The 288358-nt window shown below is 43.6% G+C and overlaps 5 protein-coding genes and 1 long non-coding RNA gene across 10 annotated transcripts in view; 3 read left to right on the top strand and 3 right to left on the bottom strand.

Moving 5' to 3' along the window:
• The window catches only part of FOXO3 (forkhead box O3), a 95076-nt gene extending 19523 nt beyond the window's left edge, over window positions 1-75553 (bottom strand). The window contains exon 1 of the mRNA XM_065632940.1: window positions 74724-75553. Coding sequence (XP_065489012.1) covers window positions 74724-75302 — 579 coding nt within the window. The 5' untranslated portion in view covers window positions 75303-75553. The remainder of the gene's footprint in view (window positions 1-74723) is intronic.
• A 1252-nt stretch (window positions 75554-76805) lies between these two features.
• On the top strand, window positions 76806-81409 carry LOC135987783 (uncharacterized). The gene is made up of 3 exons (XR_010606050.1): window positions 76806-76955; window positions 77073-77225; window positions 81333-81409. It is a non-coding gene; the product is annotated as an uncharacterized LOC135987783 (long non-coding RNA).
• Window positions 81410-102305: 20896 nt separating this feature from the next.
• AFG1L (AFG1 like ATPase) lies at window positions 102306-185582 on the bottom strand. 5 transcript variants are annotated; one of them, XM_065632002.1, is made up of 15 exons: window positions 185120-185582; window positions 183501-183583; window positions 183335-183413; window positions 172447-172670; window positions 163198-163249; window positions 162466-162567; window positions 160946-161076; window positions 155388-155487; window positions 152464-152522; window positions 136988-137070; window positions 133461-133531; window positions 133104-133204; window positions 109823-109963; window positions 108071-108184; window positions 102306-107348 (listed from the first exon to the last, which is right to left on the bottom strand). In XM_065632002.1, the coding sequence occupies exons 3-15, from the start codon at window positions 183363-183365 to the stop codon at window positions 107214-107216; spliced, it is 1344 nt and encodes a 447-aa protein (XP_065488074.1). In that variant the 5' UTR covers window positions 183366-183413; window positions 183501-183583; window positions 185120-185582; the 3' UTR covers window positions 102306-107213. The 5 variants fall into 5 exon arrangements, with proteins under 5 accessions (XP_065488074.1, XP_065488073.1, XP_065488076.1 ...); XM_065632001.1 differs by lacking the exons at window positions 183335-183413; window positions 183501-183583; window positions 185120-185582 and adding an exon at window positions 178939-179055; XM_065632004.1 differs by lacking the exons at window positions 162466-162567; window positions 183335-183413; window positions 183501-183583; window positions 185120-185582 and adding an exon at window positions 178939-179055.
• A 189-nt stretch (window positions 185583-185771) lies between these two features.
• Window positions 185772-206722, top strand: SNX3 (sorting nexin 3). The gene is made up of 4 exons (XM_065631429.1): window positions 185772-186078; window positions 199676-199771; window positions 200044-200168; window positions 203670-206722. The coding sequence occupies exons 1-4, from the start codon at window positions 185917-185919 to the stop codon at window positions 203773-203775; spliced, it is 489 nt and encodes a 162-aa protein (XP_065487501.1). The 5' UTR covers window positions 185772-185916; the 3' UTR covers window positions 203776-206722.
• Window positions 206723-208448: 1726 nt separating this feature from the next.
• Window positions 208449-224482, bottom strand: NR2E1 (nuclear receptor subfamily 2 group E member 1). The gene is made up of 9 exons (XM_065632266.1): window positions 224458-224482; window positions 219437-219582; window positions 218578-218665; window positions 218052-218287; window positions 216651-216797; window positions 212109-212205; window positions 211574-211723; window positions 211200-211305; window positions 208449-208611 (listed from the first exon to the last, which is right to left on the bottom strand). Exons 1-9 carry the CDS (start codon window positions 224480-224482, stop codon window positions 208449-208451), a joined length of 1158 nt encoding a protein of 385 aa, XP_065488338.1.
• Window positions 224483-273133: 48651 nt separating this feature from the next.
• OSTM1 (osteoclastogenesis associated transmembrane protein 1) lies at window positions 273134-283867 on the top strand. The gene is made up of 6 exons (XM_065631656.1): window positions 273134-273469; window positions 276562-276676; window positions 278194-278291; window positions 279666-279830; window positions 280638-280803; window positions 281111-283867. Exons 1-6 carry the CDS (start codon window positions 273134-273136, stop codon window positions 281164-281166), a joined length of 936 nt encoding a protein of 311 aa, XP_065487728.1. The 3' UTR covers window positions 281167-283867.
• The last annotated feature ends 4491 nt before the right edge of the window (window positions 283868-288358 follow it).

Genomic DNA, 288358 nt, shown 5'->3' with positions numbered 1-288358 from the left:
GGATCTCTCCTCGCAAAGAGCCAGCAACAGGATGAAGACAACCAGATCTAGAGCACCACACCAAGCCAGGCTACAAGAGCCACAGAAACCATGCTGTTCCCCACCTAAAAATGCTGGCTATAAGAATACACAGCACCATGACTCTTGCTAATGAAAAAAATCTTAAAAAAACACAGAAAAGAAACACCCAAGATGGCATACGTAGCATGCCACGTAGCTTCAGATAGAAAAACACTGAGCCAAAGTGCCAGCAGCCAGCAGTTTTCAACCTATGGTATTCTCATGAAATGGCTTATTTCTGCTGGTGGTAGCCATAGTATGAAACTATCTGGCCTAAACCCATGAAAAATCCTAAAAGGTAAAATTGTGAGACTGAGGCACCTTTCAGGAAGAGGACTCCTGCATGCGTGTGCACACATGTAATTTTCTTCTTCTTATATCTTTTTGCTCACTGTTGGTATTGCACAAATAATGAAAGAATGTAATAATACTTCTGCGTCGAAAATTGGTGGTTATAAAAAATCCAAGCAGCTTGTTTTCCTTTACATTACGCAATATGCCATTTACGCTCTGGCTTCTGCTTTTCTTTACTTTTCTTCTGTAGGAAGATTGTTTTCTTAAGCATAATTATGGGCCAATTTATTTTTGTGTACCCCATCTCCACCCTCTGTTCAAACACTGCCTTAAAACCCACTTCTTTCATGTAACCTCCTCCGCTAACCTCTTCAGCAAGAGTATCTGAGTTTCTTGGTTTCCCCTTGTGTTGGATGCTCTGCCAAACCAAATTAGGGCTGGATCCTATTATCCTTTCACATGCAAGATTTGCTATAGAAGTCACTGGGATTGATTGACAACTCGCATCGGTAAGGGTTGTTGTGCTGTGCTACCAGGCTGCAATCTAGATGGAAATAACTGTATTTTCTACCTGGTTTCTGAGCTGTCAAAGAATGTTCCCATCTGCTTAAAATATAGGAAAATATCACGGGACAATCTTTGCTCACAACCACGTGCATTAGTAATAGATGACCATACAACAAGCCACAAAGGAGGTGAGGAAGCAAAGAAAATACAGTCTATCATCTGAACCCACTGCTGATCAAATTAATGGGGATTTGTCTTTGACTTATGCGGGAAGACAGATTAGGCCATGGTGAGGTAAACATAACACATTTTTCCATGCCAAAATGCAATGAGAAACTTTCAAAGGTCTGGAAAGGAACTTCCATCAATCTGTCCTGGAGACCATATGTAGGTGGGACAGATGCTAGCCAGGCTGCAGACACCTTGGAAAGAGCTCAGATACCACCGATGGGTACAACATACAGACTGTGCAAGAGCAGAGTAGAAAAGTAATATGATGAGCTTCTCCCTTTATTAGTGTTACTATTTATATTGGACTTGAAGACCGAAGTTCCTGCAGAAAAGATCAAGAGCATCCCGTACAGCATTGAGCCCAGCCCAGCCAGGTCCCACTCCCCCCATGAAGTGGTCCTGCAGGGAAGAATGACCAGCCCCTGGAGATGAGGAAGACCCAGGGCAGAGGAACACGAGGCAGGTCAGATTTGATGTGAGCAGGGGGTGGTACAGTTCCACAGGCAAGCAGCATTGCTGCCCTACCGCGGCTTAGGCTGATGCGGCTGGGTACCTGCTGGCAGCCAGGGCAGCAACACGTGGGGTGACAGCACATTCCTCAAACTTCGGGCCATGCTCTCAACTTTTATAAATGTCGATCCACTGCACCGCTTTTCATTCAGTTAGAACTCCTCAAGGGAACTAGCCACATTTTGCTAGCAAAAAGAGGAAAATGACTACCATGTCCTAATTACATGTGTCTCTCCTGATATTTTGGTAAGACTGCAAACAGCTAAGTTCCCAGAGAGGACATTCAAACATTTCCAAAGTGCCATATACCCGATTTGATACGAACAACCGAATGAGTCTCCCAGAAAGGCTGGGCTGCACATGATTTCAACACTTCGTTCTGGTCAGGCAACAGAAGCAAATGCTCGAGCCTTTAAATGGAGAAAATTCCCCTTCCCTGTGCCTGTTTCGGCCTCTTCCAAGCCGTGTTTACCTTGTGGAGCCCGTCCATTAACTCAGACACCAGCTGCAAGTGCTTCCACTGCAGTACAGAGTCGTCTTTGTCTGGAAGTAACATGTGGTATCAATTTATCATCCTCAACAACGCAACAAGGAATCCACTCACTTTAAAAATAAAAAGAGAGTTGTGTAACTTAACTCTTAAAAGCCCCTGCTTTAAAAAAAAAAAAAAAGAAAAAGAAAAAAAAGCCTAAAGATTATCAAGATGAGGTGCAGCTGGTGGCTGCCGAGTCCAAGTTACACACTGGTCTGTTTTTATTTCAGTGTTTTGTAGTGAGTGGCTAATTTGTTATTTCAGATACAGGCTCCTATGACTGTAAAGTTATCCCTATAAATCAAGAGTAGTTGTTTATTTTAACAATTGGGATATCAGGACATGATGGGAGAAAAACAGTATCTGCAGACCCGTAAATGCTGCTAATGCTCACTTGGGAGAATTATAGTTTATTTTATACTGTATTCACATATTTAATGTTCTAACTTCACCATATGAAGTTGTCTGGTAGCCACGCAGTAGGGAAAGGCACCACATCTCATACCACTGAAAAGAAGCCATGAAAATAACTCGAGCTTGTGAGCCACCAGGTGACCAGAGACAGCCCTGCTTCTCCACAGCTCTGCTTGCTCACCTGAAGTTCAGTTTACGTCCCATGTCACCTTGCTCAAAAAGTTGTTGCACAAATCTTCCTTGAGATGAGCACCCTTACAGAGGGCCTCTGACAAAAATCAAACAAAAGATGAAACAAACTACTTTCTCTGCATTCAGTTGTCCCTGACACAGGAGGTTCTGGATAATCCGACACATTTTGCCCACCTGTCCAGTTACCAGTGTCTGTGCCTTCTCATGCAGTAACTCAAAATTTGCTTCAACTACCAGTTTTAGTTTTTGCTTTCAAGTCTCCAGTGAAATTCAATTGCAAGTAAACAAGAAAACAGATACAGTGACCCCAAAATTACAAATAATTGAAGTTGCCAATTGTGTGCATGTACACAGGAATTTCTGGTGATAGGGGTTTGTGAGTCCAGGCAAGGAGATCTTTAGGATGTACCAATCTGTTGGTATTATACAGTCATCTTCTGCCTAGCTCTGTAAGGCTGCAGTACCGCTCTTACCAAGGAACTTAAAAATCCCCAACCCAAATAGTTCTCAGAATTTCTTCCTCTTTCCCACAAGTTTTTGCAAACCAGAAATATAATTTAATGAAGAAGTGAGGATGCTCTGGAGACGTAGAAAAAGCAAGAACTAAAACATAAGGAAAGTCCTCCCACAATATCTATTCAGCCATGTTGTACTGATATACATCTTTTGCCACATAAAACTATGTATTATGTATTCCGGATTGTTACATTTTCCCTAAATTATGGAAGTTGCAGGGTGAAAAAAAACATTAAGCAAATTAGATGCAGAAAGACAACTCCTTCCTGACAAGCAAACACTTTCAATGCTCGATGTTTGGTATCATCTGGTATCACGGGGGGCTGAACTAGATGACCTTTGAAGGCGTCTTCCAACCCAAACTATTCTATGATTCTATGATCTGCAAGTTCCTAAGGCAGCTCCTGCAAATCCCACCAGCTGTTCAGCAGAAGCAGGCAGCAAGAAACCACCAGGGTCCCGCTGGGGACATCCAGCAGCCCTTTGCACCCGGTTGGCAAAGGCCACCCTCCTGACAGCCCTGGACAGGACATATGGGATGACACGTGCTGAGTCCTGCCACCCAAGCATGCCCTCCTGCAGGAAAAGGGTTAAAAACAAACCAACCAACCAACCCACCCACAGACTTAGGGAAAAAAAGTGAGCTCAGCATCTGAAGGGTGGCTCTGTGCATTCCCCTCCTCATCCTCTCTTCAAAGGAGTAATTCTGACCTTGGTGGTAGGGAAAGGCTAGAAGAGGCCCCTGCTGTAATTAGCTCCGCCCGCCCACTGTCCCCCATCTCTAGGAAGAGCAGAGAGCCTTGAGGGATATTAACGCTTCTTGGGAGAACATTAAGTCCGGCGAAGATTTATCCTCCGAAATGTGCTGGCTCAGATAGGAGAGCATACGCTGATCTGCCTCCATCCCGCACGCAAGGCGCCGCGTCGTGCCAAATTATGACAGGAGAAGGTGATTAGCGCAGCGAAAACAAACCCTCCCTAACGACGGGCGCCTCGTTCCCCCCCGCCCCAGCTGCTCCTTGCTGCAAGGGCAGGCAGCAAGTGACGTGCCCGCCAAGGAGGTTGATGCCCTCCCTTTTGCGAAGAGAAGCTCGTCAACACGTGAAGCTAAGGGAGCCAAGTCACAACTTAATCAAAAGTTTTCCAAAAAAAAAAAAACCCAACCAAACAAAACCACTAAAAAATAATCCTTGCTAAAACAACTGCTGCCTCACTCTTTGCAAACAGTGATATTGCAAATCACTAAGCTGACGTAAATAAAAGTTAGCTGAAAATACACACTGCCTGGAAATTGTCTCAGAGCATCACGCTTCCAGTTAGCAGAAAAATCTCCAGTTATTTTACAGTCAGACATCCTCTGACCACAGGAGGACTCTAATAAATAACATTTGTTTTGCTGTGAGTAGAGCATGCTGGTTACCATTTTTTTTTTCCATGGGGTGTTAGGAGATGGGAAGCAGAGAGTGAGGAAAATGTTGGTATTTTAACCAATGCAGCTGTGGAGCAAGAACAAGCTCGAGCTCTCCAGCAACTCATCCTGGCCTCAGGAGCCACATACCTCAGTGCCCTGTCCTATAGGAAGCCCCTAAATAATACAGCATTAGCCTCTGCATGCTAAGCCAATGCTTTTCAGTGTGAAAAAAAGGATTTGGGCATCTGGAGGCTGGCATCGTCATCGGGCAGTTGTTAAAGGCACTTCATCAGGAGTCACCTTTTTCACTCTCTTCCATGTGCTTCATATTGTGGCTGCCCAAAATTCAAGAACACAATTTTCATCAAAGGATTTAACTTAATTCATGAGAATCCCAAAGCAGCTCAGTGCGGGCCTGACTGGGACACGAACGCAGTTGGTGAGAGCAGGGAAGATGTTGCCATTTACTGAACTTAAGCCCAAGGAGCTGCATACAAAAAAGCTGCAATGGACACACATGGCTAGATTTTGTAGAGCTGGATCAAAACAGCTCTAATTTTTGTTCAGAAGTAGTGTCAACGGCAGCTTTTTTTTTTTTTTTTTTAAAGGAAACCCCAGCATTTAAAGCGTTTCCTCTGTAGGAACTTTGGAAACGACACCAGGCTGTATTTGTGCGGCCCCTTCAGCAGAGCATCGCTGCATTTCTCCTCCTCTTTGCCACAGGGCCCCAAGAGAAGTGCAAGCACACACAACTAATCAACCCAAATATTATACATACAGTAACTCTCATAAAAATAGCTACCACTGTCAGCACAGTCCCAATCCACCAGCTGCTGAAGCTACTGGAAGAGTCCTCACAAACCTCAGTGGTCACCCAGTTAGACCTCAGTGAAAACAATGCAATTTTAGTGCAAGGCAGACTTTCACCCTGAAGGCTTTGGGTTTGTTTTGCTAGTAAGAAGAACAAGAAGAAAAAAAAACAACCCTCTGTTTTTAATTTCCTAGATGCAAAGATCCCAGCACAACCCTCATGCAGCATTGTGGAGACCAGAGTGCTCAATTCTATTTTTGCTCATCCTCAGCATATGGCCATTACTATACACCGACTATTTAGAAATATGTATGGGCGTTCTTTCATGCCTTTATAAATAAATGTGAGTGATGCTACTGCTTATACTAATTCACTAAAAATAGTAGCTTCCCATAAAAGATCACAAAAGGCTCCCATTGCTGAATCACCTATTATAAATCTTTATTTTTCAAAATTTTTTTGTGGTCACGTGTTGATTTTTTTAACACTTCCTAAGCCTGTGAAACGCAACTAAACCAACAATAACTTCCACTGCACAGTGGCAGGGAAGGAGTAAAATCCACGTGCATGAAGAAAGCCTTTCAGGGCTCCTGCCTTACCAAAGCGGAGGGCTGCCTTGCATGTGGCTCTGTAAAGTGCTAGCTCTGAAATGATAGATTGTTAAATATTATACCCAGGCCGGATTAATTGGAAGTGTTGAGCTGTGCACATTAAATTGCAAATCTGGTGACAATTACGGCTGACGTGTGACTGATGAGAGGAACAGATCTGATATGCTGTCGCCTGACTGAGTTTGATCAGGCCTAAGCAAAGCCTTCACAAGCCGGCACAGGCACCTGAGACCTTCTTGCGAGAAAGCCTTCAAGCAACCTCCAAAACAGCCCCCGGCATTTCTGCTGCGTAGACTCATCTGAAACAGGACCCCTTTCCCGTGCTATTTTAAGCACGTAGTTAGTCTATTATTGAACCAGAAGATTTTTTTTTTTTTTTTAAAAAAGTGCATTTTAAAACATGATGCGCTTCCATCGGCAACTGACATGGCAAAGGAAATGGTTCTGTACCACAGGCTTGGGCACCAGCGAAAGCCAAGGACACACCTAAGCGTGACTCTCAGTGTGTCTGACCCACTGGTTTTTATGGGCAAAAAACCCCTTGGGAGCCTCATGGAAAGGGTAGCTGATGTGGGAACACTCAGCCGCGACTTCAGGTATCCACGGAGTTACTGCGGTGCTAGTGCAGATGGGGTATGAATTAGGAGACCAGGGTGAGCGAACGTAACAACTTGAAAGACTGGTATCTCCTCCTTCATGACTCGGGACTGGGTAGCTATGGCACTACCAATAAATACCTGCGTGCTCTTCAAAATGTAATGGTAGCTGTAAAATACTAATGTCTTTTGTAAGTAGAAAGTGATCAGTTTTCCTTTTGATGTATTCTGATGCACATTCTGCTTTCATCCCGAGATTAACACACGGGTGCTCCCTAGCCTCTTGGTTTCTTTTGGTTTTCTGCATTTTCCCTCTGTGTTGGGGCATCTATTTTGAACACTACATTTAGGAACATATTTGAAAAATTATACAGACTCGCCTCCTGTATACACAAACCAAACTCATGCCGTGCCAGATGACATGGGTGGACAAAAACATCCACCTCCTGACTGCTTTTACACGAAGAGTAGCTAGGTGGGTTTACTTCAGGAACCTTTCCCCAGCCCATTCTTTAAGCTGACGTCCACAGACGCATTACATCGGGACACCCAGCCCCAAAACCAGCCCTGCCCACAAACTCACCGCCAAGGCACGTAGCTTTAGTTTCCATGCTGTGATGCCCTGTCTGCAATCTCAAGTTGACAACTTTTTTTGTTTGTTTTTTTCCTCCTATGGAGAAAGCTTTATAGAGCCTTAAAACTGATCTCTCCTTACCCAGCCTGGGCAGCTCCAAGCCAGACCTTGACACCCAAGCTAGCGATGCCGTCCTTCCCTTGGCAGTCGATGAGGACAAACGGGTGCCTCCAGCAAAGGAGCCCACCAGCCCATCTTCCCGTTTTCCTCTGCCAGTGCCTGACCCTCTCTGCTAGTGGAAGTGGGTCTCACCCTTTGCACAGGGAGGCTTTGGGACTGTGGCCTTTTTGGGACAGTTGCTCCCAGCACTTCCCAGGGCATGGCAGCTTCAGAGAGCTCACTCCCACTGGGACTCACAAAATTCCCCCTTTGGCCCTCCGGATTAATCTCACCTAGCCCCATTTAGAACTGTTGTTTTCATTGAACCTCACCTCACTAGGATGACTGGCATGCTACTGGTTTTACTGGATTTTTTAAAAATTTATTTTCTGTTCATTGCAGGGGTAAAATAGACCTGAGGAGCTGACAAAAGGAAAGATGACACCTATTACGCTGCCAATGAATCAGCCCTTTGCTACAGTAAGCAGGACATTCCTGTTTCACATGCAACCGGCAGCAGCACCATTCCAGAAACCTCAAAACCCAGGTAAATACACAGGTATAAAAGTAATCATTTTTTTTTTAAGGTATTTACCTAATCTGAAAAACTAAGATCACTGTCATTGATATAATCACAATGACAAGTGCTAAATGTTGAGCCTAAAGTTAGGTTGCATCAAAACGCTTCAGCACATCTCGGTGCTTTGTTAGTGCCCCACCCTGACACCAGAGCCCGAATAGCAGAACGATGAGTGGAGGAACCCTTTCATGTTCCCAGTTTGAACCTGTACGCATGAGTAATCCCTCCTGAAGGCAGCACTTAGGACATGGTGGGGCCCTGGTATCACTCAGTACATAGACTAGGGCATTTTTCAGAGACAGCTATGGAACCACAAGGGTGATGGGTTTCAGGAACTTGACTGTGCCAACAGCCAAGGTCATCACCAGGTACTAGGACAAGCAATATCAACTCTGTAAGACTGCAGTCTAGTTGAGTTCATGTTGTGGGAAGGACTACACAAGTAGAAGACATTTGCATCTGAAAGTTTACAGCCTCAACAGCCTTAATTCAATAAAGATGCTACAGAACATAAAATCAAGAGGGTTGTTTTGGTTTCATTTGCTAGTACTAACCAGTCTTGGCTTACCTGCCCTTCAGGACAAGCATAGAGGCAACCTGTCAGTACCCTGGGATGGTGTCACTTCACAGACATCATCTCCTCCCCTGGAAAATTGTAAGTATTGACTCGCTAAATCAAAAAATCTATGCATCTTGGGGTTGCAGTAGCTGTATGTATTCTGGGATGGCCCCACAAATCCCTGCAGACTGGTGCTCTTTTAAAGCACCGGACAGGCAGATGAATTTCTGCTTCTCAGAGAAACAGGTCCCAGATCCCAGGTGGGCTGGGTAGACACGTCACATCCTGCTTTTAGGGGGAAAACGGTGAGTTATGTTAGTGGAGCTGCTGGAAATAAGTCCTTTTTCAACACCTACATGGTTCAAGACACAGGACAAATTTTAAAGGGCAATGCTAAGAATGATGGTGCCTCTGTAGATCACCATTTTTTAATGACACTGTTCACAGTATTCATAGCTCAAGAATGCCAGGCCTCCTGAGCATGCCAGGTATCATTTTCATAACAAAGGTACACAAGAAACAAGCACCTTTGAGGTGCAGCTGAACAGAAGAGGACACAAAGAAAGGAACATTGACAAATGCTCGTGGGGATATTCATCCTTCTTCTGGGGAAGGGAGGGGACCCACTACTGAACACCCTGAGCAACACGTATAAGTATACATTATGGCAGGTCTGCTAACACTTTTATAATATGAGCTGATATACAAAATATAAAACAGGCTAACACAAACGAGCTTTATGGGGTTTTTTTCTTTTTCTTTTTTTTTTTTTTAAATTTTTCCTATGATCAAAGCTCAGAGGAGATGAGATATCTAGAAAAACAGAAATGAACCAGGCTACTTTTTTGGTTAAAGACTAGCAAAGTGGGGTATGGAAAAAATTAAGGAGATGGAATAATCCACACTTGTCCCTAGTCAGACTTTTTTCACAGCTGGTGGAAACACATTTTGTTCATAGGATCTGACCACGTGCCCTGTTGCAAAGTGAGATTCTCACCTACAAAGGCTTTTGCATGTATCCAAATGGATACCCTGTGAGCTGCTTTGTGGACTTGAACAGGAATGTCCTCAATGTGCAGGGTTAGATATGCACCAGCCTTCGCTAGACTTTGTTTTGTTGACAAGGATAAATAAGGAGAGATGCACAGACATTTCCAATTTTGTTCACAGGCAAGTTTCAAAGCTTGCAAAAGTTAATGAAAACCTTCTAGTAGTTTTCTATCAGGCACTTTTTGAGGTGAAAATGCACCATATTAATTATTTTTGGCAGAAATGTGTTCTTGATACCATCCAATCACAGCTATAACCCCAGCGGCCCTTGTGAAGCAAGAGTGACAGCTGAGTCACTAATGTTAAAACAGGGATGAGAACAGGAAAATGAAAAAGAAACTAGGCTACTTCCCCTGAGGAGCTAAATACAGTATTTAATGGCATCCTTTTATAAGGTTAACAAATCAAATGCTTCAGCTATGAATTGTTGCTATCATCATAAGTACCACAAGATGACCCTGGACAACCTATCTCCGACTAGGTTTTTTCCTCTTGTGACACATAAATAAGGAGGAAGAGGCTGGAGGCAGCCCAGCCTTTCACCATACTCTGGGCCTTTGGGGAGATGGGTAGCAACAGCCACATGAGATTTCGGCAGGACAAACAGCAATAGTGTCAACAGAGGGGGAAGACGGTGGGAGGGAGCAGATGGGGTACTTGTCTTTCCCTGCATCTGCAGCAGCTGCCATCTTCATCAGCTGTTGCTCCCGTGGCTCTCTGCCTGCACTGAGCAGGCAGCACTTGGGTTCCTCTTGTTTATCTCAGGCTGAAGAGTTGCCCCCCCACCCTTAAATGAGTGTGTCAAAAGCAACTAAACCCGGGACGGTGGGAAGTCTTAAAGCTACATGCATCGAGGAACATCCTTTTTCCAGCGCTGCAGAAGCGTTAGGCACTTTGGACTCCATGTCACTCACGGACTCCATGAACTTAATGAACTTTTCCAACCAACTTTAAAGGTCTTTTCCAACCCAAATGATTCTATGATAAGTTGCATTTTAATAAGTTGCATTTTAGTGAAGTAGCTTAATATAGGCACTTGCCAGACAATGTCTGTCCAGCAAAACAGTAAGGACTGAAGCTGATTTTCCAGGAAACCAACTGCAGTTACCTAACAGGCCTTCTGTATTAGGAGACCCTAAAACTACTCGTAAGGCTTTATGGCAAAAGAGGGTGACATTGTTGCCCATTTTCGCCTCCCTCCTGCTGTTCCAGCGTCACGTTTGTGAGCAACGGCCCTGGCTCAGGGCTGCACTGGACGAGCTGCCCTGCAGCTCCAGGCGCCAACAAACGGTTCCCACTGCAAGAGCCAACAACATATTCACAAGTGCAAGGGGAGTACGGGGCGGTTCTAAATGCCATCCCCGATCTGATAGCAGTGCCAAACATGGGAGCGCACAAGATACCGGCACATAGGGAACTAGGTGACCTGGGCAGGTAACTCCTGGAAAGATCATGTGCACTTGAACTATCCTTCCTCCTTGGGGCCAATGCTAGGGAGTGCATGTTGGACACCGGTGGCACTGAATTTATATGTTCTTTTTAGGGAGCCACTTGCTCTGAGTTCCAGAGTTTGGTATAACTCAGCCCTGCTTGCCAAACAAGAAAATTTTTATTTAATAAATCCCACGCATGCCTTCAGCAGCCTCTCCATTCAGATGACTTAAAGCACCCTAACCATGCCTTATTACAAGCCCTGGCCTTGTTGTTATTATTAAGCATTGTCTGAGCATGATGCTGAATAGCAAATAATGGCCACTCATGAAAGAAGTCTGGCTGACCTCTGCAGGACTCTTCACAGGAAAAAAAGTTTGCAGGATTAGGACCGAAGCCTAAAGACAGGGTCATCTCTTCCCTCTGCCCATCCCCTCTCCCTTGGCTCTAGCATCCAGTACATGCTGTCCTCTTCGCTACTACAACACAGTCCTTAAGGCTTTAGACCTGAATGAAGAAAAGCAGAATGAGACAGCCCTGTGATTCAGGGGTATTTAAAAGAGGAAAAAAAGGGCAACTGTTAGGCAGAATCTGCCAGGAGGAGAAGGAATTGGTCTGTGTGCCAAGAGGCAAGAGGCCATAGTCTTTGAATTTCAAAGGCTTTCAGGAAAGACAACCTCAAGATACTTTCACAAGCTACTTTGAACAAGTCACAGTTTGGTACTCTGCCGGTTTTTTCCTCCTCTCCTTTTTTCCACCTAGACAACTTTGGTTTTTTTCACTTGGTGAAAGGCAAAATTAATAACTTTACTCCGCCGTTTACGGGCACTTACACATCAATTAGTGCCGCAGTGCTGCTACATATTGGGACAGTGTACATGCTTGGAAAAGAGTCTCTAGGAATTACACCACTGTAAAACACCTCGGTGCTCCAGCCCAACCCCATCACTCTGGCACACTGGCCAGCAAACACAGAGTGCCTTCTTCTGCCCTGTCCCTTCTCCATCCCCCGCTCCCTCCCCAGACTTAGGACATTGCTGGAACTGGGTACAACCCTTTCGAAACCACGCATGTTGAAAATAAAAACTGAAATCCTGTACAAAATCAGGATCACATGCTAGGATCCAGCACCCTTACGCTGCCCGAAAGCACAAAGTCAGAGCTTGCCAGTTTAGATAACAACTGTAGCAAAATTAAGACAAAAACTGTTAATCCCTTTTAAATGCAAGACCGGGCAGGGAGCGGTTGCCAAGACGTGCTGGCGCTAACCATGGCTTTATGAACATTTGACTTGTTTTGCTCCCAGGTTTCCACCTCGACTCCCGGGTGGGTGGAAGTCATTTGGGGACACAGGAGGGCACGGGAGAGCCCCGCACCTGCCGCTCCCCTCCCGCCAGGGAAGGGGCCAGCTGGCAGAGCCGGAGGAGGGCACAACGTTGGGTGACTCCAGGCAAACAACCCAGCCAAAGCAGGGGGAACAAGGCCAAGCCTGTGTGCTCCGTCCCAGGCGCAGACCGAGAGAGGTCAGCCTGATGCTAGGCACGGTGGAGAGGTCTCCGCAAAGCCGGGGCTCTGCCTTGCAGAGGAGTAGCGCTGTCGGGAAGGTCGTAACAGCGCCAGAGCCTCAGTCTTGTGAGTATTAATAGTTGTCACATGCTCGTCAGGAGGGGCGTCTACCCTTTCATGAGCACACACTGTCAATAAAAAGTCTTATCAACAGCGGATCCAGGACAGCCCAACAGCATGTTTTGCTAGGAGAGCATAGGAAAAAAAATAATCCACAACTCTAGTCTTGTTGATGACTGGTCCCTGTGACTCGCTGAACACCACCTGCCAGGTACTGAACCCCCAGTTCATGGTGACTCTTACTGGAGAGAAAAGCAACCTACTACATCACCTACCTACCTGCTGCTGACAACAGGATTGGATTCACTATTGAGGAACTTCTGGAGCGCCATGCTACAAATGACAACGAACCCTGCTGTTTTGTATTGTTTGGTGGGGTTTTCTGTTTGTTTTGGTTTGGTTTTTTTTTTCTTTTTTTGGAAGTACCCAGAGAAAAGCTGGGGGAAGAGTCCTACCATCAGCCACATTTGCAGGGGTACTACTGAGAGAAGGAAATAAATCAGCTGGGAAACGTAGTGGTGTTACGCCCTTGTCCTGATACACAGGTTTTTGGGCATGGCCACGCATGCTGCAGTGAGCTCTCCCCTCGAGAGCCCAGCACTCTCTCCCAAGCACTGCAATAGTGGCACTTCACCGCCCAGATCACATCAGGTCTCCAGACTGGCAGTGGTTTTGGAAAACGGCCTTCTTCAGGAACAGGAAAATTTTGAAGAATCCAACAGGACAGGATCCACGTTCCTCCATGGCTATCCCAACAAGTAAGGCTAAAATGAAAAGCCTGGGACAGACATCAGCAGCTCTCGGGGTCCTGGCAAGCACTGGAAAGGAGCACTTTCCAGCACCAAGAAAAGGCTGGGAGTATCACCTTCCCCTGGGTACATAGCAACAGTTGCTAGTATTGGCAGGCGGTGAGATGCAGCGCAAGACACGAGGGTGACTTCATTTGATTATCACCTCCCTTCCCTTGGATTCAATTGGATTCCAATAAGAAATTATTTTTAGAATCACTACAGAAAAAAAGTAATTTGTTACAGATTTGGGTAGAGGAGACTGGGGACTGTATTACTAGCAGACAAAGCCTTAACAAGGCTCAAGTTTTGGCAATCAAAACCACAGCAGAAATAACACGTACATATTAGCAGTGAAGGTCATTAACCTTTTGAAAAACACACTTAAAGGCGGGGTGGATGCTCCATTGCTTTAACTTCTTGCATTTAAGGCCACACATTCTTCCAAGAAGTGGGATGCAGCTGAAACTGAATTTGTGATTTGCTGTGGAAAGAACTGATGGGAGCTCTGAAGCCTTTATTCAGCAAGTGTGCCCTTAAAACCTTACAGCTTGCCTGCTGCCCGTACTTGGGCAGTTCAATTCTGCTTTGTTAATACATGCATTTGTGGTTATGAAAAAGTTAAGAATTACTAGAGGATATCACAACATATGACGTAAATACTCCAGGGAAAGCAGTCCAGGGGAAAAAAAAAAAAAAAAATGAACGCCCTCCAAAATATTAAGCCACGGGTTCATTGCCTTTGCCCCCGACAAGAGAAATGAATAACATCATGTCTTGTTACTCCGTGCCACGGAAAGCTTGAAAGTAATTGATCTTGCCTCCGATTTCAAGTTCACCGCGGTGTTTGTTTAGGAGAAGAGGTTCACATGACAGGCTGGAGCTTCTGAAGGAGACCTTTTGCTGAAGCAGTAGCAGCTCTCTGGAAATAAATAACATCAGGGATTCCCAGGCAGCCGCGGATTTGTCAGCAGCGGTCTGCTGCTTGGCAGTGCACGGCACTTCTTCATTATGTTTATGCAACTACAGGTATTAGTATTTACAGCAAACGGCTTCTTTTTACATCCCTTACTTTGAATATTTGATATCCTTTATGAATTTTAATGGGTCGTTGCACCGTCTTCTGTTTTTTTAGCTTGTCATTTAATATGCTTGTACAGTGACAGACTAATGAACTACTGAGTGATGTGAGGAACCGTGTGGTATGTCACAACAACTTGTTTTATAAAATAACAGGGCAAAGCTTTCTCTACTTTTATAGCAAGGACAGATTCTCTGCTCTGCTTGCTCCAAATGACAGAAAAAAAATGTTTTGAGCAAGAAAGAAGCGGGGCGGGGGGGGAAAGAGGCAAGACAGAAACGAAACTGCACTGTCAAGTTTCCATCCTGTTACAGCCCTCGTAATCAAACCCAGGAACACTACCCAGCCAGGGGCCCTGGACTATCACATTGTCCCCAGTGCAAAACTTCTGACTGACGTAAGCAATTGACTTGTCTGCTAATTTGATTTCTAGAACTCACTGTGTCGGGACGTGACCGATAAGAGCTGACTAGCCATTCCCAGAGATAGGGATTTTGCAGGGCCTTGCACCCTGTACAGGGCGGCCACCTCCACCCATTTCTTTCTGCACGTGCCACTGTCACCTGCAACTCCGAGGCTGACACACAGAACTCTCTATCAGCGGGACCATATGCGCCTGCAGAGATAGCAAAAGCCAGAGACTGCCACCATCTAGCCAAATAAACAACTTCTCATATGAGAAATGACATGTGGCAGGAGAGACCCAGGTAAGGACACGATTTAAGCCTCCCAAATTCAGAGGCTGGTGCTTCAAAGGGGAGGCGGCCCAATAGCCACAGATTCCTCCACAACACAGTTCCTATTACTGAGAAGTCGAGAAGGTGAACCATAGCCAAAACAGATGAGATGGACTTCTTCAAAACTGATGCACCTAAAGTCAGGATTTTCATGTGTGTGAAAGGCCTTGAAAAATACTTCAGTGAAACAGAAGGAGAAAATGGACAGCAAAAGGCAGGCCAGCAAGTAACAAGTAATTTGAAAACATTTGGTGGGCAAGAAATTACAAACCATCCGGCCCTTGCAGATTTATGAGAGGCTGTCTGTCAGCAAAGCCAAGCAACTCCTTCTTCTTGGGTGGGATAGGTGAGGAAGCGCAAGGAGGAACACCGAGACTCTTGCTTACTGGAAAAATAGAATTTTAAAACTCTCAGAGAAGGCAGGACAGACTGAGAAAGAGACTGCTCAAAAAGCTGAGGCTTCCTGGGGCTACATGCCGTGAGCCGAAGGCTGTGCCCATACCCATGGCCATACCTGCCTCCTGCAAAGGATGCGGTGCTGCTGCTGAAGGGCTGGGAGGTGCCTGGCCTTACCTGCCCAAGCTCCATCACACCCTCCTCCCCAGCTGGCCAGCAAGGATCTACTGCTTCCCCTGGGGTGTGCAGGAGTCACTGCACAACAGGCCGACGAGCAGTGACAGACGTGCTCCCTGGCACGGCTGCATCCCGTCTCCTGCTCCAAAAGCACTCACCGGGGTTGGGGACCGCACCTCTGCATAGCAGCACTCAGGGATCACGGGGGCCCATTGGCTGCTGGTGCCAGCAGCCCCATGAAACAGCTTTCTCTAATCAGAATACAGTTTACTACTAACAGAAGGGGAGGCAGCACAACATTTTCTAAAACCGCTACAAAAGAGGACGCATGTCTCTCCTAGCTTGGTCCTGTGCCACCACATGTTTCAGGAGCTGCTGAGAAGTTGAGATTCCTTCAAACTTGCAGGCAGGTGTCTGCTCTCCGTGAGCAGCTCCCAAACAAGTGTCTCCTTTCTGCCTGGAGAGGTTTTTTTAACTGTTTATAGTTCCTTTGATCTGTTCCTTCTCAACATTGGCAAAGCAAACTGGAGCTGAGGAGGTAGGATCTTCCCAGTTAATAGCTTTGGCATTGTATCTTAATTCCCCCTGAGGCATCTTCCCAGAGTCATTTTACCAGCAGCCACCGTCTTGTCTGCCTGGTTGTTTTTAAAACTACTTTGCTATCAAACCAGCCCCACACAGCCCTACAGTAAACATCCCAATACTGGGGCATACACCCTTTCCATCCCTGGCAGGAGATGCACACCATGCTGGGGAGGGAGGGTGAGGAAGAGTGGGATGAGCCCCACTGCCCACCTTTAGGCATCCTGGATGTCCAAACTGGGAGTTGAGGCTCCTGGTGCATCCTGAGCCTGAGGCTCGCTTCAGAGCACCCGAGATCAAAACTGCCCCATCACTCATGCGTGGCACAGAGACACCTGAAGTCAGACTCTGATAATTTTCTCCTCTCTCCCCAAAGTTATTTTTTCTTTTAGCTTCTCCCTTTTCGTTGCTAAGATTGCAAGTTCTGTGCAAGCTGTTCTCATCTTTGCATGCCCAGAGAAATAAACCAAATTATAATAATAGCATATGAAAAAGGGAAATTTGTCTTGAAACCATGGTGTTTCTATTAAAAAGACCAGAGGCACAACACTCATGCCTCGAACAAGGGGGGAGGCAGGCAAGCAGGGAAGTATGGGAAGACAAATTGTTACTAGTGACACACAAGATAATTCATGTGAAACGACAGAAATGGAATACAAACTTTCTTCTTGCCCGTCTCAAGTAAACGATTTGTAACAAGCAATAAAGGTTTCTCTACCAATAAAACACACAAAGCACTTAATACCTGTAATTTTAGCCTTAGAGAGTAAACTATTTAATCCTTCATTTTTAAATTTCTTTTACCTCTGAAAAGATCACTAGCTCCTCACTCTGGTGCTTCCACAGCAATTTAACAGAAATCAAATGACAAGACAACAAACTGATAAACCTCAATCCAAAGGAGAAATCTCTCTGCCCTTTTTCAGAATAGAAACTTTCCTACTCAGCTCTGAGAAAATCCAGCATAAATAAATACAGTGCTTTTCCTACCCTATTCATTTAGAGAAACACCACCACCACCATGTGATGCAGCCTCAAGGCCACAGCTTTCTAGAAAGAAAAGGCCAAGTGAAACAGTTGTTCCTAAAGAGTTTGCCTGACTGCAGAAACAGGGTCATCCCGTCAATGAGCAGCCAGATGAGCGCCTTAAAATCACACATCACAGATGCTTCTCAGTCCTTCATGAAGCTACCACAAGAAAGCCCAACAACTTCGGCCGGCAAGGCAGAACAGGGAGGTGGCAAGGAAATACAGGGATGTTGCACAATTTTTACACTGGTGGTACTTCTTGCCGACAGCTCCTCGAAAAGGCAAGACCACCTGGCCACCAACAACAGCCAGGCGAAGGGTCAGGCCAACAAAGTGCCCATATCTCTGTTCTGCAGAGAGGGAGGTGTGACTGCGTGGCAGGGCAGGCAGGAAGCAATGTACCAACTGGAAAACTACCATGAATGAAAACCCAAGCATTACCACAAAAACACGAAAACCTGGGAGGGGAAAAAAAAATAAGAATTTGTTTCTGTGAAAATACTGTAGTTGGTTACCTTCATGTGGATGACTCTTCATACTTGCCTAGACTGAGTCACTCTGTGAACTGCCTCGCGGTCCATCCATCTGTCTGCCAACTCCTGGCTAAACTTGAACATCCTGTGACTGAAATGATGCGTCAAAGGATAAAGCCCTGCAAGGCAACAAGGTTTTCTTTGTCCAGCACCTCCAGATGCACCAGCATTCTCCTTACTCTAGCTTTTATCTATCCTTTGGGTCTACTTTTGGTACATTTCTGACTTTCAGTGCCTTAAAAAAAAAAAGGTAGACTCAGTCTTTGCCTCTCACCCTGCTTCTATGGACTTCCTCAATCCACTCCTCCCACGTACCAGCAACATCCCCCCGCAGACCACTCAGCCTTAGCATCGCACCACTGCTGTTTGCAGAACACGTAGGGTCAAAAACTTTTGCATGCCATGACTCGCTCTCTTGGTGTTTTGAGCACTTTTGGTGCAGGCTTTACCCAGGCACAGCTGACAAAACCTGCCCTCTTCACTTGCAAAGCATCACTAGAAGAGCAGCACCATGTCTGCTGCTCCTCCAGTGATCTCCACACCCTCTGGTACCACCCCCAGGTTGGAGATGCTGCACCATCACCTGCTTCCTGCACTGGTTAGTACTCACCTTCACCAGGGCCAAGTTGCCTGGAAGGAGGCTTGCAATATTTCACACAAGACATACTACAGGGGAACAAAAAGTACAGTTTCTGATGTGGATCTGTTTTCAACTTTTCATTGCTTTGGACAGAAAATTTTGCTGCCACCTATGTAAACAATTTTCAAATACCGGAGGACACAATTGCTGCAGATGAATGCGGGCACAGAAACCACTCTGTCACCATCTTTTACAGAAAGCAATCCTGCATTGCTAGATTCTGCATTTCTACCATCTGCCTTTCAACCTACTTGCAGTTGTAGTGGAAGGAGAAAAAAAAAAAAAAAAAAAATTACTTACATTCCCAGCTTTCTTCCGTAAATCAGCAACACCCTCCTATCTCTTAGGTGACAATATAAACTTAAATCATTTTTCCTGCCCTCACTAAAACCATTGTAAAACCAGTAGTCAGGAACAAAACAAACGTCCCAGCTAATGTAATGTGTATTACTCAGTGACGATAAACACTATACACCCACCTAGACTTTTCACTTGATGTGGTTGGAAACTGCTATGTAAGGTGGAAAAAGTAAGGTAGGCTGCTTTTATTTTTGGCATTTGTTTAAGAGTTTAGGCATACTGCAGCACTGCGTTTACTCTGGCTCCTCGTGCTGCTTGCAGCCAACTGTGTAAACGTATTTTGTGGGTATTTTGGAGGAGGGAGGAAAGAGGTATAACCTCCCTGTGTCTCCACCACGCTGCCAGCCTGCAAGAAGAGAGCGTACTGGGAGGGAACCTCCTCTTCCTCGCCCGCCAGAGCAGAGCTCAGCAAGGTAAAGCTCTGTCTAGCCAACAAAGCTCTTTACCACCAATATCCTCATTAAACACAGCCTTATCAGAGACCAGTTTCTGCAGTCTGAAGTAGTCAGGAATTAACTCTGACAATATTTAAAATTGCAATCCAGGATTAGAGCCCAGACCCAAGGGGATGCGAGCAGGCCTGCGAGCCACAACACAGGCACCCGAGACTGCTCACGCCGTGGCTCTGTACCCACCAACATGTGGGTACCCCAGACCCACAAAAGGCTCACTCCTCAGGGATGCCGTGTGATGGGGAGGAATGCCGAAACTCTCCTCTCTCATGGGACACAGGGAGAAGGCCATGCTGATGCTTGCAGAAGGGTTTGGGCTGGGGAAAGACCCTGGGTCCGGTGTCATCAACTGTGTGCGGAGGGCAAGGAAAGCCCACATGGAGGGGGGCAGACGGCACCCCATAAGGACAGCCTGCGACTGTCAGCTCAACAGCACTTCCCAAAGGGGTGCCACGGGCCAGCCAGGTGTACAGCCGGGATATAAACTCATTCAGTGCACTCCTTTGGCACCCTCTGGCTGTAATCCCCACCCACGGGATCAGGCTATGTCTCCTGCCTTATCCACAAGATGAAGCCGTCTATCCCCGACACAGCCTCCGGGGCAGGGCTGGCAGGACCAACACCACCCGCCTTCCCTCCAGGGCGAGCAGCCTCCGCCAGCACAGCACGGCTGTCTGTCCAGCCTGGGGAACGTGCCAGGTTCACCCCACCGCCCATGAGTCAAGGTGTTAATGGAGACCTCGCTCCTCCTGCGACATATTGAAAGCTGGCAATGCTATTGATGGAGGCTCCATGAAACATGTTCTTAGTATGGCACTAATAAGGCAGCGGTAAGGCTATTGCGCCCTGTCATTAGCAATCCTGGTGAAGAGCCTTCCTGCTGCCCTTTCCTACAGAAAGAAATCTCTGAGAAAAAAAAAAAAAAAATCATCAGCATTGCTGTACTGTTTTTGTCAGACCTACCAAGCTTGGCACAGATCCCTCAGGTGTAGGTGCTGGGCTTTTGCCAGAAAAAGTCAGCCTAGGTAAGCAGTGAAAATAAACAGCATGTTACGGGAAACACTGCAGTCTGCATTTTCTTTCCCCCCTAAGATAATCTGTTCTCCCAACCCAATATGCTGCTCCTCAAATTTAGTACAACAGAGGATGCTTGCAGCGACTGGCATTGCAAAATAATAATTCACATGTCATGACATTAATCATAATATTTATGACTGTAATAAGGGAGATTCCGAGCCTGCAATACACTGTAATATTGCATTGCCCTCTGAACTGAAAAATGGAAGCGCCTTTCCTGGGACTTACAGTATTGCTGCTAGCCCCTTTCCACTGAAGATATACAGAATTGGTGAAAAAAATATATGTATATAAGTAGGTAGAATGACAAGAAAATCAGAGGTTATGCCCACTAGCCTTTTATATTTTTTCACTGGCATTGTTAGAGAGCCCAACAAAGAACTGGAAGAAAGGTTAGAAAAGTTGTAGGAATAAATGAGAAGGCAGTCACTTTTGGTCTTACCTTCATTTGTACTATATCAAGCCTCTTAGCTGAATTATAGCCTTGGCTCAAAAACCAGAACATGTATTATTTGTTTTATGTTAATCTACATGTCAAAATCATCCATGCTAATGATTGCCTAAGATTTCACTGCAAGTTCCCCTGTATTTCTTACTGCCCAGAATATCTGTGCACCTCCCAGTAAAGGTGAACTAAATAGATTTCATTATGTGCCTGAACTACGATGATTTCTTAGCCCTTCTCCTTACCCTGAGCTTACTTTACAACAATAATTAAATGGTTAAACTTATTACTGAGTCCAATTACAAACATGGGCAAAATACGCCAAAAGCGATGGAAGTAAGTGCAAAAAGTTGCCTTTCTGCTTGACTAAAAGCCTGAAAAGAAAACAGTGCCCACAGCATACATGGTTCAAGAAGTGAGTGCAAACCAGCTTACATGCAGATGAATTTTGTCGGTCTCACGCAGGAGCAAAGCGAGCAGAACCTACCGTTCCCGCCCCACCACCCAGGTGCCGCACTGATCCTGACCATTAACCTCTGTGTCAGCGCTGGAAAATCCAAACTTACACCTCAGAAAATAAGCAGCTATTAAAAAAAAAAAAAAAAAAAAAATCTCCTATGGCTCCTACGGCTCTATCAGGACCTCTGTCTCACACTGGCAGGAGATCCTCAGGTGAAGTGAGAGCAGAACATGCCTCACGATGCAGAGGACTCTTGTAAATGCCTGGGTGTTAAATCCAGCCGCAGACAGCAAACCAGAAACACAATTATACTGCATGCGCAATTTAAAATTATTAAAATTTTTAACTTACTCTGATTTAAGCATAACAGCACCCAGTGAAAATTAAGTTTTTATAGTGCGTATGCTGTATCAAGGACTAGCTACTATAGAAAGACAAGAAAAGATCCCAGAAAGTGCAGACTGCACTATGTGAGATGTTTTCAGTTTCCTTCAAAGTAGTTCCCTGTTTAAAAATAGGCTTTGGTGTAAGCTTTTGAAACCTACTAACTATGCAAAACCTGCTATTACCTGTGTGATGTTATTTCTTCAGCATTTGCAAACTCCTTGTGCATCTAACAGTCTGTGCTCTCCACCTCCCCTGATAAATATAATAACCAGAGTTAACCCTGTTAATCAAAACGAAAAGTGAGAAAATGCTCTTTTGTGTTGCAGGAGACAACCTGAGAAAAGGCGTGAGGCTCAGAAAGAGGTCCGCATCACACACAGAGCACAGGTACGACCAAGCTTTGAAAGTCCCCATATGCAAACTCCTGCCTGCGAGCCTCTCTCCTCCAGCTCTGGTGAACGCTGCCCGTGCTGGAGCCAGCCTGGCCCAGCAGCTCTGCGGAAACACAGTCCACCATCACCCCATTTAACAAAAGAAGGAACCAGCCAGGGCAGCAGAAAATCCTGGCCATCTGCCTCGCTCCCTGCGGTGGAAAATACGTGACTTAAAAAAACATGTAACAAAGGTGTTACTAGCCCTAGTATTTAAGGCTTCACTTCATTTAGCCTACACACTAAGAGCTTTAAAAAGACAAGGCCTTCAACCCCAAAGAGCACACACTCCTTATTTAAAGACTTATTCATCCTTTTCCAAATAAAATGAAGAAGCTTTCAGTGAGCCAAACCCTGTGGTGAGATTTTCAGTCACCAGAGGCAGTAGTAGGTGCCTTGATTCCCACTCAAGTCAGCAGAAATCCTGTGCCCAACCCATCTGCGCCTCCAAAATCCCCTCGGTAATAGCTTAATGCAACAAAAGGGAGAAACAAACGGGTTTTGTCTATAGGCTGCTTCTCAAACAAAGAATACAAATTGCACGTGACAGGCTGCTGCGCGAGTTTGACTGTATGTGTCTACGTGCAAGTGGAAGAGTGAATGGAGAAGTATGCCAGCTTCAGAAGGGCATATTGCTGCCAGTCATTCTTAATTAAAAAAATAATAATAATAAAAGGCATCCCAGGGATCCTGCAGGCCCCGTTACACAAGACCCTTTGATTTGAGCAACCTGCAATTTGGAAGTAGCATGTGCCACTGTCTGCCCAGGGCCACGGATCCCATGGGCTCAAACATCAGGGCTGGCCTTGACGGCCGCAGCACACTGACGAGACTCCCGTCCGACTGTCCTGAGAGCTAACGCCAGGCGTTCCCAAACCTTCCTCTTTTTCTTAAAGGCGTTCATCTTCGTGTCCCAATCCATCTGTGTGCAGCAGCATCCCATCTCTGCTGCTACACCTGTGAAACACGTAGCTGTGTGCTTTGAGGGACACGTCCTTCAGAGGCAACGCTGACTCAAGCAGGTCTCTTCTCCTGCTGCCCAGGCCTGTCCCTCCACTGGCCTCCAGGACTTTTTGGAGCTGCTTAGGTGTTGCATGCCACCAGCCAAATATAAAAATACCCTTGCATTTCCCCTGGTGTGTCATTTTCCACTCTTAGTAGCTCCCCACTCTTGAGAGCTGCCTGCATATACACAGCTCCACCACCACGATGTGAGTGCAGGCTCACGTTGGGTGGCACTGGTCCAAATAGGGCTTCCACAGTCCTCTTTTTTTTTTTTTTTTCTTCTTCCTGACAGATTTTGGCCAGATCAGCTCTCTGAACTGGCCTGCTAAACAGCAGAAGAATTGACACTGGTGGAGAAAGCAGAGGAAACACTAAACCACGGGGGACATGAGGAGAAGAGGGAGGGTGGAGGACAACCAAAGCCCTTCTTAGGGGCAGCTTACATTGCCATGGAAGATGTGGCTGTCAGAAATAGTGCTCCTCTCTATGCCCTGAGATGAAGTTAGCCTCAGTGAGCACAGGAACATCCCCTGAGAAGTTGTAGCCATTGTTTTAGATGGAATCAGTCTGACCAAGCACTCCAAAATTCAATATTTTTGTTTTGTTTTGAAAGTTTTGATTCATCTTTCCAAAGTGGAGAAAGAGCAAAATACAAAATTCAGATCCAAATTTTCCCATGTAGAATGCCTGGACTAAGGGAGGGTGCCAGGTCAGGCACATATTAATTTAAAATCTCACCTCGACCTTGCTAGCTTCCAAAAGGCTCTTCTCCTAACTTCACAGCACTGCAATGGAATCACCATTTCCCCCACCTCCTGCCCTTTATCTTCGCAGTTCTCCCTGGATGATAAATACTAAAATTTGTAAACACACTTGGATTTTGATGTGGTTTTCTTGTTCACAAAAATTTTCAAAGTGACAGTAGTATTTGGCAGTACCAGATAAATCACAGGCAGAGAGTCACATTCTCACACTGAACATCTAGGTAGAAACGCCCAGCGAAGTTTTGGTGTTCTAATGTGAAATCAATAAAAGAGCCAGCACCTTGCTCGGTTCTTAGCATTTAAAAGAGGTTGAGGCTTTCAGAGGGACCAAAGACAATTAGAGGCTCCAGACTCATTGAATTTCAATTGCGCTTGTGCACTTCCTTGAGTTTCTTCTAAAATCAAACCCATCACTTATACCTGTGATCATACTTAAGTTTTGAAGGGCATTTCTCCCTTTGTGTATGCAAGCCTTTACTGAGGAAAATCTTTTGTGTGGAAGATTAACTTCAAATGTGCTTAAGTATTTCTTGAAGAAAACACAACTTAAGCACATTTAGATTTAAGCCTGCTTTTCTGAAGAAATATGAACTTAATTGTATGTTTACCTGTTTTGTCTAAACAGGGACCCTTCACACATCCAGTATTACTTTTTGCATTTTTTTTTAAACAAGATGTTCACACCACACTACAGAGTTTATAAACTCAGTTATTTTTAGATCCCAGACTGGGATGTGTAAGTACAGAATATACTTACTTATTTTGAATATATTAATTTTCATCTGAAGAAAACCATTTACACATACCCAGTTTCACTACAAATTTAAGCAGCATATGATTAGCACTAATTGTTGGATATGCCATATTACTGTGTAACATGCTGATCTTCTAAAACCTTGAGTTGTAATCTTTAATAATCTGTCCCTAAACAACAGTCTAAACTCCGTTTCTCCACAGAGTATGCCTTACCATATTTGACTTGTTAGTAACGTTCCCAAAAGCTTCACTCAAAGGGCAGTAAAATGTAAAGATCTACATTAAGATAGACATATTTGGATTGATCCTGTTAGAAATCAGGAATGCCAACTTTCATATTCTAAATAATGCTTAGATGCATTAGGCACAGGCGCTAAAGTACTTCCCAATGAGAAGTGGGGAAGTCCTTATGCAAGATTTACAATTAAAACAACAACAACAAAAAAAGTACAAGCACAGCAGACATTGAATGACCACCCTCATATATTAATACATCTATGTCTAACTTTTAGCCTGAGAAACTTGCACCTTGAATGCTTCCAAGCACAGAGCATGGCCAAGAGCACTGTTGGAACAGCCCAGGGCAGGGGTAAGGCAGGGACACTGGCTGAGGTCAGCTCACCTGCTAACACGAAAATTTCAGCTACACCAGAGGGGAGGTTCTATGCAGAAAGCGAAGTGACTGTGTCCTTTTGCACATCTACGACGCAATGCACTATTAAGCAAAATTAACTGATTATGTAGCAAACACGGAAAAATGAAGCACTGACTCCTCTGACAGTGCTTATCTGCTTTTTCGTGAGGCACAGAACAATCTGTTACCAGGGCAAGGGCTGTAGACAGTGTTTACAGTAATGGATCCCAGCTCATCTATTTTTTTATAGTTGAGTACATACCTCAGATGCCAGAGGTATCGTACATTAACTGCTGAGCCTGCAGGGGCACAGTATCTGGCCATGTCACTGGAGTATTAACAAACCTGTACAAAGGACCTCCAACAGTTTAATACGTTTAATGACGTCTATTCTAGTCCTCCCAATTGGTTCCAGAGGCCTCCACCTTGCCTTATAAAGGCTTGGTCCAACCCATTCGCACCTGTATGGCTCATCCTCCTGCATCACCTTGAACTTTCCTTGCCTCCAGTATGTCGTGCTGGCCATGCTTAACTTCTTGGGCTTTTAAAAGCTGAGAAGTGGATGAAGAACATTGCTAGGAAAACCTACAGGCAACTGCAGAATCAGCTAAACTGTGCACAAAATAGGTCACTTCTGCATTATCGAATGTACTTAGTGCAATTACAATCACAGAAAGTCATTCTGAACTGAAAAAAATATGGTAAGAAACAAAGAAGAAGGGAAAGCCAGCTGCGGCAAATGTGAAGTCCTAGTTCTCTGCAAGAAAATGCCTTCCACTGGTCACCCTCGCTGGAAAAAGAACAGGCTTTAAAACGGACATGGCTTTTATCACATAATTAAAGGCTGCCAGAGGACACATTTAGGCTTTCTAGTACCGTGATGAACGTTGGAAGCAAGTGTATGGAATAAAGCATTCAAAATCCGCAACAGCAGCCCCCAGAAAGGAAGCAGATGGCAGCTGCTACCCATGCGAGAACCTGGGTGGGAAGCCCATCCTTTCCAAGAACCTCACTGTCTTTCCACAGAGCCTCCTCATCACTTGAAACTTCTCAGAAGAGCATGTTGGAAAGGGGAAGAATGTGCTTTGCAGGGCTTTTAGCCTGCAAGAGTAAGAAACGGTTTTCAATTCCCAGTTCCTGAGGGGAGGAGAAGGTCACTGGAATCTGCTCCCCAGTGACAATCAACACCAACTCTTCTGCCTAGATATTCTGCGTAAAATTCACACCCAACTAACTCTAATGAACGACTCTCACTAAAGTGAGGCTCTTCCCCCAAGGAGCCAGAAAGTCTTGTATTAAACATATCCTGACATGTGAATGTCTTGCATTAATGAAGCAGGTTGGCACAGAACGCAAAGATGCCAAGTGCATTAGGGAGCATCCCTTCTTGTGCAAAGCAGTCCACAGGCTGCCCTTCTTCCCCTTCCAGACAAAATCGCTCACAATCCATTACAGGCTTGAGTGTTTCCCTATGTGAAAACACAAATGCAGTTTAATACCTTTAAAAGTAGTAAGGGCTCACCTTGGAAGCTGGGATTCAAACTGTTTTGAATGAGACAACCAAGCCAAAGTGTGCCATGAGGAGCACAACTCTTACTGTGTAGCATGCAGACTGACAGAACATATCAAGAGGTATGGGGTATTTCACATCAATCAATTTTTTTCATGTCAATTATCAAATTATTTCATGTCAATCAAAATCACCCTCTACTCCATTCTTAAGACACCCTCCAAACAGGCCAGAAGCACTACTGAAAACAATAAGACTCCTTCATTTTCTTTGCAGTGTGGTTTCTTGTGCAAGGTGAACATTTTTATCACCTAAACAAATGGGTTTCGTAAATGAAAAAATATGTGAAAAGTATTCCAATTTCTTGTTTGTTTTTAGCACTTGAGCAATACAGGTCTTAAGATTACATGCAGGGTAGCATTGATGCAGAAATGGACTGTGACACCACACAAAACCATAATGAGACTAATTCTTCCATCTCCTCCTAATCTCTCTGAGAATGCAGAATATTTACTTTTATCATGAGCATCATTCGACTTCCCAGCCCTGACCGCTGGTTACAGTAGTACAGTATGTGCTGTTCAGAGTTGCTGAGTCAAAGAAAAAACAGTTCAAGTCATTAGAAAACAAACAAACAAAAATAGACTTTTCTTTCCCTCCCCTCCTCTTCAAATAAAGCAACATCACAGACTGTGAATCACACCATGGCCATTGTATGTCTGTATCAAAAGCCTTGTACTTGCTATTTCTTTTGCTGCGAGTGTGAAGAAATGTTTCACCGAGAGTGTCATTATAAAATATCTGCTGAGTCAATCACTTATCTTTGCATTCAGGGGATCTCAAGATGTAGATTGCTGTTTATGGACTGCAGATTATTGGAGGAGGGAATATTAACTCAGGAGAGGTCATGTCACATGTTTGATCCTAATATTTGTTGGCTTAGAGGCAGTACGGCTGTGTGACTTCTTCAGTTCTAAAATGTACATGCCGACACTGAAACCAATTTTATTATTACAAGAAAATCAAGAAATATAATACACTGTATTATATACACACATTTTCTCTCTTTGTGCCTCAGTTTGGACCACATATATTGCTAATACATGAACTGGACCCCTAAAAATTTCTCTTGAACTGAAACTGAAAATTAATGATGTGTGAGCATTCCAAGCAGTAGGTGAACAACAGTCACCACTTAAGTAACACCAGAAAAACTGGAATCAGTTCACAGTAAGTTTTCAAAATCAGCATTTAACGTAGCCATAAAGCCTCTAAGCAACACGAGGATGCCTTCTTCCAGGTAGAGATATGCTACGGCTACACTGAAAGGCATGGGCAGAATGGAAAATGTACTCACTTCAGCCAACCACTGCCAGTGTATTTCTCTCTAAAGAAAGCAAACGACTGAATAATCAACTGTAAATGACTTCTGGGTCACAGGAGGAGGCAGAGAGGTTGAAACCTTGAACCACTGCTGCTGATGTATAGTATCTTTATCTCCCTGCTCCCTATGGCGTATAGTTGCTGGTTATCTCAAAGGATGAATGACCTGCCTGCAATGAATTATGCCTGCTTATCTTCCAGACAGGGTATACGCTAAGTCATTAAGTCATCTAAGAGCATAACCCCAAGGGAATTACTAAATGAATGCGAAATCCTGTCCTGCTCTTAGCCGTTGTGTCAGACTTTGGCGTGCTGCTGGGGGCAGGTGCTGGGGGGAGCAACGAGGGGGCTTGGACATCTCTCACCTGTTGGCTACCTGCTTTTTGATATTGACTTTTTATGCTTCTGATGTTGCAAAGTTAGGTGGTGATAGAGTAATAGCAATAGCTGTTTCCTTCAGAGGAAGGGAAAATGCAGCCCCCTCCCCTCTGACCACCAAGATTCCCAAACCACAAATGCACCAGCTGAGACAAGCAGCCAATGTGAGACCAGCAGAGAGCTCACGGCTATCGTATTTGTGTTGGGATATAATGGGCTTTGTCCAGATGAAAGGGTGCACTTCTTCTGAAGAGCAGCGCATTTTTATTTAATTAAAAGAAATTGATTTAGTGACAGGATTTACAATAGGGTATCTGACAAGCCCACTGACCTTCACACATACGTACAAGTGACTGAGGCTTGATGCATGCAGAGAAGTGGGTTCTCACTTGAAACAATAAAACTGTTAAACATCGAGATCAATGACTCCTACAGAAAACAAGGAATCCCCCCTAAGCAAAATGTATCAAAAGAGGCTTAAGGTCAAGACAGATCTGCCCAGCAAGCCTGTCCAGATAACACCTAATGAAGTCTGGGGGATAAATAGTATCTTTAAATGGAGAGGAAACAGCATGTCTGGCAAAGGGTCACCCATGCTTTATCACAGCCTGGCAAAGCTCTAGCTCACCATTTGCCTGGGATGCTCTATTTACTGCCCCTACTCCCATTGCTCCTTGTGCTGAGGAAGTTGTGCTGTAGTTAAATATCTCCTTTATCAGTACCCACAAAAGAAAGAAGCTGAGGAGCATCCTTAATGAGAAGGATGAGAAGGACTAGCACCTCCAGACAGCTCTGAACTCTTTGGCACCCAGCCTCTAAAGCTGTTTTCAAGGGGCTGTTGCTCAGCTCTGGTTTCAGTTTCCCATTACCTGCAGCCAGGGTGACAAGCAACCTCGGAGGTGTTTCCTTGGAAGTGGTGGCAAGCAGCCTCTACGCTCCACCCTGGCTGAACAGCAACTGAACCTGAGCTTTACTGGAAAGGAAAACAAGCAGGATCATCTGGGAAAGAACAAACCCATCTGAATGGAAATCTGTGCCTTTACAAAAGGGCAACGAGAATCTCTAACCTTCCACCTGGCGATACCTACACCATACACAAAGAAACAATGCTCAGCATTGTTTCAGCATTCCCTCCTAAATTTGAAATGATAGAATAATAATAATAAAAAAAAGGAGCTCAGTTTTCTTCTTGACTTATAGGCTTTAATAAATGAACACCCCTCCCAGCCTGGTCACTCTGATAGGTTTCCCTGAATGTTACCAGATAAAAAATAAAACCTAATCCTTGCTTGAATGTTCCTGGGACCAGGCCAGGATATTTATATCTTTCCAGGACAAAACTCAAACTAGGCCTTGCGCTGTCACTTGTGCCAAGAAAAGACTCGCTAGGACACGGAAAGAGGAAATTGCTCCCGTTTCCATGTGGACATCAGAAAACTTTCTCTGGAAACAGAAGATGACACACAGACAGTGAGAGAGCAACTAGATTTCCTTTAGAAAGCTTCACACGCCACACTTCTCAAAATTTTTTTGAGGACGGTTCAGGCTTGTTGTTCTGTGTGTGTTTCATTTAAATTTTTTTTTTAACAGGACCTTCGACATGAATAAAAGCCCTTAAGTAATCCATGTTTCTTTTTCAAACAGTGCTTCGCACCCAGAGATGTGTTGGGCATCTCTGGAAGTGTGATTTTAATCTTAGCTTCCTATGCATAGTGGTTTATATAAAGACTTAATTTTCGTTCTCTTATATAACACCTATTTTTTCACACTGTGACTCCAGCCACTACCATAAATGAGGAGTTAAACTGCATGATGGTGAAAAAATTTCACTAATAGACTAGCTTCTAAGCTCACGAGCAGTCTGCTAAAGGAAAAATAAAAGCAACAGATTTTCAGTTTTAGTAGACAAGGACAGCGAGGGCTCTCTTGTTAGCTTCTATTTATGGTCCCACAGCAGATGACCTGAATCTCCTCCATACTCATCCCCCTCTACAGAGCCTATAGCTTAGATTATTCACTTCTTAATGAAAACACCACCTGCCAGATGGACAAGAGAATAATTACATTACAGTTACATTAATAAAATACATACGAGTCCCGTTTGCTGTACATGGAGCAGCACTTTACATCTGGATCTGTGTACAGTAGAAAGACTCTCAGAAATGGGATTTTCCTTGCTGCATTTTATGGCAATGAAGATCAAGATCTGTTGCCTGATGCAAATCCACTTGATGTGGGAAAGGCAGCTCTTGGAATAATAAACTGCCTTTCCTTATCGTCTGAGCTCACTGTGTTTTGTAGGCCAAGGTTCAACAACTGCATCTGCAAGGCGCTGCCATCCCCACCTGAAATCCCAAGCAGACGGAAATAGGCACCACCAGGAGCTACACAGAAGGACGGAGCTCTGATGGGAGTCAAATAGAGGCAGAGACCTTACCTGAACTTGATAAAAAAGCTTTGGATTTAATTTTAGGGGTGAGCAAAAGTTCAAGCCAATTATGCCCCTGTATCCCTAATATTATCCACAGCATCAACCAACAGCATGTCCTACCCTGGCAGTGTGTCTCAGGAGGCATTTCCACCTCTCTGCTAAAAACCTCATTATTCATGTTTCTGGGAACCAGGGTAGAGAATTAGAAAACAAAATGCCTGAATGGGCGACGTAGCACATAATAGTTTCATCATTAAAAAGATGGCCACAGAATGAGTCACTTACTGTACGGCCACGGCTGCATCTCCGCTACATTGAGGAGTGCGGAAAATTGATTTTTCTCCCCAGGAACATCCTGAACTGTTACGGCTTTTATCCAGGAGGGCAAGAAGACCAGCAGGCACTTTCTGCTGGTTGAATCCACTTCTCTCTTCCCCCAAGACAGGCTACATTTTTAACAAAAAAGCTATGCTTTTAAAGTTTAGCCTCCAGAAACCCTGCTAAAATAGACATTTCAGTGATACCACTTCTTTCTGTCTGTCCCACTACTCCAAAAAGCAGCATTTTTCTGGGGCTAGTGAGACTTTTCCCACCTATTCCTACTTTCTTGGCTCTTGTTCCCTAGGTGAAGCAGAACTATAAAAGATCCTTTGGGAACTTATCAATCCATGTTTGCAGACACTTGAGGAAACTGCTGTTTGCTTTGCCTGGAAAATTAAATTCTGCCATTCAGTTAAATGGTACGAGAACTGCATGACATTCTTATCTCCTGGATGGCAGTTGTTCTCACAGGGCAAAAGAACAGGAGCACAGTCTTCAGTTTACACCTGCTTAAGTCCCTCTGCTGCTGGGAAAAACAGTAAAGCTTCACCTTAAAAGAAGTATTGTGATTTAGGGAAGTAAAGATGGAAGAAGCCCAGAGCTAACACTAAGCAGCGCTGCAAAAGCCTTGCACACAAGCCATCCTGTCTTTCTGGCTGACAACTAAATGCAGATTTCCTTAAGGGAAGAAAACATCTCCATCAGTTTGCCTGAGACCTGAACATCAGTCCTAGCCAGACAGCAGTCCTAGTTTCACGAGGAGCCAGACTCCAGCCCTGGATGGTGTCCATCAGGATCCCATTAAGCCAGTGAATGTGCAGCTCGCTCAGAATCTGCAAGAGCCACGTGTATCCAACAGCCTGTTTGGATGTTGTGTTTGTTTCTGGCTTCATAATGGTTCTCATGTCCCTTAAATAACGGCCTGTTTTCTGGAAATTCAGTAATTTCTTAAACATGTTCGCAAGTTTATCCCTCTTATTTGGCAAACAATATTGAAGCTATCAAACGTCTGCAGCTTTTGTTTTTACTTTTTAAGACAAAAAACTGTTTCTCTGAAGGAAGATGTTGGTTAGACTGCATACTTCAGTGCTCAGGAATCTTTTTCCTTTATCATACCAATGCCTGCAGAGGTCTTGCTGCGTGTGTCTCCTGGTTTATCTCCTGGGTTCCACTGAGTCAGTCTAAGCAGATGCGAGGTGTCACAGAACTGGACTAACGCCTGTGTCACAAAACCAAAAATTACCTCAGAATAGAAAATATACAAAGAAGAAAAAAAACTTTGCACACGGTACGGTTCAGGTAACCTGTGCTACAGATCATCCGCAATCCCAAGCAATTCCCAATGTTCTTGGCAAAAGCAGGGTACAGACCTAAATTCCCGAACCCAGCAACGTTCGTTGCACTAGCTTGGTGATTCACCAAGTACAGGATGTGCCCAATTATTCTGTGTATTTTTCCAATCCTATTTCATAAACTTCAGTTGCACAAGTACAGCAATACATTCTTTCTTGCTTGTCCATTACAATTAATTTTAAGAAAGGCCATCCGACTCAAACAATAAAATCACCAACTGGCTATATGCATGTTTTTATTGGTTTTGTTGTTGTAACCATGGAATCAAAAACCTCGGCTGTTAAGTGCATATATTCTGTGATACAATCGCTTTATTTTTTGTCTCAACCTGCTGAGAAAAGTTTTGCTTTTAACTTAGGATGCTGGGTTTGTTCCAAATCCAAAAATGAAAAACAGCAGTTCTGAGGGACACAGATATCTAAGCCAACAACATTTGGCTGCCTAACATAAAAATTAGCAGAATTGTTATTACTAAAAACAAACCATTAGATCTTTCCAAGATAAATAAAAACTTAGAATTTTGACTTTCAGTCCACACAAAAGCCTCCTAATTTAGTTTGTTTGAACACTGCACCATGGATAAAATAGATAGAACTTTAATTTCTGTAACTTTAAAGCTAATTTCACTATCTTAAGCAAGCTGGCTTGGAACTGAAGCTTCACTTTTTTTTCCTTCTGAGTTATTACAAGCAAACATAAATCTTGCTATTGCCCTTGTAATATCATCGACACAGCACGGCTGACAGCAAACCATACCTTGACAAGCACATCTCATACTCAGGGCTACATGTTTTGAGATTTTATGAATGAAGTGTGGGTTTTGTTGGAAAAGCAGCAAAGACGACAACATGAATGATGAATGTGGTGCAGGGTCCCCATCTCCCACCACGACACATATGCAATGTTTACCCCAGCAGCTAGGAAATATATGGACACTTTTATATAACGAACCAGTTTTCGCCTGGAGAGCTCACACCACCCTACCTGAAGCAGCTGGGGCATTTCAAGGTGCAGTGGCCTCCCACCAGCCACGCAGCACCCATCGGTGCCAGAGGTGCAAAGGAAATCTGGATGTCCTAAGTCTCCAGCTAGCATCACCCTGGCTGTGTCCACACAAGTGGGTGGTCTGGAGCACTTCTGAAGCAAACCCCCCTGGCCATCCCTCCTATTGCATCCTGGCTTTGTTCATGGGGTGGCTCTGCTAGGCCCAAACTAGACTTCTTTCAGAGAAGGGAAGTTCAGCTATGGGGATGCACCTCCTGTTTTTCAACAGAGACCGAAGGATCTGAAACAAGTGGTTGTTTGGACAGAATAGAGTGGAATAGAATAGACTACTTCAGTTGGAAGGGACCTACAATGATCATCTAGTTCAACTGCCTGGTCACTTCAGGGCTGACCAAAAGTTAAAGCATGTTGTTAAGGGGATTGTCCAAATGCCTCAAACACTGACAGGCTTGGGGCATCAACCACTCCTCTAGGAAGCCTGTTCCAGTGTTCAACCACCCTCTTGGTAATGAAATGCTTCCTAATGTCCAGTCTAAACCTCCCCAGGCACAGCTTTGAGCCATTCCAATGCGTCCTGTCACTGCATCCCAGGCAGAAGGGATCAGCGCCTCCTTCCCCACTTCCCTCCTCAGGAAGATTCAACACACACATCCAGTGGGGAGATTTTTTCCAAAGGACCATACCAAATCTAACTTGGAATAAAATGCTCGGTTTGAATATAGTGCAGATACAGGAGCCTCTGCACCTGCTGCTTTGATCTACTCATCCTCTCCCACTGTGCCAAACAGCACGACAAAGCCCCATCCCTCTAGCATGGAGAGCTGCCAGGCCAGCAAGCGCCTCTTGCTATTTGTGCAGGACAGACGCCTACCGTATTTCTCCTGGACATCCATGTCTTGCAATAACAAATCATTTTATGCAATAAATGTGATGAAGAAGGTACAACTGACCTCCTACAAATCCCAGATGACAAATTCACAAGGCAGACTGGACTTCTGGGTTAATGGCGTTGACAATGCAGGAAGGATTTTATCCCCTGGTCTAGCTCATACATGCTCCTCTTTGTCAGGACTTGCACATCTGTTGAACCCCATCACAGCAAGTACGCTGGGAACGGTTCCCTCCTACAAACCTGCGGCATCTACGTCGATCCACAGGGCCGAGCAGCACCTGAAAGGGATCTGCCATTATTTGATGTGACCCATTAATTAGACCAGCCGCTCTCTCCACTGCAGCACAGAAGGCAGAGACCGAGCTGCTTTGAGACACTAGGATCTGACAAAACAACGCCGTCTAAGAACGGTTGGCCAGTTTGAAGCAAGCCCAACTCCTCCTCCTCTCAGCAGAGGTTTACCTCCAGCAGCTGCCCAGCACTTCAAGGAAATCCCTGTCACCTCACCACTTGGTGTGTGGACCCAGCAGTCACTGGTCAGGCTTTGCAACCTCACTGGAGAGAGACACGAAGAGTAAGACGAGCCAAATTAAAACCCTAAGCCCATTAATCACACCCTCACGACTTCAGATAATGCGACGTGCAACGTGCACCATATGCTTATGTAGGCCTTGCCTTTGGGCATAATCTAGATTATGGAATAAACTAGGAGCAGGGCTGCAGTGAGGAAAAGAAATGAAAGAAGTGAGGAGGGACAGGCCAGGGTCACATGAATTCACTCCCTCGATGAAAGGCAGCTATGCAAAGAGTTCATACCTGAACTCAAATGGCTCGATTAACATTCCTGAAACAAAACTCATCAATACTCCATGTAAAATGAAGCCAAAACTGATAGCATGTACCCACTCTTTGACACGCTCAATGCTTGAAGTGGAGTTCAAATGGATCATTGCACCTTCACAAGGTTGTCTGTGAAGAACTGCCAAAGGAGCAAAATTATGTGAAATACCACTTCAACATTCCGACGGTGGAAGCAATGCGCAATCATAGAAATGGCAGTGGAAGAATGCAGCTGAAGCAGTTCCTCTGACCTGCTGCAAGGCACTGAGAAAGCTCTTCAACCTCGCTGGTGAGCTGCAGGGAGCTCAGCAGCACTGTCATTTCATGTCTGTATTTGCAAACAACGTTGAGGGGTATTTTAAGATCCCCATTAATATAAATTCTTTAAATTAAAAAAAAAAAAAAAATCAAACTCAAATTACATTATTTCCATGCTATGTTAAAGATGAATTCTGTTCAGTGTAACTGCAGAATACTTCACGTGGAAAAAAATAATTCTGAGGGTGAAATGAGCCATGTGGAGATTTACAAAGATTTAAAATCAAATGCATCAGAAAATGAGTAATCTTATTAGACCAATTGTTTAAAGTCAATGTCTTTCTAAAAAATGTGCTGTATTTCCAACAGATTCCAAGCTGATATAAGAAGGTTTAGATAAACTGATACAGTCCACGGCTACATGGTTCCTTCTGATCCTAATATCTGTCTCTGCTATAGTAACAGCTACCCTAGAAAATACTTAGCCTGTTTCCAGCTCCCTTACACCAACAAAGAGCTTTCTTAGGGAGTTTCATTAATGTGACTTGCTGAAGGGGTTTGTTACCTCCCATGGCAGTGGCCATAGAAGACAGAGCCTCCAATGAAACACCAGTGGGCCTTCTTAGTGTCAGGGCTGCCCATCATGCCAAGTCTGGGACAGAAGGGCGTCAGAGGAAGGATCTATTTCTACCTTGGTTTCAATTGCTGCTGTGACTTTCAATCCTATTACTCAGTGGAAGAAACATCAAAAGATAGATATGCACTTGAAGAAATTGCAAAATTTCTTCCACTTACATGTGAAGACAAATTTGCCACAGACAAAGATCGCTCTGGAGCCCCTGACAACAGACACGAAAGGAGGATGAGGCGGAGGAGAAGAGCCAATCCCGAACAGGCATGTTTTCTACATACACGCTTCCCCTCAGCTCCCTCAACCAATTCACTGACATCTATGCCCAAGTCTCTGCAGAACAGGGTTTACACCGGGGAGAGGACAAGTCCCAGAGGGAAGCTGTCCCTGCGATCCTTTAACACTTAACAGCAGCCTCGGCCTCCACGTACAAAGCACTTGAGTTTTTATTCTATCTCTCAGAATCTTTTTATTGCCTGCAGACAGCAAAAGATTGTTTATCGGCGATAGAACTGTGTTAATTCCTGCAACTCCAGCTGGCAAGAACAGCAGGACATTTCAAACAATGTGGTTTGCATGGAAGTCATTTACCTTACAGGGGGCTTTAATGCACACAATAGAAAATGTCTTTTTATCTTCAAATACCTGCTATCAGCTCAAAATCCCATTACCTTAATCAAATAGAAAAAGAGGGAAAAAGGCAAAAAAAAAAAAAAGAGAGAGGTTGGGGGAGGCAGGGATGGGACAGGAACTACACAGAATCTCTTGTCCATTTATAGTCCCATTCAGCCCACCTGAAAGGACTTGTTTATATACAGGTAGAAAGTCCAGGCTGATGCTAGTATTGGGAAAGAGTCTTTTTCTGACCTCAAAAGACCAGATTTATATACCCATGGTAGCTAAGGAGTACCTAAGTGCCAAAATGGGAAAGATGGGGAATGGAGCAAGTTTCCTCGAGAGCACGATTCAACCCCACAGAGATGTGAGCTGTGATGTGGAGGACCTTCTTCTCCCTTGCCTAGAAAGAGGACCTCGGGCACGCACAGCCCTTGTCAGCCCCCACATCAGGGGATGCAGAAGCAGCTGGAGGAACTGAGGCGGGGAGGCAGCTCCAGGTTACCCCACTTTCCCCAAAGGAAGCCCAGAATGCAGAGGACACAGTAAGGAAAACTGTAGAGGTGACTGTTTTGACCTAGCTCTTTCAGTTAGAGTGATCTCAGATAATGAGTGACAATAGTAGGTAATAAACAAATTCATAAATATCCAACCCTAAGCCTCCTGAGCTCCTTTGATCCTAGCAAGCCACACCGTCAAACACCTGCAATGCTGCAAACCTTGCCAGGAGACTGAGGGCAGACACGAAAAAACACACCACCAAGCATACCATGCCGTACCCTAGCAAAAACTAATGTGCACTGGCTGCTCTGCTGAAAAGCGAGCCACGGAGCCGGGGAAAGCAGAGCTCACCCTCCAGAGCCAGGGATCTGCCTGGGGACAGACACCAGCCGGCATTCCTGTCCCATGCAGACCCCGGCTGCCACCGCACAGCATGGACAGGCGTCCCACCTGCCCAACCAAGCCATGTTCTCTTGTGTTCAGGGCAGAGAGGACTCAATGGCTAAATATCCTTTTTGGACAGGAGACTATAGGCAAAAATCATTATTTTTATTAGCAATTCCTGTGCTGCAGACTAATGTTCTCTAAATGCACCAATGTGCGCTACTAAAAGCATACGATGCTTCTACCCTTCCCCAACCAGTCTTGTTAATAAAACACAAAGGCAACGTTCCTCATGTAACTCCCCCTCAAGCCAACAGTAGCCAAGCACTAAAAATAAAGGTAAAAGCTGCTCCATGGAGGTCCTAGAGACAACAGCAGTGCTGCATGCCTCAAAGGAATCATTTGTCCCTAACATCTCAAGCATTCAGACAGAGATGGACAGAGAGACACTTGGCTTAATGCTGCTTCCCCTCTCCCCTCCCCTCCTTCTTGGAAAGGGTATTGTGGCTGAACACTTTGCTGCAAATACCCATAACCATCCCTGGCTTTAAATGCCTCTTTCCTCCAGGAATCATTTCAATGTAGGCCACTCTATTTATGCTGCTCTTCTCTAATCAGGGGATGAAAGAATATCGCTTGCAAGACATGCTTGCTTGGTTCACAACCCATCTCCAATGCCAACAATAGGACTGCTTACGGCTAATCCATTTACTCGGCTTACCTGTTATGCTACCATCCCCTTAATAAGTGCTACACAGCAGCTTCACCGAACTTGGAAACTGCCAAGTGACCCATAGTAACCTCCCCTGTGCCACGTACTTGGAAAGCTGTGGATTTGGATTAAGACAGAAGCAAACCAAAATTGTCATGGAGCTTCCAGTGGCCTGCTGGCGAGAGAAGACGTCTACGCCTTGCCCTGCACGGAGACAGTGCTGTAACCGCCAGTGGATGCAAGCGCCTCCCTCTCCATGGCTAACCTTCAAGGAACAGAAGCCAGACATCACACAGACAGCAGATCCCTCTTCAACATACGAAAAAAAAAAGAAAAAAAAAATCACATTATACTACACTCTGTCTCCTCTGACATTTTTCCTTACACCCAACATGCTGCTGACCTTGCTGGTAAAAGGGTTTGCAACCTCCTTGCAAGCGGCTTTTCTCCACCTGATCTCACCATTTCCCTTCTTCTCTTCAAGAGCTTCAGCGCTACGTCCCCATGCAAACTGCAGTGCAAGGTAACGGGCAAAGAAAAAGCAGCAGAAAACGGAGGCTGAAGCTTCAGCCATTTTAGAAGAGCTGCAGCTCCTGTGTCTACAGAAGGCTAAATTCTTCCTCACATGCACAGCAGAGTGGGCAAATGGATCAAGAAAATAGAAAAAGTAACGGAAGACTCACATTATTTTCACTTAAAACACTTGGCATATCTGGGTAGGTAAAGAAATCTGTCTTTTCCTACAGAGAGGTGTAGAGAGGGAAGGCGGTATTTTGGAACTCTGACATAAGAATTATATTCAATTGCAATGCCAAGCAAACCAAAATCCACTAAGGAGATTCAATTTAAAAGGAAAAAAAAAATCTAATAGTGACTAAAAAATTTACCGGTAAAAGAAAATTTCTAATAGAAATGAACTTTCATGGAGACTCCAGTTACAAAGATAGATACTACCAATGGAGCTGTGGAGCAAGAGAAGAGAGACTCAAATACTATGAAGCATCTTTGCAAACACTTTTCAGGAGGTATTGAACCAGGTGAGAGAGAGGAAAAGGCAGAGAGCTCCCCAACCCCACGGAGTACAGCTGCCTGCCAAGCTCAAAGAAAGTCTCTGCAGAGGCAGGTGCACAAGGAGGGTTCTGCTTCCACAGACTGCAGGTCAACATGTGAAAAGGTCTCTTCCTACCACCAGCTTTGGCCACTCAAAAGCCAGGTGTCCATACAAAACCAAGGGTCACAACTGCCTCAGCAGACAATAAGATGGGCATGAGAAATCACCCTGTCTCTCCTTCTACTGACTACACAGGGGCCACTGACTATGGATTTAGACTTGGTGCCCACCCCGTGATTGCTAAAGATAGGGGAGATAGGAAAACAGACGTGACCTCGACATGTCTGTGTGACAACAGGATGCTCCAAGCCTCACAGTTAAATCTGAAGAGCAAAGGGCATCCTAATGAACATCTAATGCGGAGTTTTGAAATTTCTCTGTTCATTTAATATATTTATCCCTAATGTCTCTGTTCAGTAACATACTCATCCCTATACGTCCTTCACAAATATTATCAAAGCACTAAATTTATTCATATTAATTGTTACAATACAAGATAAAGAAGTGACTAATAATACTGAGTCTTGCAGTTTACAGTGAACGGGTTGGTTTGTCCAACAGTAAATACAATCTCTGATTTAATTTCTACTTGTGATAGAGGACCATCATGATAAATTCCCAGCGGCCCCTCTATCCCAGTAACCACGAGTGGTCCACAGCAGGTGCCTGGGGAAGAGGCTGAGAGGGAGGAAGGGCAGGGGGTGATGGTCCCTCCTGCTGTCAGCAGCTCAGAGACACTGGAGAGCAGAGATTTTTCGTGTTGTAAGAAGCCCATCCACCAAGCCCGCTCCATTGACCTCCGCCTACTGAATTCCACTAACTCTAAAAAATAATATTTGTTCCTTTACGTTCCACGTAAACAAAAATCTTTGAAGTAAAAAAGTCACAATTAGAAAAAATAAATAATTTGTAGATAAGAGTTATTTTTCCGATCAAGACTACAGAAATGCTCTGGAGCAGGCACTAACCCGTGGAGTAGCAGCATGGCACGATACTGAGCAAAAGGAAAGCACATTTGTACCTTTAGCTTCACAACCAAACCGAATTCGAAGATCCTGAATCCCTGGATGTGAGAAGCAATTTACTCATTGTCTGGTATACACAACACCTGACACTACAGAGGGCAGCTTGACTGGCCCTTACTATACATAATTATTATTTGTTAGACCTACAATTTATGCTTAACTATCAATCTCTAGATAACTATTCTTAGCCAGGGAAGGGCTGAGGGAGAGAATTTAGACAGAATTTTCTAAAACAACACCTGGCACACCTATCTAGTGTACAACCCTCCCAACTCTTGGAGCAGCTAAAAATAGACAGTTCCTTAGTCACTCAATGCATAGTCACCTCCACACCTAACAAACACGAATTGTACTTTGTAGTGCCTACAGATGGATATGGAACAAGTACGTGATGGAACAATGAATAGAGCTTTAGAGAATTCCATTATTTCAAAAAGCTTAGAGTGTCCATAATAGGAAAACAAAACCCAAAAACCCAAAAAAAACCACTACCACCACCACAAAACAAACACCACCACCACCAAAAAAACCACAACAGCCAAACATAATGAGCAATACTTACACAAATGATATTAACATGAGTAAAGGACTACCAGAACAAAGCCCTAAAAGACACACCTTTCAGGGAGGGCAGGAGGAGTCCAATTGATTCAGATTATCTAAGAGAAGACTAAGAGGTGACCTGGTCATATGTACCTTCACGAAGCAGACATCAGCTGAAGTTAGCACATGAAAATGGAACACACCAAAAAAAAAAAGAAACAAACAAACAAAAAAGGTAATTAACTGCTGGAAAACATTCCAAGAGCTTTAGCATCTCAAGTCTTTAAATCACAACTGGATGTCTTTAAAGTATCTTCAAGCTCAGCCAGAATTATATGCTTGATGCAGGAATTATTAGATGAAATTCAATGTCCTGTGTGTCAAACAGACACCAGACAATGAGCATAATGGGTCCCCCCAGCTTTAAAATCTGTTAATTCTACTCTGTATGTGCTAGGAACTCAATTACATTTTGTAGTTACCAAAACCTACATAAATATTGTCATGTTGCTGCAAAAGACAAGCTAAAGAAAAAACAGTTCGTATGTCACAAAGCATCACAAAATGAGGCTTCTTAGTGTACCTTAAGACAGAAGTGCACTAAAAAATTTTTTTTTTAAAAAAAAAAAAAAGGATGCTTTATAAAATTCATCTAGACCTGAGGCAATTTCTCCTCACATTACACCAGTGTTAACATACAATTTTTTTAATAACATCTCTTGGTTAACAATTAGTATCGATAATTATAGCAAAATGTATTCGCCTATTTTCTGCACGACTGGAAAATAAAAAACCAAAGAATAAAGGGGAGAGAACTCTCTTTTCAAATCCAACATCTGGACCTTACCTAGTCAATAAGAAGTGCTCTCTTTATAAATGCTTTATTCCAGAATGGAGAAAAAAATTCTTAGAGAATAAAATACTTTGAGTTGAAATAGTGGTTTCCATTATTAGCACTAGCAGATGTTAGCGGTTAATGTCTTTCTGATAAGGATGCATCCTACCTTGTGCCTGGCCTGGATGAGGGACTCGTAGTGCCAGAAGCTGTATGAACGCAGAGTACCAAGAGATTCTCGCTCTCTCAAATAGCTTGTTTAGACCAAGCCACCTCATCTTCGCGTCTTGAGGAAATGCAGGTGGGTGAAACGTGCTTTTCAGAAACCGCAGTGACACTTTGCATCACTCCAACATCTCTCCCATTTTCTGCCATCACCTCCCATCCCTTCTTGCTAAGGTTGAGTGGTACGGTGCTTACTTAAACTTGTGAGCCGATTAATCAAGAATGCTGCTACATAAAATGAAGTGGAGAGAGCTCCATCATATTTCTACATTAATGTCACTCCACTTAATCCAATCTCTTTATTACACTCAATCATTAGGCATTGTTTTCAAATTTCCAGCTAATTATTAATAGAAAGAATTTTCTGGTGATCTTTTTTCCCTAACAAAACAGGGAAAGAAAAAAAAAAAAAGGATTAGTCTGGGGGTTTTTTTGAGAACAGGCTTTTTCTTAGTAATAAAAAGGATCATATGACAACAGTTTTGCAGCGTATCGTGCAAGCTCTGCTGGAGTCAATCCAATTTCTATACAAGTGCTGCCATTTGGACAACAAAGCCGCCTTATTGAAACAGGCAGGCTTCATCTTAATTCTGGCACTACTGAATGGAGAGTACACACTAACTGCGGAATAATGAGCCAAGAAAAGAGTTACAAATCTCTCGTGATAACTGCACGCCAAGGAAGTGAAGATGCATTATGATAGCATTGTTTGCTCCACTCCTTCCCAAGACCACTTTCAAAGATGGCTTTTTGCACCCAAAACTGAAAGCTCTTTCCAGATTTTGCACACATATGTTCAACCCCATGATGCATCCAGTGAGACCTTCCAGTACAGCTCTGCTCCTTGGACAAAAGTGAGAAAAAAAGAGGCTCCCACCTTCTCACTCCCTTCCCTCTCCTCCTGTCCTCACCCGTCACCCCTGTTATTTAGAGCCTCCCACGCTATTTTCATGTTTAAGGCACATACAGCCAGACTACTGTATTGTTCTGGGGAAAAAAAAATGCCCTTTATTTGATTTACATTACTTATTTCTCAGTGAAATTTAACTTCTGAACTCTTGAGATTTCCTGAGGCTTAGCTTAAAAACTTGAAAACTTGAAACTCAGTTCCTGCAAGGAACAGGGGTGACTGGTGTCACACTGGTCCTCAACTCATCTGGGGACACAAGTTGAAACTCCTTACATGACGTGTTTTGATAAACCATTACATACAGCTATAGAAATATACGATACATACACACTAAAGTGTACAGGAGATATGTTGTTCAATAGTGTTCACTAAATCCCTCATAGAACAGGTTAAAAGAAAAAAAAAAAAAATTCTATCTCCTACCTAGTTTTTCCGACATGTATTTTTAAATGGGAGCAGAAGCAACTACCATAACTCCACAAAGGGGAAAAAAAAAAAATTAAAGGTAGCAGAAAATCACCTGCGCATCTCTTATTCGTGCCAGCGATTCTCACGTGGCTGCATGTGACGTTACCGAGAGGAACAAACACTTCCAGGCAGAAAGGGTTGGGGACTCTCACTTGCAGCAAAGCTTTTTCACTTTGCTTTTGTTTGCACAGGAGAAAGACTCAAAACTGTCTATGTGGGAGCAAATCAAATATTTTCTCGCAATTCAGGGCAATTTTACCGGCGTTTGCAGTTTTTCTAGAAAACACAGCAATGTGTATTTATTCCGACCAAGGATGATTACAGCTCTTCAGGCTGCTTGCTTATAGGTAGGTTAAATGCAAGGACACATATACACCCATATAAACATGCATGCACATAGGAAGATAGGACAAAACCTTGTGAAACCTGAGAAACAGGCCAGCTCAGTCCATGAGCTTCAATGTAATGAGCTTCTTAAAACCTTTCAGGTATTTACTCTGGCAAATACAACCTGATAATACACGTACTTGTAATATAAATCAAATACAGGTGCATGCATGTTTTTTTTTAATTAAAGCAATTACAATCTTTTAAATATTTTAATATAAAGCTTTGCTTGGTAACACTGGTAAGAAGTTCAAGAAAATGCCAGCTTCAAAGACTCCTGGAGAGAAACACCAACTCATCACAAAATGCTAGGCATTTACAGGAGATTTTCCAAGGACAGCAGTAACAGCTTTTTCCTCATATCCCAGTAAAAAGCCAAGAGGAGTTGAGAGACCAACTCTTCTAGCACACTTGAAAGTCTCCTCCTGACTGTTCAAGTGGTAACATCAGAAAGCAAGAATTACCTTAAAGGCATTTAAATTAAAGCCACTTCTGTCATACCTGGTGTCAGAAACCTGCTAATTCTAATGCCGATTTATATGAAATGTCCCTTGGAAGCGGGAGAGATAGGGTCAAAAGCAGGATTGTACCCTTTGCATGCCCACATATATAAGACACAAAGGAGAAAGATCTTATGCTTTCTTTTCCTTATTAATAAATAGTTTCGAATTCTCGTTCAGCAAAAAGGAATTTATTTTTTCCTTTGGTGGATTGCAACATCTTGGCAGCAAACACAGAACTCAAGTTTAATCTTTCTAGACCAAGTCCTTAAGCTTAGATGATGTGAGTGAAAATATGCAAAGGGAGTTCTTCTCTCTGTGAATAATTGCATGGTAGGGAGATGAAGCAAGTCACAGACATAATGAGCAGATTTGCTCGGCTCAGCCATTTTGCTGTGCAGCAAGGGAAGCACAGCTTTTGTTTTCTTTGATGAAATAGGATTACTGCTCAAATTCCTTCTGAGACTAGGAACCTGGGTCCACAGCCTACAACAACCGCTGCTCACTTGCCTCTAATCTGAATTACTGAAAGGTGGGGAAATTAACAGCCCTGGAAGCCAGGAAATTTTGAGAACATCAGAAAGAGGTAAAAAAGTAAGAAGTCCAGCCACTCAAAGTACTCGGAGAAGCCCGCGGAGCTGGAAGGGATGAGTTGGAAGACACGGTCCAGGCCAGGGGATGTCCTCCAGTACTGCTGGAGCAATGGGCACAGTGAGACAACAGCAGACTCAGACTGTGCCCAACAGGTCCTCCCACCAAAAATAAATTACAAAGTATAGCATCAAAGGTACCCTAAGGCAATATCACCAATCTGCTAAAAAAAGCAAAGGCTGACTGTATTCAAAAAGCTGCTAGACCAGCTGCGTGACAACCTCAGCTCTCCATTGAATGCTTTGTTTGAAGACCACAGCTAAGGCTGGCTGATATAAACCAGTCAAGAGTTCCTGAAAGCCTTGCAGGACCCCACCTTTGACTCCCAGAAAGTACATCAGTACTTAGGTGATTTGGATCCAAAGGCTCCGACTGCTCTGGGAAACATCTCCAAGTAGCTCTCATCTCAACTGTGTCAACCTTGTTTGAGGAAAAAATGCAATTATCCAAAGGGTCCTTCACAAGTTCTAACTGAGAAAAGTTGCTGATGAGAGAAGATAACAAGTCCTTCAATTTTAGAAATTTTTTTTAAAATGTGCTTTTGGTAAGAAAAATCTACTGACTTGCTCCCTAAAACTTTTGACGAAAGCTCTGAGAGAGGCAACTGAGTGGTGAACACAAGTACCTACCTCATCGCTGTTCAACACATTTAAATCTATAGGTAATCCCTCTGGTAAAATACCAGATCTTGGACTCCGTTCTACTCCACTGCTTGTAATTTCTAAGAACAGTCAGAAAATAAAGAACATTTTGCAAATTTATAAAAAGTACCTAGAGAAGAGAGTTCAGGGTACAAGGATACCACTGCCACTTCAAGCAAGGGAAAATGGAAGGTGACTGATGTGGAGTCAGCCCTCTTGTCTTTCATTCAGGTGCCAGTGATTGAGAAATGCAATGCAATTAAAAAAATTCAACAAAGACAGTTTGTATACTTTGTCTGATTAGCAGGTGCCTTAAGATTAGTCTTAAATGAGCAGATTAGCGATGCAAAAGGAAAGAAATACAGTTTTGGCATAGTTTGGGGTTTTTTTTCTGATCTTTTTTGTTGAAGTATCATGGAAAGCACTGATAAATTTCCAGCATAGCAAAATACTGGAAATCTCCTTCATCTGATTCAGAAATTCCAGAAAGGGGGACAAAAAAACCCCACAAAAAACCCCAAAAAACAACGACACCACCACAAACACAACTGTAAATAAGGAGACATTTAGAAGTGCCCAGTCTATTCAAGGAAACTTTTAAAGTTCAAGAACCAGCTCTTGTAAATCTTCTGCATTTTACTTTGTTTCCAGTGTTATAAATTCAGCCCAATCAAGGGGAAATGAACATATATTTAGAAAGAAGTGCTGAGGAAATAAGATGAGCCCCTTTATGTTTCCCAAGTGAGGAGAGGTCACTCTCTAAAACAATGTAAAATATGGTCTTAATTTCAGTCGGCTTGTCATAACACACTGAAGGTCTGAGCTACTTTCCAGCAACACGTGGAGCCAGACTGAAAACAATAATAATACAATTCCAACTCCCAAAGGACGCTCTTCTCCAGCACAGAGGCTCTCGACACAGCGAGGCAGGCGGCAGAGCCTTTCGACACCAAAGGAACCAGCTTTTCCGCTGCCGTAACACGAGTGTCCTCCACACACAGACATGTCCTGCTTGACTGCAGAACCACCCGAAGTCACAGTGATGTCCTCTCCTCGTGTCCCTTCCTGTCTCCTGGGAAAGTGCCCAACTTCTTGGGACAGAACTTGTTTAAGCACAGTCTAAAAACTCTCACCACACACAGCCGTGCCGACTGAGATGGAGCCACGGTCATGCTAAAGCACGAGTTTGTAAAATGATGACTAAACATGGTAACTGAAAAAAAATATTTCTCAATATGTTCTTTTATTGTTTAGGAAAGTTGTTTGCACTGTTCCTTAAGAGTCTGTGGAAAAACACAGAATTGTAGTCCAAAATTAATGTCACATTATGACATTAACTCAATTTTCATTCCCTCCTTTCTGAGTCAGAAGACACTGAAGAACATTCTGCATTAAACCAAAAATATACGGAATATTAGGTATATGTAACACTTCTCTGGCATGATCCTGCATCTGTATTTGGATAAAATCAAAATGACTAGTGTGCAATTACAAATTAATTTTTCCTGCTTAGAATCCAAGTAACTCATGAGGCAGCAAACTATGACCACCACACACACAGGGCTAATGAAACAACCCCACACAAAAATAATCACTGAAGACAACGAAAAGGGAGAGGTTACTGGAGGGCAAATAAACCTAAGCAGTGAGAAGTACCTAAAATAAGCAAGGGATTTACAAAACTGTTCTCAAGTCCGTTCTGTTAAATCTGAATTCTGAAATTATTTCTGCTCAGGAGGAACCATTTCACCTAGCATGTTATGCACTGATATAATTATTAGTACATCTTCATTCTGGTATGCAGAAGTAGCTTCTGATCAAAAGGGTGATCCTCATTATCATCATAATGGAAACCTACTAATATTTGCTATAGGAAAATGATGCACAAAGTCTGTGTCCTACTGTATGTTTGTTCTGAATACACCTAACTGCTTACAACAGAATGAAACTTTAAAGATATTGCAAAAGAAACATTTCAGGTTTTGAGTTACCTGCCTGGATACCTCAATGAATGGAGCCTTTTGGTCACTTGGCTCTGGCTGACCCCAGCACCCCCTGCCTGGGGGAGGACAGATGTAAAGCAACCCTGCAAGCCCGTGTCAGCACCCTCCATCTTCAAATGGTCTGGTAGGATCACCCCATACCTGGCAACGCCTGCAAGATCACGTCAGCAGTTGTCTCTCACCTGGTAGGATTTAAATTTTGCTGGCCCAACATGCAAGGAAGTCAGAAAACCTCCCAAAACGCACAGCCTCCAAGCAAAACCGCTTGCACAATGTGGAAAAGGCTGGGAGGAGTGAGGAACCCCTTCAGTTTTGCTCATCTTGCAGAATAGTGAATGATCTTAATTGCTTCATGTGTTAGAGATAACAACAAAGGATCCAAGTTAACTCTCTGTGGAAGAGCAGCACTAACTTGAAACAAATTCTCAGGCTGAAAAGAATAAACACAATTCCCTCAATAAAGTACTGACTGGAGGCGGCAAAGGTGGGAAGACTGGACAACTTTGTCCCAGCACTGTAAATAAATGTTTTTTCGTAAAGAAAAAGGTTTGCTTTCCCCAGGTGGCTAGGGAAAAAAGAGGCAGATGGCTCCTAAAAGACAAGTTGTCTTTCATCCTCTTAATACACTAGATTAAAAACAATTTGATTTCTTTTTGCCAGAGGTCTTGAGAGCATCCATGTCTTGGCTAGCTTTAAAATACTTGAAAAACAATTCAGTCCCATCTCTTGCTATTTATTCCTTTAAATGACAATGTTAGGTATAAGAGGCTAGTTCCTGCAGCCAAAAATGTATTTAAACACAGACATGCTATCTGATTGAAGTATCACACGCATTTACAATCTTCCCTTTACAGACATGTTCCCTTGCTCAGACGTCTGCCCATGGAAAGAAGAGGGGAATCCTGAAGAAGATGAAAAGTCCTCCTCACCGGCTCTCCCAAAAGGCTGCAGAAGTCCTGGGGGACACAGCATTCGTGTCCTGAGCATCCATCCCACCTCCATCGTACCAGCACTGATGTGTTTTACACACTGGGGCCAGGTCGTCCAGGCAACTCATGTTAGAGGGGGGCTTTGCCCATTAGAAGGAAAGAGATAGCGGCCACTAATTATAATTTTGCCATCATAAACCTTCTGGCACTGATTTGGCCAATTTTCACATTAATTCGTGCTGTTTTAAACAGGGAAGGACTCAAGTTCACCGAGATGAGCAGTAAGGGCAGGGTAAATTATTTCCTTGGCTTCGGCTGATAATGTGTAGAGCCAACATCTGAAGAAGCAGCCTGGCCTTGCCAGAAACTGCACGGAGAGTGTGCCAGCCTAGGACACCTCTGTCCTCATGCCCCAAAGGCTGGTCATCATCTTCCCTTCAAAATTCATCACCCCCTGCAGCAGCAGCCAGACCCTCAGCCTTAGTGAGCGTCCCCCCAACCCCTCTGAAGTGGTGCCTACACACCGTGTTGCTGGAAGCAACAGCAGGGTGCTGAGATCCCAAATACCCAGCTGACAGGGCTCGCCAGGAGGCTGCCAGCAAGGGAAAGAAGCACCTATGGAAAGGGGAATCGGGGGGGTGGCTACTTCATACACCACAACAGAGCAGTATGTGTAGCAGTGAGCATATGCTGGCCCCTCATGAGCCTCTATTTGTGTTTGCAATAGCGTGCTGGGGAGTACAGACTCTTCTCCTTTGGTTGCCTGTAGCAGAAGTGGGGAGACCCCAGCAGAGGAGGTGGAAAGCTGTGAGCATCCAAGCTAAAGCTGCCCTGCACACCCTGCCAGTGTCCTCCCCCACGGCCCCCAGCAGCAGGAATACCCCCCAGGTACAACAGCTGCTCCGAAGCAGGAGAAAAGTCTCATATCTGATGCAGCATCACCTCAGCAGAGGAGCCTGCAAGAGGCATGCAGTAAAATCAGGGTGGTAACCATAAATTTGGCTGAGCAGAACCCTTTCAAAGCCATAAGGCAAGGCAAGGCAGCTCCCCCAAGGGCCCTGGAACTGCATTTGGGCTGATAACCACACACACAAATGGGCGCAGAGCTAGAAAAGCCAGGGGTGAAGGGGAATCACATTTGAAGATTAAAAACAACAACAACAAAACCTGTCTTCCCTCCCCACAAAATCATTAGAGGGTTTTCAGTCCCTTCAGTCACGGCCTTTTTACACAGGCTTTGTTCAAGTAAACAAATTGCTTTTAATGAACTTTGTTAGCCCTCCAAAGCCATTTGTTGAACACAGGTTAACTACAGAACACAGAGGTGACAGTTTTACCAAGAACCTTTTTCCTCTAGAAAGCTCCTTCACTTGCTGCTAAAAACCAATTTGCACTTCGGACCAAGACCGCCCTTAAAAAGACACACTTCCCTCTCTTTTAGGAGAAAAAGAACACAAGCTCCAAACTAAGCCTCTTTCAAAACCAAGTTTCCAAAATACTAAATACTAAAACTTGCTAGTTAACACCCGAAAGGGTTTATATTCATCAGTAAGATAACCGAGGCTGCCTCTTCTAACCAAACTGAACCAAATTCAGACCGCATGGCACTGGCCCAGCCCCTTTGCCTCCCAACAGACAGACAGAGTCTTCGGATGCGTCGCCAACCCTTCCTGAAACCCACGGACGGCATGGGGGCTCACACCCTCCCAAAAGCACATCCTGAGCTTCCTGCTTTTCTACTATCAATAAATAAAACCCAAAACTTCAGCACACTCGAACAGTGTTTGGTAACCGTATTGAACTCACGTGTAGCCTCACACCTGTAGTCTCAAAATGGTTTTTTACTGGTTTTAACCCCACCTCATCCCCATTACACTCATTTAAAAGAAGACAAAACATAAAACTTTGCACCTCTGGGGCTCAGCCTTGCTGAGCTCCAGCAACTTCAGGCACACAGCAATACTTAAGACAAGCTGGGAAGGCGCCAGATTAAACAAAGCCGGGCGCAGGACGACACGGTGGCCAAGCCCAGGTTGCTGTACTGACTTACATTCACACCCCGGCAGCAGAGCAGGGCTTAAATCCATCGGCCAGCGTGGGGTGGGAGAAGCTGCCAGCAAAAACCTGCAGGTGAGGAGCCCATGCGGCCCAACCCCGAATTTCTTCAGAGATACAAATAAAAGATTGCACTCACCGAACTAATAAACATTACACCTGCAGCATAGCTTGGCTTCACGTGACAGATCCTATGTCTTCAGCCTTTCGGAAGACCTCGGACACCAGGGGAAATGCTTGGGTTAGGTTTGCTTTTGTCAGAAACCACGCACAGGATGCAGTGATGGGACTGGTGATGGGGAAGGGCCTTTCATTTCCCCAGCACCTGATCAAAATCCCACCTGGGCCAGCTTCTGCTTGAAAAGCCTCCATCAAATGAGTTGGCGGTTTTAATCCAGTTTCAAGTGCATTGCACTTAGGTCCCAAGGTGGTAAAAGCTTTAGCAATCAAGTGGACAGGCACATACCCTCCGCATAAAGCTCAGTACGACCAGTACTAATCAGCGGCAGCCATGCAGGAGAGAAGCCAAGGACGGAGAGGAGGCTGGAAATTCAGTTACCCACTCCATTCCTAGAAATGATTCAGCTAGATTGGACTTACAGCAAATGGGCAGAAGCACAACAAGTAGCTTGTCTTCGCTCCCTACGTTTTATGAATAAGTATTTCAGCTCCTGAACCCTTGATCTTTCTTCCCATAAAATGCTATTGCAAAAGCCAACTCATATTTTCCACAGACATGGAAAAGTATTTGCTACCCATTCAATTCCTTAAACAAACACACGCACTTACCAGCTTTCTCCCTCAACCCCTTTGCATATTTTCTTTAAAAATGCCTAAGTTCCTTTTTTTGGGGTCTTTCATTTCAACATTACAGTATTCTTTTTGCTTACACCCTCACTAACTTTTGGAGGGCAGCAGATGACCTCAGGACGATGCAGTAAACCAATAAAATGAATATTAGGATTTCTGCCTTCTGTTTACCGCCTTACTAGAGCATGGCGTTTTCCTGTGAGATTGTCACTCTTGCAGAGCAGTTGACAAGCAAATGAAAAATTAGTAAATGCCTTGCCTGCATTGTAATAAAACATTTTTTTAAAATGTCTTAAACCCCTCAAAGCACTGAAACTAGGAAGGGCGCAGGGGGTGTTTTGGAAATTGTACACGTGCAGTAACTGTCTTACTTCCAGAAACATGCTTCCAGCTATTACGTATAAATATTGGCTTGAAAATGAAGCCCCAGACGAGGCAGCAGCAGTAGTTGAAGCTGTGGGCTGACCCCGTGTACATGCCGTGCTGTCACAGAGCGTGCAGGTCCCTCCTGTCCCGGTACGTCACCAGCATTGCTTCACTGCCACTGAAACAATGCAGCTGTCTCCATTTTTTTTTTTTTTTTTTTTTTTTTAAGTGACAGCAAATTTCAATGCAATAAATCTCTGAGCCTGTACCCAGCTCTATTGCCCACGCAGGCCTGCTTCACTGCAGTACCCTGCTTTTTAAGACCCTTCCTTTTCCCCCTGCCACAGTCTCATTTGGGGAAAAATAACCCTCTTGCCACCTGAAATACGTCATGATTAAGCTTAAATATTGGCAGCCACGTTATTCCCTGTTGTTACCGCTTTCACTGACCATTTTCGGTGCTCTCCCAAGGAGCCATACCCCATTAAATGGCCTCTCCAATGGCCCCTACAATCCACCACAAACCCCAAACGTTGTAAAAGGCCCCATCGGCCACTGACAAATCACAGCAGCAAAACACACAAAACTTTTCTGGGCACTAACACAGAAGCAGCAATAGGTGCGATAAGCACCATCTCGCCAGGTTGCCGCCCTTGCTCGCCGTTCAGCCGGCAGACAGCCATGGCCAGGTCGCCCATGTGGCTTTCGAAGAGCATCTCAGTGCTGTGATAACGATGTAAGGAAGTTCCTTTTTCCAGCTTTATCCACTATTTACCTGCAGCAAACCTGCCAAGTGCTGCTCTTTACAACGGCAGGGCTACCCGTGGCCGCTGCTTGTCATTTTAGTAAGACACCGGAGTCTATCAAAACATCTTACTGTATGGTTCAACCTTAATTTTACAAAAAACACTGCAGTTTCCTTTAAAAAAAAAAAACAAAAAAACAACCTAAGATAAAAATCCCTTCTTCTGTATTTTGACAGCACAGGAAAAACCCAGTTTAGATGAGCTTTCAAGAGGGTTTCCCAAATGATAGACACACAGAAACCACTGCCAATCTCTGCAGAGCACCCCCTTTTCTTTTTGACAATTAAATACATTAGCGTAAGGTTCAGCATCAGCTGCAGCTGTGAACACTCTAGCTGAAACCTGCAAGCTACATACTTGTTCAACCAGATCCATGTTATTATCTTTTCCCTTTCCCTACCTTGTGGCAAGAGTAACAATTTAATTAGATGGGAAAGAAGAAAAAAAAAAAAAGCCCATATTATTTATAACTATAGCACAAGACATTATTTTTAGCTGAAGAACTCTTAAGAAAGAAACAGTGCCCAGACTGATTTTCATATAGAACTTCCTGAATTTGTGAGTCAGAGCCAAATTTCAGGGACTAGTTTAATTTAGGTTTTGATCCTTCTGACCTCAGCGCATTAGCAAGAGCTCTGGTTTTAGTGCCCGCTGCTTTGCCGCTTTCGAGCTCTATAGATCTAAAACTCAACGGGTCCATCAGCTGCAAAACTAGCAACGCTTCTGCAAAGGCAGCCTTCAGAGGAATGAAGCTGTCAGCCTCCTGCGGTTCTTGGGCAAATTTGGGAGGCGGGGGAGCATTTGCCCGGGCACACCACCACGCTGACAGGAGCGGGACGTATCCCGTTACGGGAACTGCGCGTTCGCAAACAAGCGCCAGAGTCACAGGCTGTTCTGTGCTGTGCAGAGGAGATAACACCGACAGGCTTCAAGCTGAAAATCCACCCTCCCCAGCAACTTTTCTTTTTTTTTTTTTTTTTTTCAACTTAAACTATATTTGACTTCGCTGTCAAGTATTTCATCGCAGCTGCTATTCTCAGGTTCTCTTAAAATACACACAGTAGGTACTGTACTACTGCACATATAAACATCTACCTTCCTACCGCAGCTATTTATGATTAAAATAACTTTTCTCCATTTCTGATTTCATTTCCTCTCTCCAGGCCCTGTTCTATGTTGCACAGGGGGTGCTTTCAAGACTGCGCCCAGGACCAACCTCTAGCTTGAAATACAAAAATAAAATGTTAGCCTAGTTAGAAGTTTAATTTAAGAATTAAATGTATTAAATAATTAAAAGAATTAAAGTTAAGAATTTAACATCCAGTTTAAGAGTTAAATTAATTGAAGAATTAAATTAATTAAATAGTAGAAAGAATTAAAGTTAAGAATTTAACAACCAGTTTCCCTTGTCAGTGACCTGTGAACAGGACTTGACCTCTGATGCCTCATGGTTAGAGAAGAGAAAGGATTAAAAGTCAGCAATGGGCTAGGGGGGTGGTGGAGGGGAGTTGTCTGTCATCTGCTGTTCCCTCAGATACCACCAGTGTCGGTTCCAGTTTCTGCTGGGTTTATTACAAATCTTATTGGGGCTTGCACAGGACAAGCTGCAGTTGCACAACAGCTGCACTCAGCAGTGGTGAATCTTACTCTGCCTAAAAACAAACTCCTTGAGTGAAGAACACATGTGCTTTTTGGCTGCGCTGGAAGAGGATAAAATGATAGTGTGCAATTTAACACGCTCTTCCACTCTTCTGGGACACTTCGACAGTTCAGGGTTCTTCACTGATATGATGCACAAGGAGCCAGTGGCTCCTCTGCATCTGGAAGATGGCTCCTTCGCATTGAAATCCACAGCATCGCCTCCTGAGTTCACCCGTCTGGCTTGGCAAAGGGTCTTGCTCACACAAACACATCTTGTTTTCATCCACCCTTGCACCAGGCAAGCGTGGAGGTAAAAGTATTAGCACCACAGTTACAGAGCTGAGGGCAGGAACAGACACCTCCGCCTCCTCGGCCACGCCAAGTTTTCAGCTGAGCTCCAAGCAGCAGCTCCCTACTGCATTCAGCCAGCAAGTGGTCAGGATGCTCAGAAAGATGCTCCCAGCACCTGGTCCTTATCCAAAACCTCCCTTAGAGTTACCCGTTCCACTCAAGAGGATCTTGTTCTCTGTATCATAATCTCATAATCTAATACGTTCAAGCTCAAAGCTTCTTTTCCTCCCAAACCTTTTGTGTGATTTGGAACCTCAGCATGACATTTGTTCTGACACACCTGGAGGGGTAAGGAAAACCCCTTCTCACTCTCAGAAACATTTCTCTGGGCACAGCTGAGCAGCCTCATGCCTTGCCCGTGACCGTCCTGCCTACTCAGCCAGCTATTAACAAATAATTAACCCACACTGAGGCAAAGGCTCCTTTCTGCCTGACGGGATGGAGCCTCAAGTTCTCAGTGTGAAGCTCCTTTGTACTGAGCCCAGTATGTCCTAGAAATCTTTCCGTGGGCAGCTGCACTCTCTATGAACAGTGATATAAAGAACAGAGATTAATAGGGCTCATCTCCCACTGTTAAAGGAAAACAAATACAACTGTTACAAACCATTTTGAAGTGATAAGGGATTTGGGGTAAGTAATGCTGAACCCAGGCTCCGTGACCCCGTGGCACCTGTTCAAACACAGCAAGAGGCACTAGATATGAATTATTCAGTTCCTGAAGCTGAGCCACAACCCACCCCAGCATTTCGGCAGCACTGTGCTCTGCTCTGCCTCCTGCACAGAGTCACTTCCACTTATTTACCAGGGCTTAACATTGGCTGCACAACTGATGTTGCATTGGGAGATAAGCAGCAGCTCCATTTGGTTTTGGGGGAACACAGAGTATGGAAAGTGGCTGGCAGTGGTTCGTGTAATTTCGGTCTGTCTCAGATGCTAACAAAAGTTGCCTGTTTCTAAGATTCTTGCCATTGTCACTAATTCACAACAGCAGAAAAATGTTATCTACTTGGCCTCAAGCACCATTTAACTGAGGGCCTTGTCCCACTGGGGTGCGCATAGTGCAAATTCACAATCTCAAGTGGCACGTTCCCCTCCAACAACCACAGGACAGCTACCTTAATCCTGGGGTTGACCCCCAACCAAGCAGTTGGATACTTCCATAAACACACACACTATGAACCTGTTGCTTCCTTACACAATTTCGTAATTTTCCTAAACAGCTGTTGTTTCACAAGAGCCTAGTCTTCCTAAGTTCCCCTTCACTTATAAATAAGGAATTTGTATGAGGACTTTACAGAAACTTGCACTTCTAGGATGGAGAATTGAAATTTGTGATCAGATGCTCTAGATACCCCTATACATCAGTAAATCAGGGGGCAGGGGTTAAAAGAAAAACACCATGTCGCTACTAGTCTGTGCTGCCTGTTCTCCCTGCTCCAAAGCTGGAGATGTGAGGCTGGTGTTCCTCCTGGCCCAGCACTCTCAGGTCCCCGAGGCAGAGGAGGGCACTCTTCTGACACCTGCCCATTAAGAACAACTGCTGGATTTGTAGGCAGAGGAAATCTCCTTCCTTAGCTCTGCCCTGCCCTCAAGATCAGACTGACAGCAAAGGCTGTTGGAAGATTTTTTTGTCCTGACTTCTGGCATGGGATCCTCTGGACATCTCATTTAACAGTCATTCTGCACCTGCAGTGCCCTCAGTTTTCCCTGGTATTTGTACACGGTACATCAGGGTTGTGGCTTCTGTCTTTTAACTACAGGGCTTTGGTTTGTCATAAGGCGACAGCAAAGTGTTTTGTCCAACATGGTGTACAGCCCAGATCTCTGGGACTCTTTGGAAAAAGACACTCATTGGCATGGGTGACTGGGCCAGACCCACGAACTTCAGGTCCACTAAACCTTTCTTTGTAGGAGAAAAAGGTGCACGCATATGGCAAAAATAAACTTATGAACATGTCAGAACCCAGCGCTGCAGGTTTTTAATTTTTTTCTACCTACTTTTCACACCTTTTTACTGAAAGAAGAACTGGTTTACAGCTTGGACACCTGCATCAAACAAAACTCTGCTTGACAGCCTTATCTCAACCCATGGCATGTTAACTCAAGGTTGTTACCCCTCCTGCCTTCTTTCCTTACACACTGGGAAACGTGGAAAACAAACTAAAACCACAAAGGACACATGGAAAAGCCTCAATGCAGTACAGATAGGACAGATTTTTCTGATTCGCTTTCAATTTCTTCACTTTTCTGTTTATCTCAGACACTAAGTGATATGTACAGGTTCTTGAATCTACATAGGTTGCCAATTTCTAACTGGTGTAGGCTTCAATACACGATGTGCAGCATGGAAAACAAAAGTTATTTAAACTTCTCCACCCTCCGCGAATGCATAGGAAAGCCTCGGCTGGCAGCCAGCGTGCTGCAGTACTGACACAGTTTCTAAAAGCTACAAACCAGCCCCCAGCATGAATTGCTGCAGAGACACTTACCTGCACTTTAAACATGTTCATTTGATTTTTTTCTGAATGTGCAGAAAGCACACAATGTAAGAAAAAAAACCAGTTTTAACATGACACAGAGCTGCACAGTAATGCTCCATTCACGTTACACAGCTAAAGCTTCAGCTGACAGCACCGGCTACATGACAGAAATACTCCATCAAGCCAGTGCTACGGCTCTGCAAAACTGTAAATGATTACAGAATAATGCCCTGCAATCAAAGAACAAAATGTGTGCTGCAGACTAATCACTTTCCAAGATGGGAAAGGAAAGATAGGCTTGAGAGATAAATCTGGCTGGGGTGTTTATGCAAGCGTATCATGCCCCTTAGTACTGAATGTCCCAGAACTTACAGAGGAAGTAAACAATGTGCTGGGGGGGTGTATGGGGGGTGTGTGAGGGGTGTGCGTGTGCCCATGCTCACAACCTGAACTAGGACAGCTTGTGAAATATGCCTAACTTTCAGTTATGAAACACTAGTGTTAGAGGTCCCCCAATCGCCGACTATATTGCTACCGTCCAGGAAAGTCTAAAACAAGGGCCCGTTTAGATAAAGCCGACACTTCTCTTCGGCATTTCAAACTTTGCTACAAAATTCCCCGAGGATGCCCACAGACTCCTGAGCCCTCTCCTCTGTGTCCCTCAGCACCAGACACTGCATTAGAAGGGAGGAACTGCAAGCTCTTCTGGTTGGGATTCACTTCTGGAGGCGCGCTCCGGCAACCTACATTTTCGGTGTTCCTCTAGCATATAATCACGCTGCTTTTGGCTGCTTAAGCAATGCCAGCTTTCATGCAATCCTCATTTTTTTGTGTAAACATATTTACATTTGTAACTCCTAACTGGCTGAACACTACACAGGCATTTTGAGGAAAACCCTACCAGCACTTGAATTAAATGCAACGCTTTGACAGTCAATTATCAATACACTAAACAACAAACCGGCTGAATTTGGCGGGGGGGGGGGGATGCATTTCCACAGAGGTCTCCCAGTGACTTCAGCAACTGTGTGAGCAAGGGCTAACCCGAGCAGGGATTCGGCTGAGCAGGTCTGGGAAAGCACCAGGCTGCAACTGGTACAAAACCCAAAAGCCCAAGAGGGAAACGGCCCTAAGCCTGACCCCAACCTCGCAGAGCGAAAACGCGTGGCTCAAAACTTGTGCTGGTGATGTGGGGTCGCGGCACCTTCATCACCTGCGAAGAGGCACATTCACAACCTGTGAGGCCATAAATTAAAGGCGTCTGAGCGCACTGCACCACGGCTGCTCCGTGACACCCGGCTGCCGTGGCTGCAGGAGAGGCCGACGACCCGGATTTAGACCTGGGGCTGCACATGAAAACCGACAGGTTTCCTGGGAATTCCCTCTGCAAAAACTCATCGGGGGCCTGTGTCGCAGCAGCCCAAGTTACAAAGGTGCCAAGTTCCCTTGACGTGATTCAACACATAACAAAAAAGTTACAAAATCTCTATGCGAAGAGTTTCTGTTGTCACCTCTGGCTTTGGAGGAGGCACAACACAGCAGTTCCTCACCTGAGGATGACAATTCTACAACAAATGTGTATTTCCACACAGGAGCTGATAAAAAAATTCCCGAAAACTAAAGTGAAATACAGTGTCAGGCTATGCCCTGCAACAGTGCTGTGTACAGGGAAAATACTCCACAGAAACCAACTATTTAAGGCCCCTCTTCCCTGCAAATATTTGGCTCTGTATTAAAACCGATTAACAATAATCTACTAATAACAAGACTGTGATGTAGCTGCAAGATTCCCCTAAAGCAAAATCCTGCCAGTGCTAGTAATTGATTCGGCAACGTGCATCAGCTCAATGGCACAGGCGTCTCCAATTCTTGCAAACATTACATCCACTCTAATTCCCCCCCAAGGTCACCACAACCATCAGAAAAATCCCTGCACACCATGACCCAGAGAGCTGTGACTAAACAGCTGTTATCAATAGCCTGGGAAACTGAAGCGCAGTCTCTGAAAGGCATCAGCCACCACCAGTGAACCCCTCAGCCGACCGAGCTGCTGAAATAGCTTGGGGAGCACTGGCGGACAACAACCCACAGATGTATCTTGTGGGAGAGGAATCAGGGCATGCCAGGTTCGCCTTTGCACTATTTGTTGCAAGGCCTGTTTGCACGCACTTTATTGCAATAGAAAGAGGAGAGGCCACCCTGTTACCTGATTAAAGTTTCGAACTTTACCACGACGGAACACGGGACTCACGAACTGCGCGCTCCATGCATAAGCTCTTTAAAAGGTCAACATAAGGTTATTCACACCATTAAATGACTTGATCTTAGCACCAAGTCTATTGGAAGCTGCCTCCCGGCCAGGACAGAAGCTAAGTCGCACCAAGTAAAAGCAGCAAAGGTGTCTGTCCTCCCATACTCCAAGGCATCACATTGCTGTTTTAAGTAACGATTCAGTAGGAGTTTCTCAGTCTAATTCTGATAACAAAAAAAACCTGTGATCGGCTTCTCACCCATATGTGGAGGCATTTACCAGAATCATTAAAGACTAGGCATGAAGTTAGCAGCAGAGGCAAAAGATATAAGGAAACTGGGGAGCTATGTAAGGAAAAGGCTCTTTACATTTTCTAGTCTAAACACACGAAGTCAGAGGACACCTACTAGAGGATGGAGAACATGGTGTTACTATGGACTGTATACTTTCATGTCTTAGGTACTACCAGTGAGGAACTTGTCTCTTCTCACCAATAGGATAGGAAAAAGGAACAGCTGCTCACCATGGAAATGAGAGCAACTACTACACATACCATTAAATATTTTAGGGACAGCTCAGTAGCCCTATGAACTGTATGATCTCAGACATTGTTTGCTGTCTAGTGCAGGCCACATCAAAACAGAGATTGAAGTCTCTCTAAGGCTGGATCCTCCAACTCTTACACGCATGAGCAATCCCTCTCTACACAGTATCAGCAGAGGGAACAGGACTACTCGAATGACTAAGGATTTGCACACCAACAGCACCAGGACGCCTTACCTAAGGGTGGATTGGTTAAAAAAAATAAACAATGTTGTAAATTATAGGTGGTACTCTAAGCCCCACCTACACCTCGTATTGTCTAACACTTCCTCTTGTAAAACCCTGTTCCCTGTTGCTAATAGCTTTGCAAACCTGAACTGAAACTGGGACTAGAAACAGGATGAGTGGCCTGGGGCAGACAAGACATGGAACATAGGGAATCCTGGGGCAAGGGAAAAATGTGGAATAGGGAGATGGAAAAAAAAAATAAACAAAAAAACCCAGGCAAGCCGGACAAGGAGAGGAGATCTGGAAACAAGAAGAGGCGGCCACATGGGCAGAGGGGTGGGAGATCACAGGGAAAGGAAGGAGGGATGCATGGAGCAGGACTGAGAATCCCAGGGAAGGCGGCTGGGACAGGAGACCGGGGAGGCCAAGGAGTTTGGGGAGGTGAGAAGAGGATGCAGGGCTGGGGTGGTACCCACCCGGGAAGCCCATGGATGCTGGAGAGGTGAATGACACCCACAAGCACGCCAGGGAGCGTGGTAATTCTTTACTCAGAGCTGAGTGCAACAAACATGGCACAGGGCCCACAGAGAGATCACGGGGGATGAGCCGAAATCCTGAATACCCCTTGAAGCATCCCGCCCGACAAGGAGGCTGGGAGCGGATGGAGTGTGTGACCTCGTTACTAATGAGGGTGTCATAGCCAGCATGAGAAGTCATTTCAAGTGTTAGACGCAACTTTAGTTCTGACATTTTGTACTTCCTGAGCACTTGACTTTTATATTGAAACAAATTTTCAGTGTAGATTTTCGTATAAATGAAGTATGCTCTTATTTAGTACTTCTGCTCAGCACTTCACTGAATAGTGAGAACTATCCACACAGATACTTCAGCGATCTGCAGTTAATGGTCAAGCCACATAAAATCCAACTTTCCTACTCCCTGTCTGCTCCTGGAAAATGGGAAGGGCCCATCACTGGCATTGTCTGAACCCACCCGCTGTATCATGGTGCTTCTAGGGAGAAAGCTGCTGGCCCATGCACACCTGTATCCACCTGGAAGAATTGGTGGTTTGATACCCGATACTGTTTCCTGCAGAAAACAGAAAATAAGGAAACTATCCTCTCTCAGCCCATGCAGAGATACTCGAAAAAAACCTCAAACAAACAAACAAAAAAACCCCAACCAAAACAGAGAACACACCACCAATAACCATCCAAGGAAAATGTCAAATCAGAAACCAGGCACTCAAGACTGGATAAATTTCGTAAGATGTCATGATTCAACTACAATTGAAGGAAATCCATCCTTAATTTCTCAAACAACTGCTATCATACTGTTCAAGAAAATTATTTTTCCTTCAGGCTGAGGGGACATCAAATCCACACTATTTCTCAATTTACTAGTTTTTTCTTCTTTTTTTTTTTTCCCCTTCCATTAGAGAACATAGTCATTCCGCATGCTTAGTATAAGCCTGAATAAAAAATTACACGTGAGAAGCTTTTGCCAGGGTTAAGTCCTGACACAGCTGTTGGAAAAACCCAAAATGAACATTTTATCCTGGCCAAATCAGTGTTCTTTTCACTATTTATACTCTTGGATCCAGCAGCTGCAAGTGACGCTACAGGTCATGTTGTCCTAAATGGATGAAGAATCTGAGCACCCTCTCAAGTTTTGCAGACTTGTTTGTACTTCTGTTCTCCCTCTCAATACTTCACAGTGCTGCTGCATGGATGCCAAGTTGCTCTGAGTTTAAGTAGGATACCAAACTCTGGTCTGAACAGGTTTTTTCAGCAACGATTTTCCATCTTTAAAACAACAACAACAACAACACCCCACTACCACACTATTTTCCCTGCTTCCATTTTTCAGCACCATAGGATCAACACTGGCTGCTCAGTTGATAATACCCCTCTTTATTTGAAGTTATTTTTCTCCTTTCACCACCCACATTCATCTGGGATTTATTCAGTATTATTCTGCCTGACACCAGTCCAAAACAGTAAACAATTTCTGTAACAGCACAATAAGCAGAGCGGACCCTAAGAGAGGTGCTTCGCAGTCTAAGAATCCCCTTATGTCACACCCAGTTACATACCAAAAACAATGTCAAGAATTTGTAAGGATGTTAGATACGGCTGTGCCTTTAACAGAACAACTACTCTGGTATCAGGACCAGCATTTTACAAGCAAGGAAATGCTTCTGCTGTACTTTGGCCTTCTGTCATCAGAGAGAGGTGGAGATTTATGCCCTTTCTCCTTCTAAATTAGACTCCTTCGGTGCCCTATTTTATATTCTTCCTGACAGGTCCCTATTTTGTATTAAAAAAACCCCACTGTCGCTGCCTTGCATAGCAAAGAACCTTTCCAGTCGAAAGAGAGAATTCCTGCCACTGAGTCAAGCGGCGAGAGGTAACTGCGGTTAAAACTGCGAGGATACAATACTTTGCCCAGCAACATGTTCATTTCCAGAAGGATTTCATAAAATTATAATTCACTGTCCAGAAAAAGACTAAAACATTAAACATATTATACTGAGAAAGTTAAAATAGGTCATTCAATCAGTGTTATTCCCCCTTCATTTCGAACATAATACAAAGCAGTTAAGCAGTTTCTCTTGCAATTACCATCATCTTTGTCTCCTCAGTGTCTGAAATACACTGGAGATATGGAGCTGCTCTCACTGCACAGCAGCCCAGGCCCTGCTCCCCACTATCACCGACTTCTCAATAAATATACAGAGGTGAAATCCTATCTTCAACTATTTCAACTATGATAATTGTGTGTTTGTTTGTTTGTTTCTCCCCCCAGTTCCCTGGTCTGTCACCTCAAATGAGAGAATTCTTCCCACTGACTAAAGAGGAGTATGGATGCGCTCAGGAAGAATCCCAACATCTCCAACTGCTAATGCATGACCCACTCCACCCTCTGACCAGGAGGACCTGCTACCTGGCAGAGCCCTGAAGAAGGTGAGATGGAAACAGCCTCCCTGGGGAACAGCAGGGTTTGAGAGATCTTTCCTGGATGTGAGAAATCTGACATATGCTTCAAATGCATTTTAATTTAGAAAAAAAAAAAAAAAGTAGTTGGGAAGATTTTATTTATGTTTCTAATTAGGTAAACAGTATGCTTCTTCCACCTGCTCCAAGCTATCCCACTGGGGCCAGCAGACATCAGATGTCTATGAACATACATCAGGTTGATTTACTTCCCACTGCTAGTTCACAGAATCTTTCCTCCTCCCAGCCCCGCATGCCACTACCTCATGGCCTACACACCTTCCCTCTTTTTTTGTATGTAAAATGGCCTCACTACTGATTTTCAAACACCTTCATAGACACACGGCTCCCTTTTCCAGAGCTTTCTGAAAAACAGCGTGCAAACCTTGTAGTACATTTTAATCACAAGTATTTCTGCTGTGCATGAACCAGGCTGTAAGAGCAATGGGGCAAGAAATAAATCTCAACATGCATGGGAAGTGAGAATTACACTGTCAACATAATGATGAAAATAATATTAGGTTTGGAGCTTTTGGCTGCTACAAAAACTAGGCTGGAAACCTCCAGCCCAATGCATGCAGAGCTCTGACATGATTTCCATATGAAAATTGAAGACTTTAGATGTGACCCATTTATCTGGGCCACATATACGGCTCAGGCTACATAAATGCAGAAGCCGCTTGCACAAGATTCACAAAATGCTTCGGAGATTTTACAGCTCCTCTGTGGCAGTATCATTCTTGGCGCCAAAGCTGTTCTCCTACAAAGGCATCGCAGGACCAGCAGCCTCCCATTGTAGGTCTTGATGAATAGTTAAAGAAGCACCATTCACTCGGAAACCTGACGTATCAGACAAATGGTTTTGAGTTCCCCCATACAGTGAAACTTTTAAACACAACAGATCGTGTTGCACAAAAACAGGGACAGCGGCTCTGTGTGTCTCAGCTTACAAGCATCTCAGGACACGACTTGAACTGGCATCACCTTCTCCTACGAATTCCTGGAAAAAAACATTCTTTGAAAATTAGTTAAGGTCCATAGCAGTTTTGCAGAACAAACAGTGGGCTATAGGCTTTCAGAAAACCACATTGCTGCTCTCAACACAAAACCAACCAGCAGAAAAGGTGATAATGTGGGAGCCTGTGAGAGTCTCACACAAAGACATTCTTTGTGGAGCACTGTTCTCACTTACTAGATGCCAAATTCTATGTACTAAGCATATCTAGAACTTTATATATGAAACTGACAAATCCTCCATGAAGCACTAGCAAATATATTTACACAAGATAGGGGTTCACTGCCTAACTTCATAAATACCTACGAAGTCAGAAACTTCTGATCTAGATTAAGTCTCACATTTTAAGGCATGTTTACACTGCAAACTTCATGTGAGAAAGTAGGGCTAACTTTGGACATAATGTGTCTTTAGAGAGCTGAAATAGCTGCTTGAAGAGCTAGCGTGGAGAGGAAAAAAAACAAATACAGCAGGTTTTAAGAGCACTGACACATAATTGGCATATATATCAAGATAATTTAGTCCACATTCTAGATAAAATAAATATGGTCTGGAAGTCTTGTCCTAAAATTATTTCTTTAGAATAATGTATTTATTATTCTTCATTCTATTTTGGAAAAAATGCAAAAACCAACACAGTAAGCATGAGAAAACACTAAGTTATAAGAGCAAATCATCTATACCAGGGGTGTCAAACTCATTTTCACTAGGGGCCACATCAGCCCTGCGTTTGCCTTCAAACGGCCAAATGTAATTTTAGGACTGTATGTAAATGTAACTAAAATTGCATTCAGCTCTTTGAAGGCAACCGCGAGGCTGATGTGGCCCCTGGTGAAAATGAATTTGACATCCCGATCTACACTTGGCTGTCTAGACTAGGAGAGTAATTTGTATTAGAATATTCTTAGGTAATTAATATGTTTTCAAACAAAGCTTTGTTTATTTAAGTACAACACTGTTACTAACACTGTCTGGTCATGCTCGGTCCTCATCAGGAGTGCAGGCTCAGCTGCAACCAGGATTTTAAGCACTGCTGGCTTGAGTCTTGCTTACATTAATGCAAACGCACGCTGCTGCGGCACAGTAGGAGAGTCCCACTCTGCTGCTTTAACGTGGCCTTTAGCGGGGACAAGAGTCAGACTCTGCTTTCTTTACTTCATTTACCTGTGAAAGTTGCGCTGTCATAAACCAGGCTGCATACGCACAAACCAGGTTTTTTATTCCCACTACGAATCACTTTGCGCTGAGCAGCCGCAGCAGCTGGGAGGCAGAATGAAGCCCAAGCAGACACGTATCCATGTGTTTGGGTGCTCCTCTATCTGCCGTGCCCCAGCAGACCAGTCTCCATCCTCATTAGCCTCCTGACTTATCTGCTGCCTCCCACTCCTCTGGGGTCAGGATAAGCAGATGTTATCTCCCCGTTCAAGTGCTGGCATCAAGCCCAGACCTGCCCTTTTCTGCTCTCATGACTCAGGAGCCAGCAAACATACCAAAAACTTTTTTGCTAGGACTGCAACCCACCCACTGGTCACAATGCTGGGTGTCCCCATGGCCTCCACTGCTCTCCAGGGAGAGCCGAAGGTCTGGGAAAGCCAGGGATGGAGGGGTGGGTTGGCCTGAAGGCACTGCCGGGCAGAGGGCTGGGTTATGAGCAGCCTCCAGGCAGACCCAAAGCACAACACAAAGCACAACACAAAGCGTGAAGGCAGCCTCAGAGGCAGGTATCAAAGGAGAACAGCACCTCCAGCAGCGCTTCTGCCCTCATTCCGGAGCTCTCGATGGGATTTTGGCACGGAGACGTCAGCACAGACCCACCCTTCACCTCATCACAGGCAGTGGTTGAAGGGACGCAGAAGTGGCGTGATCCAGTGACTCAGCCCATGGAAACGCACCTGACAGCCCGCAGCACTCGGGGTGCAGCAGCCAGAAATCGCACAGGCAGAGCCCCACACCCACTGCCAGCAGCTCCCTGCCCCCCAAAACTGGCAGGCAGCACTCTTGGGGAGACCTGAAGGGCACAAGCTGCAAAGGCTCTGATGACAAGTTGTTGGTGCCGCACGTCATCGTTCCTCGCTTCAAGTGGACCTTCCTCCAGCCCTCTGGTAATGATCCGCAGGCTGCCCCTGCCCTCCTGTCCCAACCCACATCTCCTTCGCACGTCTCTTTGCACATAGTGAGCAGCAACTTCACCAGCGGCAGAGAAATAATAAAGGAAAGCAAAAGAATATGCTGCCAAATAAACATGTTCAAGTGAGAACCCAGCATTTCATAAGTCAGCTCTTAAGTGCATAGCATGTTGCGATCGAGCAAGAAATCCATTCAATTCGTTAGCACAAGTCTGCTATAAGAGCTAATTTTCACAAGGCATTTCTTTACCAATACAAATCTCCAGAAAGGCATTTCTCTGTCAGTGAAATCTTACAAAGGTGTTTTTATATCAGTAGAAGTATTTAAATAGCCTTTATTTTTAATAGGTACCAGCATACAAAGAAAAATTCCCCAATAAGCAACACAGAGTTACAAACAAGACACCAATGCTGTTATCTCCTGACCTGCCTCAAATTCCCTGCAAAGCAGCACAACAAGCATGTCGGTTCTTGAGCCAACATGCAAGGGGGGTGGCCCAGAGAAAGGCCTCTGGCTTTGCAGGACACGACCGGCTCCTCCTGGACCTCGCAGTTAGGCACAGCATCGGGAGAAAGCAGTCTGGCAAAAAGCAATGGCAACACAGCAATGCTCTTCTCCAGCCCCACTGCAAGGCAGGTCCCTTGCTATTTCTTCACAGGGATGAGGCAGAGCACTAATGCAACCTCCTGCTTGTTCCCAAGCCCTTACAGTGCCCCAAAATTGCCTTTCACCAGTCCTGTAGCTCAATTGCCTCCACGCTGCATTCCCAGCTAAAAATGCAGGGATACTCTGCAATGTGCCCTCACAGTTACAAGCCAGCCCTCGGTTTCCCACAGGGGCACCTCATGTACCATGCAACCCCCCCAGCTGGTGTTACAAAGGGAAGGGCGGAGAAGGTGAAGTAGGACACAAAGTCCCTGGAGTCTCCCAAGAGAGGAATGAGGAATTGAGGGATGGAGAAATGAGGAATGGAATTTTTTTTTTTTTTAATATTGGTATTTGGAAATTGAACGAGTGCTCTCTGCTTGTTACTCCCCTCATCTCTCAGGTTTTAGACTAATGACCTGTAACAACCTCTGCACAACACATTGCCAGGAGATAACAGCGATACCACAGCTGATGAATACAGTAAAACATAACCTGCTGTTGTTGAAGACCATGCTCTGCTCCGGCAGTGGTGTGCTCAACAGCTGTGGGAACCTCAAGGCCCACCATCCTTGGCCATCTAGAGCTGAAGACGCCCTCCCAGCATGCCCCAGCAACTCCTATGCACCCCCTCCAGCCTTGCACACCTGAGCTCTTCCAACCCCTCCGCCCTAAAGAGGACCTGGGGACACATCACCACAGGCCTCTGGATCTCCCTGCAGCTCCTGGCAAGCTGAGAAGCACAGCTGTCTCAATCAGAGGGGCAAGAGCTATACCCACTGCTAGCAAAAAACACTTGGAGACAGGCTGGTTTGCTTGGAAAAGCCAAGTCGATGCTGAATAAATGTCGAATACACATGGGTAAGGAGCTGTTGCCTGTCAGCGATGCAATGGTATCCCACACACACAACTGAAACATCAGGAAAGTGGTACAGCCATGCAGAGAAGCACGGGATGCCCCATCCTGACTTCATCTGAAGCAAGTTAGAACAAAACACCTCACTCCGAAGGAAAATCCCCTTCTGTAGACAAGCCACTTTTTAATAATAAGTGCTAAATGGACTATTCAAGCAGGTAATTAATGTTAATTAACATATGTCAGGCCATAAATTGGCTAAATGCACCTCATTTTCCAAGCTTAGTGTGTGGCAATGCTCAGGAAATTGTAACAGAAAAGAACAGTCTAAGTTTGCAGAAGCACAAAAAAAGAGCGAATAGAAGGTTAAGCTTAATCTTCACTTAACTCATGGTGTGCTGAGCCAGCACTACTGAAAACTGAATGACTGTGCACATCACTTGAGCACTTTATTTTGCTCCTGAACCACCGCGCTACGCACGTATTGTCAGCCCCAAGAAAAGCCACATCAAAAAAACCCTGCAGCTCCCCGAGCACCGTGTTATCAGGCAGGCCTTCATCGGGATGCTCGCTACGTGCTGCAGGACCGGGATGTGCCTCCCGCCTCGGGACCTGGCGAGGCTGTGGCCCCTTCCCAGCGCTGACTTGGGAATCGTGGGGTTTTGTGGCAAGGGGAAGGAAAGAGCTGCAGGAGGATGCTCAGAGCTCACGCTCCTCCAGAGAGAGTCTGCCTCAAAACGCAGAGGGCCTCATGCCTTTAAAAGAAACTAACACTGCCATTTTGTAACCCTGCCCTTGGGCATGTTTTCTGTGCCAGAGGTAGTAGTAAGGCTTTTTAAAGAGTGGGAGAGAAACAAGAACATGCAAAGATTTTAGTCTAAGTAACAACTTGCATTAGGAAACACACTCAGTTTCTCCCTTGGCAAGCCGCCACTACGCTAAGACCCACTGTAATTGCATTGCAAATAAGAAACAATCCTCACAAAAGATTTTCCATACTTCCACGCAAAGTTGTTGGCTGCCAAAATCTCGCAGGGGCACCTTTAGGACGCTGCCACCTAGAGAAATGCTTTTGACTATTTATCCGCAGTTTTCCCCTATCTCCAAGAAAATCCCTTCGGCCTCTCTTGGAACCCAGAACACTCACCGTAATTTTCTGTGGTGGTTTCACCCCATGCAAGCTGGCTGAAAGCAACCCGGCCGCCGCAGGGGGCCGTGGAGGGGCTGCCCCCACCCCAGCGCTGCCTGCCCTTCTGCAAAGGAGGCCACCGACTCCGGGTTCCTACTTTGTCCACGTCAGTACAAAGAGCTTTCACAAAACCACCCGGCTAACCCTAATCACTCGCCTTTCTAAATGCACCAGCACGTGCCCAGCCGCCCCTAATCTCCCAGGATTACAGCAAAGTGGTGGAGCACCACCAAAATGACCCGAATACAAAACGGCCTCGCATGTAAGACACCGCTTGCTTTATCGAGACAAAACCGAGCAAAGGCAGGACGTCCAGGGCGGGAGCGCCGCGACGCCTCTCTTCCCCAGCCTGACACTCTCAGACAGTGTTTGTTTGAGCCAATAAAATACAGCCGATATAAAAGCCACTGTGGTGATTTAATTTTTATTAGCATTAACCACGTACTTTCAAACGCACAGGTAAGTGCAGGAGCCAACCTCTGACTCTCAAGTTTTGTATTTTAAATATGCCCAAATATTGACACTAATAACCTATTACATCCAACACCTATGTTGCATGACTGTTTTAGGTAACCTGACTTGAAAGAATTGAGGAACATTGATCCCACTATTTGTCATGCAGGTCTACCTGACGGCGGTACTGTCCAGCATCATTCACTGGAGATTTCCCAATTGCATCAAAAGTTAAGTTTATCAGAGCCTGTGACTCTTTGCAGCTGATGACATTCACCAAGGCGATGTGTTTGCATCTGTATTTAACAAGTCCTTCAGCGGAGGTGCTCCTCACTGTCACACTGTGGATCCAACAATGTCAATGATTCTGGAAGAACTGCTCAGACTCTCTCTCCTCTAATAGCTGTCACCTGCTTGCACGAGCTGGGGAAAAGCGAGACCTTTGATGTATGTTACAGATATAAAATAATAATGTGTGCTAATATCTACACATGGTTTCTACTGGAAAGTTTAAAAAGTAATTTGTTACTTCAATACTAAAGTATACTCCTCTTGGATGCAAGAGGCACATTATCTAGCGGTTTCAACTCTGGGGCTGGAACCACGCATTTCTTTATGTTGCTCAGCACAAAATTCACTTACAAATGTTACTGAGTATTTTGTTAAAGCACAACATGGTAAGGCTTTGATCAGGTAAGATGCTTAAGCAGTAAGTTTAAGCATGCAAGTAATCCCAGTGAAGTCCCAAAGACCCATTCACGTGCTTAAACCCGTGCTTGCTTTGGTAAATCAAAACTTAAAATAATCAGACTACAGCTTGTAACTCAAACCCTTCTGTACGGAGCAACAAGGCAGCTCAAAATTGGGGGGGGGGAAGTAAGAATATGATAGAAGGCTGGAAAAAATATTCATGCTAGCGGCTAACTTGGAAACTAAGTCTCTGTGGGGGGAGGGGGCGTGGAAAAAGGAAAAAAAAACCTGAAGAAAAAATTGGAACTGATGCAAACTCCAGTTTTACACTGCCACTCCTGATAAAGACACTGTGTGCCACTCTGAGGAAGGAGAACTAAGAACAACAGAGTGGTGTTGCTTCCTTCCCACATCCTTTGCAAAAAGATGATAAAAAAAGGTCCAACACATCTTGTGTATCGGCATCTGGCTAACAGATTTAGACATCTGTCCACATCACTGGCAAACTTCTCAAGTCTTTTCAAGTCTCAATAATTACAGCAAAGACTTGTGCATTTGCTACGCTGAAGGGACTGCAGCCCTTTGGTACATATTGGTCAATAAAATAAGGTAAGGAATGATGAAATGTCCACGTACGAAGTTTACAAAAATACTCCCTCCAAAGTAAATATGCCCGCAGCTAGTAGTCCTCTTTCATCAGGAAGATGAATGCAATAGGTGTAAAACAAACAGGCCTCTGATATTTTAAAAAAAAAAAAAAAAAAAAAAATCAAAGCAGATCAGCTGCATTTAAATTTGGGAATTGCTGGTATCTGTGTATAAAGGACCAGATTCATAGTCTTGCCGTACTGCTCAACAAAGAAGAAAATAGTCCCCCTAGTGTACTCTTCACGTCGAAAAGACTGTTTCACAAGATAGTGCTGCAAGAAATTACAAAATAACATTATAGGAAGAGATACGGAAGTACTTAAGCTATAATGAAACTGGGCACCTCTACTATAGACACCGACACAAAGATATTTCTGTTTTATCTTTCAAAGTTATTAAGTGAAGTGAGTTAGTGCATCCTAAACGTTTTTAGGGAAAAAAGCTTGTTTTTTAAGTCAGCACACTAGTTTGCAACTGCAGGACATCCACAGAGTAACGGATACCCGAATTTGGAAAGACGGGATGATCTGACGATCGAGGAGCTCTGTGGAAGTACCTGCAACAGCTGCCTGGCACAGTGCATGCCACAAGGGTGAAACCAGCTCAGCCTCAGATCTTTTTCTCCCCTCCCCCAAGTGATGATAAATATAAATACCGACCCTCCATAAGTATCCTAGACAGTAAGCGGATATTGAAGCACACACCTAAACCCTTCCCGGTGATTTGGAAGTGTACGGCAGCGTCCGCAGCGCGCCAGCTCTGCAGCGATGCTCCATACACTACTGCCCTAGTTAAGCTGCCGGGCAGCGTTAGGTTAGTGAACATCCTACCCGAGCCAGGGGGAGGGGGAAGCAAAGAAGATTGTTGGGGTGTAGGGGGGGTGTATTGGGAAAACCTTATCTGAATTAGCGGAAACGTAATATATGCCTTCTTAACCACATCTGAAATATTCACTTCTGCTTTAAGGCCCTAGGCAAAAAAAAAAAAAAAAAAAAAAAAGTTATAGTTGTAAGGTTAATTTATAGCTCTTAAAATAATTGTTTTGAGGAGTATAATCCCAGCTATGTTTATGGATTATGGTATTCAGCACATCTCGCTGGAAACAGTATTAGTATTTCATATATAATACATAAGAGAATAAAAATAAGTTGTCTTCTTCTCTTTGTTTAAAATGACAATTTCCCCACTCAGTGCCACAGCAGAATTTTGTTAAATGTTCTTGCTGCCTTCAAAGATGAATTTAACTGTGTAAAATTATTCTAAATTAAGACAAAAGCCTTCTGATACAGAAGTATCTTCTGTTCATTTAAAATCTCAGTGTAACTAGCAGTCTGAAAAAGTCTGATGTGAAAAGTTGACATTAGTTCCTGAAGAGTTGTATTCATCACCTGTGAGGGAAACAAAGATTATAACAACATATAATGTGTTTTAGCATCGGGAGACTAAGATGGAGTCTCCATTTAAGAGTGTTGCCTCTGCACAAACTAATTTATGTTCCAGCCAAGAAACTGAAACATTCCTCTTCTGAATGTATATGCATACATTAAAAGAAACTCTAGTCTTGCTCAAGAATTAAATTTTGCAGTTTTGGATGCCTGACAAATTATTAGCTCTTGACCTCTCCTTTGCCCCTTTCAGTACGCCCCTACCACCACGCACAACTGCACCCACCATTAACACCATCAAACCCCTCACCCTAACTTCCAGAGACAGCTCACACTCATTAAAGAGGCAGAATTTTCTGCTACCAGTGTGCTCGCATCTCCTGAGAAAGGTCATCCCAAAGGCTTGTGAGAAACTTCTGAACTAAATTATATCAGAGAAATCTCAAGGGATCCAAGTTTTTAACATTTTAATTAGCTCCAAGTACCAGTTAATGCTGCTGAGCAAAGGAATCAATATCAAATTAACAGTATAAATTGTCAGAAAAATTGTGACTGTATTAAGCATACTAATCTATGTAAGCACTTTGCGTTATGGCCCAGATTCTGCTTCTGCTGAAGCGAATGGGAGTTTAGCCACCAAATTCAGCCAAAACAATATAACCCCCATTGTTCACTAAATCTTCCTTTGAATTGAGTATCGAGAATTTACTGAAAAGTCAAAGTATCAGATAAAAAGGCTGGATTTGTCATAGCGGCTGACATCTAAAGCCACTGCTTCTGCATGAAACCAAACAACTTACGAAGGCACAGGCTGTCATCGGAAGATGTAACCCTTTAACACACTCCCTGTCACACTTGCAAAGTCAGATCACAATTCAACACCTAATATTGAGGCAAAAGCTGTAAAAAGGATCAGTTCTTTAAAAGCTTTGTCTTGAATTAGCTATGCCACTGATAAACTTTGTATTTATATTTTCCCCAGCCTGAGATAAGTCTGTCAGTGAAATGCTTGTACAGTGCTCCGTTTGGAAGGTAAAAATCATAGAGCTGCACTTCAATTCCTACCAGCAAGTCCTGCTCAGGCTCAAAAATACGAGACAGGGCTGCTAATACAAAACCTGCCAGAAATGTTTCATCATACAGTACACAAATTGGTCAGAAATACCCTAAGTTGTCCCCTGATCCAAAGGTAGAGCAATTCAAAGAGGAAATTTAATTTCTGTGGAACACAACAAAACTTCCCAGCAAATTCGCCTTCAGCCATCCATTCAAAAACTCAGTCTCGGATGCTGCCAGTATCGGCCCTTAGCAGCAACTGAACCATACCGGGATTTCCCTCTGCAAACAGTTATCGACATCAAGCAGCACCTGCATTTCTCTACAGCTGCAAGTACGTGACATTTTGGTGTCCGACACACACTAATAGATGGACATGGAAAACGAGGAGAAAAAAGCAGTTCTGGAAATTACTTCAAATGCGCTTTACGTGCAGCACCAGCTCCTGGTAGGCCTTATTAGATTCTCAGAGCAAAACCCTGCCTGCCTGCAACGTGCTTTTGCATGCACTAAGTAAACAAACCACAAAACCAGATATTTTTTTTTTTTTGGTCTCACTTATTAAAACCGTAGTAATCTTAGCTGCTAAGTGTCACAATGCTGGACAGAAAATGCTCAGATATACAAGGTTTATCAGTAGACGGTGCACTCATACACTGGCACCGCAAGAAACCCAAACCAAGCGTTCCCGTGGCTGAGCAGCCAATAACTCCACGCTTTGATTAACTTTATGAAGAAATGTCAAGACCCGAATTTCCCTCTATTGCCTTTGAGGAACGTGTGGGAAACCACTGGGGTTTTTCTGACACAAATGACACAGCCCTTCTGTATTTGAGCTTTGAGACTCAGCCCAACCTTGCATAAAAGCAACTCTGCTTATTTCCAGCACGAGTTACACCGAAGGTACCTGTAACTTCAAAAACGAAGCAAAGCCTCACCGTTAAATTTTTTTTTTTCTTTTCTCTTTCCCTATTCATGTGCTTGTGCACCAGAGACGCCAGTTCTGCTCCAGCGTCTCTCATGCTCCTAGAGTTAGGAGTCCTCACCGCTTGCACACCGCAACAGGAAAGAGACAGAACTTCTCTGTCCCCCTCCCTTGAAAAAAAAAAAGAAAAAATCTACATAAAAGCAAAGGCGACAGCGCGACTACAAGCACGGCCAGCAGCAGCACCCGGCCGGCTGCCGTTGGGGAAAGCCGCCGACGTCCCCCTCCGCGGCCGCCTCCCCCGCGGGCCACCCGTCCGTCGAGCCGGGCGCGGTGGGTCCGCCGCGGCCCCAGGAGCCCGCCTCACCTTCCAGCCGGCCGAGCTGTTGCTGTCGCCCTTGTCCTTGAAGTAGGGCACGCAGCGGACCATCCAGTCGTAGATCTGGGAGAGGGTGAGGCGCTTCTCCGGGGAGCTCTCGATGGCGCGGGTGATGAGGTCGGCATAGGAGAGGTTGCCCCACGCGTTGCGCCGCGACGAGCACTTCCTCGGCGCCGCCGCCGGGCCGCCGCTCAGCCCCCCAGCGCCCGCCGCCGCTGCTCCCCCCGGCGAGAGGCTCGGTCCCTCCGGGCCGCCCCCGGGCAGCGGGGCCAGCAGCCGCGCCGCCTCCTCCGGGACGGCGGTGGCTGTCGCCGCCGCTTCTCCCGCGGGGGTCGCGCTGCCGACGGCCATGGCCGAGCCGCCCCCCTCCTCCTCGTCGTCCTCCTCCTCGGGGATCATGGAGGCGGCGTCGGCGGGCGGCTCGCCGGCGGGCTTGGCGGGGCTGGCCTGCAGCTCGGGCCTCTGCAGCGGCCAGGTGCAGGAGCGGGGGCGGCTCTGCGGCTCGAACTCGGGGTCCAGCTCCACGTCCAAGGGCGAAAGCGGGGCGGGGGGCGACGCCTCTGCCATCTTGGCCTCTCCCGCGGGCGGCTGCGGCGGCGGCAGCGGGGCGCTGCGACGGGGCGGGCGGGCGGCCGCCGACCCCGCTCCTCCTCCGCCGCCTCCTCGGTACCGACGGGAGCCTAGCAGGCGGGGGGCCGGCGGGCGGGCATGCCGCGCTCCGCTAAGGGCTGGCAGGCTCTCCGCTGCTGCACCCCGAACCCCGCTCCCCGCGGGCGATGCGCACGCCGGAGCGGGGAGGAGGGGGGGGAGGGAAAAAAAAAAAAATCAGATTAGGAGCCGGAGCGGCAGCACAGGGCGGGCAGCGTCGGAGGCGCCCGCGGCGCTGCCCTCCGCGCCGGCGGAGCAGCGGCCGCTCTCGCGGTGCGTGTGTTTGTTTATGTTTCACTCCATGCGAATGCAGAAGTAGCTCCAGCGAGAACCGCGCTGTATCCAGCTGGGAGCGGACCTTCCCCACCCCCCCGCCCCCGGCGCCTCCGAGCTTCCGCAGATTATCTTCCCTTTTGGGGGGTGGTCTTTTGCTCTGTCCCTCGGCAGGAGGGCAGGGAGAGGGGTCCTTCAGATTACGCCGAAGACTTTTTGCTGCTTCAAAACGCCCTAAAGAGAGCTGAAGTCTTAGCATACATCCAACTGCATACTAGCATAAACCTGTCACTTTGCGGTGTCCCCCAAGCCACACGCAAGCAGCCCCCCAAAATCTCACAGCCGACGGAGCAGGCGGGCGGGAGAAGGCCACCCCGGGGCTGGTCGGTTTAAAAAAATAATAATAATAATAAATCCTTCTTCTCGCAGGGAAAAAGCAAACACAGCAGGAACAAATCAAATCGCCAGTCTTCCAACAGGTCCCGAAGCTTTAAGCCCTCCCTAGGGCTGCCCAAGAGAATAGGTTTTGTTCCAGCATCAACACCACATTCATAACCTCCTTGCTCCTGCTGCTGCCATCTTGACAGTTTTTCCCCCCTTCACTCAAGTCATTTAAAAAGCGCAGGCAGAAGAGGCAGGGAGAGCCACATCGGGAGGGAGGCGTAGGGAGGAGAGAATCAACAGCAACCTCCACACCGGCAGAAATCAAGATCCGAATTCACGGGAGGAAGAAGCAACGCTGCTGCATGGTTCCTGCTGCTCCTGCGCCTTCGGCTCCGAGGAGCCTTCCCTTTAAAGGCGAAGGAAGGGAAAGCGGCAAACCGCCCGCTCCCTCTGCGAGCAGCCGGCGAGAGGCAAGCGATCCGCCCGCGCCGAGCCCGCCTGCCGCCGCAACCCGCCCGAGCAGCCTGTCACCCTGCTCGCCGCCGACTTCCACATCCCTCCTCCTAACAACCACCGGCAGCAACACAAAGTTATAGACACACGCAGGGAGCCTCAACCTAACCGCACGGCACGGCGCGGCCCGCCCACGGGCGGGGGACGGGCGGTGCCGCGCAGGGGCCGCCCCGACGGGGCGGGGACACTGAGCCGCGCCGGGCCGGGGGGAGGCGGCGGGGCTGGGCAGGCTGGAGATGCCGCTGGGAGCAGGTGGGGGAAGCGGCTGGCCGCTCGCCTTCTCTTAGCTCCGCAGCAGCACCTCCTCCCCGCCGGGGCCGTGCGTCCCCCGCCGGCCTGGGGCCTGAGGGCGCCGCCCGGGCCGCGGGAAGGCGGCGGCGGGAGGAGCTCAAATCTCCCAAAGTATGCGGTAACTCTTTCCAAGGGTTACATTAGCCCTGGCTCTCTGCACTTAGTAGAATTTAAACGGCAAAAATAGACGCAGCCGTCTCACTTTTCCCTACCTCTTCTCTTTGCCAGGCCCTCCTGACCAGGAAGGAGCACAGCTCCGGAACTTGCCGCCTGCGTCTCACCGTCAAACCAGCTCCGGCAGTCACGGCGGAGGAATGGAGCGCTGCTTCTTTTCTGACTTGCTTCCGCTGGTCATAAATTATTGGTGCAGGAGTTATTCTGGTAAACTTTAAATTTGGAGTCCAATGTAGTCATTTTTTTTGAAAACTTATATTCCGTCTGCTGGTGATACGGGAGCATGTTGCGACATGTCCACACGTGAATGTAATCCCACTGTCCTTCCCCCTCGTAGGCCGTGCCCTGGCACAAAGCCCTCCAAAGTAGCTCATTTGAAGACATAATTACAGGTTGGATAAAGGGGTGACCCACAAAGCCAAAGAATATAGAGCTATTAATATAAAGACATTACATAGCAATGTATATGTATCAGTTCTCACCTAGCTTTATATCAACCTAAACTATGGACTAGATTTAGCACAAAAATAGTGTTGTCTCCGATACCAGATACAGACAACTGCGTGTATTGAGAAGTGGGCGTGCTTCTGGAGGATTGCTATGTAGAATTAGCAGACAAATTGAATTATTCCTGATTTATTTAGCATTGTAGGCAAGCAATGAGATTTGAAAACCATTTGGTTTGATTAGAAAACAGCAAGGCCCTGATCCTGCATGCGTTACACGTCCTGCTAAGTAAGGGCTAAGGCCCTCAGGGTCTAGTTAGGTTTCAGATTCAAGTGGCACTCAAGTTAGGAATAGTTCGGCATGATTTTATTACAAGGGACAGCATTCCAGCATGCATACAATTAATCCTCAGTTATCTAAATATAGTAGGAGACACTGAATTAATCAGAACGAATGCAGGTTCGAGTAACGGAAATAATTTTCACTGCAGCTTCATTTTGGGTCATGATGCTGTCATGCTAAGCCCTGCCATGGCTTTTGTTGTAACGTGACCGCTTACAGGAATGCAAGGCAGCTCAAAAAGACACCAGCTACTCTGCAATTGTGATACTGGTGTTCACGTGTATGATTTAGCAGTTGGTAGAGCAGGAGAACCACAGTAGTATTGAAGAGAGCCAGGAACCAAGATCAGACAAGGCCATGCACGAGGAGAAGATGCTTAGTCCAACACCACACCTTCGGGGAGCCTCTGCTTGTGGCTTTCAGCAGTTAGCCAGCAAAGGCTGGCTGCAAAGCTGTGACTGACACAGGCCCTTCCCAAAACATGCTGCTGCTTGGGGCTGATTTTGACCAGTGCAGAAACCTCCCCATGGAGCGCTTCCTTAGGTCCCAAGGTTTGAGGGAAGCATAGCACTTTGACCTTAGACTGAATTACAAGCTGCAAATCTAGTCCTAAATGATATTATCATCTTCATTTATTTATTTAATTGGCATTGCATTACTCTACAGGCATTGCCATTACATCTCATTGTACTGGATGTACGTGGTAAGAAATGCTCCACTCCCTGGCAGAATTGCAGTCTAAGTAAGGCAGGCCAGGGCGGGAGAAAGGAAATAAGTAAGTAGTAACCCTATTAAAGAGATGATGGACTGAGGCACTGAGCAATTACATGACTGTGCTGAGGTCATACAGGAAGCCCATGTCAGAACTGAGAAATAAAACTAGATCTCGTGAGTGCCAGCCCTGGGCCTTTACTGCATGATTATCTGCCCTCTTCAGAATTCACTGGTATATCAGCCGTACAGCCTCTATCACATAAGTCACGGTACCAGTTCTTCACAGCTCCACACGGCATGCATGATATTGCGGTTTAGAGGTAGAATTAAAACCACAATATAATTGTTTTGACACATTTTACTTACCAAATGTGCGTGCACAAAACAGAGCCCTTCTTATGGCCATTCTGTGGCTGGGCCTACTGAAATACATACAAAAACTGATCAAAATTGAATCTAAAGCTTGCACGATTTCCAGTCTCTTCCTTTAAGTACTTTAATACCCCTAGGGTGGGATTTTCAAAAAGGCTCCGTTTATGGGAGTTTTATCACTGACTTCAACAGGAATAAAGTTAGGCCAGCCCTGAGGCCATTTGAAAGCCTCGCTCACTTATTGTGCCTACTTAGACTGTGAGCGTCTCAGGGCAGCGCTGTGTCTTCCTCTGCATCTCCTTTTATCTACTATCCCTGCTCAAGTTTATATTGAGAACACGTGTACCTACCACGATACCTGATGATATGGATCTGGCAGGGTCACAGTTGCTTTGCAGCTCCGAGTTGCCTCTGCGGGTGATCTCAGCCATACACGGACCACACAAGACCCATGAGATGTGGGGCCTGTGGCATACTGCTTTGGGGAAAGTAACGTTCAGATGACAGCACTCTGCATGGGAATCCTCCTAAGTGATTTTTGCATGGAGTTTAACTCTTTCGAGCTGCTATGTTCAACTACAGCAGGCTATCACCAGCTCAGTTTTCATTCTCATCCTTCCCTTTTGTCAATTTAGAGCATCAGCTTCCCATAAGATAAGAGTGCACCAGTTCACGGTGGTAACCGAGATATGGTCGCTCCTTCATTCTGCTATAACCCACATTCTCCTGAGCTGGTAGCTAGAGAAGTGTAAGTCACGTTTCTGGCTTTGCCTCCCCTACACAAATATCTTACTGCAGAAGCAAGGTTGGAGCTAGAGTTGTATGGCGGGTAGGGGACGTAGAACTTCTCCTTGTCATCACATTATAGAAATCTGCTGTGTGCTGCCGCCCAATAAAACAATGTTATATTGCCGTTACATTAAACAATGGCTGCATTGTCTACAGGGACTTCACACAAACAAGTATATGACGGGTAGTTGTAAGCCACCTGCAGCCCCATCCCCAAGAGGTTTGTGTCCACTGCAATAACCCTCCCAGCCACCCCGTGAGAGAGCGGCTCCCTGAGTGTATTTTTGTTCTTCTCACAGTTCCCTACTATGTTCTTCAAACACAGACTGGGCAAAGGGCAGTAGGTTGTGTGGCTGATTCAGAGCAACCTGTGTTCTGATTAGAAAGTCAAGTCATCTATAAGCCAGCCAACTTCATACTTTGAGACTTTAACCTGTCGTGCCAATTTGGCTAGAACGGGCTAATGGATTCCACAGTTATTGCAGGAAGACGGGCTGACTGGCAGGTAGACACAGAGCAAGGGTTCAAATTGTGCCATGGAGACATGAAGGGTTTGCCAAAGATGGGTACAGAGTTCTGACTATAAAATTTTCCTCAAAGTGATGAACAGCAATTTAAAGATCAATTGAAGTTGGACTTCAGCCTGTGAACTGGCTGACTGACTGCTGTAATGGAGGGAAAGCAAAGGAAGAGAAGTGCAGTAGCAGAAGGTAATGATGATATTACTACTGTGGAGAGAAAAGCTCTTTCCTCAAGTCATCTTGACAATTTGGGGCCTGAACCCTAAGGCTGGAAGCATTCAGCTCTGTATACACCTAAACGTGAGCACCCACTGCTGAGGAGTCCTTGACCCATTTCTGCACTACATACAGTGCCTACAGTCACTGACATTAAAAAACAGGATCACCTTTCTGGCAGAAACAATGTTTACAATGAAACCTCCAAAAAAACTGGTTAAGTAAGGAGCTGTGAAGCTGAGCAAGTGGGAGAATTCAACCCTGTAGCTTCAAATTGTTATTAAAGCAGCCTCACATCTGCTGAAACTGCTTTGCCAAGGCTCACCGAAAAGCTGCACCTTGTAGGCCAAGAAAGACTCTCAGTTTCTCATGGATAGAAGTAAAAGGTTTCTAACAGCATTTCGTACATTTAATAACAGCCACGAATAGCAGAGCATAGCAGTGTTGCCAGCTCTGTCCGTTTTATTTATGAGTCCTGCAATACTGGTGTTTTCCTGAAATCCCTGTTCTTAAAGTTCCATTAAAGGAGCATCTCAGCATCCATTTTAAACCAATAGCCAAATTCCTGATGCGCCATGGATGTGACCCAAGCACACTCATGGCAGGAAGAAAGCAGGGAGGAAAAAAGAAAAAAAGAAGCACGCATATTTTAAAACCTTTTTAAACGTGATTTTTAAGCTGACATTATGCTACTCAAAAGCTTGCATCATAATTTCTAAATACTTAGGAATACATGCAATTATTGCATTTATATCATTAGGGTGAAATGAGTCAAACTGCTAAGATCCAGCAAGAAACGCCACCTTTTAATTCAGGTTAGATGATACGAAAGGATTTAATCTTCACGACAGCAGTTTCTGTTAATGATTCAAGGAGACATTTAGTCATCTCCCCTCGCCTTCTGCTCCACCAGGACACAGACCCCTCCGATCCCTGTGAGGACAGACGGACGGACGGACGGACGGACACCTCTCCCGCTTGGCTCGGACAGGTCCGTTCTGCCCCGCCACCGACTCCTTGTGCAACCCGGGCATGTCACTTAACGCGTCCCGGTTACCCCATACGGCCTTAATTAGACCCACTTATCGCTTAATTATTCCATTATTATAATTTAACACCTTCCTTTGCCCACACACCGGTGGGCAGTGGCCCCGCGGCGGGGTTACCTCAGCGCGGGGGCGGCGTTAACCGGCGGTCGGGCTGCATGCCGCGAGCCCAACGGCCGCCAGACGCTCCCCGCCGGCGGGACGCGGCGCCTGCCGCTCGGAGGGCCGCCGGGCGAGCCGGGGACACCGACACCCTCCGCCCCGCCGACAACCAGCCCCGGCTCCCAGCCCCGGCTCCCAGCCCCGCCGAGCCGCAGCTCGGAGGCGGCCCCCGCCCCGCCCCGCCCCGCCCCCTCGCCGCCGCCCCGCCCCCTCGCGGCGGCCCCGCCCCCTCGCCGCCCCGCCGCCCCGCCCGCACCAAGCTAGGCTGCGCCGTGCAAACAGATGATGTCATGCTCTAGAGCCGCGCGTGACCGCCGGGGCCCGCCCTCGCCGCCCATTGGCCGTCGCCCTTCGCCCGTCAGGGCAGCGACGCTTCCCATTGGTCTGCTCCGCCACCCCGCCACCGCCCCTTGGAAAATAATAAACAATCGAGTAAAATGCGGCGCGGGGAGGGGGCGCGAGGCGGGGGGAGGGGCGGTGGCGGGTGTCCCGCGTCGGGGCGGGGTGGCCGCCGGCACTCGCCGCGGTGGCCTTGGCCGGGGCCGCTCCCGGGAGGGCTCGCTGAGCGCCGGGCCGCGGCTGCTGCTGGCCTGGCCCGGGGGTAGCGCGGGTCGCCAGGCTCCGGCTAGCGGGGAGGCGGCCGCTGGTGCGCGGTGCGGACCGGGGGCTGTGGTGTGGCCCCTGCGAGCCTTGCCCGGGTACCGTCGCGTAGAAGCTGCCCCTTCGTTCAGCGGGCCAGTGCGGGGAGGCTGCGGGCAGTGCCTGCAGCGGCGCGGGGAGAAAAGCCTTTGCTGGAGGTAGCATGATACGCTAAAAACTGCCTGCAGCCAGAAGCTGCGGCTGCACCGGGGGTCAGGCGAAGCCATCTCTCCGTTTTCCCATTCCCCTTGTCTCAAAGCGGAGTTGCAGCTCAGCTCTGGAGGGGACCCGCAGGCCTGTATGATGTGTGAGGCAAAGGGGAGCGGGTGCGGGTCTGGCAGCGGGGTCCCTTGTGCTGAGTACCTAGAGGTAGGGTGCTGATGGGGAGACCTGAAAGCTACACCTCTGGAACTGTGGCAGCGTTGGTTGTCTTCATAGGACAAATAATATCTCCAAGGTGGCTGTCCTGTCTGCATAGTGCTGTGCAGAGAGGTGTAGCCTCCATCCTTGCCTTGTTGTAGTGGCGCTTACACACCACAGCCCTAAAATAACCACCTGTCACAGTCCTGCTTCCCTCTACCTGCAAATCTAAGGCACACATCTAGAGCAGAGGCTTTACTCAGGGATCAGGAGAAGAGAACGCAGGTTGCAGGAAAGGATTTCCCTTTGCTGTGAATCTCAGCCTGGCCTCTCCTTTTGAGATCGGGTTGCCTGCATACAGCTTATTTTAGTTCCTTCAAATAGTTATTTTCTTCTGTATGTGGTTCCTGGAGGAAGAAGTCCAAGCATCTCCCTCCCTCTGTCATTCTGTATCTCTAGTGATCAGAACACTTAGGAGCTGGAGATGTGGCTTATGGTTCTTTTCCTGGAGGTTTGTGTTTTGTCGTCTGACAAACGTTCGATGTAAAGTACACAGAGCAGACTTGGAAAAGAGGGCTGAAATCCAAGGCTGTCCCTCTCCCTTCCCCACGGCAATGTTATTATTGCCAGGTCACAGCCTCTCTTTCATTGCTCCTGTGAATCCTGAATCACCACCCTCTCCCCCAGGCAGCAGTATGGGTTCAACAGGCTGGTTGAAAATGGAGTGCGTGTTAGGCCAGCCTACATCCCGGAAGATACTCTTCAGGCCAGACTAGCTCCCGGGTAAAATAGTCTTCAGGAAGGTCAGAGGGAGGCATCTGAATCCCATCAGGCAGAAGTGGGGAGATGTTGACCCTGGGTCTCCTGGTGTGGGGGGCACTGCAAGGCACACTGGGGAAGGAAGCATCCCCCACTAGGGAGTTGAGAAAGGGTTCAAAGGAGCTGGTGAAGTGTTAAGTAAAAGCAGTCAGCAGCTCAGCACATGGTGGGGAAGTCGATGATAAGCACTTGCAGCTGCTTCTCTCTCCCACCCTGGAGGAACTGGGCGGCTGCTGACTCAGGAGCTGCATCAGGCTGGAGGAATGGGAAGGGGGTCACATTTTCTGAGTGCCTGAGACATGCTGTAGCCAGCAATGGGATAGCGACAGACACCTCCTACCTTCTGTCCTGTCTTGGAAGAGCGATCAGAGCAGCGTGCTGTGAGGAGCAGGAGCCCGCTGGCATGTGTTGGGTGTGCTCTGAGCAGGCTGCGCAGCCGGGGCCGCGGGTCTCGTCTTGCACGGGGACGTGTCTGAGCTCCGAATTCCAGCGCTGGGCTCAGTGAGAAGAGAGTCACGGAGCTGCCCAACGTGGGGTGGTTCTGGGTATGCAAAAAGCAGAATGTCCTGTATCTTGGGATGCTGACAGACTACAAATAGGACTCCAGAGCCTCCAGGATTAGACATCAGTGGAGCAGGGGCTTTTGGGAGGGCAGTTCTGAACTTTAGTGCCCCAATTCTGCCCCGGTCCTGCTTCTGGTATTAAAGGCCTGACATTCTTTGTGGCTCATGTGAATGTCACTTAAACATGCTCGGGGCATGCAATTATAGCTAACTGCCCTGCAGACTCCTTCTGGAATCTGAAAAGTTGAATTCTTCCGTTCGTACGCCCACTTGCCTGCCCTGCAAAACAATTTCCTTCGGTCTTGCAAACTGTTTTGTTAAAGGTGTGCATCTTAAGTTTTTCACTGCCGTTTCACCTGTGGAAAGCAAATGACGTTGAGATTGAGACCTGATTTTTTTTTTAGTGATTTTTGGGGGGTACCATTTAAGTAAGCACACGTAATTGAATACACGCTGAGAACTGATCCGCCAAAGAGCCTGCTGTGTCTAAATACAGTAGCTACTGCTCATAATAGGCATATTAAACCTAAACTGTATCTAGGTAGGAGTTTTATAAGCCTTGGTTTATCAAAATGGATTTTTTCCTTGGAAATAAACAGGGAAAACTAGGGAGGAACTGTAGCTGAGGTCTGACAGATGTTCAAGAACACGAAGCTTATGCTATTCAGTTTGCTCACAGAGGCTTTGTGACCTGTGCCTTCGCGGTAATGATGAGACAAGCTTTTTTGCATAAAAGGAAGAAATTAACTGCCTTGGCTAATTGTACCCTTGCTAGCTAGCAACCCAAGGACACCATTTGACTGTGAAAATTGTTGGTGCGCCCAAATCTCTCAGTTGGGGAGAATATCTGACGTGAGAGTGTTTCCATATCTGTGGGTTAGAAGGGCTATTTAAAAATCTTCCTAATTGGAAAATTAAACACCTTTGCTTTAAAACAGTGGTGCACTGCTTTGAAAAATTAAGACCATATGGAATCATTTATTACTTTTCAATATGTATTCAGTCTCTGGTGCAATTTTATGTACCCGCTAATGCATACAGTCTTTTGGAGCAGGAAGAAAGCGCCAGAAAGCATGATTTAATGCTATAGGGTCACCAAATCTGTTTCAGATTACTGGATGTTTCAATCTGCTGAAAAGAAGGGGATGTCCCTGAACCACTGAAACAATGACAGGGGGGCGGGGAGGAAGCACATAAATCTGAAACTCTTTGGAAATGTAGTGCACATACCAACAAGAACTTTTAGAGGATTCAGTGGGGATTTGGTCATGTAAGAGATACAGTTATGAAACAAATTATACTAAGTAACAGGAAAGTTAAAACAAAGTCAGTATTAATAGTACAATACTTGGTTGCAATTTAAGCCATTTAATGAATCATGTTTTCAAACAGCGCAGGCCCACATAAGCATGTGACTGCAAGAGAAATTAAGAGCAAGTAATCCAGGAGTGCACAAAAGTGCTTTTGTTTATAGTTCTGCGGTCACTGGAAGTGCCTATTCTTGCGCTTATTCACAAACACCTCTGTCTGTTTCTTCCAGAAATCCTGATCAAACATTTTTTGTTCTGACTTGGTTAGAAGAAGACTTCATGCTTTAGTTCTTTTCCTACAACTTCTGTAAGGTGCAATCTCCCAGTGTCCTTCCTCTGTCAAGGAGCTGCGGTGGGTCCGACGCTTTTTGTTGTTGTTGTTTGTTTGGTGAGGTTTTTTCATTTTTGTTTTTTTTTTTGTTTTTTTCTGCATGACAAGCCATGGAGCAATCTTTGCTCCCAGGACCTGGGAATTTCCCTTTCCCTGGTTCAGCAGAGACCAAGAAGAGGCCAAGGCTGCCGAGTTAACCATGCATGATCCGTGCCACCTGGCAATGAGCTCTGCAGGCGTGGGAGGCAATCTCTGTGCCTTTATCTGAAACCTGAGAGCAGTATAACAGTCTGGCTAGTTATAATTTAACAGAAAACCCTTTTTTTTTTTGTCTTGCTGTGATGTTGTGCTTTCTTTTAAATGTCATCTGTAGAGTCTCCCAGTGAGTGGGGAGCTTCAGTTTTGCTTTGTATTTCTTACAGATACTGACAAATTTTTTTTCATACGAACATGGTCCATTAGGTTACTGAAAAAGAGCCAGAATCTTTCTTAGAGGCATAAGCAAGCAAAAAAGAGTTTGCAGTAGCTTTTATACTTCAATCAAACTGCTTTGTCAGTATATATTAATCATTTATAACCAGTAGATTAATTGACTGGTTCTTTTATTCAGGTTGAAATCTTACATTGTTAGAAGAGTTATTAAGCAAGAAAATTAATCTTCAGCTTTTCTGTAACACTGAAGCTTGTTCATTACTGTTGTGCCTTCCATCATTCTTTAAATATTTAATAATTGATAGCAGTAATTTCAAATAAATTCAGATCTTTTGTTTAAAATATATAGAGTACACATGCTTCTTCTGGATCGACACCTTAATGTGACCTCTCATGCCTGCTCAAATTATAACATCAAAATAAAATTATTCAGGCAAAATGAAGCCAGTTGGGTGAGTACATAATTAAGATTAAGGCAAATAACATGAGAAGTAATTGCTGTCATCTGTGAATGACTCTTATCCAGATCCTATATTTTAGTTGTTAGAAAATCTTAAATAAAATCCTCTTTAAGGTCCTTTAAAACTTTCCTGAGAGTAATTGTCAATTTAGGTATGTATTCTGACTTTAACTTGTAATATGGCTGGTAAGACTATTACTTACCCATAGATGGCAATAGCATTACACTGCTGAAGTAGCCCCCGGCCTATGGAACGGGGCTGTGATGGTGGTGAATATGAACTTGGGTAATGGAAAGCAAAAATATCCCTTTTTTTTTCTTTTTTCTTTTTTTTTTTTTTTGTCTGTTGCAGCAGTGATGAGGCCTGTTCTACTTGCAGGAATGTTGAGACTAATCATGTGAGAAAAGATCCTGGAGTGATGAGGCAGCATATTTCCCATGTCTGAGGTCAGGATTTGCTCTGTGAAGCTGACCTTTAAAACAGCCTGAAAATGAGGAACGCAGCACCAGCGAGCAGAGCAGGAAGCATGAAATGATGTAAGATATGTTTCTTCTGCATATGAAATACTTTTTTTTTTTAAGCTCCAGATTTGTGAGTCAGCGTTCTCTGCCACTGACAGAATATAAGAAAGGGGAAATTTCTGTGGATAAGGAGGAATTCCTATTATTGTAAGTTGAAATCTAATAAAATATTAGCTATCGAGTATTTTTGTTCCCTTCTTTTGAGGTGGGGGAGTGGTTATTTTTTTCTCCAAATAGGTTTTCACTCAACCTCCTGATCCGAGAACCCTGGAAAGTGATAGAAAAAGTGGTATTTCTGCTCAGCCTGGATGCCTTATCTACCTATAACAGGTGTGAAGTGCCCCTCGCTTTGTTGGTGTTAGATATCTGGGTGACTGCTGGTTTGGCTCTGACAAGTGACAGCGGGATGGTCCTGCCATGAGAAAGCTTTGGGTGCCAGTGCAGGGCAGATGCTTGATGCAGGAGGGGCAGCTCAGGGACCCCACAGGACTAAATTATCTGCCCACCTGAGGTGTCCTGGTTTTGTTAAAAACAAGACCAGTTCTCTTTTGGTGAATTTTCCTTTCAGCTAAGTTCTTCTAAGTACCTTCTAAGTAACTGCACTTTTCTGAATTTAGCTACATGTTTTTTGAGACGCTGCTCGCTCCAGACTGATAAGATGACCAATGGAATGCTGAAGAAGCTCATGTTTAGATTTATTGCTATAACAACCAAGAGGACTGATAAGATTTCACACATCCCATAAGTGAGAGGGGCATATTTGCAAGGAGGGGCGGACAGAACAGGTGATTAAAACTGACCGAGTATTCCATCCCAGCCACGTCATACACCCTATAAAAGAAAGAGATTATGAGAGTCTCGCTCTCTTTGACCATGGCCGGCATCTGAAGAGGGCCCTGCCTGTCGCCCCTGCAAATCCCAGGCCTACTTCCAGGCCCTGAATCCCCAAATCCCGTTCCAGTTTGCTGTGAAGTCCCGCCCAGAACTTGTGGGTGCCTGCCCTGCAGCTGCTGGAGTCACGCCAACTCCACATCGGGCAAAGCCGCTCTACCCCGGGACATTCAAGATTGGTTTTGTATATCTTGTATTATTTTCTCTATTTATTAGTAGCATTAGTAAAGCCTTTAAAACTTTTCCAACTTGCAAGACTCTTTCTAACTGCAAAGAGTCTCATCCTTATCCTTCTCCAGGTATGGGGGGATTAGCAGAGGGCATCTGCCACGGTTTATTGTCACCTTGCAATTAAACCTTGACATGAGGTTACCAGCCTGGGTTTGGTCCCAGCTGCACAGTGATGCAAGAGCTGACACAAGCCCTCTCTGAGCGTACACAAAAGTGCCTTTACTGCCTTTTCTTCCTTATTTCTTGCCTTTTCTTCCTGTGTCCTTTCTCTTGCTGAGAGCACGAGGCTGCGCTGAGGGGCCTGATGCGCCTGCTGAAGGCTCCGCTGGCATGGAAATCTTGCCTCTCCGGTGTCAGTGCGAGCCCTTAGACCACCCCGGGGCAGGACAAGGGTGCCCCAGCATGTCACCACCTCTCTGATCCCAAGTCCTGCTGACCTGTCAAGAAAGAGGGTTCAGAATGATGAAGCAAGGGAGTCGCTTCATCTTTCTCCCTCCTTGGAGGCTGGTTCTGTGTTCGGACACCATTTATTTCAGTGAAGGGGACGGTGGTGGAGAGCACTTCCAGAGAGTGGAACTCAGCTCCACGGGTCCACGGCAAGACTGCAAAAAGTTGGCCCAGGCTGCTGGCACCTTCCCAAACAATTCCCAGGCATGGATGTAAAAAGCCTGGCTGCGGCCACCCCACTTTGATGGGTAAGAGAGTTTAACAGCCTAGATACAGCTGCTTTGTGCCCGGTGGCTGGTTTATCCTGAGAGATGCGGTCTGGGTGTGCCTGGGGCGATCTGTGCTCAGAGTGGTACCTTGTGCAGGAGCAGCTTTGCTTTCCAACACTGAATAACATCACAGTGAACAGGCAGGGAGACAGCCTTGTCATGCTTTCTCTTTACCTGCTGAGACGGCAGCACCAGTGAAGGTCACCGGTGGCTGTTTTTGGGTGCTCCAAATGCCAACCAGAGGGAAGCCAGCTTGCATCTGCCGAAGACTCTGCATAGATTTCTTTTTTTCAGACTCCTAAGGGACAAGCAACTGGATATAAGCACGTACGGTATTCGTGAGACCTGCACTGGGATGGCTTGCATGTTTTAAATTGATGTTGAAAAATGGGTGGTGGAACATTAGAGCCACACAAAATGATTCAGAGCCTGAAGAAAATGCTTTGCAATGGGAGATGCGAAGCACTCGCTCTCTCTAGCTTATCAAAAAAGACTGAGCAGGGAATTGATTATGATGGTGAAGGAACTTCCTTGGGAGAAAAATATCAGGTACTGAAAGGCTCTTTAATCTAGTAAATTATGGGAATGTGTAGCAGCAAGCTGAAACCAGATAAATTCATATGAAAAACTGGGCACAAATTTATGGGAATGAAGGTGATTAATCACTGTAACAAGCTGTCAGGGCAGTTGGCGCGTTTTCCAGATGTGTCTGAGCCAAGGCGGGCATGTTTCTGATGGATGTGCTCTAACCACAGTTAGAAGCGTGAGTGACACTGTAGTCAAGTCTCACGGAAGGTAAGCAGGTGAGGTTTGAAGGGCTGTGATATACAAGAGGTCTGACTAACAGTTCCCAAAGGAGCCGCAAAGATCTAATGGTTCCCATCTGTCCTTAACCTCCGAGAGAGTGAGAAAAACAGCACTGAGCAGAAGGTGGAAGGGAAAAATCAACATGACAGCCCCGTCGCTGGCACACTAATGTGCTCTCTGTTTCTCCAAGGACGGTGTCTTTCACCTGCTCGGGGCCTTACCAGTTTATTCTCAACACCCATCACAATACCAATATTCCTCAAGTCCACAAGTGCTCTGTACGGATTTGTGTCAATCTCTTTCATCTGAGGAGAGCTTGAGTAAAAATCTGTGACGCTCAGCAGCTCACATGATAGCTCAGATAAGCAGTTTCCTTTTTGATTGCTGTCATTTCATCTTGAGTTTTGGACTGGCCTGTTCTCCATACCTCTGAGTTTCCCTAGTACCCATTTTCTTGTATTATTTTCCTTTGCCACTGAGCTCAGTACACTGTGATGCGTTGAGAATCTCTGGTGCAGTAGATCTCAGAGGCTTCTTACTCATTCTGAGACCATTTGTTCCTCCTAATTTGGCAAAATGAACCCTCTCTTTCTTGCACAGATTTCACTCAGGATGGGTACATCCATGACGTAGTGTGTACCTAGGAGGTTGTCAGGAACTTTTTGATAAAGTGCCTTTCATCATGCTGTAGCTATTGACAGGAAGGTGCTAAGGTATCTTTGCAAAATACCTGCAATCTGTATCTAGGAAAGTGCTCTAATCTCATTTTAAACACAAGACTTCTCTCCTGGAAAACCGGTTGGGAGTGGAAATCAAGAATTTCTTATTCCCTGTTGCTTTTTCCTGGGTCCCAGTGCTTTCCCACTTCCTCCCCCTCTGCTTGGGATGGTACCAGAATTTTATTCTCTCAAACCGTAAGTCAAGTCTACTGGCTTCTCCTTGATCCAGAGGGTGATTTTGTACAAAGTCAGAGCTGAAAAAAAGGCCAACAAAGGGGTGGAGTTGTTCACCAGTTGTCATCAATAGCCACAAGCCATTAACCTAGTGCATGGACTGTCTGGAACATAACAAGTTAGAGGTAGAGCAGGGGTTTGAACTGAGATCTCCAAACAGTAAGTGAGAGCCCTGAGCTTATTTTTAACAAACAAAAAACCAACAACAAAACCCACAAAAACAAACCAACCAATGAAACAAACAAACAAACAGTTTAAAAATAGGAAATGGTTTAGGCAGTAGAAGCATTTTGCATGAGCAAAATGCTCCAGCGCAGGAAGGTACAGAGGGTGTAAGAAGAATAAGACTGGCTGGAGAGGTGGGAATAGCTAAGTTGGGCACCAGGTGAAGTCTTGCCATGTCTGGTCTTATTTGCAAAGTCTGCAGCTGAAAACAGACCCAAGGAGGAACTGATCCAGACTATTCCCAGCCTTTGAGGAACATTCGGTTTTGGATCCAAAGGACCCAGGTTTTATGTTGAACTGAACCCAACCATGAGTTTAAAACTTTTTCAAAACTCTGGAGAGATGTTGCTTTTGACCTCACTCTACAGCTTGGATCCGTTTGCTTAGTCACTAGTCAGATGAAGGTTATTCTCAGTGTCAGGAAAATATCTACCTTTGTTCTCCCTCAGATTAGCTTTTTGTCACCCTCCAGTTTATCTGGTTTTATAAGCACATCCTGCTGCTAAATGTAGGTAAAATAAGTGGCTAATCCTTTTACTCTCTTTCAGCTTGTTGATCACAGGATTCAGTCATATGCATAGTAACGTGTAATTGAAGGATGGTGGCTTTGCCCAGCTGGCTTAGATCTCACCTCTGAGCCCATACTCAAAAAGACCTACCCATTCTGAGCAGTGTGGGAAGCTCTCCAGGGCCCAGAATGTGAGAAGTATTCGATTTGTGTAGAAACGTTCCTGCGATGTTGTGGAATCCAGCCAAGAGCCATGATGAAAGCGAACAGTGTTTTCTAGGACATCCAGTTTCATTTCATTTTGTCGTGCCCATAGAACTTTTCGGCAAAGATCTGTACTCTTCTGTGTGTTGATTTTGTCCTGTGTCCTTTTGTGATTTGGTTACCCTGGCAATCCAGCTAATTTTCGAGAAAAGTCAGGTCCATCGAAGTTCCTCGACCTGTTACATCAATGGCCTGCTTACTCCTTCGGTTCCATTGACTGCAGGTTCTTTCATGGGCTTGGACCCTTATGAGAAGAGATCTGCAGAGAGGGTTATGCCCTGACACGCTGGATTGGATTTTTTTTGCCTTGTTTCTTCTTCACTCTAGCTGGACTAACCATCTTTCTTGTTTCTTGAAAAAAGGGGGCAGCTTTTCTGTAATACATATTACCAGGCTTCTGTTCCAGGAGGTTCTTTATAGGATTGAAATTTTCCTGTAAAAGTCTCTTCTTACTTGCCTCCCTTTGCCATGTTTGTACAGTAGTTTGACTTGAAAAAGTCTCGAAATCATTTATACCTCTAGGCAAGCCATAGAGGGACTAATGTTCAGCAAGTTCATCTGTATTTTCCACTTGAATTTAGTAGTTTTTGAGCTTGAGGATTAAGACATGCAGCCTAAAACATACTTAAATATGCCACAGCACTGAGTATTCAAATGCCTGGCTCATTGAATGCCATGTGGGGTGCTTGCACTCCATATGGGGAGAGACGGGTGCCTCAAAAGAACAGAAACTGACTGCACAAGGAGCTGCTTGCACCACCCAGCAGAGGATATGAGCCTGGAAGGGGAAGTCATACGGGGAAGCCCATGAAGCCAAGAGCTGCTCACATTTTAAAAATAAAATTTTGTTTAAAAATAAAAATGAAAAAAACTCTAAATATGAAATGTTAACCGGAGGTTGACTCATCTTCTTTGGTATCTTCCTTGCTTCTTTGTCCATGTTTTGGAGAGGATGCGGTCTGCACGTTCTCCTCGGGATACTGGCAATGGGGAGGAAGCAAGTTGAACCACGTGGGAGGAGGAGGAGTGGAGAGGCTGTGGCAGTGAAGGGGTGGCAGAACAGGACCGGGGAGTTTCCTGAAGCTCTTACGGCAGCAAGCCCAAGCATGGGCCATCTTTTTTTATAGAAGAATAATCATGGGGTTTTCTTTGAGGAGGCCACTGTAAGCCAAATCCTCTGAGTGCTCTGGATCTCAGACCATCAGGGTTTCAGCCCTGTTCAAAAGCCAGGCTCCTCCCAGCTGGAAGGGCACTGGCTTGTGCTATTGGGGAAGAGATGAGGCTATATCAGCTCCAAATCTGTTTCAAGTGTCATGATTTTTTGAGAGCAGTGACAGAATCCCAGCAGATGAAGGACGAGACACTAAGGAGATTTCTTCACCAAGATACAGAGAACATCTTGTCATCACAGCTGCCTTTGAAGTCGGGCAATTCACAGCTGCACCTGAAGTTGAGCAATTCTCCTTTTCTTGTAAGGCCACTTGTATGTGCAATGAGTACCCCAGAATTAAATAAAGTCCCAGGCGCAGATGGCACTACTCACCAGCTTCACTTGCCGAAAAGTCCCCACATGCAGGGGCAGCAATGACTCCTCCAAAGAGCTTCTGCACCCCAGGGTGGAGAAGGCCTCCCAGCACCAAGCCAACGTGGTGCCAACACATACTAAGAAGGGTGGGCTGGAGACAGGGATCCAGGTGGGGATATGCCTGCCTGAGGAGTCGCAGGTAGCCATGCAGAAGTATTGGGCTTTCCAAACGCTTTCGGGGGCCTGCCAGTTGCTTTACTCAGGAGCACATGTGCCTCATGTCCCGCGCTGAGGGGTCCTGCATGGTGGTGCGGCTGGGAGAATTTTGCTGGAGCCATCACAAGGCAGAATCTGGCTGTGGGGTGAAGGCTGGGATAGGATCAAGTGATGTGAAATACTGTATTTATCACTGAACAGTTTGGGTTGGAAGGGACCTTCAAAGGTCACCTAGTCCAACCCCCTGCAATGAGCAGGGACATCTTCAACTAGATCAGGTTGCTCAGAGCCCCATCCAGCCTGGCCTTGAATGTCTCCAGGGATGGGGCATCTACCACCTATCTGGGCAACCTGTGCCAGTGTTTTATTGCTCTCATTGTAAAAAATTTCATCCTCATGTCTAGCCTGAATCTCCCCTCCTTTAGTTTAAAACCTTCACCCTTTGTCCTGTTGCAACAGGCCGTGCTAAATATTCTGTCCCCATCTTTCTTATAGGCCGCTTCTAAGTACTGAAAGGCTGCAATTTACCTGAATATAAGGCAGCCCCGCTTCCAAGGAAGCCCTCGCTTACCAAAACCAAGTAATAATTGACTGGCTGTGTATCAAACCCATAAATCTTCTGTGTCCTGGTGAGTGTCAAGCCATCCCAGTCCTGCACGGGGCTCCGCTGCCCACCTGCCCCACACTGCCCTATTCAACAGCCTCCCCATAGCCCCATACGATCCCTCTGCCCATCTTTTTTTGCCACTGCCCAGCCTGACACGGAATACAGGGTGTCCCCAAAGTGCCCGGTGCCACCACACGCGTGGCTCCTGCCCCCAGCCAGCCGTCCAGCGTGCCCCGCAGCCACTGCCGAAGGGAACGCGAACGTCCTATGTCATGCCAGGAGCCCGGGCATCTATTTCACTTCGTTCTCAGCCAGACAGAAAGGTGAAAGCGGGCGCGTTTCACGCATTTCTTTTCAGAAATTACCTTTGTAGGAGCAGGTGGCACCCTGTGCGGTGACCCCCGTCAGGGGCCCCGTGTGCCGCGGTGCGGTCCTGCCATCTTGTGGCCTTCGCCTCCCCTGCAGGTCCCCTCCGCGGTTTGCGTTTTGTTTTTCCGTGAGTTTTCCCAAAGCAGTTTTTAAACCCTATTTTGAAGATCAGAACGGGGCAAAGCCTGAGGCACCGTCCCGGGCCGCACAGTCCATTTCATGGTCAGGGAAATCACTCACTACAAGGCAAATGGCCATGTGCTCAGAGTTGCGGTACTCGCAAGCTTTTGGGGGCTTATGGACTGCCCAGGTGTCTCCTTCTGTTAGCCTAAGGACAGGTATCCCGACACATCATCGCCGATCTAGAATTTTATAGCCCCAGCTTGCTAATTTTTACCCTTGGAGAGGCCAGCCTATGCATGCTCTGGAGAGGGCATGTGAAGGCGGCCAGGGGACACATTTCAATTGGAAGTGCTACCGAAGAGCACAAATAACGAGCGTGATTTACGTGAAATTGCCTGCTCGGTATTATTGAAACACCCTGCTGAAGAGAGAGCGTTGCTGGTGCTTGCACGTTGCTGTGGGAAAAGCGTGAGGAAAATAAATCCCGTCCCCTGTGGCAAGAGGAGAGATCCCAACACACGGTGGAGCTAGATGATGGCGTATGGTGCTCCCGAGACAAAGGTATTGCTACAAAACATGCTAATTTACTGCTTTACTGCTTATCCTGTTTTAGCCCAGGTTCTCATTTTGCCTAGATTATGGAAAAGCGGTGCCTCAAATCACTTAGAATATAGCACTGAACTTTGCCGCCACTGATGGTAAATGCACCAAAGTTAGGGGAGAGGGAGCAGCAAATCCTGACTGCGTGTCTAGCCTCTCTACCAGGAGCATCACAGCTCAAATGAAATGGTAAAAATCTCCCCAAGAGTCGTACCACAACAGGGCTTTTTGCATGCCCCCCTTGCATGACCGTGGGAGAGCTGCGGAGTGAAGGCAATGGAGTTTGTATCTTGTTTTAAGCCAAAAAATGTGAAATGTGAAGCTCACTTCTCCCTAAAAGCCTCTGCTTAGGCTGTTATACAAAAGATGTTAATTCAATCATCTTCCTGTTTAAAAGATGTGCTAAAGTCCAGGTCCTCCTTTGTAGGGACCTACCTTTCACTCTAGCCAGGTACCCAGGTATATTGGAGGATTTCAACCCAAGGGTGGAGGCTTTTGCAGCTCATTTCTCACTTGGGACATAGGCAGGATCTTGTGGCATTAACAGCTCAATGGCTTCAGCTCCAAATGAGCTGACAAAGGTGTTCTCAGCCCAGAAAGTTTTTCTCTTTTCTTTCCAGCTGTTGCAGTTGACCAGAGAAGCAGGTGGTATACCAGTTGGCTGTGCTCTCCTTGCAAACCTTGTTCCTCTTCCACACCAAGTTAGCCTTTGATTCATCATCCCCTTCTCATTTTGGAAAACTTTAAGTTAAATAAACTGTGGACCAAACAGAGGAGAACCGCAGGGCTGCCTGGATGCTAAACTGTAGTGATGGATGGTAAAACAGGAGGCGGCTGCCTATCGAGCCTTTGAGTTTCACAGAAGGAAGAGCTGAGGTGGAGGAGTGAGGCCAGGGGAAGAGGAACGGAAGGTGCCCAAGGAGCACCGTACAGCTGACCAAGGGCAAGCAAAGGGGCGGCAGGCGGGTCCCCATTCGGTGAGGAGACACTAGTGCTCAGGCTGAACAGGAAAAGGCAATCTGGCAAGGACAAGGGCACGGCTTCATAATGGTACAAGAGACCCCTGGCAAGACTGTAAAATGAAAACAATCAATTAACAAGCTGCTGTGACTTCAGGAAAGCATTTATAGACATCCTGATGTAATGAGCCCATCAGATGCACAGAAGTTATTTAACCTTCAGCCTTGTGCCTTATAAAGCACCTCTGGGGCACTGGGTAAAGCTGTTAATTATTAGGGTCAGCAGACGAAGGTGTATTCAAGTATGGGTTGTTGTGATACACTCAGATAATTTCTCCATTATGTCAATAACTAATTTCCTAAATTGTTCAAGAATTGACAGATAGATTGATGTCCATTAACCAAGCCTTAACTCATGGCTATGGGGGCACTCACAGGCCACAAGGATTGCAAAACCCATTCACAGGTCCTTGAGTACATATAGATATATAATTATACACACACATATATACATACACACTACTCTAACAGCTTAGTTAACAGTGTTAGCCACCAGTAAAACATGTAACCAATGCATATAAAAAGCCTAAGTAGACAATGACAGACATTGTCTTGAGCAGATGTCTTGATGCTTGAGCACTGTCTTCAGGTGCTCTGAGAGCAGAGGATAAAGTCGGTCTGACTTCTAAAGAACTCTGTATTGAGAAATTGTAAATGAACAGAATCAGACCAAAATACTAAATATAATTACTACCAAAAGAACATGCTTGTGGCTTTTTGTTTGTTTTTTCTGAAAAAAAAATCCATACAGCAAACATTTCATGAATTTCATAAGCCATGAGTTGCCTGCTTTAGTAGGTGGGTTGGACCAGATGATCTCCAGAGGTCCCTTCCAACCCCAACCATTCTGTGATTCTGTGACTTGTTACATCATTTACCCTTACACTGCAAGACAAATATTATTGCTCTTATTAATACAGGCCATATAATTTTTTTGTACTTAAATGCAACCATTGTTTTCCAAGTGCAGTCCATGAAGAACAGGTATATTTGGGAACTGCAATACAGGTAGGTAGGAAATCCCATTAATTCACAAAGGGGTTTTATTGTTTTATCTCAAAGTCAAGCACAACTGGAAATGCGACTGTCCTAAGCGGAGCTGTTGTAAAGGGACACAGTGATGAAGGGTTTGCTGCCCAAGCTGGCACACTGGCTGCATGCAACTTGTGGAGGAGAAGGGAAATGGCTGTGTCAGAGCATTAGATGTGTCTGAGCTTACCTTCCCGCATCTTCTCCAGCTGAACTGCCTGGGTCAAATCAAAGGAGGCCACGGGAAGACTGGAGAGAGGAGGAAATGAAACAATGACAGCAATAAAACCTAATCATAGAATCATTTTGGTTGGAAAAGGCCTTTAAAATCAAGTCTAACTATTAACCTAGCACTGCCAAGTCCACCTCTAAACCATGTCCCTCAAAGCCTCGTCTACATGTTTTTTAAACACCTCCAGGGATGGCGACTCTACCACTTCCTGGGCAGCCTGTTCCGATGCCTGACAACTCTTTCAATTAAGAAGTTTTTCCTAATATCCAATCTAAACCTCCCCTGGTGCAACTTGAGGCCATTTCCTCTTGTCCTATCTCTTGTTACTTGGGAGAAGAGACCAACTCCCTCCACGCTACAACCTCCTTTCAGGTGGTTGCAGACAGCGATCAGGTCTCCCCTCAGCCCCTTTTCTCCAGGCTGAACAGCCCCAGGTCCCTCAGCTGCTCCTCATCAGACTTGTGCTCCAGGCCCCTCACCAGTTTCGTTGCCCTTCTCTGAACTCTCTCCAGCACCTCAATGTCTTTCCTGTACTGAGGGGCCCAGAACTGAACACGGGATTTGGGGTGCAGCCTCACCAGTGCCAAGTACAGGGGGATGATCGCTTCCTTAGCCTTGCTGGCCATCCTGTTTCTGACACAAGCCATAATAATACTGATGGTCCTTCAAGGGGTCAGTGAGGAGCGAGGTGCTGGAATAACCGCTGCCAGCCTGCTGCTAGAAGGGTGAGGAGCTGTTTTTCCAAGGCTAGTGACGAACAGAGAAAGATATTAAACCCTTCCCCGTTGTAGATGAAAGGCCTGGTGGGTGGGGGGTGTGGAGAGAAGAGCAGCCTCTTAAGGAGAGACATTCCTGGAGTTGTGGCTGCGCCTGGGTGCACGACCAGAGCTGGGGACCGATGGGCTGCTGGGGATTCCAGGGGCTTGTCCAAGCTGCTGGGGAGGTGATGAGGTGGAAGCCCTGAGCACCGGGACTTAGCCCTGTCTCCTGGTTTGCAGCGGGATTTCGGCTGTACCGCCAGCCGTTCTGCCCCAAAGGGAGAGCTTCATCTGTCCATCACAGGCTGTTCGGAGGGGAAGGGGCTGGCAGGCAATGTGTTCAAAGAGGGAAGTCCTGTTTTGTATCAACACAGGGAGCAGGGGACAACATGGGGGTGCCAGCCACACCAGTCAGAGGTAGGTGAACATGGCAGCAGCCCTCATCTGTTTCCCCAGGGTAGATGGCAAAGCTGGGTGGGGAGGGTCACCACTCCACACCCGGAAAGATGTCTGGCTTATTCTCTTTTCCCCCCCACAGGCATCCTTTATTAGACTGACCACTACCACCTTTACCCACAAACCTCATCTCAGCTGCATCCTTAGACCGCCACAGCCGCAGCATCGCTGCTGCAGCATCAGTGCGGTACCTGTGAGCAAGCGCCTGCCGGAGATGCTACGGGGGGAGCGAGCCCAGGTGCACCACATGCTGGAGCCATCTTCCCACCCAAACTGGCCAGGTGGCTGTGACTGAAATTTAGTTTGCCTGGTGCGTTTGGTGGACGTTTTAATCAGCATTTCCTACAATCTACTTGGCAAAGAGGCTCAACTGGCAGCTGCCTGACTGAATGGGCTTTGCACCCAGTCTAACCTTCTCCATTCGCAATTTCCAGCGCTGGAAAACCTCTCTGTCTCGCTCTCAGAAGTTTCTATAGCAATCACGGCTGTCCTAGCGGAGCACTGAAAATGGCAGCCCATTCAGATTGTAATTTTGCTGGACAGTAATTGCTCCTCTCTCTACTGGCCTCTGAAATGTTACTTTTTGGGAGACATCAAACACAACTGGAGGAGACTGGTCCTTTGCCTGTGTTTTCAACAAACTTTGTCCCCCCCACCCCAACTAACTTCTTCAGCTGTTTGCAGCACGTTTGAACCTCAGCTAACAGGGAGGTGGTGTTGGGCAGTCTGTACCTCAGCTACAGGAAAAACCTGACATGAGTGATGCTCTTAACAAGCCTGCAGGAAAAAAACCTCACCGGCTAACGTGTCATGTTGTGACCTGAACATTATCCACCACTGTAGGCAGAAAAAGTTACACGAGTGTGTTTGGCTTTCCTAATTGTAAAAGAACGGATGATACAAAGAAAGCTTTTCCTTCATGTCATTGAGCTTACTTTTCCTGGTTCAGTTAACTTCAGCTTAAACAATTACTTGATCTTTTGTTCCGTGCTTCATCTTTCAGCAGCTGTGATCGCTCTTAATTACTGTGACACTGAAGAACTGCATGCTAAAAATATATTAAGTAACAGAACGAAAGGTTTTGCTTCTTGCAAGAAGGGGATGTGGTAGCATTATAGCTCAGCTCGTGAGGGAATCGATCGACCATTTCTCAAGCTCTTCTAATAATCTTTCCCTATACTTTTATAGCTATTGTTGCCTGCTGGAAAAATTAGCTTAAAGCTGAGTAAGGGGAATTGTGGATAAGTGTTTGCAATTTGGCTTTGGACTGACACAGTGTGATTGCACTCAAAGAATGTGAAGTCTTTGCACTGGCAGCAGTACTTGAATCTGGGAATATAGGATTCGCATTGGAAAAGAGTGGATTTTTATAATGATTTAAATGAACAATTTCAGCTAGAGAGTGGATTAACAGAGCCAACTAAACCCTTCACCCTGACAAAGAACTGGCGGGAGGACTATAGAAACTCATCCAAAATTTTACTAACATGAATGCGGAGTAATAGGTCAGTGAGAAGCATTGCTGTATTTTAATGGCGCTCTTGGAATTCAATTCAATTTAAAACAAAAGTTGTTTTACAAACATGTGGAGAATGCAGAAGGCTGGAGAGAGAGCAAGTGGCTTGCATTCTCCATCTGCTCCATCCTCCCTCCACTCTTGTGTAAGGGACCGCCACTGCAAGTCCTCCTTCTCGGCAGATAGAAAGCCAAACACAGACACTGCTGTAACCTACAAGGGTCAGGAACATCTCCCATTCTGCAGGGGCACGGATGCACCCCCAGACCACACACCCCTTATCTCGCCATGTGTACCAGAGCAGCAGGAAACTCCAGGCCAGGGCGTCTCAGGGAAGCTGAGTCTCCACACATCTATGCTCCTACCTCAGAAATGAGGTTGCGGAACATAAGAAAGATGAAGCATCTGAGGATGAGCAGCGCTTTTCTCTGACAAGAGATGGACACATTGGGGATTGCTCATCTCTGAGAAGAAACAGATCAGGGGGATACGAGAGAAACATTTATGGGACAAACAGAACTGCAAAGACAGATTGGTTGCAACTGTTCCTGAAGTACCTTGGAAGAGTCAGCAAAGCACAGAGAGGGACTTCTTTTGAGCAAAATTTCTAATTAGATGCTGATGGCTGACCACTGCAGGATGTTTGAGGCCAGAAAACCCCAGCTCCTAAATCAGTCTAGAGAAGGATCCAATGTTTGCATGATTAACAAGGCATGCAATTTTTGGCCAGGATGCAGCCTCTTGCTTCACAAACCTGTGCATATCCCTAAAGGGATATTAGGAAGTGTTCTGGATGCTCTTCTCGAACATCAGATACTGCACCGCTACAAGGTAGATACTGGAGCAAGTTAGTCACAGCTTGATCTTCAATATGATGATCCACCTCTTTGGACGAAATGAGGAGATCGAATGTTTCCAGCAGAACATATAGAAGGAGACCCAAAATTTAACCCCTCCTAACAAATTTTACACCACTGGTTCCTCAAGCGCAAACTGTAAAACACTGCTGGCCATCTGTCAGCAAGAACTGTCTATCTGCCACTAGTGTCCATGGAGAAGTGTCACGCTGCAGCCTTGCCCTCCCATTCACACCAACAGGTGCCACCCAAGGCCTCCTGCCCGGGGGACTGCAGTGACCCACAGACCCTGCCGGCCCATCCAAGAATCATTTTGGTTGGAAGAGACCCTCAAGATCATCGAGTCCAACAGTTAACCCAACACTGGCACTAAACCATGCCCCTAAGAACCTCATCTACACGTCTCTTGAATACCTTCAGGGATGGTGACTCAACCATTCCCCTGGACAGCCTGTTCCAACGCCTGACGACCCTTTCCGTGAAGAAATTCTTCCTGATATCCAATCTAAACCTCCCCTGGCACAACTTGAGGCCATTTCCTCTCGTCCTATCAGTTGCAACTTGGGAGAAGAGACCAACACCCTCCACGCTACGACCTCCTTTCAGGTGGTTGCAGACAGCGAGCAGGTCTCCCCTCAGCCTCCTTTTCTCCAGGCTGAACAGCCCCAGTGCCGGCACTTCTCTGCCTGCCCAAATATCAAGTAACTGCTTCCCAGGGGGAGTTTTCCGAGCTGCGTAAAGCCTGTAACCACAGAACTAATTGGCTGACGGTGAAAGCAGATCCCAAACAGTAAGAATCCCAAATTAACAGGAAAAAAAAAAAAAAAGAGCACTTGAATCATGGTTTGCACCTAGCTGGAGGGCCCCACCCTCAAGGTGCCAGAGAAAAGAGTCAGAAAGGCGGAAAACCGTTCCAAAACCAAAAATTAGGGTTGCCGGCAGCAGTAACTGAGGAGGACAAGTCTAAACTGTCTCTGGAGGAGGAACCTTCTGACAAGCCCTGGAAACACCTACCAAAAGCTGAGCCACGCGCAGGGCAATGGCCTGTGGTGCTGCAGCGCAGCCAGGCAGCCAAGGGCCCAGACGCTGCCAGTGCTGCAAGTCCGGGGTTGCCCCCTGGAGACAGAGATTAAAAAACAAGCAAACAAAAAAACCCCCCCCCAAAACTCACTAAGTAATTAACAGAAGGCTTATCTATTCAGAACAGCATTCCTGCAAATAGCACAAATAATAAGTGTAATGTTTATAAAATCTGTATTTATTATTTTTTCTTTATTACAACTAAATGCTTCTCAAATAACAGAAGGACTTAACAGTGTTCAGTTTGTTATATATATCAGACTCAAATGTACGTATTTATAAAAAAAAATTCTCAGTATATCATACAAGGAAAATCCCAACAGAATTTACAAAGCCGCTGCAGTTCCCAAGTACAGGAGCTAAGGTTGTAATGACTCTTGTATGAAATTTGTCATTGCAGGTAGAAGAAAAAATACATGAATTGGTTAGGATTTTAATCAGAAATCTCAGAATTTATTTTCTTTAAAACAGACGCATTAAAAAAAAAAAAAATCACTACAAAGAGGCACAGGGTGTTTAGTTGATAGCATTAATTCTGTAACCCAAACAAGGAAACTAATCCACTTTGAGTAGCTACATTTTTTTTGCAATATTTACATACTTTACTGAAGTATTTTTGTTCCAGAGCCTCAGCAAGCATCTTAGAATATTAATGAGTGAAGCCTGGCAGCACTTCAGTGTTGGCAAATGAGAAAGTAACATAATTCCCATTTTAGCAACAGGGAAACTGAGGCACCAGGATTATTCAGATCCAGGTAGCTGCAGAAAGAAAACTCCTGGAACTTGATCCTCTTCGACCTGCCTGGACGCCTTCCTGTGTAACCTCACCTAGGTGTTCCTGCTCTGGCGGGGGGATTGGACTAGATGATCTTTTGGGGTCCCTTCCAATCCCCAACATTGTGCGATTCTGTGATTCTGTGACAGGTCTTGATGGAGCGAGTAGCCTTTCTCCTTGTTAGATGGCTGGTGACCGTGCTGAGCACTGTTTGAAACTTGGTCAGTCTTTTTCATGTTTAAATTGCTGCAAAATAGGTGACATCTATCCAGCTATATTGTCATTATGATCACCTTTACTCAAAAAACCCACGTCATTAATGGTTTTCCTTTTTAGAACAAAAAGCAAGAACAGCAAGAAGTGCATCTTCAATCGCTCCAAAGACCTTCGGAAGGCTGTCTCATTATACACAAATTACTGCAATTGTTCCCTTGATCTCTGCAAGGGTAAATTCAGAAAACCTGTAGCTTTGAAAGACAGAATTGCGTTATTTATTAAAAAAAAAAAATAAGAGCTACTGCACAAGAATGCAAAATGAAAATACAGCTTTAAAGGTAAAATGCCTATATGGATAGAGTAACTATGTTCACAGAAGCTGTAATTTGAATTTTCAGGCATTGGGAACATTCCTTCGTCAATCAAGTATTCAAAATAAGTTAGTTGAGAGATTCCTAGCCAGGATGTGGCCTTTATAAACTAACATGAAACATTTTACATGGTCCATAATCACAAGGATTTTATATCCTGTGACAGCAAAATATCATACCAGACCAGTGAGGTTACTTGAAAAGACCTTTAAAAATAACTTGGCAATACTGTTTGCTGAATGACTAAAAGGGAAATCAAAACATGTTGTAAATCTGAAATGACATTAATCTGCCAAGTTAAGAAAAACCTAAGAAGCCAATACTTGAATTTGGGATAGAAGCACCCAGCACAAACCCAGCAATTTTAAGGCCATTGAGGAGTGCGCGTAATTTATTCACACTGTTTACATTTGGGCAAATACAACTTGTCAATGTAGGAATAAGCAGCTATTGAATGCTGCTGTTTTACAGCAGCAAGGAGCGGGCCAGGGGACGGGACTGCTGGGAGTGCAGGTGAACCATCATCCCAGGGCAGGACATGCCCAGTGGTGTCCATCGTGCCCCAGTGACACATTCTGGCCAGCACCAGTAGCCTGGAAGCTGTCCAGCCTCAGAAGAAGCCCCTCCAAATTCAGTGTTGGAAGGAGACTTTATGTGTGCTACACCACCATTAGTGGCATTGTAACACACGCATACAGGGTCTCACTTTCTTCAGGGAAGTAGACGGACATAAACCTGCTGCTTCTGCGGTTACTGTGGGGATGTCTGCCCTGGCATCTGGGCTGGCTGATGAATTGGTCTCATCAATCTCTCCTTGTGGTCCTGACCTAAAATGTGGCAATCCACACTCTGCAGTGCAACCACAAATACTGCACAATGATTTAAGGAGCTTTTCTTGTTTTCAGCCCCAAACCACTTCTGGAATATTCCCCATTTCTTCTCCTTAATTACTGCTGCCACCTACCAATGACCGCCAACAGACAGCTTCCTGGCTGGCCACGGAAAGGCTGCACTATGGTTTTATTCAGCAACATGCCTTGGAAGCAGTGCTGGCTCTGGAAGCTTTCGGGAACTTCCCTCCTGTGGTTTGAGAGAGCTCAAGGCACTGGGGCTGTTCAGCCTGGAGAAAAGGAGGCTGAGGGGAGACCTTATCACTGTCTGCAACTACCTGAAAGGAGGTTGTAGCTTGGAGGGTGTTGGTCTCTTCTCCCAAGTAGCAAGTGATAGGATGAGAGGAAATGGCCTCAAGTTGCGCCAGGGGAGGTTCAGATTGGAAATTAGGAAACATTTCTTCAGGGAAAGGGTTGCGAAGCACTGGAACAGGCTGCCCAGGGAAGCGGTGGAGTCACCATCCCTGAACATGTTTAAAAGCCTTATAGATGAGGCTCTTAGAGACATGGTTTAGTGCTAGATTTAGGTTATGGTTGGACTCCATGATCTTAAGGGTCTCTTCCAACCAACACAATTCTATGATCAACAATACATCAGTCCCACTGCATTTATGAACTTCCAAAAACCTGGGGTACCTGAGTCTGGGATGAGTGCTCAGATTGCAGGAAAGCCTCAAATACCAATGGGCAAGGCTGTACCAATTTGAACACAAACAGATCTGCCCAAGGGGCTCCAAGGATCCCTTGGTTAAAGGAGGATGGTCACCACCCACACAGACCATGGAGAAACGCTTGACTTCCCTGACCCGAGACAGTCTTTGCGGGGATGCAGAACCTGCCAGGACCTCCTCTCTCACACATCCCAAACATCTCACCTGTGTTCTGCAAGGTTATGCACTTCCCCTGTACCACATGGCAGAAGAGGACATACAGGCTAAACATATAAACAGGTTTCAAAAGAATTGCAAATAAATATCCAGATGCAAGGTGCTTTAGGGTATCTACCACCACCTCCCATCTGCCCACAATACATTCTGGGTCAGACAAGGCAGAAGGCACTTGAAGGCTACTAGAAAAAAAGGCTGAAGCTTCAGGAGAGTTATCAGCACAGGCCCAGGCTGACGAGTATAGGCTGCCGTGTATAAATATAGAACCACACACACTTAAATTATATACATTAGTTTTATATATATTCATATAAATGTATAAATTAAGTATACATATGTGTGCGCGTATACAGACACACATGCATGAATCTCAATAGTTCCCCTGCTGAGAAATCTAATACAAATATCTTAAAATATACATCAATTATTCGGATATTCTTAAGTATAAGCAATGTATTCTGATTGGGGTCTTCATAAATATGCATTAAAATTTTCCATGGTAGTCACCCTTGTGGGAATAACAACATAGTTGCATACGTTGCCAACTATAAATATAGGTTTTAAAAATTCTTTGAAGAACAGGTATAGCCAGTATAAGTAATGCCCAGGATAAAGAGAAGTGATCAGAACAGAAAACCAGTCTTGAGCACGTGGTTCCAAAACATCCGTGTTGCCACAACACATGGAAGTGCACAGGACCCCTCCAGTCCTCTCTGCCCCTCAGAAGTCCCTTTTAAAAGCTTTCTGTAATTAGGATGGGGGCTACAATTGAAACAATTTAATCAGGCTTAACAAGGGCAGAGAAAAATATTTTGATAACCGATACAGTACAAGAGAACGGTTATGTTGCAAAATCCAAGAAAAACCCTCAATTTCTTTTCCTCCCTAAGAATTAGGGCAATCTTTTCAGTACATCTGCATAACAGAAACCCTGAACAGGGAAAAGTAATTATGCTCTTAAAATGACTTTTTGTAAATCACACTATAAGCCAATACACGCAATACCATATTTTGTTTCAGCTAGATTAAAACCCAGAATGACAAAACTGCATTTTTAACTAAAAGAAAGTTTCCAGCTACAAACACGAGATGGGCGACATGTTTTGAGGTATCAGTTAATATCCCGTCTTCTCCATAAAACACATTCCTACGGCAACATGATGAATTGCCTCAGCAGTACCACGTACTGCGCTCTCCAAATGAGGGCAGGTGTCCCAGCAGCAACAGAAGGTTTGGTATAGATGAAACCTGAGAAAATTCAGGTTAGAGATACATCACTGGTATAGAGGCACCATATCCAGGCTTGCAAGAACTGCAGAATTTAGGAAGAGTATTAACTTGCACTTATATGTTACAGTATACCCTGTCTTATCATAGTTTCTTTTCCCATCCATGATTACTTAGATCTTAATCCTGTGTGGTTTCATGTACCCTCAAGCTGTTCCTCCGGGTTCTCTTGTGGTTTTAGTTTTCAATGAACCAGACTGAGCAACAGCCTGATTACAAGAAACTCTTGGACTCTGAAAGTCAGCACATGGCTACACACAGAAAATAGGAAAAAAAAACCCCAGAATACACTGCAGAAGAATTTCAGGATTCTAGCAAGGACCTATACAATACCAGGAGTTTCACAAAGAAAGCACTCGATTTCTCTTTTGTGCAAACTGACATGACAGAAGCACTGCAGGAACCACGAAGTGCCCTCTTCACATGACATCATAAATCTACTGTGAACCCTGCATGGCCCATTAACTTTGTCTCTAGACCAATTCTCCAGAAAAATTCTAATCCCATTAGATTTCCTGAATGTCAAAGTTATATTTTACAGAAAAGAAAATGAAGGCAAAATTTCGCATGTCCACACACTGGTGGTACAGAAAAATAACGGAGTCCTCATGTTTTAAACACAAAAAACAACTGATGAAAGAGAACGTGGTCCAGATAATAAAGTGCAATTATTATTTCAGTTGTGCTAAAAAGCTTTCCAATTCTGTAATTTTAGCTCTTGGTGACTTTATTAAACTTTTAATTATAATGATTTTTTGCTTCTGTCCCCATCTTTCCAGTACTGTTCAGTTTGCATTTCTGTGAGCCGTGAGACAGTGCGCTGAAAGGCAAAGATTTCTTCTTCTCCTGTAAACATGGAGAGTCCTTTGGCGGAATCCTGCATTAACACACAAAAATAGGACCACAGAACTGTGAGAGATGTAGCCATACTGAAGTGCATCCTATCTAATTCCTCAGGCTGAGCGCTTCACAGGCTTTGACAATGCAAGACAGCAGCGTGGCACTAAAAAATAAAGTTAACATCCAAAAATTAAAGAAAAACACCTATTTCAGCCAGATAATCTTCTGAAGGAACATACAAAACAACTACTTGGGTTTAAAGCAACATGATGACACATTAACTATCTACTTTCAATTTTCTGATGACTATTTGTATACTGATTTAGACAAAAATTCATTAGCAGTAACTAGATTATAAGGAAAAGGAAAAACAGAACAAGCAACATGCAAAATAGTACGGCGCGTGAGAATTTGTGAGGTTGTGCTATACGGTTTAAGAAGAGGTAGAACAGACCATCTTTTATTTCTGTATTTTAAATGTAGGAGGTAAACTTAAATCAGTATTTTCATACATGATTGAACAGATATAATGATTAAAAAATGACCCTAAAACTTACGCAAAATGGTTTTATATATTGTGACATTTTGACTACGAATAAATCATGTAACCTGCAATTATGAGAGCAATAGATACACTGCAGAAAAAGCAGCAAATCACTAGCTAAATGTTTACTTGAGTCCTCTTCCTAAAATGCTGCTGTAATTATGAGACCAAACCCAATTTTGTTACAAAAGGGAGACGATGTTAATGTCGTGTACCTGGCTCAAGTCCAAATCATCCATCAACACTCTGTTGTCCTCTTGTTCTCCACTGTCATGTTCTACCAGGAACAAGCTTTGGAGAGGAGTCACTGCAGAACAAATAATACGCACCTGAGAGAAGGAAAACAGGCAACAATATCATCACTTGGGCTTTACGGAAAGGGGATAAAATACACGTTTTATGAAAAGCAAACTTCAAATTAGGACTGCTCCCCCTCCCCTCCAGGTATTTTCCCTTTCTGTTATTAGCACTGCTGTTACAGACTTAACTGACTCTGTCATTTGGAGTATTAACCTTACAGGATCTTCTTCTCAGTAACAAATCATGTAATTTTATTCAGAGAACAGCACAACCGTGCTATTAAATACTCGTACAGGCAATGAGTTCACAAGTTTACTTTTTAAAACAACAACTATAAAGTATTAGGAGTCAGTGTTTTCTTTCCCCTCATAGTTAGATTCCTCTCAGTAGGTAAGTGCACTGCACACATATTTCCATCTAAAGAATGTTTACATTCCAAATTTACCAGAAGGCTGAGTGGAACCACACTTGCTTTCACCTACACCACTCAAGTGCACATTATTTGCTAATAACAATAATGATGCTGTTTTCACGTCTGCTAGGAGGAGATACAACATGCAGTGATACAGAGTATCTCTTGGGGGGCTGCAATGAAGACAGGCTGAAGTATCATTACAGAACAAACAAATATGCTCTCTCGGGTAGATTTTCCAAACAACTACTTGTGACGGGAGTTTAACACTTGTGGTTTTCCTATGGAGGAAGCAACAGAAAGCAGCTGATCGCTTGCAGTTCTTAATGACAGCACATAGAGCAGAACACAACATTCCCCCCACCCCGCTATTTCTAACACGCTGTTATTAGTTTATAAATATTAGCATGTCCTCTGAGAAACTATCCATTTCCAAATCATAAAGCACAAAGAATCTGGCTGACTTGAAGGAAACTACTTCCACACTTAGTTAGTTCAATACCTTGCTGAATCAGGGCCTTTCTGATCACCTTGTCAGGACCTCCTTGAAAGAAATCTCAATCGATTTCCTGATTGCATAAATATTTAAGTGTGTGCGTATATAATCACACATAAGATAGGGTTTCGTATCTTTTATTACTTTTAAAAAAATAATCTTAAACATTAACTTCTCTTTGTTTTAGTTGTGCTGATTTTGCTTCCATGATTGAAACCTCTGTAAATCCACATGAAGTGCTGCATTTATCATTACGATTCCATTAGCAATTCTGCAACCTAATATAAAGTCTACAGTGACTGTTTCCTTCAAAATTAATAATGTAACTATGCTTTTAACTCCTCAGTACCCTGTTCAGGAAGGCACCAATACCCGACCAACTGCCCACACAAATTAAAAAATTTGTTCCAGCACAGTTGGCAGCACAATCTTGCATTATTAAAATGGTGGTTTTCCTGGGTTAGGAAAGAAATACCATTCCTATTCATGACAGGCAAATAAGCTCAGGCTTATATTTGTGGTCATGCTTAATACTCTCAGAAATAAAAAAAAAAAAACACCAGCGGTGGGGTTATTGCCTTTACTGGAATGGAGCCTTTCTTGTGAAACCGGAATGATGTTTCTTTGCAGTGCTTGTTCATCCCGCTTATGTTTTCCAAATCATTACTACAGAAAAACTTACTTCAAATCAATTACAACAGTCAGGTTTTAGGGCTCCCAGTATTATTGTTGCACATATAGGAAAGGCTTCGTTCTCACCTTATGCTCATAAAATGTATCAATGAGAGTAATGAAACGACGAGCTTGGGTCCTTTTTGCCATTGTAAGAAGTGGGATGTCGCGAACAAAGACCGTGTCAAAATGCTTTGATATCTCCAAATAGTCACTGGCCCCAAGAGGCTGAAACGAAAGAAGCCGTAAGAAATGAAAACCCATGACAGAATGATACATAAACACTGTAACTTGAAATACTAGAATTATAGAATAGAGGGTGTAAAGTCCTGATCATATTCTTATTTTTGTTCCTTCACATCTTTCTTCTTGAATGCTTGTTTGTCCTTATTGACATGGGTATATATGGGTGCTCATTCATACTGTCAACTTTACCTGAACAATGTCTGATAGTTAAAAATGTGGCTCTTCTGCATCCTGACAATGTTAAGATCTCTCTGACAACCTCAAACAAAATAATCACTATGAACTATAATCCATAGAGGAAAAGAAAAAACATAGTTAAGCTACTCAGTCAACCTTAATCATAATTTTTTTGAACAGCTATTTGAACAGCTGCTTTTCAACAGCAAGATTTTAAAATGCAAATGCAGGGGCCACTTAGTAAATTGTAAGCAGAGCTGTATTTGGTTCACCTAAGACTAACCCAGACTGAATAAAAATTTAATATTCTAAGTACTGAAAGCAGCAGGAAACAGACAAAAATACAATTTTGTAGCAGTTCCTTTGTTCATGGTTTCACCTGTAATGATGAAATAAAAACCCTTAATAAGAGCTTGTTAGTGTCTATTTGTATATCTAAACCACCAATAGAAGATATGCAAAAAAAGCAGTACCTCATTAAAGTACCCATTCAAATACATTCATTTAAAATGACTTTTTCCATTACATAGAAGGTAACTTTTTTCAGCAAGATCTACCCTATGAGTACTGCAGGCAGCATTTTATCTTGAGCTATTAGGTCATTGTATTTAGGAGAAAAACTTCATATGCCTGAAACGCATTCCAATTATTTTAATTGTGCAAGTACTTCAGTATCTTGGATGCAACTACTTCATAGAGCAAGATAGCAGCATTTTGCAAGATAACGTTACCACTCCTTCCTCAGCTAATGAAATGTGCTGTACCCACAGGATAATATGGTTATGAAGCACTGCAATACCACTCGTATCCTAAAAACAGGAAATAAATATTTTCTCTAACTGAAATAGCTAGACAAATTTGCTGTAGGCCAAGAATAACTGCTTAACTGGAACACTTCTGCAAGAAGTTATTTTGAGCAATTATTAATAGTTGTCCATGACCAGGACTTTGGGGATTATTCAGATGCAAGAATGAAAAACCCGTAGAAGTCGTCTATACGCAAGCACAGGAGAGTGCAGCCCTGATGGCATTCCAGAAATTCTCCTGAAAATTAATGGGAATAAGCCAGAGCTGCTCACCAGCTGCCCCTGGCAGGGATTAAAGCCTCTGCCTCTAAGCCAGTTCTCTCATTTGCAGTCTCAGGAGTTACCCTGCTTTCCCATTCACAACCATGCAACTTCCCCACGGCATCCACGGAAAAGAATTATTACAGAAAACTTGGAGTGTTTTTAGCAGTGTTTAAGAGCGTTACATACTATATCATCTCCTCAAAGTTATATATATACGCTGTTTATTTTCTCCCTCCATTCCAGTCCCCCAGCCACTATTATGGACTTCTTAACAAGAAACCAAGAAACTAACTGTCACGAGGGCCACCAGCAACAGCTTCATCCATCACCTCTGAAAAAATCTCACCTGGACAAAGAACAGCTGAACTTGAAATGTTTTGATGAAATAAAGCATGAAAAGATTAAAGAATGAGAAAGGAACTGGTGGATGGCAACATCGCAGAGCTGACCCAGTGCACACCTCACCATCAGACACAAGTAACAGCCACCTGGACAAGTGTCACATCCAATGCAAAATAAAACAATGGGAGCACTAAAAGCAACACATACGGGGATGCTGCTGGAGATTTTAAGGTTGGTGGTAAGCAAATGGTTCAAGTAACAGTAATTTTTATTCCATACTTAGGACTGAAGTACTGTTAAGTACAGAGAAGATCAAGTATGTCTGTGTGCTGAGTACCTGAAAGGGACAACACCACCGATCTAATTGCATATGAAAAAAAAAATAGTTTCTCATGGCTCTCTTTAGGAAGGAAATTACAGACATCACTGCTATTCAGGTTCATTCTTTTATCAGATGAAGAGCCAAAGCACTCTTCTGCCAAAGCCCAAAACCCTGAGGAATGTCTTGCCCCAAAGTGGTATACTTTTTCACCCAAACCATATGAGTACACCCTTCTCATTTCAAATACAAAGTATCAAATATTAAAAGCTGTTTCCTAAGATAAATCAATAAATAATTATTAAAGGCTTTAAGCTTTTGCAAAATCTGCAAACTGAAGTGCCCAATCACTGTGCCATCCATCGAAGAACTTGGTGGGCACCTTGGTGGATATCCAGAAATGAAAATGAAGAACCTGGGCAGTTGGGTAGAGGAAACAGGTGGGGCACAAAACCAAGGCTAATGCATTTCAAATGGGAAGAAAGGAAGATGAAATACTCCTTTTGCTTTTTATACAGACATAAAGCCAACATTCATGGAGGATTACAATATGCATCTTTATCACAGCCAAACGAGAATTCAATCTACTTCAGCAGTGCAAAAAGCAGGCAATTCAGAAACTCCTCTAATCAAAGACATAAAAGGCAGAGAATTTAGAGCTGTTTAACAAGAATTTCTGAAACACCTACGCCAGTGCTAAGTGATAATATTCCATAAATGTTGGCAGAAATGTGCCTCTGGAGACTCCAGAAATCTTATGATCAGAAAGATCTGAGCCTAGCAGCCATGAGTATTTTAATGGAGTGAGTATGTACCTCCCTGCATAAGACTCAAGTCTGGTGAAACGCCAGTGAAACTCCAGGTCAGCCGGTCTGTTATTTGTGGCTCAGCTGGCATCAGCTGTAGTTCTTTACACAGCAAAGTTCTCAAACCCTCTCTTTTTTAGAGCTCAGAAGGACATAACCCTGGAGATGAAGACAAAGCTTTTAATCTTGTTCTCAACATGACTTACTGTCGTATCGGACAAGTCCTATAATTTCCTTCTGCCTTACTCTACTTACTGTAAAAAGAAGGAACAACCAGCAAATTTGCACGTGCTCTGGGGACAGTTTAAAGCCCTTTTTGTATTCCTCTAACCTTGCTATTGGCCCAGTTTCCATGCTGCCTGCAAGTGCTTCGAAGCTTTCCTAATGCACCAGCTACACTCAAAATGCTCCCAATGCAGGAGCCCATGATGCAGGGGCACCCTGACAGCTTCTCAAGCCACATTCTCACGTGCCTGTTGCCCTTGCAAAACTGGCAGGAGCATCCACGTACCAGCCTGTGCCATGGACAAAAGAGAGACAGGGAAAACGGACTCAAGCCCAGGTTACACCACTGCTAGAGGTTCTGGCTCTACAGTCCATATACAGCAGATTTCTGCTGTTCCAGCAGACAAAACCTCTTCACTCAACTTCACAGCATAGCCTCCAGGCCCTTTTTCCTCACCGTGCGGCAAGAACTGGTTGGGTCCTGACTGCCAACAACACAGGCTGGGGACAAGATGACAAGACTAACAGCAAATGGTCTTAGACACCGGTGTCCTCTGTGTAACCCTCCAGGGCTGAAATTTATTTTATGAACCTCAACCAGTCGCAGAAAGTATTCTGTTTTAGTCAGTAGCATACATGAAGGTATTACCTCCTCTGAAGGTGCTAGTGAAGCTACAAATCCTCCTAATATTGACACACATATATGTAATCCTCTTATTAAAAGTTTAGCCCAATTAATCTGGTACTCTGAACAACATTCTAAAAATCACAACTTGATTTGGTGTGTGTTTCATGTACTGTCTGATCTTTTTTTTATTTCATTAATTATCAGTCAAAACTCAACTTCAGAACCATAACGCACTTATCTAACAATTGTCACTTAGCATTTGTTCCGAGCTCTTTCACAGGCTGCAATTTTTTTTAATTTTTTTTTTACAAAAGCATTAGCAGATAAGAATCTTTCTTATGGCATTATTGTTTCTGCATGTGTATATAAGGTAAAAGCGATGTAGGTTTTTGTCATTGACTCTGATGCCAGGAGTCAGTATTTTATAGGCATCATACTGCAAAACGCATTAGCACTAGCACGGGCTGCCTTGCTGACAGCATTTACTCCACTTCAGCCTGCTTGACTGAGTTCTCACCTTCATTTGTTTTTGTTTCGCTGTCTACTTAATGCATTTTCAGCTATCATCATCTCAGTTCAAGTAGGATGTTTATTATTTGGAGCTCTCTGTGGACTGTTTTAAGAGTTAGTAGTCTCCTGTTTCTATTATATATGCCATTTAATTAAAGTATAAAGCATCCTTCTTTGTTGACTCATCAATGACAAAATAGCTCATCTTTTAGAGGTTGTCTGAAGAATACAGAATGCTTTACCTATGTTAGAAAGAGATATTTCATCTCAAGAAAAAAAAAAAAAATCTGTTGATGTTGGAAGATATTCCAGGTCCAGTTCCAACAACATCCTGAAGAGCTGTGATTGACAATAACTACAATTTAGTGCAGACAACCCAACACTCCAAAACTTCCTAACACTGAAATGCAGTTTAAGATTAGATATTATTTACAACTTAGATATTAAGCAATAACAAAAAATTACAGAGCCCTTACTGTAGTTTCCAAAGGAGCCACACCCTACCACTGAGGTAATATTTCAAGATCATAATTCAAGAAAGGAACAGAAAAAACTAGGCATGATCTGTGAGGTAGTTGCATGCTGAAGTTTGGTTTTTTTTTTAAAAAAAAGACTAAGATAGTTAGGTCATGGCTAACAGTTAAAAAAATTTACTGATGGCGGTACTGTCCTGGTTTTGTTAAAAACAAGTTTCTCTTTTGGTGAATTTTTCCCTGTCAGCTAAAGTCTTCTTACTAACTGCAGCTTTCCTGAAAGTTAGCTACATGTTTTGGTAGACATAGCAATGGAATGCAAGGTCATTGACAATGATGCATCCCGCGAGATGTGCGGGCAGGAGGTGAACTGAAAAACTGACCAACTAAAGTATTCCATCCCATTCACGTCATACTTCATGTAAGAGTGGGAGATCACGAGGATCTCGTCCCTTTTTTTCCTTATGGCCGACATTGGGAGAGGACCTTGCGAGTCGTCCCTGCGAACTGAGGCCTAGGGACAGACTGAATCCAGTTCCGGCTGGCTGGAGAGTCCAGTCCAGGACTTCGGGTGCCGGCCCTACACCTGCCGGAGCAGTTGCCGCGACTTTCAAGATTGGTTTTGTATATTTTGTATTATTTTCTCTATTTCTATTAGTAGCATTAGTAAAACATTTTAAATTTTTCCAACTCTCTTCTCTCTGTCCTCCTTTTCCTCCCAATCGCCTGCCCTTAGTGGGAAGGGGGGAGAGGGAGGGGCTAACGGGGGAAGAGGGGGGAGAGAGGGTTAACAATACATCTGCCACGGTTTTATTGTCACCCTGCAATCAAACCACGACAGATAATTGGTGCCCAACGCGGGGCGCAGAAAGGATTAAAATTTGGCACTAAAAAGCGGTAAATTTGGAGATTTTTGGCTTTCCCAGTGTTCTGACGTACTGTCCAATTTTCTTGGCACGGTGCCAACTCATAGAGTTGTGAGACTCGGGGGTCTGTGTGCTTCCGACATTAGATAGTGTCATTAAGGCAGAGTGAATTACATTGTTTTAAAGATGCTGTGGCCTAAGTTGTATCAGTTATTTTGTACATTGTGTTCCATGGTTCCCTACCTGTGTTGGGCATTCTTCATGAATCGATGTGTGTAATATATAACAAGAAACTGGACGATGGTTATGATGATACTGTGTGGTTTGGCACTGGTTTACTTCATTATACTGCAACCGATAATGAATTTCTACTCGTTTCGGCTTTACCTTGAAAAACCTCCAGGAGAGATAAAAGAGCAATACAGCTATGTGTTTGCTAATTGGTCAAGCGAATCTTTAGAAAAGTTGACTAACAATACTTTCGCTTTCTCGCTAGGACAGTTTACAAATGTTTTTGAGAGCTTTGAATATCCTTGAAGCTTTGATAGAACTACGATGGTGCTGTTCGGCTTGCCGAATGTGTGTCAGTTTGTGCTAGTGTTAAGAGAAATGAGGTTAAATAGGAGGTCTGTGTCTCTTTTGAGTCCTGAGACTTGCGTTGCGTCTGCTGAGGCAAAAAGCACTCCGAGCCGCTCGAAGCGAAAGGCAGCTAAGGCTGCAGCTTCAGCCCCTGCCCCCCTGATCGCAAACACTGCGGCGGCTTCAGAGGCTCAAGCTCCAGCTGCCAAGGTCGCTGTTGCCTCCTCCACTGTAAATACTGTTACTCCTCCAGCCTCAAAGGCTAACAAGGCAGCCCCTCCTTCCTCACACACTGGGCACTGTTGCTGTTGTAATCATAACAACTACTGTGATTATGCCAATGCCAGTGACAGTCATTCAGACTCTGGAAATAATTCAAAGGATGGTGAGCCCATATCTGCATCAGTTGCCGGTTGTAAGAAAGTCACAAGACGGACTACTCGTGCTGCAGGTGATGGCAGAGGGCTAGCAGGTGATGGCAAAGGGCCAGTAGATGATGGCACAGGGCCAACATCAACCCAAGGGGCATCATCAGCGCAGGGAGGAGAAGAAGTGACCACTACTCGGTCCTTTTCTCCAGGTGAACTGAGAGATCTGCGAAAAGACTTCAGTCGTCATGAAGGCGAGAATATTGTAACCTGGTTGCTCCGATGCTGGGATAATGGGGCTGAAACAATAGAATTGGAAGGTGGTGAAGCCAAGCAGCTAGGATCTCTGTCAAAGGATTCTACCCTTGATAGGGCCATTTCAAGAGAGCACAACCCCACTACCCTCTGGACCCGACTCCTGACAGCTATGAAAGTAAGATTTCCCTACAAGGAAGATTGCATATGCACATTAGGGAAATGGAATACTGTGGAGAGAGGTATCCAGTTCCTGAGAGAATTAGCTGTGCGAGAGATCATCTATTTTGGGCCAAACAGCCAAGAGGGGACAGACCCAGATAGAATTGATTGTACGCGACCTATGTGGCACAGATTTGTACAAAGTGCACCACCTGCATATGCTAAATCGTTGGCAGGAATGATCTGGACAGCTAGTGGTAGACAAAGGGTTTCTGACGTGATTGAGCAGCTCCGAGACTACGAGGACAGCCTTGCTGGTTCTCTATGGGCTTGTGTCTCTGCTGTGGAGAGACTGTGTGAAAAATCTGATGACCGGTTTGAAAAGTTGTTGCAAGAAATCAAAGCACTCAGAGAACACACGTACCATTCATGACCTGCGCGAACCTATGTTTCAGCTATTAGGAGAAGGCGCTTCCAATCCCAAGAGAGAGGACGGAGGCAGTCCACAAAAAGAGGTTCACTGTGGTTCCTCTCGCATGAGCAGGGAGAAAACATGAATAGGTGGCATGGAAGACCTACCTCAGAACTTCAAGAACGAGTACGTGAGTTAAAAGGAAAAGCTCCTAGGAAAACGGCTGCTCCAGTTTACAAAAGGGGCAGAAGAGATTCTGATGCTCTTGAAGGAACCTCTAATTCATACCCAGAGACTGTGCAAAACAGAAATTAGAGGTGCCCTGCCTCCAGCCAGGCAGAGGAAAGGGATAACAGAGCTTATTGGACTGTACAGATACGATGGCCTGGTACAACACACCCCCAGGAGTACAAAGCTTTGGTGGACACTGGTACTCAGTGCACGATAATTCTTTCCAAGTATAAAGGAACACAACCCGTCAATATTGTTGGAGTGACTGGGGGATTCCAGGAACTGACTGTTGTAGAGGCTGAAATGAGCCTAACTGGAAAAAACTGGCAAAAGCATCCCATTGTGACTGGTCCAGGTGCTCCGTGCATCCTTGGCATAGACTACCTCAGGAGAGGGTATTTTAAGGACCCAAAAGGGTATAGGTGGGCATTTGGTATAGCAGCTGTGGACACTGAGAATACTGAACAGCTGTCTGATTTGCCTGGTCTCTCAGACGACCCTTCTGTTGTAGGACTGCTGATGGTTGATGATCAGCAGGTGCCAATTGCTACCACAACGGTGCATTGCCGACAATATTGCACCAATCGAGACTCTTTGATTCCTATCCAGAAGTTGATTCGTCAACTGGAAAGCCAGGGTGCGATCAGTAAGACTTGCTCACCTTTTAACAGCCCGATTTGGCCAGTGCGTAAGTCTAGTGACGAGTGGAGACTAACTGTAGACTATCGTGGCCTGAATGAAGTTACACCACTGTTGAGTGCTGCTGTGCCTGATATGCTAGAACTGCAATTTGAACTGGAGTCATAGGCAGCCAAGTGGTATGCCACCATTGACATTGCTAATGCATTTTTCTCTATTCCTTTAGCAGCAGAACGCAGGCCGCAGTTTGCTTTCACCTGGAGGGGCATCCAGTACATGTGGAATTGCTTGCCCCAGGGGTGGAAACACAGTCCTACCATCTGCCATGGACTGATTCAAACCATGCTGGAAGAAGGTAAAGCTCCAGAACACTTGCGGTATATTGATGACATCATCGTATGGGGCGACACAGCGAAAGAAGTCTTCGAGAAAGGTGAGAGAATAATTCAGATTCTTTTGGATGCTGGTTTTGCCATAAAATGAAGCAAGGTCAAGGGACCTGCACGAGAGATTCAGTTTTTAGGAATAAAATGGCAAGATGGTCGTCGTCAGATCCCAATGGATGTGATCAGCAAAATTGCAGCTATGTCTCCACCTACTAATAAAAAGGAGAGGAGACACAGACTTTCTTGGGCGTTGTAGGTTTTTGGAGAATGCATATTCCCGACTACAGCCAGATTGTGAGCCCTCTCTATCGAGTGACTCGTAAAAAGAACCAATTTGAGTGAGGCCCTGAACAACGACAAGCCTTTGAACAAATTAAGCGTGAGATAACTCATGCAGTGGCCCTTGGACCAGTTCAGATTGGACTAGATGTTAAAAATGTGCTCTACACCACAGCTGGAGATGATGGACCTACCTGGAGCCTCTGGCAGAAAGCACCAGGAGAAACCCGAGGTTGACCCTTAGGTTTTTGGAGTCGAGGATACAAAGGATCTGAGGCCAACTATACTCCAACTGAAAAGGAGATATTTGCAGCTTATGAAGGAGTCTGAGCTGCTTCAGAAGTGATTGGTACTGAAGCACAGCTCCTTCTGGGACCTCGACTGCCGGTGCTGAGCTGGATGTTCAAAGGGAAGGTTCCCTCTACGCATCATGCAACTGAAGTTACGTGGAGTAAATGGATTGCATTGATCACACAACGAGCTCGAATTGGGAGTCCCAATCGCCCAGGTATCTTAGAAGTGATTACAGACTGGCCAGAAAGTAAAGACTTTGGGATGTCTCCAGACGAGGAGGAAGTAACACGTGCTGAAGAAGCACCACCGTATAATACCCTTTCAGAGACTGAAAAGCAGTATGCACTATTCACAGATGGATCCTGCCATCTTGTAGGAAAACATCGAAGGTGGAAAGCTGCTGTGTGGAGTCCCACACGACGAGTTACAGAAGCCACTGAAGGACAAGGTGAATCTAGTCAATTTGCAGAAGTAAAGGCCATCCAGCTGGCCTTGGACATTGCTGAACGAGAAAAGTGGCCAATGCTTTATCTCTATACTGACTCATGGATGGTAGAAAATGCCTTGTGGGGGTGGCTACAGCAATGGAAGAAAAGCAATTGGCAACGTAGAGGTAAACCTATTTGGGCTGCCACACTGTGGCAGGACATTGCTGCTTGGCTAGAGAGACTGCCTGTGAAAGTTTGTCATGTAGACGCTCATGTGCCTAAAAGTCGAGCCACCGAGAAACACCAAAACAACCAGCAAGTGGATCAAGCTGCTAAGATTAAAGTAGATGAAGTGGACTTGGACTGGAAACATAAAGGTGAACTTTTCCTAGCTCAATGGGCTCATGATGCTTCAGGGCATCAAGGCAGAGATGCAACATATAAATGGGCTCGTGATCGAGGGGTGGACTTAACTATGGACACTATTTCACAGGTTATTCATGAATGTGAAACTTGTGCCGAAATCAAACAAGCTAAAAGGTTAAAGCCTGTATGGTATGGGGGGCGATGGTTAAAGTATAAGTATGGAGAGGCTTGGCAGATTGATTATATTACACTTCCACAAACACATCAAAGTAAGTACTATGTACTTACAATAGTAGAAGCAACCACTGGATGGTTGGAAACATATGCTGTACCCCATGCCACAGCCCAAAATACGATCTTGGGCCTTGAAAAGCAAGTCCTTTGGCGACATGGCATGCCAGAAAGAATTGAATCAGACAATGGTACTAATTCCAAAAACAGTCTTATAGACAATTGGGCCAAAGAACATGGTATTGAGTGGCTATATCACATTCCATAGCATGCACCAGCTTCAGGGAAAATCGAAAGGTACAATGGTTTGTTAAAAACTACACTAAAGGCACTGGGTGGTGGAACCTTTAAAAACTGGGATTCACATTTAGCAAAAGCCACTTGGTTGGTCAACACTGGGGGATCAACCAATTGAGCTGGGCCTGCCCAATCAGAACTACGTACTGTAGAAGGAGATAAAGTCCCTGTAGTACACATGAAAAATATGTTAGGAAAGGCAGTCTGGGTTACTCCTGCCTCAGGCAAAGGCAAGCCCATTCGTGGGATTGTTTTTGCCGAAGGACCTGGCAGCACCTGGTGGGTGATGCTTAAGGATGGAGAAGTTTGGTGTGTACCTCAAGGGGATTTGATTTTAGGTGAAAATATTCAATACTGAACTACATTATGTTAATTGCCATACTAACAGTGTTTAATAAGTGTCTTTCAGATCAAGACAGTGGTGATGAAACCAGAGCTAGCCTCTACGAGTGGTGCCTGACAACTTCTTCGAAGTTGATGTCTTTAACCCACAAAGAGTGGTCATGAGATGCACTAGATGTATCATTTTTTTTTCCTGCCCTGGGAGACTGTTGTGAACTTTTTGAAGGATGGACCACGGACTAAGAGAATGATGAATTACACCTGTGTATATATGTACATATGTGTGTATATATATATAGTAATAGTAATTAATTAGATTTTCTTGATAAGGTCTAAGTATGCCGTGAATGGCATGTCATAAGGGGTGGAATGTCCTGGTTTTGTTAAAAACAAGTTTCTCTTTTGGTGAATTTTTCCCTGTCAGCTAAAGTCTTCTTACTAACTGCAGCTTTCCTGAAAGTTAGGTACATGTTTTGGTAGACATAGCAATGCAATGCAAGGTCATTGACAATGATGCATCCCGTGAGATGTGCAGGCAGGATGTGAACTGAAAAATTGACCAACTAAGGTATTCCATCCCATTCACGTCATACTTCATATAAAAGTGGGAGATCACGAGGATCTCATCCCTTTTTCCTTACGGCCGACATTGGGAGAGGACCTTGCGAGTCGTCCCTGCGAACTGAGGCCTAGGGACAGACTGAATCCAGTTCCGGTTGGCTGGAGAGTCCAGTCCAGGACTTCGGGTGCCGGCCCTACACCTGCCGGAGCAGTTGCTGGGACTTTCAAGATTTGTTTTGTATATTTTGTATTATTTTCTCTATTTCTATTAGTAGCATTAGTAAAACATTTTAAATTTTTCCAACTCTCTTCTCTCTGTCCTCCTTTTCCTCCCAATCGCCTGCCCTTAGTGGGAAGGGGGGAGAGGGAGGGGCTAACGGGGGAAGAGGGGGGAGAGAGGGTTAACAATACATCTGCCACGGTTTTATTGTCACCCTGCAATCAAACCACGGCAGGTACAAAGCTATTGGAAAGCTCTGTAAGTTACAGGCAAAGATAAGAAGTTAATTTAAAGCATTATTAATAAACAGAATTTAATTAAGAAGGCAATTTCTTATCAAGTTTTACTGAAGGTTTCTTGCGGCAGAATTAAAAGGTATGTCATTGCGTAATTATAAAACACGCCAGAGGGCATACTGAGGAAAGATTAAAATAACATGCAGTTTTGTTTTGGAGCTTCCTAACTAAGCACTACACATTACCCTGCAACTTTCAAATCATTAGTTTAAGTTGTTTGCACACTACTTGAGGTGAGGTTATACAACTTGTTTGTTGAATTATTCACTAATTGATTTATTATTCTTTCTTTTAAAATATTCTGTAATGTATGTTTTAGTTACTAAGAGCGAAGACACCAAAATGATGTTGCCAGCAGTAACCACACAAATGAAAACTACATTTTAAAAACATTAGTAAAGCAAAAAAGTCAGACAAAGATGTTAGACAGCAGTTGCCTGTGCACCCTTTATCTCCTGGATACATGCAACAGTCTTGACTTACATTATCTGATGCTTCCCCCTCTCCCAGGACCCTTGACCTACCAGTATTCACAATAGTGATTTTCATATAAAGCACACTTGGCAATAACTGTTTTGTCCTGATTTCTGGTGTGTCACAAGATGTAATTTTTCATGGACTTTTCAAATACTTGTGTGGAAGAAGAATTATGCATTTCTTCTTCAGCTTTTATTACCACAACAGCTACGTAGTTCACCTGCAGTAACCTGCAGTGTGTGATCATGTAATTACAGTATCACATAGCAATAACTATTACTGTAGTGCCTATGCAGAAATAGGAACAAACTCAGATAACACAAGCAACAGTCTGGAATTTCCCAACTGCATTTTAGTGTTCATAGCACCTTATCCTATACCTACTGCACATCCCTTGTGGAAGTTGTTTTCTAGCTTTGACACCCACATGGATGAGCAGTAGAGCAAGAATCTGAGATCTAGAAACCCTGTGGTAGAAGATTTTTCTGGATCAAGCACAGCCCCCTGCTATCTTCAGTCACCTCATCACAGAATCTTGGTAAGAACCGATTTTGTTTGATTTTACAGCAGAAGGTTTTTAGTCACGTTTCCCATAGTGGAAAGTTGTTTCAGACCTTTGCTTTTCTGCTGATAAAGAAGATTCTTGTGACTTCCAGCTTTTTCCTGTATTCATAAACAATTTTATACGCATGTATCGCAGTGCTATCTAACTAAAATAGTACCGTTCTGTTCCTGGTCTTTCTTTGGGGTGACTGATGTGAGTGAAGTTCTCAATTTTTTTCTTTTTCTCCTGTGGGAAAATACACGTCATTCTAGCCTAGACTCTCCCACGTGCACCTTTTCTGCACCTGCTCTACCTGAGCTCATTTTCCTGCACAGAGATGAATACTGCTTTAGTAATTAGTATTTGCCCATTTCCCCACTTAATCCCAATGGAGTTGAAATGTCAGCCTCACAAGAGCACATTCCCATGTTGCTTCATCATTCAGCACAATCACTCCTGCCTTAGAAGAGCTTATCTACTCAATAGGGACCAACAACCATCCTGAAGCTACAAGAAGTGAGATGTCTCAAAGACCTACCAGCCGCTCAAGGCTGGCTACAGACTGAGGGAACAGTAAAAGGCCCTCACTGCCCAATTTCCAGTTCCAACTCCAAAGCATTTGTCAATGAAAAGGTCTCAAAAAATAGTTAAGGCTTAAAAAAAAAAAAAAAAAAAGAGTTTCTTTTGCTTTGTACAGGAAGCAAACAAGCCAACAATTTCAACAGGTATAAGCAGATAAAACACAAAAGGCCATAAGGAAATATACATACATCAAAATTACATGTAAGTTCCTCTTAAATAAGCTACTAGATCACAATTCAAGTGATCTTTTGATTTTTTAAGTTTTCAAAAGAACCTAGAAACTACGGGAATTAGGTTTATAGATCATTCTGTTTATAGGTCTATCTAAATATTGGCACTTCCTGGTAAGATTTCAAAACCATGGCCAAAGCTTTTTTTTTAAAAAAAAAGAAAGTACATTCAGGCATTTAAGAAACAAAAAATAAATCAAAAAGGCAAACCCTTAAAACTACCGTCAGCTTCAAAAATCTTGTCTTTGTGTATTCCTTGATCTACAAAGTACAGGATCTAAAACCTCAAGGTTTATGCAGCTTTCACTAAAGTGAATGCTTTCTAAAATTAAGCCCTGAAACACATAAAATAAGGTATAAAGCAGAAAGGAGGTCTAACTAACAATATTACTACATTACTACCTGAAGTAAGTTTCTTAAGTGTATTCCATAAAACATACTTGGCAAGTTAGATAAGGCTTTTTTTCCGGTTGGGGGGTGTAGAAATTGACTACATTCTTAAAGCAAATGTAGCTAATGAGAGACAGACTCTCAATCCAGAGCTTAAGATGCAAAAACTAATCTCCTGCTGGGAATAAAACTAAGATCAAAAACAAACTAAGGAAAACTATGATTCTAAACAGTGACTGTAAATAGTGCTCACTTCCAAACAACTCCATGGGATGCTTATTTACAACTACACCCAACAATCTTACAATCCTAAAGCTGACACCAAATTATATATAGAGTGGATACATTTAGCTTACTTTTTAATGAAGTCAGTTCCCTCAAAATAACTCAGAACCATTGAACTGCAAATGCAGCTGAGTTGTGTCATCATGCAGGGGAGACATTCAATTGACTTAAAAGCAGACGCTTGCACTCCTAAATCACTTGTTGCCTTTGAAAATGGTGACTTTGGTTTTTTTAAAAGCTTACATCTTTCATTTTGAAGTGCAAGCTATTCAAGTTAGGAACCACATCTTCCACCTCGTCTGTAGAATGTGCCTATTGCAATGGAACCACAACCTATCAGAAACTGCCATTTCTTTGTTGTGATAATCTACACAAATACAGTGTTTTGCCAATGGCAGAAAAGCTAAACAACTTCTAAAAAAAAAAAAAATCACAGTAAGATAATCTTTTACAACATAGATATTGAATTTATTTTCTTAGCTTTGTTATGCTGTAGTATGTTTGCTAATGCTTAGTAATCCAAATTCCCTTGCCCTGTTTTCCAGCTCAAACTGGAAACATGTCCTTATTTAAATTTCTTTAAAAATAATAAACCTCATAGACTCATCTAGCCCCATATCCTCTAGTAGTGGCCAGAGGCAGTTGTCTAGGGTGAATATTGGAATAGGATATGCATATCACAATACTTTGCTGATATACTTTCCCAGGTACCAGCAACTTCTTGTTCATGAACTTCCATGCATTTCTGTATTAAACCTTTTGCATTTAACATGACTCTTTGTTCTTTAGTTTACCCCTCCACAAAATCAGTTTTATAGATATAGCTTCCCATGGTGTTAAGACACCATGTTAATCGATACTTGGTCGCTGGATAAAAGGATATATTTAATTACCTAATGAAAAGACTAGAGGATCCATGAAATAAAGCTATTCAACCTTTGTAAAGAAAAGGCTAAAATGTGTTTGAGTACACTACAAAGTCAGAATTCCCAGCAGAGGGCAGTAGTTGCTACGCACAAGTGAGAGGAAGACTGTAAAAGATAACATTGTGAGGAAGACACAATCTCCTTACTCCTTAAGGACCTTGGAAGGTTACCTATAAAGTACACTGTTGTCTAAATTATTTATACCAGATCAAGATTTAAGACAGAGTGTCACGATTATCAGTTTTTAAACAAAATTTTAAACGGGAAGTAAAGAAAGAAGACTGGCAGAGTGATTTTTCTAAGGCATAATGAAAACTGAGTGATGCAGTAGTAAGACGTAGATTTGCATGATTGCTAGTTTAGGATATTGAGATTTTAAAATCAAATTAATACATACATTTTATTTTTTAAAGTATTTTCATCTGAACTTTGGATATACATCCAACTGCCGAGAAAAGGGATAAGGAAAAAAAAGGTTTTAATAAACATGTTGTTGAGGTCAAGTTATCAGGCCTGACCGTCTGAAAAGCCTACTAGAATTTGTCAAGGACAATTATAGACTGTATTTGCCTGTCAAGAACCAGGTCCTTAGGATTCACTATGGTGGTGATTTTTCACTTACACACTAACTCAACAAAAAAATTTAACTAATTCTGTTTTTTGCAACAGTCTAACTCCATTGGTAAATGTATCCTTCATTGCAGAGACAGAGAAACTGTCAGGAAGAAATTAATTAAAGGCCACAAAGAACAGAGGAGGATAATGGCAGCACTAAAATCTAGGAACTATAGGTCGAATCCTGTTTGGTGTCTCTCCCAGTCTTCTCTGGCTATGTTTTGTTCATTTTACGGGGCCTTAGAAAATGCCAGGATAACAAACATTTTGATGAAAACTGAGCATAGTTCTCCTGGACGATGACCCTGGAGAAGCACATTTACTGGGCTCCATTCCAGTGAGCAGGTAACTACTTTCAAGCCACAACAAGCGCTACTATGTGCCACACTGTGACCTCCTGTGTCAGATCTGGAAAACTGCTCCTCATTCTGCTCTAAAGCCACTAAAATAGAGCAATATCCCCTTATCCAGCATTTTTTTTTAGTTTTCCCCGTGTCCGCATAAGCCAGTAAAGCAAAAAAGCTCCATGTATGGCTTTGATCTTAACTAAATCAGCTGAAACTTGGAGTTCTCCTCAACTGGGAAGCTATGATTTTAAAATCGCTGTAAACAATAATATAACAAGATGCTTCCTACCAAGTTAACTGCATATTGCATCAGCCTTGCATGCAATATATTCTCTATTATTTTATTTCTATAAGCATTAGTGAGCAACTGGTAATTACCAATCTGATGCATTTTTAAATGCAGAAATACCTTGTTATTTTCTTGACATGAAAAAAACTGATGCTAACATATGAAACAAGACAAGACTGACTATAATACTAGAAGGGCCCCAACTCTGTCTCCCAAGGCCGTCAGGTGTTAATTACGAAAGCAGCTATTTTGAAAATTCCACTTAAAACTAGGAGTAATGTTTCAAATAGTATGAGGTTACAAAGTGCTGATTTGCTATTTTCATCTATTCCTTATTGGCTGACATTTCATGAAATCATGTGATATCAAAGTGGAAAATGTTTTAATATTTCCCTTTAAAACAGAACTTTATTTCAAAGGAAACATCACTGAATTTGAAAAAAAAGTTTTACAGACTGTTCAGATGAAATGACGCATTACAAAAGTTACTGTCTAAATAGGTAATCATTTGTCCAATTTCAAAGGCATCCCCTTAATCCTACACCAATAAATGTAAATAGAGTTTTTAAGTCTGGATGTTCATCCCTGTGGACTGCACAGTAACAGTTACCCAAGACCAAATCATAAGACGTAACATCACAACAATGTGAAAGCAGAGTTACTTGGCTGATAAGCTTTCTCTCCAACATAAAAAAAGCATTCATCCTTTCACACACTGACTCTTGCAAAACTTAAATTCTTCTTTCTGGAACCATTAAAGGTTATGGATGGCCAAAGGAATCAATTCACCAAGTTCTGACCACAATGTTGTTCATGCCACAAAGGCTATTGAGAACCATATGAGCACTGGCATATGTCAGTTTCAAAAAAACTCCAGAAAAATATCTTCCAAGATATTTTTGCAACAATACACTATCATACGAAATAACTTCTCAAAACAACTGATTCCCTTCATTACATTCACTGATGCCTCTACCTTAAATTATATACTGGTTTTGTAATTATGAACCAAATATAACAGAGGAAATAAATGTGACTACAGTCATTTGCATTAACTAGATAAAATATTACATTTTGAGTTGTTCTTGCTCTCTTGTATTTACTAGATGTGAAAAATGTAAACAAAAGCATAATCAGAGTCAATATCCACCTTCCATTGTGAAACTGGTTTTCATCTTGAAAGTTTCCCATTCTGAATGGATGCCTCAAACCAGCTTCATATGGACATGCATCTGTGTGTGTGTGAATGCGTATTTATTTGTAAATGTTTTGGTCAATTACTGTATTTCTGAGAGTAAGGCTATTATACACCTTGCTCCTCAAGTTAAGGAAGTGGCTCAGTGAGAAGTTGTTGTGCTTCCATGCTGTGGTATAGGAACATCGAATTTGAAAGAAAGGTTGCTTGCTATGAGGGAAATGTCTTATACACATCTGTGGAATCCCACTCAAATCCAAGGAACTGACAAGGCTCAGAAAAATGCGGTCTGAGCTCACTGCACATACTGATAATAGACTAAGAATTGTCCCAAAATCCCAAAAGCATGAGGCGGCTGAGTGCAGGTTATCCCCTCAAGACAGACTGGGCACGTTCCCCCGCCAGCTGCTGAACTTGAGCCACTTGCCAACACTTGTCTTTCTCACATCCCCAGTTTTAGACAATTTAAGACCAGAACAGATCACATGATCCTCCAATTTCCTGAATTCTAGAGACAGCTAAGCCTAAGAACTAGTACTTAGGCTCAAACACAAACACCTCTTCTTAAAATGACATCCAGTTTTGACCCGAAGCACAGCACAAGGAGGCTTTGCCATTTCCTTCACTGTTTCAAATGTGTAAATGGCTGCTTTTTTTGTTCCTTTTTTTTTTTTTTTTTAAATCTAATCTAATCTCTGTAGGCTCTGGTTTTAATTATGTCTTCTTCTGCTAGCTTTGGGAGCCTGTTAATATCTGTATTTTTTTCCTGTGAAAATGGCTGCACATTATAAAATCATCTTCCTGTCTTCTTTTTAATAAGATGAACAAATTGAACTGTAAGTCTGTCATCTGAGGGCACATATTCTCCAGCTCAAATGGTCTGCGGCCTTTTCAACAGCCTCTTCAGCTTTTTCAATGTCTTTTCTAAAATTCTGATGTCAAAACCACATTTAACATTCTGCCATCAATCTGAGAGGTTTTTAAAATTAAAATAATCTTTCTACCCTCCTGTTTATTTTCACCCTACCCATGCCAGATGAAATTAGGTCTAATTGCTCTAACACTGGACCAGAAGCTCCTTTTGAGCTGTTTGTCCACTACAATGCTTAAAGCTATTTCGAAGTCACTATGCCCAGGACACAGTCTCGTCCTCCTGTAGGTATGACTAGTGTTCCAAATTTCTAGATGTAAAATTTTGTATTTAAAAGAGCCAAAACAAAACATACCCTCTCCCTCCTCCCCAAAAATCTCAGTTCTGCTGAGAAATAAATTGCATGCAGCATCCTAGTTTTCATCGCTCCCCCCCACACACACACCTCTTTTTGTACTTAGAGCAAATCTGCATTAGCATTTATGTTACATTCAAAACTGCTGGGGAAAAAAAATATTGTACTGGGCTTAGTATAAAAATGTGCTCATTAGAAATGCTACACTCAACAACAATCCTTCGGTAATAATTCTTTTTATATGTTAGTTAACTAACTTCACAATCCATTTAACAAATACTTTCTTGACACTGCATAATGCCATTTTCTTGGTAAGAACAACAGCATCTACACAACTCAACCTTTTCCACAAAAATCAGAAAGACTGAAATTCATTTCATTTCCATTCTGTAGTTATCCACAGTGTGAATCCAGAACCAGCTTCTCCATTACTCTTTCTGGGCTAAAATCTGGCTGACAGCCTGCAGTCATACCAGTCATCATGCTTGTGTGAATTTTGTTTGTTTATTTTTTAATACTGGCACATAGTAGCTGTCTTCTAGTGCTGTGGAATTTCTCTTGCACTCCACTATTTATCAAAACCAGAAAGCTAGTCAGAGATCTCAGCCTAGTTTTCCAGGACTCCAATGATTCAAAATGTATTTGCAGGCTATTTTTAATATGCTAACTATTAACAGACTGAAAGTTATTTTATTATCCTTTAGTCAAACAAATATTTCACTCTGCTTCCCCTAGAACAAGTATTTTTTGCAAAACCTTTTCCCTTTTCCACATCATTATTGGACGTTCAGTCATCTCTATCTAAGAATAAGCCAATAACATTGAGATAATAAAAACCATAGCAAACCTCCCATTGTACTTAACAACAAAAAGTCTCATAGCTGAGCAGACATAATATTTGCCCGTGAGCTTTAGTTTCTCTTTAATCTTCCCACACTTTATAACTAGCTGCGATTCATTCTATCCTATTTGATTGTCTCGACAGTGACACAGGAGACACTTTTACTCCCTTCTTCCTCAAAAAGTCCTTCTTGTTCTTTTCCGTTGTTGTTGTTTACACTTCCCTTTCAAATTAGTTTTGGTCATACTTCCCTTTTGCTTTTGAAAATTACTCTTCCTGAACACCCAAATATGTAATTCCCCTGTTTGGAAGTATCTTTTGGTTACATTGAATGTTAGAAAATTATAGAGAAGATTGTCCTTATGCAAGATAAATTTCTAGATTAATTCATCACTGTAAGCTCCCATAAAGCTGCTCAAATCAAAAGACCCTGTACTGGATGCAGTACATTTTATGCTAGAAAATTCTCATTTGCAATTTTCAGGCTAATTAGATTTCACCATTTTCTGCATTTCATCTACAGCATAAGCTTCCCATACAATAGTATTTTTTTCTTTATATGCTTTTTATAGCCAAGTGCTCAAGAAGCAATACGCCTCATTCTCCATTTCCAACAGACTCCTATGAGTACTACCCTCTTGGGTTTGTTAATTAGTAGACTGATTGATATGTATTCAAGATCCTCGTATTAATTAACTTTAAGGCAGGTACCAGTGTCTTTAACGTTGCATACTGTCCTTCACCTCTTTTAGCCACTCTGTCCTTAAGTAGGCTGTAAGCACTGATTTCATATTCTTACTTTATGAAATGTCCCATGAGGTTTCAATAATATCAATTATATCTCATTTTTCACCACTAATGAGAATTTCCTATTTATCATGCTTGTCACCAGGTCTTATCACTGATATAAAACCAACTGCAAATCTTGTTTTCAATTCTGCTATAACTTTAATTGGCTCCTACGACACCAGCTTCAGATTGCATTTATCTACCTAGGATGCTTTGCTTGGGCTGGCAGTAAAGCCCCTTCCTGGTTGCTGCAGGCTCCAGTTTGGAAGATTCCCCACCCTGTGTCCCTTCAGACAATCTGCCTTCCCATGGGACTTTGTCCCCATATCCTGCACAAAGAAACTTGCAGATTCACCCAAGCCAAAGCCAACAAATTCCCCTGCAGTATTTTCTCTTGTGGATCTTCTTTTTCATTACATCTTTCTCAGCCTCTTAGTTTCCTTTTTCTTAACAGTTGCACTCATGATGCCTGTCAACTTATTTACCATTTGGCACCACACAAGCAGTACCAAACAGCTTTTAGCTATGTCTCCTACAGACTTCTGCTTTATCCCTCTACAAATAGTTCCCACTATTCGCCAGCTTATTTGAAAATACATGAACGACTTTACACTTCCTCTCATGTTGAATGTCTCCTGACTTTGAGGGTTATTTTGACAACAAACCACCAGTTCACTCCTCCAGATCCTACCTATTCTTCCTTTTCTTCCGTGGCATCAGTGGGAATGACTTCCCATTCTGACTGTTAAAGAGAAGATACTGCACGTATAAATTTTTCCACCAAAGAGTTAAAAAGTTTTCATTAAAAAAAGGAACCTGGTTTCATGGTTTGACAACTGAATTTTTCTTTTTGGCTTTTAGTAGATTTTAAAGGCAACAGGGCAGGCAAATGGAGCAGCTGGCCAGGCAAGGTCTTAAATGCAGCTTATACCAATAGGAATTTTTTACTATTGCTAGGAAGCACTATAAAAGTTTATATTTGTGAAAAATATTGCATTAGAGGCAACTCAAGCCATTCACCCAAATTTAAAGGACAATTCTGAAGTCCATGGCTATACTTCTCTACCTATGAAGTGAGCACAGTAATACCACCTTACCAACACACTAATGTAACACACATGAAGGTACATCAGTCACCCAAAGAGAAAAATCATGGCAAAATAAATAATTGCATATAACAATTAAAGGCCGAAACAAATGGAGCCATATGCAAAGAAAATAAACAATGACCAAGGAAGCTGTTTAAGAAAAACATTTATTGTCTGCCATGTGATTACTGCATTAGAGACTATCCTAGCACATCTGCAGAAGGCATCTGAACTGAGACAGCAGACTTCCTAAGTCCGGGGTGATCACCGTAAGAACGATCCTGTTAAATGATGTTTAACATTTCATAAGGATTCTCTTTACTTGTTCTGAGCGCAAACCAAGCACCTCCGCTCTGTTACGCCAAGATGGTCTGAACCCCACATCATTTAACAGGATCGGAACCTTCAGACCCAAAGTAGTGGCCTCTGCCACCTGAGCTACCAGAGCACTTCTCCTTAGAAGCAATTTATCATCCCAGTTATATACATAAGGCATTTATTAGACTAAAGAATTTTACAAGTGTTTGCTGACAGCACAGTTTGCTGATACATTAAGAGGCACAATGAAGAAAAAGTCTCAAAACTTTTAGTGAAAAGCAAGCTGTTCTACCCATGACATACCTTCATTCTCACAAATGGCTAACTGGTTTTGTCTGAAACTAAAAACCAATAAAGCCTAAAACCTACAGTCTGAAACGTAACCAGTGAAATTTCTGTCCAAATAGTCATCAACTTGGTAGCTACAAGGAAGTGAAAACAATGTTATAACCAAAGGACTGGTCAGCATCCTGAATCAAAGGTGCTCTCAGCCCAGTTTAGAGTTGTGGCTGTTTAACAACAACTTCAGGTGTCAGCAGAGAGGTCACTGAAGTAGGATGCAATTTCTGGGGCACTGTCTTCAAACCCACTGGCGGTCACATACAAAGAGAGCTTTTCAGGAATCACACCCCACATATTTAGCAGAGAATTTGGCAGTATTTAGCAAAATTTGGCAAATTCTGAGAAGGCGGCCTGGTACTAAACAGCCCTTGCACAGCTAGTTACAATTAAGGTATGCAACAACAGCTTCACTCTAGTGCTGCCACTATTACTACTCTTTTGCTGGAGTATCAACTGCAACCCCAGATTTTAAAAACAGTATTTGAACGCTCTTTACGTATTGATACGTTGTGACTACTAATATTCCAGCAATGATGCTAACCCAGGCACATACTATATTAGGATTTTGGAACACAATCTGTAATATATTTAAGAGTGAATTTGCTGTATCATTAAAACGCAAATTATTATTGTTCTTTTGGGAAGCTGCATTTTGTTTTGTTTTGTTTTCTCTTGTTAAATTAAAAACCTTTCTGCCAAGTTAAAAAAAAACAACAAAGCCCCCCCTACTCTTTTAATTTAGTATGACTTGAGAAAATAGCAAGTTTTTATGTTTGGGGTTTGTTTTTTGTGGGTTTTTTGTGTTCGTGTTTTTGGTTTTTTTTAAACTGTGAGAAGTCTGAGCATTAACTGATCTAGATTTGACTGGGTACTCACTCTGTCGCACAGCTCTTCAAACGTGAAGTCTGCAATGGTTCCACATGCTTTATTCAGCCTCAGCTCTCTGCCTTGCACTTTTAGAATCCTTGGTCTAGTTACTATGGGAACATGAACAAAGACTCAATCTTCTCTGGATAATTACTATAAAATTCATCTCTTACAGATAGGAAATGCATAGCTTGATGAATAATAGCACATGATTCAACACATAAATTAGACAAAATGCTGATACAATGACTGCCACTTGAGTGTGGCATCAACCCATATACAGCAATGGAACTTATTAATTGGTCAGTGGAGATTGGGCATTGTGTTCTAAATGTATTCTCTTTCAAGAGAAATTAACTTACGTACAATCATTTTGTTTCTGAGCCAGCTCATCAAACAACTTATCCATGACAGCCTCCACATCAGCTTCACTTGTGCTACAGTGAAAAGAATAATAGAATATGAAATTAATAACACTTGAAGCCAACATCAAACAGCTGCCTGAGCCTGCTTAGCTTTTTGCCCATAAAAAAGAGAACAGGATGTTATGCTCTAAATACAAACATTAGATTTAGAATACACTTAAAAGTAGAGAATATTAACTCTCAGGTAGATGATTCTGCCTTATTTGCATACACTGAAAGACTTCTGTGTTTTGAGCTCTTTCCAGTAATGAGGCAATACAGGCACAGCAGATCCATTAACACTATGTGTACACAATGAGAAAAAAGGCTTCTGGCTCTATCTTGCATGCAAAATAAGAGCAAATAGACAAGGCAAGGCAGTCAAGCACCTAAAGAAGTATGCTTTGAAATTTCTGAGGCGACTTTGTGAAATTAAATATTGGAGCAGCTTTTGGTGGGGGGCAGGGAGAACATCAAGTCAACTGATTGTATTGATCAAACAATTTGCAAAATTAAACTAGAAATTCAAAATAACAGCATGATCTCTGCTTTAGTAATTTTATCAGTTTCCCCCTCTCTGTTGCCAATATTATCTGGGAAAAGATAACTACAGAGAGTTAAAATGCAAAGTATTTGTGCTGAGAGCTGAAGTAAAGTTTATATTCATCTGCTAGTTGCCACAAGAATTATAGATCTGTCTGATCAGAGAATATTTTTTGTCACTGGATGGGTTAGAGGGCAAACCTTTCTGTGTTTCATTCTTAAAGATGATACATAATAATTGTAGCTAAGTTTGAAAGCTGAGAATAGTAAATTAATGCTACGCTAGACAATAAACTGGAACTAGGATACATAATACTTTACTGAAGTTTGTATATTCTCATTTGGTGTGAAAATTCTACTTTTATAGATCATGGATGCACTCAAGTTGCATTGCTTCACACAGTGCTACACCTCCTCTAAACTGTAAATGATGATTGGCATGTTACACAATTACTTTCCTGTTCATTAGGCCTTAAGCACCTTAAAAATGTTAACAGCAGAACTGAAATAACTACTTTTTAGCTCAAGCTTAATGATTGCAAACCTTGTAGATATAAACCTTGGGAAAAGAAAAAAACAAACACACACACACACCCAAAAAACCCCATAGCAGCAAAACCCAACTTCTGCAAGTGCCATTCCAAACACTTTTTTAAAACACTTTTCTGATCAGAGTACATTAAAATTGTAACTTAAAAAAAAAAAAAGATCCTCTCAACATTGATATTTGTGTGCCGCTTTCCTCTGACAAAACAACAAATAAAAAGGAACAGACAAAACCAGAAAAGAAGTCATAAAAGGGGGGAAAGAATGCGTATACATTGGAGAGTATGCACACATGTATGCATAGAACTATCAAAAAGTTTGATGTAAAGACTACAAGAAGAAACAGCTGAGTATGATACCTAGGTGGATACTTGCACCTCATTGCCAAGAAAATTTGTTTTGGAAATAGATACCTCAAACTGAGATCAAGGAAGTTGCTTTGATCAGGAATCTTGTAATTGTGTTAAAATGATTGCTTTCAGATGAGTACAAAACAGCTTTAAGCAACCCTTGGCTGGATATTTTAAATTAAGAAAAGATTACACAAATTATGAAGCATCAAGAAGATTTTTAAAAAATGTCTCAGTGATACTGTAACTATTAACAGGCAAATGTAAACATGTTGGACAAGAACATTTTCTTTGGGTGGAAAGACTGCTAAATGAATGTCAAAAATCTATAGAAAAATACTGTATATTACTAATTTTAAAACAAAAGAAAAAAGAATTCCCCACCTACTACAGTAGTTCTGCAGGGCTGAAAGCCCCAATGAATAAGTTTGAATAGAAAAATGAATGATTCCCTCAGAAAAAGCAAGGAGGATCAAATAAGTATCTTATTTCCATCACCAGCTACAGGATCTTTTTTTCAGCCACTGCTTCCTAATGATCTACACAACAAATTCTAGAGGTAACAGACATCCTTCCAATGGGAGAACATGAGACAGACATCACCAGTCTCTGCCATTCACTTGATCACAAGTTTTACAGCAGAATACCATGAAATACTTTGGCTGGGTATTGCTCCTGGGGCTTGTTCGTGTTTCTTCTCCCCCGAGAGCTGATGCCACAGGCACCATGTGTAGCCAATTACCTGCTAGAAACCACAGACGTGCTTTTCCTTTCTTCGGAGCATGGGCAGTGAGAAAACAATATGGTAGGTGCCCTCCACAGTCAGCAGAGTGCAATGGGCACAAAAAGCAGAGCCGTAAGCAGGGCCAGCAATGTAGACATCAGAACAAGGGCTACGATGAGCAATGGTGACAGGGAAGGAACACTGAGAGAACAGCGGCCACTTTGAACAGCGCTTCTGAGCAGCCACCGCAAAACTTACAGAAAGCGGAGCCAGCCAAGAATACAGAACATATAGAATATAGAACTTTTCCTGAGTTGATACAGTCACACTTTGAAGATATAGGAGCTTCATTTGACCTGTTTTCCATATGTAAAATTCTGACATTTCCTTCCAGAAGCAGAGTTACCTGTTGCAATTCTCCTAAGCAGTACTCCTCCTTCTGGACATACAAATACAATTTCTAACTTTATAATAAAGTGATTCAGACATACTTCATCTCAAATACCTGTCACATCAATGAAAATACTGCACCTTTCTTAATGGAAACATGACTTCTAATCAATACTGTATGTTGGGTTGAAAGATACAATGGTTATAAAACTAATTTTACGTTATTGTTGTCTACCTTGCTCAGGCTGTCATTGATTAAATCATATTATAAGAGTAAATACAAGATAGAAAAATGTCAGCAATGCAAAGGTTTCAAAGTTTGTTTGTTTTGTTTTAAAAAGAGGATGTTTCTATTAGGCAGATACATGCTGCAACCATAACTGTGAACATATTTTAAATATATTTATTTGCAAATATAGAATAAACTGCTAAAGACATTTTGTCACGATAAACAGAAACAGTCTGTCAAAATAGGAGGGTGTTGGGTTTTTTTAATCCACAGCACTGGAAACACCCAACATCAAATGAATCCTTGTCATTGGATTTCTATAAATACTTAATTACTTAAATACAATAAGGATGTTCTTCTATTATAAGAGAATTGTGCAATCTCTTACAAGAGGATATTCATTACTTTCTAACCATCTGTCACTTCAGTTCTCCAAACACCACACCTCCCCAAAAAAATCTAATTAGTTTTTATTCAGTCACACATTATAAATGATGCTAGTGCGGATACTGAAAATGTAGTTTAATGAAGTTAATATCAAGGCATAATGGAAGGCGGTTTGCTGAACAAAATGGACCAGAAGGCAAAGAAAGGAAAAGTCACACTCTTCTAATTCTACTCTACATTTTTCATTTCCTATTGACTAGGAAATTCTTGGCTAATAAGAAAGAAAAAGAGGGCAAATACCATATCACAGATAAACTTACAGGTAGTAGAGTTTTCCAGCAGCAGGAAGCACTCGTTTCCTGTAGTCTATGCCAGAATCAAGCTGGACTGTGTTGCAGTATTTCTACAGAGACAAAAAAAAAAAAAAAAAAAAGAATAGCTTTTCAGAAGCCAAAGCTGTATTTATTATGTCTGTGTTAGAGGAAAGACACACTGCTGTGATAAACCATCAGCACGAATATCATCTGCAAAACTGAAATCAAGATCACAAAATTGAAGACTCCTTTACAATTATCAAAGCAAAGAAACAAGCTGGAAATCATTCACATATTCCAAACAAAAAAGTAACCATTTTCAAAAGTCCATCACCTAGAAAATTAATAGTGATTGGAAGCACAGGGAATAAATCGAGGGTGGATACTACCCCTTCTCTCTGGGGAGTGCTTTGTTGGAGGTGTGTGTGAAAATAATTATTTTCATGTTAAAGAATACATATTTAGAAATAGAAAGTTAGGAGCAATAAAATTTTAACAGATCACAATCAAATTCTAGCAGAGGCAACTGAAACTACTTCTACTTTACAGACTAAAAATATTTTTTCTTTTCCTTCTACTAAGAAAATTAAAAATTTTATAAGTCAAACACCAAATATACAAACCATGCCAAGTCTTACTGCAAAATGGACTGAAGCATAAAGGGGAATAAACAAAGCTCTTTATCAAGATTTTGTTTCATTTTTGTAATGTCTGAATTGACTCAGAAGAGGACCTCCTTCCCCGCCCCCCCCACTTTAAACAACCTGTAAGATTCCAAGTGTGATAGATGTGTTCCTGAGTAGTCACAATAATTGCTTCTCTTAGAAAACTCAAAACCAGCTGCACTAAAAGGTGCTCTTTTTTTTGATTCAAGGCCTGAGGCTGAGAGTAAAATTATCACTAACCTCAGCGGGATCAAGATTTTACACCCCCTGGCAAAAGGAATAGCTCTGCTTGTCTGTTATTACTACTGCCAACATACACAACTTCTGGATGTTAGATAGCCAGAGGCAAAAGAAGATATAAAAGAAAGGGAAGAAAAGTTTTAATATTTTAGGAAATATACCACTATCACCAATTTAATTAAAGCAATAAAACTTTTTTTTGTAGGTAATTCAACACTATCAAAATTCTTTGGATTGCTAAAATCCACTAAACTACTCTGCTTCTTCACGGCACTACGAACTATTAGTTTATCTTTAACATTCTCATTAAACATTTCATATTCTGTGTGTCAAATTTTTCAAAGCCTCCTTAAGGCCATTCAAGTATCAAAATTGGAAATGTCAAATCTCATTTATAGCAACTACATTGCAGGACGGAAAAAAACCTTACATTTTAGAAGAACTATCATCAGTGATTTAAGGAACAATGGCCCTTTTGAACAAATGCATTCAATAGGACTCACAGATTACAAATATCTGCAGGACTGACTGTGATGACTCACTGCACTAATTTTTTGCCTTTGGCTATTACTGAAGGCTGTACACCAATTTTAAACCTCCAGCTTCTCTGCAAAGATATACAGCTGAAGAAAGAAGGTGAAAAAAAGTCATCCTGAAGGCACAGAATCCCAGGAAAATCCATGTACCTTTAATTCCAGTAAGTGAAAAAGCCATGCTAATCAAATCATTATCTTGGGCTAAGGCTACTGCAAACACAATAGCATTGGTGCTACAATATTATTATAATCTATTCCCTTTCTTTTCATGAAAGCTTACAAAGAAAGAGAATAACAGAGCAGAAGAAAAAAGTTCCAGAGGCATCTAATAATATGCATGAGGGAGGGAGGATGTTTAAGCTTTTCTTCAGCATCAGTCTGGCAGTCAAGGCTAGAAGGAAGATTCCTGAAATTTCACAGCGGCGCTGGTATACTTTGCTTTTCTTTGCCAGGCACTGATGCTCAGCTTCTTTCCACCCGAAGTTTTATTTTTCTGAAGTAGTAGCTTAGCTCAAACACTATTTTCTGTACGTCTGTAGGGAAAAAAAACCTCAAACACAATTCTACAGCTATGCAGACTATGAAATTATTTAGATAAACCTTAGATACTCAGATATTTACTAATGCTATTTTTTCTTCCTGGAAACAACAGGAAATTTTGCATGGATCCAGTCTCATCTCTTTGGCCTTCACGATGGCTTTACAAATGCTACCGCTCTCTCAAGGTGTTGTGTTCCATACAGAGCAAAGAGTGAACACAGAAATAGATATACTGAAGCGTGTGGCATGGTTATGGTATGGCTGAAAGAAGAAAAGTGCACCTGAACACCGTAGCTGGTGTAAATTTATTGTGCTGATATTTACAGTGGTGCTTGTGGCTCAGCTGCTGATGGCGGGAGGGTAGGGCAGACGTTCTGTGCCCTCACATACAGACTGACACTGGGCTGGAGCACGCAGGTCCCTGCAGCTTGCCAAAATATACAGCAGCAGTTGGTGCTAAGTGTTTTAGTTCACTTGTGTTCTGCTTACAAACTCAGCACTCCTTAAATGCACTGACAGGCTTTTATGACTTCACGATTTGATGCTACAGTGAATGAATTCTGGAGGTAAGACCTGTTCATGTAAATACTATCAACAGAGCTATGAAGCAGATGATGCATTTCTTCTGGTTTCCCTTTTCTCTTTCTTCAAAGTAATTAGTATTAATATGATCACTATTCAGCAAAAATCGCCATCATTAATGACACTAGTTAAGAAGAGCTTGCGTGCTCAAAAGCTTCTTTATGTTTTTAAGGCCTTTTAAAGCTACAAATAGCTGCCTAAAAAGATATTTCTTTTCCCTATGAACCTTGTCTTGGCATGTCTACAATAATGTACTACTATTCACTCCAATGTGATATAACATTACATAGTTTATTTTTTAAATATCTGTTAGATATTCTGGGCTATAGGACCTTTCAGCCAGAGAGAGAATAGCAGCATCCCGTTCAGAGATATATAAATACAGCCATTAGAGTCCTACTGATTTTTTGCTTCCTTAGGAGGCAAAAGTCAACTGAACCAAACATCAACAAAACAGAAAAACAGAGTTGATACACAACAGCTTTCTGTAACACATGATATAAGCATAAATGCACGGGCCAGTTAACAGGAACAGAGAGATACTTAGTCCTTCGGAAAACACTTGGCATTTTACTATACTGATCCTTGGATGTTCCTGACTAATTTCCAGTTCTGGTTTGGCGTTTTATTTTGGCTTAAATCTGTCTTATCTAATTCTATCTCATATTTTATAAAACAGCATTCTCAGTCAAATTCTGGTTTATATTTTACTCTGGATCTCTAGCATATTTTTCATCCATTACTGTCTCAAGAACCACTAGACTTGGACCTCGAAGACAGTTGGATTTTCTTGTCCCCTCCAAGACTGATGCTCTATTCAGGAAAGCACTCCAGCCATTTAGAGCCCATGTTCTAAATAAAATTAAAACAGCCACAAGAATTTCCTTACCCTTCTACAGGTTCATGTATCTACCGCTGTTTATCATTAATTACTGAGACACTTCAAAGCTCACTTGCACCTATTCTGTTAGGTACTGTATAAATAGACATAAAATGGATGGCCCCTGCCATTAAAATAAAACATTATAATCTGTGTAGCAACATGCTCCCAGAAAACATCCCTTTAAAACACGATTCCTGTTGTTAGATATTAAGCTTTGTAGGGTAGGAACAACCTTCTCATTATACGAATTTATGACAGTAGAATACAGATCTATAGGTGCTACTAGAAAATAATGAAGCAAAAAAAAGAATCAAACAGGAGTATGAATAAAGAAACCAATCATTAAATGGTGATGTGGAAGAAACTAATGCCAATAAACCAGCATAGAAACATGCGGGCAACACTATTGACACAAACTGAGCTCTACGCTGTAGAGAAGAGAAAAGGGTGTGAGAACAGAACCGGTGAACCGAAGGGCGGCCAGAGGAGGATCGCCTGCACCGCCAGGGAGTAACAACAGCATCTCTCCTCCAAATTAAGCATGTATCGGTGAAGACAGCTCTGAAGGGAGATTCAGCACATGGTCACCTTTACTCGGAGTCAGAAAGGTCACAGGGAAGCTATGCGCTGAGCAGAGATCCAAACGTTTTTCCTTTTGAGGTTTCCTTTGTAGGCAAGGGTACCCACTGTGGTTCTTTGTTTCTACGCAAGTAAACATTCACTTATCTGCTTCACAGGAGTGCAGAGGACAAAATGTTCATATTCGTAAATATTTTTTCAAGAGGCATGCTTTAAATGTTAAAAAGACAGCATATAACCACAATGTCTAATAGAAGAAAATAAAGCACACCAAAATATTGTATATGTCCAAGCTAAGCACTTAACATACTAGAGTTACAAAAATGAAAACCAGATACATGGTTGCACGGTACAGAAAAACAAATCCTGCTCACAACTGTACGAAAGAAATAATGAATCTCAGAGAGGGGGCATATGAGCACCCCCACACATCTTCTCTCCCCCTCACAGGTGTCAACGACATTATACTCCTGCATCGCGGAACTAGACAATCAATACTATCACTTACAAACCCTGCAAACTCCAGGGAAGGGGGGAAATGGCAGGCTTTTCTGCTTTTTCCCCTTAATCTTTTTGCAGCATGGGGAAAAACCCTACCAGGATTACATACAGAAGTTCTAGTTTCTTTCTCCATCTTTGGACTAACTTCTCCAGCCCTGGACTGATTAAACCCTCCAGATGTGATTGCATCCTCACACGCACTAATCACCACCACAGAATCCTAATCAACAGCCAAAGAACTAACCGGGGTGCTCAGACTGTTAGTCCTTAATTGTCAAAGCCATGACTGTAACCATTGGTTTCCATTTTTTTTTAAGAGGGAGATTTAAACATTCGAATTTCATTTACTTGGGCTAAACTTGTACTTTCCTGTTGAAATAAATTGAAGATACAGTTAGTTTAGTCTGTTCTTGTGGAACCATTTACGGTTTCCAACAGATTTTCTATTCTATTGAGATATTTCAAGTCTGACTTCCCCTATTCAATTCAAATGCATAAAATTAATTAGTCATACAATTTATTTTGAAGTCATTTATGTATTTATGTATACAAAGAAGAAATACAATTACAGAATTGAAAACGCAATTACTTAAAAATACAGCATGATCATGCACTCATTTCCACTCAAGTGGCAGAAAAACTTTTTATTCCAGAAGGAAAAAAGGCAAAGCCTCAGGGCTCAACACCTAAAATGACAATCTTCTGATAGAATAGATAAAATTAGACGTTCAGTATACCTACCGTAGAAAGTTATTAAATATAGACTAAAATGAATACATTTTTCTTCCTGTAAGCACCTCTAATATTCCTTTGTTGCTGCAATCAAGAATGGTAGATATTAAAATGTTTAACTGCTCAAGAAATTAAAGTACACGACATGATAGATCATTAAGTAGAGAACAAAGGTTTCAGAACATTTCAAAAGGCAAAGTTAACTGGATAACCTGCAAGAAGTTCTCAAGACTTATGTTTCCCATGTGTCACCAAAAAACCCCTGAAATGCTAATATTAATACATGGCCTTGCGGTCCACTGTACTAAACACGTGTCCCTGTGAGCTCAAATATTGTGATCAGCTCATGACCCTTGATAAGGCAGGTGAGTAGATCTCTCTTAACCTTACTGAAGACCACCCTAAGTCAACCCAATTGTCATTCTATGCTCTGAATTTTTATGGCATTAGAATAAAAAAGAGCCAACAAACAAAATCATATAAATCATCCTGTCAGCACACAGGATCAGGCCATCCTAGCTGAGGACCCCTGGAGAAGGTGTAGGGGGACAGAGACATGAGGGTGCTTCACCTTGGGATGATTATTACCTTGATTCCCACACCTGCTGAGTTCCTCAGCCTTTCACACTCGGGTTAAACAAGACACCTGCAAAAGCAGTGGTAGCACTGCAGATGCAGTATCACATACACTTTCCATATGAGCAAAGCAGAGTATCATCCCGTCCACAGGCATGCAAAGCTGCTGGCCTCTGGTGTAGTTCTTAACAAGCGCATTAGAACACCTATTATTAATAATCAAGCCATGCCTAACTGAGAAGTGCAACTTCCAACCACTCTGAGCAAAATTAATCATAATTTCCATGTAGGTATCATCTTGCCTTTTCACATGCATCCTCAGAATCTAATTCTTTGTATTAGCTTATATCCAAAAAAACCCCCTACTGTACCTGAAAATACCCCACACCCATCCTGCTGATCTGGTCTCCATTAACAATACACAGGATCACTAACAGTCCTTTCCTCCAGCAAATCAGAAAATAACAAGACTGTTCATTGACAATTGTTCTTCTCATACATCTATATTCAGCCTAGGAGAGACAAACTATCACCACACGACATGTACAGACATGATGAGAACCCTCAGTCAGCAACAGAGGAAGAGTTCCTTGGGTAAACAGAGCTCACTAGGCTTAACCATTTTTATTTTTCCTTATTTGATCCCATGTAGTGTTAGATTTTCAACTAGAAAATTGTTTATTCTCTCTTAAAATTCCTTCTTAAGTGATTTCAAGACAAAGTTTTTTCATCGAAATGACACCATTACAATTGGCATTTTCCCAAACGATTCATAACTGTGGTAGAAAAAGAATCCTCTCAAGCAAAAACACAGTGTGTCATGAAAAAATTACTTGTGACCTACAAAGCACAGCCACAGGTTTTAATTTTGGAGTACTCTCAAAGCCATTAGCAAGTGACAATCACTAGCACGTTTCAGAACGTGAAAGGGGTCCAACTGGGACACACGAGCTGGGCAGGTCTGTCCACAGCCTGCTGCTCTAAAAGGAGATCAGCCAGACTGTTAGTCATGAGCAGGCATGGTACAGGTGCAGGACCTTCAAAGGGCTGCTCCTTTCATCCATGCTCAGAATTGGCCTTGTTAAAAAAAATTAAAAAACAAAAACCAAACCAAAACAAAAGAGTAAATCAAGTTTGTAACACTCCTAACTTTCTGCTACACCAGCCCATGGAAACAAGAGGTACTGGGGAGAAGGAGAAAGGGAATCATCAGGTATTTGGTGGTGGATAAAAACTTGGTCCAAACGCTGTTGGGTGTGCATACAGTTTTTGTCTCCCTGTTCAGATGTTGTTGAAACAGTAGACTTTAAAGAAAATGTCAATGAATCCTCATAAGCACTATACATGACCTCTGGGGTAATTAGCAATCATTCAAAAGCAACAAGACTAAAATGTTCTATTCTTTATTACTGTCAGCTCTTGTCTTGATCAGCATTTTAATAAAGATGGTTTATTGCTAAGACAGTTTCATGAATCAGTCATAATTACATTCTGACACGCAGTGAATAGTAAAGCAAAACTAAATATCACTTCATCAACCTTTCTAACCTTTATGCAAGTATTAACTGTAAATAATTTTTATACAATCTTACAACAGAAAATCTGCATATTTCTTAGTTTTGTACATACTCTACCCTAACTGAATTTCCTGTGACCTATACTTGAAAAAAACCCTTACAATCAGGCATAATTACTTAGTCTTGCATGGTATTCAGGTGTTGCCTTTCACAGATCAAATCAACTTCGAGTACAAAAGGCTATTTGTTCTACAAAATAGTGCAATGCTTTAAGGGGTTAACTGAATTTTTTTTGAGTCTTCTCCCCCATGTCCTTCATTACCTGCAGTAACAAAATACAGGGAATTGCTACAATAACCTTAGAGACTTCATGCTTGTTCAAATTTTAAACACTGTAACAAAAGAAAAAAGAAAAGGCAAACAAACAAAGTAAAATCAAACCCCCAAAATCCACACTAACAAATTTTGAGGAAAACTTTCAAAATGCCATCCCAGTATACAACATAAATGAAACTAATCATGCTCAGACTAATTTCGGATGACAAAAACATTTTATTTGCGAATTATTTTTAAATGGACCTAGAGCACAAAGATCTGGGAAGTGAAATACTGCCACATACAATTTTTTTAACAAATCTGTTTCTTACACTTGTGACAAGAACATTTAAACTATAAACTGAAGAGTTTAGCAGAGACAAATTTAGAGGGAAAATTAGTTTAATGGAAGTTGCACAAGTTTACATTACAGCCTTCAAAACTTTAACAACTAAGAAACCCCACTATTCTTGCTACCACAATGAACATACGATCTATTGTACAACTTTTCAATAACTTATTTTAATGTCTAGCTACAAATCAGCTACCCCCTAAGAAGAGGAAAAATAGACAATTAACTTGTAAAATAATGGTGCATGAATAAAGACAGAGACTCTTAAAATGTACTGTTCTGTGAATAGCATTTCAGATATTCAGACAAAAGTGAAAGAATTCAGGAGGTACAGATGTGGCTGTGCTGGGTAGGAGACAAGTAGCCTCTCCTTTTTCCAGTCAGGGAGCCGAAGAATGGCAGAGTAAACTTCCATGCAATAAGAATTACACTGAACAGCTCTCCCCATTTCACATCACTCAGGAAAAAAATCTTCCCTGCAGCCTAAGTATAAATACAACAACAACAAGCACCAAACCACAACCCAAAATCAACCCACAAACCACTGTACAACATTCCGTTTTGCTAAAGAACCAATAATGACTGTAACTTTCAGTCTCCTAATAAACAAGTTGTGGTGTTCTTTGAAAAAGAAATGCCAACAGTTCACTCTGAATTGATAACATGATGTTTTGTAAGCTAAGGGTCAAATTTACGCCTAATACATGTACTTAATTGGAATTATACCCCGGATGAAGTTATTTGTCTAGATTCCTTTTTTGCCGTTGTTTTTCCTTTTTAACATTTGATTTGTATTTCTTTTCCCAGTATTAGCCTTTGCTCCTGCCGGAACTGTTGGCAGGCAGGAAAAGAAAAAAAAAAAAAAAAAAGAAAAAAAAAGAAAGAAAGAAAAAAGTAGTATTGATTTAAAAAACTGCATTTCCCAGAATTTAAAAAAAAAAAACAAACCACAACTAAGATCTAAACAAAGGCTAAAGATGGCTTACGCTTAGTGCTGATGAGGTCCACTACCTCATTACCAACAACTGAAAACTTCTGATGCATTTTGTTTCAAGGGAATCCAAAAGTCCTTGCTGTAAAGCAGGCTGGGGGGTGCTGGGTCCATTCACTCTTTCTGTATCACGACCATTATGTAAGAAGTATAAAACACTGCCTTTATGCTGCCAAACCACAATGACTCTTCTTACATCAAAGCGTTTTCACCACTAGGGTTTTTTTTCTCTGAAATTTATTCAAGCCAAGGGCAGGGAGACAACAATTCATACACACTAATTACACCTAATTATCTATTCCTTTTTTTTTTTTTTTTTTTCTTCTTTCCACCAGCTTCGGCCAGTGCTAGTTGCTATCTGGGTTTCTCACAACCTCCCCTTGCCCTGTCCATCCAACTCAACAGTAAAGTCTTTGAAGAAAACAGTCGTGGCTTCTTAGAATTTTAACAATATAAGGTTCAACTCAAATTAAATTATTCTATTATCAGTTTTGACACATTTATGTGTTAAATATGAAGGCCTCTTGGTTAATTTGGCAAATTCTTCACATCTCTTCATGGCTAGAATTGCTGGAAACACCCTCTCTTGTAGGAGCTTCTCCTCATGCTTTCTTTTCATGATCTAAATGAAATGTTTATTGGATTAAAGTTCTTCTCTGCAGACCTCCACGGTGGCCTGTGACAAAGAGCTTAAAAGCTTTATTAATTGGCTTGGGTTTTTTGGGGGGAGGCAGGACCTCATTTCACATTACATCACAAGCAAATAAAACTGCCACGTGTAATTAGACTAATTTACCCTGATCCAGTAGGAATCAACTATTCCATATCTATGATATGCTTTGATTTACTCATCTTAATCAAGGAGTAAACAAACCAAGCAAGAATTCAGGAAATTCTAACAACTAATGGAAGTGAGAAGGCAGGGAGCCCAACACTGAGCTACAGGAGAGACTATTTTATCCTTAGATAAAGTTTTGATCTGCAGCTAAATAAACTGGCTAGGAGCAAGTGTGTGTGTATAACAGACACAGAAGTTAAACAAAATGAACTGCTTAATATCTAGAGAACACACTAAAGCAATAGGTACATTATAAAATACTGTAACAGTTAAGTGCTCTGAACTTCAGAATTCAAATAATCATTGTGTTTAAATTTAAACACACACACAGGCTCAGAAAGCTGAATGCTGAAAGGGCTGGTGACTTCTAAGCTGACACCTTGCTCTCTATATACAGCATTTTGTTAGTTGACAGTCTCACGAATTTGTCTAACTAAAATTACCCAGAAATTATACTGATGTTCAGCACAAAAATACTTGCAATCATGCTACGTTTTCTATTTTTATTTTTTTCCTATGTTTAATTAGGTACACTTCACAAAAGATAAGTACTCCTATTACTTGCAGAGAGAGAGAGAACAAGAACAAATGCTCCTTCTACTTAGTGGTTTGCTTGGTTACATACTAAGAAGGGAAACAAAAGGCCCAACATCTTCAGTAATGAAAAAGTCAATTGATAGGCGAAGCCATCACAATATCAAAGGCCTAATCCCTGCAATTCTGACTCAGGTGACAGTTCACAGGGGTCAGAGTGGCTGACACTGACCTCAAAAGCAGGTTTTAACTATTCAACATGCTGAAAGCTGCTGGGCTATCACACCATTAGACTGGGACAAACTGACAAATCAATTTCATCAAGGAGATGACTTCTTTTGCGGGGCGGGGGGGGAAAGAGGCAGATCTGCCAATCCACAAATCCCCACATTTCTCACCCAGGTGGTTGGACAAAAGCTCGGAGCACCATCAAAGACATTTTATATCTACCAAATGCCTTTGTACAAAACAAACTCCCACAATTTGTTTAGGGACAGCTTTTAGAGCTGTTTTAAACAAGTATTTTTTGCATATTCAAACTAAGTTATTGAAAAGTCAAAATACTTTGAAATTCCTCCATTTCTTGCTTTGAAAGACCGGGTATATTTTAAATGAAACCAACCAGAGTAGAGAACAATGTCAACAAATAATCATTAACTAATTTAGTGTAAACATACATTGTTTTCTATTTGAGAGGAGTGTACAATGCTTACTGTTAAGAGTCATTTTAACCAAAGAGTTTTAAAATAAATAATTATTTGTTCCCTAATAGCAGAAGGAAAAAAAAAAGTTCTCTATAGGAAGCTTACAGTGATTTCACGTCTTACTGACAACAGGTTTCTGGTTGATTCTTTCTCTTCAGTTAAAGCAAAATGCAGGCAGCCAAAGCAAAAAAAAAAAAAAAAAAAAAAAAAGATGTTTCAACTATACCTTTTAAAGGTATATTCAGGCTGTGAAAGCCCCTAAAACTTGATGACTTTCAGTTAGAATTTAGTGCAGTGCAGGTCTACTGCATGAAGAAAACCTGAAAAAATGCACAAGTTACATATTCGGTATTTTGACTCAGCTTGACATTTTAAAACTTCACAATACAGTTCCAGGAAACCTTTGGAAGCTCGAGAACTGCTCATATCAGCTACAGACTTTACATAACAAACTATTTGAGGAGCTTTCCTTCCTGCTTTTCTGAAGAATTAAGCACTGAACCAGTCACTGAATTAGAATTAGGATTCCAGAACAGTTAAGGGCTGGTGTATCTATCTTCACTAAATGTCTGCAAAAAATTAAATGTAGCCAAAATTACAGCCAAGCTAGCAAATTAAAGCATGCTTTTTTATTTTTTCGAAGAGCCTCACTTCAGATCTTACATCAAGTTGCTAAAGATGCATAACTTTATTTATAAACCAGCTTTAAAATGTTTAGAAAGTTTTCGTATTTCATATTAGTGTAGATTAACAATTTTTGGTATTTCTGCTCTAAGCAGTTGAACAGAGTAACTGTGAGCAATGAATGTTTTTCTTTTTAAGAACTGCCTTTATTAAAAAAATCACTTAGGAGTTCCATGCACTTTAAAATGCTCGGTAAGAGACACCGCAAGATTAAAAGCTCAATCAGAAGGGACTGAATCTAATTGCAATTACAGAATCAAAAGATTTTCCTTCCTAATACTTATCTCTGAACAGCTCTATCTCTGTAAAATTTCATGCACTGAAGAAGTACTCTTATCTATTGCAGAAACTAAGCCCCTTCCATAAAGAATATTTAGTCCCAAAGAATTTTAGCCACAACAATGAACAGAACAATTGAGAGTTTTTCCCTGTTTATGAAAACTACCACTCTAAATTACAGGATTTAAAAAAAAATAAAATAATTAAAAAAAAAATCACTGAATAATCAGATCTCAAATTATTTAAGATTTCAAAAGATCAGAATACTGGGATATGTTCCAAATGAGGCAGGGGATACGTGCAGGGCAGGAAGAGCTGCCAGGAGCCCTACACAGACCTGGAGCTTTTCTGTGGCCCTAAAAAGTGGAACTTATCAATTGCATCTCCCCCTGCAGACATTCAGCAACCACTTGCCCCCAGTAATCTACCACCTAGAAAGGTAAAAAAGACAAACTCGGCAAGATAAGAGTATCTTTCCTAGAGTGCTGTTTCACCTTTTTGCTTATTCCACACAAATTGGTTTGTGATTATCTTTGTAAGAAATAGGAACCCAAATGCATATACTGGAATTATGAACATGGGTAATTCTAGATCTAGGAAAGAAACCATTTCTTTTGATCATTTGAAGACAGAGAAAGATTTTTGTATAACAGTTATCAGGGTATCTAGGAACCATGTGTTCCATTTATGAGGAACAGAAACAGCCTGAAATCTATTTCAAGTGAAGCATCTCTTCACAGAACTGTACTGTCAATACTATCCATTCATCCCAGCTTTCCAAGAATATTTAAAGGAATTCAAAGCTCCTCTGTTGAACTTGAACTACTTTCAGTGTTAAAGCCTTTTTTTAAGATTTATGATCATAAAAGTTAATTTCTGAAACAAACAAAACCAACCCACCCATTCACCCCCAATAAACCCCACACAAAAGCCCTGCAGGAGGTTCTGAGCGCAGAGAAAACTAAGACAGGAGTTTGTGCGAGTTGTCAAAGCCACGGCTGGGGAACAGGTTACACGAGACTGACGCTACCAGAGACACACATGGTGGGGACAGAGCAAGGTCAAGGTAGAGAAGACCAGAAATCAAACATTTGCAAGCATCTAATGTAATATTCTTCCTTTGTATTTCCATACAAACCCCTAAAGGACATCGTCTTTACATTTCCTGAAGTCGCACATGCAATTATAAAAGAAATGAGGCAGAAGCTACTCCATTCATTAACATGAATGCAGTGATACAGATTATACACACATTGGGGAGGTCTAAATCTGCATTTCTCAAAGCATCACATCCAGAGCCTCAATTCAGTTTTATCCACGCCTTTGCAATATAAAGGTCACTTGTTAAAATCTTATTTCAAAATACAATCCAGTGTGTCTTTTTTTTTTTTTTTTTAAATGCCTAGTTCTGATGTGTTGAATTCAAAATGTAGATCTGGAATTTTTTAATTATTATTTTTAATACCTTGCCATTACTCTTCCATTTTCCAACTAAGGTCAGAGAATAAATTCTTGATAAGCTTCCTCTGATATATTATGTTTTGGGGAAAAGATCATGTTATACTGGTAATATTTATTAAAGTAACATTATATGAAGATGTATTTAGAGCAGTGTTAGAACACAAAGATACAGGCGAAAAAATGACCACAAGTAATCAATAATTTTAGAAAGGCCCCTGTGAATAGTGTTGAGTGAAACCTTTTTTCTGCATTTATTATTATGGTAATGTTCGTCTACCTCTAGTCTGGGTTGTGCTACTTGTTTCTTTTTGCACTACTCCATCCCCTGTCGCAGCTCTAAAGCAATCCACCTTTAGGGCTTCTCTCAGGGTTCTATCCAGCTGGTCCCTTCTAAAAATTTACATTATTTTCCCAGTCCTGATGAGGTGTTCTGCATGTGTAAACTACATTTCACCTTTTTTCTTCAGCTAGCCAAAAAGAGAAAAAAGGAAATTACAAATAAGCATGCATGATAGATATTCTTTAAGTCTGGTCATCAACGAAATGAAAGAGCCTTACATTTATCAACAAAGAAAACTAAGAGTCAACAAGAAAAGATATATAGAAAAGAAAGATTTACCACAGATGCTGCATTTCAAAAACCAAATGCATATGAAACAAGTACTGGTTTTGAAAATGCTCTATGATCAGGACCTCTCCTGCATCCAGTGCAGTCAGCTACAGAATAAACTCTTTTCAAGAATCTGAAATGGAAGTGGTTGCTCATTTATTTTTATGTTTCTTACTTTTCTAAAGCCATCCAGGTAAGAAGCACTTTCACTGGTAACCTCCCTGACTTTATAGACAACCATTCTAAGATATATCAGTGTCACATTCATGACAATGGCATATTAACTTTGAAACCAAGTTAAGTGCTCAACTGTCAACATCAGAGGGGATTTTCAAAGGTGTTTAGGCAATTAAGCAATTTTACAATCTTAAAATGTCTCATTGAAAACCCAAGGCACTGTCAACTGCTTTCCTGGTGACCACTTTAACAGAAACAGCCAACCAATGTATCTGTTCAGCAATTCTCACTGAGCCAAACTTATCCTAAACAATACCCTACCTTTCTTTTATCTTAGATACTGATATGGTTAACATTAGTTACGTAGTTATCCTGCCAATACTTTTGTGAGGTAGGGAAGTGCTCTTATTTCCATTTTACATGTCATGTCAACCCAGGCATAGCAGGACACAGAAGCTGTATGCTAGCTCTCAATAACATAACAGTACAATCACAGCTTATGAATCGAAAATCTCTGTGACTTGCCCGGAACTTAAAAGTGTAGTTCAGCATATCGGGTTTTTTTAATAGCAAAATCAGCACTGATTGTATTATTCACATCAAGAAAGGATGCTCCATTTTTTAATCTAAACGAAGCCATTCTAGCTGATGTCCTGCCATACCACAACATGCAGACTCCAGGAAGCTCCAGAACTGCTGCTTGTTCAGCGCTTCATGAAGCCTCACAAATACCCATTCAGAAAACCACTTACACATAAGAATGACCCAGAAACAAGGTAATTCAGGGGTATGTACCAAGCATCACTTTCCTTACACCAAAGGAACCTCAAGTTTTTGTGGCATAATAAATGTAAGACGTCTACAAGCACACCACAGTATAACTGTCAGAGGAATACTGTGTTACACAGCATATATACATCAGTAAAAAGTCCTATCCAAGCAAACAAATTCTACTACCTTAGTCAGAAAGGTAACTTTTTGTCATACTAAAAACGTCCAGCTTTCAAGACGTTAATTCTAGAGAGGAGGAGTTCCTTTTTGCCTTACCTTCAACTATATTTGCCTTGAACAGTTAAAGAATACACATCTTATCTGAAAACTAGAATCAAAGCAATCTTGTACAAATCTCTAATTCATTAATACAGCAAGCGAAATTGAAAAGCATTTAACGAGTAACTCTCCTTACCTTGAGCACAGCAATGAATGGTACAAAATTAGCTCTCTGAAGACCATTTTTATAGAGATCTGAAAGAAAGGAAATCAGTACCATTTTGCTACTTAGTCTTAATAACAATGTCAGCTTGTCTTTTAGTCTGGCAAATAAAACCCGGTGTTGCTAGAGAGAGGAGGAACAAAAGGTGGAAAAGGAGAGCTGAAATTGATTTCTCTTCTGCTGTATGAAAATTCCATACATTCTTAGGGAAAAAAGGAACATCCTGAGAAAGTCTGAAAAAGGCAGGGAGAGATGACTTAAATCTCTAACAATATATAACTGATTTTAGCAGAAGAAATAAAACCAGCATCTGTTTTAAAGTAAGGATATAAAAAAGGAATGCTGGGTATACATTGGTATAAGGCCAAAACTATGCACCTGCTAAGTGCTGAGTATACAGCAGAGGGGAAAACCCAACAAAATAAAAAATACACTATTTGAGTTTAAAATGTTAGTATCATTCTTATTCAGCGTACTGTGGTATACTTTATCTTCTAGCAATTCTACCATGTACACTCCCTTTTCAAAAGTCAAAAAAGGGTCATCCCTAAGGGAAAATAAAGGGGGAAAAAAAAAAAAAATCAATGAGTATGTCAACTTACGCAAACTTGCTAAAAATACAACTGATTTTTTAAAAAAAAAATCAGAATGTTACATAACAAAATGCAAATCTGCCCTCAAATAAAAGATGTTATAAAAACAAACTGCAAACCATGTTATTACTTAAACTGCATGATGGGCTGCACTTTTTCATTAATATTGGGAAGCCTTATAAGAAATCAGTACAGCACCTATGACTAACAGGAGGAATAAATAAAAGAATAGAGACACCTGGCGAAGATGTCACCAAAATTTCCTGAGAAGGCCATGCCAGGTTATTAATACCACCTATATTGCCCATAATGCCTGAAGGCTACAATTAGGCTAAAGCTTTCATGCTCTACCAACACCTCATGGTAGACAGAAGATCCAGTATGCATGAGGGGCCAACGGGACATCTACACAAGGGTTTTCACAAAATTGGATATGTACACGGAAACATTTAGGAAAATCATCAGTGAAGGTGATTCTGCACCCTAATTACTAACAAAATTGTATAAAGCCATGTATCACTCTCATTCATTACTCTGCAAATCACAATAGCTACACGTATGGTAAAACAGCAACCAATTCATATTTACTTGCAAAAATTAGTGAACGTGTAACAGTACTATAAGATAGCTACTTCTGTTAGTTCTTCTAGTTAATAAGGCTGTGGAGTTTTGAATTATGTCTCTGTTTCGTGAGAATGAGAAAAACAAACACTAATTTTGGTCGAGAAACAAAACCAGGATTCCTTGAACACTGCACCTCAGTATTTTCCCTCATATTCTGCTGAAGCAGAAGTTTAACATGGTTAAGAGTATCACTAATGGTCAGCAGGTGGGTACAGCTGCTCTCTAATGAAAAAGCAACTTTTCCAAAGCAACTTTTCCAATTTGTATCCACAAGAAATGAACCTCTCCATTCAGTCTTAAAGCTGGATGCAGCACACTACACTGACCCGACTCTCTTTTCCACAGGAGGATTTCAGACACGCTGTGATCACGCAGGTGTAGTGGGAAGCGAAGAAGAGACAGGCAGTGACCAGCATCTGGCTGCACCACAGCTCAGCTCTGGAGACGCCCTTCTTGACATTCTCCATGGGGTAGCTAGTACAAGTGGATGTCTTTCAGGTTGACGCAGTGACTTAATATGTATTAAATAAACCCATATGATGATAACGGTCACAAATTGACATCTCAATTTAAGATGTGGGATACAATCCCCAAGTTATAATAAAAAACTCTCCTGAACTTTAAAAAGTGGTGCTTCAAAAAACACAAGGATGCTCCCCAACTGAGTAAGGTACCAGCATCCAGCTTATCTGTAGTGAACCCAACTACAGGAGTTATGATTTCATCTTGTTTGCTCAAGCAAGGAAAATAAACCATCAGGAATTTGTTTCCCCCTCTAGGAAGAATATTTGAGTATTTTCTTCTCTTTTTTTTTTTTCCCCTCAGATAAAATGCATTGTAAATATTTAGTGGTTCTCTTCTACTCAATTAATTTGGGCAGAAAAATTAACTGGTATTTACAGTTAATATTGTAACTCTTAAGGATTTTTTGCAAATATTTGAAATTAATCAATCTAAAGTGTCATAAAAATTGCATAGAAATTATGCAGTATGCTAACAAATAACGCTGGACTATAACAAACATTTTTCTCCTCTACAAAAAAAAAGACAATTACTGCTTGGTTAAAACCCATACAGATTTGGGAACTTGTGTAGAAGGATGTACCTAGCTAGTCACTACTCTCTATCTAAAAATATTGTTAGAAATGGAAACAATCCTCCACCAAAACAATATCCAATGAGTGACCACAAACCAAGCTGTGAGAATGGCACCTTGACAAGGGGTTCTCCTTTGAGCTGGTGGATCAGGTCTGCAAGTTTCCGAGTTAGAAACCAGGAAGCAATGTACTCCCATTTCCCCTCTCTTCTGCAGAATGTGATCATTTCCTATCCTGGAACACATTCAAACCAGAGGCAGTATTGCACCCCTCCTCAACTCCCATGTCCTCAAATACCTTCCCACTGCTTCGGACAAAGTAGAGAAGATCAGCAAACACAGAAGGATCTGGGGGGAGGTGGGAGGAGGAACACCTTGAATTTGGGAGAAGAGAGGGGTAAGACTTGGCGAAAAACCTTTTTTTCTTAAAAATCACAAAAAAATGGGACAAATTGGAATATCTCAAGTTCTCGAAGACTCGAGAGTTTATTAGTATTAAATACCGTATGATTTTAATGCAATGAATCTCAGTATCTTACAAAACAATTGTATTTGGATAATACTAGTTGCATGTTTGTTTTTACCTTCTGGCGGCCTGTTAGATGTTGCCACAACGACAACCCCATTTTGGAACAGATTTTCAAAAAGCTGCTTCAGAATCATGGCATCAGCAATGTCAGTGACCTGCAGAAGACAACACATTTGTTTAATCTTGCTTTCAGTTTCTGCTGCAATAGATCCACGAGTGGCTTTGTAGCTAGGAAAAATGCTTGTTAGTGAAAGCCATGGAGAAAGATTCTAATTATTGCTTGGTGAGAAAAAATAAAGGAGATAATTAATAAGCAGTGAATGTACCACAGTCTTTCAAAACTTGCCTGCTCTTTATTGCCGAACTCCACCATTTCTTTACTGGCTGCTAAATGATTCCATGTTAACTTCTATTATAGAACTACAGGTGGGAGACACAGAAAACAGACCTAAACATTTAAGAGACCTAATTAATTAGAAACACATGGAAAAAACCAGAAGACACAAAGAAAATACACATTGGCTGTTTTACATTTCTATTACCTTTGAGGCAAAGGTTTGCAGAGGTGAATTTAAATGGTCATGAGACTTCAGAAATAAAGACAAGTAGCCAACTATACATAATCAGCTGCTGTTGAAAATAGAATGATATGACATAGATACTATTGTGTGATTGTTGCAAAAAACAATTCAACAGATGGCCCATCACAAAAATAAGCAATTTCATTGTTCTTTTTAAGTGCCTTCTATTACTGTCCATGAATAATCAAAAGGCACGGCAGTCACTTCCAGCACAGTCAGCCTCTTCTAACCTTCAGGCACAAAACACAAATGAAAAATAAAAATGGACGGGACAAGTGATACTGGGGAAATAAAATTTTTAAAAGGCTAAAAAATAAGCTATAAAGTAAAATTTCTTTAAATATTGAAGTTTAGCTTAACAAACTTGCTTTACAGTACCAAGAAATAAAAGGAAACAGAGAGCACTCTGTACAAATGAAAAAATGTGATAATTTTTTCTGAATAAAGCCCATTGTTACAACAGCAATTTATACTTTTACAAGAGTTCGCCAGCTGAGATCAGCAACCCTAATAAGTAAACCATCTTTATTATTGTTACATTTGTTTCTCCTGCATTCACTTTGACTATCAGACACTTGTTGCATTTTGACTTACCAAAACAGCCCCCAATTCTGAGGATATAAAAAAGTGGTGTTATGCTGAGAGTTATACACACTCATTACACAGCAGATTGACAGGCTGCTATGCTTTCACCAGTTTAGCTTTGTATGTTGTGATGGTAATACATCTAGAGTAAAACTTCAACCAGTATAATTTTACTCCACCACCATCCCACTCCCCATCATCTCCCCATTTTTAAACGGCCTTTCTGGGCAGCAAAAATTATAATTCTACACTAGAGACAGTAAAAGATTTAAGTTACATTTCTGACAGCTAATTTGGAAGCAATATTATTCATAAGGAACCATATGTAAACACCAGTTTCCTTCTTGCGAAGATTTATTCTAAGTAGTTCTATAGAATGCATTAATATAGATTTTTTTTTCCTTTTTCAAAAACAAACTTTTACATAACCATTAATACACCCCTCAGATTTGCACAACTCTGATCACTAAGATCTGATATTCCAACAAGCATGTAGTAATTCACTATTGTACTCTAATGTATCTGCTTATGCACCTACCTATCAATAATTTATTTCTTCTGAATACTAAAATTTAGGAACTTTCCCTGTTCCTAAAAAACCAAGACACACAAGGAATCAGTATACATGTGCCTTTTAGGGGTAAATGAATTTCCTGTATCATAAACCAAACCTCATAGCCAAGTTTTAAAAATGTATTACATGAATCATTTTGTTACAGACTTCTTTGTTTAAAAATACTGTAAGACATGATACCTCTAGAAAATAGGGAGGAAAAGAATATTGATGCTTGCATTAAACAATTAATAACATTCTCTTATTAACAAGAACTGTTATTTGATGTGGAAGTCTGATGTTTTCAACTCCATTACAAAAAAACCCTAAGTCTCGAAATGTCTGTCAAAAAGCAAGAGCCATTTTGAGAATTGGGATGCAAATATGAGTTATTTTATCTAATACAGCTTAGGAAAGACAGAAAATTGTTACAAGGTAAAGCAGGTAGAAGACAGTAACTAAAGCATTGTCATTTTTCATGTTTTTACTATATCCAGAATACATTGCAACAGGAAACAAAAGCAAAGGCTACAAATTACCAATACAGAGAGCCTGCTAATGGAGAGAATGGAGAAATTTCATTAGCATTAAGGAGAAAAGATTTATTTTATGAACTAGCGCTGCTTTCCATTATGACTCGCTCACTCAAAAAAAAAAAAAAAAAAAAAAAAAAAAAGGCTCACTAGAAAAAAACACTAGACTAATAGTTAATTTACATGTGTAAGTGCCTGAGACTCAGTCATCCACTGATTGGTACAGTTCCACGTAATGAATGACAAACATAAGCATGTATTATCAGTAATTAGTACTAGCACAAAAATAAGAACCTAATTTTTATTAGAGGCTTTTAATAGCATGCAGGTTAGTAAAAACTCCTTAAATTGTAGTTTGCTTTAAGTCCAAGTGGTACCAGTGGTACATATAAAGACTAGTGCTGCATGATCATCCAGCTTACCAAGAAGTACAGATTCTGTTTTCATTATCAATACTAACATAGGTTACAGTCACGCGCCAAAATTACACTAATTACCTGTGTATAGTTATTTGATCACTAAACAATAACTAGTCTCTCTCTTTATTGGCCAACCTCTGTGTTCTGAAACATCAAAATTATAATTACAAATAGCTTATTCATCATCCTAGGGTTTTTCTTCAAAATGAGGACACGTTTTTAGAACGGCTTAAGACTTTCATTATTTTAAAAAATGCTTTAATATTTACAGTAAACTGTATGACAAAGATCAGTAAGAAGTAGCAATGCTTTAATAGCCAAGAGCCTGTGGCTCAGGCAAATGCTGGTGAAAAATCTGCTTCAGAATGAACAAACTCGGAAGCTTAGTGCCATCACTAAAGTCCTGGCTATCACACAGTATTTGCAAAAAGAAGCATTTAAGACATAGTAATTATTTTTTTAATACAATAGTTTGGAACACACAAAACTACTTTTAGAAATACTAGAATATTTTTCCACATCAATTAGTCACCGGTCCACTGGTTCAACAGTTCTCTAGGCTTCGCAAGAAGATTCACTTCAGAATACTTCTGTTTTGCTTTAGCCCATTGTCACCCCCAGTAATACTCTTGCCTTTTGAAGTTCTGCACTTGGTCTCCTCTGAAATATGAGCATTAACATTACTGTTTGCTGCCCCTGTTACAGTCTCACTCCCCACGTGTCTGATCTTAAACAAATATTTTCATTTTAGTCCCTTTTTTTTCTTTACCAACAGGTATTTGAAAGCAACCTGAAGTGTTTCAAGAAAATCTCACGAGTTTTTCTGATATTTGCTCCACACGCAAGTATTTTGCCAAAGTAGTACAGACTCAATTTGATTTTCCATCTGTACAAACAGACAGTAGCTTTGCCTGCAAGGCAGAGCAGTATATGTTCTGAGTCTCCAGATCTTTTGAGTCTCATTTTAACCTGGCAATACTTAAGATAGGAGTGAGTCAGGTTGCAGTAAAATGTAGCCATCATCTCCACTAAGGAAATAAGCTACAAACATCCTGAATTAGCTATGGCTCCTTATTATCAATGTTAATTATGTCAGCACATGAACTGCTCTTCCAGTCACTGTACTACTTTCTGACTATTTAAGCAAGTTTCTTATCCCAAACTCAGTGCCTCCTACAAAATTTCAGAAAGCTGGGACTCCTCTACAGTAGGCAAAGCCTGTGTAGCACTCCATGCTACAGAAAGTCAGTCAAGAAATCCAGTTACTGAGAAATTTGTGAATTTAGGACATTAGTATACCCAGAACAAGCAGATTTTTAAAATTCACATAAGAATGCAAAGTCCTAGATACACATTTTAAAGTACCGGGTGTTTCAAAAAGACAGACCCAATTCGAAGTCACTGTATTTTTGAAATTGGGGCCATCTTTTTGAAACACCCGGTATACTTCTTGTATTACTTTCCCAACTGTGACCCACCAACAAAAACAGGTGATTTTTACAACTGAAGTGACTGATGTACCTCTAGCAAGTCAGCAGGGGGAGCAGGCAATCAATTTGGAAACAAAAAATACCAGCTTCTCCCTTTAGAGTGTGGAAACATGACAGTCTGGAAACACAGCAACACTAGGATATGAAAGCAGTGGGGATTTTTTATACAGAAAAGCAGGTATTTACACTAATGCGTGGTACAGCAAATATGCCTCCTTCTACCATTTGATAACACAACAGTTAACATTCCTCCTTGCCCTCTCCAAATCTTCTCACCTCTTCATAGTGTAAATACAACTGTCTCTGTATTTAGATTTTATACTGCAAGTTTTGGAAGCTCAGCATTCACATTCACTACAGAAAGCCCAATTTAATGATCAAACAGCAGCAAGTGCAATAACAACACGCATTCTGAAACCATAGATCAAATGACTACATCTCGTTGAAAAATGCAAAAGTAACTTAAACCAAAACCACCTACTACTCTACAGTCACAAAAATCCCCTCCAGGGGAGCCGATCATAAACTGGATATTTTCTCAGGTACGCAGGCTCGGAAAATATTAGCTAGGTGATATAAATTGCTCTATTTCAGTAATGTATTAATTTAAGAACATAACACAGACAATTTACACTTCATGGATTATTCTTTTACTATTGGTGATTTGAGGACTAACACAGATCTGTTCTTGCCCTGGATTTTCTCCCTGAGTCAAAAAAAAAATCTCAGCTGATTCGAGCTGCCAAATACCTCTAGCCTCTCTCCCAAAAATTTTTTTAAAGCAATTCTACACTTAAATTTGTGACATGTGCTTAAAATAAAATTCACGATCTGTGTAAAACAAATTAAACAACCAAGTTAGCTTGGGCAACAATCATTTTATGAGTTTATTTTTAATTTTCACATTCAATTCAATGAAAGTTTCTTAAACTCTTAGTTACGTTGATATAATCCGGCACTGACACACTAAAGGCTCCAATAACTCTAAGAAAGGATTTAGGTTGAACTTGACATATTATTTCCATGTCCTTAATTGCACTGAGACAATCCTGTTGCTTTACATGAACTACAGCAAAAACCTGGCACGCGAAGCAAGAATCAGGCAACTGCTCTCCTGGGCACTGTACAGACTCAGAACAGGATGATGGTCCCTCCCCTGCAGGACTCATGAGCCTCTCGCCAAACTCTAATATCCCCTTGTATGGACAGTAACAAAACTGGTAAACGAAAACACTATAAATGGACTTACACCACCAACTTGCATCTTATCTCCTGGAAAAAAAAACCCACACCATCTTCAAAACTGTGAAATAACTTCTACTATTCTAACACAGTTCACAACTGGCCAGTGATTCAACAACTATATTAGCAGTAGGAAGAGTCATATTTTCAGATTAAAAGTAATTTTTTGAAGTTTCCCTTGAAGCAAAGGAGTAATCTCTGACTTCTTACCTGAAATTCATCAAAACATAAGAGAGCAGCCTCTTCACTTATTTCCTCCGCTACTGGTGCAATTGGGTCATATGATTTGGCCATAAATCCTGCTTTTCTTTTTGGCAAGTTCTGCTTAAGACGATGTATTCCTGAGTTGAAAAAAAGAAAACAAAATAAACATTTCTTTTTCTAAGATGGGGAGAACAAAATTATTTAGCTACAAAATAAAAAGTAACCTGGTCCAGTCAAAATAAGAACACTTCAAACTTAGCCCAATTTCAAGAGGGCAAAACAGTTTTCAGCTGCATCCAGGCAACTATTAAAAGCTCATAGATTCTGTAATTCGTATTTTCGTGTTTAGAAATATGCATAAACAAATATCAAAGAACCCTTGAATGCTACTACCAAACACCTATGCTTTATTTTTTTAAAACGGATATAAATTAGTTTTATCTTGCTCCAATTCATGACCTTAGTTTCAGTTTCACTTTGTAATTTTGCATTTTCTGTCTTAATCTTCTCTCTGAGTATGAAAAACCCTTACAGTGTTTACAAATCAATGGCACAGTTCTGTGTATTGCATGCTCTTGTACGTAGAATGCATTTAGTTAAAAGAACTCAAACATAGCAACACAATCATATTTTAAAATGTAAATATTATGATACTGGCACAAAGTAAGATTATTGCACATATATTTCACTATCTCATGGATTGTATTCCATCTGCCTATAAACAAACATTCGGAAAACAAAGATCCTGCAGTAAGAAGCTACCTTTGCTAAGCGCAAATAACAAGAAATACAAGCAGAAAATCTCAACAGTGACTCAACCATGACAGAAAAGAGGGCACTAAAAGTGGCAGAAGTTGTTTACACGGATAAAAGCTTCCCATGAAAAACGTAGCTGTCACAATACTTGTAAATTACACTATTATCTAACAATTTCACAGTATTTTAAGGTCATACAATTTAGAAACAGAAGCAAATTTTAACATACCTAAAACAGTATTGCCGTCAAAATGAAATGCCTTATTCGTCCTGTTAGAAAATTTTCTGTAACTTAGGATGAACTTCCTTCTATTATTTTTTCCTCTAAATTACTGACAGTACTACTAAATAATAGTTCTCTTTCTCCTTGGTATTTATACCTGATTTAGTTTTTGCTTATTCAAAATGCAGATTAAATTTAACCTTTACTGTTTCAGTTTTAGCAGTTGCCTTCTTCAGATTGTGTGTAAGCTAACTGGTGACCAGAGAACATTTAGTTAAGGATTTAACCCTAAATACACACCCAAGTTTTCTATACAATCAGGTATACAGAATCTTTAAGGAGAGATACTTAAGAAATAATACGCAATTAATATCTACTCTGGTATGACAGACAATGCTAAAAATCCTTTAACTTCTCTCCTATTTTTTACTTTTTTATTTGCTTAAATACTTAAATAAAGTTACGTTGATACCCATGAATGAGACAGACTTTTTTCACAGATACTGTATTTTATAAAATTCATGTGAATATCTGTGTCTGCACTTACTCTGGTGTACATCTAGCATGAAGCCATGAAAATGGACTCTCTTTTTCCTTTCTACTTCTAAGTGAGAATAGAACATGTCCATCACCATTGTCTTTCCTGTGCCTTCAAATAAAAGACAAAAAAACCCCACCCAACAGGTAGTTAGTTTAAGAACAGTATGTACTGATTACAATAATGATTGTTCATTAGCTTTGGACTAATGAAACTATACTCTTCCACAGAATAAGTACAAGACCAGAATGTTTGCGAAGAACAGTTATATTTTCTGTTCAAAAACCTGGAACAAATGCATTTTTATTTTTCTGTTTTAAAATTTTGATCCATATAGAGACAGCACAAAGGTTGCACAAATGGCTCCATATACATCTGGAAAACATACCTAGTATTTCCTTTTGAAAAGTATGTTTTCATGCTGCATTGCTGCAATTAGAAGACATAAATTTTCTCTATCACCCCCTCAATTACTTCCCAAATTCTTAAAGTGTATTCTTAAATACTAGCGAGTGGGTAATGTTGGAAAAAACTATAAATGGTAATGTTGTTCAATCCAACAGCTTCCAGAATTCAGAGTGTAATTGTATTAAATAATATCATCATGTGGAAGAAAACTAATTCTGGAAAATCCATTAAAGCAATAATGCTACATAAACATGAAGCTTTAAGACACCTCAGAATTTGAATAAATATGCATTTAGAGAAAATTCCATTGGAACTGATCCAGCTGAAACTTACCAACATCTCCATAGACATAAAGACCTTTTGGAGGTTTGTTTTTTGCAAAAAGCTGCAAATCAAGAGAAGAGGAATAAATATGAATATAGGGTAAAATAACAGCACGCACATTGCTGTGGTAAAGTAAGAAAGCAGCTACACTTAACCAAAGTAGCACTTGCTAGCAAAGTGTAAACTTGAATAAATCATAAGCTCAAAGTGATAAGCAATCTTACACACATGCAAGGTTTAGGGGTTTTTTTAACTCATTGTGAAAATATCCCCCAACCCCAGTTCTAGCATACGTGCCTTTTTACCAGGAGACATTGAAAAATTATTAAATGTTTCCCAATCCATCATAATAAAAACGAACCCTTTCCCTCATTAAGCCATTTAAACAAATAGTTCTAGGAAAAATGAATTAAACAGTATTGTAGTATTCATAGATATATACTCCGTATACCTACTAAAGCAGCTCCACTCAAGATATAAACCTTTAGCATATAGAAAATCAGTGTTGCGAAGCCAGCGAGTATTGGAGATCCCTTTTCTCCCCACTTTGAATCCTAAATGCAGAATTTCTCTCTGTTTTAAACATTATTAAAATCAATAGAGTCACAGTAAAAATATGTACCTATATACATGTGAGTGTGTGTAAATATATATACATGTTAAAAGGTTATTTTCAAACTACGCCTTTTATTAATCATTTTTTCAAGTGAGTTATGTTTATCTTGAATGAATACTGCTTAAGAATTTTTAATCCCTTAATATTAATCAGGACATACGACACCTGATGGTTTATTCTGTTTCACCCAAATAGATATTTTTATGGGAAAACTTGCAATAACATCAAGACTTTCAATTTGAAACAGTTCTCCCCTCTCCCCAATATTGTGCCTAGCCACTTCCAAATTTAATTTTAAAAAGAAACCGTTTCTAAAAAACTGGAAATCTTAACAAAATTCTCATCAAATCCATGAACTTGAATTGATATCCACAAAAACACTGCAGAAGAGTATTTGGTTATTTTAAAGTGCTGTGCTTTCACAACTCTACGAGCTGAGCCAAAACAGCAGAAAATTAAAATTGCAACCCTGAGGTCTCATTTGGAGCTTGGTAATTGCTAAACAACTTGAATCTAAAGCACTTTTCAAAATACAGTGCCACGTTAAAGAAGTGGACGAGTCAGCAGCAAAACACTAATTAAACATGAAAGAAAATATATGACCAAAAGGTAGACAGATAATGTATCAGGTCTATAGTACCAGTTTATTCAGAAAATATGCAAGCATAGCTCTTATATAGGACTCGCTTATAGATTTAATTTAGAGCTATATTAATAGGATAATAAAAAATTTATATCACCAGCCTGTGGCTGAACAGGGTTTCAGATGTTCTGAAGCCGTTCCATTAACAGACAAGGCTGCAACTATTTGCTAGTCCTTTGAAAGCATCGCAAGACAATTTAATTGACAAACATTTTTCAGCGTGTACTTTTAAGAGCTTGTGCTCATTAAAACTACTGATGTTCAAAGTTAGCAAAGAAAGGAGAAACGCGAAACGGAAAAAATCCAAGTTAGAGAAACATTCATAAGAATTTCTTTAATTTTAGTTTGAGATTAACAAGTAATTTTAACAAGATAACACACTATCACATTAAATTTATTAGATAAAAAGGCTGTATTAAAGTGATTTGCGGTTTCACAAGGAATGACACAAAGCTAGAAAAACAAATCAATGTTTAGAGTACTGCCTACCTGCCTTTGTAAAGGTTATATAACCAGAACAAGTAGCAATGCCTACATTTTTATACCATTTTTTTTCATTGTAAAGTGTTCATTAATTACATTTAACCACCATGAAGTTCATCTTTTTAGGCATACTTCATTCTCACACCAGTTATTACCATTTCTAGAAGACTTGTTACAGAAAAAGGTTGGGGTTTTGGGGTTTGGGTTTTTTTTGCAACTTCTGGTTGATTTTTTTTTTTTTTTTTTTTTTTTGTGAAGACAACAAATTTTGAGTGATATCTAATTGCCAAAAAAAATCCCAAGGTATGGATATTGTGGCAGATCCAAACACATTTGTTGAAGCTGATAATCTCTAAAAGCAAATTGAATGCCAGAAAAACTCTGATGCTCTTTGAGAAATTGAAGTTTATAGGAAATATTTTACATGAACTTTTGCCAGAATTGACACTATTGACACTTTCAGGATACTCACTTCCCCAATCAGGTTTTGTATAAAACTAAGAATTATTTTTATATAATTATTGGGTTGGTTTGTTGTTGTTTATTTTGTTTTAACATTTATTTTTAAAAAGTAAACTCAATCAGTAGATTTTTAATACTGCCAATCACAAGCTATTCTGCATAATCATAAAATCAATTTTTTTAAAAATTATTCTCATGCATCTTCTGAAGACTGGAAGTTGTATAAGAAAAAGATCAACTTCCATTAGGATTTGTGATAAAATCCAATCAGTTCTGTTGGTTCACCTTAGCACAGAGCAAGCAGCCAGGCAAGAGCACTGTGTGGCGACAAAGAAAGCTCAAGACTGATCTTGGTTCTCTTGAAACACACACTGCAAAAGAACAAGATGGGGGGAAGATCTAACACAGATCATCATCCTGTTACCCTAAAATAAGAGTAGTCTTGTTTAGTTCAGGGAGGGAAGGAAGAAGAGTGGGAGACGTAGGAAGACAAACTAAATGCATGAGCTTCTCCCTGCCCCTCGCTTCCATATTACCCTGAGGTGTATTTGTGATCACAGTATAATTATGTCCATTTCGTTGACAACAAATTTGCTTTTGCAACCATGATAAGATCTAAGGACGTTAAAGATAATACTTAAAATGTACAAATCCAAAAATAATAAGGGACACACAAAATTTGAAGGGGAGAATTTAGAAATCTTTAAATGTATATTTTTGCCTTCAAATGAAGGCATCACCACATGTGTCAAATCCCTTCAGTCCTCCAAGTTTCTTAGTTCTCATAACATTACTTACAATAACTTAGGCATCATTTAAGTGCTTCACTGAGCTTCATTATCATCAGGACATGCTACAGCAGGAAACTTTTCTCCTTTTATAGATCAGTTGACTTACAAGGTTTTCTTTGAAAACCACTCATGTGCTAAAATACTACAGTTCCACAAGAAGACACACACACCAGTGTCTCCAGATACACAGAATTCTGTCCTCTAGTATAAAAATGGTTTACACATTTCTGTTTCAAAACTGCATGTTTATTCTATCATGTCAATGTTTTTCTTTTTCGTTTTAACTTCAATCGACCAACATCCCACCTCATCTAAGGAATTACTATATATTGGCCAAAACATTTCCTTCATTCTGACAATTGCCTACTCTTTCTTAAGTATCTTTAGTTACATACAACATCTTCACACCTTCTCCCATACTCCCTGCCTCAGACACCAGAAGCAAGCAACTCAAGTCCTGGGAACATTTACACACTCACTGAGGAAACCTTCAGGTGAAAATACACATCAGCAACTAAGGTGGTTAATTAAAATATGCAAAATTCAAGAGACAAGCCTCCAAACAGCAGATTTTCTCTTAAACGCTAACAAAACTGCCCCTTTCTCCCACTCTTTCAGACCTCCTTTTTGGTTGCTGTTGTAGCTGAAGACACTTTCAAGGCCTTGAATGGTGTTTACTACCGTTCATACCTCTTTTCAAAACATGACCTCACTTATAATTGAGCTTATTTCAAGTCATTAGTACAGCAACTCAAGAACTCTTAAGATGTCCCAATTGGTATTATTTTGAAAAGCTGGAGATCTGAAACATCTATGCAAACTCTTACGGCCTTGAACTTCAATTCAGAGGATCTCAAAGTATCTCACCATACAAGGCCATGCTTTCACCAAGTTGAAGATCAAAGTAATTGTTTAAATTTGAGTAGTAATTTTCAAAACCAGAAGCCTGCTTGGTTTGCAGCAAGACTAATTGTTTTCTCTCCTCAAATTCATTCTAAGCTGATGCCCCCAAAACCCTACATCATAAAAAAATACATAGTTCTATTATCACAAAGGAAATGGCTGGTGTCGTGGTTCCGTGCCCCCACAAACTATTGATTTCGGAAAGCTTTGGCCTGTGAGGTAACGCAAGGCTCTCAGATAAACACTGAAATGCTTCTATTGTACCTGATATAAATATTTATTCCCCAATCCTACTTTTAACATATTTTCAGTGAAGAAAACTATTTAGACAGAAAGTGACAAATGAAGAACTAAAACCAAAGGAGACTATTCGTTTAATGGTTCAGAAGTACAAGTTTCTATTTCTGAAATAACTGTTATTTTAGAAGAGGCTTCTGCGATTCTATCACAGAAGAAATCAGGCAAGAAAATAAGGAATATCAGACTATAGAAGAGGCTGACACAGAGAGAGGTGCCTCTCTCTCTCCTCTCCCCACTTTTCTTCACTGTAACCTGTCAACCACATTCTCTTAAATGACAGAACCAGTAAAAATGAACATGCTTGAAATGCCAAGCACTGCTATTTTTTATTTCTAAAAAGCTGCCAGTAGATTCTTTTCAATGCAGATTTCATACTAAAAGCAGGTTAGGCAAGTTGCTGCAAGCATCCTGAGAAAGCAAAAAGTCAATCTACAAACTACTACATGTGACTGATTAAAGTGTTTGACTTATTTCCAAAAAGTCCTTAAGTAAAGCCCTTAAATCATTTAGAATACATTAATTTCTTACATTTTCATCTACTAAAACCCATTAAGTAAAACCAATGCCAATCATTTTCTCATAAAAACAACTGTTAACACCTACAGTATAAGGTTTATCTTTTACTTCACAGTACATTCAAAGTTACAAAGTATGAGTTCTTCATGGGAGAGGAGTGCCAACGCACTGTTCATGAACATGGGATTTACCAGTGCCCTGTATCATTTGTACCTCCTGGAGATGTCTCCTACCAGTTACATGAACTACTTCCACTCATAAGCCTACACAAATCCTCCTAAACCCAGGCCAATTCCAGAGTGCAGTACTTATCAGCTCTTCTTGGCATGAAAAGCCTTAGTTCTACTCTTCAAAACTGAACCAGGTCTGCAACGGCATCCCTATTCTGAAAATCCATTATAAAAAAACATATATTTTGCTTACTTACAAAATTCCTCAACAGATGCAGACATATGAAAAGCATATGATGGCACTGTCTACAGCTGGTACTGTGCCTGAGGGCTATGATTCTACTAACTACCTGTTCACAGCTGTGACTCCTGTTCCATGGAAAATCTTCATTAAGGATATTGATTACAACTTTGCTGAAGCAAAACCTGGCCTGTACTAGAATTTAAACCATCTTTTATCTGGGTTAATAGTTCATTTTATCTCAAAAGGAGCTCTGTCTGAACTGGGAAATAACTTCCTCAAAGATAGCAGAAGAGAAACAAATACATTATGACTTCTTCTCCATCATGAACCATGATCTGATTTAACTACACAAGCTAGCAAGCTTTAATAGATTTACACCAAACTCACTGTTCTCCTCCTTTCCTGGGGTTCTGATGTATGACACAGCAGCATAGTGCTCAACCTGGGTATCAGTAGTTCTTAAGATTTCCACAGAGATAGCAAGCTCTAGAAGAAAAAGCTCAAACTGCAACAACACTTATCCCAATAACCAGTAGTTCTACAGCTGCTTTGCACTGATGGTGGCCTTAGTTCCCAGGTATCACAGACAACAATTTTTAAAAGCTGGTTTAAAATTAAAAAATGGAATTGAAGCAATGCTAAATGAAAGAGAGGAGCGCTTTAAAGGAACTAGGGAAAACCACATTCTCAACCTTGAAAATGGCATTTGACTTTTCCTTTTAAGAAAATCTCAGTCTGGCTTTACTGCAATTAGCTCTGTTATACAGGGAGAAAGTAGCATCACAATTTCCTAAACAGAATAAGATTAGTATTTGTTCCCTGCAATAGAAACTTTCTTCCCTATTCATGCTTCCCAATCAAAGAAACGCTAAATAACAAAACCACATAATGCTTGATCTACAAAGCCATTACAAGACACCTGCTCTAACAACTCTAATGATTCAGGGCACTCCAGTTAACACAAGTCAGCTCTCAAAACTATTCTCAAAGGCAGTGCTTTAAGAACAGAATATTCAAATGCCAAAAACACTTTACCAGAAAAGATCAAAATGCTCTAGACCACTGATCCTCAGGTTTGACAGTAAGACCAACACCTTCATCATAACATTTTTTCTGAAGAATGAAAATGAATAGAAGTCTGCCAGTGTGTCCAAAAGCTAATGTAGGAGCAAGCCAGAAAACTGATTTCCTTTTTAGTGACTTCCTTTTACAGTCCAGGTACAGTGTCTAAAGACAATTTTGAAATAGTCAATGTAAAAGATTACAAGGCCAATACCAACGCTTAAAAAAGATGCCCAGGTGGACCAAAAAAAAACATTTCACACGGAACACCCTCAAGATACAAAGCTTTGGCCTGCTAGACTATACTTACAGAAGTAGTTTGGCAAGCTAAATCCAGCTTGACCTCCTTGCACTCATGCAAAAACAGTTCTCATTTAGGCACGCTGCCATATTATTTCAGATACCAAAGAAAAGCAGTAACCATTTTTGAAAGAGTAAATTTCTGGTTTTTATTTAGTACTTACCAAACTGAATCAGGAGGCTGGTTTAGACTCAAGAGTTGGCCTACAAAAGCATCAAGAAAACATGGATCCCCAGGCACACACCCACATCCAATATAAATACATGTTTTGAAATACCATAACAGGTATAGTCTGAAAAGTATATTTATGTTTACACTGTTTCTATGTTTTCAACAGATTTTAATTAAAAAAATCCCAAAAGTAAAACATACGTGATGAGCTGATCCACCAGCCAGAACAGGCAAAAATACACCCCAAACCATTGTTTGGCTTTAGCTCCCACATTAGAGTTAGAATCATTCCATAATTTAGGTTGGCAAGGACCTGAGGGGATCACACAGTCAAATCCCCTGTTTAGGTTAACTGCTTTCAGAACAGAACTTCCAAAGACACACTCATTGCCCTCTAGGATTGGTCTTGCCTTAGCACCGCTTCCCTGTACTTCCCCACTCCCATGTTTTTCCTTCCAGAGTGACTGACTTCTGCTCCATGGAATTATTTCCCATCGAGAGTTCTTCTAATTGTATCTCAAAAAAAAAAAAAAAAAAAAGGCAAAAAAAAGCAAAAAAAAAAAAAGCACTCCTTCCTAGCTATCTAGTCTGCTTCCTTTCATCAGGAGGCAGGAAGACATTTCCAGTATTTCCAGTCAAGCATATGATTAACAAATACATGATCTACAGCTAGAAATATAACTTTAAAGCATTCAACGGATGTTGGAGGCAGTTTGATAAGCAGGCAAATGTCCCAGTGCTCTGCACTGTGATATACTCGCCTATTTGAAACAGGCACACTTACAAGTATAACACAGGCCATTTACAGGTATAATACTTGTTCTCATACCAATGTTCTCTATTTTTTTAATGCCTTAAAGCTAATATACATCACAAGAGCCTTGGAGTGGTGAGTTGTCGTTTGGTGACTAAAAAGCAGAGGACAGCATGTTATGTAGAGGCACTTGAGCCCTGTAGCCTTGGGCTCCCCTGATCTCATGCTACATCATGTAGGCTTGGCATGCAAATGTGGGTTTTATCCAGATAATATGAGAACTTGGTGTTGTAACGGGAACTATCTGGTTTGGTAACAAGTCCAACAGACTTACTTAGATTTATGCCTATGAGATGAGGTGTGTTGCAGAACAGATGTTGAGAAAAGCTGATGTGGAGATTCACTAGCAGGGTCTGCAGCTGACAGCATATATTGACTGTAAATGTGAAAGTTAACTTCTGACCAAAAATAAAAACAAAAGTGGTGCAAGAGAAAGAGAGAAAGAAAAATCAGAACAGTCAGTGGCTGGCTGGGAGGAGCAGTGACAGCTTCCAGACATCCTCGCTTAGGTGTAGGGAGATGTGTCTCCAGCACAGGCCGGAAAAATGAAGATGATGACAGCAATGAATATTTTGCCATATCTTTTTCCCAGCACTATACTTTTATTATCATCATACTCAGACAAACATCCTATTGTTGTTGTTTCCCCCCCACCACATTTTAGACTATTTCTGCTGACCGGAGTACGTTAATCAGGTTCAAACAAAGCATATTCACTGGTTGTTCAGCTTCTGTACACATCTATGATTGCCTAATGTTTACCAAGTATTTAAATTACTATGATGTACTTTGCTGGGCACTATGTTTGGTTTTCTGGGATATAAACACAAATCTACAAAACAAGAGGTAAGGAAAGCTGAGGGGGATTCTCACACCAGTTTGCTTCCCACAAGAACCTGCCATAACAATGCTATCAATATTTGCAGGTGCAAGGCCACAAGAGCAACAATCTGAGAATAACAGCACGAGAACAAGACATGAAAAATCCTGCCACAGAGGCTCTAGAAAACACTACATCAAAAACTTCAGGGACAAGTTACAGCTACAACAGAGCAGGCTATTAGCATTATTGATGCTAAGGCACTATGGTTCCCCAAGGCACTGAGCAACAGCGATACGTCTGAATTTTTGTTAATACTTTGAAAAGGAGTTGTAATGCCCTCCAAAACACAACTGGGGTGCAGATCACACCTCTGCCTTCTTTCCTTACCTCAGCTGGAGACTAAAAACACTGGAAAGAATGGACTTTTTTCAAAAAAGAAGTCATACCTGACCTATAATGCTAATATAATTACTAATTATATTTAATATAATTACTAATTATATTAGCAAAGCTAAATTGTTTAGCTTGGATTACTTAGACTCTGATGGCTAATTTCACTTATATTCATGGAAGAACTGTTAGAACACAAAATCTCAGTGTTCAGTATGTGTAACCCAAACACACGTGTTATACCAGCACTAGTGAGTTAAAACCTAGTCTAGGCCCCTCTCTCCTATAGCCAAATGACTTTTTGGGAAAGGCACACAATGGACGCAACCAAAATCATATTAGATTTTTTTACAGAATTATTTCAATAATATTTAGTCCAGTAGTTTCTAGAATGCCACTGGAATTTTACAAACCAAAAAGAAAGAAAGGAGATCCAAACACGAACAATAACCTATCTGTAAAGACTCAGCTGCAAAAATGAGACATGTTAATGACAGAAACTTACGTACTTTAAGCACATTCTTATGAGCAAACAGAAATGAAAAAAAAATTATCTTTGTAAATCTCACCTTTGAGAGAAGGTTTTTTGAACCAATGCTGTAGCCTTTAAGGCTCTCGTGCAACTTCTGCAGGTGCTGCACAACTCTTCTTTGTTGCTCATCATTCCTCAGCTCTTCTTGCTTAATCAGAAAGTCATAATGTTCTAAAGGTCCATTGCAAACAAATAAGGCTCTGGCATTAGCATCTGTAGGAGTACCAGGGACTGTCTTCTCATCTGCCTGAGCTGTGTACGCTGTAAAATGAAAAGTATATTATTAATAGAGAAGTTTAGAAAAGCATCCTCTTATATTCATAAACACACATTCTTAACAGTTTACAGAAAAACGTATATACGTTACTTACCTATACAAACACTAGAGTATGTTACCCCATTTTTCATTAAATCAACTTCTAACTTTAGTAGTAAACACCTCTAGTAGTATGTTTTAACACTTTTCACTAACAAATACACACACTAAAAAGCTGAGAGTTGGTAAAATTTGGATGAGTTGTTGCAAGGGAAGTTTTGACTTTTTCCCTGCAAACTGGAGCAAAACCATTTAAAAATTCCAAAGTGCATTTCTCTGAATAGATTAATCCTTTAGAGAGTGGTGGGCTACACTAGGTGGAAAGAATTTAAATGCCAGCAAACAAGAGACCAAAACAGGAGTTCAATAAGCAAGCTGAAAGAGTAAAAACCAGACTAAGCAAGGCAAAAGCTGTGAAGCCCTGCAATGGCACAGCCTGCTCTGCTGGCATTGTCTTCTGCCTAGAAGAGACAGGGCCATGCCCCCTCCCAAAAAAAAAAGTCAGAATTGCTAGACACAAAATAAGATATAACTAGGAAAGAACATTCAGGATTACAAAGGCAGCTGGCTAAATCAGTAATATCAGAAACTTAACAATGGAACACACTGAAAAGGTGTTTAACGTCGTCTTTGCTTCCACTGTCATTTAAAAGGTTAAGTATAATCACGAGTAACACAACGTATAGCAATGACGAAATAAATAGATTTGAGTAGGAAAAATGCAATAGAAGCATACATTAATAAACTCTGTTTTATTCAATACTGGTGTGGTCCAACCTGGAACACACTTTTCAATTTTCACATAATATTTCATAGGAGGTATGAACTAAGTAGAGGAGTAGAAGATGATATGAGGACTATTTGTTAAACGATGAGCCACAACCCACAGAGAAGTTGTAACAGGCACAAGAAGAGTTTAAAATTGTTATAAGAAACATGAGTATAGCTATAAAAGAGAAGGATAAAACTGAACAATTAAATCAAATGGTTTATTTATTGCAACTAACACCTTCGTTTCTCCAGAACAATAGTCACCATTTCCATCTGTAGCCAATAATTACACCGAATTCTCCTGCCCTGAAGGAAATGAGTTACTGCTATGAATTAAAAGTGATTATAATAGCTCATCCCTAGCTAAAGAGATCACATAAAGAAAGTTGAGTTTAAAGTCTGTTATTGCAAATATTTGAGTAAAACCTTTAGAGAAGACTAAAGAACAGCACATAGCTATCTCCAGATACACACAAGGTATTGAGAACAGGAAATAAACTGTATTTATACAGTTACCTTAATAACCGCAATCAAGGCAGTGAAATCGATTAGCTACATTTATACAGTTCTAAAATTACATTCAGCCCTTTGGAGACAACCACGAGGCTGATGTGGCCACCGGGGAACACGAGTTTGACACCCCTGGTCTACAAGCTGCTAAACTTTCATTGATGGGAAGTTAATTTTAAAAACAAGTTTGACAAAAATCTGTCAGGAACAGGCCAGCAATACCTGAACTGACTCCAAAAGGACAGGGAAAAGGCATAGATGATCTCTCAAAGCTTTTTCATCTTGTTTTCAACCATTCCACCCCCACATAAAGTCAATCTCAGTCCTATGATCTCTACTTCCAAACTATCTGTGCCTTTGTAATGCATAGATTTGGATGGCTCTGAGAGCTCCAATGAGAGGGACAGCCAGCACCCCATTATACCTAAAAAGCCACCAGTTCCTACTGCTTACTACAAGATCAGAGGAAAAAGAGGAGAAAGCCAAAAAAAAAAAAAAAAAAAGCTGATATAGGGATAAGAAAGGGTTTGTGGCTCATGACCTTCCTGGCCATGGACAAAGCACACCAGTAGGACTGCTCAGAAGTGTGGTTTTTGTCTCAGATTACATGTACTTAGAGCTAACCATCCCGGGAGTGGAAGAAAATACTTCGTCATTAACAGATAACGAAGATGGAGAGTGATGACAGAGGGTGCCACAGGACAAATTACTCACTGTTCTCCTAAAATAATATTGAACACCGGGATTTAAATATGCTGGGGGTACACTATCATACACTACCAGGAGACACTCAGTAACTGGTAAGTGATAAACTCAAACTTGTAGCTGCAAAATAAAGGCATATGCTCTTTAAAAGTGTGTAGGCGTTTTAGAGGTAAGTCACCAGAAGACAGCTTTTCAAGCGATAAACTATTCTAAGAAACAGGAAAAAAATGTGTCTTCCATTCTAATCTGCACCTTGTGGCAGAGATTGCAAAATCATTTGAACAACTATGCTTCTATAGTAATCTATTCCCAAACTGATTAAAAAAAGAAACTTTAGAAATCTTAATGCATAGCAGAGGAATACCAGGCAATTGCTTTCCATAATTTTACATCAAGAAACTACTGTTAGCATAGGAATCTCTTATGACTCAGCACATTAATTGTAGTCCTACAGCCTTTTCCTCCATATTGCAAAATATGGGTTTTCATTTATCTCTTCCTGTCTCATTATCTAATCTTTGTATTACATAAACTGTTACTCGATTTTTATTAGCTCCCTTCTATCTCTATGTAGTGTTCTAGATACATGTATAGAAAAGCACACCATCAATTCATTATTCTCCTAGTTTTCAACATAACAGTGCAAAGCCACAGACATGCGTCTATCCATAACTATCTTTCCCACCCCATGGTGCAGAACAGTTTTGGATATTACCACATTTAGCCTGACCTCCACTGCTTCTTTAAGAGTTGCCACCAGGTTGCAACTTTTTGTTAAATTCCTGTTCCTAAAATATACATGTATCTCACTTTATTTCAAGCCATAAAATCAGTTGCTTGCACTTGTCTTTCCACTTGCCTTTCATAGACCAAGCTGCAGTGAAGACCCATTGTGATACACACAAAAAAGTCCTGCCTTGGAGAAATATGAGGGGACAAACCCACTAAAGCAACAAAAGAAAAAAACCAAAAAACAAAAAAACCCACCACACTTATTAATGTAGAAATGCCTAATGAAAATGCCAATCTGAAATTCTAAAAATTTCCTTTAAAGCGGGGAACTTAAGACATCTTCAGTAAACTGGCATTAACTTTCCACTGCAAATACAAGTGCCTACATCAAAATATAAAAAGAAAAACTGTTCTTCAGAGACCTTCTGCTCTGGAAAAGAGCAGCAAATTGAAAAACTAATCAGTATGCTGTTGAGTTTTCCCACTGCCACTTAGAACTGATGTCTGAGATGACACAGGAGAAAGGCATGCGAGTTTCAATGACACTGCTTATGAAAGCAACAGTCACAGCTGAGGCAGGCACCAGAGTTATTTCTGTAAGAAGACAATCTGAAATGGAAGCTAGGTTGAGGCATATCAAAAACTGATCTCAACAGCAGCCAGGAGGTTGAGAGCACAGAAGGGTAACAGAGATAAACACAACTCACCCTGGTAGTCCTTCTTTTTTACCTGGTAGTTGGATTTCATTGTGTAAGGTTTTGAACTGTGAGGTCTAAAATCTGTCAGATGATAATTCTGATTACAAAAAGCTTGCCAGGTCCTTGTCTTCCCCATATTTCAGGGCCTAGGAAAAGAACCTAGGCTTCCCTGACACGAATTTCGTCTTTGCTATCTTTCCATGACTGCAGAAACCGACATATTTGAACTCATTAATCTGTGAGATTTCAAGGAATGCAAAAAGACTTCATATGAATTTGAGATGATTATTCACTTTTGGGAGAGAAAAAGTGTTGTATATCCACAGATGAATTCAAATTTGGTCTTCAAGATCTCTTACAGCCCTCAATCTAAACATCTTTTAAGCATATGATTAGAATTGTAGACTTTTAATGGAATGAAAAAGAAAAAAAGAAAAATCATGATAGATAGATAATATCCAGATAAAGAGGCAAAGATCAAACAAATGGAAATTAAGTGATTTTATTGCAAAAGGTAAGTCATGCTTCAGATTACAATATTCCCCTCACTAAAGGGTCACTCACATACAGTACACATGAAAATATGTATTATTAATTCTGGAAACAAAGTTGACACAACTTTGAAGTTAAGGGGCATTTCTATCAACAGGCAGATGGTGGTATCAGAGACCTCGCTAAACTCATTAATTAAGCTGATAGCATAACTGCCACAAAATCTTTCCTTCTTAGATGACATCACAGTGATGGGGAAGGTCAATGGTGGAGTCTTGTAGCCCCAAACGTTATTTTCCTGCAGGAGTATGGGAGCGAAGGTAGCAGAAGATCAGAAAATACTTTTTTTTTGTTTTGCATGCTAGTACTTGTACATAATAATGTCCTCATCTCATCTTTTATTAAATATACGTGCAAGCTTTGCAGAATCAGTCTAAAACAGGTAAACGGCCCCATAGTGTACAAGGATTTGGATGAGTTAAGCACATGCGTTGCAGTTAAGCACGAGTAAACCTGCAAAAGAACGAAGACTTGGCATGTAAGCTTCTCAGGAAAGAGATCATGTGTCATTTATAAAGCAGAAAATACATTTATAGTCCTGTAACACCATACAATTGCTCCTTTCAAAATATTTTACAATGCTTAATGAGAAGAATGGGAGAAGAGGCCAACTGAAAAATTTATTTACTTTCCAATGATTAATAGAATGCTTAGAAAAGCAAAGTCTGACCAAACATACTGGAGGAGGAAGGGGAGAAGAGGCTAAGTTATCTGCACAAATTGAACACATCAGGCCAGTATCACATGAAACAAAAACAAACAAACAAAAAAACCCACCCACACCTACTGAAATGAGCAGTTCAAATCAGAAGAGGCAGCTTACAGCAAAGATACAAGGACTTGGACTCTCCTCCCACCTTTGTCTCATTATATGACCTTGGATGAATCACTGAACCCCTGTTTAGCCTTCTTGCAGTCCATTCCTTTGGGCAGTATATGAAGTGGTACTTAAGCTTCTAGAGAAGCATATGAGGTAGAACTAGAATTCTGCTTTTTTGCATACAAACCCATGACATTATTCTGAAATATGAACCCCATTTAACAATCTGACCTACAGATGAAAGTACAAAAAGATGGAAAAGTTTATCAGTGAAATTAAAACTTTACATAAATACTACTTGTGAAATTCTTTCGTTAAGGAAAAAGTACAAAAGTACGGAAAGCAAATCACAAAACCAAAAAAACCCCTATGAACCAGTGGTCATTAAAACAAAATTATAAGTTAATTCAGTGATGATTGCCCAACTCTGCAGATGTCTTCAAACAACATATGTAAGTGCTACCTTCCCTTGGGCAAGGAAGCTGAAGAACTATGCCTAAAGCCACGGGATCTATTCCAACAACTTTTTTTAAATGGTAACCTGGTGCTTATAAAAACCAACAAACATCAAATAAAAACACACGACAGTAGTACTAAGGGTAGTGCTTGTCTGTTTTCCTTTAGGATGTCTAAACATTGCAAAATCAAAATACAGTGTGTGTATGTGAACATTTACCAACCCCAGACCTGATGACTAACTTTCAGACCTTTGGGACCCACCTGACATCAGCTGAAGTCCCACACTCTTGTCAGACTGGCAGCAGATGAAGTAACTCTCTCTAACGAAAAAAAGACCTCTGCTTCTAACCTAAGCCTCAAGTTACTAAAACCTAGCTCCCCATAAATACTTGTATTACAGTGACTTTTTAAGTAAGGCTGCCAGACAGAGCTCGGCTCTGTACAACGGAGCAGGCTTACAGGAAGAAGTCCCCGAGCACGGTGAATGCTTTGGCAAGATCCAGCGCACTCACCGCCCAGCGAGCTCCCGACACAGCGCACGGAAGCCCTGTTAACCGGGGGAAAGCGGCATCGCTACCTCGGGAAGCCCCGGGGCCGTTCGCGCATCCCCCGCCGCTCCGGGGGAGCCGGGGGCCGACTCCCAGCGGCCGGTCGCGCCGCCCGGGGCCGCTCCGGGGCTGGGCCGGCGGACGGGCCGCCCCCGGCCTGCCCGAGCCGGGCAACATGAGGACACGGGCAGGGCACGCCAGGGCGGCGGGGCCGCTGCGCGACCCGGCGACTGCCGCCTGCTCCGCCCGCCCGGCCCCACCTCCGCCTGAGGGGAGACCCGCGGCGGGGAGGGACGCACCGGCTCCCGCAGCCGCTGCACGCTGCCCTGCCTGCCGCCCTCCCTGCGCCGTGCCCCAGCAGCCTGTCGCTCTCCCTCCCTTCGCCCGGCGGCGGGCCCCCTCCCGCGGCGGCACTGACCTCTCCGCAGGGCGGCGGCCCGCACCGGTAGCAGGCGGGCGCCCCGCCGCACCGAAGCCCACAGCAGGCAGCGCGCAGTAACCAAGGGCGACACGGGCGCCGCCATCTTCCCGGGCCGGGCTCTGCGGCGGGGGCGCGGGGCGCGCTGGGAAACGGAGTCCGGCCGCCCCGGGGGCAACGGCCGCGCCCCTTCGGAGGAGCCGGGGCTCGGCCCGTACCGGGCGAGCCGCTCCAGCCGGGGGCCCTGGCTCCTCTCCCTCCGATTGCCCCTCAGGCCAAGCCGCAGGCTGTGGGGCAGCAGGCGGGCAGCGAGCAGAAGAGGCCGAGCCGCCCGCACCCGCCTCAGGGCCGCCCTCCCCGCACAGCCGCTCGGCGTAAATCGCACTTCACAGTCACACCAAGTACCAGGCTGGCACCATTTGTGGTACCTTGCTGCCCCAGCCACCCACTCGAATTTTCCTAACAACTCGCTTGTCGTCTGTGGTTTGTATCATGCTGCACCGTAGCTGGAGCTGATGCAGCAGCTCTCAGGCCAGCTTGGAGGTCACTGAGTTTTGGCAACTGAATTTGCATTTCTTGATCATGTATAGCTTGTGTTGTTCGTCTTTAAAAGCATCAGCCGTAAAATAACTAAGGACAAATACTTATGAACATAAACCATAACAGCAAGATATGTTAACATAAAAGCAGATCAGAGAATCACTGAATCATTTTGGTCGGAAAAGACCTTTAAGATCATAAAGTCCAACCATTAAACTAACACTGCCAAGTTTGCCACTAAACCATGTCCCTAAGAACCTCATCTATGCATCTTTTAAACACCTCCAGGGATGGTGACTCCACCACTTCCCCAGGCAGCCTGTTCCAGTGCCTGACAACCCTTTCCATGAAGTAAGTTTTCCTAATATCCAATCTAAACCTCCCCTGGCACAACTTGAGATGTCCCTGAAGACAACACAAAACGTAGAGGCTGATTCGGTCCTGTACAGCCAGTGTGTGCCCAGCACACCGTAACCCTTGTCCTTGGCAAGTATTGGTTCACATGGGGCTCCAGAGAGCTCCTCGGGAGAACACTGACCCCCTGCTTCATTCGGTAGGTACCCAACTGTCTTATCCAAACACCTCCGTGGTGACTAAGATGCTCTTTTTGCAGAAAGGCACAATGCAAAAAGCCTCCACTCCAAGGGAAAGGCACTGGCACTGGGGAATCGCCAACCAGAACACTAACCTGTTCACTGGTTGGGCATCTGTTCCTGTCAGAAATGCAGTGAAAGGTCAGGAGGGGGCTTCAGATGCTGTCTGCCAAGTGCATTGTGCAAGAAATAGATAACAAAATGCTTGCTCATGGTAAAAACAAAAAGAAAATGCTTGAACTGACTTGTTGGTTTTGCAACATCAGAATTCTCATGTCTTATTCTAGCATTAAATTTCCACGCAACATGAGAAAGCAAGCAAGTAATTTTCACAGACTATTCATCAACTTTTTTTTTAATAAGAGAATAGTAAAATGTTGCATCAGGGCACTATAGAACAACTTGCAAATATAAGTTTATTATATCCTGACTAGTATTGTTAATTTTAAAAATAATGTTTATGATCTTCAAAATATTAACAGGGATTGAAATTATATTCTAACATGTTCAGCTGGTTTAAAATATGTAGTTGCTCCAGATACATCTTCAGTGCAACGTACCTCATTAAGTAGTGAACCAAAGTGCCAATTTATCACATCTTAGCTGTTTTCAGTGCATTTTCTTTCATCTTTCCTTTATTTAGCGTTTATTGGTTTTGACTCATTCTAGTATGTTATAGCTATCAACACCTGTGCCCACTTAGGAATGAATTCCATTACAAATCATAGTGAATTGAATAGACGTCTCAAAGATGCATCACAATTGTTGCAATATTTTTAGAAACTCAAACAAGGAAACAAACAACTTCAGTAAAAGTGATTTAAATAACAAATAACTTATCTTTATAAACAGCTTATCTCCTTGAGAACAAAGAATAAACAAGGCAACAAGAGCCGGTTTTTCTTCCGTTATTAACTCAGATCACAATACGAATGGGTGAAATGTCAAGAATAATTGGAGAAAATGACAGCATAATCTTCAGCAAAAACATCTGATTTATTTAAATTATCACTGTTTTTATCTTAACCATGTTATGCAAGGCAGCATAGAAAAACTTCGCATTTGAGTCTATTCTGACATCATCTACCTAAGTGAATAAACCTTCTGCAATGCTGTGAGCCTCCTGTACACTGCCAGACTCTGAACTGCCCCGTACACAGCACTGCACACTCCAGGAACTGAATCTCCATTGGCTGTAAACACTTGGCAAAACCACATTTTGGTGCTAACTTAAACAAACAGGACTTTGAAGTATACTTCTGTCAATTAGTATGGTTAATGGCCTGTAACAGACGAAGATCCATTCTGGGGTATGTTTGTATACTTCATTCCTTGTACCTGTCCATTTGCTCACCTCCAAAAGATGTGACATCACAACTATGTAGAAATTAAATTGAAACTTGTTCAACCCAGCTGCATTATTAGTCTGGCAGCTAGAAAAATGTATAGGTGGTCTTTAACAAAAATAAAAATCAGGGGTATAATAAAACTCCTCCAGAGGCCCCTCTAGCCTCTGGTGCTCTAAACTGCACTCCTTTTAGAAATCCTGGAGTGCTGAACCCTATGAGGATGTATGTGTCCAAGGGTCTTAGGGTCTCTGCCAGCCCCCCTCTGAGATCCTGCAGAACGAGGGCAGGCTCTACCTGTGTGCAAGGCTCCAAGATATTCCCACCACAGGAAACATCTTTGGCTCCCAAACATAAACGTACTCATGATATAAAACTGACCATTCAGCCTACTCTATGAAAACGGATTTTTGTGGCTAGTTTTCATCAACACAGTTTCCATCAAAAGCCATTTCCCTGAGATTATGTCAAAACACTCTGGGGTAAACTTGATATTAACCTCCTCTATTTTGAGACAATCAAATATGCTATAGTCTACATTGCTTGTAAACGCTCAGATTAATAAAGCTGCATAAATGTTCCAAAACTTACGGACTTAGAGCCATTTTCACTGTTCACAACTTGCATTTCAGTCAGCTCAAACACCTCGATGTGTCAGAAATTCATTGCAGAGTTTTCCAGCTACACGGGCACTACTCAGCATCTCTCAGAAAAAGGAGTTCACAGTAGAAATGAATGCCGTGAGGTGGTGGATGACATTTTAAACATGAAGGAATCTAGAAGTATGTATGAGAATCATCCCTTGTTGAAAGGGATAATATTGTGTAAAAAAGGAGAAGAGCAATTGAATATAATAGTTAAATCTGAATATAAATATAAAAAATGTGGACATTACAAATTATAAGATTAACATTTTTATCTGGAGGATAAGTACACAATGCAGATACTCAGACACCATGTTTCAAAACACTGGCAGCTAACACAGGGATCAGTAAGTCATTTTTCCACATAAAGTATTGCACAATTAGTTCAATGCCTTGTGGGTTTTGCCTTATCCTGAGTCAGCATTCCCCGCAAGTTTTGATAAAATATGCCCATGTTGACTAAAATGTGTTAACATGAGCACTTCTCAGAAGGCTGGAGAGTCCTAGCTGGATAATGGAGAGATTTGGTTTCCTTTCCAGTTAAATGTGACTTTTTCTTTTAAAAACAAAGAAACAAACAAAACCTACCTGAGAGTTATTACTATACCAAATTTAAAAATTAATCATCCATGAATACCTGCTTTTGTGGGTTCACGCTATGAGACCCTGGTATTCATATTGCCATTTGAAGTTATGCCAGAATATCTTTGTGCTATAGTTGAATAAATAATGTGTAGTAACAAATCCCTGAATACCTAATCTCTTAGTTGTTACTCTGAACACTTGACGTTTTACATCTGATCTTTGTACCTACAAACACAGCTGACTTCTCTCCCTCCAGATTTGATATTTGGCCCAAAGTTCATGCCAGAAACAGAATCGAAATTTTCTTTTCCGATTTATGCTCACCTTAATCCTGAGAGAATGACCTTTCTCACAAGCAAAAGCGACTACAGACAGCATAACTCCAGTCTCATGGATCACAAATAAACCATCTAAAGCACAATTCAAAATAAACAAATGCAGTTTCTGAGGGCTGGACGGAAATAAGTAAGCTCACAGGACTCTAATTTTCCCCACCTTCATTCCTTCCTTCTCTTTGCCTCATTAGCCAGTGTGGCTTGCGTAGTTTCACACAATGTAAGGGGGGGCCTGTCATAAAGCAGGACATCCTCCCCTTCGCGTCTGAGCTCAGAGGATTTGTGTTTCACCTAAATTTAAAAAAAAAAAAAAAGGGAGACCCCCACCAAATCACTGTAACCTCCTTACTTACCAGCACTATTGACACATGGGCACGGAAACATTCACTCCCTGTACCTTGCGTCCACACGGCTCTCCACCACCAGTTATCTCTGTCAGGAAAAGCAGACAAAACAGTGGTGCTAAGATAGTATGCCATAAGAAAAGCACCCAGTTTAAGCCTCATTCCTAGTACTTACCCAGCGTGAGAACAAATTATATTCTTGATTCATCGTAGGCTCAGCAATTTCTCAAATGTAGAGCATCAGGCACTTTTTTGTTTCTTTGGAATAGATAACGAAACCAGGCTTGGCCAGGAGGCAGACAATATATTATACTTAAAACAATATCAGTGCTCTGCCATATCTTCACATTGGCAGTCAGATACCGTAGCATAGGTTGTGTAACAAACAAAAGCTTATCCAGATGCGTGCATATGCAATCTCAGTAGAATTAACGAGTTTTTTCTTGCCTTGCTGCAAGACCAGTTTAATAACTAGTATAATTCAGGTAAGGCTCCCTTTTCACTCCCACTTTGTAAAACTCTGTCAGCTTAATTTCTGTTTATAAAGTGAGTAGTTGGCAACTATTAGCAGAAAGAGGGGAAGTAAGGAAGGTGCACTAGTAAGGGGGAGAAATAATACTGGAGGAGTGATGAGCAGAAAATTCACAGAAAAGTTACCAAACAAACCACCTACAGCATACTGGTTATGCGGATGGGCTATTTTTGTACCTTGGGTTTTCTCTGCTTTCTCATTTTCTTTTTATTAACATAGACAACTGCTAAACAAACTTGGTGGATGTTAACTTTGAGTCTCACAGGTGTGATCTGGGAGCAGCCTGCCATTTTCCCTACTGCCTCTACAGATTTTTAGAAAAAAATGTAACTGGTTTTCTTACAGTCTCATTCTACCTGGATGGTAATGGAGCATCACCAGAATTCTTTCATAAAGAAGGAAGGAAAATTATATATGCATTTAACCACTGGAGGGGTACTGTTAACAGGTATTTTAAAAATCTGGAAGATTTTTTATTGTAGAGTCATATAGAAATAGCAGCAGTGGATTAATATAATTTCTATTCACTCATGTCCTAACTGCATCAAGAAGGTAAACATTCCACTTCTTTTGGCAATATTTCTTTTATTGTAACACACCATCTACTTGAATCAGGTACTGAGGAATCAAAGACTTAACATCTTGGAAGGGAACAATTCCATCAGCTTCCCTTCTCCCTTTCTCTCACTCTTTCTTCTTTCTCTCTTCAAGTTACTATAATATCTTAAAACAAACAAACAAACAAGCGAGAAACAAACCTGTAAACACAATTTTCCTTTCCTGGCCTTTATGAATGTGAACAAACTCTTAATCTTTGTAAGATATGAGAATATAAAATCTGAGCCAGTTCGTTAAACTGCCATCAAATGCATATCATTTGTGAAAATCCAAGACTTCTTATAAGATTTAATGCTACTACAGACAACATTGCCACCTTGCTTGCAGCTTGGCTCAATAACCTAGACTTTGTTTTCAACACAGAGCTTTTGGCAGGCATCTCCTCCAGCCTGCATTTGTACCTGGCTTTTGCTGAAGGCCCTCCATATACAGCATTTCCTATCCAGTCCTTTCACCCTGGCTCTCACTTTCTCTCTTTTGTATCTTGAATACAGCATTGCCCTTTTCCCTGATCATGGTACATACAGTTTTGTTCATGTCCATCTACAATGCCATTGCAAAAATAATTTCTTATTCTCTCAACACCAAGGCATAGGTTAAATTTCTGACTAATATACTGACCTAACCTTCCTGCGGTACCTCACCTGTAATGAACAGCAATCCTTCCTTTCTACAATCTTTAAGGACCACAGGTGAATAGTTGCAGCCAGGACTAATGCACTGCTCTTATCATTGTGTTGTTATAATCTTCTTTGATTTTAAAAAATAATGGATTAGATTGCTGCTGCGCTGACTGAATCCCATCGCCGTTGTCTGTCTACGCTCCCGATCCGTGCTACCGCATCAACAGAGGCCGCCGCCTCGGCCTCACCGAGGGCCGGCCCCAGCCAAGGCGCCCCGGGGCCGCCTCACGGCGCGACCCGCCGGAGCCGCCCTCACCGCCTCAGGCCCCGGCCCCGCAGAGGAGCTCCTTCCCTGGATGAGAGAAGGGGACTCACTGCGGGCCACTAGTGGGGGAGAATCTGCAGGACAACCCGGACCACCCCTCCGCAGAGCCCCCGTTCCTCTGGCTGGCACCGGGCCGAGCCCCACAACCTGCGCCCGGCCCGTCGCGCTGCCCGCCTAGGGGGCGGGCCCGACGATCAAGCTCCCACAGCCGCCCACACAAGCCTCCCGCGCACGCCGGGATCTGTAGTTCGGAAGGCGGGCAGCCACGCTGGGCGTAGCGAGCGGGGCGGCGCCTGAGGACTACAATTCCCAGGATTCCCTGCGCGCGGGCGGTGGGCGCATCCGCTGGCGGCGGCGGCGTGGGTGCGCGTTGCCGGGCGGTCAGCTGGCCGCGGGGCGATAAGAGGGCGGGCGGCGCGGGCCGGTGGCGCTCGGTGCTCGCTCACTCACTCGCGTTCTGCCGTGTTCCGGGGAAGAAGGCGTCCGCTCCGCCATGGCCGAGACGATCGCGGACACCCGGCGGTTGATCAGCAAGCCGCAGAATCTGAACGACGCCTACGGGCCGCCCAGCAACTTCCTGGAGATCGACGTGGGCAACCCGCAGACAGTGGGGGTGGGCCGCGGCCGCTTCACCACCTACGAGATTCGCGTCAAGGTGAGGGCCCGGCACGCCTTGGCCCGGCGGCGGGGGCCGCTGGAGCCGGCCCCGCTCCTGCTCGCCGAGGGGCCGGGCCCCTCGCCGCCGCCCTGGCCCAGGGGTGGTCGGGGGAGCCCAGCGGGCAGCCCCGCGGGGTACGTGCCCGCCCCTCCTGCGGCGGGTCCCGCGCCTCGGGAGCAAGTGTCAGGCGAGAGAAGGCGAATGCGGAGCCCGTGTGTCGGTGTTGGGCTCCGCCGCGGGCTCTGGCCGCCCATTATGTAACCGGGGGGGGGGGGGTGGGGTGTCCCCGCCGCCGGGGGTGGCCGGGGTGGCGGGGCCGGGCCGTCGTGTCCTTCAGGGCCCGTTTGACAGCGAGTGCGGTGCGTGTAGCGCTGGCGGAGCAGCAGTGGACTTCATCCTCGGGCTGAGAGCAGGCCCGGCTTCTGCAAGCGACTGGAGCTGAGAACTCGGATGGTCTCTTGGTAGCTAAGACAACGCGCCTCGGTTAAGATAACCAAAGGAGAAATGCCCTTTCAGCACTGCTGTGTACAACTGCTATTAGCCTGAAATATTGCTATACTGTGAGCAATTGCTTATTTGCCTCTAAGCGAGTAGAAGAGGGTGAGCTCTCAGTTGTCTGAGATGTAGTAAGATGGGTGGATCTGCCCTGAGAAGGAGGTCAAGTTCGGGATTCCAGGAGCCTCAAAAACCCACAGAGAATGTGTAAATAAGTCTAGTGGGCACAAGTGCTAGATCAAAGCTAGCCGAAGTGATAAGGTGAGTGTATATGGGGGAGAGATCCCATTTTATTTGTACCTGAAATATAAATTGAGTGCCTACTAAATAGGCTGTTTCTCACTATGTGTTATCAAATACTTAGTAGCACTAGATTCCTTCCTAGCTGCCAGGGCTGTGTACACTGACTTGCCCAAAAGGCTAGTAGTCTTGAGCTTGAGAAAAGCCATGTGAAGTCATTACAATGTTCCCTGGTCTTTCTAGTTACATAAACAGGGCCTGGAGGAGTGAACAGGAAAATGCAATATCTGCGGCATGGTCCTTCCTTGTGGCTGGTAGGGATTCAAGGCAGGGCGCCCTTTTAGTATACACTGCCAAGGATAAGTTGCATTGCAAAAGATGACCTCTTACAGTTTTGTCTTTTTTTGTATCTTGTGGTTGAGTCCACTACCTTGTATAGTTTTACTTTGTCACAGCTGATTGAACCTGGTCAGTTATTACAGGCAGTAATAGAGGAGGAAGAAGCCTCATTGATGCCCTGCACACATTCTCTGCAATAAGAGTTCTTTTTTCACTGTACACCATGGAGTCCACATGTCTTCGTGGCAGGGAAGGCTTCACCTGCGGGCTGCTGCCTTGGGTGCTAGAGTTCTTCAGACAAGACTAAAAGCCTGTGTGGATTTTCTGGTATTAAAGGTCTAAGTTCTCAGTTTAGTGTAACTTTACTTTAAAAAGCAAAGGTAACTGAGATCTAAAGCTATTAGGGAGGATACTACTTTAATTCTGATGCTGCTAAGTTATCATGTCCAGTAGCTCTTTTCATTTTTCAGGATGTGTCCACAGGGCAGGAAGAATAAACTAAAACAATTGTAGCCTGTGTTTGGCCTTCTGTGTGAGGACAAACTAGAACTTGCCAACTTGTCTTGCATTACACTGCCCTTACCAGGGCTGTAGCTGTCCACTTAGCAGAAATATGTAACTCTACCTTGCTGGGAGGTATTTGTGCCTTAAGTTCCTGATGACTTTTCTTTCCATGAGACCAAGCATTTGGACTTGCTGCATCCAGGGAAGATGATACAAAAGGGACTTAGCCATGTTATGACTTGGGAATTATGCCAGATTTGCTGGGATTAAAAAATATATTTTTTTAAAAAAATCCTTAACTGAAGTTCTTCAGCAGAAAGAAAAGCAGAAAACCAGGTTTTGAAACAGGTTACTCTTGGTCTATGTGCTGTTTTGGGGTAGAAAATTCTGGATCCCTGGTGTACTGAAAACCTAGAAGTGACTTGAACAAATATATGCTGTGATAGTACTGTGACCTTCCTCTGTTCTTCCTCCCAGTCTGACTACTGTGTAAACATTGCTTCCTCCACCATCCTTACTTGGCATCTGTGTGCTTGTGTACAGGACTATCTCTTACAAAACATCGTTCCCTTTCCAGTTGTGCACTACTGTATACAGTGCTTCCATGCTATATACATTCATAGCTGTCATGAACTGTAAAACTTACTTTTATGCCTCTGTATTCTGGAAGGTTACAGAGCAGGTAATACAAGTCGTGCAGAGTTATGTTCACTGTCTAAACTTGTATCAATTAACTGCTTCTCAGCAGAACACAGACCATGTTGCAAATACATGAGTCTCAGCACAGGAGAAGAGTTTGAGCTTGAATTGCTGTAGTATTGTATTTCTAAAAGGTAGGTCTTGTGCTATAAGCTGGATTTTGGAGTGTGGCAGACCATAGCCACCAGCTAGCCTCTCTGATTTGACAACTGCTTGCGGTCACAGAAAGTAGCAGCAGACATCTGCCGTTTCCCCCAGCAGTACTAGTGGTGGCAGCAGAACAAACCTGAGAAAATGGAGTTAGTTGTATCATATCTGGAAAACTATGACTTCAGCTAACACCAACATTAAAATGTGAAGTGGTGCAGAAATGCCTGGTGTAACTGCTGCCAAATTCTGGTAAAAGCTATTGGAAGCGTCATGTTATGGCTGGAGATAACGTGAAGCCACCAACATTGTCAGAGAGGACACTGAGATCCAGGTTTGCATTGAAGCAATTAGGCTTCTACCATTGTCCTGGTGTTTACAAACTTGGTCCAAGGGTAATTCTATCTTTATTGCTTTGTCCAAATCTCAAAGCTTAATTCTTCTGGGGAAGACTGAGCTTGCTAGCAGACTCCTGAAGTGATGTCTGATATTTAATATACCAGCAAAAAGTACTTGTGTGAAATACTGCAGAGTTCCCCCAAAGCTTTTACTGGCAAGCTTCCTATTGGTATTGCAGCTGAAGCATATCTTTTGCTTGGGAAGCAACAAGTGGAACAACCTCACGCTTTAGTTCTTGTATTGCTGTACTCATTGTCTTCTAGTGGAAGTTGGGAAGCCTGAGGGAAAACTCAAAAGTTTTGTGTAGGCTGGTCAGCTGTATACTACTGGATAAGCAAGTCAGTTGTATTTCAGTACTTGAGAAAGCTTTTCATAGCGTGTGTCTGAGCGAGCTGGTAGGATGGCTGTGCGTTGTAGTAAATCCATGGTACTTTCACAAGCAGTTAAGCTCTACAAGTGTTGCAAGTAGAACCTATACAGCACGTCCAGCGGGGCAGCTTACTTTGCAGATGGTCAGCTGGCCGAAGTGTTGACTTCTTGAGCCAATACATTAGTGCATTAAATAACATTCTATTCTCTGCAAACTGGACAAGATGATGACAAAGCTTTCCACTGTAGCAACCAGTATAAGGCACACAATGTGGTGGTATGCCACTGTGGTGCAGCTTGGCAATGAAAGGCAAACATCTTGTTCAGTAATAGTAAATGACAGAAAAAGCCATCCTGCAGTACTAAAATAGCAAATTTGAGTGGATTGTGTTCTTGACAGGGTACTTGAGAATTTGCTTTCCGTTAGCAACATTAGGTGGTGAGTTTGTACCATTCTAAGGTATCTTTTGTGTGAAGGCTTAGGGTGAGCTAAAAAGGAGAACAGTGCAGTAGAGTATAAAGCTCAAGTGCTTTTTTCTAGTGAAAAAAAAGATAAAGTAGTCATCTCATCTAAAGGTGTCTGGATGATTACAGTATGGTAACTGTGCAGTGGTTAAAACTGACATAGTCAGCTAGACTGCTTGCTAAAGTAAATCAACTCACTACTTCACTGCCCTTACTTCTTGAGGAAGAGTGTGAACCAAAAGTTAAGTTCTCCTTGTAAATACTGTTGCCTGCCATATGACGTTTCTCATGAGCCTTTGCTAGCTGTTCTACTCAGGAACCACCACCAGAGTGGTGGTGGTTCCCTGCTACTCGTTACACCTTTTCAAGGTGAGCTTGTGCATGTCAACACTCTTCAACCAGGGCATGTGAATATCTGTCACTATTTATGAGCTGTAAGCCACTCCTTTCTCTGAATTCCAGGAAGCAAATATAGAACAAATGACAGTTGTCATATTATCATCCTACAGTATGTCTGCAGTCCTCAGTCCAGTTCCAGGTATCATTTGACTTCTGCTGTAGTTGAGACAAACAATTTTCCTGGTAAGTCGGTCAACAGGAGCATCTTTGCTCAATCAGGTTCTGTGCAACACCTTCAGTTGCTAAATCCTTTAAGGAGACAAGACTTAAGTTTTACAAGCTAACTCCAATCCCAGCGACTGGTGACACGCTGCAAAGCTGTACACCCAGTGTAGAAGCAGTGCCATAGATAAGCGCATGGGTTGGAATACTGTCAACAAAGCATATGGATATCCAGGAACTTGCTACGTTTGGGAAAATATCACTTTGTTAACATTATTTCATCTGTTATTGTTTCTGTAGAAGTGACTTCTGTGCTGCTCATTTTAGTCTGGTTTGTCACCTAGACTAAAAGGTTAAATTATCTGTTTATGGTTAGCAAGAACTTGCAGAGAAGTCATTAATATTCAAATTGGCAGAACTAAAATAAAATACCTATTATGTGAGCTACTAGTCCAAGTAATTAAATAAGTGGGTTTTTTAGTCAAACCAAAGTTAAACAAAAGGCCTTTGTCTTAATTATGTTCTTTAATGTTGGATGGCCTGTTGGCTCTAATCAATATAATTAAACTCAGCACTAAGGCACACCTTAGCTTCTCAAGGCTCCACAGCTCAGTGACTTGTCTTGAGGTGTAGAAAGGTAACACCTTTCTGCTGTGCTTCCAGATGTTGTGAAATGCATCACTTGAGTGACACTGATGCTCTTGAAGGCAGCAGTCACCTTTCCAGTATCTTCTGCAGACAGACTCCTGTAGACCTACAGAGGTATTTGACTACATAGGCCCTGTGTGGGGAAGGAAGTGAACACACAGGCTGTGAAGTGCCTGCAGTATTAAAAATAGTATTGGTCTCAAAGGATTGGGGAAGTATAGCGAAGTACTGCTGAACTTGAGCTGCTTCTGAAAGTCTGTTCTCATCTTAAGCCATTGTATCCAAGCTGGGTCTTGAAAAAAATATTTGCATTTCAGCATATTTGTAGTAGTCTGACTTGAGTGACTGACTGATTTGAGTCTGACTTCTGGAATCAAATCAAGTCAGAGTAAGATGGTGAGTGAACTTAAAGTGTAACTTGCTCAGAAAGCACTTGTCTTACGCCATGGTTTTGCAAGGTGGCACTCTTGATCTGGTGAATGTGTCTTTGAAATGTTCTGTCCTTGAAAGGTACCCAATTTCTGTCCTTTACGTGTTTGGCAGGGTTTGAAGTTGCAGATTCTTCTCTGACTATGAGAAGAATCAAATCTGCTGGTACACCTAGTTGACTTGGACATTGTTCAGTTTCAGTGTGGAGTAATGACTAAACACTGACTCAACGTGGATGTGCTTAGGGATGCATAATCAGCACTAGTTCTCTATTTCTCTACTACTGCAAATTTTGCATCATGCTGCAAATCTGCTCTAACTGTAGTTACTCTTTTAATACCCTATTCTAGGCACTGCTACCAGTTAGATATTTTTAGACTGCTCTTCAAAGAATAAAAATGCACTGTTTCTGGCGACTTTGTTTTTCTGTTCTACAGCCCAGGTATTACACCTTGACAAACATTAACTGTTCCATTGAGTAATAATTCAGAAAAGGATAGCTGGAAGGCTAAGAACTTCCTAGGACACCGACTAGGGAGACAGAAGTGGAATAGGTTGGCTGAAAGAAACTTCCAAAGCAAGGAGAGTGGATTTACAAGTCTATTGCATGTATTTGCACTCAGCAGCTGATTTTTCCGTAGAGGTTTTTGATTAAACTAGGTTCAAAAGCCTAGTCCAAAGGTACTGATCTAGTTCAGTGTTGATGTCTGTTACTGTGTTAATAAAATAACCAAGTCTCTGAATAGTGCTTCTTATTAGTATATTAGTTTAACTGGTGACTTGGAGTCTTTTTATTCCTGTGCATACAATGTGGGCCTTGATTGTCATGTATTAAGAGTGCACTCTAGTACAGCACTGAACAGACCAAATCAAATGGAACAATGACTAATCTTTGTAGGGCAGATGGCCATGATCCAGGTAGGCACGTGATGCCGGGGTATTTTGATACATCTTTATTTTTAGATGGCCTGTCAAAAAAGTGTCGACTTGAACTTCAGAGCAGTCAGGTCTCTACTGTTTTTCATCTGGGGAAATAAATAATGCAGTGTAGATTTATGAGCTTCTAACTGTAGGGGAAGTATTTTCTAAATTTTTTTTCACTTGGTAATGCAGTGCCAGTTGCACTGCTGGAGGCTGGTTTAGCAAGTACATAGTCTGAATGCCCTATGAAAGGCCTGAAGTTGCTGTTGCTGCTGTAACGTTTTTGATGTGAGAAGGATGGAGAAACCCTAACCTTCTGGTCAAAGTATAAAACCAAATATTTTACTGACTGAAAAAAGGTCCATGAACATATTCCTTCTATGGCTATTTCTTAAGAATCCATCTCAAAACTTGTCAGAGAGGATCTTCTGGGGCACATGACAGTATATTAATTTTTATATATATATAGTTTGTGTTGGCCACAAAGCTGACCTTGAAAGTCTATTAGCTGCTGTATAGCAGCTTTACTCTAAAATCCAGAAGAAAATGAAGCTATATCCTAAGCATTTTAAAGCTGCCTCTATACCTGGAAATAAAGCTTCAGAGACTATTTCTGTGGACCTAAACTGCAGCAACCCCTGAGCACTAAGATATGCTATAAAGAAATTAAAAGGAACTGTCAGCCTTTCTGCAGCTGTTAGGTGGCTACTTAATAAAGTGAACATTACTGTTCCAATAAAACTGGAAATATGAAGAGAATTTCTTGATACTTAGTATACTTCTTTATGGGTTACTTGTCTCTTGCTTCTTGCATGTTTGTGAAGTGTAGGGATACTGGGCTATCTCTAGCTTGCAAAGCACATTAAAATTTTTGTTCCTGATATAAGCTATGAATTGCAGCAACTCACTGCAGTTTTGTCAGCCCCATTTGACCATAGCTGGTAGATGTCAGCTAATGATGCTAATGTGGTGCCTCTTCAGTCATTCTCAATGAGGAATGAATGGTAACATTACAGTAGGGTAAACCAGAACACATGGCAGTTATACCATGTAGTTGTGTAAAAGTAGCAATCCTTTCTCTTCAAAAGGAATATTTGGTATTTCAAAGAAGTCTTTGGCTTGCTAACCCTGAAAAATTATCTAGAGTTACTAATTCTGTCTAGGTGTTGTGCTTTTGCCTGAAAGTGTCCTTAAACTGGGTTCCTGTTTTTACATTTGGCTTCTGAGCGTGGAACCTGAAGAATAAAGAATCACTAAACAACACATTTTTCTAGACTCACTCTGATTTGAGCCCTTAGACCACGGCACACTGTAATTCAGCTGTTTGTGATGTTGGTGGATTTGATCAGGTGATGATAGATGCTGCTTGGCAAAAACCCAGACACCCCTATGCTTTTTTTTTTATAGAGCAGCTCTGGGCTCAAGGTATTGAACTCGACAAAGGTTAACTCCTGTCCAAAGAATGGTAGTCTTTGTCATTGTGTTGCTGTTAGGATTTAACTGCCATAGTCTTTAAGATGGAAAGCATCCTAGCTCCATGTCTCGGTACTGTGGAGTGCTGCGAAGCTCTATGGTTCTTGGTGTAGCTTAAGTCAGCATTGTTTAAAACTTGAATGTATAGATATGGCCAGACTTTTTCAGTGTTCTATTAGCCATACAGTTTCTGCATGTCATGTATTGTACCTTCAGTAGACCTGGACAGCAAGCAGATAAAAGGGGAGATCGAACTCTGCTTTGATCAAAATTACTGACACCTAAAACAGCAACAGTGTCTTTGTGACCTTTGGCAGTGGGCAAAGAGATTTTTACTTCAGTAAACTACACAGCAAAAATCTGAACTTCTAGCAATGGGAGTTTAGAGCATGTTTGCCACCTTTATTGCTTTTTATATTTGCAGGAAATTGAGAGGTAGCTGCTTATGTCAAGTCAGGAAGGAAATGAACCACTGGCAAGGTTTTGGCAATAGCAGTGGTCTGCTGGAGCCAGTTTCTTGTACTAAGGGACAGCAGGCTCTTGTGTTAAGAAAACCATAATACTTTTTTATCCATCCTGAATGCTACTGACTGTAATACCCCAGAGCTCCCATTGGCTGATTGGAAATGCAGCCAAAGGGTTTAGTCTCTTGACAAAGATTACCGCTTGTATGAAGAGATAGTAAGAAGCTTGAATTTAGCTTCTGAGACTCAAGGCCACGAAGTTCTATCAAAAGTGAGCTGAGTGCTTTCTTTCTCCATATTTTAATGGAAATAGAGTTGTATCAAGGCTACCATAACCTACTTGAAAAGACAACATCAAAGCAGGTGCTATGGCAACAGCACAGCTTGATTCTCAGTCCGTTAGGAGTGGGAGACATGGGCAACGCAATGCTGCTGATGAGCGTTACACTGGCAGATGAGGAAATGAATCAAATCTACCTCAAACTATCCTGGACAACTACAGCTGTGGAGTTTCTGCAGTTGTGGGGGTGGACTGGGCTGCACTGACATTCAAAATCAATCTTGTGGAGTGTCAGCATGCTCTTTGAAGGAACCCAAATGCTGTTTGCATTCAATTTGTGCCTGGAAACAAATTTATAGGAGCAAGTCTGGCTATTTGCAAAGCTTTTTCCATTCACTGGTTAAATTAATCTAGTCTAGATAAAACTTAAAATTACTTAGAATTCTAAACTAATGTATTTGAAATAAAGTACTCTAGTGTTCTTCCTGCATCTAAGGTAACTTATATACCAGAATGGCTGCACTGGAGAGCTGTGTATCTGAAGCTGAATGGGCAGTGTTGAGTAGTACTCAAACTACTTGCATTCTGCCTGTGAAAATCTCCTCACCTGTATATGTAAACAATTTTCAGACTTTTAACTGGGCATAGCTTGGGGATTGACTGTAGCAACAGCTAGAAGACTGTCTGGTTACCTAAGCTACTGTCTTAGGACTGTAACTTGCTTCTGAGGTGAACTGGGACCCTCTTGAGCTTGGAGTTGGACTTGCAGTTTGAATATGTTGTATTAATAATAACACAAATATAGCTGAAGAAATGTCTTCTATGAATACAGGTTTTGCCCTGAAGTCTATTAGCAGGCAACCGCTGCTTTCCATTACCAGTATGAACACTAGCCAAATTACTGTAGAAACTCATTTGGCATCTGAGTAGAAGATTGCAGGAGTGACTTAAGGGCCTGGGTTTCTCATCTGCTGTTTAGCTATGTAACTTGGGACCAGTTCTGACGGTGTTTATTCTAGTGTACTGGCTTGGCCATTAACTCACCCAGCAGAATACAGATTGTTAGTTTAACAGTCAGAGAAAGCCTCATGGGTGTGTGCTTATAGTCTGATACAGAAATGGTGCTAGAGAGAGTCTGTCTTGTCTTAGCAGCCCAGAAGGCAAATCATATCCTGGGCTGCATCAAAAGTGTGACCAGCAGGTCAAGGAAGGTGTTTCTGCCCCTCTGCTCTGTTCTGCTGAGACCCCACCTGGAGTCCTGCATCCAGCTCTGGAGCCCTCAGTACATGAAAGACATGGACTTGTTGGAGAGGGTCCAGAGGAGGCCACAAAAATTGTCAGAGAGCTGGAACACCTCTGCTGTGAGGACAGGCTAAGAGAGTTGGGGTTGTTCAGCCTGGAAAAGGCTCCAAGGAGACATTATTGCAGCCTTTCAGTACTTAACAGGGGCCTGTAAGAAAGATGGGGACAGGCTTTTTAGCAGGGCATGTTATGACAGGGCAAGGGGTAACAGTTTTAAACTAAAAGAGGTGAGATTCAGGCTAGACATGAGGAAGAAATTTTTTACACTGAGGCTGGTGAAACACTGGCCCAGGTTGCCCAGGGAGGTGGTGGATGCCCCATCCCTGGAGACATTCAAGGCCAGGCTGGATGGGGCTCTCAGCAACCTGATCTAGTTGAAGATGTCCCTGCTCATTGCAGAGGGTTGGACTAGATGACCGTTGAAGGTCCCTTCCAACCCAAACCATTCCATGACTCTGTGGTCTTTCTGTGCTTAAGATTTTTGGGCTATGTGGGACTTCTGGAGAGCTTGTTTATTGCTCATTCTGGAATAATGCTTTATCTACAATTCTGACAAGTGATTTGGTTGTCTAATATCTTAGGTAGTGCATAACCTTTTCAGGTTGAAACTGCTAGGAGGCAAGATTTCAGACTAGGAAGTTGTTGAAAATGCTTTTGATAAAAATAAGCCTAATTATCACACTGTAGAAGAAACAATTACTGCAGTAATTATGCAGAATTTATCAGAGGAATGAGCTGTGCTCCAGGGCTTGTGCCAAACTGGGTCATGAGTTTCAGGATAGTAGACTTGGCAGATCAGCAGGCCAGAAAACTGACACTAGTGCTGAATGCACATGGGGAGAAATGTTTGTAAAAATAAAACTAGCCTGACTTCAGGTTTTGTGCCTTAGTCTCATCTCTGTTCTAGCAGGCAAACAAAGCACTAATGGTGTTCAGAATAGTTACTGGCACCTCAGTGACTACACAAAGACAATTCCCGACATAGACCGTGAAACTGAGAATAAATTTGATACGCTGGATGGTCTTGAAGTGGCACTTCAATTGAAATCCAAAGTTTCTGCTGACACCTTCAAGTTGTCTCGTTCTACTGAATTCTTACTCAGTGATAGCCCATGCTTCAGCAGCTGTCTGGCTTGCTTAAAGAAAACTATCTGTCCATGGTAGATGGAGGCCGTAGGACATGTGGAAACCCTTCCACTGAAGGAAGAAGGGGTCTGCTCAAACAGGGTTATTAATGAGAAGCAGGGTTATGAATTAGAAAGGCACATACTGTAACTTCAGGTTTGAATATATCCCGAGTTAAAAATAGGGACCTAGGATGTAAAAAGGTTTAACAGTACAAAACAGGACTCTCAAATTCCTTTCTTTAAAAAAAGTAGATTCCTTCTAACAGCAGCATATATGAAGAACGCTGCTTATCAATACTAATTTCTGGAGGAAGGAGAATTGCTGTAGTTTCTGGATTTTGAGAAACATGAGGTTTAGAATCTCTCTCTAATAGAGAGCTCCGATTCATATCCAGGCCAAAGGACAGGGAACACACACTTTGCTTTAGCATGTAATTGTCAAATTGTGACTTGAAAGCCACTTAAATTAAGGGGAGCCTTCTAGCACACATTTCAGTTTGAACATTTCCAGTGCTTATGATCATGATCAAAAATTGGGGATTTTTGAACTCAATGGCAAAACAAGTACTTTAGCTGTCCTTTCCTCCAACTTGCTAGCGGGACTAGCATGTCAAAAGTTCAAAAGGGGATGCAGAAGGTAAAATAAGCTCAATTGGCACTCAATTGGCCCACATTGTACCGGTAAGCCTGATATGTTGTTTGGAGATTAACTTTGTAGTCTTCATGCCCAGAAGCATGAAAAGAGTTCCTGAAGACCTGGGAACTGATTGTTTTTAGCTGCTTTTATTCAGTTCTAATCCCTCTTGTAAGTAACTTGAGAGGAGAATGGAATACTTTCTGCAGGTGGGAGCCTATTTGTTAAATATTGGAAAGGACTTTCTACCTGAGACACTGACAGAGTTGATGTTGTAATGTGGAAGGCTGAACTTGGTTAAAAAGCCAATAGCTGAAACTGGAGAAAAATAATCCACTACTTCACTTCTGGGAATCTCCTTCATGCACTCTGGGGGACCGAGCTTTATTTACTCTTGAGTATTCTTATCCTCAAGATGAGTGTTTATTTATGAAGCCTGACTTCTGACATAATAGTCTTAAGTGCGATTTTATTATTAGTCACTAGTACAATCAACATTTTACCTGAGGAGGAGAGCTTTAATACTTTTAAACACTTAGCAATAAGAGATTTCGTAACAAAACACTGTTCTGTACTTTATCATCTGTAGATCATGGACTAAATAGCATAACGTGAAAGTACACAACTAACTTGTCAAGTACTTTTGAACTGTGACAGCCAAAAACTCCTTATGGCCGACAGTAATACAATGCCTATACTCTTAGGCCTTCCTAGTGCAGGAAAGTATCTTTGCAATTAAACTTGTTCTGAGCAGCCAAAAGTGTCACTCAGTGATAGCTTAAGCATAATAGCCTATAAATGGCACTGTACAGGGATATCCACTCAAACTGGGACTGGAAGCTGAGTGAGGTGGCTTACAACTTAAAAAAATAGCAATAACCAGAAGGCACTAGCTGAGAATGACTACTGTGCTTTTGCCAACAGGAAAACTGGGAATAACCTTAGTCCCATGTGAACATCAGCATCCTAGGGTACTCCTGGAGCCTTCTTTCAAGGTGTATAAGACAGTGAATATCCCGCCTGACAACAGGAAGTTTTATTCTGTTAGTGCTGGTTATGGATGGCAATTACAGACTCTTGGTCTTGCCTTAGTAAATTGTAACTCCTACACGTTTTTTAACACTCTAACCAGTTTGCCATCTCAATGACATTTAAGCTTCATATTGTGGTGATGTCATTAGGAGAGTGCTCTCTCTGTGCCTACTCTTAAAGTAACATGCAAGTTGGATTAGAACAATGGGATAACCTGGCATCCCAAGAATGAATACATGTAATATAGGCTCTTACACAAGTTAGCATAAGGACACCTATCAAAATGCTCAGGTATGGTCTTGTGCAGCATCATAGCTTGGCCCCCATTTGATGGGTGTTAGAGCTGGGTGCTGACTCTTAGCCTTAGGAAAATTCTGCCTCATCAGGCTCCACTTGATTTAACTTCGTAGCAAAACAATCTGATCTTATCAGCACTGGATGTTGTGTTGCATCTCAGCCTTGTTGGCTTCTTTGGAGCTATGCAAACTTGGCAGCTTGTGCTAGTAAATCTTCAACTTCATCTGTCCTGAATGGATTCACTGTAAGACTTCTTGGTTTTGCTTTTAAAGATGTGGAGGCCATGTTGTATCAGGTAGCAGAACAGCACAGGAAGCTTGGTCAGTGTTCTGTGCTGATACCTGAAACACTCCCTTGAATGCAACAAGAGCAGCCTGTGTGGATTAGGACTTTTTCTTCCACCCACCCCTGATCTTGTATGTATATTGGCACTGGGAGTCCAGGTCCTGAGACAGTGAGAATATCAGATGCTTCTGCAACCTTAGGAACATCTCCTCAAGTGACCAGCAAATCACCTATGCTCCTAGGTGATATGGTGGCAAAATACCAGTGATTAGGATGCTGTGTAAATGAGGCCCACAGTTAAGCAGTTTGAGGCACAGCTTATGTAGCTTACAGAGCTTTATCTTTATTTCTGTGTCTTCAGTGTTTCTCAATACTGTTGTTGTTGCTGAAGTGGAACTAATTTGTAACTTAACAGCTTGTTTCTTGCTTCTGCTTATCAAAACTTCTAGTTTGTCTAATCAATAGATTATATTATTGTTTTCAGACAAATCTACCTATCTTCAAATTGAAAGAATCTACAGTTAGAAGAAGATACAGTGACTTTGAATGGCTAAGGAATGAACTAGAAAGAGAAAGCAAGGTGGGTAAAATGTCCAGAACTAAAACACTGTCTTTCAGCAAACCTCAGTTGTACAATGCTAGAGGCTGTTTAATGGTTTTGAGTTAATTCAGAGTTAAACTACTTGAATTCAACTTGTCTCTATGGCAGATACTGTTCTTCTCTGGTCGTGTTTTATTACTTCACTAGGGATGTGATTATTGAGTTGGTTCCTTTAGGAGGAAGAGGTGGCACAGGAGGTGTATAAACTTGCTTACAGGCTGCACCTAAGGATGCTCTTCTAAATCTTTCAGGTTGTGGTGCCTCCTCTACCAGGAAAAGCTCTTCTCCGTCAGCTCCCCTTCCGAGGAGATGATGGCATATTTGATGATTCCTTTATAGAGGAAAGGAAGCAGGCTCTTGAACAATTCATAAACAAGTAAGTGTTAGTTATCTGGAGACAAACCCAGAGCTTGGTTCTGGAAAAATTAATTAAAGCTGTTCATCCTCTAATTTTGGTAGCTGCACTATGTTCAGAATAATAACTTTCACATAATCTTTCAGTAGGACATACTAACATTGCTCATGCGGTGTCTAGTTCGGCTATCTTAATGCTTACCTGAACAGCTGAAATGAATGTTAGTGTTGTTAATTTATGCAAATTACTACTAAAATTATAGCATCCAAAATAGTTCTGTTTTTTCATTTCTGAAAAGGTATCCTCCATTGGGTGAACAATGGAGCTTACAATGGGCTTACAGCAGTTTAGATTGATTGCAGATGTGAAGCATTATCAGTTCATATAATAATGCACATTTTCTCTAATCGTCAGGAGAATATTTCAGAAATTTAAGAACTACCTGAGGTATGCACATATATAGTTTGAAATAGATACTTTGGGTTTTGTCACTGCCTTTCAAAAGGTGAGCAGAAATTATTGTAACCAAGTCCATTATTCCTTTTCTACCATCTGACACTACTGACTGCTCTCCATAGAATGACCTGAGCTACTTTCATTTCTTTAACAATGCGGATCCAAACAGTGAAAAAGAAGGAATACTGTCAGTTAACCAGCTCCTCAGGTCTCTAGAGCCAACACTGTTCAGACCAGCTGGATTTAGGACTCCTCCCTTTCAAAGTTCAAGCTTGTCAGTTCCACTAGTGTTTTAATCTTGTTCAATAGCAATGCTGTTTAACAGGGACAAAGGTTGTGAGTTAAGCCAGAACTTCATCTGCTCTGCAGTTATTGTTAGTCAGGTCAGGCATGTGGCTTGGAGTTGCAAGTGACTGGTTCACTATGACTCTGTCTTGTCTAAGTAACTTAAGTGTGACTGTATGAAATCTCTTAAGTTTTCATTCACATAGTTGCTTGCTCAATTTATAGGAATTGCTAATGGTTCTGAGCAGGTAAAATGCTTCAAAATGCCCTTTCCTCTGTTCAAAGACAATTTCCAAGGTGTATAGTTTTGCATTACGACAGGAAGGTAAATGTCCTTATAAGAAGATTAAATGTGTTTAGTATTTTTAAGGCTGTATAATCAAGGCAGTCATGACTATAAAGTACAACTATCTTTGCAGCTTGGGACTCTTAAGTGTGGAAGAAGTGCACTTACTGAAAGTCTTGTATGTGAAGATTAGCATTATGTGGGGGAAGAGAGCCGATTATGTTCTGAAGCAGCAAATAATGAAACAGTCATCTTAACTGGAATCTGCAGAAAAACTCAATATAGCTGATAGAAGTGGAGTGGCTAGTTTACTGGTATCACTTGTTCAGTCCTACAGCAAGTAATACATTGATCTTGTGGAAATGTAAAGCTTCTTGGTCAATTTTTCCTCCTCTGAAATGTAAAAGCGGGCTGTTAATATAGATATGGATGTAATGGCAGACTTGAGTACAACCGGAACAAGATTCTTCAGGCAGAGCTCCTGGCTATTCAGCCTCGTCAATTTATTCTAATGGCATGACCAACTCATCAAGCAAATATTACTAATTAAAGTTTTGAACCATGTAGAAGCTTTGAGACTTCTACCAGGTACTCTGGGTACTAGTTAAATTTGTCCTGAAGTTAATCTGCATAATACATTGACATTACTGCATTCTCAAAGCTGGTCTCTGCTCCTAGAACTAGAGAAGAGTCTCTCAGATAATTGATATCACTGTATCGAAAAAAGAACTTGATACACCAATGCCAGTTCTTGATATCCAAGATGTTGTTAAGAAGCTTTGTCATAGAGAAGGACTAAATCACAGCAATGCAGCTTCCTTGAGTCAGCTCTCTTGGGCCATCTTGCTGACACCAGCATCACCACTACCTACAATGACATTAACAGGGGTAGTTATGTTGCAACACACTTGTCTGCCTGAACCTGACCTTGGGTTACATGAAAATTTTTGAAGTAGCAGCTGCTCTGTGTAAGGGTCACCTTAGAGAAGAAAACTGAGGAAAAGCCAATGCAGAGTGAGGTATTCATTTGAAACTAAGAGCTGAATATGAGCGATTAGATCTGGTCTTGCAATTGAGCCACCAATTTGCAAGGCTTCCTGAAAGGGAGAAGAAATATGTTGCTGCCTCATCATCTTCTCCTGTATATCTTTCTCTTGAAGTTCAATGCCAGCAACTTCAGTCTGCTGGGAGTAGGAAACAAACTAGTTATTCCAGACCATCTTCCTTGTGAACTAGTGCTTGAGACTGCTGCCCATTTACTAGAACCTGGCAAGATTGTTATGTTTTATGACTGCACTTGAAGTAATCTGTCAATGCTGAATAGGAGAGCTCAGCTTCCTCATTAAAGGACACCCTCAGTGACAAGTGAGTAATGATAACTGAATCTGTCTTATGGCAAAATAAGCACTAACAGATACATTTGGAGAAGATGCACAAAAGTGCTTGAAAGTACTGATGCTGAGCCACTAGAGTTGACTGTGTTTAACACATGTTCGACTAGATATCTACTCTAAATAGAAGTTATGTTCTGACAGAGATGGAAGCCATAAAGGTGACACAAGCTGTCCTAGGGAAGTTGAGGGGCTTTCTCTCTTAAAGGGAGAAGATTGTCTTGATTGACTGGATGTAACTTTTCAAACCATACTGCTTTAGGTTTTCATATCCATAAGTGATAAACTTCCAGGGATTCTGATTCTCTTGTATTTTTACCTGTGCAGAAAGCTGCATGGTGTTTCAAGGGTTTAAATGCAATACCTTGTGGTTTTCTTCCAAGCTTGGGGATGTTTTCTAATTCAATTTCACTCCTTTGCCGTTAAAAGGATGGTGGATCAGTCTATATGTGGACCAAAACTAAATCTGCTGTAGAGGTGCTGGTCTCTTCTAGAGCAGACAAGTTCTGTGTCTCCTATGTTTCATATCTAAAGACATCTGCAATTAACAGAATTGCCCATACCCTCTGACTCTGCATCAGTGCTGCTTGTACACGCTAGGAGTAGTGACCACAATAAGTCACTGATCTAAACAGCATCAGAGGCTTGAGAAGACCTTCACACCCTCTGGTGGAGTAAGTCTTTAAGTTTGCTTGGGCCACTACTATTGAGTTAGACCAAGAACTGAGGGGTTGAACTGCATTTAGACGGGTGTCCTGTGTCAAAGGCATCAAAACGTGTAAAAATCCGCTTAGCTTGCCGAACTCTAGGTTTCCTAATGCTAGGATGGGGTCTTTGATAGTCCCCCTCAATTGCAGGTGGCAGATGATGACATAACATGGTTCCAAATGATCAGCAGTAGCTCAGGGTTCTTATGGACTTGCTTCATCTGGGGGAGGATGACAAATCTTGCTGCTAGACATTCTAGTCACAAACGGTGAACTAGAAACAAGATCTATGCCTGAGTGCAGAACCACAGGTTACTGATAAGAAACCTTGCTCTGCTGGCTAGCTACAAGTAGACTCAATTTGTTAGCACTAACGCTTGTTTCTTTTTCTCTCCAGGGTTGCAGGCCACCCACTGGCACAGAATGAGCGCTGTCTTCACATGTTCTTACAGGATGAAGTAATAGACAAAAACTACACACCATCCAAAATAAGACATACTTGAGTTCTGAAACTATCTTCTCAAACATTAGTGGTTCTTATGCTTGGTTTTAAGAGGTTGTAGTTTGTCTTAGCATGCTGAGGATAAACAGGCACGAAGTCTCCACTAACATCAGTACACCGCTTGGTCTTTGCATTTGCTTTATAGCACTAAAGAACTCACTTGTTTTCTAGCTAAATTCCTCTGAATCCTTGATTTAAGAGTATTACACTATGAGACCATCCACCCCTTGCAATGTCTCACAAATCTTTCCACTCTTATTTGCAATGACTTAATGTCTACTGACTTGGCCTTACTTGAACTTGCACAGTTGTAGTGTCACGTGTTCACTTGTATTTAACTAAACTGCTATGCTATTTCTGAGGTAGTCATCTGTCTGAACTTCTGTAGAAAGACTGCTTTATTTCTGATAACCTGTGTGAGAAACACTTATGCAATTGTCTTCAAGCGTGTAAAACACTTTATACTGAGTAATGAGGGAATTATCTTTATATTCTGTAAGAGGGGAAAAAACCAAATTTATATACTAAAGTAACTTGTCTAAAGTTTTGAAATAAAAGTGAAAATGCACTTCAAATGTTTTGTCACTCTTGACCTTGAGTGTGGAGTATCTCATGCTTTCTGAGCAGCAGGGACTTGACTATACCAAGTGGACTGATGTTTCAGCCTTGCTGTGATGCTTTTCTGCAATGTAGCCTTGTGTTACTAACAGCCAGCACTAAATACCCTCTGATGCTGGCACTCACTGCTGGAGTGTTAAAGAACACAGAAAGGTATTGAAGGCTGTTCCTGAGCCAAAGCTGGAACCCCGTTCATGGGAGGCAGCCAACAGATCTGTTGCTTCAGTAAGTTTGGGAAAAGAGTACCTTTTGACTTGGCATGAGAAGCTTCAACTAGCAAGTGAAAATTATAGCATCCTACTGAGAAAGAAATGTTGATGTAACCTATAATATATTATAACTTTAGTCCTAGATTGGAGTAGCTCTGCAAATACAACTGGGGACATGAAGGTGTACAAGCCTGCTGTAAGATGTGGTCACAGCCACTTCCCTGAACACTAAAGAAAGGGGAAGCCTGTAGCATTATTCTTGTGTGACCACTGATGAAATTAAGGTGGTTGCCAGAACTGCAGTTCACAAGCAACACTGCTGAAGTCTTCTTTCTTACTAGATGCTTCTGTAGATGGAGAAGCTTCCTTAGTGCTTCCAAATGTGACATGGGAGTTACCCATTCAGATGTTCTTGAAAACAGATTCAAGAACACTCTAGTAGCAATCTGATTTGGTGTTTTGTGCTATTTGGTAACAATACATGGTGGTCTGGACTTGGCTCTACTGCTTTTTCTTTTATACTACTTATCACTGAGAACGTCCTACAAACCTACTGGCAGAGTTAATTTGCTTTAGATAAGACCACTAACCTCATTTATGGAAGTCTGGATGGAAAAGATTGAATGGACAAAATAGTGAAAGGATGACTGGATTGTATGTATTACTAGTGAATGGTAGTTAGATGCTCAAATAACTGCTCTTTCTCCCTCATACTTAACACAGACTGTATTGAATCTGCCCAGTACTTGTATTAATGACACCAGGAACCAAAACTGACACAGCTGACTTGCAGTCTAGAGCTATCTTTTCAATAAGTTATGATAACATAAAATCAATTCTAAAATTCAGTGTGCTTGTTGAATTGCACTTAAAAGTTGAGTTACTCTCAGAAATGGGGAAAGAAGAGCTAAATGTATGTGGAAGGTTTAGATACATAGTAAGGTGTTTTTCTCAAATGTTCTTTTCTGAGAGAAGCTTCTGTGAGAAATCAAAGTAAATGCCCTATCTTATGCTTAAAAGATGATGATGCAATCTGTATCATCTGCAGCAGGGTTGGAAAAAAAAAGCTGAAGAGGAAAAAGCTGTGGGCTTGATGTCAAAGTATTCCTCTTTCCAAAGTGAGTACTTTGGAGTGTTGACCTCTGAGGTCAATGGGACATCTGCGCTGGACTCTGGGATTTTTACCTGGGCTTCAGCCCTTCGAGGCCAACTGGAGACCCTAATTCTAGTGTAGTGTAACTGGTTCTGCTTCTGTGCCATCTGCAGCACTGGAAGACATGGTCTGAGATTAGCTGTGCTAAAACCACAGGGATCTGGGTGGTGTTCTCTGCTCCTGAGTTTGCTTTGCAAGTGGGCTAGGTCTTGCAGGTAAGAGGAGGAGATGTGGGTGTGCACCCATTGCCTTGTCTGCTTCGCAACTGGGAGGAAGCCAGTTGCGTCCCCTAGGCTGGGTGGTGTGGGGACTGGGACCACAGCATGCTGCAGAGAGTGGGTGCCTTGCAGCCGGGGTGCAGTTCATGTTTATTCCTGCTCCGGGACAGCAGCATGAATCTTACCAAAATGAGTGTTCTGTCATGGGTTCTGCACAGTGCTGGGTTTAACAGCAGAAAATGGTTGAAGGTTATTGCAGGTGCAGTAAGAACGCTTCATCAAGCATTTGTTGGTGTCTTTCTAAGAATGTGCTATGCCCTGTGGTAAATGCATCCTCAAGTGCTCCATGCTAGTTTGTATAGAAGATGTCCTGAAGTCTTGTAGTCTATGCTTTGTGTCACCCAACTCATCTAATGACTGGTCTTGTGTACTTTTGGTCTGGCTCTCTTGGAAAGGGCAGAATGCACAAATGGAGGAGAGATGGGGTGAAAACTTTGAAACATTTGAGATTTTGGTGCTTGGAGTCAATGGACCTAGGATTTCACTTGTGATCTGTGTCCTTGACGCTAAAAACCAATGAGCCGTTGATCTGCACTGTGCATTTCCACCACTCATTTTAGTGTGTATGGCTCTTCAGTCACTCATTGCCATATGAACCATATGTTACATTTCCCTCCTCCTATTGCCAACTTGTGCATTGGGAGTTGCTTATCTCATTCTTTAGTGTGATGACACAATTGGACACCTTAATAAAACCTCAGAATGTCTTTAATTGAAGCAGTGTTTTTCTACTCATCAACCTTTGTTAGCTGCACAATTTACTGATATTAAAAACTGCAGTAACGTGAAACTGAAGACTTATAGTAGATTGGACCTCTGATCCGTTCAGTATTGTGTCTTAGAATAAGCTCTGTGTCAGCTCCTTGAGAAAGAAACCTTGTAGCAGGTGTATATTTGAATTACAGAAGGCAGCTCTATGCAGGACCTCAAAGTCGCTTTGCCCCAAGGCAGGATCACTGAAGCTATTCCTTTAATGGTTGTCTAACCTGTTTTTTAAGAGCTCTGATGATGGAGACTCCACAGGATCCAAGGTAATCCATTTTAGTAGAGAATATTTCTGTTCCCTGGTAAGTGTAGGGTACAGTGGAAGAAACTGTAGGACAAGCATTAAAAGAACAGTGGAAAGTAATTTAAATTCAATATATTTTTATTCTTTGTAAATACAATGAGTACAACTTTTTAACTTCACAAATCAGTTAATCCACTTTGTACAGGAAAAGTTTTACTCATTCTATGATAGTCCAAGTGCTGATTTTTCTCAGTGCTAGTTTCTAATAACAAATCAAATTTGAAAAGTACAGCAGCTATCTTTAAATGTTTTTTTTTCTACATTTTTTTATACATCAAATAAGCAGCTTATAACATTTTTGTGTGTGAGAGGGTGTAGGTGAACAAGGCTTCAAAATTAGAACCTGGAGTTTTCTAAAAAGGCATTGAAGACTTTTGGAAATTGTTAGCATTTTATCAATCAACAACCTTTATTTCTTTGAAATAAAATTCCTTCCATTGATTTTTTTAATATATAGTCATTTCACTTCTCTGCACATCTCACTGACAAAGAGTTTGGCCACCGTTGCCTTTGGTTTCACAGCACTGTGCCAACAGGACAGCCAGCAGGTCACTGAAGCGGTCATCTCCATTGTATTTGGTTTTGCTGTTTTAGTCTTCCTTTCTTGACTTGTATCCTTTCAAGGGTGTGTGTGTGTGAACATGTGTGTGTCTGGAAGAAGGAGGAGGGAAGGTTGGGGGGAAGTGTATAAAGCTCTTCTGTCTTTGAGATGTTAATCAAACAAATTGTGGTGATGTCTGCATCAAAGGTCACCAGTTTGTTTTGCAGGAAGAATGGAGCTGCTGTCATAAGCTACTTTTTAATCAGTTCTGAAGGCCACTTCATGATGTATTATAGCAGAAGCAATGTTTTGGTAACCTGGTCTGAAATGTTGCCTATCATTTAAAAACATTTTCCCAACATAAGCTACTTTTAAAACAGTTCTGAAGGCCACTGCATCCCATGTTACAACAGAAGCCAGGTTTGGTCACCCAGTTCCAAATACTGAACAAACCATAGTACCTTCTTTCCCATTTTGTCTCAGATCTGCCAGTTAAATGAGAGAATAGCAGAGTCTTTGTTCACTATGACTGGCATCTGAATTGCCTCCATCCTGTAGTAACAGGAATAGCAGCCAAATTCCAACCACTTTCACTTTTTCTGTAGAACAAAGCATTCTCTCCGTGATCTAAATCACTTTGTTCAGAGCAGCAGAATCATATCTACTGGGGTAATTTTTGTCAATGGGTTTAAAGGCTAAACATTCCCAGGCTTATGCTTCCTGTAGATTTTGTTAGTTGAGGCTTATTCTCCATAGATAAAAGTTCTTCTCAAACTGTCCATCCTGATTGTTTCTTTTAAGGTCATTTATATGTCACTGGATTTATACATATCTGAAAGCAGTCTTGTAATGGGTACATTCCCAATGGTCTTTTTGAAAAACACTTCTTCTATTGTAGATGGACTAATCGAACGTAAAGCTGGTAAAAGCAATAAAAGTTTTCCAAAACGACAGGGTTGTGTGGGATACCTGGGAGAAAGAGAGGGAAAAACACGTTGTGGAACTTTTTAGATATTTTTCCAAATAAAATATTTTACTTTACAGAAAAGAACAATATTCAGCAAATTGTACAGGTGGGTGCTACCTGTGTTTTCTACTCATGTGAGCAAGGAAGTTGACTCCAAGGAAAACTCTTTTAATGGGGGTTATCAGAATATAGACCAATGTCTCTGAGTGTTGATTAACTCTTTTCATTTATTCCCTCAGAGCAGTAGCAATACAGAGACAGGATCCACTCTGACTTGTCCCTCAGACAGCAACTATGTTCTTGATGCAGTTCAGGGAAGAGCTTGACCTATAATAACTACCCTGTCATTTTAAGTGTAATTTAAACCTGGCCAGATTGTCATGGTAATTATTTTGTCCCCTTTTCTTCCCCTTACACATTGAATACCAATTGACATTTAGAAAGATTTTTGTTGTTATTGTTAAAGAAGCTGTGTTTTATCCCCAGGCAATGTATTTATGTAATAGGATAGCTTATATCCTTCCTCCCAGCTTTTGAAGCCAACACAATATAGGATATGTATTCTAGCTGTGCTTAAGCTGACTTCACACCAGCGATTCTCAAGCCTCTGCTTACAGTGGTGTCCCTGAAAGAGGGAGTGGGTCATTCAGAGAACCACTCTGCTTCTCCAGTCTGCCCTTCCATGCATCCTGCTGAGAACGACTCCACTGAGATCAAAGAGAGCAGGAAGGCAAATTCAAGCCTGAGGATGAAACGCAAGCTGAAGCCCTGTCCCCTTGAAGTCAAATGTGGCAGCCCTGTCAGAGGACTGCCCTTTTTTCCTTGTAAAACATTGTCTTTTACTACAGATACTGTTTAGCCCAGTAGCCAACTATTTCCAGCAATGCACAAATGCAATGGAAAAGTTGCTGTGCCTGGAAGGGAAACCATGACCATGTAAAACTGTTGCTCCCTGGCTTCATCCTCCAACAGGCCCTGGCTCACTCAGAGTCTCCAGGGAGCAATTGTCATGGCAAGACCTTACCTAAGAACAAGAAGAGGTTGCTATGCAGTGGTTATTCTTTTTGCTCTGAACTAGCCATAACTGGATGGTATTTGCACTTTTGCTCCCATCCCCAGGGCAGACCATTCCCTTTAGTCTAAACAGAAGTGCTTCAGACACTGCTGCCATCTGATCTCTGACACCAAGTTGACTTTGCTAGACAGGGCTATTATGACAGCAGATCCAAGTTTCAGAAGGCAAAAATGGCCCAAAAGTTCCTCTTCCACCACTCCATCTCCCACTGTGCTAGTCTAATGGACCTCCAGTGCAGAAAAAGGACTGAGACATGGTCTTTACAAGACCTGTCGCAGCTCTCCCCAGAAGTCCCAAACCAGTCAGAGCAGCTGTTGCAGCAGATGTTAGGTACATTCTTCTGGCTTCTCCCCTGGTTCATAGGAGGAGTCGACTGGCCTGTTCACAGCCAGCTGTTCTAGAGTGAGGGACTGTATTTTGCACAGTACATTTCAAGTGTTCCTGGGAATACCCCTGTATACTTTGTGGGATGACAGCTACAGCTTGTAAAACAGGTTTTAAGATTTTTGTATCCCGTGGGACTTAACCTAAATGAGACAGAGGGGAGTATATTATTCCCAAACAATTATTCTCATCACTCTGCCATGGCACCAAAATGGGATTCACAAGTTCTGGGTTTTTCATTTCAGCCTGAGAACAGACTCAGGGTAGGGTCTTGGAAGAGCCATTTAACTTCCTTGTGTCCCAACTTATGTGTCTGCAAAATGGGGTAGATAAAATGGGGAAGTGTATTGGAGATCATGAGTCAAAAGCTCAAAAGTCAAAAAGCTCTGCTGTGAGATGTGATGTTGTTTTGAGCATCACTACTAGCAGTATTTAACTGAATAAAGCACAGAGGAAAATGTAGCCTTCTGAAATGCAGTGTTTCATAGCAGGTATCACTTCTTGGGAAGATCTCTCTTTTTACCACATTTCCATTTATCTGACTAAATTGAGGTACTGGAGGATGTCCAAAGAAGGGCAATGAAGCTGGTGAGGGTCCTGGAGCACAAGTCTGATGAGGAGCGGCTGAGGGACCTGGGGCTGTTCAGCCTGGAGAAAAGGGGCTGAGGGGAGACCTGATCGCTGTCTGCAACTGCCTGACAGGAGGTTGTAGCATGGAGGGGGTTGGTCTCTTCGCCCAAGTAACAAGTGATAGGACAAACAAAACAGCCTCAAGTTATGTCAGGGGAGGTTTAAATTGGATATTAGGAAAAATTTCTTCAGGGAAAGGGTTGTCAGGCACTGGAACAGGCTGCCCAGGGAAGCAGTTGAGTCACCATCCTTGGAGGTGTTTAAAAGATGTGTAGGCACATGGTTTAGTGGTGGACTTTATGATCTTAAGGGTCTTTTCCAACCTTTTCTATGATTCTCTTCCATCAGGAACTGCCAAATCCCAGCAGGCTGACAGCCAGTGTATACTTGCTGCAACAGCCCGGTCCCCATTTCAGTCAGTGGCAATGTCACCTCCACTGGAGTGAGAGCAGGATTTTACCCCTGCACCTGCAAGAAGTGCTGAGAGGAGATGCCGCTCACCTGGTATGAATGTAGCTGTTCAGAGTGAGCTGGGCTTCGTCTTGAAGGGCTGCTATGGCGGCAGCATTTCGGAAACTCCTCAGTTCGGAACCGCTGTGTGTGGGCACTGGAAAGCAGATCAGTTACTAGTTCAGCTTGACTCTTGGGCGGGTCAGAACAGTTCAGCTAGTGCTATTAGTGGAAATTAAACATTCCCATTAGTGCCCCTGCACTCCACTGACAGCCTTTCAAAATGCAACACTGACTACTGGAATCAATACCAGGAAACCTGTTGGATGATATCAAGCTGTGTCTGGTTTAAAACATCATTTTTGCTTTAAAGGAGCAACCTCATGGTTATCAGACCAGATGAGCAAGAGATTCTTTCTGCTTACCAGCTTTAAAAGTGACAATGCATTTGAGACAGGCAAATTCGGTAGCATCTAGCCGAAGTTGTCTAAATCTAGCCACAACCTCCTGTAAAGCCTGTATTTCTGAAATAATTTTATTCAGCTTCTGAGAATCTGTATTGTCACCGTTCATGCCTAAAACAGAAAGAGATGAAATAAATAATATTAAAGGCATTTGCTTTATTTTATATTGATTTCTGACAAAATCCTGTGTATCAATATCCACTCTATTGTCACACTTGTCTGTCTGGTTCCATGTAAACTGACTATATTGTATGAAAGTTAATATAAAATCTTCTCTTGGATGATAACAAACACAGTAATTTGCATTTAAATGACAATGCAAGCAGTCATGAATACAACAAAACAACATTATTTGCATTTAAATATAGATTTATAAATGACAGGTATGCTCTATTGTTCACTAGGAATTTGTTATTCTTTACATGTTGTTCTTTTTTCAGTAATGTATTTTTATGGTAATTTTTGTAACAAAGTCATTAAATTGTGCAATTCTTACCCGATACAGCCAGTAGAGTGTTAGCATCAACTGGAATGGCCCATTGTGCTATTCCTAGAACAAACAGTTCTCTCCAAGCATCTTCCAAAAGCATCAGCTGTCATACAATAGATGTACAATATAACATAGTGTATAATTTATAGATTTATAAACAATTTAAATATGTAAATGTCTGTTATTTTAAAAACTACTTTAAATGCCTGTCATGGTATTTTCCCCACAGCATTCGTTAGCTCTTCTCTTAGCTTTTTGAGAAGGTGTCTAGAAATAAGCCTGTGTATTGCAGAAAAACACTGAGGGCTGGCTCACTGTGCACCATGTTGTGGACCAAAAGGGAGGAGAAAGAGAAAAGGAGAGTGAGAAGTCTGATCCCAGAGAGCTTCCTCACACCATGAAGACTCGCCCATGTTTCTCAGCACAGCATGGGCTCTCTCCTCCTCTCCCTCGGCACATACACCTGTCCTGGGACAAGCTGGACGAGTGCTCTCTGATCTCTAGGGATTACCCTCTTTTCCCTCAGGAAGGCAGGATTTGTGAAGAAAAGCCTGGAAGATGTCCCGAAATTACATCACTTGGTAGGGAGCACATATGTATCTTTAACCCCTTCCTTACTAAGCAAGTCTTTAGCTCTTGCAAGCACAGCATCTGGACACACATATGGTTTCTCAGTGTCACCTGTTTCCTTGCTTTTTGCTTTTGCCATTTCCTTTCAGAGAACTGAGTATCAAAGCACCTACGCTGACAGCACTACTACTTCTCTGCAATTTTTGTACATTGCCTGGTTGTATGGAGGATGTGTTTTTCTCTGTTAGGAGGCAATGCCTTTGATTTCCGTGGAGAGGCAGTGGTGCATCTATGAGAAGACATGACTCCTGGTAATGCAGACCAGGAAAGCCAGAACAGACATGTTTAGTCTTGAGGGCACCTTTGGACTGTTGGGCCAGACCAGCTCTTAAGAGGGGTTTGGAGGGCCTGCAGTTCAGCTGAAGTTCATGGCTTAGATGACATGCTGTGGCGTGTGCACATTGCTGAGATGTCACGTCTCTCAAAAAAGTGAGAGAGATTTGGAAGGGTGAGAATTGTAATGGACTCAGGAGGGATCATCTGGTGGCTCCATGCAGCGGAAACAGATTGCCCAAAAATCATGCAGAAAACTAGCAAGCCACAAGTACTAATATTGCTGTGGTTCCTGAAAGTATCAGCAAGTTAGCTTCTTAGGAAAATAGGAAGAAACGTATTTTAAGACTATAAAGGCTTTGCAAAAGGAAGAACAAAGTAAAAAAAAAAAAAAACATCTCAACAGATGAACTGTGATTTCCTTGGAATCAGATACGTGAAAGTAATAGATGATACAGAAAGCATACAGTAAGAGTGGATCCTTTAGCTTTGTGCTGACTCTTAACAGTATTATGAGTTTTAAACCAACCTGTTCCAATCGGAATGGGAGGAAGAGTCTCAGAGTCTCTGCTCTCAGCTTGTCACTGCAGGCTTATGCCCATTTTGTGCCTTTTTGTGCTATGTGCTTTGCAGAACTTCTGTATAACTTGACTAAGGAAATTGTGATGGGAAAATATAGATATAGATATCTCTGCATATAGATACTGTTTGAAAAAATTACCTTGGATTTTACAGTACCAGAAGCTGCCTAGATCATTGCACAAAATATGGAGGGGGAAGGGGGTCTGGGGTGCAGTGGCCATCTCAACTCTGTTCTAATAGCTGCTGAACCTGCTCATTATTCTCCCAACTGCTGCTGCCTGCAAACTCAGCCCCTCCTCCGGATAATCCTGCCTGATGGATGTGCAGGTTTCTACATGACATAGGAAATGATTCGCCAGCCTTTCATTTGCTTTTGTAAAACTTTTTTTGTCATTCATTCATGCAGATACAATGGTAATGGATGGTGGTTCCTTGAAGATATCAATTTCATATGTTCTTTCCCACTAAGTCTTTAAAGTCAGAAGACTTCAGAAATGAGAGACTATTCCAATAGCTGAAGCTTTCTTCATGCCTATGCATAAGTCTGTAAAACCACCAATTAAAATAACTCATGCTGAAGTCATACACAGCCCTCTTTCTTCAAAGAAACAAGAAATACTAGGCTTTCTGAAGGACTGGTTTTTGCTTCTTAATCAGCCTCATCCTGTTAGTACAACCTTTTGTTGGTGACCTGCATTGGGTCAACCTGTCTTACGGACAAGCTGGGCAGGTGTGCAGGCCAGCAGAACTTGAAGCAAGGAGGTTTTGTTATGTGGTTTCACATCCACGATGGGATTAGCTCTACAGAGCTAGGGAAGGGATACAGCCTCTGTTTTACCAAAGGCAGTAACGCATCAATCCTCAGACTTCTATTTTGTTAGCAAATTGTTTTCGGCTTATTTCCTTGCCTTTGAGATGAAACTGTCACAGAGTCCTGGAATCACAATGCGTTTGCCTTTTTTTGGGAAAACACGACAAAAGCAAAATCCAGGAGAAGGTTTTAGTCTCTCCTCAGGCAGACATCAGGGATACAAAGAGAAATGCAGACATTTACAGCTGGGCCATTGTCAAATTAAATAATGCAATGGCGCTATTATAAAAATCAACTGTCTGATTATTCATGAAATAAGGTGATTAAAATCAGAGTTATTTCTTCTCCAGCTCTCCTAAATATGACAAGGGAATCATGCAGAAAGAGGCCCAGGTCAAAGCTGTAGAGCTGAACAGCTCTGAGTTGTGAGGAAGCTGGCTTGCATTGAGGTACGGCAAGTCGAGGTGCTGTTAAGGAAAGACTGGGATTTTAATATGTAATTCACTAACATGAGTCCCTGATGTGAAAGAGGCAGTGAGTTATTTAAAGATAATAGGAACATTCTGGTATCTATGCTGTCTCAGGCATGCTTGATCATGTGCAATGGAGGCTGCCCTTGCTCCCAAATCCTGCTGCCCCCTCCTCTGCACAATAACAGAGATGACCTTGTGGGAAACATACCCAGTTTACATCAAATGAAGCGTTCCCCTAAGGGCTCTCCTGTGGACCTCACTGGTCTAGAGAAGGACCCAGCCTCTTCCCACACGCTGAGGCTCCTGCTGAAGTGACACACTTGCTGTTGGCCCCGATATTTTGTCCCGTTTCTTCGTTTGCTTCGTATGTGGGAGTAGCAGCAGCAGAAAACAGCATGCAAGAAGAATATGCTGCACTGAGACCACCGTTTTCCTAGCAGTGTGTGTAACCTCCTGGGCCTTGTCTCATTGCTCCCCTCATGGTCACTCCACAGCAGCACTGCAGCCAGGGCTGAGCAGCATCCCCCTTTTTCTATTTTCACAACACGGATTTCAAAAACATGGGTCTGGTGCTAGAACAAGAACATTTGAATGTGCCTTGACTTCATATCACCTTGTCAGCGTCATGATTTACCTTTAGGTAGAAAACACTATCGGTTTCCTAAGAAGCCCTTCTCTTTCAATTCAAAATACATATTTGCATATCAACTGCAATACTTGTAACGTGCATCCGTGGAGAGGAACTAGTTCTTCTGCTGACTGCTATGCAACATCTAAGGCACAACATTTCTAGTTACCATTTTGGGAAATTAGCTCAATCATATCAAAGTATTAGACACCTTTTATGATTGGAGCTTTGCGTAGATTTCTCCCCTTTCATTTTATAATTATCTGATTACTTTTTTTAAAATTAGTGCATTATACAAAGCACACTGAGTCCTCATCAAGAATCAAGTCATTAAGAAATTCCTTTAGCTCATATGGTTCACATGATTTACCTGAGGCAAAGGCAAATTGTCATAGAGAAAAACAAGACAAATTAAGGAAGGTTTTAATTAATGGTGAAAAATGTTGGAGGCTGGCCAAATTCTGCTTACACCATATTGGTGTAATTGTAATGTAAGTCCACTGAAGCCAACATGAATAAGAAAAAATGTTGGCTGTGTAAATGACAGGAGAGGAGAGGAGAGGAGAGGAGAGGAGAGGAGTGGAGAGGAGAGGAGAGGAGAGGAGAGGAGAGGAGAGGAGAGGAGAGGAGAGGAGAGGAGAGGAGAGGAGAGGAGAGGAGAGGAGAGGACAGGAGAGGACAGGAGAGGAGAGGAGAGGAAGAGGAATGGTCTTCAGAAAACACCTTGGTCTTATCCTGAGGCTGTGTGCTGGACTAAACACTTCTCATCTAAAAATAGCAAATTGGGTTGCTGTTCCCCATTTTATGGAGGGGAAAGTTGTCCCACCAGTGGCAAAGCAGTTTTGACATGCTAAACTTGGTCTGCAGCCTGGTGACTTTTCCTCTAGGACTTGTCCTCCAGTAATATTTGCTTTATATTAGATTTTTTTCTGTGTTGATTTTCATTTCCTTCGTGAAATAACAGTTGGAGGAAAGCAGTTTCTAAATCTGTGTTTTCAGGACAGACCAAAACTCTGCCCTGAACTTCAGAACTGCTGAAGTCCATTGCAGATTTAAAGATCTAGGGCTTAAGGTTCAGGACCCAATCTGAGCTCTGAGCCTTCTTTAACAGGCAGGCCAGGCCAATGCCACTCCCACAGTAGATGCCTTACCTGATCTTGTAAGGACAAGGTGGAGAAGGCTGGGACACTCTTGGCCCACTTGATGCTCATGAACAGAAGTCTGGCTGCTGACTCGCAGACGGATTCAGTGGCCACTTCATAGAGATACATAGGAGTACCGTTGACTTCATGTGGGTACTAATGTCAAAAAGAAAATAAAGCAACTTCATACAATGTCACCAGGACAGCCTGGTCTTCCTCTCCCCTACAGTTGCCATTCAGTGCATCACGCTCATGCCCAATACAGAATGTGCACTCTCTTATTCTGCAAGCAGAGGGCATTGCTGTCAGTGGACCCGCTCTAAACTGCTCTCTGCTGCTCATCCATCTGGATGAACAGAAACAGTTCTCTAGGGGAGGTTGAAGGGAGAATGAGGTTATTACATAAGGGGAAAAAAATTACCAAAATGCAATGTCATCCTTTAACCTGTTACACAATAACACACCTCTGGTAGCAGAGTTAGAAGAGTACAAATTGAATTAAGAACTTGTGATTTGTAACCTGTGCTTCAGAGGCTGATTTAGCACTCCAGCCTTGCTCAGCAAATCAGTAAGCACTCCTTTCATCTTACCCTTCATCTAACTCCCTGCTTACAGCAGATGCACAAGGCTAAGCGTGACTACATTAAGGGTGTGTAGTGTTGAATGGAATTACATTTTCAAGCGTGTGCTATGTTTTCTTGTTAAATAATTTCTGAATCAGTATTTTCCAAAATTATAACATAAAACTATATATTGTGAACAAGTTCATGATGGGTTCTGCCAAGCTACCAACTCTAACTGGAGAACTATTTAAGTCGTCTCTTCTTTGATTTTCTAGGTGCTGTAAACAGGCAAAATGCCATTGCAAATGGGTTAATGAAAAACACCACCTAATGGCTAATTCCTGTGCAATTGAGGCCAGAGCAGTGCTTCCATTGGGCTGCTTAGGAAATGTCACAGCCAAGAAGCACAGAGCAAGCTTAGACATGTTTATGTCTGCGGACAAGCTGCAGGCTTTGGTCAGTACATATAGTACTTTCTGGACTACACCACTGTGGACATGGGCATTTTGCTGAAGAAAACTCTGTGATTGCAGCTCACCCTCATGAAACAAGGTTTAAAATTGATTTGTAGATGGCCTCCAGGCAAGAGGAGCGCTTCTGCAACCGTGTGGGTGTAAAGATGTGGGAGAGACAGAGTTTGTATGAAGCGGGTTATCAGTCGGTCCTTCTGCGTACCTCTTCTACAGAGGCCCTCTTACCCCTTGCACTTCATATCTTCAGAGCTTTTAGGGACATAACAGAAGAGTCCCCACCACAACCTGCAAGGCCTCAAGCCTTGCTCTTTGCCACATCTACCCTAGAGCAGCAAGAGTCTGCAGGTGTGCCAGGTGCCAGGGCAGTGGCTGACCTTTGGGGTGGGCTGCGCCAGGCCCACCAGAGTCTGCCTCTCAGGAGTGCCAGCAACAGCAGCTAGCTCCAGGCCATGGGGCTCCAGCTGGGACACGGCGGTGAAGAAGGCGGGCGCCGGCAGGGTGGCAGCGGGGAAGTGTGGGGCACCACCGCTCTCCTCCTTGTGCCCGCGGAAGTAGAGGGCCACCTGCTTCCGTATTGTCGAGGTCCGAGGGCCCCGCTCATGTTGCACCGCTGCAGGGCACAAAGCAGAGGCAAGGGAGTCACCACGGGGTCCCACACTGGGTACCCCACATTGCTTGGCTGGGCTTCCCTCCTTCCTTGCAGTTTTTCAGGGCTGGCCTCACATCCCCCACCCAGGGGGCATCTCAGACTAAATGGGCAAGTCTGCCACGGGATGGGGGGGTCAATAGGGTCCCTGGGTGGGAGACCCTGCAGCGACACACCATTCCCCTGTTCAGAATAAGGCCCGGCTCCCTCCGGCCACCCCATCGCCCCAGCCCCGGGAGAGGGGGAACAGGTACCGTCTTTGTTCATGTTGACCTCCAAGCACTTCTTCAACCGGCAGGCCCGGCACTGGTTCCGGTGCGTCTTGTCCACCGGGCAGCCTCCCTGCAACATGGGCAGCCGTCGGGCCGGGGGGAGCAGCGCACTCACCCCGCCGGCCCGCCGCAGCGGGATGCACGGATGGGGCCGCCCCTGGGTGCTCCGGAGGGAACCGGGCCGGGCCCAGGAGAGGCGTGAGAGGCCGTGCCGGGCCGGGCCGGGAGTCTTGGCCCCGCGGCGGGCCGGGCCGGGCCGCATTCAGCACCCGAGACAGCGACGGCGGCGCCGCCCCCTCGGGCCGCCCCGGTCCCCTGTGCCCCTCTCCGCGTCCCCAGCCCCGCATCCCCGCGGGGACAGTCCGGGACTGGGAATGAGCACAGCCGGACCGGGAGGGGGAAAAAGCGGAGCTGCCTCCGCCTGGGCGCAGGTGCGACCCGCCGGGGGTGGAAGTCGTGTCGGTTGCCAATCGACCGGCTGTGGCTTGTGGCTTACCGGGGGGCTGCCCCTCTCTTGCCTGGTGTAATCAGCCGGTGAACTGGCTGCACGCCTCCCCCCGTCGTGACCCCCGCTGCCTCCTTGCGCATCCCTTCCCATCCTCCCCTGTGGGCTGCGGCCGCAGGGCCCGGGGTGGGGGGCCGTGCCGGAGGGAGGCGGGCTGGGGCATCCAGCGCCCGGCCTCGGCCAGGTAGAGAAGGGAGGAGGTGGCTGCGTGGCAGCTGGATCTTATTGCTACGGGTGTTTCTGTTGGCGGGGGGGACGGGGGGGCAATACTGGGCCCTGGGGGGAAAAGAAGGGTAAGAGGTGCGGGCGCTGAGGAGGCTCCGCTGCGGCTGGTACCTGATTTCCCGATTTGCAAACATAGGTCCTATTCCTCCTGATGCTCCGCTTGAAAAATCCCGAGCACCCATCGCAGGCGTAAACCCCATAGTGTTTCCCGGAGCTGCGGTCCCCACATACTTTGCAAGGGATGTCTAAAATGCGACCTGAAAGCAGAGAAGGGAGAGAGAGAGCGCTCAGCAATCTGACCTCTGGAGGGATTAGCCCCAGAGCCGCAGTACAAGCAAATAATGAAGTGATTTTATAGCCAACTTTCTTTTCCTTGAGCAAGTGTCAGTTTTCTACAATGAGCATTATTCATGCCCCGCTACGTTTATTTGGATCTTCTATAATCGCCAAGACCCATTTTGGAAGGGAAGATTACAGCAGCGGGAGCAGCAGACTTGCCCGCTAGAAGCGAGGATGCGGGGGGGGGGTGTGTGTGAAACAACTTGGGGGGAGGAAGGGGGTCGGCGTTTCCCTCGCTTTCTTGCGCTCAGCAAACAGAGGACGACACTTTCCCTGAGCGGGAGAGCGATCAGGAGACCGAGGCACCGAATAAACAAAACCAAAACAAATGACCAGGGTGACAAGTAACCTACTCTCCCGCGCAGCAACCCCAGGGAAAGGGACCTGGTTCCTGCCACAGACGAGCCATGCCATTTTCTTCACCCCAAAACCTGCAGCAAAACTTTCTGCCTCGCCTTCGTGCGCGGAGGCGGGGGCGGGCTGCGGGCGGGCTGGGGCGCGGGGCTGCCTGCGCACCGACTTTGACTAGAATTGAAAATGCTCTGAGGGTGATGTAAAAACCTGAACAGAGATTATTGCAGCCCGGTTCAAGAAATGCGCCAAAACCCCTCTCGTCTTTTGCCTTTTTCTCCGGTTTTACTCTTCTCGTTTCCTTCTTTTTTTTTTCCTTCATCTTTATATTTTCTTTTTCTTTTCTTTTCTTTTCTTTTCTTTTCTTTTCTTTTCTTTTCTTTTCTTTTCCTTTCTTTTCCTTTCTTTTCTTTTCCTTTCTTTTCTTTTCCTTTCTTTTCTTTTCTTTTCTTTTCTTTTCTTTTCCTTTCTTTTCTTTTCCTTTCTTTTCTTTTCTTTTCTTTTCTTTTCTTTTCTTTTCTTTTCTTTTCCTTTCTTTTCTTTTCTTTTCCTTTCCTCTCTTCTCTTCTCTTCTCTTCGATTCTCTTTCTTCCCTTCGATTCTCTTCGATTCTCGTTTCTTTCTTTTTCTTTTTCTCTGCCTCAAACATCCTTCTTTCCTCCTACCACAACTTACGCTGGAGATTCAGTGCCTCTCGCCAAACCTTGGTATCCAAACTTCGACGGAAAGCGCTCGGGGCCGCTGTCTTTGTTTAGAAGTAATTTAGGGAGAGCCCCGGCTGCGGGTGAGTAAGGAGAAGGGAAGAGGGAAGGCGGCAGGGTGTGATGCGGTGCGGAGCGCTGTTGGGGGGGCGGCGGGGGAGGGAACAGGCCGCAGGGGCTCCTCTCGCTCCCTAGAGAATTTAGGAACCCGAGATATTTTCAGACATGTCTACGCTAAGGCTCTAAGACAATGCCTGCTGGCAGACAATAGGGACATTAGATAAAGTGTTAACTTAATGATTTTGCCCTTTGAAACTCGTTTGACTGCTTCCAATGAGCACAAGCTGCCAGCTTCTCCCCTAAATGAAACCCGACAGCTGCTATACACAACACGGCGAGAGGGACGGGGATTAGGTTAGGGATTGCGAGAGGGAGGGGTGGCGGAGGGAGGATGGGAGGGAGAGAGGTTAAAGAATAGAAAACTTTTACGCAATTAATAAGGAGCGCAGCTAAAGGAAGCCCCCCCACCCCACTGCCTGCGAGCAAGCCACGGCTTTGGAGCTGCAGGTAGGCGCCCGTGAGGAGGGCTGAGGCCAAGGCACGGTTTCTGGGAGTGTGTAATTACAAGCCCTCCTTGCCACCTGCCTATTGGGGCACCAGTGACCCGTCAAAAAGTGTAGCATGGGAATTCGGATATCGCACAATGCCAACGGGGGAAAGCGCTCGACTTCCCTCTCCAGCCCTTAGCATCCACGGGGAGAGAGAGGGTCCACACGCACTCACACAAAGGAGGAGGAGGGGCAGGCTGGGGGTGGGGGGAGAGACACTGAAGCGGTACGTGCAGCGGCGGTGCATCCCGGTGCAGAGCCCGGCACCGCCGCGCTGCCCCCGCGCACCCCGGCCCGCCGCCGGGACCCCCCCCGCTCCCCCTTCCCTCGGCAGCCGACCCCAGCCACGGCCGCGCACCCGGGCCCGCCGGAGGGCCGCCGCCCGGGGCACCGAGAAGCCGCGGGGGTCCCCGCTTCCCCGGCCGGCCTGCGGCGAGGGGGTCGCCGGCTCGGCTTCGTCGGCGCTAAAAGGCGGAAAGAAACTTGGGTTGATTTTACGGAACAGTTTTATCCGGCCGGATTTGAAGTTCGGAAGCCGCTTTAAAAATATCGTGTGCATTATATATATATACACATATCCACACCATGCATGTAAACATATGTTCCACATATTATTTACACTGCCACATATCCCATGTATAAAACCCGAGCGTCTGGAGCATCTCGCCAAACCCAAATAACCACGTTTCCAGCCGGCGGAGCGGCGCAGCCTGTCCGATCAGCTCCGCGGCTCCCGACGAGGAGACGGACGGGTGGGGGGACAGGACACAGGGAGCGGCTGGAGCCCCCCGCCCCGCTCAGGTGGGGGGCCGCCCCGTCCCGCCGCCCGCCCGCAATCCCGGCCGCGCTCTGCACCCCTCCGCCACCCCCATCTCCAGGCCCCGGAGGCTGTTATGAGAAAACTTTCGTGCAGGGCGAAATATGAAATTAGGGGACAGGGAAGAGGCAGGGCGGGGGAGTGGGAAGAGAAAAATGTAAGCTTGACACGGGGTCACGAGATAACTGATTAACTCTGTTTAAAAGCGCTCCGGTTCCCCGAGGTACAGCTTCGTCTCAGAAGTTTAGCGCTAAGAAAATGGGATTTCTGTTCAGCTGGGAAACCGTTTTGAACATCCCACGACAGGGGGTCCTTGGGGGCTTTTTTTGTGTGTCATAATTGCTTAAAGGATATATGGCAGCCCCGATTACTGTAATTACCATCAGAGGCTGTTGAAAGAAGTTAGTCTGGGCTCGGGGGACGGCGGGATGGGGTCTTGTTACCACCCAGGCAGACATCGCAGCTGACATCGCTAGACGCCCACCGGCGGGCAGAAAAGCCAGGCTGGATCCCCTGGCTCAGGAGTCCCCCGGGACCCCCGGGACGGGCTCCCAGGCCCCGGTTCAGCGGGTCGGGCTTTTGCATGCGCAGCCGAGGCCGACTGGGCTCGGGCCCCGGCCGAGGACAGTTCTCGCATGTCCCCATCCCCGCGAGGCCTGGCCGGGCTGGGCCTGGGGGTCCTTTTCGGGCGGTCCCCGGGAGTCTGGGAGGGGGCGGAATCAACAGCCAAAGCGGCGGCGGTGGTCGGGGGTCACCCAGCGCCGTTCGGCCGGAGGCCGCGGTCCAGCCTAGCGGATTTTCTCCTTGCAAAACGTCTCCGGCAGAAGCTCTGCCGTCCTTTGGAGACTGGGCTCTCCGGCCCTTCCTACCCCTTCACCGACACTCAGAAATCTGCCAGGCGCTCCAACGTCCCGGCGCGGCTGCCCATTGGCCCGATCCCAGTTCGGCTCCTCTCGCACTTACCGGGCAGTTTGGGCAGCTCAGCCGGCGGGAACCAGCCCCTCCCGCCGCCGCTTTTTCCGACGCTGCCCCCTTCCCCTTCGCCAGTTATCACTTCCACAGCGGCCCCGCTACTATTCTTTTTTTTGTTTTTCCCTGGGGGGCTGGCGCAGAAAAAGTGCCTCCCTCAGCCCCACGGGGGAAGAAAGCAAGCCAAACCCACGCCGAAGCAGCGGCAGCTCGGCCGTAGCGCTGGGCCCCCGCCGGGCTCCGCGCCGCCCGCCTCCTCCACGCGCGACCTCCACGCCGCGGTCCCCGCCTGCCCCCCGGCCCCGCCGCCGCTGACCCCGGTTTCCCGGCCCCCGAGGACAAAAGGCGGACCCGGGTCAAAATAATGGAAGTCGGCGGCAAGGAGAAGGCCGCGGGGCAGGCGGTGGGCGGCCGGTGGCAGGTGCCGCAGCCGGTCTCTCCCGGCTCTGCCTCCCTTTTTCCGCCGCTCCGCAACCCTGGGAGCTCGCCGGAGCGCAGAGGAAATAACTGTCCGATCCATCACTTGTCAGACATTAAATTGGATTGGGTATTTTCCCCCCGCTTTGTTACTGACTCCATCCATATTAGAAACTCCGAAAGTCCTATTGGGATTATACGGACTGAGCCATTCTGTAAGAGCGGTTAGTCATGCTTTAAATTCCCCAGTTATGAGGTGCATGGATTTAGGATTAAGGAAAATGTGATTTTTAAGTTGTTTCTGCTTTCCTCGTTGCAGGATTATTTGTTGTAACTGGAAATTGTGTGCAAAGTATTGCATTTAAATCCTCCTTCAATAGAGTTGCTTACGCGATTCCGTGTAGCTGAGTGACCGGAGTTTCAAACTCTTAAAAAGAAATTATTATGTCGCAGAAGATTGCATCAAGTCCGTGAGAAAAGCAGCACGTCTCACCTCCCTAACACCCTTTAAACCCAAACGTTCACCCCTCCGCCTCAGTACTGGAGACCCGCAGACAACTACCCGCGCCCAGGCTGGACAAGCCCCCTCCTCGTTGCCGGAGGAGCTGCCTTTCCCGGAGATCGCTGTCCCCGGGTTCTTTCCCTGGTTCCCTGTGCGGAAAGCCGGTGCGGGCAGCTGGAAAGCGGCTTTTTATGAGTTTCGGACCCAAGCTCCGTCGGGGCAACTCCGAGCCTACGTTTTCATTGCCACTCCGGATGGAAACACACACTTCTTTTTTAACTGGGGGGGGGGCGGGGGGGGGGAGATGCAAACCCAAACCACAACCCCCTCTCCTCTTCTTCTCCCTTCCCTCCACCTCCCGCCCCGCAGGCCCGGCTGCAGCCGGTCTCGGAAAGGCTGCTCGAAGTCTCCACCGCGTTATTACCCACTTGTTGATCCCGCCGGCTTGCTCATGCTCGAAGCCCCCGGGAGTCGTTAAACTCGGGGCGAAGTGTCGGCGCCGGGGCGAGGCGGTGCGGCCCCCCCACCCCGCCGGCGCGGCGGCTCCACGGGGCAGGTGCCTCCCTCGGGCGCTCACTGATGGCTCCGCCGCGGGGGCCGGCACATCCTCGCCGCTGCCCTGCTCCCCAGCGATGTCCTCCCGAGGGACAGGTACACACGGCGGGGACGCGGCGAGGCGAAAAAAAAAAAAAAAGGGTCAAAAATTTTTTTTGAAAAAAAGAAACGAATTCGCACAAAGTCGGTGGCCGCTCGCTGCACCCCTGCGAACAGATGCTTTCGGGACCCCGGGAGGGTGCAGGGGGGTGCGAGTGTGCTCGCCACCGCGCTCCTGGAAGGCGAGCGAGAGCCACAGCAGCCAGGACAACAATGAGACGAAGGAGAAGGTAGGATGGGGAGCGGGGCTCTGCGCCGAGCGCCTCGGTGCAGCGAGCAGGGAGATCAGAGCCTGGAAAAATAATGGAAGGGGGGAAAAGGCGTCAGAGGAGGCTGTCTCTGCCCCTCAGAAACTGAACGGTATAAAAAGGGAAAGGTTTCCAGAAGTTCATTACACTGGCTGACTTTGCGCTTTGAGCTCCAGGCTTCGGCCCCTATAATATCGGCAGAGAGGCTGTGACAGGCAGCGGCGGGGAGGGGAGAGGGACGCCCCTTGCCCACTGAGCTTCCCTTGCTTTCCCCCCAACTCCTGCCGCCGCGTGACGTCACCCTGTGCTAGAAGGGGAGGGGGCAGGGAGGGGGTTAAATGCTAATGATATTAATGAACCCCCGAGCAGCTTCCACACAAAATGCAGCGGCTGCCGAGACGATTCCGCCTCCTCACTCGCCTTGTGCCCTCGCTTGTCAGAAAAAGCCCCCCCCCAAAAAAAAAAAAAAGAAAAAAAGAGATGAGACAAAACAAACCCAGAAAGAACGGATCAAGATGCCGTTTCTTTTGCATCTTATTCGTGGAGAGGTGGGGCCCGCCTGCGGTTCGCCCCTGCCCTTGCCCTTGCGCCGGCCCGGGCAGCGGCTGTGCTAGCGGCCGGCGAGGGCAGGGGGGGAACGGGCAGGGGCTGCGGGACGAGCCGAGCCGGGCCGGGCCGGGCTGCCAGCCTTCCCGCCGCCGGCTGGACCTCCCTCTTGCCGAGAGAGCCGGCAAGGGGGGAGCCGGGGTGAGCTGGCTCCTGGAGGCGCACGGGAGGGGAGCAGGGCGGGAGGGCTGTTTTCACCCTCGGGAGGAGCGGGTAGCGTTCTGCCCTGCCCCAGCCTGGAAAAACGCCGCGTCTCCCAGTGCCCGGAGCCGGAGTCGCCTCCGCCTGCCGCCCGCTCAGCCGACCCAGCCCTGCCCGGTACCGGGCACCGCCGGCACCGCCGAGCTCAGCCCCGTGGCCGGCGGCTCCCGGTTCCCCGCTCCCCGGCGCCTGGACTTGTTGCACGGCGGCCGTGCAGCGAGCCTGCCCGCAGCCGGGGGTCACTTCTTCTGCTCCCCACACCGGGCCCGGCGGGCGGGCACCCACACCCCTGCCCCCGGGGAGCTGAAGAGGGCCCCGCTTGCCCCGCAGGGGTGCTTCGACCCCCGGGCACCGCCGACCTCGCCGCGCCCCAGCAGCCCGCCCCCCTGAGTGTCCCAGCAGCGGTGCCGGGGCCGGGGTGCCGGGGGGAGGCGAAGGGCTAGAGTTAGGACCCCTTCCCAGCTCAGCAGCTCTGGTTTCACCGAGAGGCTGCCGAGCTCTCCCAGTCCTGTTGGAAAAGCGTTTGTGAGATGGGAGTGGATAGAGCAGCCCAAGGGTGGAGAGAGGTGCGCATCTGGGAAGGGAGGAAAGAAAATTTCTCCTGCGGATGCAAGCTGAGGTGGGTAACGGTACCAGGGAGCAGAGCCAGCAGATGCCGAGGAGCTTGTGAAGCCCTTGGATGTCACTTGGTCACTCCTTTATCGTTCCCGCCACTGGTGCTAGATGTTAATGCACCTCGACTGACTTCTCCCTTGCTGGTTGTGATCCTGGGGCAATGTGGTGCTCAGCCCTGCCTCAAACACGCTGTCCCTGTCCTTCCATCTTTCTGTCCCAAGTCACGGGTGATTCCTCTTCTGCATATACTAAACCTATGTCACAGGGCTGCGTGACTCTGGACAGCACTGGGATCCCAGTGACTTTCTGCTCTTTGGTCTCCATGGGACCGGTGCATCCATGGCACAGAAGGAAGCCTCAAATCAGGACAAGCCTGGTCCTGCCTAACACTGAGCGACACTGGGGGCTGGGAAGTTGCTCAGGGAGATCCCAGAAAGCAAAGAAACTGGTGGATCAGGGAACACAAATGTATTTTCACTTCAAATCTGCTTCTAGGGAAGCCGGAAAAAGTTCAACTCCTTGAGCAACATTCAAAGCAACAGGGAAGGAGATGACCATGCTGTATTAGCGGGGCTTGGTGGCCAAAACAAAGAGAAGCAATTAAATGGCAGCAGAGCCCAAACTTGGCCCTGCACTGGTGAGGCAGATCTCTGACTCTACAGCAGCCACAATTTTTTGCCCTGTAAAATCAAAGTCATCTGAAAAACATTGCAAAGGCTGGTCAAACTACGTCCACAGGTTCCAGCCACACCTGAGATGTGCTGTTCTGAATGTGAGCAGAGCTTTCCCTCCCACATACAGCATCAGTGTCTGCCGAGAGAGAAAAAGAAGAGCTCAAACTACCCATCTCTTCACTGAAAACTCCACTAACCTAACGCAGACACCCAAAGCTGTCTCTGCACATGGGCTGGGGCTACAGGTTGCTGAGGGGGGAGCAAAACATCAGTCCTTCCCTGTCCCCTGGGCTGTGTCTGGTGTTGCTTTGCAGTCCTGCACCAGCTGAGGTTTGTCCTCTGTCTCTTCAGAACCTTTCGTGTGGCGTTCATCATGGACAGAGATATCTCAGCTTTGAAAGTGAAGGCAGGATTCATCCTCCAAGAGTACAGGGAAGATCTCTCTCCTCGCTCCAGCTTTTCACTGCACTTTTGTCAAAGCTGTTTCCAGTGTCATTTGGTGGAAAAGTAGTCCAGCTCCAAGAAGGCAGGAAATTATAGTTAGTTTCTAACATTTATCATTATTACCATTTAGCATTTACCATTATATTTAGCATTTTGTTTATTAGGCAGGCCTGCATATGCAGGAGATGCTAATATGGTAATGAAATTTACTGTCTCCTCATAATACCTTGGAAGTACAAATAATTATCAATCCAGCTACAGAAGCTGCCGTGTGTTCCATTTTCACTATATCTCCTTCAGGACTCTGGACTATCACTACAGTTACATGGTGAGATTTCTTAACATTGTGCCATGGTCTCTTGTCAGATATCTTCTGTTAGAGTCTTAGCAGCAGGAAAAGTCCAATGTGCAGCCTGTCTTCAAGCGCACCACTCCTTCTGCCTTTACCTTGCTCATCTTCTTTGCTTTTTGGATGAGAAGCCAAAAAATCTTCAGCAAACAAAAAAAAAAAAAAGGAAAAAGAAAAAAATTAAGGGGGTCAGTTGAGGGAAAAATTTAAGCTGCCAGAGGGCTATGGAGGTAGCAGCTGAATATATGGATGTGCTGTTTTCATCCGTTTCTCTCAATGGGAAGCAGGTGGGTGAGATCAGGCAAATCTGACATATCTGTTTTCTTGGAAAGGAGAAAAGGAAGGAAAGAACAGAGCAATTTTCTCCTGGGAAGAGGAGCTTCTGTTGCTTTGGGGCATTCAAGGAGCTATTTCCACTCCCCTCCTTCGGTGCAAGTGCCAGGGAAGAGCTGGGGGCATCCCTCGGCACCCCAGGCAGCCCTGTGCAGAGAGGTGAGCACGGCAGCACTCTTGTAGCGTAAATACCCACTGGGTTTAGTTCTTCTGGGTTGCTAAATTCCCTCAAAGTCTGAGGCACCTTCCTTTCTTTGTAGGTCACAGTCTGTGTTTTTGCAGCGTCCCCGCAACCCCCTTTCTGCATCCACCTGCGGGCAGATGGATGGGCAGTGGCACCACGAAAGCCACTGAAAGGGACAGTGCTGCTCCCCTGCTGCCCCGCCACACTCCTGGCCTGTGGCATGGCTGTGCTTGATGCCCAGCTCTGGCTGCTCCCCATGAGGGTGGTGGAAATGCACCTCACGGGCTCTTTCGAGGTACTGAGTCTTCCTTGCGAAGCCCCTGCTCCACAGGTATCTTCCCTGGAGGGCCCCACATCGTACAGCCAGCAATGGCAGCATGGGCCTTTCCCCTGCTCCTCCTGGCCCATCGCACCAACGTGGCTGACCCTGGGTGCGGAGGACGCTGCCTGGCAACTGCCCTGGCCGCTATCTTGGTGCCACCTCATGGATGCCCTGGGGCTGAGCGCCTTTCAGGGCTGCAGGGCTGTGCTGACAGCCCTGGATAATGAAAAAGTGAAAAACACCACAGCTTCGCACTGTGCGTTTTCTCCAGGCAGGGTAAGAGAAGGCTTTTTTTTCCAAAATGTGAAAATACAAGGCACAGAAGAATGACCTAGCGAAAAGACTGCCTTGTGAACGCTCCGCTCTCCTGGCGCAAGAGGGATTTCCTTGTGTTTATGCATCCTCTGTAAAGCAAAGCCACCTTCCCACTGCAGCTGAGGATGACTCTCTCTGAGGTGGTGTCACCCTGTGTTTGACCTTCGCATACCAAGGTCTCATGTACCAGCTACCTCTGGTGACTTTTGGGCTTGAATAGCTCTCAGCTGATCCTCCACCTTGAGTAATCCACCCAGGAAAAAGCTGGGAAAGACCTGCGTTCCCCACAGATGCCAGTGAAAAAGTGGTAGGTTTCTCCCTTGTGTGTGTGCCTGCTTGGTTAAATAAGTAAATGACTGCATGAAACAGTGACCATATAGCTCTATTTCCAGACGCGCGTCTTGTGAGTGCACATTAGCAAAGCCTCCTTGCGCAGAATAACAGGTAAAATTATACCTAAGGAAGATAACTGAGAAAAGAGTATCTGTGTAAGTCATGGTACTTCTTCTCAATACTTGCATTCAGGAGTGGAACAAGCCTGAGTTCACTTGCAGCAATGAAATGCCCCATTAATCACGTATGCTTTGAAAGGGATATGTCAGGCTTGGCTTATACGCCTACATTGGTACCTGATCCCATCTAGACAATGCGAGACAAGCGCCTAACAAAGCAGCTCTAGTTAGTAACTTGACTTATTTGTTAGTTTGCTAGTTAGATATAAATCAAAGTGTCGTAATAAGCCAATGATGTTGCAGCAGCTGCAATCTAATTTAGAGAAAAACAGCCTCATTTTAGTTTTCTTGACATGAACACAAAAGACAGCATCAATACTGAAGCTGGTAGAGACATAGCTGTATAAAACTAGTAAAAGGTCTGAATACAAGGGCAAATATATTATTATCTCAATAAAAGAAAACTTAAAATAAGATTTGGTCTATACTTCAACAGTTTTAAATTGCCAACAAAAGAATGCTGACTACAAGGAATAAATACATCTTGGAGCTATGCCGTAACATTTAAAAATCATTTTAGCAATGTGTTAAACTAGTAACTCTGGTTACATCCTAAGTTCTTGTGTGTGCCTCAGCTATGACCCTGATTGGTTGCACTTTGAGCGTAATAATTTCTATGGTAGATTGGCCTCCCGAATTTTGCTGTAGAAGCCTATTAACAAGCTGACCTTTGAGGCAATTGAACAAAATACTGTGTAGTGGCAGCAAAGAATGCTCTCAGGAAGGGCCATATTTCTGGCTGGCAATGTAATGGCTCAGCTCTATTTATTGACTTCAATTTAGCTATATCTCTTGATATTGGCTGGAGACCAGATCTGTGGTATCTATTCTGGGAAACAAATTTAGAACCAACAAAAGTAAATATTTCCAGATGCAGCATTGAGTCAGCATCTCGCATTCAGTGCTGCTTGAAAGTATTGAGTCAGTTGGTGCAGATAGATTTTTAAGAAGAGATGAATAGTTTTATGGCTGTCTATGACATTTATAGACACACTTGCTTTATCCCTTGCTTCATAAAATATAGGTCACAGGATATCTTTACAGGTAGAGCAATTATTGGCAAGTTCAAGCAGAGAAGAGCACACTATGCATCACTCTGCAACTAGCTAGATGTATTATGAGGCTGGTTGGGGTTTTCTGCCTTTTGAGATTTCAGACATTGATGAGGCCAGGATGGTGAGCTGGAGAAACCAGTGGCCTGAGCCTATGTAACAAATCCAGCACTCTTACCTCTAAGAAAAGAGGAAAGCAGAGTTCTGACATATTCCTCTGTAAAATGATTTAATTCCTGCCACTGTTTACACTTGTTCTACCTGAACAGAAAATGCAGTCCAATGAAAACATACCACTGAGGCAGATTCTGATCCTGCAGTCTTCCGTCATAAATATGAAATAGGTAGTAGTTTAATGGACTTAGGCAGGATTGCTGGTGTGCACAAGATCTGCAGAATTTGGTATCAATGATCCAAGTTTTAGGCAGCCTATCTGACCTGAAGAGGACTGTCACTCTTCAACTAAGATTTCACCATTCAAACACAATGCATGTCCTTGAACTTGCAATGGATTTTAGTGGTTCACACACCCTGGTGCCTGGAGTGCTTTCTGCAGTGTGGGACAACGACATGCTACCAACCCAGGGATTCCAAGCTCTAAGTGCTCTTAAAAGAGTCTTCAGATATTTTCACTCACGTTCTCAAGCAATTTTGCCAGATGCAATTTTGCTGCTGTTGTTACACCATTGTATCACTGTAAATATTGGGGAATTACAGGTGCTTGGATATGGGAGAGGATACCTCTTTGGTGAGATGCAATCCAGTAACTGTATGTCCTTCTTTTCCAGGAGGAATAGCTCTTATAAAGAAATGCAAATCAGGGAAATGTGTGATGGGAAATCCAGGACAGAGCTTTATCTTGTGACTTGGTTCTTTGTGCTGCAATACAGAGCACAAAGTATTGAAGCATTGAATCTAAAACTCTGAGGATTGACATGGGTGGCAACTCTTCATGAAATGGTGCATGTGGAGTGAAAACAACTAGTAGTGCTTACATTAACTGTTTTTCATAATTATTTGGCTCTGTGGCAATGCTGATACTGTTAAGCGAAGTTGTGTGGCAGATCACTGATTTAAAGCAGTAGAAATCCAATGCAAAGATTATTGCTCATCGATGTTTTTATTCCAATTATGAGTGCAGAGACTATACTGCATATTAAATCATGATGTTTAGAAAAACCCAAGAGTGATCCAAATACTGTAATTTGGCTGCAAATACACATGGGAAGTTGTTTAAAATCTACTTTACAGTTAATTAACAAGTTTTATTCTGTCAAGAGCATTTGTTCTATTATTATCGACATTTTCTATATGCTGTCATTGCAGTCAGTGTTGGCTGACGCTGCTCAAGTCTTTTACTGACATGTGGTTGATGTGATTCAGCACCTGACAAACAGAGGAACTAGGTTCTCCTTCCATTCATTTTTCTGTGCACATGGTAGCTGGTAGAATATTTTCTGTCATATCCAGTAGTTGGATTTTTCTTTTATTGCAAATCATAAGCAAAATCACTGCTTGAGAAGGAAGAAAAGTTTTGGTCTTGTGAACCTCGTCAATTTGATTGGCAGCCAGGGCCGGCCATGCTAAGGGAATAAAGAGTGTGGCAGCCAAGCTTCCTAGGGAATACCATTGTCCCTGGTACCAGTGTTTTTTCCATGCCAGGGAAGAACAGTGTTAATTTACTTGTGCATTTGCAGGAGAGTTGAATGAGTGAGGCCTCCACAGCAGAGATGCCACTTGAGCATCTCTCACTCCTGAACTTCTGGAGAAAATTATATTTGCAATTGTACTGCTTGACTTTTAGCCCATCTCAGTACCTTGCACCATTGCAAGGCGTGCCCATCCTTACTTCTCTGCCTTTAGGGTCTCTTAAAACTCATCTGGAAATGGGGAAGGTCTTCAGCCTACCTGCTGCAACCAAGGACACTGCTGCTCTGCAACTGTTTGTTGAACTCTTTGTCCCCTGTGCTGAAGGCCACCTAGTACATGCGACATCCAGTGGTGTCTTCAAGCAAGTAGCCTGATGTTTCAGTTTTAGCTCAGTGTATTCTAGTTTTGCTGTAAAACAATTTGCTTGGAACGGTCCTAACCTAATTGTAAACCCCCTTGATTCTGGCTGCTTTATAATTAGACTACAGCCACTTACACCCTCTTCCCTTTCCAAGAGCAAGTGTAAGCAGTCTGAGGGGAATCTGGTGGGTATAAAGCAGGCTGGTGACATTTTTGATGTCTGTTTGAATTTGGCCTTCATTTTTCTTGTGTCTTTCAGGAAATGCCTTGGTAAGGCCATCAAATAAACACCAGTGGGCTGGGCAATATTCAAACAATAAGGTTCTTCGAGTAATGTAGATCAAACCCATTTAAGATACACGGAGACAAAAGTAATCTGACGGAAGAGCTAGACCAGCTGTCACCCAGCAATGGAGTTTACAGAGTTCGTTGCGAAGTTTTAGGGCTGTATAGCTGCCTTACATCCATTTCCCATATCCCTCCTTTTGGTCAGATAGCTGCAGTAGATCTACTTCAGTGAACTGGGTTTCTTCAGCTTTGTTTGGGAAGCCAAACTGCCTCAATAGCAATAGATAAGCACCATGACTACAACAGAGCTACTTGTTCTCCTGTGAATTTGGCTTCTTTGCTGTGCGAGGACTCCTGGGCACGGCAGGCTGTACTTGCTGTCCAGGCGATGAGCTGACGCTCATCTTGTATGCAAAGGGCAACCTATACTGGGCTGAACAACCTCTTCCAGCCTTTCCAAGGAAAAAGCAGGGCTCTAGTTTTCAGCACCATGGTGCTGGCAGAAACCTGCTAATCACCTCCTCGCCACATGCCCAGCGAGTGTAACAGATGGTGGAGTCACAGGTGAGATTAGGCATATTTTTTCCATTTTTCCCAAAATTTGTGCAATTAAGAGCGATTAGTCTGACAGGGTTGGGAACTTCCTGGTTGCTACACTCCAATGTGAGAGCATGGCTGCCTCCATGCTGCCAGGAGAGGCTGTATATACATATATGGACCTGGATCTGCTGGAACCCAAGCTGGAGAGACTTGCAGTGTGTGGGGAGGTGTTGTGGGGAAGGGCAGGTCCCACGTGTGAGCCAGGGATATTGGGCAGTGCTACAACCTGAGGGTGGGAGCAACAGCAGCACATGTGAATAGATGCAGTTTGCAATGGAGCGGGTTTGACCCTTCATTCATGGAAAGAGTCCTTGAAGTCCAAAGGGGAGTGTGCCCCTAGGGAGCAGAGCAGCACTGGTGTGGGGGCAGGAAGTACCTGTGGGTTTGTTTCACCATTTTCTGCCTGGGATACGCGCCCCAGTGCACCGTGCATAGGAGAAGCTACACCAGCCTGTTTGCAAAAAAACCTGCTTGTGTTGGTTTAAATGTAGATTTTTGGTGGCAGAGCCATGGAGATGAGGCCTGCTGCTCTCAGACTTGAACTGCCGGTGGAGTGTTTGAGGCTGGGAAACATTGGGCAGCGTATCACAGTGCTGTGTAGCAGGCATGACAATGCCATGTAAAAGGAGTTCCCTGAAAGGCTTTCGGAAGTCAGAGCAGCTATACAACAGCCTGGGAGCTTGTTAGCTCCCTTGCTACATCTGCCTTGAGATGAACAAGAGCCTCCATCAATGCCATTTCGCCCTTTGGTACCTCAGGCCCTGCGCCCACCCCACCTGCTCAGGACAGACACCCAGACAGACTGACACAGACAGACAAGGATGCACTTGCTCTTCCCCCTACACTTCTTTTTCTCCCCTTTTTCCTGCATGGCTTTTTGCTTTTAAAGGTTGCTGCTGACAAATCTATCTATTTGGGGCAAATTGTCAGTGAGAAACTTCCGCTCGAACTCTTTGGGACAAAACTGCCTCTTTGAAAGGGTAAATCCCGTTGCATGAAGGTCTGAACAATGGCCAAATGTGTTGCTGCTACTGCTGCCACTGCTGCTGAGGCCGGGGCTGTGACAAAGAGCGGATTAATTGGTGCCGCGGCTGACTGGTTCGAGATGGCTCCACTCAGCCCGCGCTGCGGGGAGCCCCATTGACTGGGCCCCGAGTCCCACTTTTCACAAACTCCAAACAAAAGTCAATTTCTTTTTTATAAGGCAAGGGAAGAAAAAAAAAAATCAGTTCATGTTTGAGCTCGGGAGGTTGACTTGTTGGATTATAGGGCGTCATGCTCTCTCTGTCTGTGTCTCCCATGCTTTATAGTTGCTTCTCGTGCTAAGAGAAGAGAGAGGGGGAAAAAATGGAAGCAAAAGTGACTCATCCTTATGGATGTGGATGTGAGAGTGGGCCCTGGGGAGAGAAAGGTACCAAACATCCTGCACTCCACGACTGTGTTGAGGACTCAGCCAGAGCTCTTATTTCGTGGAGATAAACTTCACCAGCTGCCTGATGCTTTCTCAAAGGTGTTTGTAGCACATTCAGTTCTGAGGTAGATGGTAGCGCTATCAGGGAAATGAGGGTAAGTTAATGTGATCAAAGCCATCCAGGACTTCATGACTGGCAAAGTCTCCTGCTCCCTTCTAAAGGGATGGTTTTCTCATGTGAATGTGGGCAACACAACTTGATGTCTTGTGTCCTCCTTGAATAACCTTTGGATTCCTCTGAGTCTAATCAGGTCCCACCAGGGAAAGCAGAATGAAGTTCCCAAGTGGTACAGGCTGTGCACTCAGGAAAACTGTGATATATATAGGAGCAATCAGAGAGAGAGAGAGAGAGAGAGGAAAAAGAAACAAAACCAGGGCATTACTCTTGTGCATACAGATGTTAATAGCCATTACCAAGTTGTCACAGTTTCTGCAGCTGAGGCGATACTGGAGCATTTTGGGAAGTTAATCCCTGTAATTGGATTGATAATCTTGTGGTATTTGAGATATCACTTAATCAATATTTAGCTTTTCTTTTGGAAAGTAGTGATCCCCAAATAAAAGAGAGTGGCTATTATCAGATGTAACTGCTGACCCTCTCCTCCTGGCGGTGGTATAGTATCAGATCTCCTAGTTACCTGCAATTTATTTGCATATATTTTGTCTTTGCAGGAGGACATTTCACACTAGATTCTATTTCTCCCTTTTTTGCAGAGTGGGTCCTTTGATCTGACTCTCACTAATTGCTTTGACACACGGGGGAGGGAGTAGTGCATCTGACAGTTAAAGTTAATTCCCCTGATTTTTTAAACATAATTTTCTGTGATCTGTTATTACTTTGACAGGAAACAGAGGGTGTTTTACCATCCACAGCCTTGCTGCAGACTATATGCAAGTAAACAGAGCTGGAAACTAGGGTAGAAGGGTACAGAGTGTGGCAGTTTGATTTGAAGTTCATAATTCTCATGTTACATCTCTGTGCACTCTGTGCATGAACATTCCTAAGGTCTACACGAAAGTGATTACAGATTCTATTCCATCCCATCCACTTTTCAAGTAAAACTATCTTAGTAAGGATGGGTACAGTGAGAGCCAAACAGCAGGAACATCTTTTCATGTTATCCATGTAGCTCTATGCAAGTATAGCCTAACTTGAAAAGAGCCTCTGGCTTCATTGTTGAGCTATAAGATTTAACCCCTCCCCGAACCTTTGACTGTGACCTTTGCTATGCCGCTGCATTTGCTTTTACCCTGTACGATGTTCTTTGGCTTTTGGCTAACATGACACTGGAAAGACTCCACTATTGTCCTAGCCTGATCTTCTATCTATCTTTATTGTATAAGTATACATAGTTCAGAATTAATCCATCTCTGACTTTAACAGTAAACAGAGAGAGCCATGAAACCACAAATCTGTAGAAAGGTGAAATTATTTGTTTAATTATTCTTCCTTTCCTTCCTCCTTACAAGAATCCATCAAGGAAACTATGAAGATACGGGACGTGAAACCTCTCATATTATACATTAAGTCTAGCATAGAGGTATATAGGAAGCAGAGAGATCCTGTGTTGGGATTTTCTGTACTGTTTGGTTTGCCCTGAAAATCTTCATGATTTCCTAAGAGGAGCTTCGTTATTGTGCAGAAGACAATACAAAAGAATTATCCTTTTCATTGTGCCCCTATTCTTACACTTCTGGCTGTCAGCTACCAAGCTCTCCTAAAACTAAAGATGGCAATTTTCTGTAGAGCAGCTGAGTTGTGGGGAACTCCAAGGGAAGGAATAGTCTGATATGTCAAAGGTGCTGGAAAAATCAAAGGGAAAGAGGCTGGAGAAGAGGTCGTTAGAATTGACTAGAAGGACATCATTAGTGATTTTAGAGAGAGCAATTCCTGCAGAGTGAAGTGGCTGAAAACCAGACTGCTGAGTGTCAGAGAGGTGAGTTCAAGAGAATGGGAGTAAACTAGTCATTTGAAAGGATAAGAGGTAAAGGAGATGAGAAAGGCATAATGGTATGTAGAGGAGGGTTGTTTTTGCAGGGACTTCAGAGACTTATTTGAAAACAGATGGAGACGGCGATCCATAGAAAGAGTATGCTGGTGAGTCTGGAGAAGGAATGTGCAAATCAAAGTATGAGTAGGGATGGAAAGAGACTGAAGGGACCCTAGCAGGGAGCGTATGAAGTAAGGATTTTTTTTAACAAGGCTAAACGCAAAGATGCAGACGATGAACACAAGACTCCAGACACATTCACCAGATCATGTGCCTAGATGAAATAAGCCAGTGCAAAGGCTGGCAGAGTTAGTAGTTAGTGGGTGTGGAAGGGCAACAAGTGAAGCTGAGAGGAGAGCTACAGGTAACTATCACCAGATTGACGGGCTAAAGGGAGAACAAAGCAAGACAAAGAAATCAGAGCAGCCAAAAAGTAGCTGGAGAATGCACAAGGTGTAAAAGGCAGAAATAGCTATGCAGGGAGGTCAGTGACTCTTTGTCGAGCTGGCGGCTGAAACTCGAAGCTCTTAAAATAGGACTTGAGCTGCAAAAGTCAAGGAGAGAAACTTAATCAGCAACAGTGAGGAGAACGAGCAGTTACCAGGAACACACTATAAGGCAGCAGATAAGAAAACAGGAGAAAGGGATGGGCGCCACAGCTGGCAGACATAACAGAATTTACAGTGAGGCAAAGAGGACTGGGGAGACAGCAGTGCCCTTGTGTACTACAAGGGATTTTGACATATTAATCTAGTTTCAGGTGTGGCCATAGAGGTTTCCAAAGCCCGTAGTCCTGCCTCAGTTGGTGTAGTTGGGAAATCGAAAGGAAACTCTTCAAATAAAACAACAGGCAGGGAAGAATCTATGGATTATCTTGTTTTCTTTTTCATCCATATAAAACCCTTGGAATCCTTAGATCTTCTCGAGTATCAGGATTTGCATTTTGGACAGATGGACCTGCCTCCTGAACCTGTTCTTGCTGCTCTCTACCTAGAAAGTCTGGTGTTCAGCAATGGCATCTTCTGCTAGGGCTGAGCAAAGTGCTTTCCTTTCACTTCTAGTTTTCTCTTCAGTGCCTGAGATCAACACATAGGTGCCTATATCAACCTGAAGACATTTAAAACACCTGATTTTGGAGATAAAGTCTTTGCTTTCCCTACATCTCTACTATTGGGCAATGCTGAGCAGCTCAGTCACCCTTCCTGTGTAATCCATAAATCTCTGGCAATGTAAAGGAGCTTGTAGAGAAATAAGAATATGAGTTGTACTTTTTTGTATCACAAGGACTATATGGACAGCTCTTGGCTTCCAAGAGAAACAGGCCTATTGCACTGAAACTTTACCAAGGTGATCCTTGCATGGGGTGCTATGTTTGCTAGTACAAGTTAGGCAACAGAATAGAGCTGAGTTTTCATGTCTACTAGACATGCAGATACTATAATACCTACCAGGATGCCAGTTGCACTGGGCTCCACTGTGGTCACCCAAAGCAGGGCCATCTGCTCAGCCCCATTGAGTAAACATGTGTAACATCATTGTGGGGACAGCTGACTGTGAAGATGAGACTCTTGCAGAGCACCAAGGTGATCAGAGTCGATCAAGGCTTCTGCTTCTCAGAGCCCAGGCTGCCTCTGCCAGAGTGCCAAGTAGGGAAAGACACTTTTTTTTTTTTTAATTTAAATTAAAAACATTTGATATGTAAAACACCAAGAGGCAACAAATGTGCAGCCTTGCTCTGCTTTGTATAAGGTCAAATTTGAGAGCTGAGCACGCTCTAAAGGTGCGAAGGGCAAGGGCTGACATTTCTGTTTCTGATGAGTCCATGGGCTTCTCCTCCACATAAAGGCTGAAAGGATGGAGAAAACCCATATGAGCCTCCTGGGCTGGGAAGCCAGATCATCACACTCCTCGGGGCTGAGAAAGTAGCAAGGTGGAGTTTCTAGTGCAGGCAACAATACTGGAGCTGTAGCTTTTGCATTTCCCAGGGTTCAGCTCTAGTCCTGCCAAGGAAGTTGGAGCCAATGAGCTACATGCTCAGGACTTTGCTACCAGTTTGACCACAAAAAGATAATTCTTGTATTTTGAGAAGACAAGGTAAATGCATTTATGGAGCCCTGGTTTATGGTCTCTGCCTGCAACTTATTTTTATGGTTATTTGTATGGAACTGTTGTTGTTTCTGGATGACAACTGACCACAATTTAATTTAATTGTACACCACCATGTTCTGCAAGGCTATCTGGCAAAAATAATTTATCTCCTCCAGAAAAGTGTAGGCTGAGCTGGAAGGAGGCATCAGCCTCTAGCTGCTGCCTCTTTCACAGACTGTGAAATATTACTTTAATGTCAGAAAGTAAAGTCCAGTTCTGGGTACACGCAACCCTGTGAGTTGTATCAAGGAGAGAGATAATGAATGTCTCATTCGCTGTGAAATATTTCTACAGATCATTTCTTTAGTTTGAAATAACCAGATTTAAACTGTCATGTTCATTACTGAGGAAGAAGTTTTATGCTTTATTCTGTTGAGTGTTAACCAGGTTTTCCCAATTAATTAGTCATTGGATTATTTAAGACGCAAAGGCAGTTAAAACAGTATTAAAAGATACCTATCGAAACTATTTTCATCAAAGCCCTCTCTTGTACTGTATAAACAAATAGAGGAGGTTAATTTGACTTGACTTTAGAAATCTGAACTGCAGAATTGGTTTTCCTCATCTCTCTTTATGCTGAGAAAAAGGCATTTTAATGCTGCATTCCTCAGATCTATTTTAGATTTTAAACTTTGGATGAGATTAATTGAATTGTAAAAGTATCAATTTAGGAGACAGCCTAAAAGCAGCTGTCTGCTTCCTGCCAGGTGAATCCCAGACAAGTCTTTAAGGACCTGTCCTGGTTTCATCTGGGACAGAGCCGATTTTCTTTCTAGCAGCTGGTATAGTGCTGTGTTTTGGATTTAGAATGAGAAGAATGTTGATAATACATTCATGTTTTAGCTGTTGCTAAGTAGTCAATGACTTTTCAGCTTCTCACGCCATGCCAGGTGCACAAGAAGCTGGGAGGGGGAACAGCCAGGGCAGCTGACCCAACCTGACCAAAGGGATATCCCATTTCATATGACATCACACCCAGTATACATTTTGGGGGAAGCTGGCCGGGGGAACCACTAGTCAGGGACGGGCTGAGCATTAACCACCAGATGGTGAGCAATTGCATTGTGCATCACTTGTTTTATATATTCTTTCATTATTAGTATTAGTATTATTAATACAACTGCTAATAATAATAATAGTTTTAGCTGCCTGATGGGCTAAACCACAGCAGGACCTTACTTTTTAAGAAGGCAAAAAGGGCAAAAGATAGAAGAAAGGAAATATCAATATTTCCATCTCACAAATGAGGAAGAAGAGTGCAGAGGGACTGAAGGTGGGCTTCATCTGACCACAAAGCAGACGTCTGCAGTACTGAATGTTCAAGTTCGGTATATGGACTCTCCATAGTCAACTGGGAGAAAACTATTCTAGGGCATGGTTCATCCTTCGTGTACCAGACATCCAAAATAGGCATTTCTGGGTTAGTAGTTGTATGACATGTTCCACTGACTCTCAAGGCATTCAGTCTCACAAGGCTCAGATGCAGATATCTTCGCATGGATATTAAAAGTCAGGTGGGATGAATCCACTCAGGCTTCATGTCACATGAGAGATTTGTGTTCGTGCCTGAGAATGAACCCAGTTTTCCTCAGAACCTTAGCAGTGATGCCCTTCTCTGAAGACCTCTTGCTTTAGTACAAATACTCTTCTGAGGCAGAGCCTGGTGATCCTGAAAGATTTCATCAAGCTCTAAAGGGCAATAACTAACTATTGATGTGGAATCACTTGTATCCCACAATGTCTGTCCTCTGGATGGCCAGGCAAAATATTGCCTGGTTGCAGTGTTCACCTGGAGCAGAGTAGAGCCTCGGGCCTCCGTACGTCCTCCAGCTGTCCGGTAGCGGTGACTTCCAGAGGGAGGGAAGGTGTGCTTCTTCTTTGCTGGGTCGTGATCCCGTGCATGTCATTAGATTGTCTTTCCTCAGCAATCAAAGTCAGATGATGCCAAACCTCCTTTGGGACCTTGCAGGCAGAAACATAGAAGGCATTTAACTGAACATAATTTTTGCAAGGTGCCACAGTTCATATTTGCTCAGAGTTATGAATCGACCACCAGGCTGTTCCTAGGACATACAAGGGACACTTGGGAGGATGATTAATATACCTTACACCACTCAACGGGAGAATAGAACAAAGAAGAAATAGATGCCACCTTACACGTCAATTATTCCATTAGAAAATGTATATATGGCAGGATCAAACCTTCAAAATAGTAATTTGGCTATTCGAAAACTCAGACTTTTGGTCCGACACGTTGCATTTTGCTTGTCTACAGCTTTCATACCTGATCAGTTCAAGGCCTTTTTTAAAAAATGCTACTTCAGTGAAACATAATTCCTGTAAAGATGGAGAAACAGAACCAAGGTCAAAGTGATCATTTTCCACTGCAAACCCATGGCAGTGAGGGATAAAACTGGAGATAGCCTGATTTTGGGGCATCTTTTAATCACCGTATCATGCTTCCTACTCAGTTAATTAAAAAAAATTCTCCAAACTATTCTATCCTAGATTTTTTTTTTCCTGATGTAAATTTCAAGCTCAGTACATTCTGTCCAGGAGCACAGGTTGCACAATCAGATATTTGTGCAGGGATGTACAACTGTATGTTTATATTGAGGAGCAATTATTACTCTCTTCTTCCCTGCTCTGTTGTTCTGTGCTGAGTAGAGAAAACCAGGAACAATTAATTTCATGTCTCTTCCATAAGCCAAAGAAGCACTCTCAATCTTTACTTTCAGGAAGCAATTAACTTCAGGTTTACTAGTCAAGTTGTGCTATGAAGTTTCAATCTTTCATTGTACACTGTGAATTTTAATTACAATTTATTAAAATAATTTAATTGACTTCAGTCAATGAGCGTGAATGAGGGCAGAATTTCCCTGAGAAAGCTGTAGACAGAAGAAAAGGCCACCCATCCTAAATGCCTTCTGCCTGCCCTTTTTTGGGTTGCATCAGACTGTTTGAAAGAGGGCTGCATTTATCATCTTTGATGCCTCCAGCTCAATGGTCAATTCATATTAGATTCCACAAAAGGCAGTGAACCAAATTCATCTCTGATACAATTCCATTGACTTCAATGGTCTTACCACAGGGATTAATCTGGCCTAATATTATAGTATTAGAATGCGTGCGTGTGTACTATTAGCCCAGACTCTTTGCTGGAGATCATGCCGTGTAAAAGCTGGTAGCTGTTGCAGTTGCAATTTGCTCAAGAAATCCAATTCCTTTTGTTGACCCACTGAAGTTCACATTCCAAAAAAAAAAAAAAAAAGGGACCCAAACCCCCTCCAAATCCCTAACCAATTTGAAACTGCAGCTGAATTTAGATGCATATTTGCTAATTCGGTTTATTATGCATGCAAATATTAGTATAAAAGGTGTTTCAATTATTTTCTAAGGCAGGGACCTATGCATTCTCCACAGTCACAAAGAGTTTAAATGGAGTTATTTTTCTCTGCCTATAATCGTTCTCCCTTTTAAGTACCCAGGCAGAAAAAGTAAGTTTACTGCTTCTAGCACAATGGCTCTCTTCACTTTTAGGTTTGGGAGACCTGGGTGACCTACGAAAGTTAATTAGAAGGTTAACAAAGACTAAGGCAGAGTAGAATACAGCGCCTCTCCTCCAGCCAAAGATGTCATCCATTAATTAGGGAAATCGTTAAGGTGGCCTTTATTGAATCCATAGAAAATCGGCAGTTGGCGGTCGACAGTTTTGATCAGATTTTCCTCTCCCCAATAATACTACCCTTAATCGTAGGAGACGCGGACGGTTCAGGGTGGGATGGGAGGGGTGAAGGGAAAAGTGTGTGTCCGTGTAGGGGGAGTATGTGTTTCAGCGACATTACAGTTAAACAGCCGCCAATTGTGACGGCTTTGATTCTCAGGCTTACATGGCATACTTTTTCCATGATGTAATCTTTATTGAACCTGGAAGCTTGGGGGTGGGGGGCAGGGGGCAAGTGAAACTTGCTGCTGCTGCCACTGCTGTCTCTCAGCCGCAGGAAGCCCTGGAAGTTAATATTGCAGTCATCATGGGCAGAGCTGGCTGCTTTTGCATGGTAATACGCTATCTGGCTCCCCTTCCCTCCTCACCCAAGCTGTCTGCTTCTCGCAATGAGAGCAAACAGCCATCTGCACAACAGACCCTTCATTTCTCCACAAATACATTCACTTTAAAGTTGAAGGGCCTTTTTGAAGACCTTAGATTATTTTTTTATACTCTTTTTTCCCCACTACAGTACTGGAGTGGCGTTACTATGGAGAATTTCACGTGAAATGTTAGATAGTCTTGGCATTTTAGCATGTATATTTTTTAACCTTCTGGGAGACTTGGCCTTTACTGGTTTAGTTTTGACAGTTTTCTCTACGCATTGAATACACCATGTCAAGGACAGTGATTACAGCAAGTCCAGCCTTTGCAGTGTTGTAACCAAGTGACCTGGCATTGAAGAAATGTTTTGTTTGAACATGGGAAGCCATCACCTTCCAGGAGAGGAAGGCAAAGACAAGGGCTAGTGCAATCTAGGATGTTTATGTTAAAGCAATACCACTCCAGCTCTGACGTCCTGGAACCTGTGGCCTGGAGCTATTGGTTTAAGGGTTTTAAAAAATGTGGAATCAAGACCTGTTTGGATATCTAGAGGACTATATCCTATGCAACACGTGGCACAAAATGTCTTAGAAAGACTTTTAAAAAGTAAAACAATTGGATTAATAATACTTTAATTAACTGGTCTTCTTCAGGATAAATTATACACAGTTGCAGGCCATTAAAGACCAACAAGCTTCTAAAAAAGTCTTGTACTTATTCTTGCACCTCATATTCTGGTAAAAAGCTTCTTCATCTTAGCATGAATTTCTCTACCAAAAAGAATTCAAATGTGAAACGCCAAGAAAAAATGGCTACATTTTAGAAACAAGTTTTAATATGCACAGGGCACACATCTGCCTCATTGCCTATATCTTTCTGTACACAGCAGTTGATGGTACTTCGTTTTATATATAGCCTATAAGTCAAGCTCTCCCATAAAATAATTCAAGCTTACTCAGTATTTTTAATGTGCAAAATATGTCATATTGAAAGCAAGTATCAGCACAGAAACAGAAACAAAGAAATGCCCAGCTGCTTCTGATATGTGCCGTGCGACCCTCAGCTCTTCTGTGTCCTTCTTGTGTCAAAAGGGAGACGAAACAAGGTATACACCATGAGTAAGGCTTTTTCCATGCTTTGAAGAGCTCCCAGAGAATTGTGATTTGGCCTGGAGAGGCGTTGTGTTCCCACAGCTCTGTTTTGGACCTTTTTCTGCTTTAGGCTAAGAGACAAACTAACTCGCTCATTGTGTAGCCACTGAGATCCCCAGATAAAGTGCTATAAGAGGGCCACACACTATTATTCTTTTATTATAGAGCAGCAGTGGCTGTTCAAGAGTTACTGTGGATTTTTATATGTTTTCCTACTGCCTTTTGTCTTCTAGTAGCAACCCTGTGGCTTTGAGAGCTTTGGTCTCCAACTAGAGGGGAGTTCCTAAATTTAAGGTGGCATCTTTGGGAAGCTTTTGAAATTGTTCTGAGTAGGTGAACACAGAGTCTCTGTTGCTTAGACATGTTTTTGTATCACTGTAGCTTCCATATTAAAATGCATGTGAGGGTGGAGAGCTGGTGTCAGTGTTAACTTCAACACTCATGTGATGACTTTCCTGACAATATTGAACAGCATTTGTACAAAGCCTCTGGTGAGCAGTGCATTATGTGGAGATGTTGACAAGAGTATGGACAGGATGAAATCTCAAGAGTGGGAGGAGATTCTTACAGTCGTATCTATAAGAAGCATGTGAATGAGGAGAAGGTGACTTACAGATGGTTTTTTCTCAGCTGATGTTCCTGGAGATGCAGCTCAAATTCATAACCTTGGTATGGAACTTTACTGGATTTTTCACCTGATTTTTTTTCCTTGGTGGCTGTGACTGAGTTCAAAGCAAATGCGAATCATTGCAAACACCATTTGACAGTGACATAGTTAATACAAATTTGAGGTGACTGGTAAAGTGTGTAGGCAGTATTACTTTTTAAACTATGTTTAATATAGCTACACTAAGTGACTGAGAAGGGGGGAAATGGTTTGGGTTTTTTTTTAATCCACTTATTTTTAAATTTCCTGAAATGGCACAGGAAAGAATCAGTACAGGAGACAAGGCAAAATAAGTCAAATCAAAACTGCAAGAAATTCTCTGTTTTGGCTGCTCATGCAGTTTCTCCCCCTGTGGTCTTCTCTAAAGGCATCATGAAAGGGATTTCTGGGGAAGCCTGGGTAACTAGAGGGTAGATAATTCCACCTAGCTTTAGGAGTCTGCTCCTACCTTAGTGTCCTGAGTGTATTTTTCTATTCAAAGGGGAGAGAGGAACACTTGTAAAGCTTATTCTTTTGACCTGTTTCAGACTCTCACATCAAGACAAGATGAACTGTGCCCTCAACATGTCTGTTCCCCTCACAGAATCACAGAATCACAGAATGTTAGGGATTGGAAGGGACCTCAGAAGATCATCTAGTCCAATCCCCCCTGCTGGAGCAGGAACACCTAGATGAGGTTACACAGAAAGGCGTCCAGGCGGGTTTGAATGTCTCCAGAGAAGGAGACTCCACAACCTCCCTGGGCAGCCTGTTCCAGTGTTCCGTCACCCTCACTGAGAAGAAGTTTCTTCTCACATTTAAGTGGAACCTCCTGTGTTCCAGCTTGAACCCATTACCCCTTGTCTTACTGTTGGTTGTCACCGAGAAGAGCCTGGCTCCATCCTCGTGACACCCACCCTTTATATATTTATAAACATTAATGAGGTCACCCCTCAGTCTCCTCCAAGCTAAAGAGCCCCAGCTCCCTCAGCCTTTCCTCATAAGGGAGATGCTCCACTCCCTTCATCATCTTTGTTGCCCTACGCTGGACTCTCTCCAGCAGTTCCCTGTCCTTCTTGAACTGAGGGGCCCAGAACTGGACACAATATTCCAGACGAGGTCTCACCAGGGCAGAGTAGAGGGGAAGGAGAACCTCTCTCGACCTGCTAACCACCCCCGTCTAATTCGCCCCAGGATGCCATTTGCCTTCTTGGCCGCAAGGGCACAGTGCTGGCTCATGGTCATCCTGCTGTCCACCAGGACCCCCCGATCCCCTTCCCCTACACTGCTCTCTAATAGGTCATTCCCCAACCTGTACTGGAACCTGGGGTTGTTCCTGCCCAGACTGTGGCCCTCCTTGGAGTATAAAGAAGATCTGGACAACAGCTTTGTCTGAGTTAGGCTCAACCTTCAAACTGAGCATTGTAGCTAAACCAGAAGCATTTTCTAGTGAAGGGACACCAGCATATCTCGATTTCAATGTAACACCTTGTGGGACGTCATGAGCTGAACAGGAGGAAAGGAGAATCACTGGAGAGCTATGAGGTGGAAAAGGAGCTGGCTAGAGAAGAGGAGACAGTTGGCTATGCTGAAAGGGCAGGTGCCAGATCAAGGAAAATCCCTCCTGGAGTTTCTCAAGAGGGTGCCCAATTTATCTTTTTAGTATATACCTGGGTGCAAGATATAGCAGCATCAGCTACACAGAGGACAGAAATATCCAACAGGAAGAGCTGGTGGTCTTTACAAATAGAAAAAAGATTATTTGTAGTCATATAAATGCTCTTATGGATGAATTGGAAGGATTTCTGCTTGAAGCCAGAAGTTCATTACATAGAAATGCAAAAGGAGAAAAAAAGACCTGACCACACTCTGACCATGAGACTCTGAAGTTACAGGGTTGCCAAGCAGGCAAATGCAATTCTAGGTTATATCAAATGAGCTGTTTCCAGTAGAGAAAGAAAAACAGGAATGCTGTGCTCTGCCATGCACTTAGACTTCCTGCAGAATTCTCTGAACAAAACCTGCAGAAATGGAGGATATGACAAGTGACTAAAATAAGGGCTAAAGACCCAAGAAAAGAGCATGAGACTTTGCAGAAGGGATTAAAGCAACATCTGAGGGCTTTGCTGAAAGGCTTGAGAGATGGCCTGCGACTGGAGGTAATATTTTTGGGGGGCAGCAGAAGCTGGAACGAGTTCAAAATGGATGAATAAGGAACCAGTAACCAGATGGCTGAGGACCAGCAGCTTTTCCGGGGACAAGGGAGGCCAAGGAATCTTTGGCAAGCTTGGAGGTTACTAACTGAGCAGGACGGCAGTGAGGATTTGAAACACTAAAAATACCGACAGCACAAGGTAATCAGAAAGTGGCAAAAGTCACAAACCTGATGTGGAATTACAGCTGCCAGAGGACTTCTATTGCCTAGCCGTACCTAACACTGTCACAACTGCAGAAACTGGAAGGGAAGAGGTCAGACAAACTGTCCAAATATGTATGAAACTGCCAAAAAAAATTGCTGTGAACGATTGGAGGAAGCAAGCCCAGAACCTTTTTGTCGGTATTTCATGTGTAGACCACATCAATGGCAGAGAAGATGCAGAGCACCAGTATTTCCCAGGAACCAAACAGGTCTGAAGCATTACATGCAGATAAAAAAAAAAAAAAGACTCGGTCGTCCACTCCGTTTCTGAAGCAGGGCACAGAATCCAAAGCCAGAAACCAGCCTGGTAGGTCAGGGCTCAGCAGGGATTTCAGAGTAGAGAAAGAATGAAAGAATCTACCTAAGCTGGGGGGGAACCTGAGGAGCCTTCCCTCCTGGCGCCCCTCCAGCAAAGGCTGCCAAGATGCTTTGGCAATGGACCAGTTGAGAGGGGCTCAGCTGGACTTGGCCTGGCCAGCAAAGATCAGCAAAAGGAGGCCAGAGCTGTTCTGAGAGGTGATGGAATTTGCCACTGGGCTCAGGTGCAGCTGTACGCCGAAAGAGGACACGTCTGCGGGAGAGATGCAGGAGCCCAGCCCTGTGGACATGGTGAGTATAGGCCAGAGTCTGATACGCGGGATGGGAATCCTCCTGATGGCACTTCTGAGTAATTAGAAGAAATGATATAATCAGTTTGTGCGATGAGGAAAATGGTTGCTAAGGGAAGCAGCCCTGTTAAGTGCTCAGTTAAGGGCACAGGTAGAGAAATGCTGCATTAAGAACAATGAGGAGTGTGGCCGAAACAGACTAACTGGTGGTACCCAGTGAATGACCTTGCTCAGCTTTGAAGGGGAAAAATTGCAGCTTATTGACCTGAGAGTCAAAGTGTGGAAGTTCAAGGGTCAGAGCTGCTGACCTAGCTATCTTAGGTGGGTAGATGACTGTGGCCAAATGTGTGAGGGGTTACCAGGTCTGGGGAACAGCGAGCATGAGCTGAACCTATAGGTCATTGCGTGGGCATGGGCTGAAGTGAGGAGAAAGCAAGATGGGGACCGTCCAGCCAGCTCTGCAGCTTGCTGTAGAAGGCCAGTCTCTGAATGGTGGGGTCTTGCTCCGATGAGAGTGGACTGATGCTCTTGCAGACGTTTGTGCTGGTTTGACTGAAAACGAGTTAATCGTCCTTCATGCAGTTAGAAACCTTCCTTTTTCACAGCTAGCATGGTCAATATTTGGATTTAGTTTGAGAACAAGAAGATAACACCCTGGGAGAGAGTTAAAGTCTTTAATTGCTCTGGTCTGTGAGCCAAGGCCTCTCAGCTCTGCCCACAGGTGTGAGGCAGATGGGAAGCGAGGCATGGATGGGGCAGAGCTTGACTGACATCCAGGCTGATCAATGAGAATATTCCATGCCATTAGGAGATTTGGGATCTTCAGGCTAGCTTTTTTTCAGAGCTGGGACAGAGACATGTTCAGGGGATTTCTGCTTGGGAATTTCTTTACATCGGCCTTTGCCATCCTGCCATTTTGCAGAGGCCTCCGGACCCTTCTGCCTTTTTCTCTCTTCTCTCTCTGGGATCGGCTGTTCAGGACCGGGTGCTGCTGCCTGGGACTGGCTGCTCGCTGCCAATGAAGTTAGTGAGGAACTGCACTGAGTATCTTTTTATTTTATATTATATTTCCATTTTATACATAGTAGTAGTAGTAGTAGTAGTATATTAGTGTTATTTTGTTACTTTATTAAACTGTGTTTACCTCAACCCAAGTTTCTCCTTTCCCTTTTGATTCTCTCCCCTACTTGGGCTGGGGTAGAGGGGAAGCAAGCGAGTGGCTGTCATTATTATATTGCTAGCTCGGGTTAAACCATGACAATGTCGCATGGTTGAAGTAGATGAGCTGAAAGCATCTGATCTGTAGGGCATGGGCGACCTTGCTTGTAGGAGGAGGTGTCATAACAGTCTGTATTCTGCTAGTAGAAGAAAGATGGGGATGATCCAAGATGTGTCTTGAGATCTGGGAAATCTTGGCAGTGAATATTCCTGTGCATCAGGGAGGTACCTGCATAAACAGGTTGCTTGGGAGCCATGGTGCAGCTTTGAAGCTAATCCTGTGGTGACTCTCACTTGCTGCAGGTTTGCTCAGTGACAGAGCAGCTGGAGTGTGTATAAGTTCACCATCTGTCAGAGAACACTACTTGGGAAGCTCAGATGCCCACCAAACATGCTCCAAGCATCCCATCCCCTTGTGCGGTGGGGTATTTGGTCCAGGGAAGCTGACTAAATGTTACCTGAAGGAAACCCCTCAGGCTGCATGCAGCGTAGATTTGGAGGCCAATAATTGTTTCAGTCCCCTGTCGAGCCAAAGTGCTCACTGCCACAGCCACTGCCAGGGGATATGGTAACTGTGCAGTGGTGAGTTATAGGCAACAAACAGGGAAAGGTTGAGCGCTGGGTCAGGATGTCTTTTAATGACTTTAGTTAATGGAAGAGACTATGAAGCTGTGCTCTGGTAAGGGTTCAAGGATGGTTCCTCTGAGTCCTGAACTCACAGGTTTTACTTCATAATGAAGACTCAAGGCTCATTTTCAGAGGCACTGACCCATTAAACTGCCCCACGTGTGGGGAGAAGGCATTGTACAGACCACTGAAGACCTAAAGGTGCCTTAAGCAGCAACTTGGATGTCATCCATGGGTCTGTTTAAGAGAGATGAGAGTGTGTGCCTCAGTGCAAAGTATAACATGCTGAAAGAAAGAACACCATAGTAGGTGCAGTTGCTGTTAAAGGAGGATAACACCTTGGATACCACAGTGTTTCAGTCTGTTTTCCATACTCACTTTAAGAAGAATTGGCAAGTGGCAGTGGAAGCAAAGAGCAGAGGTGAAGGGCAGGAGACAGCATTTCTACTGCGTCAGTAAGCAGCACTTGAAAGTGCCGGCTTTTGGCTGACACTGAGTGATCTTGGAAGCGGTCACTGCAAAATAGGTCCCTTTCAGCCTGTCTACTGTGCCGAGATGGCTCTGGGCACACTCAGAGACCGCCGGTAAGAAAGGCCACATTTACAACCAGCCTAGGATCAGATCAAGGCTGCCACTGAACCTGAGCTTCCTGAAATGAGTGTTGCTCTGAAAAGCAGTACCTTCTCATGGACAGACAACCCAACGAGAGGGAGTTTTCTCAAAAAATAAACAAACAAACAAACAAACAAAAGACTGGGAATAGGACCGGGCAATTTCCCAGGCAGTCACAGATGTGCAGTTTGTAGGGCTCTGAATTTACTACGAAGGACTTATTTGTGGATTTGCCAGTACTGCAGAGACACGCCATGAACTGTGTGAGAAAGAGACACGGACCATTGAAGATCTAATATCAACAATGGCCTAAGTAACCCAGAGACTTGGTGAACGGGAATTCAGAGAGGCAGTTTGCCCAGAAATGGGAGAAGAGGTGGGGCTTTGTACTCACCCATGTCCCAGAATAAGAAAGCTGCTACAAACATCTGGTCCCAGTTGCCTGGTGGAAATCAGTAGCAAGCGTTGCCCTGAGCCAGATCATCTGGGAGAAGTTTCGTAGAAGAGAAGATTGTCTCTCCATTTTCATGACATGTTCAGGTACAAAGGTTTCTGGTGGGTGCCTTGAGTGCTACTATACACAGGGTCAGATATGCCACAGAAATGTAGCTGCTTCCCAAAGACTCTGCCTTGGATGTAGCAGGTTGGGTAACTACGAAAATCTATTGGCAAATGTACCCATCCATGAACACTGCAGAGCTGTCAGTGTGACAAAGAGATTAAAGAGAGAATGGTGTAAAATATGAGAAAACTTATCCAGTGGTGGTTCTGGTACAAGCTGATGATCTGAAATACCTCATAGCTCAGTTCTGAGCTACACAAAAGTTTAGAAACTGCCAGATATTTGGAGAATGCAAAAAATCTTAGGCAAACTATTAGAGGATTTGTGCTGAGTAAAGCACTAGGGAAAAAGTGCAAGAAATTTGGCAAGAAATTAGCTCTTTGGAATAATAAAGCAGTTGGGAAAGACTAGATATAAAAGACTAAGGAAGAGGGTTAATGATTTATTAGAGAAGGCACGTAGAAAGGAAGCCAAAGACTTTCTTTTGGTCTCCTGAATTCCCCCTGCAAACAGAAACATCCCTGATGAGGGAGAAAGTTTGCCACATGGTTGTACGCCACACAAATATACAGCACGTATTATACAGCTAAGGACTGTAGGTCATGTCATCAGCTGGGAGAAGACAGCATGGCTTCATTTACTTTCATGGAACTACACCCATTACCCCAGCTGCAGATTTGGCTCCTCTGCTCTTCTGCTCCATTAAGTGAGATGTTTTTCCTGGGAACTTGGTTTTCTGGGTGGTTCTTTTTGGGTTTTATGGTTGGTTTTTTCTGGGTGGGGGGATGGGGTGGTGGAAGTAGATCAAGATGGATTCTCCAAGAGTGGACTTTGGAAATAGTTGGGAAGATAACTCCTTACACAGCCACCCTTCTCCTGCACCTGAAGTCAACGCAGCATGCGTGGTTAGGGCAGTTCTCTTACACCCTGCTGCAGAAAGAAGCCACCTTTCTAACTCCCTCCAGCTCTGCGGTGTGTGTGTAAGACCTTAAACTCAGCTTCAGAGAAGGGGAAAAAAAAAAAATATTAGATGGATCCTCAAAGTTTGCCTTGTTCTGATTGACACAAGTCCCTGTTTGCATCTCCAGAATACACAGCCAAAATGCAGAGCTATGTCAGAGTGAATAAAATGTAACCCCACTTGCTGCAGTAGGATGGATGAGGGGGAAGACTGGGAGGGAATAGGATAAATTGAGGACATGACCCAGGAGACAGTGAAAGGCAGACACCAGATTTCATTCTGCATCCTGTACAGCACCTCACCCAATAACTGACAGCTGAGAGGCTTTTCTATGGCATCCAGAAATGAGGAGGGGGGTTTGGTAGAACCAAAGATATGGAGCTGTGTCCTATGAGCTGGAGGAGGATCTGAGAGGGGCAGTGGCACCCGCAGAGGTGGCTTGGAGGGAACAGACATTGGCAGGTGGAGATTGAGGCAGGATGGGATGTACGAAGGTGTCAAACTACAACAGAAGGAACTGGGGGTATTTCAGGTTTGCAGTGCTAAGAGACCATGCTGCGGAAGGTAGGGCCCCAGCAGGTGTGGAGAGGATAAACCTCTGCTTGGAAGAAACATCTGCAAGTGATAGAATCACAAAAGGGTTTGGGTTGGAAGGGATCTTCAAAGGTCATCTAGTCCAACCCCCTGCAATGAGCAGGGACATCTTCAAGTAGATCAGGTTACTCAGAGCCCCGTCCAGCCTGGCCTTGAATGTCTCCAGGGATGGGGCATCTACCACCTCCCTGGGCAACCTGTGCCAGTGTTTCAATATCCTCATTGTAAAAAATTTCTTCCTCCTCATGTCTAGCCTGAATCTCCCCTCCTTTAATGTAAAACCATTACCCCTTGTCCTTTCAGCAGCTCCCTGCTCTGTATCTGTTCAGCAATGCCTTCTTAGCAGGTCAGGATGAGGGGATAGGTGCCCCTGGGGTACCTCCTCCTTACCTAGCCTGTAGGACCCAGTGCCTCAGCTGCTAGTCCTTGCACTGGCAGTGCCTGGAGGTCCCCGGAGAGACCCTCTGTGCTTAGCACCCTCAAATGCAGGTGGAAAGAAGGGAGAGTGCTGCATGCCTGTGGGAGCTCTCCTGCTCCAGGGACACTCATCAGAGATACCGGCTGGCAACAAGAATGTGCCACTTCTTAATCAATGCTCCAGTGGTCTGTGGAACAAATATTACTTTCTATCATGCCATATTGCTTACAACATCACCACATCACAAATAAACAGAAAATCCAAACTTCCTAATTTGTGAACTCTAGGCTGTCACAGGCTGTGCCAGCCCATGCTTAAGCTCCGAGCGCAGCACCCCTCCCCAGCAATCACACCCCAGCACGTCGCCCCGCCGAGAGCCCGCAGACGCAGCTCAATGCTCCCTCCGCCGGGGCGGTCATCCAGGGAAGCTGAGGAGAGTCTGTTCTTTTACTCCGGTGGGCCTGGGATCAGGTTTATATTCCTTTTGAAACCCCTGCCACATGTGCAAACAAGTTGCACTGGGTGGTGTAATTTGAGAGCGAAATTAAAGGAAGAGGTGATACACCAAAAGTGTACACAAAACAAGGGAAGCATTTCCAATTTGCAAGCTGCCACAGAGCAAGGACTTTTTACATAATAGCAAAATTAGGGTTTGGATGACTGGTATTCTTCAACAAACTTTTCAGAAATATTTCCTGGAGCAAACCCAAAGAGAGAATCCTCATTTACCCTATTCCTTTCAGAAGTAATTGAATTCACTTGTTTAGGGTTTCTGCCTCCTCCACCTTTCATTCAGCAGTGATGTGAATTCTGCTAATCTCTCTACAAAACAGTCAATCTCCTCTAGTCTCACTAACCATCATTCAGCCACCCAGTAATGAAAAATTGCTTTGATCCTCTCCATTTGCTTCATCTCTAAAAAACATCTCCATTAAAAAAAAAAAATCTTTAATAAACTCTGCCACCAAAGGAATGTGTATGATTAGTTCAGTAGAATTATTTTTTTCCCCTGCAGTGGGCTGAGAAACCCTGTGAGTTAAGAAGGCTGCAAAAGTGGCTCATAGCTTTGAGAATGGGTATACGGCGTTAACATGAGTATCCAAATGGTGGTGCAAGCCATGGAAAATACATACAGGAGAAGAGGGAAAATGCAGGGAGTGGATTAGTAGGCACTCTTTCTGGATACCACATTTACAAGTAAATCTCGGTTACAGATTTTTCGGACTACAGCCATCCTGCTGCATGCAGCTACCCAGTGCTGTATTTACACTGTATTAACTTGGATACGCAGGGCAGTGCTTTCAACATCTAGTCAGGGAGGAGATCTGAAAACCATCTCCCCAGGAGATTACATTCCTTGCCAATCATCTATCTACTAGCCAGAACACTCTCCCCACATTTTTTGGAGGCAGCTTACTGCAGCCTGTCCACCTTTATCGAGTGTACACTTTCATTGGTCCATTTTCAAATATTAATTTTCACAGCAACCAGTGAAAATTAAAATCTGTTCTGAGAAAATAACACCCACACTCCTTCTCTGTTCTCCTTGGGAAAAGTTCAGAATTGCGGAAAGTGTAAAAAATACTGAACTTCTATCTGAGAGGGGATACATAAAAATGAATCCTTCCCAGTGCTCATTTTCTTCAGTTCCGAGGAAGACACAAACACAGTAATTTCTTCACTGGTAAAAGTGGATGCCTTTTCTCATTCCTCTATAACCCTCGGAAGAGGGTACAGCCAGCCTGATACAGCACAAATCTCCACTAATTTCTGTGATGAATTTGCAGGCTAATTTTCTCCTGCCTACTATTTCGAGTTGTCAGATCATGAGATCTGCTGCTGTAAAATGCTCTGTAACACCTGGAAAAAAGTTACCGTGCTTTGAAAGTCATGTAGCACTCTTCAGGCGAGAATCGCAAGGCACTCTGCAAACACTTGGAGCCAGATCAAGGGAACACTGTGAGTGAGTCATTTTACTTGAATGAAACACACTTTCATTCCCCACACAAATATGTGTCTATATGTGTGCTTTTATTTTCCTAGACACATTAGTTTTAGTTATTTACCCATTTGTGCTCCAGATAATTACATGCTGCGGATTCAATTGGATGCAGATTTATTCTTCACTTCCTGTCCTAAATTCTCTGCAATTAAACAGCTGCTGTGTGCTTGGTGTAATAAATTTACACAAAATCTGGGATGGTTTGGCATAGCAGAGAGGTTGTTTGGCACGGGCTGAGGATGGCTACATTACGTACAACTGGCAACCCCTGCATGGGTTCTGCTTTCTCTCCCAAATGAGAATCGCCCTACTGCTATGCAACCAGAATGGGCTGCTTGCATGACAGAAATGTTTACAAATTTATAACTTGTTTTACTTGGCTGTTTTGAATATTCTCTCCCAACCTAGAAAAAAAAAATCTTTAGGTTTCCTGGGAAAAGTCTTTTGGGAAGACCTAGTTGGAAAGGAACAAGAAGAAATTCTTCAGGAAGCCTCTGCCTGAGGAAATACCTCCACATCATTTTAGCAGGTGGAGCTTTCTCCTCTCACTGCTGAGAAGGGTGGGAAATAGAGGAGGAGGCTCTTTCACGTATTTCTGTACATCCCACAGTATTTTGCAGCATTTTGCACTGTAATTAGCCAAACTCAGATTAGATGGTGATCTTATCCTTTGCAAGGGCACACAACGCCCAGCATCTCTTATTCCTCCCTGAACTGCAGCCATCCACCTCCCCTGGGAGCAGATTTCACACACCTCTGAGTCAGACAAGCTTCCTTTTGGTATCTGTTCATTGTCCACACAGTGTCCCTGTCTCTGGTGGCATTTGCAGCCTCAAATGACTGCGATCAGTGTGCCAGCATGAGTAGCACACAGTCGTTTTTGGGGTTGAAGACGTAAAGTCTGCTGTAGTGGGGCCTGCAAACTGGAATTAGTGATGTGCTTCTGCTTATGAGTTAGCACACGTGTCTTTTTGCTTCCTGATACCTCCTGCATAATGAAGTCAATGAGAGTTAAAGTCCTGAGCTGTGATTCACGTATTCATTAATCACTTGCAGTAACAAGTACAAATTTTACAGCGCATACGGTACGCTTATTACCAGTGTAAACAACTTGCTGGATCCAAAAAAAAGTGTTGCAGGAATTAGGTCCCATTGTATTGAACTGAAGAGGAGTTAGAAAAATTTGCTATGCGTTGCTGCCTAGGCCCAGATGGCTGTGATCTGATTATTGCACAGCAGTAATTCTGTATCTTCAGGAGACAGCCCCATTGTTTCCACAAGTGTAATAGGGGTTTGCTGAGGACCCGCAGGAATTAACAGGGATTTATCAGACCCTGGAAGTTGCTAAAAAATGCCTAGAGAAACAGCACATCTGAAAGCAAGACACATTATTTATTTAACTTATCAGTTCAAGGGTGAAATGATGCCCAGTCAAAAGCAGACAGCAGATCACGCTGGGTTTCTTCAGCAGGAGCTCCCGAGGTAGCTTCCTTCCCAAAGATTGTCCCACAGGCTGGCTTTTGGGGTCACTAGCTAAGGCGTACCCTTCTCCCAAAGGACTCTGAAGACATTTCTGTGCAGTATCTTCTCCCACCCCACGACAGAGTTGCACTATTGTGGTTCCCTTCAGAAATCCTCACAGGGTACCATTCAGCTGCAGGACAGCAGATGCCTCTGAGATTAAAGGGAATGTGACATGCCCAGGATAATCTTCATAGGAAAGGCTGAAGGAACTCAGTTCTTTTCAAGAAGAAACATCCATCTCTTTCTTCCGACTCTTTCCAGAGCCTGTATGCCTACCCCTTCCCTGGGAATATCCCTGTTGCTTCACTTCAATAAACAACAAACCCAGTACACCCTTGGGCCTTCGACATTTGGGGAAGGATAGTTTTCCATTTCTCAAACCCCTTTGGTTTGGTTACAGAGGATTACCCCCTGCCCTTTTTTCCCCCATTGAGCAAGGGAGGAAAAGGATCAGTCCCATGACATGATACTATGATAGTTCTTGTGCTTTCTGCTCTTCAAAGGTTCAACTCTAATCAACATTTTCTTGCTCCTGTGAAATGAAGTCAGAATTACCAAGGCTTCTTGTCCAGCTACATGGGAGCTCTGGGCCAGATAAAAATACTGTGTGGATGGGAGCAGTTAGGAGGTTATTAGCTCAAGGCTGCCTATGAAGATGTATGGAGAGGAGCATCTCTGCAAAGGAGGCTGACATGTTTAGTGACATAAAGTGGCTTGACTGTTAGCTTCTTTTTTTTTTTCTTTCTAAATGACAAGACAAAGCTATCTCTGCTCTCCAACGCCCCTCACCCTCCCAACCATCCCCTTCCCCCTAGATGCTTGGTGTTTCTTCTTTTTAGAGGGAAGGAAAAAAAAAAAAAAAAGAAAAGAAAAAAAGAAAAGGAGAGAGACATTTTCTTTCACACAAGCCCTCAGAATTACAGTTCATGAACTATTCAGTAAACTGACCGGCATGAACCTCCCTTCAACGGCCTAATCTAAGGGGTGGATCTATGTGTTTTGTTGCTTGTCAAAAACAATCACTGCTCGGCCCATTACATTTACAGCACGTCGTCCTTTAATTGGTGTAACACACTGAGGGCTGAAAGGAAGAAAGTCCTACAAAAGCCCCCGAGTGAATGAACCCTGACTCACACAAAAATACTCTTCAGAAGTTCAGAGCTGGGCACTAACAAGGGAGGTAGAGAGTTAGCTTGAAAAGGGGTTAAGTTCAGAAATGTGCCACCTTGAAGACCCTCCCATCAAAGCCATGATAGCATTGACAAGATGCAGGGGGAAAAAAGTTAATATTCCGGCCTTTCGAGCTTGAAGGGAAGGCAGGGAAGGGCTGGAGATTCTTCCCGGCTCCCCTTCCTGGTCTAACCCTTTTCACTTCGGGGCCGTTCTCGTTGTGTCCTTCGTCTGCTTCAGAAAAATACGAAAGAAAAAAAAAATGAAATAAAAAAGCCCCACGAAAAGCGAAATGCAGCCCAGGCCAGCGGAACGCCAAGCCAGCCCGGGACAAAGCCTTCCCTCCCCTCCCGGCCCCCTCCCCCGGCCGCTCTTCCCGGCCCTTAATGGTTAGACTAATTAACAAAATCGATGTTTAAACGCCCGAAGCCACACTTCGGGGGGAGGGTGCCGAGCCGCCTAGCCGCTGCCCAATGCCCCGCGGAGGGATCGGCCCCGCGCACCGGGCGCACCTCCCCGGGAATACCGGCATGGGAATGGGGCCGGGCCGCCGAGCCCCTGCCTGGTACCTCCGCTGGCACTCGTCTTCCCTTCTCTTCTCTTCCCTTCTCTTCTCTTCCCTTCTCTTCTCTTCCCTTCTCTTCCCTTCCCTTCTCTTCTCTTCTCTTCTCTTCTCTTCTCTTCTCTTCTCTTCTCTTCTCTTCTCTTCTCTTCTCTTCTCTTCTCTTCTCTTCTCTTCTCTTCTCTTCTCCTCCTCCCTTCATCTTTCCTTTCCTTTCCTTTCCTTTCCTTTCCTTTCCTTTCCTTTCCTTTCCTTTCCTTTCCTTTCCTTTCCTTTCCTTTCCTTTCCTTTCCTTTCCTTTCCTTTCCTTTCCTCCTGTCCTCCACCTCTTACACAGACTGTTGCTGCTGCGGGATTTTTTTTTTCTCTCTCTAAAGATACAATAACTATTTTGATGTAAATGGCAAGCCTTGGGTGGGTCCCTGGGGTAGAGAGTTAATGATTCTTCTTACACCGGGCTGTTCTTTCACTTTTCCTGCGCACACCATGTTAATAAATTAATGCACCTTTCATTGCTCCTACACGCATCAAACCTCAGCTTTGTATTTTGCGGCCTGACCCTCGTTCCTACACTTTTGTGAGCAAGTTGCCCCCATGCTAAGGCTGGGGCACTTTTAAATGCAGCCCCATAGTCCTACCCAGGTTTGTAATCCGTCAAAAAGCCGTTGATTGCTGCAAGCGTTACTTTTCATTAAGAAAACTTAGAAGCAATTTGGAGGAACCCTTCTCAATGAATGCATTTACCCCCAAATGCTTTTTATTCTTCGCCTATACTTGATGAGTTTCTCTGGCACAAATCAGTTCTTACAGGCACAGAATGGGCAATCCCCTGATCCCCATCAATTGTCATCCAGAGTTTGGGCCACTTTGACCGCCAATAGTGGGGAAGTCAGAGCTAATCCTCAGAAGGAATCACGGGAAAAGAAAAGCAACAATAACCAAGTCAAGCGTAAAAAATGAAAGAGAAATCTCTATTATCACTCACTACATTTCCCAGCGATGTACTGAAAAAATCAGCTCGTTTGTCATTCGAGTCAGACACCCAGAGAAGAATATGGGGTCGTGGTGGGTTGGTAGACTCACACGACGTAAGGAACAATATTTTAGAGCAAAAGGCCTCTTCATTTGCCAAATCCTCCTCACATCCGCCATAACCATTAAATACAGACTGACTTTATTCTCTATGGGAAGAACAAGGGGAAAGGAGCCTTCAGCCACATAGCCAGACAAAAGTCCAAAGAGCTGGGGACGGGGGAGGCGAGGCGGGAGGAGAGCTGCCACCCTCCTCCTCCACACCGGTCCCGGGCCCTGGGTCGGGAGTCTGCGGGGAGACGAGGAGTCTCGGGCGCGGGGGGGGAGTAGTTGTTTGGGAAGCGAGGTGTCTGTCTGTCTGTCTGAGTGCGTGGGAGCAGGTGAGCTTGGAGGGAAGGTGGGGGATATGTGCATATGAGTGTGCTGGGGGCACGCAAAGAGGTGTGTGTGGGGTGCACGTGTGCAAGAAGGGGTGTGCAAGGGGCTTTGGGGGTCTGAGGAATTCGTGTGCCCAAGATGCCAACGCGCGTGTGTGCCCTTGTTCGCGAGTGTGCGAGAAACGGAGGGGACACGGATATCCACGCGTGAATATGTGAGTGTGGGTCGTGTGCGTGCGCGGGAGATGTATGCCCCGCGGCGGGCGAATGGAAAAGAACACCTGTGGAGAGAGAAAGGTGTGAACACGGGAGAAAGTGAGTGATGGCCGTGGGTGTAGCCGGGGCACTTGGTCCTGCGTGTCTGCCGGGCAGTGTGTGGCGGGGCTGACCGGGGAGCTGCTGGCGGCGAGAGAGACAGTGAGACTTTTGAGAGGCGGCAAACATTGCCACTTTCCACGCTGACACCTACAATTAGCCAAAAGAAGGCCGTGAATCCTTTACTCCCCGGCCAAGCGAGGGGCAAAGTTAGCGCTAATCGCCAGCTGCCAAGCCTCCCGCGGCTGATGCCTCTCGGGCAAGCAAAACAACTTTATAGCCACCAGCCCGGTGCTGCGCGTCCCGGATTTTGTGGGGACCTTCCCGAAAGCCCCACAAGTGTCCTTTCTCCCCGGAGGGCTGCCAGAAGTTGAGGGACTTTGCTCGGGTTAGGGTCTGTCTGTGCGGGCAGAGAGGGGGCAAGACAAGAGAACAAGGGGGAAGACAGTAGCCACGGTGGAAAGAGGGGGCGCTGGCCCCACTCGTGCTCCGTGGGGAAGGATGTGTCCGGGTGTCTGCAGGCAGCGAGAGGGAGAGGCGAATCCCAAGCCTGTCCCGCCTCGGCGCGGCCCCTCGGGCCCCCGCGGCCGGCCCGGGCGGCAGGTGCTCCGCTGCCCGCAGAGGTGCGGGCTCTGCTCCCAGACTTGCAGGCTGCGCGAAACGCTCTCCCTAGCTTTTAGCAACTCGTAGCTGCCCGCAGGCTCATGGGTGCGTGGGTGCCTTTAAAATAAAATTATTTATTATTTTTCGTTAGCACGAGACTTACTTTTTATTCTATCTACTTAAAAGCCGACGAATAAACCTTGGAGCAAAGATGAGATTTTTTATTTTTCCTTCTTGTCGTTTCCTCCCACCCCGCAGATTTCAGGGCAAGCCCGGCACTTGCTGCGGCTGTGTTTCCCCCAGATGCCCGGGCTGCTCGGGGCAGTCAGAGTCCCACAGGCTCGGTGCGGCGGCAGCGGCGCACACCGGGGCCCGGCCCGACCGACCGCCAGCCCCGGGGACCCGGCCCGACCGACCGCCAGCCCCGGGGACCCGGCCCGGCCCCGGTCGGCAATCCCTGCCGGGGAGCAGCACCCCGGTCGCGTTGTCCTGCTCTGGATTTACATAAAACTGCGGTCTCTTTGCATCATCCCTCATCTCGGAAGGGTGCTTGAAGAACTCGAGACACTCTGCAGTCCTAATTAGTGATTTTTGTCCTCTTGTTACGGGGCTCAGCATCTCATGCAAATGAACTCTTCATCGCCGGCACCATTACCCCTGCGCCAGAATTAACTGACTCTTATCTTTAATGATATGCCGCTGAACTTCTCGTAGCCCGGCTAGCTTTTTATCTTGATTACTCTAATCAATAAGAAATGATAGAGTAGAATTATAAACTCTATTGGCTTTTGAATGTTGCCGACAAGTCCTCTAGAAGCGCCCCCCTTTCATTGTTATTTATTAAAATGATCTTCAGCTAACAGCGGATGCAAATAGGGAAATGAGCCAGCGAGGGGGCCCGGCACGGAGGAATCCCCTCGGCTTTAGTGAGCTCGGCCGGGGGTGTGCACAGATGGGGGCAGTGGGACTTTGTAAACAAATGGCTCTTTTTTACGAGAAGCGCGAGTCAAAAAAAACCAAAAACAAAACAAAAAAAACCCAAAACCAAAAACTAAAAACCCACACCAAAACAAAACAAAAACCCAAAGAAAAAGAACACCACAAAACGAACAAAAAAACCCCACAACAAACCAAACCACACCAAAAAACAAACCACAACCTCCCCAAGCACTCTCCCTTCACAACAAATTAGGAGGTAACCTTCCCACTCCTCCCCGAGGCCTGGTGCCCCCGGGAGCTGCCCTGGGGCGTGGGGGTAAACACAGGAGGGAGAGGGGGTGCCTGCCCCGGGGGAAGATTCCAAAGGGCCCGATCCTGGACGGCCTCCCCATATCCCAAAGGAGCCAGGGACAGGCGTGCAGGATCCGGCCCGACCTCCCCTCGCGCCCGCAAGGCAAGCAAACGCCCGCTCCCCACCGCCGGTAATAGGGGATCAACATTAAACCAGCAGCAGCTCAGGTCGCCGTGGCGGAGACTTTTCCCCAGCCTCATCTATGCAGGGCTGGCCGGGAATGAGCCCCGCACGCCGCAGCCCCAGCTCCAGCCCCCTCGGTCCGCACGAAAAACCTCTTTTCTTATCTGTCAGCAGTAATGAGATATCCTTGCAGGGACAGAGAGATGCACGGCACCGGCACTTTGTCTCGGAGGGAAGAAATACGTGGCTATGCGCGCACACATACACGCACAAACAGAGAGCGCCAATTTTGCCGCTGCCTTTTTTTTTTCTTTTTAATCTTAAAGAGTGGAACTAGAAGGGCCGGGGGTCTGTCCGTCGGTCCCGCCCGCTCCCCGGCGGCCCGGGCGGCTCCTCTCCCGCGGTGGGCGCAGCCCCTGCGAAGGAATTCGGGCACATCCCGGGCTGGCAGCGCGGATCGTTCCCCCGCAGCCGTTCTTCTGGTCCGCCCCGCTCCTTTCCTTCCAGCGAGGAGTCAATTTGCTGTCAGTGCTCGAGATTTTAGCTAAATTGTTAGGTGGGTTTTAGATGCAAATTTTCAAAGCCGTTGAACAGAAAAGGATACGTTTAGTTATCTGCATGAAAAGTGAAACATTTCTTAAACGAATTTCTAGGGAAGAAACACTTTGGCTTAAATCAAAGTGGTCTGGGGGCCATAATTTCTTCTCTTTATGAGGGCGAATTTCACAGCATTTCCAAACAGCGGGGAAGTTATTTCAAATTCCTGGCTCTTTGCGATCTCCCGTCGGAGAACTCTCCATATTTATTTCCTTCCGGACTCTTCAAGCTTGTTCGTACCGTACTAACTCCTGCAACATTTTTTTTAACAGTTTGTTTACTTTAAATACTTTCGGTATGAACCTGTGCTTTTGGTTTAGGCAGATAATTAATCAGAGAAGAGAAACTGTCGTAAGATTCAAGACGAGTTGGACGGGAAAAATAAAATTAGAAATCCAGGAGGGACGAAATCGTTTTTCTACCCTTATATTTGGCGTACTTTTTTTTATATTCAGACGACACACAGACACATAAAATATGTAATTGGTGTATAATGGAGCAGTATACAAAGTAAGACTATCAAAGTAGTCGTAGGCATGAAAATTGAAGTTGTATGCCACAAAGGCAGACCCTTTCATGGGGGAAGGGCTGAATGTGGCAAAATCATGTAAAATCTCCGTTCTCAGTAACATCTCGTTATTAGGAATGATGACTAAACCTCCAGGATTATTCTGGACTGTAAGTTATCAAGAGCCCACTAATTTCACATTAAAACCCATTGACTGCAACAGCGTGATTGAAGGGTTTTTAACAATTAACATAATCAGAAAATGAGCGGAGATAATTTTTATTCAACTCATTACTTTTTAATCATGTATTTCTTTTAATTAATATCTGCTCCCTGAAAATAACAAAAAGCCGGGTCCCAGCGCGGCCCCGGGCAGGCGAGGCGACCCAGGCGGCGGCGGGGCGGGCCGGGCCGGGGGGCCGGGGGCGGCAGGGTCGGGAGCGGGGGGGGTGCCGGGGCGGGAGGCCGGCATCTCTTCTAAAGCCACCGCTGGGGCTGCAAGAGCGGCCGCTCCTCAAAAAAAAAAAAAAAAAAAAAAAAAGAAAAGAAAAAAGAAAAAAACCCCAAACACCACCACTCTCCCTCGAGAGCTGACTAGGGGGACACGGCTTGTGTCCGGCTCTCAGACCTCTGCCCCCCCCTAGCCTCACTGCCCAAGGGATGCAGGACAGCCTGGGCACATCTAGGGTCCCCCTGCACGGCACTCAGTGAGTAAGCCCTCCCCGGCCCCTGCCTGCGGCCCTGCCCTGCCCGGGAGGAAAGGGTGAGGTTTTTTTTGTGAGGGTGTGAGGCCGCCCCCAGCCCCGGGAAGGCTGCCCGTGCTGCCGCCGGTGCCAACAGGTTGCTGCTGCCTCTATTTTCTGGCTGCCGGTTGCTCGGCCCCGCTCCGCTCGGCTCCAGCCTCACCTGTGATTTGGGCGGTGCGCCTGGCTCCCGTCTGCCGGACGCTCGGAGCTCCCCATCAGTGTGCGTGCGGGTGCGGGGGCTGTACCCGTGTGTGTGTGCTGGGTTTCATCGGCTCTTCTGAGTCGTTTAAGCCTCCCCTGTGTAAGTTCAGGGCTTGTGGTGAGGAGGGGAATACCTGGCTTGGAAAAACAAACTAACAAGAGCCCCAAATCTGGTCTCCAGATTTCGACGCTCCGAGGGAAAAAAAAATCACGGCAGCTCTCCAGAAGTCTTTGGGGGAGGGAGCCCCAGGGGGGCTGCACCAGCATTGTCCAGAGGGCTGTGAGGGGAAGGGCACACCTGAAGTCTGTCCATCCATCTGTCCGTCCGTCTGGACACTTATCTACCATCACCACCCCCCGTCCCCCAGCTCGACGCCTCCTCAGGTAAGTCGGAGTCCTGTCGGAAATTGCCGGGATCACCCCATCCTTATGCTTTTCATCATTTGTGGACAAAGATACACAGGTTTTGAATAGCTGGAAGACGGTGGAACATCAACTCACATCAGACACACAGTCCAAGACACTCACGAACTCGTTACTTTGCTGCTGTAAAAGGCTTCCTCAAGCTGCTAAAGAATTTACAGGTTCGTGTTGAATGAGTAACTCCTCTCGTTCTAACACTTCTATTAATACAGTCTAGGAAGAGCAGGAAAATAAAATTGTATTATTTTCTAGACTCCCACAGCCTGACCTCTCCTTTGCCACTGAAAATTCCCTTCTCAATTAGGTTATCTGCTTGGAGTCCCTCACTCGTGGGAGGAGGCAGTGTGACTGTCTCCTTGAAGCTGGAATAGGGCTAAATCCTGTTAGTTTAAGATTTCAGGGGTGTACTGTGGCCAGGACCCAGGACGGCCAGGATGCCTGCCCTGGCTCTGCGAGTTGGCTTTTGCAGTTCCTCCCAGAAGAGAAACATCGAGTACAGAGGATTAGATCAGTTTTAAGACTGGGAATGGGTTGTGGGTTATTTTCCCTGTTGTTGTTAGGTTTTTGTGTGTGTGTGTGTTTTTGTTGTTTGTTTGTCTGTTTGTTTTTTTGAGGGGGATGGAACTGACATTTCTTTTAAAATGAAAAAACTCTAAATGGAAAAAGATTTGAAAAAGAAGCTATTAAAAATAAAACATCCGTAAATATCATTCCAGCAGTATAAGATGCATTCACTACACACGATATTTACCTCTGAGCGGTTTGGTTTGCGGGTTTGGTTTTGTTTTGTTTTTAATAAATTCCATGTGAACTCTTGGAAGAGGAGAAGTGATTTTCAGGTCACAGCAGTGGGCCAGGAATGAAACTCGGCAATGGATGCTGTGAGGTGTGATGGTGACGGTTTACAAAATTTCATCAAGTTTTCAACTGTGTGTAGCCTTTTGGAAGTGCCTGCTGGCTCCTGCTAGCATAAGGAAAGCCATCTGGTATTCAATATTATGTTTGTAGCCTCTTGACCAGAGCGTGCTCCCTTTCTTGCACGCATGCAACCTCCGCGAACTCCACTGAGCAGACTTGCAAATTCACACATGAGAAAGTTTGGCCCTTTGTAGAAACCACAATGGACCAACGCTGGTGACATACCCCAAACAGGAACAATGTTTGGCTCTTCCCGAGTCCCTCGCAGCTCCCAACAGCTCAGAGCCCCTGACCATTTTGGGGTGTGGTGGCTGCAGAGGCCGGGTGGGAAGCAGCCGTGGTGGATTTCAACTGCTGTGCCCCAGTCTGTCCCCTCCACTGCTGTCCCTGCTGACTCCTCACCAGCAGGCATGTTGCTGTTATAATAACCTAAAATTGTGCCAAAGAGTCTTTTTTTCTTTTTTTTTTTTTTTTCCCCCAGAATCAACATATGTGGGGAGTACTTCAGGTAAGACTGCAACTCTGTAGGATCATCGGTGCTTAAATTTTGATACCTTTACTGAAATAATTTGTCATGTTTATGTCATCTTCTGTTATGGCTCATCTTGCTGTGAACCTCTATCCAGAGAAATAAGGAAAAAAATTACTAGGGAACTATATTAGGAAATATATAATTTTCTACTACTAAGGGTAAAAGGAAGTACCTCTGGTATAACGCAAAGAGGAGATGTAAAGCAAAGAACTCACTGGGACAAATACATTTGAAGTGGAGACACCTGTTAAAATGTTCTCCCTTAGCTCAGGTGATTAGTTCACATCAGCTCCTGCACCATCACTTCAATCCCAGCCATGTGTGTGTGGGAGGGAAGGACTCCTGCTCCTGTGGGGTGCTGGGGGGTGTCCTCCACTCACCTGTCTGGGGAGTTGCAATACAAGGAGTGAAACCTGGTGGGTGCCCAAGCAGATGCAATGGCTGCTAAAGCCTGGCCATTCTCTTCCCTTACAAACCATGTTTTAGGCCTGTGCTTTGGGAACCTGCTGAAATTCCATGGAGATATATGAGTAGCAAGAAATAATCTGTGCAGAAGAGAAGAATAGGTTTGGGTTGCTTCTTTCTGAAGAGGAGACTGAGATGAAACCACATCAACACCAGGGTAACTAAAATCAGAGTGTGGCTCACTGAATATTTCTGAGCACAGACAGTCATCCACACTTCAGTGAGCTATAAAAAGAATGTACCTTTCATACCGTTTGTGTTGATCAAGAAGTTATTCGTGGTAATTTCACTATTATGCTGCTTCTAATGTCTCTGCTATGTTTTAAACATCATTATCTCCAAGAGTCTTTTTTTTCCCCCCCGCATGTTTTTTGTTCTTTCTCTATACGTTAGCTATTTCATCACTATCATCCTGTTTTACTGTCATGAAAAATATCCAGTCTAACAGCTCTTCTTTCGTTTCATAACAAATGGCACAATTAAGAGTTAATTAGATGCATATGAGTAAGGAAATGGCATGCCACCCAGGACCTTAAATGTGATATCATTCAATTGCTCAAGTGCAGCATCCTTAAAAATAAAAAATTCCCATGAACTTATTTCAAACTGGATTTTTTCAGACTGGCGTGGTTGCCTACTGACAATTAATTGTTTTCTACTCATTCTAAAAATATATTTTATTCCCCCAGCAAAAATTCTGACAGGTGCATGGAAATGACATTTCTCTGTGCAGTAGATTCATGGAGAGTACTATTTGTAAACATCTAAGGTTTAAGTAAAGATCATATGGAACTACCTATGGTTTCTCAAGCTATTACACTGCTATACACTTACAAAAAATAAAAGGCTTCATATAAATATGGGAGGTAGTTTTCCCTCTTCAGAAGTATGATGGTGCTAAATAGGGAAGAGGGTTAGCTGATGGATGTCCTGTCTCGGCACCTTCTCTATATCTGGAAACAGGAAAATTAATGTTGGCTTTCTGGCTCACCATCTCAGGTCACTTCAGTGCCTTTTGATACCTTAGCCCCAGGATCAGGACCGTGTCCAGGACTCCTCTACCCAGCTTGTTCCAACTGAGTATCCACCAGAGGCTACAACAACCACAGGCTTCAGGAGCGGGTGGCTATGGAAATATGCAGATGGGTCCTGGGCAGGTCTCCACGGACAGTGGTGGTTAAAAAAGTAATCTCTGAAAATTGAGGACGCCAGGTGGAGGTTCAGCCCCCCGCCAAGTGAATCAGCTGCCTGTAAGGAGGAGCTGGATGTACTAGGTGGCATCTAATACTGCTTAAAGCTTACTCTGACACAGAGGAGGTTCGTGAGTCTCCAAAATGAGAACATGGTGGTTTGGGTTAGTGTGAGCAAATCACCTGCTCACAATTTGCCATATAATTGACCAAGACAAACATATTGCAGATCCTGGTTGAGATGGCCAGTCAGGCACAGTAAATCTAGTTAACAGCTCTTTGAAAAACTTGGCTGCTACTAGTTCTTCCTAATTTCATTTGGTAATTCGGGGAATAAACCCCGAATTTGCAGACCATTTCTAAAAAAAGCATTCTGTATGAGGCACTGACACCCATTTTCTGTAAGTCTAAAATTCCTGAAGTTTTAGTTGGTGATAGCAGTTTCTTGTACTCACTCAGAGAATGATGTTCCCGAGTGTGTCTTCACATTTCAGGTATCTGACCTTCCTTGATTCTCAAAGAGCTGATGCAGCATTATTGCTCCCAAGTGCCTGAGGCTGAAGGACAGGATTTGGCATCTGATTTGCAAAGGCACTGATAAATTTTGGGGTACTTCTGAGTTAAATACTGAAATGGTCATAAATCAACTGCTTTTTTTTTTTTTTTTCCTGACTTGTTATTTGGCTCATTCTTTGTGGTTTAGTGCAGATGTGACTCTGCCTACTTGCCCTGAGTGAAAAGGCTTTCACATTCTTTGCTATGCACACAGAAAAACAATGCTCCAATGGGACAGTGCTAACAGGCACGGTGGCTCAAGCTGGTCAGAAAGAGACAAGACAAATGTTTGTAAACTGGTTTTAAACAAATCACACATAATCTTTGAAAATCAGAATTGGCTCAGACCACTATACAGTATTGCCAGGATGATTTTCACTTGCAACTAACAAAAAATGTGTCAACATGATGATAGTTTATTTAGCAGATTTATTTCCTCCCAAGTTCATTTTCTTGGGTGTGATGGGGATCTGTGCATGTCCTTAATTAATTACTTAAGTGCAACTGTCTTCTGGACCTCTTTCTGATGCTCTGAGGCATCTGGAAAACAGTCATTGAATTGGGTGATCCACTGTCAGGCTTCAATATCAGCCACGACCAGCACACAAATGAGTCAACATTGGCCCTGTAAATTAATAGGGACACGCAGGACTGTAATGTAGACGGAGAAGAAAGGCTTTCTACAGGCAGGGGATGGTTGTGCAAGGAAGACATAACATGCCACTCCTTTGGTCTTGTTGAGGGTTGCTATCTTTGCAATGAAATTAGTCAAGATCAAAAAAATATTTCAATTTCCACAACCCCCAAGACACCTCCTCGTGGGCAGCCCTCACACCTCCCAGCTCTTGCCAGCTTCTATTTCATATGCTGAGCAGTCTGTCTCCTGAGCAGCACTTTTGGCTCAGGAGGCAGAGCCCCTTCTCCCCTTTTCTCCTGCCCTCTGAGCTGCTGCCTGCCCAAGTCTCCCTTCCCGAGGCCATCCCACTCTCCAAACACCCAGCCTCCCCCTTGCCCCTGATTCCTTTCCTTCTTTATTCTTTACATTCAGGTTACCACCTAGTTATCTGGCACTGCCTTGACATTTATGGTCTGTCCCTCCTCTTCCAGCTCTTTGGTTAAAAGGCTTTATCCAAGCCATCACCCTTCAAAGAGAACATGAAAACTTGAAAAATGAGTTCTGTTCTCAGCTTGCAATGGCATAAATCAGGAGAAAGAGCACTGAAGGCAACAGGGAGACAAACAGAGGGGAGAACCAGGTTCACAGCCTCAAACTGCTCATTTTCCCTGGTTCATACTGCCATCTCCACAGATCCAGCAAGATAGCATAGGAAATCAATATTCATTTGCTGTGTTCTGTTTCTACACTGTTAAGGTAAGACTCTTCCTTCTGCTGAATGATACACACTTTTTCTTGTAGTCAGGCCAAGTATTGAAATACATGGATGTGTTTTCGAGAATAATTGGGACTATATAATCACAAGAGACTTCTGATACTCTTAGAATTATGTCTGAGGTTTGCTGGTCAAGGCCAAACCCTACTTACTTTAGTTTTGAGTTCAACCCCTTTGATGAAGCTGAGCAGAAAGGCAATGGCACCACTTGTATAAGAAAACTAACCAAGTTTGCTTGGCAGCCAGGTTGTCACTTAGAGTAAATACCAGTTTCTGCCTGGTAACAAAATTCATCTATTATCAGAGAAGAGGTCTATGCCTTCTTCAGATCCTGTTTCTGAACCACAGCTGCAAAAGTGACTTTCTAATTTTGCCTTGCAATGACATGTCTATGATTGATAAAAAGGAGAAGTACTGAATGAGCCGACATCTTCCATACAGGTCTGCAACAATGCATTTATTAATGCCAGAAATGTTTATATTCCAGTTATACCTCAGAGGTTTAATCTGAAACTTAAGCTCTCTTTTTTTTTACTTTTATTTTTTCCTTCTTTCTCTTTTTTCTTCTTCCTCCCTTTTCCTTTTTCTTTTTTTCTTTTTCCTTTTTTTCTTTTTTCTTTTTTTTCTTCATTCTTTTTTCTTCATTCTTTTTTCTTCTTTTTTCTTCTTTCTTTTATCTTTTCTCTATTCTCTTCTTTTTTTCTCTTTTATTTTTTCTTCTCCTCCACCTCCCCCCCTTTTCTTTTCTTCTCCTCCCCTTTTTCCTCTCTTTCCCCTCACCCCAAGAACAGTTTTCCACTTGCAGGAGGAGCGCATTGTCTCGCAGGAGAATATTTAACTCTCTCAAGACGTGGCAAAACGCATCCCCCTTGACCCGCGAAGTTGAAGACGCAGCTGTTCCCCCCGCGAACCGGTCCTGCCCGGTGCCCGTGCAGGCTCACGAGAGGGACAGCCCCGGAGAGGAAGGATGGCGAGCGTCCCTCTTTCCATCTCTGCCGGGGATGCAGACGCTGTCAGGGCGGTGTGGGACACGCCGAGGGCCCTTTCCAGCCCCCCGGCGCCCCTCGGTGGGGCGACGCACGGGAGTGCTGCTGCCCTCTCCTGGGGGATGCGGGCAGCCCGCCCGCGCTGCCCCTCCTGCCCGCCCGCAGCCCCCGCCTGCCTGCCCGCTGCCCCGGGTGGGCCGTGGGGGGCCAGCCCTCACCCTGTGCCGAGGAAACGAGGGTCTATGGCCGCCGGCTGGGTCGAGGGTCGCTTAGGGGTGGCAAGCGGCCCCTGTCTCCATCTCAGGGCTGCGGCTGCCGGCTTGGTGCAGGCAGTGGCACTGCTCCGAAATGTCTCAGCGTTTGGGCTGCACCCCTGCTAGTGAACTAAGCAAGGGGGATAGCCTTGCTGTGGCCTTTCAGTACTTAAAAGGGGCCTGTAAGAAAGATGGGGACAGACTATTTAGCAGGGCCTGTTGTGACAGGACAAGGGGTAATGGTTTTAAACTAAAGGAAGGGAGATTCAGGCTAGACGTAAGGAAGAAATTTTTTACAATGAGGCTGGTGAAACACTGGCACAGGTTGCTCAGAGAGGTGGTGGATGCCTCATCCCTGGAGACATTCAAGGCCAGGCTGGATGGGGCTCTGAGCAACCTGATCTAGTTGAAGATGTCCCTGCTCATGGCAGGGGGGTTGGACTGGATGACCTTTGAAGGACTCTTCCAACCCAAACTATTCTATGATTCTATGATCCTCTCCCCCTGGAGCCACCTGGCCGCATGCGTCTTGCTAAGCAGCTTCAGGTTTCCAAAAGTGGTGGCTTTGCTGGACGTGGTCCCCAAAACTGCAGGTGCTGTGTGTGGGGATATTGCCTGGCCTCAGCCAATGCCTCGGCAGGGCCTGCCTGGAGACCGGGCAGTGGGGCTCAGGGAAGGTCCGGCACCCAAACCAGGGCCCTCACCCTGATCAATTTGCAAGTACAAGCAATCTGTTGCATTTTTGCCCACACTGTCATTTTTCTGTGTTGCACCCATGACATAATTTTTGTTTATTTTCGTTCATCACTTTGAAAGGCATTGCTTTGGAGCTGAGGCGTTCAGCCCACCCAGTGAAGTCAACTGCTCTCTGATGGGTGCTCTTTGCCTGTCTGAATGGCATATCCATCATCACCTTTTCTGTCATGTTTTCACCTGACAGCACGTCCATCCTGGATGTTTCCATGCTGTGACATCTGACCAGGTGGGCCAGGTGACACTGAGCTGGTGGTGCTGGGTACGGTTGGACATGGGGAGCCAGTTCAAACAGCGCTGAACTCCTGGCAGCTGCCACAACCATCACACCACCGGCAGCCAGCGCTGCCTCCCGTCACTGGTGCCACGTGTGCGGTACTGAACCAGCCGCAAGAAATGGATGTGGCCGTTCCTGCCGGGCTCTGTTGTTCCCAAAGCACCCTGGAGGCGCAGGACACTGCTCTGCCTCTCTGATGTGCATCTGACCAAAGCACCAAGAAACCCACACTTGATCAAAAGCCCATTGAGGTGACTGGAAAGGGCTTGAGTGACATGGGACAGACAGGAGGTCAAGGTCCTGCCAGACAGAGGAGTTATGGAGAGCCCGGCACTACAGCCCCCAGCAAGGGGGTTACCTGTGCTGTACTCGCTCCTCCTGCTCTGGAAAGAGTTTTGCTTTGGTGGCTGTAGTTTTACCTGGAAGTGTCCACAGGAAAGTTTGGGGCCAGGTACCTACAAAGGTGTCCAGCTTGAGATAAAACATGGGAAACACTTTGTCTGCAGAAAGATAGGGCCACAAAGATGATTAAGGGAGTGGAGCATCTCCCTTATGAGGAAAGGCTGAGGGAGCTGGGGCTCTTTAGCTTGGAAAAGAGGAGACTGAGGGGTGACCTCATTAATGTTTATAAATATGTAAAGGGTGAGGGTCACGAGGATGGAGCCAGGCTCTTCTCGGTGACAACCAACAGTAAGACAAGGGGTAATGGGTTCAAGCTGGAACACAGGAGGTTCCACTTAAATGTGAGAAGAAACTTCTTCTCAGTGAGGGTGACGGAACACTGGAACAGGCTGCCCAGGGGGGTTGTGGAGTCTCCTTCTCTGGAGACATTCAAACCCGCCTGGACGCCTTTCTGTGTAACCTCATCTGGGTGTTCCTGCCCTGGCAGGCGGATTGGACTAGATGATCTTTCGAGGTCCCTTCCAATCCCTAACATTCTGTGATTCTGTGATTCTGTGAAGATGCAGTTTATTCCTCTCTCATCAACTCTGTTTTGGGGGTTTTTTCCCTAGTTGTTGCTGTATTTTCAGCACATTTCAAAGCCACTTCCCACGTGACAGACGCTGTTAAATCCCCTTTTCGGACGGAGACGGTTGAAATACACGGCACAGAAACCGCGCTGCCCATGGAGCACAACGCGCCTCGCGTCAGGTGCACCCTCGCGAGTGCCACCCCCGGGCCTGGGGACATCCCACAGCCGCGCCCCAGGGACAGCCGACCCCTCCCGCCCTTCTCCTCCCCGGCCCGCCCGCCCTCGGGGCCGCCCACCTTGGCCCCGCCCATTTCCCCGCCCCCTTCCCTGCCGCTGCCAATGAGCGGCGGCATCCCGCGGCGGAGGCGGGCTGTTTGCCGGCGCGGCACTTCCGGTTCCTCGGCGCGGCCGCCATGGCGCCGCTGCGGTGCCTGTTGCCGCTGCTGCCTGCCCTGGCGCTCGCTCTCGGCCCCGCCGCCGCCGCCGGGGAGACGCGCCGGCCCCTGGCGCTGGAGGCGCTGGGCGAGGCGGAGGGGCTGGCGGCGGAGCTGTGGGGCGCGGGGCTGCCCGGCGACCTGCCCGAGCTGGAGCCCGAGTGCCGCCGCCTCCTCGCCGCCTTCGCGGAGGGCAGCGCGGCGCTGACGGACTGCCTGGGCAGCCACGCCCGCCCGGTGCGGCTCTGCCAGGCCTGCCACCGCCACTACCGCCGCCTCCTCGGGCAGTACGGCGACATCGCCCGCGCCGTCGGGGTGCGTCCGCAGGGCCGGGGGCGGGCGGGCGAAGTGGGGTGCGAGGCTGCCCGGGGCCGGGGCTCTCCCCGCAGCGGTGGCGGGTTGGGGGGGCCTGGGCTGTTCCCTTAGGGCCGCCAGCCACGTAAGTTCTGTACCAGCGCCGGGCCCTGCGCCAGTGGTGCCGGTTCCTCGGGAAGGCAGGCGGGTCTCGCCCCCGGGCACCGCTGCTTCGCCCTCCCCTGCCCCGCGGCGTGACAGGGGGAGTCTGGCCCAGCTCTGTGCGTGTGTTGGTGAGACCCGTGACACTGGTGTGGTGCGCGGATCTCCTGGTCTGTTCCCACGCTGTCAGCCCCACCGTGGCGGGTAAGGCGTTTTAATGGGGGCTGGAGGTGTTTGGGAGGCAGCAATGGTGGCCTTCTGCTGCCCGGTGGTGTGGTCTGTGCTGGCCGCTCCTGGCATGGTTACGGGCAAGTAGCTCCACCAGCAGAAAAAAGCTTTGCTCCTCTGTGCAAGTGGAAAAACTCGAGTTGTTCTTGCTGATGAAGCAATGGCTAAAGCACTAATGAGGAATGCTGCCAGAGCTTAGTTGCCCAGTGCTTCGTGGAAAATTGATGGTCTCTGAAGCTGTGGCGAGTGATGCGCATCGTCTGTTGGGAGCCATGTCACAGTGTTCTTGGCTCCAAAGTTGGTAGGAGTGTGGCAGCAAACTAGAAGTCCTGAGTGCTGGCTGGAGTCTGTGGACCTCCCCCCTGGGAAATCTTGACCTAAGCTGGGTCTTCTCTTTACATCCTTCAGACTCTTGATCATATATGTTGGTTGGTTTGTATGTTTGTTTTAACCTTTCTTAGTGCTGGAGGTGGTTCATGACTAGTTTCACGTTTTCTTATCCATTATCTTTATCCATTTGTAAAAGTTAGTCCCTGGGATGATGCGAGGATGACAATAGTGGATCAGACCAAAGGACCTTTGTTATGCGATGGTGGCTGGAAGTGGGTGCCCTGGTAAGAGTACAAGCAGCCAGCAAATTTATAGCAATGTGTCCCCTGGATTGTGCTTCCAGTCTAGAGATTTCTGAAGCTGCATTTAGAATTGCCCTTGACAAGGAAAAATTGGTTGCTGTTTAAACCCGGGTAAACTTCTGATGCATCAGTATCCTGCTGCAAGCCATTTCACAGCAACCTGTTGTGTGAAGAACCGTCACTTTCTAGTTTTGATGTGTTGTCCCCCTGTTTCCCCTCACCACCCTCGTGCTTGTATTGGAAAAGCATATGGACTTTCATTTGATAATTGTCCTCTCCAGGGCACATATCTAGCCAGTGGTCTCTTGTTTTAATTTGCAAACCTGTAGTCTGTTTATTTGTTTCTCATACTGAATCTGTTCCGTACTAGTGACCAGATAATGTGAAAGTGAGAAATTGAGTATGTAATTCTCCTGGATGCTTTCAGGATGATGTTTTGGCTAGGATTAGGTTGCGAAACATGTCCTAGTACTTAGAATATGTATGAACTCATTGCAGCTGCTCTGCTTGAGTACTGGCAGCCTGGGAGGACTGGTCCACTATGTGGTCTGGAAGACACATCTGTATTAGAGAGTGTTTGGCTTTTCTTCTGTGCGTGGATTAACTAACCAAATAAATAAAGGAGGTGACCTCTTGCCACCTCAGTCCATGATCACAAGTGATCAGGTATCTGATGGTTATCTTTGCCATCCTACAATAGTTAACAATGCAACGTGAAAGCAGCAGCCAAGTTAAGTTTTGGACTTCTCTGAGGTGTATAATCCTCCTCACTAGGATAATTAAAGAATAAATTAGGCAAACATTTTCAAAGAATTGTATAGGTCTACTTGATTCAGTTTTGGATTTAAAGTGCTTTTTCCCCACTTATGAGTCCAGCTGGTGAGGAAGTTTCACAGCTAAAGGCCTTCATGAAGCAACCAGAGAATTTCCTGCATAAGCAACTTCCTTGCATATCTGATTGTAATTTAGTAGATACAAAAGCGGGTGAATGTAGGAGTTAGCAGATGTGGCAACATTCGACTTCTGCAGTTGCGTCTCCAAGGGAAGCTTCTTATTTAAAAAGTAAATGTGTTTTAACAAAGAGGGGCAGAAACTGGGCCTCTCATAAAGCTTTGTAAGCAACATGTTTCTTGTTAAAGAGGTTTTCTTTTATGTCCCATGTCACATCAAAAAGGCTTTTGGTAGCTTTAGCAATTTTGAGGGGTGCTGGAGTCAATTTAGCAGCCAGAAACCAGGAGTTAGAGCGTAAAAGTCGGATGACTGAAGGTTGTGGAGAAAATGAAGCTTTGAAGGAGAAAAACATGGTTCTGAGTTCTGATAGGGATGCTTCCTGTTAGTTCTGAAACTGCTTTTATAATTGCTCTACATTTTTTTTTTTTTAATGAGCTTGGTCCAGAGAATAAGTAGCTGGAAGAATTGTGTGGGTCCCGGCTTTGGGGATGGGTTGCGCTGGGTGGCCGAGGCAGATGAGCTTGCAACCTGCCTCGGGGGGGCCAGAGCCTGGCCATAGGCTTGGGGGAGCAGGTGCTGCTTCACAGAGGGCTGTGCTTCTAGTATCGCTGCACTGGGAGGAAGTTTGCTGCTGATACAGTACATCGGTACAGTGGTTTTGGAGGTTGCTTTCTGTTGTTTGAGCTTGTTTTGCTTTGAGACCAGTCTGTTGGTTCAGCTTCTTCAAATATCCCTTCAGCCCAATGAGAACGACCCCATCCTTCTGTCTGGCTGCACGTGCCTTGAGCTGGCTCCTGGAGCAGCAGCCCAGAAATGGATGAGTATCAGCTACCTGCCAGATGAGGCCCTGTCTCTCTGCTTCCTTTTCTTCTTTTTTTTGCAGTCACATATTTTTGACTGGCTTCCATGCAGTCCTAGTAGGTCTTCAAAGACCATGTGCTGTGTTGCTCATACTGTGAAATGGGGGATCAAAAGATTTTTATTGTTCCGTCAGTTCTGCTCTGCCTATTCTAGAAATATCAATGTAATGCATTGTGGTTGTTTAGCTGTGTGTGCCTAAAATACATTTCAAAATTTTCCCTTTGTATTTTTAACATTTAATTGCTTTTGTTTGTTGTTGTTGTTTCCTTTTCCTTCTAGAATTCTTCTGAGAGCCACAACTGTGCCAAAAGCATCTTGACCTCAGACAGGCTGCAGCTAGTTGTGACCCTTTCAGAGTTTTTTAATGAAACCTGGGAGGCAGCCAACTGTGCAAGTATGTGATTTGTTCTGTGTTATGCTACTGTTATGACTTAGCCCCCAAAATTTGCACAGGTCAGAATTGTACATATTTGTTTGAATACAGTCAGTAAATAACATGACGATCCTAAACTAGAGCCACTGCAATGAAGGGTACCAGAGCTTTTTACTCTGTACGGTATACTGCCAAAATCTGAGGGCACGAGTCTATTGAAAAACTTAGTTGTCACATAAATATTTACTTTTAGGCTATTCTTTCAAAAGGTAGTCTTGCTAGTTTTCTTTGTGCTTTACAGATCTTGCTGGAGACTTTCCTTAGCTTCATTGTGGTTTCTTCTGTTTTTCTCAGTCTTCCTGTTTTTTTTAAAAACTTACCTAAGAAACTTTTCCTTGTTTGTTAATAAAGTCAGTAACTCTGGGATGCTTACACATTGAACAGTATCTGCCTCCACAGCTGGGCTTTTGATTTCATTTTATGGATGGAGGCTGTCCAAGTCTACCCCTGTACCTCACTGTCCCCACGCTGTTGGTGCTGTGCCACACTTACAGCTAAACTGAGGCTTTTTGCCATTCCCCTGGTGTAGGAAGTGGGACCCTGCACTAGAGGTGCACTAGAAAACGGGGAATAGCACTGTGGAGTTGAGTGTTAAAGTTGCTGGGTTGGCTGCAGAATCCCTCGAAAGCCCAGAAGAGTTTGTTTTTGTTTGTGAGCCTGGGCTGTGCGAAGACTGGAGAGAGAGCACAGGAGGAGCTCTGTGGTCTGTGCTGTCCTGCTGTGCTGAGCTTGTGACGTATGTGCTGCCTGCCCGATGCCCAGCTGCATAATGCTTGCCCTCAGCACTGATGGCACTTCCTTCTTTTGGGAGAATTTTCTAGGATGTTGGCTTGCTCTCACAGTGCTGTTGCTGAACATCTAAATTTCCAAACCACTGTTTGTTTGGTTTTTTTCGAGTCTGTCTGGTTAGAGCACCTGAAGTGGGGTGGGATGGGTGGAAGCAGTAACATGATAGGGTTGAGCCTGTGGTGAGGGGGGAAGGCCCCAGAGCTAACCTCAAAGCTGGTGAAATGGTCAGCTCTTTTCTTAAACAAGAATAACCTACACTCTGATTCTGCTGTTGCGTTCATGGTCTAGCTGTTTCCTGGATGCTGTTTCGTCTCCGCTGCTTCTGTGTTCACATAATGGCTGTTACTGTTGCTGGGCAAAGCCAAACTTGCAGGGTAGAAAATAAAAGTAATGTCTTGTTTTATCTTAAAGTCCAAAGATAATTCAGACCCCCTCTTCAGAAAGCTCTTGATGATAGTCTTCGTCTTTCACTTAATCAAGGCCAATTAATTCTGAAATATGTTTTCGATGAAGAGTTAGGTCAGCGGGTCTGAGACATAACTGGCAGGCAGATAAGGGAACCACAGTGTTGAGCAGACCCATCTTTTACAGTCGAGAGCTCTTTTTGCAAGAGTGGAGTGTCTGGGGCTTGTCAGCTGTGGAAATGTTAGAAGTTAGAATATCCTGATGTTTTTCTTTTTCTTTGACAGATTGTTTAAAGAACAGCAGTGAGGGATTGTCGAATTCTACTGTAGAATTCCTGGATTTATTCAATAAATCTCTGACATGTTTTGAACATAACCTTCAGGTATTTGTGCTGTGTATTTGAGAGAAGCACTAAATCCTCTAATTGCTAGCAAAATCTTATTTGTGCTGAATAAACTGCTGGTGAGTTTGTGAATTTTAGGAAGATAAAGCAATGATCTGTAAAATGCAGATGTTTACAGATTGAAGGCTAAAATTAATTCTAATTGATATTTACCTTGACTTAATTTTGTACGTAACTGCAATGCTACTTCACATACGAATTTCTGAATTCACAATAGTTGGTAATTATATAGTAAGAAACATCATGTCTGCATGCTGCAAGTCTCTTTTTCTACCTCCTTGGAGAACTGTTGTCTTCTGACATAATAATTCAATCTTCAAATAGCCTTTTGATAATATAGACTAGTTCAGAAAGACCAGTACCTTAAATCATTGTAACAATTCTTTTGGCTAATAAAGTTATGGGTAGATAAAGTTTGTCCATATTGCAAAGGCAATATAATTCACTTTGTGAAATAAATGTGGTAATTGTCCCCAAAGAAAACGCCCTAAATAGCCTAAGAAACAGCGCGTATTCCATTTCAATGGAAACGGGCCACGTTCCGGGATCATTCAGTGGCAAAAATAGGAAATGATAGGTATGAGACAATCTCTGAGGAAGCCGTCTGCTTGCTTTATTATTAATGATGTCTGGGAAATGTGCCTTTATAGGCCTTGGCCAGGAGCAGTGTGGACTGGCCTATTGATCAGCTCAAGTGTCGGCACTAGAACTTAACCCAGTGGTCAGTGGGTAGCTGATATAAGCATTACTGGGTTGGAATATCTTTAGAGATTGTACTATTGTTTTCAGGTGTGTTGTGTTTCATTCAGGATGGTGAAGGCCACAGATGAAAATAATTACGTACTATGGCAGAGTCTATCCCTGTCAGTACACCTCAGCAGCAACAACAGTTATTTATTAGGTATGGGCAAATGAGAAACAAAACACAGTATTAAGGAACCTTCTGGGAATTGGTACTTTAAAAATACATGGTAAAAAAGAAGAAAAAAAAACCCAGCAAACCCTAGCAAAAACAACCCCTCTCCCCCCCAAAAAACCCACCAAAACAAAGAAAACCCACAAACCCAGAAAACAACCAAACCCAACAACAAACAAACCCAAAAAACAACTGCTAGTTCAAGGAGCAGTTTGAGATGCATAATCTGCAGGAAGTGGATCCTGTCCCTAATGAATTAGAGTTGTTCCCTTTTCCTCCTGCATGCTCTTGTGTTTTGTCTGTCTGGGCCTCTACTCAATCCAGGATGCTAGAAATCTGGATTCGGTTTCAAGCTTGTCTCTAGTTTTTAAGTTGTGTTTTTTTTTTTTTCTTTATAATGTGTTAAAATCTGTATTAATGCTGTTTTATAACCCTAGGGACAAACCATCTATCTGTCACTAAATAACTACACAGAAGTGTGTAAAAACTGCAATAAAACCTACACAATGTTGAATGACCTGTATAACCACTTGCAAAGGATGAACAGGCAAGGTGGTGAGTCTGGGCATTCCACGCACTTGTGCATCGACGTGGAAGATGCAGTAAGTATTTATTAATACTTGGCGGGGAGAGCTTGTCATGGAAGTCTTTATTAATCTGAACTATTTGCGCTTGTCTTGCTAGGGATTGCCTTTTCCCTTTTGATGTGGGACAGCGGGAGCAGCAGCGCCTTTGGCAGGCTGATGTCCCGTGGGGGGAAGGCAGCTTGGTGGGGCTGTCTGGCTGGGTCCTGTCCTCAGGCAGTGCAGCAGGAGTGTGACCCAAGTTCCTGATCACCCAAGCATGTTCTGGTTTAAGTAGCTGCACTTTAATTTCTTGTTGCTGCGAAGGGGGTGGATTTAAGAAAAAAACCACAAACCTCTTAATCTTCTGGCTTTTAATGTGAAGCTTTACTGCTATTGTTCTAGCCAGTGTAATAATTGATTCCTTATTACAGCAGCTGTTTCTAGGGTCCTCAGCATTGGCAACATATGTTTGGGAAGAGCTTTGTTACATTGTGGGGTTTTAAGTGTCTGGGCAAAAGGAGCGCTGTCAAAAGTGTGGGATTAGCCCTGTCCCCGCAGGCTGGCAGTGAGTTCTCTGGGAAACAGACATGTGGCTGTGTGTGCAGTGTATTTGAGTGCAGTCTGGTTTTGAAACTTGTGAAAGTTTTAATGTGAAATCTTGGCTCCGTTCAAATTGTCTGTTTCTACGTTTCCAGGGATTTGCTTGCTTTTGGGGAGAGATCTGTGAAGTGTTGTTTTCTGAGGTTGTATTTGAACACTTGAATGTCTTGAGGCCTAAGTGTTTGCCATACTGCACAGCAAAACAGTGCGTGTTTTCACAGCTTGCTTCTGTTTTCCTTTTAGATGAACATCACTCGGAAGCTTTGGAGCAGGACTTTCAACTGCTCTGTTCCCTGCAGTGATACGGTCCCTGTGATTGCGGTTTCATCCTTTATTCTCTTCCTACCTGTTGTTTTCTATCTCAGTAGCTTCCTTCACTCGAAGCAGAAGAAACGGATACTCATTTTGCGTAAGTGGTGGTGCTGGTGTTTCGCTGTTGGAATCGGGTGGTGCCAGGGACTCACTTGGCTTTGGTGGGAGCGGGGGCCCAGCCAGCTCTGCCTGCAGCTGTGCTGACGGTGCTAATAGCGACTATTAGTCTGCTGCTGTCCCCCGAAGAAGGGTGGTAAAGAGCTTCAGCCTTATCTTTTCATTAAAGTTTCTGGACGTGAACAGAAAGCTGTTTGCAAGTCTGTGTCGGATAAATAGAGGGAGCGGAGAGACTAGTTTTGTGGAATTCTTTGTGTTTAATTTTCATATAATTTTTCCCTTTCTAGCCAAGCGCATCCAGTCAAATGCCAGTCTTGTGAACATCCAAGAAAAATACAGCTGAGCTGCAAAACAAAACCTGAGAACTGCTGCTGGTATACAGTGGGTACAATTGTGTTGGAATGAGGCCGGCACAAAAGAGGAGTTAATTACGGTTTAGTGTAATGATACAGAGCAACACAAGTTAAACAAAATGCTGTCTGACTTCTAAGTGAGGATATTAACAAACATGACAAGGCAGGGCTGGGTGACACTGTATGGACTCTGGTTTCGAAAAATATGTGCTTTTTTCAGTCTCGGGCTGAAGCCGGTGTTTTTTGTGTTTCTCAGCTTTTGTACTTCTCGTCAATAGAATAGCTACACTTTCTTTGCATGGTATTTTTCCATATTTATTGTATTTGTTTCACAGAAACCTGAAAGTCTGAATCTTTTTGAGGAGATTTTTCATAGACAGACAAAACCTGAAATAGTATTTGATGTTCCTGCTTGAAACATTATGTCTAATTCCACATAATACTCAGTCTTGCCAGACTTGGGATGGACAGGAAACCTTTAATAAAGAAAAAGTTCTCATCTTTCCTATACCACTCTAAAGTCATGCTGCTGGTATCTGTTAAAAAAAAAAAAAAAGGGCATGAAATATGCAGAGAAAGCGGTAATATATAATGTCCAAAGCCAGCAACCAAAGCAACAGAACTGCCAGTGCTAGGCTTGGATAGTAATCATTGATGACTCCAGTATTCAGTTATCTCTGAAAGAGGTGGCGTATTTAGTCATTTGCACACTTTAACCACTAAAATAATTGCTTTTCTAACGTTATGTTTTCAGAGGCTTATTTTAGATGTCTCCTTGGGTAACTGAATGCTTCACTGTTTGTTTATGGTGTTATTTCCTTTTTAATTATAAAGGTGTTTTGTTTTGTTGGTTGTTTTTTTAGAGGATAAGTAGGGTAAAGTCAAGTCACTGGAGATGCTGAATTACCTGGTCTAGAGCTTGCTGTGGCTTAATACAGAGGTGTTTACAGGAACTTTGTAGGGGAAAAGTTACCTTTTCTAGATAATAAGTATTTTAGCAGTAAATGAACCAGAGGGTTCTCTAACTCAAAAACTGTCCTGAAGGACAATGAAGATACTGCGTTGGGAATTGATGACTTTCAAGAAACAGTTTAAAAAAAAAATTAGGCCTGTGAAATAGATGAATGTGAACAAATTCAAGCTTACAGGATTCCAAAGCTGACAGAGAAATTAGTGCAATAACTGCGGGTATGGGTAATGCTAATGACGGGCTGCGAGCACGATTCACCAGCTGCAGCAATAGCGATGGTTCAGTTTGGTTATGATAGTCCTGATATGGGAGAGTGGTGGGGCTGAAACGATTTATAGCTGTAGTTGGGGTTAATGAATGCCGGAGTCTTTGCACCCATTTTTAAATGTGTTCTCTAACTTTGAGATGAAAATGAATGGCCATTACAGCTAAAAAATTAAAATTATTTTGGGATCTGTGTGTCTGATATCTGTCAAAAACCCCTGTGAAATAGTGTTATGTATTTGCCTTGCTTTGGAGCCTAGAATGTTGAATATTTCCTTTGCACTAAGGCTCAAATAAATGTATAACGATGTAACAAAACAGTCCTAAAGCTCTTCAAGTTATTGATTTTCTTGTTTTATTTGGGGTGGGCTTTTTTTTTTTTTTAGTTAAGACACACTGGTTTTAAAGACAAGTTGACAGTACGTTTAATATTCAGTAAAATACTGTGTTAGTGATTGGTCTCACCCATGTGATTGCCTTGTATTTTATCGGTAAGAAGTATTTATCTCCCTCTGTTAAACATGTGAATTACTAGGTCAACAGTCAGATTGTTCTAGGTAGTTTACAACAACAACATAAAGCTGTGTTTCTCTTGCTTATTTCTTAAAGTTACCTTCTTGTGGCTGGGAGAGGCATGCTGCCTTTTTTAAAAAAATATATTTTTTATATCTATTATTCTTAAACTTCAACTTTCTGGGACTTATTCAGCTGCCTGCTCTAATAGCATTACATTGATTTGGGACATCATATGATTGAGAGCTGTTCAAAGCAATCTTTCATTCGTGCAGATAAAGCCAGTTTGTATGCGCAGCATTTCAGAATGACAGCTTTTATACTGTAAGCAGTGGCTTTTTGAGCACATTCATGTTAAGTAGGTCTGAAAGTCATTACTTTTGGATATGGTGGTTAAGCACTTTAAGAAAAAAAAAAAAATCAGCTTTTCTTATTTTCCCGACTGCTAAGCCAAACGGAAATACTCATGTGACTTTTGTTGGTTTTTATTTTAAAGCAGCGGTAAAGTTTACGCTTGAGATTTTTACTATTACTTCTACTGTTTTGTCCTTTTTTTTTTCTTTTCCCCCAAACTTTGTACAACTAACTTTCTTTACACAGTATTATATTTTTGGTAGGATATTTCGTATATAAATTGATTGAATTCTCTGTATACTCTATTTCCTAGAGAAATGTACAAGCACACAGATTGTACTGAAGGAGAACTAGAATTCTTTTTGCTGCTAATCTATCTTCTTGGTTTACTTTTTGCTTTTTTGGTATTATATTTACTAAATGGGATGAACTTTGAAATGCTATTTGTTTGTATCTTTTTGTGCAAATAAAGTTTTCTTACTGTGGGGTAGCACTTTGATTCATGTTTATACTTACTAGGAAACCTCTAAACACAGAAAGTCAGCTCTAATAAAGATTGCCAATAAACAGCAAACAGTGTGGTTACTTAATTGCTTCATTTATAGTAGTTTTTTACTCCTGCTGTTCTGGGTTTGTGTTCAGAAGCACCTGCTTATTATTCCTCATTATGCTATTTGCAGGTAAACAGCATCAGAAAGATTTTTTCGAAGCTGCACTGAATTACAGAACAAATGAAGGGCAACTGCTGAGAGCGGGTGGAGTTTGAGCACAGTCAGAGCCTGCTGAAGCGTGGGGAAAGGCTCCACTTAGTTGTGACGAGAGTTGCTTGGATGGGTGCAGTGAGTAAGGCTGGTGGGGACAACTTGCTGTCTTTCTGGGGAGGATTTTTGCTGCCACTCCAGCCAGCACGGTGTTGGATTGCTTTTGAGCTGGAAGATTTCTTTAAAAATGACAGTGCAGTGCTTCACCATGGAGGGAGACAGCTGTCTCGCCTCGTGGTAGGAGCCTGGTGGACTAGAGGTGGGATGTGAAGATCTCGAAGGCAAGTTCAAATCTTGGTGCATCAGTTGTGAGGGACTTCCAGGAAGGCTGGGAAAGCTGTGATGCCAGTGCGTGGGGTGCAGCTTCAGCTGGAAAAGTGGGAAAGGTTCTGGTTGCCTGTGTGCTTGGGAGAGGGACCTGGAAGGGATTAAATAGAGGAGAAGGGCAACCGGGAAGAGCAGGGAATTTACCCAGTGCGTGGAGCAGAAGCTGAGAGAGTAATTGAGGGTGGAAATGGGGGTCTGGAAGCGCACTTGGAACAAAGCGTTTCGGAGAGAGAGGCTGCAAAAGTTCACGGATGAAAGACCCTGAGAAAAGAGGGTACAAGTGGGGCCTTGGTTGCAGCTGAACTGAGAAGGGGAGGCTCTGGCTCCTTGGTGGAGATGAGATTGGGGGCTGGTAGCAGAGAGACAGAGCAGCTGAGCTGAGGTCCCTCACTGGTTTGTGATGGGACATGCAGGTGGGCTGCCTGCACAGGGAGGGATGGCAACAGGGACTTGCTTCTGAGTTATCCAAAAGCAACTGCTTTCTTCTGGGAGGGTGCTTGAAACGTGTGATGCTCTGGATGTTGTTGAAGTAATCCTGGTTCAAAGGCTCTTTACAAAGCTCTTGTTCTATTTCAAACTGAGCGAAGGCTCCTGTTTAGCACTTAACAGGGTACTTTTTCTTTAAAACAAACAAAAAATAGTTGGGTTTTGTGTAATGGTTGCTTTTTTCCATCTTTTTTAAATGCCTGCTGCAATCACAAAATGGCTTCAGTTTCCTAATGTTTTGCTTCTGGTGCTTTCTGTCCAGTTAATCAAGTACCATCGAATCTTCTTGCATTTCTGCTAATTTATACATTAGTTTTCATGACCTGAATTTAGAGTTTCTCTGGAATTAACTTGTGAGATCAGCAAAGTCACTGCACTCCCAATCAGAACATATGGGTAGCTTACCAATTTTTGTTCATGTTTTATTGTGAATTTTCCTTCTGGGACTGATTTTTAGTCTGATTTTCAATAAGTTTGTGCAGAGTGCACCTTCTGTATTTTTGCCAGCATAAAAAGTTACACATCGGAAGAGCAAAGCCAATAAATTCTGCAACTTCAGTGAGGCAATACCGCTCCCTGCATTGCCATCAGTGTCTGTTGCTACTTGCTGGAGTCAGCCAGGGTGATTTATGTGCAACCGGCAGCCCTGTGTTACGCTGAGAGCTGAGATGTGGTTTGCTATCTTTGAGACCCCGGTCTAACTCAAAGGAAAAATAATATGTAAAGGAAGAAAACAGGAGGTGATGTGATTGGTGACCAGAGCCAGTTGCGTGATAACCTTTTCCAAGTGCAGAAGTTTAATACAGAAATACCCACATCTCTGCTGGCCATCAGGAGGGGTTCTGGTGTGATCTGTACGCAGGACTGGGTATGGGCTTAGGGAGCTGTCTGTCCAGTGTCTGCTGCTATGGCACACAGCTTCAACACTTGTGCTGGTCCAAACTGGTTTCCCCCAGCATCTGCTTTGAGGCCCGAGGAGCTGCCTGGGGCACTTTTGATTTGTGCTAGATAATGTGAGGGTGTGGGAGCACCCACGAGCACACACACTGCTCTGGAGGCACAGTGGGCCAGGATGGACCTTCATAGGTTTTTGTTACTGTCAGCCCTATACAGAGAAAAAGCTGCGATTTTTTTCCCAGATAAAACGACTCAGAATTGTAGAATCTTAGAATAGTTTGAGTTGGAAGGGGCCTTCAAAAATCATCTAGTCCACCCCCCCTGCAATGAGCAGGGACATCTGCAACTAGATCAGGTTGCTCAGAGCCCCGTCCAGCCTGGCCCGGAATGTCTCCAGGGATGGGGCATCTACCACCTCTCTGGGAAACATGTTCTAGTGTTTCACCAATCTTGTCTCCTGCTGAGTTCTTGCTTTGATGTGTCTGCGTAAGGTGTGCGGGTCAGGAACTTCCTTACTGCCAATGTCACTGGTGTTTTACAAGGGATCTCCACTCTACATGGACATAGACAAATTGGTAAGGCGAGGCTGTTTGGCACTGGGCAACACTTGGCTTTCACCTAAACCTGAGCTGTGTTTCTTGTCCTCCTGTCAGTCCCACTTTGAGACCCAGGAGGTCACCTAGTGCAAGTCTCTGTTCAAGCAGGGCCACCTCCAACGTTGGATCAAGTTGTTCCTACTAATTTCTCTGACCTGTGGAAGGATAGTGCCAGGAAACTGGCACCATGGGGAAGCAATATGGGAATACTCTATAGTAAAGTATAGCTTTGAAACGAGTCTACTGCTTGAAGTGTGAGCTGGATTTGGGGTTTTTTTTGCTTCTGTGCATCTTCCTTGTGAACGGGACTGCGCAGAATAGGGCCGACTGGGTGGCAGGACGGCTGGGATGCTGCTGCAATGTTTTGCGGAATCAGAGATGTGAAGTTGCATTGAATGAACTGCTAATTGTTAAAAAAAAAAGTAGTAGTGCTGGAAATAAGTTAAACAGTTAAATGAAATCTGAAATCTTCCCCTACTCTCATCTGAGGTGAAAATATTGGAAAGCTCTTTCAAATATATAATAATAGACACTTGCTGGTAGCTTGGTTGAAGTTTTAACTTTTAATACTGAAAATTTCCCTCTGGTGCCAGCACAGTAAGTATCATGGATTGCTGCAATTAAACCAGTGCCTTAAGTTATTCATAATACTCTTTCTGGGCAGCATTCCCACCTGCTTAATCTGTGCTATACAAGTGTTTATTAGAACTGACTGTTGAAAAACGCCAAGCTAAATTGGACATTAAAAAAAAAAAAAATCAATATGATGCCCTAAACTGGTTTAATGTGTCTTTCCTCTTCAATAATCCTACACGTTACTGATTTATTTGCTGTAATGAACATGCCATTCAACCGAAACAAGATTAGCTGCTTAAACGGCAGCTTTAAGCATGGAGCAACTTTAATGCTGCTTTATGTTTCATTGTAATGCTCAGCACTTACAGTGTTGTATCTTTTTCTCCTCTGCAATAAAGAATTTGTGTGAAGATCACAAAGGGCTCCAGAACGGTGTTTTGTTAAAGCATTCAAAGCAGTAGATTTGAGTCGGGGTTGCAATGCGGTACCTCCTTCATCCAAACCTACGTGGAACCAAACTGGTGAGCAGGATTAATGCATGAATTTATATTCCCTGAAGGATTTTTTCCAGGGTTAACCATGAAGTAAATGGCTTATGTCAAACTGATCTAGGTTAAGACAGAAAGAACAGCCACTGGCAGTCAGAATATTCCTTTGGACTTCATTCAGATTTTTTTTCCAAGCATTTGAGACAGCAATTTATTGTGCTGCAGAAAGAACAGACTGCAAGGAGTGGGGGTCTTGGTTTTGCAAGGAAGAGTCGTAAGATAGATCTGGTAAAGACTAAAGATTTTCAGAGGAGTCTATAGCAGAGGACAGGGAAATAAAAGTGATACAGGTATTTTATACCTGTCCAGTATTGTATAATAGAAAGTCTGTTTATTTTTTAATACTGGCCAGGTCTGAAAAGTTTAAGCTTTCCAGTTTCCAGGTAAAACTGTGCGTTCTTCTCTTCCTACTACAGGAGTAAGGCTCAGCTGGGAGTCTCTAAAGCCAGTGGGTTTTGGTTACTGTTTCGTGCTTTCCCTCTGCCATGAAAAGACTGCTGTAGATAATTATCTTCCCTTCTTATTGATTAAGAAGCAAATTGTATTTGTTAGGGCATCTGTATATTCTCTGTGGTTCTAAAAATTGCAGTGAATTTTCTGTTTGCAGTACAATATCATATTTCTTTTTCTTTGGAAGACTGTTGTGGGGGACTATGGTGGGTCTGTGGATTCCCTGACAGAGGGTATGGGAACAGAGATCAGCCTTGAAGATATTAAGGTTTACCCATGAGAAAGATGGGAGTAAAGGAGCATCCGAAGATATTAAGGTGTACCTTACCATGAGAAAGAAGGGATGTACCCATGAGAGAGAAGGGAGTAAAAGAGTAACATTGACCGTAGCAAAATTAGCCAATGATATGTTACTATTGCAGCCTGTAACCAATAGGAAA

Source organism: Caloenas nicobarica, chromosome 3 (genome assembly GCF_036013445.1).
Source record: "Caloenas nicobarica isolate bCalNic1 chromosome 3, bCalNic1.hap1, whole genome shotgun sequence".
Lineage (NCBI taxonomy): Eukaryota > Metazoa > Chordata > Aves > Columbiformes > Columbidae > Caloenas > Caloenas nicobarica.
Note: the sequence above shows the minus strand (reverse complement) of the source record. Positions and strands in the feature narration are given on the sequence as shown.

Excerpts from the sequence above, each read along its gene's own strand:
- AFG1L (XM_065632001.1), bottom strand. The coding sequence starts at position 179,044 with ATGGCGGCGCCCGTGTCGCCCTTGGTTACTGCGCGCTGCCTGCTGTGG. Across the intron at positions 152,523-155,387 it reads ATCTAACAGGCCGCCAGAAG|ATCTCTATAAAAATGGTCTT; the intron begins GTAAAAACAAAC and ends CCTTTCTTTCAG. Across the intron at positions 108,185-109,822 it reads ATACATTTTATGAGCATAAG|GTGCGTATTATTTGTTCTGC; the intron begins GTGAGAACGAAG and ends TCCTTCTCTCAG.
- SNX3 (XM_065631429.1), top strand. The coding sequence starts at position 185,917 with ATGGCCGAGACGATCGCGGACACCCGGCGGTTGATCAGCAAGCCGCAG. Across the intron at positions 186,079-199,675 it reads CCTACGAGATTCGCGTCAAG|ACAAATCTACCTATCTTCAA; the intron begins GTGAGGGCCCGG and ends TATTGTTTTCAG. Across the intron at positions 199,772-200,043 it reads AACTAGAAAGAGAAAGCAAG|GTTGTGGTGCCTCCTCTACC; the intron begins GTGGGTAAAATG and ends TAAATCTTTCAG.
- NR2E1 (XM_065632266.1), bottom strand. The coding sequence starts at position 224,482 with ATGAGCAAGCCGGCGGGATCAACAA. Across the intron at positions 219,583-224,457 it reads CAAGCCGGCGGGATCAACAA|GTCGCATTTTAGACATCCCT; the intron begins GTGGGTAATAAC and ends CTCTGCTTTCAG. Across the intron at positions 211,724-212,108 it reads CACTCTACTGGCTGTATCGG|GCATGAACGGTGACAATACA; the intron begins GTAAGAATTGCA and ends TTTCTGTTTTAG.
- OSTM1 (XM_065631656.1), top strand. The coding sequence starts at position 273,134 with ATGGCGCCGCTGCGGTGCCTGTTGCCGCTGCTGCCTGCCCTGGCGCTC. Across the intron at positions 273,470-276,561 it reads ACATCGCCCGCGCCGTCGGG|AATTCTTCTGAGAGCCACAA; the intron begins GTGCGTCCGCAG and ends TTTTCCTTCTAG. Across the intron at positions 279,831-280,637 it reads GCATCGACGTGGAAGATGCA|ATGAACATCACTCGGAAGCT; the intron begins GTAAGTATTTAT and ends TTTTCCTTTTAG.